This window comes from Anopheles arabiensis, chromosome 3 (genome assembly GCF_016920715.1).
Source record: "Anopheles arabiensis isolate DONGOLA chromosome 3, AaraD3, whole genome shotgun sequence".
Classification (NCBI taxonomy): Eukaryota; Metazoa; Arthropoda; class Insecta; order Diptera; family Culicidae; genus Anopheles; species Anopheles arabiensis.
The window spans coordinates 20,685,398-20,970,392 of record NC_053518.1 but is presented as its reverse complement, the minus strand read 5'-3'; the positions used below and the strand labels follow the sequence as shown (position 1 = coordinate 20,970,392).

At 43.3% G+C, this 284,995-nt stretch overlaps 15 protein-coding genes across 31 annotated transcripts; 6 read left to right on the top strand and 9 right to left on the bottom strand.

Annotated features, from left to right (window-relative positions):
• Positions 1 to 20,486: 20,486 nt before the first annotated feature.
• Positions 20,487 to 32,297, bottom strand: LOC120902627 (protein borderless). The gene is made up of 8 exons (XM_040311508.1): positions 31,155 to 32,297; positions 24,149 to 24,371; positions 23,805 to 24,089; positions 23,578 to 23,726; positions 22,196 to 22,456; positions 21,677 to 22,112; positions 21,367 to 21,597; positions 20,487 to 21,286 (listed from the first exon to the last, which is right to left on the bottom strand). Exons 1-8 carry the CDS (start codon positions 31,461 to 31,463, stop codon positions 21,048 to 21,050), a joined length of 2,133 nt encoding a protein of 710 aa, XP_040167442.1. The 5' UTR covers positions 31,464 to 32,297; the 3' UTR covers positions 20,487 to 21,047.
• Positions 32,298 to 87,501: 55,204 nt separating this feature from the next.
• LOC120902628 (solute carrier family 17 member 9) lies at positions 87,502 to 89,337 on the top strand. Its single transcript, XM_040311509.1, has 4 exons — positions 87,502 to 87,569; positions 87,638 to 88,418; positions 88,491 to 88,707; positions 88,780 to 89,337. The coding sequence occupies exons 1-4, from the start codon at positions 87,502 to 87,504 to the stop codon at positions 89,025 to 89,027; spliced, it is 1,314 nt and encodes a 437-aa protein (XP_040167443.1). The 3' UTR covers positions 89,028 to 89,337.
• A 189-nt stretch (positions 89,338 to 89,526) lies between these two features.
• On the bottom strand, positions 89,527 to 92,087 carry LOC120902629. Its single transcript, XM_040311510.1, has 4 exons — positions 91,802 to 92,087; positions 91,141 to 91,656; positions 90,630 to 91,067; positions 89,527 to 90,544 (listed from the first exon to the last, which is right to left on the bottom strand). The coding sequence occupies exons 1-4, from the start codon at positions 91,898 to 91,900 to the stop codon at positions 90,416 to 90,418; spliced, it is 1,182 nt and encodes a 393-aa protein (XP_040167444.1). The 5' UTR covers positions 91,901 to 92,087; the 3' UTR covers positions 89,527 to 90,415.
• An 838-nt stretch (positions 92,088 to 92,925) lies between these two features.
• LOC120900539 (sodium- and chloride-dependent GABA transporter ine) lies at positions 92,926 to 113,740 on the bottom strand. 9 transcript variants are annotated; one of them, XM_040307658.1, is made up of 11 exons: positions 113,555 to 113,740; positions 105,418 to 106,198; positions 105,122 to 105,350; positions 99,124 to 99,311; positions 98,917 to 99,051; positions 95,327 to 95,549; positions 94,983 to 95,250; positions 94,573 to 94,914; positions 94,161 to 94,502; positions 93,917 to 94,093; positions 92,926 to 93,851 (listed from the first exon to the last, which is right to left on the bottom strand). In XM_040307658.1, the coding sequence occupies exons 2-11, from the start codon at positions 105,851 to 105,853 to the stop codon at positions 93,537 to 93,539; spliced, it is 2,655 nt and encodes an 884-aa protein (XP_040163592.1). In that variant the 5' UTR covers positions 105,854 to 106,198; positions 113,555 to 113,740; the 3' UTR covers positions 92,926 to 93,536. The 9 variants fall into 9 exon arrangements, with proteins under 9 accessions (XP_040163592.1, XP_040163596.1, XP_040163593.1 ...); XM_040307662.1 differs by having other exon boundaries at positions 105,418 to 106,068; XM_040307659.1 differs by having other exon boundaries at positions 113,615 to 113,740.
• Positions 113,741 to 118,579: 4,839 nt separating this feature from the next.
• Positions 118,580 to 123,439, bottom strand: LOC120903055 (DNA repair protein complementing XP-G cells). The gene is made up of 4 exons (XM_040312250.1): positions 123,160 to 123,439; positions 122,914 to 123,089; positions 120,918 to 122,843; positions 118,580 to 120,848 (listed from the first exon to the last, which is right to left on the bottom strand). The coding sequence occupies exons 1-4, from the start codon at positions 123,245 to 123,247 to the stop codon at positions 118,701 to 118,703; spliced, it is 4,338 nt and encodes a 1,445-aa protein (XP_040168184.1). The 5' UTR covers positions 123,248 to 123,439; the 3' UTR covers positions 118,580 to 118,700.
• A 4,981-nt stretch (positions 123,440 to 128,420) lies between these two features.
• Positions 128,421 to 194,789, top strand: LOC120899975. Of its 6 annotated transcripts, XM_040306387.1 has the most exons (12): positions 128,421 to 128,600; positions 134,123 to 135,228; positions 184,920 to 185,202; positions 185,262 to 185,725; positions 185,787 to 186,274; positions 186,414 to 186,588; positions 186,663 to 186,817; positions 190,465 to 190,562; positions 190,726 to 190,871; positions 190,978 to 191,087; positions 191,200 to 191,720; positions 191,790 to 194,789. In XM_040306387.1, exons 4-12 carry the CDS (start codon positions 185,671 to 185,673, stop codon positions 192,328 to 192,330), a joined length of 2,289 nt encoding a protein of 762 aa, XP_040162321.1. In that variant the 5' UTR covers positions 128,421 to 128,600; positions 134,123 to 135,228; positions 184,920 to 185,202; positions 185,262 to 185,670; the 3' UTR covers positions 192,331 to 194,789. The 6 variants fall into 6 exon arrangements, with proteins under 6 accessions (XP_040162321.1, XP_040162320.1, XP_040162319.1 ...); XM_040306386.1 differs by having other exon boundaries at positions 128,421 to 128,582; positions 134,128 to 135,228; positions 184,920 to 185,725; XM_040306385.1 differs by having other exon boundaries at positions 128,421 to 128,582; positions 184,920 to 185,725.
• A 223-nt stretch (positions 194,790 to 195,012) lies between these two features.
• Positions 195,013 to 196,240, top strand: LOC120899978. Its single transcript, XM_040306391.1, has 2 exons — positions 195,013 to 195,390; positions 195,463 to 196,240. Exons 1-2 carry the CDS (start codon positions 195,146 to 195,148, stop codon positions 195,791 to 195,793), a joined length of 576 nt encoding a protein of 191 aa, XP_040162325.1. The 5' UTR covers positions 195,013 to 195,145; the 3' UTR covers positions 195,794 to 196,240.
• Positions 196,241 to 205,373: 9,133 nt separating this feature from the next.
• LOC120899976 (recombining binding protein suppressor of hairless) lies at positions 205,374 to 224,697 on the top strand. The gene is made up of 4 exons (XM_040306388.1): positions 205,374 to 207,738; positions 214,129 to 214,677; positions 214,761 to 215,303; positions 220,780 to 224,697. The coding sequence occupies exons 1-4, from the start codon at positions 207,469 to 207,471 to the stop codon at positions 221,095 to 221,097; spliced, it is 1,680 nt and encodes a 559-aa protein (XP_040162322.1). The 5' UTR covers positions 205,374 to 207,468; the 3' UTR covers positions 221,098 to 224,697.
• On the bottom strand, positions 218,256 to 220,289 carry LOC120899977 (keratin, type II cytoskeletal 1). Its single transcript, XM_040306389.1, has 2 exons — positions 218,970 to 220,289; positions 218,256 to 218,885 (listed from the first exon to the last, which is right to left on the bottom strand). Exons 1-2 carry the CDS (start codon positions 219,338 to 219,340, stop codon positions 218,330 to 218,332), a joined length of 927 nt encoding a protein of 308 aa, XP_040162323.1. The 5' UTR covers positions 219,341 to 220,289; the 3' UTR covers positions 218,256 to 218,329.
• Positions 224,698 to 229,856: 5,159 nt separating the features above from the next.
• LOC120901445 (myosin-VIIa) lies at positions 229,857 to 263,199 on the bottom strand. Of its 3 annotated transcripts, none has more exons than XM_040309404.1 (11): positions 263,080 to 263,199; positions 259,662 to 260,250; positions 243,725 to 243,771; positions 237,783 to 238,043; positions 233,589 to 237,718; positions 233,260 to 233,523; positions 233,054 to 233,193; positions 231,769 to 232,990; positions 231,538 to 231,684; positions 231,351 to 231,471; positions 229,857 to 231,283 (listed from the first exon to the last, which is right to left on the bottom strand). In XM_040309404.1, the coding sequence occupies exons 3-11, from the start codon at positions 243,740 to 243,742 to the stop codon at positions 231,077 to 231,079; spliced, it is 6,510 nt and encodes a 2,169-aa protein (XP_040165338.1). In that variant the 5' UTR covers positions 243,743 to 243,771; positions 259,662 to 260,250; positions 263,080 to 263,199; the 3' UTR covers positions 229,857 to 231,076. The 3 variants fall into 3 exon arrangements, with proteins under 3 accessions (XP_040165338.1, XP_040165336.1, XP_040165339.1); XM_040309402.1 differs by lacking the exon at positions 263,080 to 263,199 and adding an exon at positions 262,056 to 262,122; XM_040309405.1 differs by lacking the exon at positions 263,080 to 263,199 and adding an exon at positions 262,009 to 262,102.
• Positions 238,151 to 239,043, bottom strand: LOC120901446. The gene has a single exon (XM_040309406.1). The coding sequence runs from the start codon at positions 238,919 to 238,921 to the stop codon at positions 238,172 to 238,174; it is 750 nt and encodes a 249-aa protein (XP_040165340.1). The 5' UTR covers positions 238,922 to 239,043; the 3' UTR covers positions 238,151 to 238,171.
• A 4,057-nt stretch (positions 263,200 to 267,256) lies between the features above and the next one.
• LOC120903835 lies at positions 267,257 to 275,075 on the top strand. 2 transcript variants are annotated; one of them, XM_040313480.1, is made up of 4 exons: positions 267,257 to 267,528; positions 269,092 to 269,559; positions 272,912 to 273,082; positions 273,144 to 275,075. In XM_040313480.1, the coding sequence occupies exons 2-4, from the start codon at positions 269,448 to 269,450 to the stop codon at positions 274,760 to 274,762; spliced, it is 1,902 nt and encodes a 633-aa protein (XP_040169414.1). In that variant the 5' UTR covers positions 267,257 to 267,528; positions 269,092 to 269,447; the 3' UTR covers positions 274,763 to 275,075. The 2 variants fall into 2 exon arrangements, with proteins under 2 accessions (XP_040169414.1, XP_040169415.1); XM_040313481.1 differs by lacking the exons at positions 267,257 to 267,528; positions 269,092 to 269,559 and adding an exon at positions 272,710 to 272,782.
• LOC120903836 lies at positions 271,290 to 272,496 on the bottom strand. Its single transcript, XM_040313483.1, has 3 exons — positions 272,007 to 272,496; positions 271,750 to 271,939; positions 271,290 to 271,684 (listed from the first exon to the last, which is right to left on the bottom strand). Exons 1-3 carry the CDS (start codon positions 272,477 to 272,479, stop codon positions 271,385 to 271,387), a joined length of 963 nt encoding a protein of 320 aa, XP_040169417.1. The 5' UTR covers positions 272,480 to 272,496; the 3' UTR covers positions 271,290 to 271,384.
• Positions 275,076 to 278,555: 3,480 nt separating the features above from the next.
• LOC120902179 lies at positions 278,556 to 279,303 on the top strand. The gene is made up of 2 exons (XM_040310724.1): positions 278,556 to 278,801; positions 278,885 to 279,303. The coding sequence occupies exons 1-2, from the start codon at positions 278,741 to 278,743 to the stop codon at positions 279,247 to 279,249; spliced, it is 426 nt and encodes a 141-aa protein (XP_040166658.1). The 5' UTR covers positions 278,556 to 278,740; the 3' UTR covers positions 279,250 to 279,303.
• Positions 279,304 to 280,412: 1,109 nt separating this feature from the next.
• LOC120902177 (WD repeat and FYVE domain-containing protein 2) lies at positions 280,413 to 284,496 on the bottom strand. The gene is made up of 5 exons (XM_040310723.1): positions 283,546 to 284,496; positions 282,893 to 283,240; positions 282,552 to 282,791; positions 282,138 to 282,476; positions 280,413 to 282,046 (listed from the first exon to the last, which is right to left on the bottom strand). Exons 1-5 carry the CDS (start codon positions 283,704 to 283,706, stop codon positions 281,908 to 281,910), a joined length of 1,227 nt encoding a protein of 408 aa, XP_040166657.1. The 5' UTR covers positions 283,707 to 284,496; the 3' UTR covers positions 280,413 to 281,907.
• Between the last annotated feature and the right edge of the window lie 499 nt (positions 284,497 to 284,995).

The following is a 284,995-nucleotide window of genomic DNA, read 5'->3' as shown; positions in this document are numbered from 1 at the left end:
GAAACGCAAAGCAGACATTCTGTAAAGGGCCATAAATAAAAGTTTATTGGTCGTTTCCTAACCGGCGGCCCTCGCCTATGCAAGGACCGTTTCCGGCGAGGTGGATGGGTGCATCCACCGAATGGGTCCAAACTGCTGCTGCTTCTGCATGGCTGGGCTGTACTTACGTTACCGAATGGCTAACTTTTGTGCCGTGCTGCTGACCGTTTCGCTGCATAGCCGTGCTAACGACGGAGTGGTTGTCGCTTCTAGAAGGTGGGAAAACAACCGAAATAAACCGAGGAAAAAGTGGGAAAAGTAGACACACGGCACACAACAAATCGCCCTGCCCACTTGGTGCAGTGGGGTGAAATGAAGCGTCTGTGCTTTATCCCATTTTTCCCCCCAAACCGGCACACAACCGGCCTTTCTCACGCAGTACAGCCATTGCGCCACGGGTATGTTGTTTTTCTATTCCTTTGAGCGACTAACTTGCGCCTGTTTTTTCCTCTATTTCCCGGCATCCGATCAACCAAAACACGACACAAACTGGCCAGCAATAGTTGCTACTAGACATAAGTGTATGGTTTGTTGTATCCATGCATTGGCAGTCACACTGCGTGGGAACGTTCGGGGAAACTTTTACGCCCGACAGACTAAAGTTTGCTTCATAAACTGAAGTGTCGTTATGAAAGTTATCCTTTTACGAAGGGGAGCGTGTGTGAATGTTTTTGGTCACACTTTTTTCCCCGGTCCCGATACCCGTACGCCATATTGAGCGAGGCTTTTCTGTTTGTGTGCGGGCAGTGGAAAATTAAACCCAGAAGTAGCCCACTCGCTCGTTGTTCGCTCGAGCGGAAGAGTAAACGCGGCAATGTGTACCTTTTTTTGCTTTTTTTTCCCTGCAACTGTTTAGGGTTACCATTTTTCTCTAATTGTTTTGACTTTGTTCGGTGCAATAGTTTGAGAGAGGTAAAACAAACAAAAAACTGGCATTCCAATACAGTGGCTTCCGGGTTTGTGGTTTTGTTTTGGTTTTATTTTGGGTACGAAAGCGCAAAGCGAACGTTTGTAACAGGATTCGTTTCGCGCCATAAAGCTAACTGTGGGAGCTTTTCGAACGGGGGTTTTGAATAAGTCATATGTTGGTTGCCCTGGGGAGGGATATTCTACGGACGTTTAGTTATAGTTTTTTCTCCTTTTTTTTCATTCGATGAACAGAACATAATATTTATATATCGTTATGATTGAACGCATTTGGTGCCCTTAAACGTGAATCGTCATTCCAGGCTCGTAGAGATCGTCAACTGAATTTAGTAAACGGCACATGCAAAGAAGGTGGTGGTGAGAGCCAAAGGTTGTCCGGGTTTCATCGACTGCCAGCATTGTCCAGCGACGGAGTATTCTGCCAGGAACGTAGAGGTGAATCCGCGAAAGTGGCAATACCGCGATAGTTTGAAGCTTCATTTTTGCAGTCCTTTTTGTGGATGGTTGTTAACCACGAGACACCTTCCACAGTGGTGGAAAGGATCCCTTAGTAACCTTAACCTTAGTGACTGGAGCATTCATCAACCTACGTATTGCCGCATGAATTTCGGGTAAAAGTTTTTGAATCCGAGTAAGGAAAAGATGAATTTATGATGAGATAAAATGTGTTTCACTAATTAATACTGTAGGTCAAATGTGGGATTCTGTATCATGTATCTGTATCATGGCATAACTAAGTCAAACGTTTCGTGGATTTATCCTTCTGTATCATAATTGTAGCTCTATTGCCTGCTCTATGTAGGCCTGTAAAAATAAGATATCAATAGTTTATAAAAATGTTGTTAGAATGGCGGTAATGGGAAATTCATAAATCATTTGTTACTGACTATAGTTAGAAATATAATCAGAAAAAGAAAGAAGAATGTATCAGTCGGCATATTTTTGGTAACCAAGGTTATTGACCAGTTTACAGATCTTATAAGATTTTTGATTGATTTTTTCGAAACATGTTGGTTAATTCCCATATGGTTATCATCATTTCCACGATAAACTGGAAGTTACCTAGATTTTTTTCGGAAAATTTGTATTGCGTTTTAATGAGACGAATCGAATAAATCGTGGGAACTATGGAATACCATCTATGGGGTACGATGGTAAAATCGTAAGACGAACCCAAACAATTACGGAAAACAACAACAAAATCTTGGGAAACCCTGTGAACGGCGCCGAAACTTTTTCAACTTTGGGACCTAATTACTCTTAATTGTATGATGACTGAATATAATGTCAGGTATGGTTTAGCGATTAGCTACAGAATCGCTAACTCATACCGGTCCCGCAACTGTTCACGAACCGGTCCTGGAATCGATACCGCTCCCATCGATCCTTGAGATAATACTGAACCCATATCGGTGCTGGAACTGATCATTAACGAATACCAGAACTGGAACAGATCCTGAAACCATATTGGTGGTGGAAGTGATCCTGAACTCATACTGGTTCTGGAATTGATAATGTATCCATATCGGACCTAGAACGGACACTAAACCTATACCGGTCTTAGAACCGATAATGTACTCAAAACCCGGTCCTTTTAATGATTTTATTCTAAGCTAAACCGGAACTGTTCCGGGTTCTTAGTATGTCCCGGAACGAATTGTGATCCTGCTTCGGTTCTGGAACCACTGATTTCTCTGGTCGAAGAAACAAGTGTTCAAAAACAGCGAAAAACACGAGAACCTTGTCTTCTTGGACTAATGATCGAATGTTCTCTTATGGTAAAACCATGTTTATATGTTTAGCTGTAATATACTTTTACTTTTTACATTAACCCAGCCTTTTTGACAGGATTGTATCACGATGTATTACATGTTTTCGAACATATTTGGGAATACGGTGCAAAATGCCATGGAAAAATCTAACAAAAAATCCTCATGATACTCTTTACTAATACGCCAAACTTGGATCAAACTTTGCATCATTATTTTCAGGACTTTTAAAGCCCTTAAAAACACCGCACAGCACCAACACATTCCCACTCGGTATCACAAAACGAAGAAACCGCTAAAAAGCAACAGCGCTCTACGCTGCGTTCAAGTAACTCAATCGAGAAAGCTCTTACGGGCATCCCGTTTAATTACCTTCCTTACAAAAACGCAGAGCAGCTCTCCCTTTTCCCTTTACCATCGAAAGGGTTGCCTCTCGGTGAAAATGAAGCATTTCATAAAACTGGTGCAACATTCCCATCCCGCAAGTACAGTGGTTGCGGCCCCGGTGCGCCCGAATTCCCGCCAGTTTTGCGCTGGGTCGGAAAATTCGGCAAGCCACATCATTGCACTTGGATTTTGCAGCATGAAAATGGGGTTTTGCGAAGTTGGCGCAACGTCCCAGGGTCTGTGCAGTGGCGTATGTGTGTGTGTGAGAGTGTCGGGCACACCACACTCTCCAACCATTATAGCCCGGCAATCGATCCCTGATGATGCATCCTGGGTTAAGTGTGGCCAGTAGGGCAAAGGGCGAACCGAGCACCCGGGCAAAGCAAAGGGACTGACACGGGCAAGAAGCGCTGTGGTTACAAGAAACCATCGCACGAAAAAGGAACGGAGGAAAGCGGACAGGGATGATGGGGCGTGGTCGCTCCACCATGCCAACCATTCGCCCAGTCGGCACGATTCCGTTTGGTAAAATCACAATCTGCAATTTTGGGCCCCAGCCAGGCGAACGAAAGCTGACTAGCGGGACTTCCTCGGTGCGTGTGCACCCAGTCAGTGCATCGGTGCTGCACCGGTAAGCCGCGCATCACAGACGTGTTTCGTGCTTAGAAAACGGGCATGATGTGAGATTTGTAGTTCCTCCTCGGCTCGGATTGCTAGTGTGTGGAAATGCCTTTTTAAATCCCATTCCATTTCGCCATGCTCGGGCGTTGTTGCAGCCTCTCGGTGGAGTGCTTCAGCGTACGTCTGTTGATTATTTGGGTCGCTTGGCAAGCGGCTTTTTGCAGTGCCGTACCTTTTAGCTTTATGAAGGCAGATGAGAAGAAAAGCCCACCGTCAAGCTCGGCAGCGGCTTGCGAATGGCGGAAAGACGGACGGATGAAAAACCACAAACGCGACGCTAAACTCCCCAACATCCGGTTTTCGGTGTTGGCGGTGAGTCTAACGGACACACGAAACGGAAAATACTTGCGATGTGTCATTAGAAAGCCTTACGGGGTGATGTTTGGAAGGAAGGGAGGGTGCTTTTACCACTGGGAAATGCATTCAACGTCAGTTAGGGAAATACAAAACCACGACGACTTCAACGAGGTCTTCAGTTCGTCCGGACGATGATGATGATGATGGTGCTTTGGTTTTGGTTTTGTTACTTCACAGTTCCGGATGTTTTACTGCTGGAGCTGGAACTTCAAACTCATCAACAGCAGTACCGACAGCAGCTAGGCACTGTGTAGGGTGTTTGGTTTTGGATGTATGTACGAATCTAATTTGTGCCCTCGCTTTAGAACCTGGATTCCTGGAAGAAGGTTTAAAAAACTCACAACAAGACTGTTTCTTTTCGTGTTGATTTGGGGGAAAAAACGAGGAAATGCTCGTCAAGGGGTTGAATAAAAGTTTTTGGTTTTTGTCAGTTAAACGAGCATGATGCAGTATGTGTGTATGTGTTGGAATAAACGAGATGTTTCAAGGGATTAACTAACTATCGCTTTAAGGCGCCATCCATCCAGGCGTTACGATTTATTATATGAGGGAGAGTGAGAGTTTAAATGTTTTAAATGTTTAAATGAGTTTTAACTACAAATCGTTATTTACTAAACGTCATTATTATCGTTATTTACTTAACAACCTTCGCGGTTATGCTGGCCTTAAACGGATTTCACTATTTTCTATGTATCACATAACCAAATATGGATGGAAAATGAAAAGGCCTGATTATTCTTATAGTAATAATAATTATTATAATTATTAGTAGTCGTCGTTGGGGTAAAATCATCTTGATTATATCAATCCTGTATAAAACAATTAATTTCGTCACGAAACCTACACTCCAACTAATCACTGAAGAATTGGTTCAAATGGGTATTCGTCCTAATAGATTCTGTCCAGTCTTATGTGAGTCCACGTCCAATGATTTGTCCCTAACAAGGACTGTGTAGGAACGAGGTCCAGTAATGTATAACGATTTGACAAGTAGCCCAAAGTTCGTTACAGGCAGTTTGACATCTAAGAGCCCTTTTCGTTTCAAATTTTAATTGTGATTAAAATGATTAAACGGTCTAGTCATCACAAGGAAATTGTTGAGTGGTCATTGCATTTTTCACCAAATTGAGGCCTTTTTTTAATAATATTAATAGTTTGAGGGCTTGATGAGTTTTCTAGGGCTTTCTGCTGTCAAATGGCATCCAAGATGGCCAAACCGATTTTTGCTAATACTTCACCTCGTTCCTTCACAGTCCTTGCGTCCCTAATTATTGCTATTGACATTTCACAAAATATGTCACTATTGGATGATGAGACTCTGAATCCTTCTGATAAATGACAATTTTGGAAAAACTTGGCACAATGTTGGGCAACTTTCCGCTGTTCAGATGAATGATTTATCTATTATTTATATTGATTAAAATTGTTAGATAGATGTGAAAATGCATGACCAATTTTTTATAAAGAGTTCTTTTCGCGTAAATTAATTTGCTTCACTTTGTCAGACTTTTATCTTTATCAAAGAGCCGTACGTTCATCATTCAATGCACTAAATGAATAGTCGATAAAAGCTCCCCATGTCTGGGTGTGAAATATACGAACCGGAAATGATAAGCATAACCCCATACCTGTCCCGAGTAGCGCTATCGGTGTCGCGATTTCAAAGTTAATCAACGTGGGCCAGATTGTCATCCATTCCGGCAGGATGATTGAGTCGTAAAAAATGCACCCAATAATATTTGGTGTACGCACTACTATTGGGCTAGCTGTCTCTGTTTCTCTCGTTCGTCGCTCGTCTCGTTTTTTTTTTTTTTTTTGAGCACGGGACTCGTATCTTATCACGCCATCATTATCGAGCAGCCACTACTGTGAGCATAAAGGTTCGTCCCGGCAGTGCTAGCATTCAGCTTCCGATCGCTTCCTATTGCCGTTCCCAAAATCCCCTCTCGCTCTCGAGAGCGTGCGTTTTAATAAAAGTCATATCCGTTCCGGTGCGAGTAGGATAAAATGCCGGAAATTGCTCATCTGTTGAAATTGCATTTGATTGAAAAGTCACGACCGCTTTCATTGCCATCGGCGAGGATGTCAAACCAATTTGGGGCCGAGGAAAGAAACGAGGAGCAGTGAATGGTAGATGATGCTGAGATGGAGCGATTCGGCAGAGGACTCGACGCATCGTTGTTTTTTTTTTGTGTGGGTCGCAGTAAGGCTTCTTCGCCATTCAATCGGTAATGCTTTCAGCTGGCACTGATGGGAATCGTAAGAAGCTTAACCAGATTATTATGTTTTCTTTATGTTTTATGCCCATTTGTAGCGGTGCTTTCGAGATACGATCAAGTACTATTTTTCATGTACTATGCTTTTCGAGCATCTGATAAGCTCCAGAACAAACCAGATGGATTTGTGGATTTTTTTTTCATTTAAAAAAACATTCTGAACTTGATTTTGGATTTAAGCTACTTTTTACTTGGTTTGTTTTATATATGTTTTATATTTCATCAGCGAAGAGCAAAATATCATTCTATATATTCATCCCTGTCTAGTCATTTGTGCAAGTAGTACAAGCCTGTCTTGGCACATTCTAAGCCTCAATCCATGATCAGGTCTTTTGAGGTTCATGCCGGTATTTGCTGCAATCCTTTACTTTATTTCCTATACGTAATTCCCATTCCTGATTTTCGATCACGATGCCACCCATAGTCTGACTAAGAATTCCATCTCCATCCTTTTTAGCTGTTCTCTTCTTTCTCCATGTGTCTGTCCCACGTTCTGGCACTATGGAACGTCCCAGAGTTCGATTTATTCCATAGTTCAGGACTTAGTTTATTTCACAATACTGATCTCATTCGCCGTGTTTGTTTCGTTGTTATGGGATCTTTCCTTGTTTTGTGGCTCAGGAACAGCTTCAATTATGTTTTCTATTTTCGGTGATGAAAATTCGAATAGTATTTTCTTCTATTTTCGATCTTTATTTCCAATTACAGTAACTGGCGTTTGCTCCTGATATCATATCTGTTTATGATATTCTTGAAGCTTAATGCTGCTGTAGTCATTAAAAATACCTTTTTTCTCCATCAAACAGTATGACCGATTTGAGCAGGATTAGTTTAAACCAATTCAAGCAAGGCAGCCTTTCTATTTCAGACCTCTTACAAACAACCCAATGTTGATCAAATGCATTAGATTGCTTTTGATGATTGAAGCATTGAGAAGCCTCCGCCTATCCAGCGTATACTAAACTCACTAAACATAAATGCCGACAGTCGGTCGATAGGCACAAGACAAGGAAAATCAAACACCCCGGCCTATGCAACGGAGTCAAAAGCACACACTCACGCTTTAACCCAAACATATATACAGCAGGTTAATAAATCTGCTCCAGGGGACGGTGCGCGCACATCCAAAGCAAACCACACCACAATTCGATTGGGTATCGTTGTTTGCCCTGATAAAACCAAAATCAAGTAATCCAAGCCGTTGTTACCAAGTCAACCCACCATCTCCGTTTTGTTTGCTGTTTGGGATGGTGAGAACGGAACGGAACGAATTTGTGTTACTCCCAATGGTTTCGCACCACATTCCACATTACGCCAGCTGTGCTTTGATCTGGAGACCACCTTCCCACCACCGGGAAAGTTAAAACCTCCCCTTCTCCGCTCTAAAGTCCATAAACTGCCGAAAGGAAAGGCTACGGTATGACGCTTGCAGGTGACAAAAATTACAACTAGGTACCAGTTTGCCATGGCATGCTTGGCTTGGGGCGCTCGTCCGGATGACTTTACACTGTCACAGGCATGCTCATAAATGGCTGGGTGTGTGGGGGGGAGGGGGTGGAGTTCGGGTTGCGGAGGTTGCGTAGCTTCACAGTCAACGAACGGCGCGTGGTTATGCAAGCGTGAAAGGATAAACAAAACTAACGACGTTTAAGGCCGTTACCACCCAGCCGTCTTCCGAATTTCCCACCAGTGCGTATGAAGGGATGCGGGCCTCTTGTATGAATGTGTGAGTGTACTTAAATGAAACAGATAAAATATCATAAAATTCGGTTACTTGTTGACGGCACCATCCCTTTCCCCTGCCGTTTCTGTTCACCGCCTTTCTGTGGCAAAAGGCATTCGGCAAAGAAACCGCACACTCCTTCGCAAACAAACAACAACGACAAACGCGGCAACGAGGAAGTCGGCTGAAAAGGAGAACGGAGGTTATGGGGGCTGTGCTGGGGCGGTACACTGTCGTAAAAGTTTAAACTCTCGACAGGAATACTATTTGCACGTGTTTCTTTACCTGGTGTTTCCGGAGTTTTTGGTTTGTGAAGGGGAGAAGAAAGGGAGTTGGATGGATTTATCAACCGGCAGGCACCTGGTGGTGGCCGTATCGTGCCGCGTACGTGTCCCATACACTCGATACTTGTGCCGCTGGCACCTTTTGCGCACGGAGGTTATGTCATGTCGCGTCCTTAAGGGTTTACTTTGGGCTTTGGTCTGGCAGTCTTTTGGCAGGATTTTGTGGGTGCCGGCCTGAAAAAGGGCATCTTACTCTCTCTCTCTGTCTCTCGGTTGGGGTGGGCAAAGAGGAGCGAATCGTATCGTTCGTTTACTGTGTGCTTGTATCCCCGTGTGCACTTGTTTGGCCGTGTGTTGCCATGTACGATCTGCTGCGAGCACGTGAAGCATGTAGCACGGTACGGGCTAGGAGGTTCATTAAAATTTATAAATTGACTGTATGTTGCCAGAATTTATAAGACCGTTTCGTGTGTCCCTGCCGTTCGAGGAGGTTGCTCGTCTGTTCGCTTCTCCTGTTTGACATCTCTTTTTTCTGTGATGACTTAAGAGAGAGATAGAGAGAAAGGCGTGTGCCACCTGAGAGTGTGCTGTCAACCGGTGCACGTGCTCGGGCGTTAAGTCAATTCCCTTCCATCGATCCCGTGACGATAATGGATGTGGACGGGCTTTTTTTACGTGCTCGTTAAGCGTTTGGAAACGCCAACAAATAATTATTTAAAAAAAATAACGAGCGCTTTCTATTACGTTCGTCGTCTATGCAATAAAACGCTTTGCCAAAAAAAAATTGTTCTAAAAGAAGCATACACTGTTTCACGCCAACAAAAAGAAGCATTATTTAGAAAATCTTCGTTTGAAGGATTTCAACTCACTTGTTTCACAGCAGATTGCACCGATTGCACCGATTGTCGTTCAATCGTCGTTCCTTTGCAACCCCCTTTTCGCACTAATCAAACGGACGTGGGTGGAGTCGCTTAATTGGCACTCATTTACGCTCCTTTTTGCTCCGTGTAAACTTCCCCTTGATTGACACAGCTGGCATTAAGTGCAGTTTGTCCTGAAAGTCACAAGAACTAGCAGCCACTTGCGTCAACCACTGCGTTACTGCGCAACGGAAGGGAAAAGCTCCCCACACTGGTTCCGCGCATTTAAAGCGCATTTGTGTGTATTTTCCAATTTTTCATTTTCTTTTTCTTTCCTTTCTTTCATCCAACTATTCGGTACGGTATCATTGTCCATCATTCCCGCTCGCTCGCGCTTTGGCTCGTTCTAATTACAGTGATTTTGTTTTATTGGCTTCGTTTATCGGGTTTTCTGTTGTCCCCTGCCACCGAGGTACAGGAGAGCCCTTTTTTTGCGTCCGATCGTTCCGTTTTAGCTCTTTAGCACCTCGAATATTGATTATTGATTTTACATTTAATCGAGAGCACTTTGCACAGCAGCACTGTTGTTGTGCGATGGGGAGGGTTTCGGGCATTTAGCAAACTAATTGAAAAGTTTTACACTTACTGGTCAGCTGGTCAGGTCGGTTGGTTAATGTGTGGGAGAGCTTTCATTTCAATGTTTGCTTTTAGGGTTTTGTTCAATTTAAGCAAACTACTCAAGAGTTGGTGATGGAATTGAAGGCAACAGAATGCTTTTCACGAACAGAATCAATTTCTTGTTCTTGTTTTTTTAGATAACAAAATCAAAAATTCAAATGTAATAAATGGAGTGAGAGGAACAAAGCTTACATTTATAATGTGTGAATGGTGTACTAAATTTTTGTTAGTTTTTTTTAATTTAATCAAAGAGACTTAAAAAATTTATAAAAAAATGCACACGACCGAGTAGAGACTTAAGTGACTTTTTAAGACATTCCGTTTTTAGAATAAGTTATTATTTTTTTCTTACTCCTTATAACTTATGCTTTTACAAAAACAATTCTTTTTTACATAACAAAACAGTCTTATTACAAATTTTAGATTACATACTATATGTCCTCGGCATAAATAAGAGCCTGAATGTATGCAATTTGAGAATTTCCAAGAATTTGGTGGTGGTTTTTAGGAATGGATTAAAGTATAAATAAAATGTAAATGTTATAAGCAAATGATTTAAAGCATTTAACCCTATCCCTCAGGGTAATCAGGGAAATGATAAATAATTTATAGGATTTATATGATTGAAAGATTCAGTAATTATTTTAGTAATTAAAGTAATAATTAAAGTTTAGTTGCAAAAACAAATCTACGTCCTTATCCAGAATTCTCGCCATGGCGGACGAAGACATGCACGTAGCCATGCTTTATTATCTACCTTCGATTTTTATTAATTCCTCTTAAGTTATTGCGACAAAATTGTTGGAATAGAGCTTTTGCATCATGTTCGTCTAGAAAATTTCGATGGGGCACAGCTGGGGTATTTTCGATCTGTTCGCTGATAAGCTATTATATCGAAATCACTCTGAATTTCGCCTAAAATGATCGCAATGAGTATTGGCGTCACTGCTTTCCCCTGCATAGCCAGTGGATGCGATTTCTGTTTCCTGAAATGTTTGTTCATGTTTATCAGGTACTATTTCACTGTTTTGTATTCTTTGAAGCTTCTTGGTGGTCAGAGACTTCGACCATTCGAAACTCGGCTTTCTTTCGATGCTCTGATTGTTGTCTAATAGTGCCAAGATGTTGTAGATGCTCGGATAGGCTGATACGACGTTCACAAACTGTCGCACGGAGTTTCCGTTTGTTAGTTTTTGAAGCTACTGGGAGCATTTCTTTGCGCGCACACGCTTCTAAACGAACTTGCTTCACTTCTTTAACCATTATGGTTAGAGTGTTAACGTTGCGTGTATGCGGGTGAAGATAACTCATAAAAAATAAACAATTTTGATTAATTAGCTCTTTTTAGTTACATAATAATTCATACTCCTTTTGGTATATTACATGAAACACCTTTAGAGGTTGCTGAACGATTGTAAATCCATCGCAACATTCCATAAATAATGCTTTCAAATTGTATGCATTTTTCCAAATCACCCCTTCCGAAACACAACACAATACAGCTCTCGATCGATTGATTAATAGCAATCAATCCCGCAGCAGACGCAGCATTTTTCAATCGCTTGCGTAAATGATGTAGCAGTATTGAAAAATCAATCATCCAAAATCCACGCTGTAAAGCAATTGATTACAACTTCCCGGTACGATTTACTGTATGTACAAACAATTTTCAATCCAGCAAGCGCCCTGCCGCCCCACCAATTGCGCCACGTCACCGCGTGTAAAATAAATGATTTTCCTGAACGGCAAGCGAATACATTCAACCAGCCACCCCAGCGGCAGTTACATCGAAATGAGACAACGAGCTGTTGGGAATGCACTGCTGCTGAAAACGGGTGCAGTGAGAAATTAATCCCACAAATTAATCTTCCTTCGGACGGCATTTCGTCCCAAAATGTGACGCTTAATTGGCAGCTTTTTTCGCGCCAGGCCAAATGAATACAGTCGAGGATAAAAAGGATACCATTAAAAGTGTTCGCCATAGATATATTTATCACTCACTTCCCGTGCAACCGGTACCCTCCTCCCTGGCACAACAGTATCTGTTTGGCAAAGTTTTGGTTGTAACTCACACAAAAACAACCCGCCAAACTGTAAAACCAACCCGCTTATGTTTGGTGCGTTTTGGTGCAAAGAACAATAGCAAACATAAATAATGGACCGGCATCGTACCGATTGCCCCGGCTGCTGGCCACCGTTTTACTATTCACCGTATGCTCGGCTAGTTTGTGCGCTGCCCGTACCGCAGGCTAGCAATCGTACCGGACCAAACATTGTATTTGGCCGTTTCTGCTCTACTTTGGCTTTGGTCTATTGTTTTTAACTGCCACGAAATGTCCACAGCACAGTCGGTTGGCTGCTCGGTGCTGTGGTGCTGCTGCTGTTGTAGAGAAAGGTTGCAGATGTTTTGTACATTTGTTTTGTGTGTGTGTGTGTGTGTGTGTGTGTGTGTGTGTGTGTGTGTGTGTGTGTGTGTGTGTGTGTGTGTGTGTGTGTGTGTGTGTGTGTGTGTGTGTGTGTGTGTGTGTGTGTGTGTGTTTTTGCCTACTATCCGAGCTGCTCTTTGCATCGGTTTGTAATCCCCAAAACGTGAAGGAAATTGATAATAGCAACTGCAAACGGTTCCGCTGAAAAGACAGCTTTTCGCTGCTGGCCTGTTTTTTTTGTTTTAGGACTGTTTTGTTTCCGTAGCGGCAAAATGAGCAATGCGGGAAAAGAAGGAATTAAAAGTATGAAAAAACAACATCCGGGGAACGTTTTGGAGTGGTTGAAGTGAAGCAAACGATGTGAAAATAGGAATAGGTCATGATAATTGCAACCATCCGGTTGATGGGTGCATATTAGCAAGTTCATTAAAATTCATCAAACTTTATGTTTATACATGATTGTTTTCCTCTTTATTTCGTGTTAAATTTAGTTCAAGCACACGCTATCTTTCACTTCGTGCAGCTTTTTAAAAAAAATATGTTGATGATAGTTCGATCAAAAATGTGTTGAATTTATAAAATGAATTTAAAAAAAGTTACAAAAAAACTTCAATAATTGCTAGCCAGAGCTAACAGAAGGAGCCAGTGCTAACAGTGCTGTTTGTAAATGTAAATGTAAAAATGCCGTTCTTTAATTTATTTTTCTATAGAGACTTTGAGCCAATTGGCCTCATTCGCTTTTTGTAAAAATGCTACAAATGTTTAGGCATTTTTCAATGAATCTTATAATTTATGTTCTTCTTCTTCTTCTATTTGGCGTATACGTCCTACGCGGACATGCCGGTCTATATACAGGTTTTTGAGACTTAATTCATTATCACACAGCTGAATAGTCAATCCTAACTACCGGGGGACGGTCCTTTCTAGGCTTGAACCCATGATGGGCATGTTATTGAGTCGTTCGGGTACCACTGACCGCCACCGTTTGTTAAGCATGATAAAAAAAATCTATTGCATGTACAGTGGCGGTCACCTGAAATCAGACTCCGCATATTTTGACATATTATGTGACTTTGCGGCAACCTGGACGACACTCTTTAGCTATATCTATGCAAAAATCATACCGATATCTTTTAAAATCTTGGAACACGAATGCGGTTATGCGGTATGAAATTAATGCGGACAACTGAAAGACGGACAGTCTTCATTTCATTGCAAAATGACCACGTAGCATGCCAATATTGACCAATATGGATCTTAAACCATTAATTATTAGTATTTAAAGGTACATGGACTATTTTGGGTGGCCAGATATGTGATTTATAACCACAAACGGTTGGTTTATAAAAAAAAAAACAGTTGCAACAGCACAAAGTTGCACATGGAAACATTTTTTCTTCACAAACAACAAATTGCAAGCAAGCGAACAGAATCGGGCGAAAATTGCACCGAAAAGCTGGCAACATCCGCCGCCCATCACCAGCTGCATGCGAGGGTAACAATGCGAATCTAAATATTCTTCACATGGCAACATGGTTCCTCTCTCTCGCTTTCTCACTGTGTACGTGTGTGTTTGAATTTGTGGAGCGAAAGCAAGCTCCAGCCTCCCTGCTTTCAGCCTAGTAACGGGCCAACCGTTCGGGCGCCTGCTATGATGTGTATACTTTTTTTGTGTATTATTGCCCTCATTGTTCTTCTAACATTCTTTTGCCTGGTGGGTCGCGCGCTCTGTCGAGGAAGTGAGGACCAACAAAACAAACCAACAAAACTGGGACGGTTTGAGGGATGAGGTCGTGAGGATAAAGGTGCTTTATTTTATTTCATCCTTTTATGCACCCTTTTGGCTATGCTCTTCACTGCTTGCCACCCCTCCCCAACCTTTCTGTCAAAATTTTACCTATAAAACTCAGCCACTGGCTCACTTTTGGGCCCCGGTTCAACTTGTTAGCCTGTGCCGTGTCGGGTTGTGCTGTTTGGAGTAGGAGAGACATACAAGGGAGGAGCTGGAAAGCGAGCAACTGTATCAAGGTTGGTGGATTTTCCCTGCTACTTTCCCACCGTTTCATGAAGCGCGCACAAACACACACCGGCAAAAGAGTTCTGCAGGAAGTGGCTGTTTCTTCTTGATCCCGCCTGTTGCCATCCTTCCGCCCGGGCATGCATGAAGCGCTCCATACGCGAATTTATTGTTCGAATGCGAATGCGGGAAGTAAGTTCCTTGTGTGCTTCGCGTGGCTGTGCTGTGTAGCGTTCGGACCGAAATTCGCTTACCCCGTGTTATCAGCAGCCGCCCACTGGGGCGTTTTTTCCCCCCGCGTCCTTCTCTACCCAAACCCGAGCGTTTGGGTCGTTTGATTCACTTTGCCCATTCCGCCGCCCGTTCTTTTTCCGCTTTTCCGCACTTCCGGGTTGCTGCTCTCGCCGTACTTTGTAACTTGTTTTCTCATATTGTGTTCTTTTCTGCCCCCCCTCGCCCTCCCCCTTCCTTCAAGATCATTTTTGCACATTCTTAGCGCGAGCAAACTTATTCCGTTTGCTTCGGGCTCTCGCGCACAACCCCTAAACTTCATAATGCACGAGTAACTTTTTGTGCGCGCACACTGTAGCTGTGTGTGTGAACAATAATACGCGCGGGATAGACGGGCTCCTTCCTGCTCGCTGCAGCGTTAGCGCGGCCTACGTGGATGAAACTTTGGACCGTCTCGAAGTTGTTGCTTACCCCCCATGTCTGTCCACCCGCCGCTCCTTGCCAACACACGTGGAAGGATGCGTTTGGTGTTTTTTCCTTTACTTCTGTACGACTTCAGTCCGGCTAGCCCCGGTACAAATGGCAATCGTAGCAAACAGTCGCCATCCGGTTTCCATCCCGTGCCGTGCCATGGCTTAGCCTTTGTAATGGTAATGAAGCCATTGGCGGACTGAAAGTCAAACGTTTTGTGCGCGACTTTAGTCATTCAATGGAAAGCTTTTCTTAACTGGTTAGCATCTATTAGAAAAGTGCATCAACTAGTTTGTTCCTTTGGTATAACTTTTGTTATAAAAACTCATTGTCGTGCAAGAAAGAAAAAAATGATTATCAATTTTTGAACAGAAGCGGTTGGTAGTGCATGACGTATGCGATATGAACTGGGGCATACTCATTTTAACGGGTTAAGTTGAGTTAAGTCTAGGAAAATAAAATACAGAACAACATCTCAAATATTTTGCAAGATAAATTCAAACATTACAGTAGTGTTTGAATTTATGTATTGTATAGAAGCTGATTTTAAACCGTTCAAGAGGCAAAGGAATCCTTTCAGAAAAACCTTTGGAAAGCTTATTTCTCCACCAGCTTGCTAATCGTCAACTCAATCGGCCTCAGCACAATTTTTCGATCGAAAAAATTCGATAGATCCGGCTGTCATTTTGGTGTCATTTGGCACTCATTTCGCCGCCAAGGTGTTCATTTTACTGGTCTTTTTGAAAACTGGTATACCATGACACTCACGAGCAAAATGAACTATGCTACAAAAATTCGATCGTTCCGCTTTGTATGGGGCAAAATCCGCGACGCATTGAGCTGCGGAAATTATCGAATATCAGAAAATTCCGTAAATCAAGGTTGATGTTTTTGAAAAACGTTATGTAAAAGCAAGTTGGTAAATGTGTTGGTTCTTTTTCAATAATTTGGGTGATAAAAAATTATTTATTAATTATTTTAAAAATTGTTTACCTATGGGGCCAACTTCATGTAGGGGTATAAAATAAATAGTTATACTGTCAGTTTTACGTGAGTGCCTATCGAATTTTTTCGATCGAAAAATTGTGCTGAGGCCGAATGTCATTGTCGGTACTAGAAACATTTTTATCATACTAGATGTATTGAAAAGTTCTTAATATCAAGTAATTAGGTTCTTAATCTTAATAAGTTAAATCATAAACGAGTTGATATTGAAACGTATGTCATCTTCTTCTTCTTCTTTTTTTCTCTTCTTCACCTTCTTCTTATTCTTATTCTTCTTCTTCTTTCTCTTATTCTTCTTATTTTTCCTAGTCTTCTTTCGCTTCTTCTTCTTATTCTTCTTTTTCTTCTTCTTCTTCTTGTTCTTCTTCTTCTTTCTTTTCTTTCTCTTCTTATTCTTATTCTTTCTCTTCTTCTTCTTCTTCTTCTTCTTCTTCTTCTTCTTCTTCTTCTTCTCTTTGATGGACGCAACGACAGTAATAGGCCCAAGTCAAGCTGTTAACAAATGTACGACGTGACAACTATAAAACGGCACAGGATCTTCTTTTTCATTCAGAATTTATTAATATAAACATTTTGAATACTCACTTTAAAGATTTTGCGCATAATGATATTGAAAAACTGATATGATAATTTGAGGCCCGTGAATCAAGAATATGTTTGAATATAAAGCTTTACAAAAGGTTGTATTTACTTTGATCATCACCAAAATCTAGTTTTGGGATAGTTTTCAACTCTTAGGAGCTTGAATTTCCTTTTTTTTTGTTTTATAGAGCAACTTTAGATTTTTACTACATGAAAAGATAAAAACTAGTGTCTTTTCTATTAACATATCGATGTACTCAATGAAATTAGTGTTAGCAAATGAATTAGTTAGAGTTAATGCTATTAAATTAAGGTAATAATTTGCTTGTGCTCAACTTACCATGCCACATTTACATCAAAATATTGTTGGTTTTCAAATTAAAGACCTTGCTTTGATTTCTATACTCTCTTATGGTGTTGTTACTTTTATTTGTACATGCAAAATTGTAATTACAATTTAATCTAGCTGTATCAAGCATGGTTGCTACGACAATCCCGAGACAAAGCATAGCCGCATGATAGAGCAACACCTCATTACGCAAACTTTCATTGTATTACAGCATACACAGAATCGCTTCACAAAGCACACACACACTCGTGCCAACATTCCATTTCAATCGTACTGATTGCTCATTATAAAGCAGCTCGGGAATGTAGGAATAACGTCACAACTACAGGATGTTTCTCACAACTCCTGCCAAAGCATGTCGTTCGTGTAAGCACTGCCGCGTGTATTGCCCTTTGTTTATGCAATCCCGGGTTCTACCTCATGGTCGCTCGGATGGCATAAATTACATTGACGAGTACGGAAAACCAAGAACAAAAAATACACATACAGGTAAAAGCAGAGCATTACACGAACTCACAATCACTCATAACGCTAACCAAGCGGCCCACAGTCGTGAGCCTTTACGTCGTCGTCGCATTTGGCAGTCGTACAACGCGTTTCTGCACCCTGCTGTGCAATGTGAAAAGTGAGACCAATGACAAACAATACACGGTGATGCATGCATGCTTTCACCCCACCATTGGCACGCGGCATTGTCTCTTGCCGGGTGCTGGCAGCTGTTTTGAAAAGCTCCGTTCGAGGCTGGGCTGCAGCAGGGTGTGATATTACACGAGTTCGTCGAAAGTTGATCCTGCTGTTGCGCGTAGCGAAGGGACAGAGAAATGCACAAGGGGTTGCTGGCGTAGGCTCGGCGCACGAGGACAAAGAAGATCATAATTTTCATCAACGAGAGGTTGTGAAAAAAGGGACATTTGACAAAGGTAGAATTGAATATTTGGATGTAAAAATGATTGGTGCTGCCTTAATGATAACGTTACTATTTTAACAAAATTAAATGTAAAAATGTAACACATTCTTTGTCAAATTCATTCCCCACATCCTTATCCTATATGGCGCCTGTTGAAACATCGGCCATGTTCGCCTGTTCAATTTCTTCCATTACAATCTCCCCCCATTTTCCCACTTCCCAATCAGCTTCACCGTAAAGTGGCTAGCAGTATTGTGATGTTAACAGTATAACCTCGGTTATAAATTATCAATGCCCGTGATGTGGCGATGTTCAGGTCGAAGCTTTTCCCGAAAGCTCTTTCCAAGCCCTTTTGTGTCATGCTTGTGCGGGGCATATTACACTCTACCGTCTTCTTACAGGAAGCGTTCCACGAACATTGTGAACTCAATTTTGCTACCATTAGTTTATTTTGCTCTGTTTCATTGTGCTACACTGCATTAACATAAGCATCATCATCATCATCATCAGCATCAGCAACATCATTGGCCTCCTCTTTGCCATCATTGGCAGTCTCAGGAGCATTGTGGAGCGTACACGTACGTCGTCGTCGTCGTCGTCGCTTGCTGCCTGTGGATGATGTTGTATGAGAATAGTTTCGATTACAGGGGGCCCCACAGTAGGAATCTACACACGCACATACACACACACACACACACACACACACACACACACACACACACACACACACACACACACACACACACACACACACACACACACACACACACACACACACACACACACACACACACACACACACACACACACACACACACACACACACACACACACACACACACACACACACACACACACACACACACACACACACACACACACACACACACACACACACACACACACACACACACACACACACACACACACACACACACACACACACACACACACACACACACACACACACACACACACACACACACACACACACACACACACACACACACACACACACACACACACACACACACACACAGAAACTCACACAGGGCTCGAAATACCGGTCGTTTATTCGCCGGGTTTGAATAATTGATTAAAATTCTCCAATGGGGTCCTGTGTGCGGTAGCATCGCTCGTATTTCCTTTAGAACCATGTAACGTAAAGCTTTTTTTTTTTTTTTGTTCTAAAGTCAGCCCCATTATGGGTAGCTAATATTCATTCTTTGCTCGTGATGAACGCACTCCCCAGGGAGGGGGGACATGAGCTGATGATAGACCGGAGTGGCCTGTATGACAGATTATTTACACGGACTCGGTACAAGAAGGAAGCTGATTTTTATTATTGAAATTATCCCAAAGGTTGGAACCTATGTGTAACTTACCATTGTTTTATTCGAGCTCTGATTACTACTACAATGCTCTAATCTTCTATTGCAATGTCTCCTATTTTGTGCTAGCGAATCCTTGCCTCTTGCGCGTTTAATTAATTATTCCTGTGCCATAGGAAGGATGGTGTCTTACATCAAAGCGTGCTATCGCGCTTTGTTCTCATGCCTTAGAGCACGATCAAACACATATTTGGCTGAGAAAACCGTCCCCGGCGTACAAACCAGTGGCGCAAGTTCCCAAGGACTCTCGCCTCGAAAGCGGATTTACTAGGTTCCCGGAACTACAGAGGCTTCGGTAAAGGGTAATCGGTGTTCAAGTAGTTAGTAGAATAATTTGTATTTTCGTGTCTTTTGGTAGGATTTAATTAGCTCACTGATATTAGTAAAGTAAAGTATATTGTTAATGATGATTTTTTGTTTAAATCTATAAGAAAAATTAGGAATCTTCATATTTGATTAAATATTACCCAACAAAGCCGCATTAAGTTTTATTATTGGAATAATTGGTATACTTCTGGTAAAATGCCATGTTACTGGTTGCGTTACAGCCGTCTCAGGTGGGTTTTCGTGCTTCACTGTTGAAACTCAATTAACGCTTTCGGATTATTGCTAGACAATTTAGTCAAGCAAGATAGCTCACAGGAACATACAGGGTTTTCACGATTTATTAATCAGTTCCCACGATTTTTTGGTGCGTTCCCACAATTTGTTATCGTATTCTATAGATTTTTGGTTCGTTCCCATAATTTATTGGTATTTTCCAATGGGATATCTATACAATTGGACTAAAAAATTCTGGGAAATGGCCAAAAATCGTGGGAACGCACCAAAAAAATATGGGTACCCACCAAAAATCGATGGGAACCAACCAATAAATCGTAAGAAAACCTGTATAATTAAATAATTTAAAAAAATATTAAAATTTAGTAGTTTGTATCCAACATTTCCAGTAATTTCGTTGCGAATTAAACAAGAATAAGAATAATAAATCTTTTGAAAATAGAATACCTTAATTCAGAAAGTGATATAAAGTATGTCATAGTCTATTTGAAATAAGATTCTTGAACGTTATTTCCTTCAACAACCTGTGAAAGAAACGGAAACACACAAATGGCAATCCTTTTTCTTATGTTTAATTCGTTTATTATTAGTTAATGACAAGATCTCATTGTTTCGCACTAAAGATAAACAACATCGTTCTACTGCTTCCCAATAGCACCTGTCTCCTCTTTTTTTTTTTTTGAGTATGATTTCAACTACTTTGCATCCAATGCATCAACTTAGCTTTCCGCTGGCAGCAACACCCGCAGTTTCTCAACGTTCAACGATTAACACTTTTATTAATATATGCTCTCCTGGTGCTTCATACTGTTTTGTTTCGTATTTTCCTATCATATTATATTCCGCTATGCTAAAACGATAATATCTACTACAAACGAACACTACACACTACTTCCGAAACGGGGCAGCTGGAACTTTCGGCAGGTCAGTATCGAAAAAAGGACTACAACGGTCACATGGCCATGGAGACGTATCTGAGCATGGCGAATCCCTGGACGACATTGCTTAACATGCGGCTGTATGGTGGGGATGTCTGTGTGTGTATGTGTGTGTCAAAGAGTTGACGCGTAAGTGTTTTTTGGTCTTTTCAAAGGATTTATATAACGGTTTGGGTCGTTTCTATGGCTTATATTTTCATATTTTCCGCTTCACGCAGCTGCCGAATTCGTTTCCGCTTCATGTAGAGCAACGTGCTGATGACGGCGAGACAGAACAGCAGTATCAGCACGCCACTAACCGTCATCACCTTGACACGCCGGTAAGGGTAGACATACAGCTCGTACTCATTGCTGCCACTGGTGTAGTTGGTGGTCGATAGGGCAAACACCTGGATCGTGTACATCTCATCTTCATCGAGTTGCTCAACTGTGAACAAAAAAAAATTCCGGCGATTGATGAGTCAATTAAAGTGCACGAGGTACGAGCTATAAGTTAGTCACACTTACGTATATAATGCGTCTCGGATGTTTCTGCACTACCGTGCAGCTTGTGCTGTGGTTCGATCCACCAGCGCAGAATGTAGAAGCGAAGCTGATCCAGCCCGAGCTCCGGCGGTTCCCAGCGGGCCACAAAGTTGTCCTGCTCTTTGCGCACGTAAAAGTTTCTCGGCGATCCGATCTGGCTGAACTGGAGCAGTGCATCTTGCAGTCCATTTTCCGGTTGCTCAAACTCAGTCGCTGCAGGGAGGAAACCAAATAACACAATAAGTTTGTTGAAAAGATATTTTCCAACGAATGCGACTTTTGAGATACTCACGTTTGGTAAAGTAACGGAACGCTTTGCTAAACATTCCATCACCGTAGTTGTCCTGACATAGCACCATGAACTCGTACTCCCGTGCTGGCTGCAAGTTGGTGATCGTTGCCTCCAGGACATGCTTATCATTTACCTTGAGTGTTCGCCACTCGGGCGCTTCCGCTAACCGGTACCAGATGATGTACTCCAGGTACTGGCGAATATAGCCCGGCGCCCAGCGGATCGTGATCGAGGTGTCCGTACTGTTGCCGGTCAGATTGTACGGTGCTCGCGGTGACACGTTTTCAATCATAATCTCTGCATCGGCTGTGACGGTGGCCGCCTCGTTCGTCGCCTGACAGCCGTAGATTCCCCGATCGGACTCAACGATGTCCTCGATCGTTATGTTGCCTCCGTTCACGGAGAATCGACCGTACGGCAGAAGGCTACCATCTTTCTAAACGACACAACCAAACACAACAATCAAGGTGAGTTTATAACACTTAAATTTAAATTCTTAAATTCTTCTCTGCATCCTACCTTAATCCACGTTATCTGGGGAATGTGATAGCCGTCGCGATCCCGTGCATCACAGTGCATCTGGACCGTACCGCCCATCTTGGTGACGTACACGAGCTTCGGTTTGATGGTGAAAAACGGTGGCCTTTGCACGATTACGTTGATGATCGGTGAGGGTCCATCGGTTCCGAGATCGTTGTAAGGTGTGCAGGAGTACCGGCCGGCGTGTGAGTCGTCTACTTTGTCAAACTGGAGGCTTCCATTGCGATTATAGAATACACCCTGCAATGTAGTAATGGAAAGGGATAACAGAACTTTGCGTTAAACTCAACTTTTCCCCGAAAAGTTCCTAAATGTCTGAGCGTTTTGAATCATGTGCAGAAAATGTTAAGGCCGGGCTACATTGATCGTACTCCATAGCGTAATTTTGATTTTCACTAGCGCATCTGGCGGCGGTTGACTGAAGCATTTTGCCAAACAATTTGTAGCCGCTTCATAAAATATGTTATTTTTCCATGTTTTTTACATAAACTGGTCTGGAAAAGCTATGCAATTGATAGATCGATATGTTGTGCAAGTATTGCAACCATTTTCGCAAAAAAACAATTAAAAAACAACTTAATTTTGAGATCCGGCAAGACCATTCCCTTGTTGACCAAAAAAAGCTTCCACCAGCTTCCGCCAGGTGCGCTAGTGAAAATCAAAATTACACTACGGAGTACGGTCGATGTAGCCCGGCCTTTAGCTTTTTGAAGTATTCCACAATTAATTAAATTATGCAATTATACGATTGAATTCGGTTGTCGTACAAAATAGCTTTTTATGATAGAGTTCAACACGTCCAATATTCAACCTAACTTAGAAGAAGAACTTTTAGTGAAAACGAAGAAGAATGTATTGACAGTGGAAAAAGGAAGTCAAACGCGATTTGTAAGATTTAAGCACGTTGTTCACTGAACTGTTCACGTAATATAGAGAATTCCATCTTTGGATAATGAAAGCCCAGCAGAGACTTAAAGAATCCACTTCAAACTGTTTACATTTCTTAAAGTTATTATATTTCCACATTTAGAAACTCTGTTTCAGATAAGGAAATAGTGGGATCCATTACTGCGATGTCTATGACAACTCTAAAGAGAAAGGGTTGTGTCAAGAACCAACACATTTTAATCCTAATCCTGTTTGTGGTCCATCTCGATTTAGTGATAGCACGGAGAGTTGACATAAAGCCATCAATGGAACGTTACAAACCCTGTGGTCAATACATTATTTCACACCATGTAGCATTTAATGGCGTGTTGTTAAGCTGTGGTCAACTGAACCCTTTGTTTCATAGCCTGATAGAGCTATAAACCATATACCATGACCGCTTGTGTTCACAATGATAGTACCTCAAACCTTACCTGCACATTGTACGGATCGAACAGGAACCCGTCCTTTTCCCAGCGCAAATTCTTCAACGGTGGATTCGATCGGAAATGACAGTTCAGCACGGCCGACTCACCAAACGGAATGTAAACCTCTTTCGGTGCGTACACTACCTTTGCCTTATCTAAAGAGATTAAGACGGTAAAAGATGGGTTCAATTAAGGAGCGAAACTCAACAAAGACTACTGTTTCTACTACTCACACTGTACGTTCAAGTAGGCACTAGCTGACTGGGTATCGTTGGCAGAGTTGCGCACCTCGCAGGTAAAGAACCCAAGATCGCTCATCTGTGTCGGGTTGATCGTAAGACTACCGTCCGGACCCATCATCGAGCGATGGGCCAGATCGTAATATTCCAACAGCGACACATTGTCTTTGTACCACTCGACGAACATCGTTTCCGGATTCTGGACGACGCAGTGGAAAAAGGCTGGATCGCCTTCCAGTACGGTCTGGTTGACGGGTGGAATGCGCAACAGTGTTCCGCCTGTGTTGGAGATGCAAAATTAATGTAAATTCGGTATCGTTGAATGTAGAATTACTTACCTAGAACGGAAATGTGAAACCAGGTGCCATTGTTGCGCTTGTTCGGGACACGGTTCGGGAAGATCACTTTGCACTCGTACCAGCCGTTGTCGCTTTCGCGTATCGAGGTCAAATTGAGGGACGCTTTGCCGTAGAGTATGTCGTTGTTGAGGAGCGTCACACGTCCGATGAAGGTTTCGTAAGCGTTCAGCACGCCATCGTATAGAGTAAAGACAGGCTTGTTCTGTAGAAGGAGAAATTAACGTATTAGTTTTTCTTTAATTTGTTTTAAGAAATCGTTTATGAGTTTAACTCTAATACCAACTACTCCTTCCTCACTTGTGTAAACATTCATTTGCAATCATAACAACGCCAAATTGTTAATTGAAGTGTCAGAGCGGAACAATCGCGCCGAAAACCGTTAACAAGAATGTCTTACAAAGCAATCAAACTGAGCCCGAGTTCAAGCGGTCCAATCCAACAACGAATTATGATTAATGCCGATTTGAACTTTCGCACCGAAAAATGGCATGAGAACATGCTGAAACGAACGAATCCCACCCTGCCCGAACCTAATCTTCCGCGAGCGAATGTCGCACGCAATGCCCGCCCTGTCCACGGGTCGGTTGATTTTCTCCCTGCCGCGGCTACGCCAAAACAGCAAACTTGGATGTTAAGATAGTCATCTGTTCTTATCCTGCTGTCACGTTTCACCCCGGTCCCACCGGGGGCATCGTTTCATCGCTGACACCAATGAAATGATAATTGCCATTGCCAGCGAACAACAGAAATGGAACGGTTCCGGCCCGCCGACGGTCGGCAAAACACGCACCCTCGGCCACGCCAGAGCGCGCCGTTAAACGATGGTGTTCATCCCGGTTAAATTGGCAAAACCAACCCGGACGAATGTTAGGAGACAGATACGTACACGCACACACACACACAGCGACTCAGCATTGCACCCGTGAGTCGTTTGCGAAATGGCGTACCGACCGCAGCATCCCATTCATTATCGAATTAAGGTCATGCTGTCTTAGAAATGGTAATGAATTTATTGACAATATCATTTAAGCCGACCGTAAGCCGTTTGCAAACGCTTGCCCTTGTGCTGGCTGGGCGGCAGTTTTGCGGGCAGAAGCTGATGAGAACATATGCGTACATGTCGGTTAGTAGGCTGGGCGAGTTTGAGCTGGTTCGGGTTTCGGGGAATGGTACGCGATCGAGCCGAAAAGTGGATGTCAAGGTTATTGTAGCTTATTTTGGGGGTGATCGCGTGTGCCAAGGGGCAAAATTGCAACACTTTAAAATCGCTCAATATAATCTTGCGGAAAGGGAATGTTGCTGTAGACGGACGAAGAAATGGTCAAGATGATTTAGGTTATGGGTGTAAGATATCTTAGTTTTTGTCAGAATATCAAAGTACATTCGATGTACGGTAATAACGGTTGAAATAACTTGAAGACTGCCTATAAAAATGGTTATGGCTAAAGCAAATATTAATTTTGTTTCAGGCAGTTTCGGCTTTAGGATATTTTTATGAATTATGAAAGTTTTTAATTGCTCTGTTCTAGTTGTCGTAGAGCTTTGTACATACCACATTCTTGACGCAATTGAATATTCAATTTATTAAATAACTGGTTTTTAACAATTGAAATGTTTTTTTTTTGCTTTTCTGACGATACGGGTCTTTGGCTCTTCTATGTAGCCAAGGTCAACGAAGCGATCGGCCAGGTGACAGAGAACCTCGGATTGCAGATAAACGAGGCAAAGGCCATATTTATGTGTGGCACTAACGAGTTCTCATCTACTTAGTGATAATGTACGGACAAGACAAACGTACTTTTCATGTCATCCAAGATTTCACCTGCCTCGGGTCAAAGGTCAACACCCTGATCAACTAGTTCACCACAAATAACCTGTCACAAAGCTAGGACTATATCGCCCTTTATAGTATCAGTTCTCTCATTTGCCTCTGAAATACGGACCATTTCCAAATCTGACAAAACCTTTCCTGAGACTGTCGAGAGGATGATTCTCAGAAGGACTTTTTGCTCTGAATGCGTGAATGAGGAGTTATCTGGTATTATATGTTTTATTTTTCATATAGGTGAATGTTTCGATAATACACACACGCTATTTGCTTGCTTAGCATAACAACCTACACTGGGATAGGAGATTAAGGGGTAGTAATACTTAGGTCAGCCGTCGGCAAACTTTTCGACCGAAAGGGCCAATTTCTACAAAAGTATTCTTAGAGTTCCTCGTTACGAGTCGAATAGATAAACCAAGAGAAAAAATATTTGAACGTTCTATGAAATATATGAAGGATTTAGAAATCAACGAGCCACATGCGGCTCGTGAGCCGTACTTTGCCGATCGCTGGAAGAGGTGTATGTTCTGCATCAGGGAATTGAAACACGTTGAGTTGAGAAAACAAACACAACTTGTTCTCAAGTTTGCCAGGCCAGGACCGTGCCCCATGTCAGGAAAGAAACACTATTATACTTTGTGCAAATCGATGATTCTCCTGTACAAACAATGGTAATACTAAGAAAAAGGTGAAATTTTACCATTTTTTATCAAAAATATGTTGTTGCAAATTTTATTCAGTGAGATTCAGTAAAATTAAACAATAAGTATACTTTAATATTATATTCAACAATCTCATGTATTTTGGAATTTTAACGGTTAGTAGATGGTGCAAAAACATCACACCATTCGACTCTGCATTTGTATGAGAGCAGCAAATAATTGCATGCAAAGCGGCTTACTACAACTGTCATTTAACACTAAAAAAAACAGTGCCAAACATAATAATGTGCAATAAAACTTAAACAATGTAACGCCCACAATGCCCTCCACTATCGCAGAAAGCAAAACAAAGCACAAAAAAGAACTATCCCCACCCCATGTGACAGAAGCCACACCGCTTGCCCACATTCGGTGACAGTTTCAATTAGTGTCAAGCGCAAACAGTACGTCCCAATACCGAACCCGTACCCGTCCAAATGTACGTGTGTATTTCTTCCATTATTATCCATTCGCCCCGTCCATTTTCGTCACCGGCTGTGCTGTCCGGCACGGTGCGGTCCGGCTGGCCGCGTGTATGGTCTGGTCTGGTCCACACCCTAAACCGCTTGCACAAGATTTCTCATTTGCATTTGCATAAACCTGCTTTCCCATCTCGGTCGCAGCACTCCTGCACACTGTTCTCCCCTGGTCTCCCCCCCTTGCGATGTGCTCTTTGTGTTTGCGTGCGGCTTCGACGGTAGCCGGAAGCCGGACGGAGCCGGGGCGACCGGCTCCCGGAATCTGTCCGAAACTGTGCGAAACTGGGCTCGCGAATTGATTTTTGCTTCTAGTGTTTTGAGCGCAAATTAATGCGACTCGCGTGCGCTTTTGCTAATTACGATCCGACGGGCTACGACTGCCTCCTCGGCCGCCCCTCTATGTGTGTGTCTGTGTCGCTCAAACCGCGACCGTATCGTGGGTGAGAAGAAGGGAGAGAGAACATGACAGCGGTCGGAAAATTGGGTAATCACTTGCGTACCAGCGATTGTTTATTTCCTTCCATCTGTTTGTTTGGTATTAATGGCAAGAAAACAGTGAAGGAGCATCGCCAAAACCCCTCGGTGGACTCGGTGGAAACCCAGAAGATCCGCTCGAATTGGGACGGATTTTGAAGCGAGCTGAAATGTTTATAAGCTGCACGGAAGCTCGTTAATTTCAAGTGAAAATAAACACTAGCTTGATTGTCCAGCTGCTGCGCGCAAATGCGATTTCAGTGGGAGGGGATAGTTTGGGTTAGAATGGTAGAACGGTAGTCATGTCACTTCGGGCTAGCCGTTCAAGGGAATTGTGTATAATTCAAGAAGATACGCAAATTTATTCGATAGAGCTAAGGACATCATATTGTAGAAAAATCTGCTTCTGTATTTCGTATAGTACATCAGTCATGTACGGTGAAGCAAACGTATGGAATTTCTTGATTATTCTAGAATATTGTTTATACAATAGTGAGGAAGCATCAGCAAACATCAAACAATCAATCCATCAAAGATGAATAATTGATTCTAGTAGTACGACAAGAGGTGTACCCTGGGATAGGAATCCAGTCTTTTGAATATCTGAGTGTGGAGATAGAGACCTCGGAAATACATCTTGTACGTTGTAGATTCAATATTGGACATGACAATCAAATCAATAATTCCTTCCACAGATTCTAGGGTGTAGGTCAATATCAACTCACTCATTTTACATCTGATTTATTTTCCTGTAAAGTCTATCAATTCTAAATTAAGAACTATCTTTAAATGCATTATCAGTAGGCTCAAACCTAGAATGGACCGTCTCCCCGTAGCAAGGATTGACTATCCGGCTGTGTGTTGTGGCTTGTCCGCGTAGGACTTTACGCCATATAAAAGAAGAAGTTTATTACTATTATATTACTATTTTATTTTATTAGAATTAGTTGGTGTCGTACTTTTGGGTTCAGTTTTTTTGTTCGATACTGCCACCGTGTAAGCTATTTGATCTTTTTAAGCGAATGACTCCACTAAGCTGTGATTAAACTGTGATTCAAATGGAACTCTGGACCCCGGTCTATCAATTTATTTGGAATACTTTAGCCCTCAAACTTTGCACAGTTTTAAGTATAACTGTCTTTGTGGAATTTCAATAATATTTGGTTACGTTTCGCAGCAGTTTTGCCGATGATAATAATCTGTTCCATACCAACGAGTCCCTGCTTTCTTTTCTTCATTACAACCAAGAGTAAGAAATCAACACAATTTATTGATCAATATTCTCAATCATCTAAAAACTCCACAATCGAGCACAAAGACAAAGGAAACATTCAATTTGAGGTTTGTTCGGTTTGAATCGATGGAGGAAATGTACGGTATTCCAATTTATATTTCACCGTAATGGATGAATGTTATTCAATACTTAGTTTGGATTGAAGGAGTTCTGTGAAATGAACATAATATTTAATTAAAATGTCTAACAACGGGTATAAAGAACATGCTTTGCACAATATCAGATAAGATTTGTCTCGAATGTGCTGGGATCTACGCATCTCCATATAGCTTTGGAGCATTGTTGATGCCTTATCATTTGTTGTTATGATACATCGATGATCGATGCAATAAATAATGGGAAGCATCATGGGACTTCTGGGAAAAGTATCTATTATGGTGTTATTTATGATATTATTTGTCGGATTAATAGCCTGATCACGGCACTCAAACGGAAAGGCGAACGGAAAATTTTGAAACGAGAAATTTGTTGAACGAGAAATTAAAGGAAATTTCCACGGAAAGGACTTAATTTTAAACATTTTTATGCGTTTTGGACAATTAAAGTGCTTGAAAAAGTCTTTTAACCGCTCATCGATTCAAATTGATTGGCATTGGATTCGTGTCCCATGATAAAGGTGTAAAGCTTCTGTGGAATGATTTTCGTCAATTGAAATCTGTTCAACATATTTTTAAATCCGTATTACACTACAATATTCCACAAAATATCATCATGGGTCATGGGTTGCAAATGTTTAAAAAATATTGCTGTAATCCTAAACCGTCATAAAATATTCATAGCTGTAGGCTAAAATCCCTCAAACATTCCCTTCTTTTTATCACACCACGAGATAAATGCAATTTTATCTCTTGCACACATAACAGTAATGATTGCCGGATAAGCTTTCGAGCCGAAAGTATCCATTCGTTGGCTGCAAAACAAAGTAAATCGATATTGCCTTTGTTGTAAAGAGGGAAAAAAACTCCCCTCCCACGGTTGTTTGCATTTAATTTGCTGCGCCCGTACCACATAATCCGCCGATAAAACAATTCATTTTTGGCAGCATTAAACCCACCCGTGGCTGGTGTCACTCTTAAAAGGGGGGGCCGTACCGATTATCCAAAATCCGCTCCCGGTGGTGGCTTTGAGGGTGGTGCGGCGTGGCCACTAAATGAAAACGTCATAAAATTTTATCTCATCCCCTCTCAACACCCATGACACGCAATGGAACGTACGCGTGTGTGTGTGTGGCTGATTGTGTACTAAAATGCAGCGTGCACATAAAACCATCAGCGCCGCGCTTTCACGATCACCAATATGATTAAGAGCCCTCGGGCGGAACGGTGAAAGCTGGAAGCAAGGGCGGACCTTTTGTTTGTGTATCTTTCCCGGTTTTGCTTTCATTCATTCCCATCCCCCCTCCCTTTTCCCATTCCACCGATTGTAAAATCCAAATTGCATGTTGCAAAGCGTTCGCGTGCACGTCACGTTTTGCCGCCTGTCAACCGTCAACGCGAGCCACTGCGAGCCGCGGGCTGCAGCGGTTGTGGCATCGCTTCCTGTTGCATGAGACATGAATGAAAATGAAAAAAAAACAGCAAACAAACAAGCGTGCATTCTAGAAAAGAGCACACAGTCACAGTCGGTGGAGGATCATAGATGCACCCGGAGAGATCATAGAACCGCCAGGCGCGAGAGGCCAACAAGAGCAAGCGCGCGCGCGCTCGCTCGCGCCTGCACACACTGTTGCGTAAAACAAATAATAATAAATTTGACCTTAAACTTTACGGTCAATGAAATGATACTCTCCAAAGGGAAGGCAGGGGAGGCTAGATGTGAGATGCATTTGCCGCATTAAAGACACGACTCTACGTGAACAATCCGGTAGAGCACCGGGCACTGGGAGCGTGTCTTCTTGTCCACCGACAGTTTGATTAATTTGTTCATATTGGGGTTAGGTACCTTCCCTCTTGAAAGTTGTTATTGCACTGGAAAAATCAGTCATCCCTTAAGCCATTGGATGAGGGACAGTGCCCGATGGGATGGTGTTTATGGGTTTTACAACAATTTACACCACACAAATTGAATCGTGCATGTTCGACCCACTTTTCTCCCTGTCGTGTATTGATTCCTTTATGCACTCCCCAGCATCACCCCAAAAACCGAAGCATGGAACGTAATTGAATTTTTATCGTAAATTTCTCTCGCTCCCCGCCCGGGGATTACTTACATCCTTGTTCCAGTGCAGCACGTACGGGATGGGTTCGTCCTGCGGGAAATCGACCGGACAGTCCAGTATCACGTACGAGCCGATCTTCGCCTCCAGATACACCGGCTGCCGGTCGTCCAGGTAGCCCTCGGTCCACCCGAACCCGCACACCGCGATCAGCACCGCCGCTAGCAGCAGGGCCACGTGGGCGACCCGACCGCCGGACGCCGGACCGTGCCGTAGCGGTGCGCCACCGACGCCCACTGCAGACCGCCGGCCACTGCACCGCACCACCGTGGCCGTGGACAGTAATTGCTGCATATTAATCATTGTTCCAGGTTCGCTGCGTCGCTGTGTCGCTGTGTAATTTGCATTAGCCCTAATTGATGGTTATCAGCGGCTGGCTGGCTAGACGCGGCCACTGTACGCCACAACAACAACAACAACAGCAGCAGCAGCAGCAGCTACTGCAAACAGAAACGGTTGTTGGGTATAGAACAACCCGTTCCTCCTACCCGTTTTTGGACGTTACTTCGATGCTTCTGGGAGCTTGAGCACTTCACACTTCACACACTGGCTTATAGGAAGGAGAGAGAAAGATAGATAGAGAGAGGATTTATCGAACAGGGCTTTTATGTGATTATTGATCCCACTCGGGAGGCGTTTAATTCCAATCACTACTCCAATGCAACAAAATTCAGCCTCTTAGTATAGCTCACGCACTAGCTTCAAGGCACTTCAGAATGCAGTATCACCTCCCCCGAGAGCGGGCACGACTATATTGCGTCAATTTCACTAGCAAACTTTGCGACCTCCGTGCGTTCCACCATCACAATAGACCCCTCACACAGGAAAAGACCTGTTTATTGAAGATTATGCTCGTTTAAAGAAAATGGATGTAAGCAGAAGTACTACACACTGTATGATGCTCTGTTTAAAGAAGCGATTAGCGATCACGTTCAGAACTCTTCCACTTTCGACAATATCTTTCGTGTGTTTAGACGTTGTTTTGGGCCAAAGCTTCACCCGCACCCGCCAAAGCTTCGCGACTTAGCAGATTGACTCAATTACGCGATCGAGATCTTCCCGTGTACTGTGTACGCTCGCCTCGTTACGTGCGCACAACTCGCACGATCGCGTACGCGTCCAATCCGTTACTGATCGCTCCAGCATCAGCGCAGCTCGGACAAAGCTCACGGCTCACGCAAATCGCAAAACGGAACGACGCAACAGCCGGATGACGCTGTGCTGGTCGGTTGGGTTGAGGGGGATGGGGGAGGGGGGGGGTGGAGAAAGACAACCGGGTTCGCATTTAGGGTTGATTCGTTTGATAACATGACAGCACAGCAGTTGAGCACGTACGATGATGTGTGAGTGCGAGTGAAACACAGCAAAAAAAAAACGCCGTAACCGGTGTATAGCGCATTAGAACGTCGTGTGCACGGGTGTGCAGAACGGGCTCGAGCGGGATGGCAAGCGATGATGCAGCTTATGTGACAGCTGCTGGACAGTCAAATGAAACAAAACGCAATTACACAACCAATCTGCCAAGCCGCGGGAGGCGTGTGTTGCAAACTCCCGCCGGCGAGGCCGGAGGTGCAAAAGGATGAGCTGGTTCGGAAACGCTGTCAACTGCCGAACTGTTTACGTATGCGATGGAATTTAGCAGTAAAATTAGCCGGTAGAATGTTGTAAGAATTGCCTTTGGACTTAGTTTTTATCTTTAATCGAGAGTTTAAGCTATCCTTTTAAACATGGCAATGTAATTTGTCGATATTGGTCCTTGTTATAAACCTGCTGTGCTAACAGGTGTGATCCTCTATGTTTAGTGTCTGGTTTTCAGGCAAAACGTTTCTTCGTGGAGCTCAAGTCTGTTTTCGTAAATCATGTGCCTTTGTATCCAATCAACCTGCGACCTCGGTTTCATCAAACAGTCCCATGAGTCCACAGTTCAGATATGCCATCCACAGACCCAGAAGTTGGCTTGGACTATAGTATCCAAGATAGAGAGAGCATTGATAGTATACTAAATGGAATCTTTTCATCCGAAGTGTAGAACCCAATCAATAGGTTGACCATAGTCGTTAGAATTAAAACGAGAATATCAAGTTTTGTTCAAGATCAATATCAGGACGAGTTACTGAGAATCTCGTGTAGAGCTAGCAAATATGTAGAATAACCTTATTTTTACGTGTTGCATGTAAAGTCCGCGATGAACGTAAGGTCTTGTGGGTCTTGATAATCACCAAATAATTGAAGAAGTAGATGATTTATTTACCTCATTAATTGCATCTGGCTTCCGTAGCCTACATACAATACTTAAGCCTTGACCTACACCTATACTTGTGCAGAGCACCAAAACTCACGCAAAATTTTAGAATATTTGGGAAAACTAAAAGACAGGTCGACAACACTATAGCAATCATTTTAGTCATACTAAGCAACTGATCGTTAGCACAGTAGAGACGAGAACGGTGGTCAATGGCTTAAATTTGTCGGGGACTGAAAACTCTGGAACGTAAAACTTTAGCGAGGACAACAAGTAAGGAGCATAGATGAGCCCAGTCAACAATTGAAACATGAATAACCCCTGGGCCACTTTCGTACGATTCCGTACATAGTTTCGGTAGCCTCCTAATGGCAATTCGAGTGCTTTTTTTTCTCTATTTTTTCTATCCTACCGATTTTAGTAATGTGAATCTGGGTCCACGCAACAGACGCATATTCAATGATCTGACGGACAATACAACAATACAACGCTTTTAGACATACGCAATCATGAAACATACAGTTAGACCTAAGAATAAAACCTAAACTCCTGTTTACTTTGGTTATAATTGCATCAACATATTGATCTAGGTAAAGATTGGAGTCTAAAAGAACACCTAAATCTAATACTAATTCAGAACGAGGAAGCGTGACGTCCATAGCTTTGTAGTTGTGTTTTAAGGGTTCTTACTGCGAGAAAAGGATGAAACAGTGCATTTACTGACGTTAACAGATAAAATATTCGCAGAACACCAAGATTGGAACTGGGAGACAGAGTATAAGTATTGAATTAAGTAGTGGACATGTTACATTCAGAGTTTTCTACAAACCGCGGTCATCTGGATCTGATGGTGAACTTATAATACGGCTTACCACTCATTCAAACCTGTGTGGTTATGAAAATAGCACCATTAGCTACATTTTCTATGGAAAAATCTACTGCTTTATCATGTAAATCCTAAACGCAAAGCATTTCGGAAACATCGTTTAATTTAGTTATTTTCCAAATTACATCTTAGCACATGACCGATAGCTCCAACCCTCTCGCTGTATGAAGGTAGTCATCATACACTGCTGTGGTTCCATTTAAAATTCCTCATCCCAGTCATGAAGACTGCTGACACGAAAAGAGTTTATCCGAATCAAGCTCTCAGTGATAGCCTCTGCGCCTCGATGTGGCAAGCCGTCAAATCACATTTTGATTCAAATGTCGTTCGATCCATGATTAAGGAGAAATGGCTGTGCCACAATGCTTCTAACAGTGGCTCCAGCTAAATGAAATTGTCGTTTAATGGTCAGTTTTTTGTCATGTATACGTCAGTCATCGTGGGTTTCGGTTTGTTTGATACATTTGATGCCCATTCCAGTACCAGATTGTAGCAAAACATATACACTTGCATGTATAGCTTCAGAGCTTGTAATAGGTATCAAAGAGGATGAGAAACCCTCAAATAAGAAGACATCCTATTATACCTTCCAACATCTTTGCAGTTTCACATTGTGGTCATAACGTTCAAAACGATTTAATTCAAATTTATAGCTCTGGTCGGTACAGCTATCATGTACTGCAGTTATCTCAACCCTAACCCAACCTTGCATTCGTTGACTGTGCTTAGATGTTATATTGTCTGCACAGCTGTACGGAACCATTCTCATGGCGTAAAGACACTAATGAATAATCGATACTTCGACAAAGATGTCTGAAAAGAACCTATTCTGGTTCACAACTGTTAACAAAACCGAAATGTGTTTGAATTATCATGACACTACTTCCATCCATTTTAAATTTTTGCATGTCATTAGCAATACAAGACATGGAAATTCAAGCATATGTACGGCAATGTAATAATATCCAAACAGCAGCATCGTACCATCGTTGTTGAGCCAAATCTCAGCCTCCGGAAAAATACCATCAATCACCATCAATCATCCAATCTAATCATCGCCGGCAGCACAACCTCCTCCCTGTGGTGCGATCAAAAGCGATCAATAAAATTCTTCCCTCTCTTCCCGTTCCGGGAACGGATAATTTTGCCCCAATATTCAATCAAGCGCAAACTAACAGCACAGCAAGTAAACTTTTCGAAATATCCCTTACGCTTCGGCATGATATTAGAAACAACACTACTCCTCTCTCATTCCCACTCTCCTCTCTCTCTCTTGTTCTTTCGACCGTCTTACCCAGGGCTGAGGGTTTGAAAGTTTAACCCGCATCGTATCAAAAGTTGTGGCATTTTTGAACCCACCTTGAGCGCCAAACCAAACCGAGCCGAAATCAAAAACAAAAAACAAAAAAGACTCCCCCCAAGTCCCGAATCGAATCAGCGCGGTTTTCCTTCAATTAACATAAATTGTTTAATTAAACTCTTTCGCCCGTCGCGCACCGTAAGGAAGCCGTAACGCACCCACCGGTCCATTACTGGTGTGTCTTTGGCTTCTCCACCCTGCCCCGGCGCTCATGCGTTCCCGTGATGGTGGCCCGGGCTGGGGTTGAATGACTGCGCCAATCTATGGGGCTATGGTACGGTTTCGGTGGCTTCGAACGACTCATAATTTAAATTATTCAATTAAGATAGTTCGAGCGTGACGGAGCATCGGCGTGCTTCTCTGGGTGAACCTGGTCGGAAGGTGGTGCTGTGGTGTCATCGTTTTAGGGGGAGCTATTTAGCAACTTTAGCAACCACCTTCTCCCCCGCACTCCGCGGCCTATAGTTGGCTTTTATTTTGGAACAATTTTCAATTCCAGCTCAACACCAGACACCGATTTCCTGCCCTGTTCTGCCCTGGGTGCCACACGTGCCAATGGCCAACGAAGCGAAGCTGTCTGAGACACGTTGGCCGTGTGCGACTGATCGAGAGAGAGAGAGGTGCTGCTCTGCTGTGAGATCTTATTATGCAACCACGGCTAGACGAGTTCCTCCAGCAGCACCCAACCGCAAACACGCCTTTTGCAATGGTTTAAATCTACTGTTGAAGCGTTTTAAATTGCATTTAGAACGGCACACTGCCCCTTTTCAAACCCTTTTCAAATGTTGCACCAAGCTTGGGCAGGCATCAGCTCTCCTTCTTCCCCCTGCAAAAACTCATACTCATCGTAATTGAAAGGCATAAAACTCCTAATCCACGGTTGTTTGGGGCGAGGAAAAAAAAGATGATAACCGAATCCAAAAACCGACGGTAAAGCACAATGGTGCGCATGAAAAATGCCTCCAGCCACCCTTCTACTTATATTCTTCTTCTCCTTCACATTATCCCTGGGGTCCATCGACTCCCTACCCCCTCCCCCTCCAGTGGTAGTTTTGTGCAAAATTTGCATTTAAACAATCAATAATTTGCATGTAAATAACTATGATGAAGAAAGTTCTGTCAGCGTAAGCGTAATCACGGCACGGCTGTTGCTCGGCGGAATGTGCTCGACGAAGTGGCGGAACGCGTTCACCACCAGCACGCCTGTCCATTCCCGCTCGCTTCCTTATCCCGTGGCAGCAAAGGAACCTTATGTAAATGACCAAGAAACCGAGAATCCACCGGTGCGGACGGACACCGCTCACACACTCACTGACTTTGTCAGTTTAGCAAGCTAGAATCGGTTTGGAGTGATTTTCCGTTTTCTCTGTAAAAGCAATTCAATTTCGATTGCGATTCGTACCACGGTTTGTTTTGCTTCCTTTTTTTTTTGTTGGTCGTTTTTTTTTGTTTGCCCATTTGCTTTTCACTTCACCGCTTTTGATCGGATTCAATATTCTAATCCCTGTTAAATGGGGGGAGAGCAGCAGAAAATTGAGCAGAAATCCAATCAAAAGCGGATTTTCGGGCAAAGATGTACTGCGGAGACGTTGCTGTGCCACCAAAAGCATTGGCCTTACTGCCAAGCTGCTGTTGCCTTTTGTACCAGTTTTGTGCACGTTTTACGGAACGGACGGTACTTTTCACCTCATTCAGCACTGTTGTGAAGTGGATTAAATGTATCTGAAAACTTCAAACAGGTAATCAGATGTTTATAGAATAGATCAGTTTAATGTTAAATTAATTCATTTGACAGTTCTGGGAAATTTTGGAGTAATTTTCGGTTTAAGGGATTTTTTATCCAATTTTATAAACAAATTATTTCACGATAAAGTATTAATAAATCCGTACATAGAATAGGCTACATTCCATGCTAAGGTCTACGTGGTGCAAGCTTCTTAGCCGGCCTTGACCTGCTACATGCCAGTAATGCACTTAGATATATGGCTCATAGATTTACCCATACCTGGATATTTAGTCCTACATATGGCAGACACGATCTATAGGAGAATTGAATTCAAGATGGGTATGCACCACGGTTACTGCCTTAAGTTGTGGATTAGCTTTTATGACTGATTTGAACAGGTAAATGAATTTTTAATTCTTCTTAAAATTCTTTTTCAAAGCATCAACATGCTTTATTAATTTAGTTCAAGTATTTAGCGAATATCCTCCCAGTTAGAGTTTTTATATTTTAGATTCACTAACTAGTTTGTCTGCAAAGGCACGAATGGTGCAATGTTTTTTTTTCAGGGCACAGTTGTATTTATTTCATTATAAGCTCATTTAAAGAACATCATAAGAATGTTGATTTTAGCTCGAGAGCATCCACCATTTTTGTCAGATTTGATTAAATAGAAATGGGTAGAAGCAGTTTCCTAGGTAAAGCAAGTTATTGAATTAATTTCAAAAATGTCCTTTTCAGTCATGGGCACAGTATGATCAAATATTCGAAATTCATCAAAGAAATTCACGATTTTAATGTCATCTTTGAGAATCGCTTCTACCGCTTCCGGTTGACTCAAGTTTTAAAAAATGAGTCTAATAGTCGAAAATGACATAAACTAATGATGCCCTTTGGCTTATTGGACCTGTTTGCCATTTCATCACAAAAATGCACAGAGCACTTTATACATTACTTTATACTTTATACATATTTATACATCTAGTGTAGGTTATAATCGTACTCGTTTTAATATGCAATTGTAAGTTGAGTAAAACGAATTCAGCCACTAAATTTAAATCAAGTAATGCAGATTGTTTATATTATTGAACAAAGCGATAATATCATTCGGTGTTTGATCAACAAACACTCACAAAATATAATATGTACTACCGTGGCACGTTGACATGTATCGATTTGGAACAAATGATCAATACTAGATTTCCGAGTAATTATTGTTTGGTATAAAAATTATTGTTTACTGCCATTTTCAACACAAAATCTATGCTATGTTGGGGTCATTAACTTATCATCAACTCATCATCAAACATCATTCATTAGGAAAACTGTAAACTGAACTCGGCAGTCAGAATTCGGACACCCACTCCCACAACCACCTCGATGTTTGCCGGGTAACGCGAGTACGAAAGTGCGAAACAAATCTCAACAAAACAATCAACTGATTGCATAATCGTTCAATTTACACCTTGCAGCGGGCACGAAAATTTAACTACCCCCGACGTAACACAACCGCGACAGCCCTAACCTAAACAAACAATGCAATTTTGCCGTGCTGCCACCTTTTTTTTTTTTCTTCGTTCCACTGCCAACCATCACCATGCATCATCATGCACCACCACCAGCACCACTCGGGCACCGATCCGGGGTAACGGTGAATAATTTATCATTATTGAATTCAATTTCTAGAAAACAACTCTAAATTGCAATTACTTGCGCTACACACATCATCGGTTGCGGTTGCGCTCCGGTGTGCGGGTTACGACTCTGTGAATGTGATACCGCATTGCCGTCCTTCACCTTTGGGGACGGTACTGTACGCGAGGGAACGGGACGCTAGTTGCAATAGGGAACTCACCCCCCCCATACCAAGCACCTACTTCATGAATGAAGCGGCCGGTTCTACCTAGCGACTGTTTGTTTCCTAGCTCTTGTGTAGTTCCTCCACCACTTGCACCACCATCACTTGCAGCACATCCGGCTCCTTCAAACTCGTGCAGCACCGTGTGCTCCATTGCGTGCGTCTTATTCTTCACGCTACGCCAACGTCTGTCCTGACGTAACCCACCGTTCGTCTGTTTTGCGCGCCCGCCATAAGTGGCCAGGCTGATGCTGGTGCCTCCGGTTGCGCGCTCGAAAGCATAAGCACACTTATGCTGCTCGAGTCGACCTCCCCGGTCTGGGGACTTCCGATGCATGCCTTATCCGATGCACTTCCCTGCACGAGACACCGCCGTCGTTGCCATCGGTCGCCTGCCGCTCTAAATTCGTTCCTCCGGGGAAAGGGGAAATATTTCTAAACAGTTCGTGAACTGTCGTTAATTTACGCCAGCCATCATAAAACTAATTGCTGCTGCCACTGCTACTGCTGCTGCTGCTGTTAGGGGTCCACGGTCCACCCTTACCGGTCGGCTCACGACAGTCGAATTCGAGACAACGTGCTCACCGCACTCGTAGCGTATGCACACTCTGGCACAGGCGAACGGCAATTTGCTGCGGTGGTGGTAGAATCGAACGGGTGACTTTTGGCCACGGCCAAGCTGTTAAGTCACCGGGAATGGACTGCGAAATGTGCACTCCATTACTGCCAGATGAAGTGGCCGCTTGTACGCCAAGGCATGTCGACAGGCTTGTCGAGTTGATTCAAGCGTGTTTCGGGAGGGGGCAGATCATGTCAAACGGTGGATGCCTAACGGTGGATGTGTGCCATCGGGTAACACTGGGAACTCTATTAGCAGTTAATCGGTTTATTTGCCGTACTGAGAGCAAGGTTTGAACGACACAGCTGTGTGTTGGGTTGTGTTGAAAAACGATCTCGCACGATGTGTCGGAAGAAGAGGCTGCAATATTCTAAGGATCGGAAGTAGAATGAACACGTTAGTGACAAAGTTTCGTAGGGACAACTGTGTCAAGCTGTTAAATGTAATCACATGTCCATACCGTTTCGAAAGCTAGTTGAGTTAGTGTTTTCGAGCTATTTTGTACAAGACCCGATGGATTTTGAAACCAAACCCGTAAAGCAATAAATGTTCATCTATAACTCAATCTGTGCAAAAAAAAAATATCAAAATTCAGATTTAAAAATAAAGCAAAAAACGATAGAAGAAGAAAAAGATAGAAATGAGCATAAATAAAGGAAAAAAATAGTATAAATAATCATAACCAAAATTTGTGCTGATATTTTTTAACAAATAAACCAATAAACAAACAAACAAATTAAAAAGACGAATAAACAAATTAAAGGAGAACAAATGATCTCTGGAAAAACCTACAGAAAATTTAATTAATAAAATAAAATTTTGTAAAAATTATTCATGAAATAGAAAAAAAAACAAAGCTTACATACGAAAAGATCCAAAGAAAAGGCAAATAGAGAAAATTGTTGAGCTAAACTAAATCTAAAAGTACAGCAAAGCACAGTACGAAATATGATTACGAACCATTTTAATTTTAAAAATAATATAAAACTACCCGTGCTCAAATACAACAAAGAGATGAACATACAACAAACAAATGTAATGTAAGATGAATGAACAAAACTGTTGTATTTGTTTATTACGATATGTATTATGTCCGAACCGATGGGTGAGGTTAATAAAGTATGAAATATGCAAAAAATATAATTTACGTGACAGTGAAATTGGTGCTTCTTCTTATTTGACTTACCAAAAAGTCACATACAAACCATTTACTTTTTGTTTGTTGTTTGTCATACCGTCCAAATAGAATAGTTGCCCCAAAAAAAAAGGCTTGTCTCATTGTTCCATTGACCGAACTTAACCGAAAGCGAACAGCAATTACGGTTTGGCAGACCGTTGTCATTTGCCGGATATTTGACCCGACTGATCGCGTGAAATTAAACAACGCGACGACAAACCTAACGATTGACAAATAACATGTTGACCGGACCACCGTCCAAAGCATCGCGCCAAGCCCCGAACAACGGTTTAGCATGAGCAGTGCAGGCTACATACACACACAGACACCGTGCGCAAATTATGATAATCATCCAGCAAACAGCTCAACCGTACAATTATCAGACCGGTGCAACGGATTCTGGTACCACTACGGGCCGGTGCGAGCTTTACCCACTGCGTGTGATTGTGATTTCTCCGTGAAGCGTAAATCCGCGAATTATTGCAACAGACAGTTGGGGACAAATTTCTCCACTGCGACGCTGACAGCTTGTGCCTTGTGTGGTATTGCGTGCGGAATTTATATTTGTGACATCGAGCCGGGCATGTTTCAAATCAAGTAGGGAAAGAGGGAGGTCGAGGGGAGGTAACATTTCCGATTCTGGTACGGTATACATGAGCCAGTTCGGTCAGCCCAAAATTCCGTGTGCCCGTGTGGACTAGTGCTCGCTTTGGGAAAGTGAATGAAAAACGTCGACCAACACGCAAACGGAGACCGGAGATGATAAATGTGATGCTGCTTTTTTATGTATTTATCGTTTCGAACCACTTCAAAATGGCACAATCAGAGCGAAGCGGAAACGCGTTGAGTCTCCTAAAAGAGATAAACATAAAAAAAAAACTATACAACAAATGTTATGACATTGGTATGGAATTTTCCGTGATTGTGATCTAAATAAAACAAATACTTAAATGGTAGAGACTCAGAGAAAGTATTCGTCGAAACATTACGTTGAGGCTCGCTGTTATCAAATTAAACTGTGGTATAACTTGGAACGGCATTCACTTACAGTGAACAAGCGGACATGATATACTCACAGATTGTGCAATCGTTTTTTTAATGTTTTAGTTGTGCATTTTGGTACATTCATGACAACGGTATCATTTGTCGATGGTAATGTCACTACATCTACACCGTTAACAATCAAAGTGTAATTTGAAGTGTTGAAGAATAGAAGAACTCAAGAGTCGAAAAAATCGAAGAATCGAAGAGCAAAAGTGTCAAAAATTGGAAAAACTTTACAATTGAATCGTTCCAAATCCGAAGAATGAATGGTTCAAAAAGTTGAAAAGTGAAAGAGTTAAAAAATTAAAAGTTAATAAATTTCAAGATTCGAACTGTTGCCGAAACGAAAATATGAAAAGGGAAAGACTGAACAAATGAATTATTCTTGCTTAATCATTCAAGAGTTACAAAGAGAAAGAGTTGAAAATGAAAGAGGGAAAAAGGCTGAAGAGTCGAAGAGATAAACACTTGAAGAATCGAAGTGTTGATGATCGGATTTCGGAAGATTTGAAGTGTCGATAAATAGAATAATAATTTTTCTGTTCTTCCATATGATTTTCAACGTCTCAAACTAGATTGAGTTTGACAGTTCTTTGTGGTGTGTTGAAAATCATGTGTAAGAAAAAAAATTATTATGGTGCAAATACACCGTTTGATAGCTGTTGAAAAACATCCTGGAAGTGGTGAATAATGATGTACAGATTCGAAAGGGACTATTAAATACACAAACAAACAAACAAAGTGTCTGGAATTATGACAGTTGATAGGAGAAACAGTAGAGAATCGAAGAGTTCAAATGTTGAAGAGTCGAAGATTCGAAGAATTGTACATTCGACGAGTAAAAAATTATGTTTACGATAACCCGGAGTAAGTTTTAAAAAATATTACTGGGGATCTTTATTTGCGAACTGCTAAACTAAGACTAAAGCTAACTTCTGGATTCGGTGGTATTTAGCTAGGCTGGTGTTTTCGGTGCTGCCAGGTTTGCCGGTCACGTTGTCGTCCACGTTTATGATGATCATGTTGCCTCGGTCCGTCTGAGCATACGACACCACACCTGGTCGTGGGAACCTGCTTCCAGTGGAGTTCCCGTTGGAACTTGACTCCGCGCGTGGAGTAACATCGATGGCTCGCTTGCGACCGTTTTCTTACTCAGCACCTGTATCATAGCGCGTAGCGCATGTGTACATAACTCCTCCCTCCTTAAACGTCGAGCGTCCTCGATCGACTTACCGACGTTTGCAGTGGGATGATGTTGTGAATAGCTTCGGTAGACATTTTCTTCTCTGCATGTTTGGTTTTGTGTTTGTAGATGCAAAATGCAGTTATAAGAAAGCCTGTTAGAACAACAATTAATATCCCTCCTGCAATTGTATGCGTGCGTAAGCGGAGTGTTATTGTATGGAGTTGATGTATGTTACTAATATGCATTGTGTGCAGATCTTGTATACTTGGCTTGTTAAGAGTTATTTCTGTTTTGCTGCCAGTTAAGGGTAGGAAGTAGTCTTCTTGGTCTAACACATCAATATGCGCAGTAAATGTGCTATTTAAGATTTTTACGGTGCAATTGCCGGTTTCAATTAGTGTGGGTACTGCTATTATTTGGCTGTTTGAACATGAATCAATGACTGGCACTCCAAGGGTGGTATCGATTAGAATGACTCCTGGTTTCATTTCTCGTATTATCGTATGCTCGGAGCTCGTGGTGGTGGTACATTTAGATGGATGATTTCTGATGATATTTGAGATACACTTGTCGTTTAGCGGTTGTGGGTTGTTGCAAATCGTGCACTCCTCGTTAACATTGAAAATGGTGTTTTTATGTTTGGCTACAAATTTTACATCCGTCTCTACTCGGGTGTTGTTTACGTTTAGAGTTTCTATTCGTAAGAGGTCATAATCTTTTCGCTCTACTATCGGTATTTTTACTACTAGAAATATTTTTTTACCTATTGCTGTAACTATGCATGAAACATATTGTGAAATTTCCTCTTTAAAGTTTAGAAATATTTTCTGATCTTTTAATGTTTGCCATATATATTCCGTTTCGTTTGACGATAGAATATTTTTGTTTATTATGTTAGAACGAGCAAAGCTAATCTGTTCTTCTATGTCTTCTAGCAGTTGTACAATGTTATCAATGTTCAGGATAAGATTTACTTGTTCTATTTCAGTTTTTACGACTTTTATCTGATTATTCATTTGATTTTCGATTTTTTTAAGAGTTTGTGTAATTTTGTTCACTGATTTTTCTATTTCGGAATTAATTCTAACTTGAGCGTTAATGTTGGATATGATTTTGTTTTCTGAATGTTCTAAATGTTCTAGGTTGCTGTTAATTATGTTCAAATCTTCTTGATCTGGATTTCCTGCGATTATTTTTATAATTGTTCCTAAACCATTTATTATGCCTCTCTTTTGTTTTCTAGGTCTTATATTTCCTAATTTCTTATAAGCTGATAGGATTTTATAGTCTAAGGTGTCCTTAAGATGATTGGTTAGGCTAATATTATTGGCTAAATTCTGAATATAGTTAAGGTTAGTTTCTATTTTTTCCAGATTTATTGTATGTATTACTCTATGATATCCAATTTTTATTTTGGCCGTTCCTATTTTTATTGCGACTATTCTATCTTCTCTAGGAATTTCTCTGTAAATTGTTGCTGTTATAAGTTTTGAATTAGTCCAAACTATTATGAGGAAAAGAATCATTCCAAATTTCATTTTTAGTTTTTATAATATTCAGCTGTGATTTCTGTAAGGATGAGAAAGAATTTAAATGGTATGTTAGGTTTTTCGTTTCCTTTTCAATTTTGATTTATGAATTTTTCTTCCATTTCGGTCTAAAATATTTGTAACTAGGTTATCGAAAACATTCGTTTCACGATACCTTTCTTCGTGTTTTAAATTATTTCTTTTCCTTTCGAAGATCGTGTCATTGTCTTTGAATAGTTCTGGTTCTTCTCGTGTTTTGTTTAATTTTTCTATGTATTTGGATTTTTTTTCTTTTTGTTTTGTGGCATACACTCTATAAAGTTCCTCTTTTGTTTAATTCTTTCTTGAAGGTCCTCAGGGATAGGATCTTCGTTTTTGAAGCCGAAAAATAGTTCTTTAGGGGATATGTTTGTTTGAGAGTGTATAGAATCATTGTAAATTGAGACTGCCAAATTAATTTTTGAAGTAGTTGATAAATTTTTGTAGAATCTCGTAGTGAGATTATGTTGTGCAATTCTCTTATTGTTCTATGGACAATTTCAATTGTTCCATTTGAAGAAGATTGACCAACACTTGTATAATGAGATTCTATATTATTTTCTTCAAGAAATTGTTTGATTGTGGTGGATTTAAACGAACATTCTTGGTCCATCACAAGCAAACAAGGTCTTCCAACGTTAGCGAAGAATTGAGTTAGTGCTTTTAGTATATGTATAGCGTTTCTTGATTGTAAAGAAATCGCCATGGTTAGTCTTGAGAACTTATCGCAAAGGGTTAGAAAATGTTTATCACTAATTATAAAGATGTCCATATGAACGATTTCCAAAGGTTTTTTAGGAGTGGCAGTAATTTGATATTTTTGTTTATATGGGCGTCTTTCATATTTAGCTTTTTGACATATTTTGCAAATGTTAATAAATTTAGTAATTTTAGTTTTCATGTTTGGAAAATAATATTTTCTAGCAATATGTAGTTTGGTCTCAATAATTCCTCTATGGTTTGCATTATGTTGTCGTTCAATAATCAAATCTTGGTCAATTTCATCAGTTACATCTTCTAAAATTGTTTTTGTCCAAAATAGTTTGATCGATTTTGCGCGAGAGAAATAGTTTTTGTAGATAATTTGTAAGTTTTGTAAGATTTTTTCGCTGCAACAAATGCCAGTAACACATTTGGGAGATGCATATTCTTTGATTATGTTGATCAACATAGCTGGTCCAAAAAGAGGTGTTTTTATTGTTATTCTATGATAATTTCCGAAAAGTGTAATTGCTTCTCGAGAATCATTATTATTTTCTTCTAGTATTATTTGATTTCTAAATTCATTTAGTGGTTTTTCAGTTGCTGGGATGAATTCGTCATCATTAGTATCTGCTGAGTGTTGCGTCATAGTGTCAGTATTGTTAGAAGCAGTATTTGCATTTATTTCGGATGTTAAAGCAGGTTTTTCCGTTATGCGGGATAGTGCATCTGCATTTCTGCACAGCGCCAAGGGCGAAGTCACTTGCGTCTGTTTCTAAAATGAATTTTCTGCTAAAATCAGTATATTTTAAAATTGGATCAGTAGTGAGCATTTGTTTACAATCATTGAAACAATTTATAAATTCGTCATTATGTGTTATTTTAGAACCTTTCTTAAGACATTTTGTGAGAGGTTTGGTCAGTTTTGAAAAATCTTTTATGAATTTTCTGTAATAACCAAGGATTCCTAAGAAGCCTTTAATGTGGGTTGTTGTTTTTGGTATGGGCCAATGCAATATTTTTTCTATTTTGTTTGGATTGGGTTTGATGCCATCTTGAGTTACGATGTGTCCTAAGAATTCACACTCTTTTCTTAAAAATTCACATTTGTCTAATTGAACCTTTAAATTTGATTCAATTAATTTTTTCAACACTTTATTCAAATTGTCCAAATGTTGTTGGAGTGATTTACCAAAAATAATAATATCATCTAGATATACGAGACAGTTTCTTCCTACAAGGTCACCTAAAATATTATTCATGGCTCGTTGAAAAGTAGCAGGTGCGTTTTTCAAGCCAAAGGGCATTCGTATAAACTCGAAGTGTCCTTTTTCTGTGCTAAAAGCTGTTTTTGGTCTATCCTTTTTATCAACTTCAATTTGATGAAAGCCGGATTTTAAATCAAGTGTAGTGAAGTACATGCTTCTACCTAACTTGTCCAAAATTTCTTCTATATTGGGAATAGGGTATCGATCATCGATCGTTTTTTCATTCAATTTTCTATAGTCAACCACGATGCGCCATTTCTCCTTTCCACTTGCATCTGATTTTTTAGGGACTATCCAGATTGGGGATGTCCATGGGGATATAGAATATTGGATAATACCGTCAGCAATCATTTCTTCGATTTGCCTATTCACTTCTGCTTTATGAATATTGGGGTATCTATAAGTTTTTGTGTGAATGGGTATATCGTCTTTAGTTTTTATTCGATGTCTAATAGCGGTGGTGCATGAAAGTTTTTCTTTTTCTTGATGGATGATGCCAAGATTTTGTTTAAGAATTTCGAAAAGTTTATGTTTTTCTTCTTTGTTTAAATGATCGGTGCGAATTAAATTTTCGAGATTTGCTATGTAATTTTGTGGATGATCATTATATGGGTGTGTGCTCATGTGATTTATTTCGATCATTTTGTCTAATTCATATGTTTTTGCTGGTTTAGTCCAATGAAATGTTAATGTGTCGCCGTAATTCCTGGCAAGAACTTTAGCATATCCTTGTTTTGCTTTATAAACGCCTGAAGGAATTATTGCATCTTTTATTTGAATGTCTTTTGGAAGAAAAATGTTTCCTTTTGTTTGAGAAACAGGAAGCTTTATAATTTGAGAATTATTAGCATTTAATGTAATTGAAGGGGGTTCTAATGTTCTTATTTCTAAGTCGATTGTACGATCGGGTAGAATAAGTTTATGATTTTTTGTATCAATTAGTGTTTCCATATCGGAGAGTGATTCATATCCGAGTATTCCGTCAAAATAATTGTGACATTTGAAAAGGTAAAATTTTAATTTTTTATCTAGAATAGTTATGAATGTGCATTCTTGTGATTTGAACTTACCATTTTAATTTTTTATGGTGATTGTTTCGCATTTTACTCTTTGAGTTAGTGGAACTAATTCTGGATTTAAAAGTTTTTGTTCGCTCCGCTGTCTACTAAAAGTTTGATGTTTGAGCCATTTAATTTTGTTGTGTAAAAGGGTAGTCCGTTAATTGCGTTTAACTCGGTGGGTTTAAGTTTGCAGTAATTTGAAAATTTACATCTTCTTCATTATCGGTTTCTTCGTCTGAATCGGATTCTTCTGATATTGTTTTTCCGTCATCTTCTTCGGCTGTATGCGAGAAAATTTTGTTTCTCATATTGGACCGTAAGGATTGATCGACATCCATGGGAACAATTTTTGTACGATCTGAAGATGGTTTCATGTTATTGAATGGTCTATTTTCAAGGTGTTTAGGTTGTGAAAATTTATTATCCCTTTTTACATTTTTGTCGACACTAGGATGTTTTTCGAACCCATTATTGGTGTTTGATTTAGTTCTTTCGGCGTTTTGGAATCTGCATAGAAAGGCGTAAGCTGATTCCAAGTCTTCTGGTTGTGCGGTTTGTGCATATCCATAATATGTTTTGCTCAGACCATTTATGAACGCAGCGAGGCATTCTTGTTCTAAAAACAGGTTAATTGCCTCCCAATGTGAAGCGTATACCGTATTCTGTCTTGCTACTGATTTCATATTGATCAAAATTTCTTTTGTTTTTCTATAGTGAAGGCTCAAAGATTCGTTTTGTTTTAGGTTCCACAGTTGTGTTTGATACGTTGCGATGTTGTTTCGATCGCCATAAACGTTCTGCAAAATATCTGCGACTTCATCAAAAGTAGTAGGGTTTCCGTTCACACAAATAGTATCACGTGCTTTGCCCTCTATCTTATTAATTACGGTCTGTTCGTAGACACTAAATATTTCTGGTGCCACATTGTTTTTGAAGAGGTCTAGTGTTTTTTTAACTGTTGTTAACCAACCGATTAACTGTTTTTTGTTTCCGTCGAATCCGGGAATGACCCTAATTGGATCCGGGATACGAAAATAGTCAGCACTGCGACTCGAGGTCGTTGGCTGTTGTTGTTGTTGGAAGCGTTGTAAACTATCATTTTCCGCTTGGAGTGTGTTAACGCGTTCCTCTAACGAGCGCATAGATTCAATCAATGCGTGTATATTTTGTTCCATTTTCACTGGAATTTTCTTGTCCCTAGTGAATTTCAAAGAACGAACTTTTGGGAAAGGGGTATATTTTGGCATTCAATTATAAAAATTGTTTGTTGCATACCGCCTTTTTATTATAAGAGTGGGGAACTTATGCTTTAGGATGTAACTCACCTTTTTTATCCACGTGTCGGGAAATTAGGGTTTTCCGTTACCTGTCCTTTGCTTTGTCCTTCCTTTTCTTCTTTGGTCGCTCGTTGTCCACGGGTTGGGTCAGCGATTGTCCTTCCTTTTCTTCCTTGGTCGCTCGTTGTCCACGGGTTGGGTCAGCGATTGTCCTGCGTTGATTAGTTTACCCAGTAACGCTGGCTGGGGAGTCTTGCCGCTAGCTTTTGTTCGAATGTTCTCTTCCAATTCTAAATAGTTGAAACCAACCGTTCGTGCACTTGTTCTTACACTTTATGAAATAATGAAATTCACGCGATCGTCACGAGTCAACCACGGATCGGGCGATGGAGCAAAGTCCGGGCGATACACAGATTTATTTCCGTTAGTTCACTGCACTATACTTGAACACTTGTCACTGAACGTGAATTGGGCCTAGCCGACTGCGCCAATTATGTTTACGATAACCCGGAGTAAGTTTTAAAAAATATTACTGGGGATCTTTATTTGCGAACTGCTAAACTAAGACTAAAGCTAACTTCTGGATTCGGTGGTATTTAGCTAGGCTGGTGTTTTCGGTGCTGCCAGGTTTGCCGGTCACGTTGTCGTCCACGTTTATGATGATCATGTTGCCTCGGTCCGTCTGAGCATACGACACCACACCTGGTCGTGGGAACCTGCTTCCAGTGGAGTTCCCGTTGGAACTTGACTCCGCGCGTGGAGTAACATCGATGGCTCGCTTGCGACCGTTTTCTTACTCAGCACCTGTATCATAGCGCGTAGCGCATGTGTACATAACTAAAATTTTCCAAGATTTGAAGTGTTGAATAAAAAGCAGAGATTGGAAGTAACGGTTGGTGATTTGGAGTGTCAAAAAGTCCACGAACCTATGAGGCAATACATTTTAAAAAAATAATAGTTCAAGATTCAAAGAGTTGGAGATACGAAAAGATCAAGTGAAGAAGAATTGAGGAGTTTGAGATCGAAAGAGATGATGTCAATAAGCCAATGAATCAAAAAGTCAATTTATTTTATTTTACTTTATTTATTACCAAAACAAACGATATGGTCGGTATTCCTTATTTAATAGCCAATTTAAATCCAAATAAATTCCACCATTAAGACCACTTCAATCATTAGTTATTATTTTTATCTCGTTAAAAATCCCAACCAACAACCAGAAGCACTTCCTGAAACAATACGCCAAGGACTTTCTCTGAATGGCCATTCAACGATTAGATTCATTGTAGTGCACATGTTTCAATCAATTCCACTTCAAATCTGTGATGGAAGCGTCTGCCGATTGGGAAATGAGGAGGAGACACGACGAGCGACACGAGTGCCTCAGTGGTACACCAGCACCTGAAATCGCCAAAACCGCACAAACCAGCTGCTCGAACCCGAAGCCGGGGGTTTTCATTAGTGGTGAATCGAAACGAGTTTACACATTTCCACTCTTACCATTTCTAGCTTTAGCAGCATTGGGGTCTCGAGCACCGGGGTTCTGCAACCATCAAACATGCATGACATTACCGCGACATGGTGCCGATGGTCATCCCATACCTGATTTTTATGGCAGTGACTATCGGCTGCAATATGTGATCGTGTGTATGTGTGCTTGTTACGGGTAGAAAGCATTTCCTTTGCGGTAGAACATTAATCACAAACTTCCCTCTTCCACTCTCCTCGTAACATCCTTCGATGGGTGGCATGTTTTTTCTCCCCTTGTTGATCAAAATTGGATGAAGAACGGGTAACCTCCATTTCGTGTGAAGTTTTGCTACTGTATCCCCACCCTCCTCTATACTCCAGCAACAACAGTAGCATAATTCACCCGCTCCAACTCCGAAACGGCGCACGTTCAATTATGAAAAGCTTTCGAGTGTGGTCATAAGTTATCAAAAGCCGATATGATGGCAGGGCTGGGGCAAGAGTGAGCACTTCACTCCTGCCCACCGCATGTAGTATTGACTTTTTGATCGAAAAAAGTGAACCAATTGATAGCAAAACCACACACCATCGAACCACAAACACACACACACACACACACACACACACACACACACACACACACACACACACACACACACACACACACACACACACACAACCTCAAATAGGAAAGGGGGAGAGAAAGAGAGAAAGTGGTTGAGTACCTTTCTGGCCGGACATGCAACATTCCGTTTCGTACTATACTTTTGTACGGTGAAGTATTTGTAGTTTTTGCTCGCTTTGTTTGCTTTGTTCTGTTGCTGTGCATGGCATTTGTGTCATTGTATGTTTTATGGCCATTTCCAAACTCCAGCACCATCGATCGCATCCCGCACGTACATCGGGACGGGGTTGCGAGTTCAATCTTCAAATGGCCGAACGGTGAATGATGATAGTTACCCGACTAGCACTAGCCTCGGTGCAGTATTATTTAGCCACTTTTGTGTGGGAAAGAGCAGTGGTTTTCTCTGTCTGTGTGTGTGTGCAACGGGGACAGTATTTTGAAACCAGTCATTCACAACGGTAAACCATTATTGATACAGATTTATGAGATGACAGCCGAAATAAATAACCATGTATTGTTACGGTGCAGAAGCAGCAGCAGCCAGCATGCTCATACACGTGTGAGCCTGTTTTGTGCAGGCTAATGAGATGCAATTCTATTGATAGAGGTCTGTTGGGGTTTTTTGTTGGTCTGATTATGGTGCTCGTATGGTTTTGGTATTGGGATATGGCCATCAATAATTTCACTAGCCCTTTTGTGTTGGGTGTAATTTTGACAGCTGAAGTAGTGTCCTTTATAACAGTGATTGGATTACCTCGTCGTTTAAATTTGATGTTTGACATAATTGACACGCTGCTCCCGTACATCATGTCATGTTAGAGTAACATGTGAAAACCATTGGATAAAATAGGTTTTAGCAGGAAAAGTATCATTGTTTATCATTGTTATTCATATGCAACGTTATATTTCCTAGTAAAAGATCCCTACAAAATACTGTAAAGGCTATAAAAAGGCGAAACGCAGATCGAAATAGAAATAACATTGCTACACTTGATTGGGCATGATTAGGTATTATAGAATACAGTTTTTGGGAAGTGATTGTATCTTATTGTAATTTCGGTCAATTCAGTTATTCATTCATACATTTCACTGAAAATAGACGGTTCCAGCGATCAGTGCTTCAAACATAAACTGCCCGCAAATAAAAACATTAATACATTTTCATATATTGACCTAAATAAAGTCCTATGCAGGATTAATTGACTAATTCACCACTAATTGTCTTTAGCTGACATGGAGCTACATCGTTCGTACTCGCTAGTGTAATTTCGATTTTCACTAGCGCATCTGGCGGTAACTGACCGAAGCATTTTGTTTAATTTGTTTATTACTCGTTCAATGGATAACAATGGATCCGTGTGAATGTTCTTAAGTCTAATATTAGATTAAAATAAGTAGTAAGATCATCTTAATAATTCGCTTCTAAGGCAGTTTTTAAAGGATTGCACTGAGGTTCCAAAATCAAACAAATGACGAACTTCGTCAAAACACCCAAATCATGGAGTTGAGGGGGTCTCTAGATCCATATCCAGTTCGACTACGGTTCAGGGCAAGTAACGGACGAGAGCGAAGCTGAACAGCAGGCGCGTAAAAGTTCAACTGCTGGAGTAGGGAAGGACAGTCGATGTTACTTTGCAGTAAACCAGCCACAAATAGTTGTTGTGCGGTACGGCGTCGGATGTGGAGCGGTTGCAGTCCAAGGAGCAGAAGTCGCGTTTCATAAGGTGGTAACTGACTGTCAGGTGGCCAAGGTAACAAGCGTGTTGCGTATCGGGATAAGCGACGCTGTATCGATTCCATTCTCTCAGAAAGTCTTTGGGTTGAGGGCTTCCAGACGACATAGGCGTATTCGAGTACCGGGCGGATAATACCACAGTATAACGCTTTGATGCAGACTGGGTCTTTGAAATCTCTTGTTATCCGAAACAACATGCCAAGCAATTGATTACCTCGGGTAATCACCTCCTCTGTTTGCGGGTCAAATGACAGCTTTGAATCAAGTATGACTCCGAGATCCTTCATAGCATTAGTGCGTTCTATTGGTAAACCGTTAACTGTGTAGCTGGTATTCTTAATTTCTCGTGCTCGTGTAAATGAAATGACTCGGCATTTTTCAATGCAGAGGCACAGGCGGTTTCGATTGCACCATTGGTGAAAATCGAGAAGGTATTGTTGTAGCTCGGAGTGGTCTGTGTCATTTTTTATCGTCATGTAGATTTTAATGTCATCTGCATACATTAAATGATTCGCTGCTGGTACTACATCAGCCGGTCTCGTAGTACAGTCGTCAACTCGTACGACTTAACAACATGCCCGTCATGGGTTCAATCCCCAAATGGACCGTGCCGCCATACGTAGGACTGACTATCCTGCTATGGGGGGAAATCAATTAGTCACTGAAAGCCAAGCCCACAAGTAGTGGTACAGGCAGGCCTTGACCGACATCGGTTGTTGAGCCAAAGAAGAAGAAGAAGCTGGTACTACATACGATAGGTCGTTGATGAACAGTACGAACAGTAGTGGACCCAGGTTGCTACCTTCTGGCACACCAGATGATGCGATGAAAGACCTTGAATGGCACCGTGAGAAAGATACAGCATACGATCGATTGACAAGGTACGACTCTAACCAGCATATTAAATTTCGCCCAAGTCCCAACTTGTTCATCTTGGCTAAAAGGATGTTGTGATCGATGCTATCAAAAGCAGCCTTTAAATCCATATAAACTGCATCTGTTTCAATCCAGCAGGAGCAGCAATCCAGCAATCCATGTTACGGAGACATTGTGATGTAAAGTCAACAAGGTTAGTAATCGTCGACCGCTTTGGAACGAAACCGTGTTGTTGAGGGCTAATATAGTGATATGAAGCCGTGAGTAAACTTGTTTGGATCACTTTCTCAAAAACTTTGGCTCCAGCACTGAGTGATGTTATGCCTCTATAGTATATGATGTTTTGCCAAACAATTTGGAGCCGCTTGAGAAAATATGGTACTTTTCCATTGTTTTTACTTGAACTGAAGTGTAAAATCTTGGTGATTGATAGATAAATATGTTGTGAAAATACTTCAGCCATTTTCGCAAAAAACGGCGAAAAAACTACTTAAATTTGAGATCCGGCACGAACTCGATTCCCTCGATGACTAAAAAAAGCTTCCACCAGCCACCGCCAGATGCGCTAGTGAAAATCAAAATTACACTAACAAGTACGGACATTGTATCCCGGCCTTAACAAGAAAAGAAGTTATTCATTTCCTTCGTTTCTTCCTTTGTTTTAGTATTCTCCATTTCTCGTTTATTGCCATTAGCAGCAGGAAAATTAGTCTATTGATTTACAAAAATATAGAAATTCTTTCATTTTGTTGAATTTATTTAAGTGGAATGTAGAATGCAAGGTTTCATTCTAAATTAGACAACCAATATTTGTTTTTTTGTTGCTTCTCTTTTTTTGTGTATGTTCCCACGATTTGTTTGTTGTTCCCCCGAAATTTATTGATTCAACTTTACTGACGTCCAATGGGATGGTACCAATCGTAGGAGCGATCCAAAAATACATGAGATACGATGAAAAAATCGTGAGACGAACTCAAAAAAAAATATGAGAACCAACCAATAAATCGTGGGAAACCACCCTGTATATTGTTTAAAATAATTTAAAATCAACCACGCTAAATAACGCTATCATGTTTTCACAAATATAACTATATGACACTTATTGATTGTTTTATTTCTTTTACTCATTGTTGTGTGGCATTGTTTCACAGTTGCAACAGTTTTTATTTAAATATTATTCAACAACTCAGACTAAAACTAAAATAAGTTTTCCGTTAAATTTGAATTATAATATTCATTCGCTTTAATTTTTAGTTAAAACACTTTTTCTAAAATCTTTCTAAAATTTTGCAAACTTCACCATTACATGCATATGTAACACGTTAGAGTTTAATTGACATTCTAATTATACATTCATACCCATTCAGTTGCATCGTACTCTGTACTTATGCTTGTAATATGTACAAGAAGTTGCGATTAAAAAAGCAACAAAAAAGCCCCTAATGTCTATACATGGCTAAACCGTTTAAAAATCCAATTTGAAGTTAGTGTTGCGCATTTCGTAGAAATAATTTCCTCCCTTTCAATTCAACGCTCTGCCGTGTTTCAGCTAAACCATTACCATGCACTTAGTTTCTTGCATGGGAAAACTTTTCTTAGACACCTCGCTGTTGCTACCGACCCATTGTTACCGAAATATATCCATTCCAGTTCCTTCATTTCCTAACAATGGCCGGCACCGTTATGCTTTTATGTTCGCTTCCTTCGCAGCGTCCGAACAACAGCGTCGGTAGTGAACAGTTCAGCAGAGATACAGGGAAAAACGTACCTCTCCATCCCACAATCCAAAACGACAACGTACCATTGCGCGTCACATGGCCTGGGTAGCCGACGAGGTCATCAAGTTAAAAGCACTCCAAAAACGGAATGGACATTCACACGACGGGAGGGTTGTTCCCGTTCAATCCTCTGCAGCAAGGCTTCAGCGAACACTCTCCGGGGCGCGCTCTCGGTGCAGCTCGTTGCAGGGATTCCACGCTCCATGCATCGCTTGACACTTGGGCACATTATCGCTGGCACTATCTTTTCGCCATTTTGTCTTCCTTCCGGTGTAAATGCATGTCCGCTTCGCTTTCCCCTTTTGCCACTTTTTTGTTATGGTGTACGCCGTTCCCTTTTGCCGCTTTATCAGCATCGGCGTTGTATATCCGCCATCCGATGTAAGATGCAAAAGGAAGCAGTGCTGATGCGACTGCAGCAAATCCTCTGACGTTGATACGCTTCCATCTACGTCCATCAACTGGGCAGTGAGAGTGAGGAGCGGTGTTTATGTGGGTGTATGTATCTGTCTGTGTTAATGCTCACCGGGGAAAAAAGAACACTTTCACCGCGCCACGTTCTTTTAACCCTGCGATATCGTCAAATGTACAACAGACTGGTTAGTGGTCGACCGTGCACTCGTATTTTGATGAGCGTCACTGAATGGGAAGTGTGTTACGAAACACACGGGTCGGTGATGAGAAAGCAGAAAAAAGGACAGTTTTAAAAGTAATCAGAACATGGAAAATTGGATTTTTGTTATGTTTTATTGTTAAAAAATGTGTTTCCTTTTTTTCCTTTCGCCAAGCTTTTCACAAGTGAATGAGAGAATGTAAAATGAAAACAAGAAACAGTTTCTCTGAACTCGAATTACTCCATTTTTGAACGTTAACAAATGGTATTCAATGAAATTGAAACAAAACGTATTATTCATATGATTTAATAAAATTAAAGGAGTATAATATAAGTCAGTTAAATCACAAAAATAAGCATAAAAAGCACGAAATAAAAAATAATCAGCATAAAGAACTGTTAAAATGAGTTAACAGAAAAAGATTACACGTGAGATAACTTTAAGCATATGAGAAACAAGAAAAAATAGTTATATTTTATGTATGTATCTAAGTACAATACTAGAATACTAAAATAAAAACAACAATTAAGCTAACAAGGTAAAAAAACTCTTCGTCTCGGATCATTTATAAATACCGAATCTGAAAACATGGGAAAAGGAGAAAAAAAAAACAAAAACAATTAATTTTAAGTAAAGCAAAAGAGGTAAAATAATTTAAAATATAAATATAATAGACGATAATAAACAATCAGCCATTGAATCATGGGCTATTAAAAACCATTGTATGAAAAGCCAAAATGAAAACATAAAATTAAGCTCAAATGTTGCTCGAATCAGCAGCTAAATTAAAAAAAAAACAAAACGAAAACAATATTGTGTTTGAGTAAGACGAAAACTACAGAACCAACCAATAAGCCTAGAACCAAAACGTATAGTGCCAATTTACAACTTTGAGAAATTAAAGACAAAAAGGACAAAGGAGAAGAAAAACGAAAATATAGTGATTCTACATGGATATCATGCCCACACACACGCGCGCAAAATAGTCAACATATCGTACCCATCCTTCTCCTAAAACGATCCGTCCTTAATTCTCAGAACTATTCCCACAACACCAACTAATCGCTACGTTACACCAATCCCCATGATAAGCACAAATCGCTTGCATCACACTGTACGCCAGGCGCAAGCTTTTCAATCTCCGCCCGTCATCCTGACCTGGCCCGTAACATCTCTGCTGACAGGCGACACATCCATACTCCACACGCCCTCCTGTTTGCATGTGTACATCTATTTCTGTACTTTTAATGACCTACAAAAACGACCTGCAAAAAGCCGTCACCAAGAGCGGAGTGACACACAGATATCCATTTCCAAGAGGGGATGGCTGGTTTAGTGTTGTATGCGGTCGGCTGCACGTTGACTGCGGGGATGGTCCTCGTCAGTGTTCGTCATTCCATATTTTAGCATTTCGTCACGATGAAGAGATGAGTATTCATGGTTTCATTCATTAGAATGGATCATCTCTCTTCCCCGGTGTAGGGCTGACTCCGTCAACCAAAAGGACTTGTTTTTCTTTACACACACACAGCCACACATACATGCTTGCTGTTCGACCCCTCGGTGTTGTGCTTTGCGGAGGACTGATTTGCACGGCGTCTTAAAACCATGCACTTGGAGTTTCGCAAAAGAAGGGTTCTATCTTTGCACAATGCTTTTAAGATGCTGCCAACAGTGGTGGATGAATGAGGAAGAAACTTACTGTGATAGAGCGTCCTACCCGCTGGCACTGCCAGTTGGCACAGGAAAGTGTGACCCCGTTTTCCGGCTTATTCCTTACACAGGCACCGTTCGGCTGAAGCTCTCTCCTGAATTAATGCTTTTACCTTGACGCGCGCGTTCGTTTGTAATTTTAATACCAAATAAATATTTATCACCGACCCCCTCCTCTCCCCTTCCCCTCTGTCTCTTCTCTTCGCCTTGAAAGAGGTAAATTGGTTTTTGCCTATTGCGTGGCTCTCCATTGCGAACATGGTAGTCATGGCATGAAATATTCCTGCACCAATAAACTTTAAACTCGCGTTCCAGCGCCGTCAGTGGCTGTCCTTAGAGGTGCAAGAGAGTAAGCTCAAGCTTGCTGACTCAGCTTTCGATGGGAAGTTTGTCTTGTCTTTCCCCTGTCGTGCCGTACGCTGCTCAAATGCCTCTGTGGCCGGTACAACCTCAAAAGCAGCATGCTTCCGGTTGCTGTGGCCTAGCACCTAGCACCAAATGGAATGATTGGGCCCGTGTAGAGAGGAAGCCGAGGAAGAGTCGGGAGGGAAAATAAATATCAAAAAGCACCCCAGTGGCAGTGGTCGACGCCGTGGCGCTCGCTTAGCAGGGCGCTGCTGGCAGAACAAATGACAGAACCGTGCAGAAAAATGAAGTGCATTTCGCGAATGCATAGCACAGCTTCGCAACCTCTGGGAAGAAAACGCCGCGTAACACTTTTGGAAGGGGGGGATGAAAGCTCATCGCTGCAGGCGCTCGTAATGCAGTTCCGTGCCCCGTGCTCAATAAAAGTGCCGCTTGGACGCGGAGAGTGGATAGTTTGACTTTTGATATAAGACTCGTTTCCTTCCCTTGCCCTTGGTTTTGTACTGCAAACCGGGCGCGAAAAGCTTCATCCCCTCCATAACCTCCCCTGCGCGCCAACAGCCCATTGAGAAATGGCTCCGGTCCAGCTTTGTTTTCGTACCGTTGTGCCGGATTTAAGGCGATTTCGGGTGCACAAAACAAAGCGATGAATTATTATGCTTACTCGCCATTGTGTACCGAACGCTGCCATAAACAACGGATGAAATAAATGATCCCCATTGCCCCGTCTCCGGCAACAACGGCGAGTACTGTGAAGGCAGGCCAGCCAGCCATGGTGGGGGAGATGGGTTTTGGAAGTATGCCCGCGAAGTTATTTTGGTATTAATCGTGATGGAGAGATTTTTTTTTACGACTATGGATTGTTGTTCTTGCCGTGGTTCAGGACAATTGAAAACGCAAATAGTGAAGGCATGAAACGGGATAAACCGCTCGGATGCCGGATATCATAACCGCATTAAGCATGCCGGAGCAATTTCATTTCCGTGCGGTGTGGATTATTTTTATAATTATTTTCCGACGCGTCCGTGTTGTTCGGGAAACGTGGGAAAATATTTTATTCCTGTGGTTTGCATTTCAATTGTGTTTTTCCAGTAATAAATTAAAAAAAATGAGTGAGTTTATGTGGAATTTGGGTGGTAATTTGGACATTTTTTGAAAGATGCCTTTGTAATGGATTTCCAATGTGTGTCATTTGGTCAAAAAATAATTAACATATTATAAGCTTTTTTGTAGGCTTCACAAACTCAACTTATTCATTCAATTTGGTTCAAATTGCTCCAAAATGTTTTACATATCATTTCCTCCATATTCATAATCATTTTAAAACATTCAATTTTAACTTGTTGCTTCTTTTCCATCGTTCTGATCGGTTTATTCTAATTTATTAACCATAAAAATAGTAAATACATTAACATGACTGTCTGCATGTGGCTGAACACACCTAAATCCCTTTTTGAAAATTATGATAACGACCAGGCGTCTCCATCAGCGGCGAAACAAAGTGGAGGCGCCTGGTGTTTCAATCACACTATCCTTGAAGGAAGCTTTTAAACATAACCATAAACACTGCACTTCAGCACAAATCATTTCAGACGCGTTGAAAGCGAAGCAATGAAGCCTTGTTCACAGCATTCTTGTTTGTAGAGAAAAGGAAGAAAAAAACACCTCATACCCTAAAGATAGGATCGAAAGAAAACAAGAAACCCAACATTATGGCACCGCTTTTTCTTTCACCGCACAAGCTTCCTTTGATGTCCCGGACGAGAAACCTTTGCACAGTGTTGTGCATAGAATGCAAACCTTTTTCCTTAATTTTCATCTTGCAAGCGTCCTTGGGTCGGTGCGTTTGTATCGCTAAACGGGCTTGCGGTCCCTCTGTCCCTTCCGCTGCCACCGGCCACATTCATCAAATGCTGATGCTGGCCACCGCAAGAATAAACCAACACTCATTGCCGTTGCTGTTTGCGTAACGTTTGACGTGCTTGGTCTGTTGTAAGCCGGCCTGCCGGAGTACTGCTCTACATTCTCGACCACTGGACTACAGGTTTCTTTTGCCGTTTGAGGCGAAACAAAACTCATCTAAACCACAAACGAAACGAAACGAAAAAAAGCAGTATAATCAACGAACGTTGCATGCACGGTGAGCAAAACCTCCCTCCCCGAAATGCTACCCGGTTTAATATTATTTTTCTTCCTTATTCCATCGCCAGAAGCAAATCCTCGCCATCGCCAGAAGCAAACGACGCAACGGGGTAAACCGACCAACCGACACATCGAGCAAAATAAACGCAGTGTTTGGGTAAGGAAAGACAACAAAGGATATGGAAATGAGCGTGAAACGTTTGCTGGTTGGCCTCCTTTTCCCCAAGGAGGGCTTGCCGTAGCCACGTCAAGATGGGTTTACGGTGACGGTCGTTGGATGATATTGACAAAGATCATAATCTTCGTTCAGTGTTGTTGCTTTTCTTGTGTTGGAGTGATTGTTCTGCACGATGCTTTTCAACTGCTTGTTTTGCTTGTAGCTTGTTTCAAGTCATTGTGAGTGCTGCTTTTTTTCTTGGAAAGCTTTTACAGTTTCTTAAAAGTTGTTATGTTCAAACCAAATATTGCAATTTCATCTTCTGTTTCAACTTTTTATGGATCCACAACAAAAAAATGTACAAACCATGGCATTTAAAAATAATATGAAAGTTTCGACGATTATCATCCTACTCATCCTTCGCTGCACATTTTCTAACGAGTATTCTAACGGGAATTGTATCTGTTTCAGACCCGTAATAGATCCAAGTGTTGTACCCAATCCGAATTCGGAACTGTTTCAGGTACTGTTCTTAATAATCATTGAAATCGGGACCTATTTCTGGATCAGATTCGGTTCATGATCGATTCCTGGATCAATATTGGTTCAGTTTCCGTTCCAGATTCTTTATGGATTTACTTTGAGTGCCAACACTGATATGTATTCATGGGTTCTGTATCAGTTCCAGGTCGGGTATGGATTCAATATCAGTTCTAGTGGCGATATAGGTTCAGTATCAGTTCCAGGACCGGTACAAGTTCATGATTGGTTCTAGGACCGGTACGAGTTCATGATCGGTTCCAGGACCATTATGTTGTCATGGTAGGTTTCCGGACCAGTATGAGTTCATTATCGGTTTCAGCACCGATATGATCGATATGGGTTCATGATCGGTTCCAGGATCAGTATGGGTTTATGATCAGTTTCAGGACCAGTATGGGTACATGATAAGATCTAATACTGGAATGGATTCATGATATGTTCCAGAGCAGGTATGAGTTCATAATCCGTTCTTCGACCGGTATGACCAGTATTCATTCCTAAACCGGTATGGATTAAGTATCGGTTTCAGAACAGTTATATGTTCAGTATCAGATCCAGGGCCAGCATTAGATCATGTGCAGTTTTTGAACCAAAATATGTAATATATAGGTGTCAGGACTAGTGATGTGCTGTATGGAGCGCACCCACGACTCTGATCCGACTCCGACTATTTTTAGTCCGATTCCGACCTCGGCAAAATGGAACCACTAGATCCGCCCGGAATCGAAGTCGTCCAGAGTCGTTTAGAGTCGTCCGGAGTCGTCTGGAGTCGCCCGGAGTCTTTTGGAGTTGTCCGGAGTCGTTCGGAGTCGTCCGGAGACGACCGAAGTTGTCTGGAGTCGTTCGGAGTCGTTCGGAATCGGAGTTGGTTGGAGTCAACAGGAGCCGTGTGGTTCAATGTGCTTGTGATCAGATATTTCCTTTCGCTGTGTTTTTTGTCATTCACTTTACGCGTGCACTTCCTATACAAGCCTACCTCAACCGACTTCGGATGACTCCGTCTGCAGCCGATTCTGAATGACTCCGGACGATTCCAAACGACTCCGGACGACTCCGGACGACTCCGGGCGACTCCAGACAACTTAGGACGACTCCAGACGACTTCGGACGACTCCGACTCTTGGTAACTCCAGGCGATTCAGGACGACTCCGGGCCATTTCGGACCATTCCGAACGACTCCGGATATTGCAGCGCAGACCTACCTCCGGAGTCGATTCCGAATTTATCGGAATCAGATCGGAGTCAACTCCAGATTTTTGCCATCTTTACCCATCACTAGTCTCTCAAATGGGTTTGGTTTTAGGTCTCTCAAAGAGTTGTCATAATTATCTCATTTTAATTGGGTTAAGAGGCTATTATATTCAGCGTGCTCGGCGTAACTCTGTTACCTGGCCAAATTAACTAGTTAAACTCAAAAATTAGAAGCAATGAACAGTTTTAGATACTTAAATTCGCTTGCAGAATACTTGTTTACCTATTTATACTCGACAACGAGTGCATTTATATATTCAACCATCTACTATGAGCTGTTAAGAATAAGTGCTCAGCAGTAGGGAACTTCCCAGTTGTCCCATTTTGAATCACTGTGAATCGATAAAACTGATGCATGTGGACCACCTTTTTAACTGTCAATAAAGCTCACACATTTTCTTAAACTACTCGTAATAATATTGAACGAATTTTTCCATCTTACTCCATCGACAGTGCATTAATGTTCTCTTAATTATGTTGCGTAAAATAAATAACCTCATCCGCCGCATTCCTTGCACAAACAACGACTCGACGATGGGATGCAAACAAAACCGATAATGAATCCATCTTCACGAGTGCTTAAAACAGCTCGCAGCTCCATTGTGATTCCTTCATCTCGTGCGAAATGAACGTTTGCCCACTTTTCATCAACATGCGTGCACTTTATTTGGCAGCGCTTTATTTAACCAGGATGCTTCGAAAAACACGCCCGATGACGCGCAGCCCCTCGGCTAATGAGAAATTATCCGAGCGTTACGAACACAGCTCGGCTCATTCAACAACTACTGACTGCTGTCATAATATTTGCTTTATGCTTCATTTTTGGTTTTTCAAATTGCTTTCATCACGTGCGTTTTTTCAGTGGTTTTTTAACTTCCGAAACACAGTACAAACGGTAACTACCGGGAGTGTTGAAGCAGTAATTTGCATTTTTTCCCCTCTTCCATCACTATCACTCAGTTAAGTCAGCGCAGCGGAGCTTTTCGGATATACAGACATGGTGAGCGGGTGAGTTGATGGTTGGTGCAGTGATGCGTTCAATATTTTATTCCAGGCAATTAACTCGGTTCACACACGGTAGATGAAAAATGTTTCATGTGCCACGATGAAAGCACCCCGCACCGTACTACACGAAAACGCTACCGAGCATCGAATGCGATGATCGAACACGGGCCTGACTGTGAATGTGGTGCCATAATTATTACATACAAACAGCTATTAATTTTGACAGACTCACTGCCACCTCACTCACTTCCGGATTTCCTTCATCCGTAGCTGTAATCGTGGGCGTGTGTGTGTGTGATGTGCGCATATTGACAGGATGTGAAGACGCAGAAGGATAATTAAAATAAAAATCAATCTTGCCACTGATTGACATACATATGGGCACAAACATACACACACACTCTAGGGGAAATGTGGTTTGCTTTGTGCACGGGCAACTAATTAGCCGCGTAGCTACGCGCACAAAGTATTATAATGAACCCGTCACGCGCATCACCTGGGACGTTCGTTATTAAGGATTTGTGATTAATTCGTTTGTAGTCTTTTGAAACTGGCACTGACAGGAAGTGATGATTCATTAACACGTAAAATACGAAGCTTTAAAGGCAAAATTATGTTGAAATGCTTCTCAAGAATCCTTCATGATAAGTGATGTGGTGATTTTTATTAAGTATGAGGAAAAGGCCAATTATGGGGTCCTTTCCGTTGTAAATTCGTAGGCTGAAATTTCAGTCTGTCAGCTGTTTGGATTGTATAGCAGATTTCGAGCAGCTATCTAAGTGTGTATAATATACAGGTGGGCTTATCCCAAGGTGTATGAATTTGAAAGGCTTATTCTTATCGCTTCTGCTTCTGAATAAAGATTTTAAGAGTGTTTTGAGTATTCGTCAAGCCTCCAGAAAGCGTGTTTGAGCAAAAGTTTTCACCCATCCTGTCAAAAAGTGATATTCAAATTTGGTTTTAAAAACATGCCATGAGACCACCTGGGCTACATACACTTTGATTCTGGATTCCACCACGTGATCTCTTCAATGCACCTTGGGGTAAATGTAAACAACACCGTGTTTTCGAGCAGGTACTCGAATCTAATTTTAGCTTTGAGGCTAGAATAATCTAGACTGAAAATGGCGGGCTAGTTTTCTGTGCGGTTTTGTATGGAGTGTTTAAATGAATTCAGCCTCCAACTGTCAAACTCCATACAAAAAACTGACTAGAATCGTGAAGGGCCCCTATATTAGTTTTATTAGTAACAGTTCTAAACCTGAAATTATAACGTGACTTGAGCCTTGAATTGTAACGTATTATGGTTTGATTTAGGCACTGATCGTTGAACTACCAACTCAATGAAAAACAGTCCTAGATTACAGCATGGTCATGTTTCCAACTTAACACAGTTTAAGCTTGTGCTTTATTAGTACAATATTGGTATTTTTAGTTTGTAAAATTATTGTAAAGCAAATTAGTCAACATCTTTGTAGCCAATATATGAGATATTTCTCTATTTCTTTATCAGAGGATGAAAGGGCATTCATGATTATTTACTTAATCAATGATTATTCTGAGTAGGTTCTGAGTAGAGTAGATGTGTTATTCGAAAGACTCGCCAGTTCCTTCTCAAATCAAATTGACATGTGGCAAATACATAGCAAATTGATCAAGTCTTAGTACAGCTTTGCGTCAATAACAACAATCTATGCGTGCGCTGAGAAAATTTATAAATTACGATGAACTAGATTGAATTTATCTGAATGTGTAAAAAACAATATTTTCTAAAGGATTGTCCTTAAATTCCTTAAAAAAGCATGTCATCAATAAACATAAAAAATAACAGCCACATTGGCATGCAAGCTCGCACAGAAAATATTTTTCTTACATTTAATTATATCCACTGTATTCCAAGATCTCGGAATCTTGTATCGTTATGCCGTCAAATTGTACAATATATTCTACAAATGTAAGCAAGCAAATACATTTCATTTTACATTTATATTTCAGCAAAATATGAAAGTGTATTAATACATTTTTCTTAATCCTATACATTTACATAACTCATAAAATAATTGATTAAGACAAAAAGATTCAACAATCACTTGTCTGTTCTCCTGTTTACTCCAAGTCGGCTGTGACATTCCCGTATCACATTAACATAAATTAAATCAGTCATGCATTTAATTATTCTCACTCGAGCTGCCGGCTGCCACTATCAATTCCCAATAAATCAAACCCCCATTGATCACCGGTTGATCGATAAGAAACGTATGTCTCACCTACAATTAAGGTGATTTAGAGAGCGGCTTTGTCGTTTGTCTGAGCAAATAAACACACACGCACACTAGTCAATACACACATTTGAACAATCCCTTCCAATCGTCCTCCACCTAAGCTGACTTCCACCGTGCTACACTCTGCTGCTAATTGCACATTTATTGTCTTAATTACGCCTCCAGCCAGGCGTTGCACAAAAGATGGGCACGATTTATTGCAGCACAATGGTGAGGTGGGGAGGTGGGAGCAGCGGAGCCAAACATTTGTCAACGGATGCGACATAAATTCCACGCACGCTTACAGTCGGTTGTGAAGGATTTTCTTCCCTACTACTGCTACTACTGCTTCCCCCCATCAGGAAAGGAATGCTTGTGCTCGCTCGGGATACAAACAGCATCAGCCATCAGCGGAATGAGCCTTCCGGAAAAAATAAGCTCAGCAAGCTTACAGAAATGGATGCGAAAAGCATAAAAGCGCGCCTACGGGCGTAGTGCGGAGCAAAAATGAATGAAGAAGCTTTAGCGGAAGCAGTTTTTATCACAATGCCATGAAAGAGAGAAGAGGAGCGTTTATTTTTTTTTTTCCTTTCTGTCACACCCTGTAAAGGAGTGTAAACTATTTCACTTCTTTCAATTTACCGTTTGCTCCATTCCCCCCTCCCCCTTTTTGCCTTTGGGACCCCGGGCAAAGAGCATTAAAATGAAACTCCCTTTCTGTCTGTGCATTCTCTTCGCTGTGCGGAAAAGCAGGTAACACATTAATAGAGAATGAAAAGGAAAACGCCTCCTGTATATCGCGACCAATGCACTCCAAGGCTCCAGGGGTGTCTCGCGAGACTCTACAGTGTGTTGGAGTGGGTGGAGTGTCTCATAAATATTTATTATCTGATTATAATCTGCTTATTTTTGCACGCAACACCCAACCGGACCTGGGGTTGAAATCGTAGCCCACAATGCCTACCAGGGATGGTGGCAACGTGCAAAAAAACTGCGTTTGATTCCGAGAAGGTGCCACTTAAAACGAAGGGGTTTTTGAGGTTTGCCGAAAGTGTGCGAGCAAATTAAGCTTAACTCGCTTGTTGCGTTTCTGGTGTGCACGCTAATTTTAGCTTCAGAAGAGCAATTTTTGGCCAATTTCGGGGAAAAAGGGTGCCTCAAATGGTAACGGAAGAGTGTCCATAAATAGCTATTTTTAATAAGATATTTTCATGCAATTTAAATCAAAATTTATGCAATTTTAAAGCTACACTAATTGAATAAAGTTGGATTACAAAACGATTTTACGATCATAAATAAATTAAATTTAGCTTCGCGCATTCAAAGCAACACTATGAATGAAGAAAGCTTGTTGATTTCCATAAATAAGACGCACAAATAGACGACTGCTGTGTTGTGATCTTTCCTTCCCGCTACCATTACCTTTTCCTCACTTAATCTCAATTTGTTGCCTAACGCGCTGCAGCCCAGACGCACCATAAAGTGTGTGAATAATTTATGAGCAATCGTTTTATTACGGGCAAAAACATAATTTTGCCCGCAGCACAAGATTTACGAAGATGAGGTCCCCGATATCCTTCACATTAAGGCCGCTCCGCTGTAACGCCCGCCAAATTATGCGCAACAGCAAACAGCAACGTTCTTCCTCCTTCCGGCTGCTTCAAGGCTTACTAAGTTCTACACACACACACACTCGCACGCACACTGGTTTGATTAGCTTCACGCTCGCTTTTGCGCTGCAAGCGTGAAGAAAGCGAAATTAATTATCCAGCGTAATGGCTCGCTAAGCTCGAAGTCGCTCGCTGTGTAAGTCACGTAGAAGTCCGGGTGAGATTAATGGTCAGGGTCATATCCACACCGCACCGCACCAGACAGGGACGATTCCCTCCGCTCGCAGGACATTTGAGGGGAAAATGTTTCCGTGGCTTTCGCCGCGCGTTTCCTGCACTGATTAGGGTAAATTAGTTTAATCCGACACAGTTGGCCACCGCCGCCGCCGAACAAACGCCGAAGAGCCGTCAATTTTCATAACATAAATTACAGCACACACACATTCACAAGCGCCGGATTGTTGGTTGTGGTGCGTACGCGTTCGTTTCCCTTTCCGCACAGGTGGCAGGTGTTTCCCGCACGTGCTACACGGTGGTCGTGGATAATTCAATCCATCATCTTTCACGTCGCATTTGCAAACGCTAATGAATTGTGTAGGTGAGGCTGCTGGGCCAGTAGTTGGGGAGAGAATGCGCAACAACAGCAACAGATGATGATAGTAAGCGGTGCGCTTGGACTACATGTCCGGAGAGGTAAGCTCCAACAGAACGATTAATGATGAAGGATGGAACACAGGGCAGATGAGAGACGCCTGTTGCAATGCACGTACTTGTTCTGTATGTTCCATTGAACCTAGTGTCTTCATTTATCTTACATTCACCGTGACAAGACACTTTTCCGTTGAGTTTGGTTCTATGTCTTAGGAATGTGCCGAGGCATGATGAACATGGTATGATTCTGTCTATGAAACGCCTCTGATATTTCTCAGATTTTGTTTTGGCTACTTACTTCCGTTATCTGTTATCCCGACCTTAATAGCGAACGCCTTCACGCCATTATGCCACCTCAATTTGGGCCTACCTTGCCTCCTCTGTCCTTGTAGTCGGCCTAAAAAGACTTTGCGGGCTGGGTCGTCCGTTTTCTGACCCGCCCACCGGAGCCTGGCGAGCTTGATACGCTGCACGACCGTGAGGTCGCCGTACATCTCGTATAGCTCGTCGTTATAACGGCTCTTCCATTGTCTTTCCACATATACGGAGCCAAGTATCCAGCTGAGCATCTTCCTTTCGAACGCAGCTGAGAGGGTTTCGTTAGATTGGGACAGTGTCCATGTCTCAGAGGCGTATGTGAGTACCGGTACTATATAAGTACTATATCGCGACAGGTTCTTTGAGGTGAACTGATTTCTCAGGCTGTAGAATGACCGGTTGCCAGCCAGCATCCTTGCGCGCAACTCAACTACCATGCTATTGTCGTTGCTGACCTTTGACCCCAGATAGGTGAATTGTGGGATGACTTCAAAAGAGCATCCACTTAGCTGTTCGTCACACCTACGTAGAATTGGATAATTTATTGATAGGACCGCTTGTGTTACCCCCATCAGTTTGGTCTTTGCCTCGTTTATGTGCAATCCGATCCGTTCTCTGCCGCCTGTTCGATCCATTGGTAGGCTTCTGCTACATAGGAGTGCCGCAGACCAAAAATGTCTATATCATCAGCGTTTGCCAGGATCTGGATTGACTTAGGATAGAAGATGGTTCCCGTAGTCTCCACCCTCGAGTCACCAGAAAGAGGGTTACACGCAAAGTTGATCTCCCGCACTAACGAAACGTTGAATACTCTTTCAATAATAGTAACGCATGAGTCAGAATACAAAACTTAATACCTGTATCATTTGGACTCTAACAGTGATGGTAAAAAAAGTGAAGCACCATCGTTCAACAGCGTGCGCGATCTTAGAAAGACACCATGCCACGTCGAAATCGTACAGCAGTTTGTGGTATAAGCCTGTTCCAGTATCCACAACATTTTGGTACAGAGCATCGAAATTAAACAGAATTCCGAATGGCTGACGACCCTGAACGACAATAAGCTACAAGAAGAGCAAATCATACTGAAAATAGCGACCGAGGGAAAAGTCAGGTCATCGCTGCGTTTGCTTGGCCGGTAGGTCGATGTAACCGGCTAAATAGTGAAATTGTACCTAGGAAACATGAACAAACATATCAGAAAACAAAAAAAAAGCTTCCACTGGTACGCAATGATGTGAAAACTTAATGCGATCTTTTTGGGGGTTTTTGAAGGATTTTCATTGTGACAACCTAGTCCAACGCAAATCGGTCCAACATCCTTCAGCTGCTTCTCATCGAAATTTTCTGGTACAAAATGAAGCAAAATCTCTACTCCAACAAATTTGTCACGAAAACTTTGGTATAAGTATTTGGAGAAATTGGTAAAAATATGATCCATCAACGTCTCTTATGGTCTGATGGATGGTATGGATGGTTGAAAAGGACTGGGCTCGATGCATGTAACATCGCTGCATGTCACTGAGATCGCCATTCACTTCATATAGCTCGTCGTTGTAACGGCCTAAGCTATATGAAAAATGTCTAAGCATTTTTCTCTCCAATGCGGCTAAAATAGGTTTCTTCAGATTTTAACAGTTCCCAGCTATCATATCAGTTGTAAGATCCTTGCTCCCCACTCAGCTTTATCCTTTGACCTTTGACCTATGATAGATGAAGTATTAGATGACCTCAAAATTGTGTGTTAACCTATTCGTACATTTTTTTTGTATCCACTCCTATGAATTTAAAAGCTTAATTCTAAGCTTAAAAACGTGAATACATGTACGTTGAAAATTAAAAGGATCATTGCAGTGAGGGATGTTTGTTGATTCGACCAACTTTTCAGCTAGATTTTTTGTTATTTTTCGCCACTATTCTTTTCTGGCTTGAGCATTAAGCTCAGATCGCATAGCAAACATTATTCACTCTATTACTTACTTACTTATCCGGCGCTACAACCGCTTTGCGGTCTTGGCCTGCCTCAGGAGTGTCCGAAACCACTCACGGTCTCGCGCCTTCGTCTGTCAGTCTGTTATCCCGGCCTTAATGGCGGACGCCTCCACGCCATCTTGCCACCTCAATTTGGGCCTACCACGCCTCCTCTGTCCTTGTGGACGACCTAAAAAGACTTTACGGGCTGGGTCGTCCGTTTCCATGCGTACAACATGGCCAGCCCACCGGAGCCTGGCGAGCTTAATACGCTGTACGACAGTGAGGTCGCCGTACATCTCGTATAACTCGTCATTATAGCGGCTCCTCCATTGTCCTTCCACACATTCACTCTATAAATTAGTGAAATATCTGCCATCCCTGCTTGTTAAAATTTCAAAATTAATCATCTAGACGTGCCAAAACAAGCAGCAAAAATGCACTTTAAAATGAGAGCAATTGAACATTTTTTTGTTAACCAACAATTAGTGCACAAAAGTCTAAAGAGCAATAAGTAAACATCGCTTCAAAACTTTCGCTGCCTTCCATAATTGGCACAAACAAACTCCAAACGTTCAAGTAAATTAACAAAAACGACACGACAAAAACGTCCTTTTGCTCACCCAAACACAAAACCCCATTTAGCGGCAAACGCTTGCGAGAAGCTGGAATGAGTGATGAAAGGAATGAGAAGCAGAAGCAGCAGCATTAAAAACTAACGATTCAACTATGTGCCAACTCATTTGTGTTTCATTTGGATGCTTTCCGTGCTTCCAAATGAACAAACATTCTCACCCCCATTTACGAATAGGACCATCTCACTTAACTTCCCCCTTTTCGCTCAAAACAGTCTTTCGAGTGTATGTGTAGATGGGTGTTTTTTGTCCTCTCTACGTTCCCTGTCTACGTTCACCCAGCATCGCTCGGCATGCATCTTGAGGGCGATGAAATTGCATACTTGCGATCGCAGCAGCGACGCATTTCTTGAAGAACCGGCTCCCAGCCCTAGCTCCAGCAATTAAATGGGAAGAAAATGGCACAAGCACATAATTATTTGCCGCTACCAAATATCATCATGTCCACATGAATACACACGCGCGAACAAGGCAAACAACGCGAACGACATGAGCATGAAAAAACGGGAAACACCGCTCGAGTAGCAGCAGCATACTATCAAACAATCCCGGTTCGGCCAAACGATCTTGCCGACAGTTTCAAAATAAACAAAGTTTTTAATTAAATTCCAAGCAAAAGAACTTTTTCCACCTCCTTTGTGCTGTACCATATCAAATCGCGACATGACAATCTTTTTGGGGAGATTTTCTTTTTTGGTTTTGAACAGAGTTGCCAAGAAACTGACGCGAACGAGGGAAAACAGTCTTGCAAATGAACGGCAAAGCGACCACCCCTTTTGGTGGGGGGGGGTTGGCAAAACGGGGTGAATTCTTACCGCATACCGATGTCAAGACCGTCGCCAACGCATTGGCTACAAAGTTTCGTGGGGTTTTCGTGTCGTTCACCTCGCATGGTACTTTATAGGCTTTGGTTGTTTTTATCTGGTGCCTTCTCGCTTTTTCTTAAGGTTCTTAAGGACCTTCGTTTTCGTGCGCCATTTTCAGCTCATTTCCCGTCCCCCGTTTTAGTGTCTTCTTTGAAAATGGCTTTGACCCGATGGCTGTGTTGGCAAAAGTTCGGTACATTCTTCTGCAGCAGCGCCCTCCCTTCCCTTCCCGTAATGGTAATTAAATTTACGAAAAAAAAATCTTCAAAATTTTAATGCTCACTTTCTTTCACTTAAAACTGACCGCAAATCGGGTGGCTCGTTGGCGGGTAGCGGGCTACCCGCCGCCCCGAACAACCGCACACACTGGTTTTGCTCGGATTAAATTTTTATCTCCATTCTCCGGTACCGGAACCGGTCAGGCACACGCCAAATCGGTAACGCTTTTCCTTCCATCGTTGGTAAGAGTGGCTGGTTGGTGAGTGTGTGCGTTATGGGCTGTTCAGCCTTTCAGCCTCCAGATCGTTGCCCTATAAGGAGTGTAAGCCCCTTCCGGGCTTCGGAGACGGGTGAAACGTAATTTCCGGTGCAGACGCAACGATCTTTTTTCCCTCCTTCACAGGGAAGGATGCTGAGAGCGGAGTGTTCGAGGGGTTTGGCAAATGAAGTGCCAAATGGTTCTCTCGCACTCACCCCCACTCCTCCTCGGTGGCTCATTTTTCAGGTGGCGGTGGTGGTGTTTTAATTCTCGAAAACAAGGGCCCGACGCTGATGGTGTACCATCGTTTTCCGTCGTTAGCTTCGGTTCCGGTCAGTGCCGGTGAGACTGGCCGGTCGGTTTGGAGGTTGGACGTAAATGGGTGCGCTTGCTTGCAAGTTTATCAAAGATATTAGCAAGCGGACACCATTATCAGGGCAGGGGTGGCAAGCGCGCTGAAATGCTAATGTAGCTACTTTGTAGAATGGATTTTAATCGTTTAAGCGTTCAGGTTTGGTTTTTGGATTTTTGTTTTTTCTAGGGGTTAAGTGGAGGGAAACTATCAGTGTGACGATCATCACAGTCGGGCTGGAGAAGCGAGACAAGCGTTGATGAGTGTGCAACATTTTGGGAAAGTCGAAATAGTGGCCGATGAAAGAAATGCTTTTATGATATTTGAACACATTCGCTTAGAGTGGCCCATGATCGTTTTTAAGTGTTTTTATTTGCTTTAATTTATCATAAATTAACAGTTACTTTTTATGAGTTGTATGTATGTTTGGAGCTATAGATACCAAGAAAAAAATTAGTTATTGGTATCTATAGCTCCAACTAATATAGTTATATTAGTTATTAGTTATTAGTTATGTTATTAGTTATTATATATTACATATATTGGACTTAAATATAAAACATTGACCAATAAAACCTGAACCAATTTATTGTTCTCACATTAAAATGAGAAATCCTATCGTATCATGAACTCATGGCGACCATGCGACGACCGTTGCAAAAGACTGGGTTAGAGTAGCTCGATGTAAAAAGCTAGTACTTGGATACATTTTTTCTACATTTTACATGTTATTTTCTTTTCAGTGCATGGACGTTTTTCGAGGACGCCAGTGCTGCAATATATCACTGACAATGTCATAAAAAAATCTTGAAAATGAAACAAAATCTATATCAGCGTCACGTACTCAATTGTGATAGTCAGTGCTGATGCTCAAACAATTGGTGTATCCAATACATGCTTGGTGACATTTTAGCAACCAACGCTTGGTCAGTCATTTGATCGTGACATTTTCTGTCGGTGATCATCACGATAGTCATGAGAGATATGCATTGCGTGCGAGTGGTCCCAAGCAACAAAATGAGCATGTTTTCTCGCTCTGTTCGGACCGACAGACCATCAAACCAGGCAGAGCAAGAAAGCATGTCTATTTTGTTGCTTGGAGCCACACGCCAAGTATATCCGAAGAATGGTGTGATTATCATAGCGAGAAAATATCGTGACAAAATGACTGACCAAGAGTTGGGTGCTACAAAAAATGTCACTAAGCATGTGGTGGTCGCACCAACTGTTTGAGTCTCACGTCTGATCGTCTCAGTGGTGTATGTGATCTGATTTGAGCTTTGTTTCAGCCATGAGAGGCATTTGGCAGCACTGTTCACAGCCAAAAAGATCATGATTATGCTTGCGACGACGCTGAGCTCAGCTTGTCAGTCAGAATATCGCGTTGGATTCAAACATTTGTATGTCACGTTCCGCATGTCATGGCGCACTTTCATTGAGTATCAGTAATGAACATCAAGCAACCACGGATGCGTTCATTGTTGTCGGTGGTGATCGTCACGTGATGCTCATGATATATTGCAGCACTGATTCCATACTTTAAAAAATGGACCATTTGTATAAAATTCTAAATCAGATTGGGAATTTATTTAAGGTTACTTTAAAACTTTGATCCTGGCCAAGGCTCAAAGTTTCGCTCCGGATTTTGATCAATTCCCACATAGTCATCATCGACAAGGAAAATCTCCCCAGCCTTAATGTGTTGCACTATTCACCAGTACGCTCCATTCCAAAATATGGTAGAATTACGAGAATTCATAACATCCAAAACCGATTAGCTAGATTCGATTACCGTTAACTAGTCACGCGATGCAATTTGCTAGGAATTAATTCCCTTGGAGATAGGCTCATTCAACCAGGCATCTAATGCACAAGCTGCATTTCTGATGTTGCTAATACTGTACTTCATACTCAATTAGGAATGCAACATACCTTTTCACGATGTAAGCCAGAAATGTTCTACCAACGAGCCATAGTTGCACTGCACCTCTAAATAGTTCACAAAATTCTAGACACATCTCTTCAAACTGTCAATAAGTTCCACATGTTACTAAAAATTAGATAAATGGTTTAGATTGAATAGGGTATGGAAATATGTTTTAAAGTTTCTTTTATTTAATTATCTCGCCAATTTAAGTCATTTTTTACACATCCTTGACTTAACCATTTCCTTTCCTCACCTGAAACACAGCTATTGTGATGCCACTTTCGATCTATTTCAATCAGATTAAACTTCCAATAAGATCTATGCCCGTAGATAAAGCGCAAATTAAAAGCTATTCATCTCCACCGTCCCTGTCCACCTGCAGCTACAAGGTGTGCCACTCGCAAACCCGGCCCACCCAACACCTCCGATGTTCCGTGATTTTTCATGCAGCTATTTAGCAAACTCCGTCCGATCTACCCGCACAGCGCCGCTCCGAGCGAAGAGAAGAAAATTAAGCCATCAGCCCGAGTTTCCCGAGGAGAATAGGCGATTACTTTTTTGTTTCTTTCACCGCTCACAACGCATTCTTGCGATGGTGCTACTTTGGCTTTTTTTTCCATCCCAACGCGTGTCCATTTCCTTTTCTGCCCAGCATCATCTCCGCATCATTTCTCATTCGAAATTGCTGCCTGTCCCTGCACACACACACACACTGCGGGGTGCCTTTTGGGAGCGTGGGCTTTCATCGTCCGCACTGTAATGGGTTTCCACTTTGGCTAGCAAGCGTGGCGGCGGTGCGCTCCCTTGTGCGCACAGAATGTCCTGCGGCAAAGTGGTTCGCTAGAAAAAGAAGGAAATGGATTTCCACCGAGACGACGACGAGGACGAGGACGCCGGCCAGGATGATGACGACGACGACGACGATGATGATTATTATTATTATTACCAGAGCGATAATCGCTTCCAGGAAGTGGAACTTTGTCAACTTTGGCCATCGTCCGGAGGCTACAAAACGCTGGGCGCGCGGTAAGCATGGCGCAGTGTGCATCCGTGCGCGGGTTGCATCCCGCTGGGTCTTGCTGGGACACGCCGAAAGCTTGCGCACAGAAAGTTGCACACCGCAAGCGGAAGGGGCCCGGGCGATGCCTGGTCGCCGTGGCAAAGTGGTTTAAGGCGCTGAAGTGATGGTGATTTGAATAAATACTGCATTAGCGTCAGCCGACCGCGGAGGATCCGTGCCCGAGCGTAAGAGCTGGGATGGTTGAACCGTTGTTGCAGCTGGGCTGGGAATCTCGGGGCCAAGATTTTCACCATTCTCACCGGTTTCTTGTTCGCATGGTTTGTGTAGGATGCACCGAGTCCTGATTTGAATTAACGTCGTCGGCGTCGTCGTCGTCGCTACAATCTGCTTGCAAATAAGTCAATTACTGTGAAAATGAATGGCAATGTGTTCAGCTTTGAGTGACGAAATAATTGCGCCATTAATTATGCACGGTGTCGTATGCGTGAAAGTGTCATGGTTTTACAACAATTTGGTACAGTTTTACAGTATTTCTCTGTTGTAGATTATAGCATGCTTTAGGTATCAAAAATCTTTACAAAAACTATTAATGAAACGAAAAGGAACATTAATGATGAAAGTGTGAATATGTGTATGCTTCACTTTTGCTATATTTTTGTTGAATTTTGTTTGTTGTAATTGTTTATCTAAGATCAATCATTTAAGCTGCAAAATACCTGAACTAAATAATCAAATTTATCGAAAATTTTAGCACTAATCATTAGATTGACTAACAGTTAAAATTGAGCTAAGAAAAACAGGATTTTGGTAACAACAGAAATGCTGAAACCCACACCTTGTAGATGAAACCCACAGGAGATATCTATGCTCAGAACTATTCACTATTACCGCTAAAAGTGTCCATCTTCATCAACCCAAGCAATCAGCTAAGGAGTAACCTACGTCACTATGGACAGATTTCCTTGCAATACAGTTTGGCAGGATTTTTGCATGGATAATTTGGGGTAATTTGCCAATTGTTGCACACCAACCAATTATTGCACACTGCTTATAAATAGTTGTTTACTAAAATATTTAAAAAACAGTCTTAAAAACTATCATTTTTCCATAAATATTGAGCATTGTAGACACATCTTCCACAGTTTTATTTTTTGAAAAAAGCACTTTTTTGATTATTGAAACACAAAAGAAAAATTTCCATCTGATTTCGACCAAAACAAATGAATTTCTTAGCAAAACCGATAAGAGTTGTGCCTTACAAAATAAGGTTTATTTCGCCCCGTGAACAACTTATACTTTATATTTAGATTGTAATCAAACAAATATCAAAAAAAAGCTCACGATTCGCTAGCCAAATTTTTTTTTTTTTGCAAAAAAATACTTAATTTTATCCAATGTTTGATAATTGGAACAAATCGAGTGCTTTGATCCTATTGGAAAAAACTTCCATTTCAGGGTTCATTTTCGTCGGTTTCAGTGTATTGGAAAAAGTGTGCTCTGATTGAATCTTCTTCTTCTTTGGCTCAACAACCGATGTCGGTCAAGGCCTGCCTGTACCCACTTGTGGGCTTTGGCTTTCAGTGACTAATTGATTCCCCCCCATAGCAGGATAGTCAGTCCTACGTATGGCGGCGCGGTCTATTTGGGGATTGAACCCATGTCGGGCATGTTGTTAAGTCGTACGAGTTGACGACTGTACTACTAGACCGGCTGCTCTGATTGAATATTAAGTGGGAAATAATAGAATTTAGAGTTTTTGTAAGTGTGCAACAATTGGATTTTTGAATAGGTTTAAAAATTAGTATTTTTTGCTATCAATTATCATTTTTATTCTTAAAATAAAATAAACACACTACTTTTGAAACAATAATGGACACATATAACAAGAATATTGTGACTTTATCCATCTCAAACATATTTAATACGTTGGCTGTTCCGTTAAGTGTGTAACAAATGGCAAATTACCCTGCTATCCCTTTGTATGGTTATTGGTGGACTATTGGTTTGGAAGCTATTTTTGTTTTATAGAATTTAGCTAGAATTTTGTTTGATTAATTGGAAAAAAATAATATGGTATAACAATGCCTTTGAAATTTGTAAATAATATGTTTGATTTTTTAGTCAAAATTAGTCCGAAATTTTAAATAAAATAATTGCAAACGTTCAGATGCTTTGCAAGGCAGACTGTCGGGAAATGATTACGTTTGTTCGGGAATGTTGTTCTATGAAAAACTTTAACAAATTATTTAGCGCCTCATAACAATGCTATGCATTAAAAACAAATCTCTTCTGCGCAACAAAACTGACACAACAACAACAAAAACTCCCATTCTTTCTCTCACACACACACACTTTCTATCGGTACCACAAAACCATCCTCAAATGATGAAAGTCATCCCGCAAAGCACTGCCATAAATGTTACAACAACAAAAAAACCCCTATTTATGATAAGCCCCATTTTGCAGCAATCTTTCCAACACATGAAACACAATGTAAATTTATAGCCGGACGTAAAATCAAACTGTTAGCAATTTAAACGCTGAGAGTAAAGTGTGTGGGGCATGAATTTATCATTCACGTTCATTTCAATTAAGATTCCCCTGTCAGATAGGAGATACACCCATTGCAGCCCTGTCAGGCTTTTATCGCCCTTCCTCCCGCCCTTCAATCGGATACGATGCGGTGCCGTGTGTCACCGACCGACAACCGGAACACAAGAATATGGAGCTTTTTCCAAGTATTTAAGCATAATTTCTTCTCTTTGTAAAAAAAGAACAAATTTCCCATTACGTGAGTTACACATTTAAAATGTGCCACGGTTAAGCGCGTTTTGACTTACCATCCACACACACACTACCCGACCCACCACAACCCGCGCCAAAACCGCGACAGTTCGTTCCAACCGTTACGGAAAGGCGCGCGCTGCCCGTTTTCGCTGCAGATAAATGGGTGGCTGTCCCTTTTGTTGTTCCCGAAAACCACCGCACCCCGCCAATTTCATTTCCCGTGGTCACTCTCACCCCTGCCGCGGTGCACAGTTCACACCTCAAATGGCGTTCCGGTGTGTTGTGCACGTGTGTGTGTATGTATGTGTGTGTGCGCAATACCAATAAATTACCCGTTTGCAATTCATAGGGAAAACAAAGCACTCGCTGCTTTTGTGGCAGTGTCTCACACACGTACGTTCGCCGCTCGGTTCACCGCATACTGAGCAGCCGGGTGTGGGGCAGCCCAGCAAAATGGGCTCACTAAATCCGACTCACAAACACACACACACATACAAGAGAGAGAGAGAGAAAAGGAGAGGGTTAAGCGGAAACCTTTCGGTGACCGGAAAACTGGGACAAGTCGCCTTAAATGGTCATTCGCGCTTCATAAGGCGACGCTGGTTTGCTCATTTGTGGCGAACGCGGTGAGTGTGTACCGTTCGTGATAACAGTTCCCTCTCCCCTTTTTTTTGGGGGGGAAAGGAAATTACTACAAAATAAAGCAAAAGTAAGAGCACCAACCATGCACAGATGTAATTTAAATATTTTCCGGTACAAATCACCTTTGTGCCGGTGCTGAGGTGTGACGCTCGTCGCCATTGCATCGTCCTAGTGTTTGTGTGTGTGTGTGTGTGTGTTTGTGCGGCAACTGTTAATTAGGTGCAAGTTGTGTGGTACAAGTTGTGTACTTGGGCGACCTATGCGCTTTCACATTTTAATTACTTTCGCGAATTTTTGCTAATTAAGTCATTGGCTTGGTTTTTGGTTTAAATAAAAATTAGCGTTCGAAAATTTACTTTATTTTTTAATGATTTATTTATTTATGTTTATTTATTTATTTCTAAACATGTCCGCCTCGAGGACTTAACAATGTTTCTTAATTACTAAGGAAAGGATAAGGATGAGGAAGAATGAAGACGAGAACGCAAGAGGGATAAAGGAGTGTGAAAATCGAACAAATAATAGTATGAATTAAATGCAATCTGAGCTTTAACGAATGGGTGATTTTGCCCTTATTGAGTTAGCCGGGTGAGAATATAGAACGGTGGCCTATCGCGAAAATGGCGGGAAGGGGCATAACAGGAAATGGCAGATAAAAGATAAGGAACATCAAGCTCATTAAGGATGACGCTGGCAATGAAACAAGCTTGCAAGCTGTGAGTGGCGAGTTTTTATCGAGTCCCAAGACCCAAGAGTCGACAACGATGTGGATAAGACGGGATTACTGCATTCTCGTGACTCGAAAGAAAACGCCAATGTAACAATGCGTAATAAAAAAAATTAAAAAAATTCTTCTATTTGTATAGAAGCCATAGAAATATTTCTTTTTCCGCAATGACTTCAACACATCCGTTAAAACAAACATTTAATTATTCATTTGAGTTTACATCCTCCCACCGACCCATTTCCATTGCTAATCCAAACCTCCCTCCCCTTTGCACGAGGAAGTAATTTACAATTTTTCCCAATAAAACATTCTCCAACATAGCTGGTGGAGGCGCAACTCGCAAGCCCAACAAAAAATGAGCACGAAAACAATGCGCAAAACGTAAATGCGAACTGCACAGCAAAAAACGACCAACTAGCGCATAAATTATCCCGCGATCGCGTACCGAACGCGTACCATATTCTCTCGCTCACACACGTGCGCGCCCTCTCGCTCACTCGCTTTTATGGTAACCATGCACACGGACAGGATGGTGTAGCTGGTGCTGCTGGTGCTGCTGCTGCTGATGATGATGATACATGGACCGCAGGGCAGAAAATGGGAAAACTTTTGACTTTTCAAATTAATTAATTTGTTGACTTCACGGTGTTGGGAGCAACATAGCTCGATGTGCGGGGTGCGTTCGGGTGTCACCATTTTAGAAAAGGTGTTTTTGTGTGACAGCATCCGAACCAAAAAGGCAGCAAAGCAAGGTGGAAAACAGCGGCCTGTGTATGTATCGGCGCGAATGGGTTTGGTGGATTGGTTGGTAATGTGTTTTCACCACCACCGTGCAAAAACTGCGTCTATTCTGTGTATGTGGCATTTAAAGTGTGTGTTGAATGGACTATGAATGGAAAAATTGTATTTTTGTGTTTGGCGTGTTATCCCTTTTCAGTTGCAGTTTGTGTGGGTGCGTGTGTGCAAAGGGCTACTGTAGGCGTAGATAAAAGCTTTTCGATTGTGGGCCGTAAATGATTTTCCTGGGAATATTATTATCTCCCTTTTTGTTGTTGTTGTTGTTTTGCACACATTTTGGCTGCAATTCGTTTAGTTTGGTTTAGCTCTGTGGTTCACTTCCACCGCTTCCGTTGGTGGTTTTTAACGATTATTTAATGGTCCTAATGGATTGTGGCATTGAGGCTTAGTGGATTGTGTGCAGCGATGCGTAGTTTTTTTTCGCTCAATTTCGCTGCAACTGCCATTACGGCGTTGAATTGTGTCTATCAAATAGGGGGCAGTTTTTAGTTTAGGTGGTGCATCAAATAAATACAATTTTACTAGCAACCAGTTTTCACCGTGGTAAGGTTGGTGGCGAGGGATTTTAAGCCGGTGAAGGGCAGCTAAAATCTACTAAGGGGTTTAAAGCATTATTTACTGTTGCCAATTTTATAGACACCATATGATTAGACCTTACAGCACGCACGAAAAGGCTATTTTAAACTTGTAACTGTGTATTATGTCTTCATACTTTTGTAAAATTACATCAAACTTATGTTCTCTATTCGTGTTGCTTCTATCAGTGACCTCGGACAGTGTGGTTAGAAGAAAATCTTCTGTTGAATGTTGAGGTTATCTTCTTCCATAACAATAATAATAATAGTGTTTTAGAACGTTTTGATCGGTTGGCTTTGATGTTTAAAGATTCTACTTTGGCAGTGCTTGTTTAACTATTTGGATTTGTTCCAGTCTCCTCCATGTACCACTTTTATAAGTAGGTTAGAGGTACAAAGGCAGGTTTATTCATATCCGTCACTTCCTTTCCGATCATTCGCTTATTCCTCCTTATCATTATACTCTTTATTATAATGATCATTATCATATTTATTTCGTAGCTTCCTTTTCCTCTTCAATTTTTAAATCCTGATACTCTGCTACGTTATCCTTATTATAAGATCATCATTTAAGCCTGGCTCGGGAATGTTGAATTATATTAATTTAATAAATAAATGAATAAATAAGTAAATCAATAAATAAATCAATAAATCAATAAATCAATAAATCAATAAATAACTAAATGAATGAATAAATAAATCAATAGATAAATAAATAAATAAATAAACAAATACATAAATAACTAAATACATTAATACATAAATTAATAAATAAACAGATGAATAAATTAATATATACGTTGACTAAATATCTCAGTTACTAAATTTATAAATACAAAAATCAATCAATCATAAATCAATGTATCAAAAACTAATCAATAAATAAACTTAAAAAAATAAAAAAATAAAAAATTTTAAGTTTTTTCCTGCGAATTAATCTTATTGCTGATCATGTATGATCTTATGTCATCAATTTTTAATACCAACGTTAGTACAATTTAAACCTGCGTTCCTTTGCATCTTACGAAACTTCAAGTGACTTTAATTGTCTATTTTGCTTCAAGCACTGCAGTTCTATTGGATTCTCAGTGGATTTTGCTTTAACCAATCGCTCGAGTAAACAGTACTTTCTTAATTTAACAATTCAATTACATAAAGTTTAAGTTTAATTTGAATTAAAAGTAAAAATATCTAGCAAAATCTTTCATGAAGAACAAAAAAAGCAAACCAACATGCTACCCCCATCACGTGCAGATAACGTTAAAGTAATCGTAAAAATTCGATTGGTAACATTTGAAACTTCCCCCCCCCCCTCCCCCAACTTTCTGCTCATTTGCTGTCCCAGAAATTCTCCCAAATTGCTATGGAAAAAAGACTAAAACACCAGCTTGAACAATGTTTTTTTTTTGACAACAGTGCAAAAAACTTTCGTGCAAAAACCCAACTTCGTGCCAGTCGGCAAACGTGCCTACATGGCAACAATTTTAGCTCCGGTTGGCTAATCTCTGTTTCATTTGTGCTGCAAATTTCTGCGCCTAATAAATCATCCACCCGAAAGAGGGGTCGAGGACAGCTCCCATCCTCCGGTGGGAGCACGAAAACTCCTCTGGAACTCACTCCCCACTCCTGTCTGTCCCTGTTTTCAGCGCGCTTGGGTTCTAATCCCAGCGCGGGAAGAAAACGAGTACCAGCAGGACAGTGCAAGAAGGGGTTTTCCACTGTTTTGGAACCATGGTACAGATTGGGAACAGCATTCCAGAGGTCCAAAAAGTAAGTGCAAAGCGTTGCTCTCTCTCTCTGTATACCTCTCTGTCGAGTCGTTCTCTGGGAAGCTGGCGTCACCGTGTCGCACGTAATCATAAATTATCATGCAACAACACCTTCTGCCGACAAATGGAATTTGTAACAAATTAATGGGAGACACACCCGCCTGGTGCTGCCGCTGCTGCGTGCCCTTTCGAGCAAACCAAACCCTGCCCGGGGAGGTTGAGCTGAGAAGGATCTTCTTTTTGGGTAAACTTTTGGCAAGTAAAATGGGGCACAGCTTCAGAAGGTGAGAAGACTGTTGGCCATACACTTGCCTAACCGCTGACCGAAAGTAAATAAGTGTCAATCCATTATCCCACACCGCATAACGCTGGTTCAACGTCTGGCTGTATTTGTTCGCCATTTGTCGACAGCGTTTGGATGCTGTCAGTCTTCACTTCAGTCGTCCTGGAATGGTCACCACCGAGCCACCCGGGGAAAACACTAAAGGACACACGCACAATCTACCGGATCCTGCACGTTTCCTGCACGGATGCACTAGTCAATGGGCTAAAGTTTATCTATGCACACACACACTCACACACGAACTTTCCTTCCGTTTCCCCGTCTGGAATGTATGCAATCTCTCTGTCGGGCCACCAAAACATGTCCCCACTATCAGTGCTGACGGGGATCTGCCCTGACAAACGATCCGTTCATAAATCAACCCTCCATCCCACCATCCCTCCTCGGTGGCCCCATCAAGGCAATTGTGGGAAAAGGGCAGACCATCAACAAATATGTTATGAACTCAAAAGCATGACCGGTATGTACTATGCTTTGCCGGGGCTGCATCGTGATGCATTTCCATCAATTCCGAATGTGACACCTACAGTGCTGTGGGATGCACTCACCACCCTCAAAGGAGTAGCTTTCCCTCCCCCCCCCCTCTCTTTCACCCAGCTACTAGTTCCAGCAAGCCATAAATACGCTTTTCGTGCGCACTCAACGCAATCCATTGTCCGTGGACAGGCTGCAGCCATGCGTTAACGCATACAAAACCACTGAACCACACACGTTGGTCAGTTGATTTTTCCGCCGCAGCTTTTTGTTTCTTTTTTTTTTTCTTTGCTTTACACCCGGGATGGCACCCGGGAGGTCCGCTTTTAACCGGGAGCTACGTGGTGGGTGCGGGGGTTGTTTCGATTTGATTGAAATTATTATTACCATTCAATCGAATTACAGAAAACAAAGGTCCAACAAATGGAGTGACATGAGGCGCTTAGCACGGCTGTGGCAAAACAGATTAATCGCTTTTTCATGCGGTGGGTGAACTATAGTGCTTGTGAGGTGAGTGTGTATGAATTATTAGTTTTAATTGTGTGTTTTAATTGATTTCAAATGACGAAAGAGGCCGATAATTGAACGCAATTAGGTAACCGAGAATGATCGTTGAAACTACAAGAAACTACAGGGTGGCATCGTAGAAGTGATACACCTATTCGAGTGCTCCTGTATTGTGTTTTTTGTCACTGTGTGTCAAACTCATTTGCATATTTTGGCTGCTTAATTTGTTAACTATTTATCGTGAAAAACGTAAACTTAGTGTTCACTTCAGTGTTCCCATATATTATAATGGATTCAAGTCGCGAACAAATAAAAATCTTGCATTTGCATGGATTGACAAACATACAGAGTAAGCACCCAAATAACCAAATCGTCCTTAACCCACTGTAAAGCCACTTCAAACCCACGTGGGTTTGTGGTGGTCGATTCAGTCGTTAACCCACCAAATTTTAGAACAATCGGAGCTGTCAGTTCCGATCCGATGTATTTATCTTGCCCACCCTTAACCCACCTTTTCCTAAAATGCTTTGAGGAAAAGTTTGGTCAAGAGTTGGCTAAGGTAAATATGCTGGGCAGGATTTTAACTCCTCGATTGATTACATTCATTCACTTACATCACTGCACTTCAACTTCAGCAATATTATTAGTCTATAAACTATGCACTGACCAGCGAAATGAAAGAGTCCACTCGCAAGTAAACAAACACACATACACATATTACACATGGATGTTCCACAACAAACCAACTGAAACACACACGTTTACTTGCTTCCTATGCTTAATTAAATCACATTTTAACACTGGTGAAACACGTTGAGCGAATAAATTATCCGTTCATAAAAAACTGACTTCAACAACATTGAAGTGGCTGCTTCTGTGGCCGTGTGGCTTAACCCACCAAACTGATAGTTTTTTGGCTTTGTTTGATGGAACTGGATTTTTAGTACAAGAAATTGGTGGCGTTTTCGGTATCTTGGTTATATGGGCAGAAACTGTCTCATCTCAATTTAAGTAGACTATTCGTCTACCGGACCATAAAGCGATACGAGGAGACAGGCACGGTTGTTCCAAATAAGAACTGGGCAAAAAACTGAGTGTTCGGACTCCAGCGGTGATCAAAGCGGTAAAGGAACGTGTGGGGCAAAATCCAGATCGCGCGGGAAGAAAAATGGCGCGTTAAATGAACGTGAGTCACTTTTCCATGCAAAGCATTCTGAAAAAGGACCTTGGTTACAGAGCGTTTAAAAAGCAAAAAAATCACGGCTTAACCAGCAAAACTATTACCGAAAGGGTGACCAGATCTCGCTTGTTGCTGAAGACGCACGCAGGCCACAACATCATCTTTTCGGACGAAAAACTGTTCACTCTGGAGGAAACTTTGAATAAGCAGAATGATCGTATTTATGGAACATGTACTGTGGAACTGTGATGGTTTGGAGAGCTATCTCGGTCAAAGAGAAGATTTCGTTATTTTTTCTCGACAAAGGCGTGAAGATCAACAAGGAGAACTATTTAGAACACGTTTTTCAAGGCCACTTGAAGCCATACGCTAAGAAGCTTTTTGGCAACGACAGCTTTTGCTTCCAACATGATTCACCTCCAGCCCATAAGGCTTCGATCTTTCAGAAGTGGTGCAATGTGCTTTTGCTTTTTTTATCAGTGCATCGGAATGGCCTGCGTCGTCTCCATATTTGAACCCGTTGGACTTCTGCATATGGGGATACATGCTTGAAAAGTTGGGCGACGTCAAACATTTGCATTTGGACGGATTCAAGAAACGGTTGTTAAAGATATGGGACGAAATGCTGGATGAAGTTGTGCGTGCGGCCTGCAACGATTTCCAAAAGCGCCTACGGGCGGTTATCAAGTGTAAAGGTGAAAGATTTGAAATAAATTAAATGAAATGCAGGTTTAGTACCAATAGAAGCAATTTCAATCGATTCCTAAGAGAAATCAATCCTGGTGTCAATTTTATTACAAAAACAAAGTGTATCACTTCTACGATGCCACCCTGTAAATTCCAACAATGGATGGGTATTGTTTCTTGGAAAATTCAGCAACACGCTTCCGGCTATTGAAAAACACGATTTTTTTAAAAGCGGTTGACAGAAATTTGCTTGACGGGCAAATCATATAATTGTACACGTACGCTCAAAGAAATGATTTATAATTCATTTTTAAATATCTCTCTGACATTTGTAGCTTTCCCATGTGTTTTCATAACAGTTTTCCCCAAGTTACGCGCATAATGTGTTCCAGGTTTTACAGCCAAAATATGAATAGTAAAAAGTTATTTATGATTAAATTTATTAATTTAATGTTCATTCTTACTTATTTCACACATTTCGTGTAGAAAATTCAGGTAGTTCTGTGTATTTTGCGATTTCAAACTCAAAACAAAACTGCAATTTGCAGTCAGAATTCAACAGTAAATCGTTTTTTATTTGGCATGCTTTTTAGTTGAACGCTCGATAGTTGGCAGACAATTAATAAGCATGCGCTTGTATCGAAAAACCAGTTTTTCGACAAATTACAAAAAGCACATGGCTTTCCGAGAAAAAATGTCAAAATTTGTGTATGGAAAAACGTGCTAACTAAAAAGCACATATTCAATAGTTAGCAGGGAATCGAAATTCAGACTATATTTTGAATTTGGCAATTGTTGGAGGAAATTGTACCAATTTGACGTATGAGCTGTCAAAACTAAAAATTCACTTAACCAAAACTGGTTAAGTAAATAACTCGATAACTCATAACTCGAGTGTGACGTATCTTGGGGAAAGACTGTATTATCTTAAAACAGTTTTTTGTACTAAAAAATTGACATTAAACATTAAACAAATTGCACAACTTGTCCATCGCCCTGCAATCTAAAAAAACGGTCATTTGAATCACTTTAACCGCCATTTCAAAGAAGCTTTCCCGGTTTCGACAGCTCTACTCTGCTTTCTTTAAATCACTACAGAGAACGCCACCAGCGCCATCACGAGAACTGTCATCTACTTGTTTATTTACATCGATCTCCCACCATTCGGGTATACCCCGTCGCATCGGGTTTCTGCGATAGAAAAGTTGTAAAAACGAAAACATTCTTTAACACTTTCACATCACAGCGAGAGCGCCCCGCGGACAGAGGACGGCACCTCCGATACACAGCACCACCCGTCAACATGCAAATACCGTGTCGATTTCCCCGCAACTAGTCGTCCGTGGCCGAGTGTGTGTGTGACTGAGGCAAACGCTCTCTTCATTTTTTGCTAACGTTAAAGTTAGCCCCATCCCCAACCCCACTCCTGCACCACGTCAGCGCGGGCAACGAGTGTGCGAGGCGTCCGCGATACCGTGGGGAACCGGAACCGCGGAACCGGCGGCAGCAGCCTAAATGATGGAAGAAAAGCTCAAGTATTCCTTTCTGCGCGATCTGAACGATGGCCAAAGTATATGGACGAGGTAAGTACGAGGCGATGCACACACCTGGTGACGGATGTAACTAAAGCCCTTCGGGTGTCCATTTGCAGAAATGAGAAGCGTACCTGGTTCCTGACGCTCCTGACCGGCACCTGCATGCTGTACTCGACCCGCACCACCATGCCGCTGCTCGTGCCGGCCGTCGCAGCGGAGCGCAAGTGGAGCAAAACCGACTCCGGCACGGTGCTGAGCTCGTTCTTCTGGGGCTACACGCTGACCCAGGTGCTCGGCGGCTACCTGAGCGACAAGTTCGGCGGCCAGAAGGTGATACTGCTGGCGGCGATCGGTTGGTCGCTGATCACCTTCTGGATGCCGAACATTATCACCTCGTCGACGCTGTTTGCCTCCTACTCGATCCCGTTCATCGTGACCGTGCGGATCATCAACGGTGCCTGCCAGGGCGTCCACTTTCCGAGCATGATCAGCATCACCAGCCAGAACTTGAGCGCGTGTGAGCGGGCCAGCTTTTTCAGCATACTCACGTCCGGGTCGGCGCTCGGGACGCTGCTGACCGGGATCGTGGGTTCGTTTTTGCTCGACTACTTCGGCTGGCCGACGGCGTTCCGGGTGATTGGGTTTTTGGGCCTCTCGTGGACGCTCTTCCTGCGCTACTACACGATGGCATCGGACCGGAGCAGGATTATTAACATTTCGATGCCGAGCCGGATGTACACGAAGCTCGGCACGCCGGATGCCGTGCCGTGGTTGCGGCTGTTCGAGCGCAGCAGCTTCTGGGCGTGCGTGCTGGCACACGCCTGCGAGATGAACTGTTTCTTCGTGCTGCTGTCGTGGCTGCCGACGTACTTTCACGAGAATTTCCCCCACGCTAAGGTAAGCGAATGCGAACGGAGCCTTGGTTTTTTTGTGTGCTTAACGACCTTCTTTACCCTTTTTTTGCGACAGGGTTGGGTGGTCAACATGATCCCCTGGCTAGCGCTTCCCCCGGTCACGTTCATCGGCAAGCTGCTCACCGAGCATCTGCTCGCGAAACAGTGGTCCCTGACGCGCATCCGCAAACTAGTCCAGAGCTTATGCTTCTTGGGGCAGAACTGTGCCCTGTTTCTAATGTGCCGCACGCAGGACTTCAACATGGCACTTACCTGCATGTCAATTATTATCGGTAAGTCAGTCCCGTATCCGTTTCGTTTTGCACTCAATATTTACACATATCCTCTTCCCCGGGTTCGGGTAGGCCTCTCGGGATTGCACAACAATGCAGTGACGGTGAACCCGCAGGATCTGGCCCCGAGCCACTCGGGCAGCGTGTTCGGGCTGATGAACACGGTCGGTGCAATACCGGGCTTTCTCGGCGTCTACCTGGCCGGCCACATACTCGAACTAACGCAATCATGGTCGGCCGTGTTCAGTACGGCCGCCGCCATCAACACGTTCGGGTGGCTTATCTTTACTGTGTTTGGGTCCGCGGAAACGATCGTTTAAGTTTCCCTTTTTAATCCCACACACCCAAGATGGTGCGCGCGTGTGTGTGTGTTTGGGTAAGCAAACCGGGTAGCCAAAAACCAAATCTAGATTAATGAAGGAAGAAAGGAGGAAAGGTGAAACACGCGAAAACAAAGCCCCCAATACTACTTTCCGCATACTCTAAACACTAGATGTACAAACGGTCTTATTCCCTTCTAGCTCGTTTTTAACACTCAACCACCTTCCCCCCTTATCCCCTTCCCCTTATTTTCAAAAAATTGTATCCAACCAGGCCTGTCGAACGATATTACTACCGATTGGACTGGAGCAAAACACAAACACAATCTTTTCATTCCCTGTGTAACTCCTCGCAAGAGACTGTGCGGATGATGGGAGTGAAAGCTGACCAGAAGCCCGAGGTAGCTAACGAAAGCTGTGGACGAAGTTACTGTTAGATACTGTCAAAGAGAGAGATAGAGAGAAAGAGAGAGAGAAAAAAAATACACAAAATATATAAAAAAAAACTATAGAAAAAATAAATAAATTCAAAATCATCGATGTAACAATGCCGGGCTTTCCGATCGTGATTCCTGCTCTCCCTTGATGGCACGTTATGGAATTGTTTGTATATGTATACGAGAGAGAAATTGGACTTTCCTAGATCTATTTATTATCAAAAAATGCACACTACAAGTTGGGCATTTTAATTGGGAATTCTTCCGAAATGGGCCTCTAATAATCTAATAATCGAAATTATTGTAACTCTAATCTATGTGATGTTTCCCGCTCGCTCCTTTCAGACTCAATACACATTCTTTTACTTTGAAATGACTGCATTTTCCACAGCCACTGTAATGGTACTTCACAATGGCAGTCCTTCCATAATGCTCTCCGTTTGAGGCTCAAGTTTTTGTGCTTTTGTGGTTTACCAAACAAAAATGAGTGGGACCTGTTGGGGCGTTTAGTTCGGTCATGGACATTAAAGACGTTTTAAGGGAAAGAAAGAGCAGTTTTCCACGATATTGCGACGAAGGGAGCTTAACCTATTTTAAATATGGCAAAAGAAGGGGGTTTTAAGATCTGCTTATTATTCAGTTATGACCATAACGTACAGCCATTTTCACATACACTACACTAAACTAAGTCTAAATAAGGATGAAAATGAGTCAAAATTGAGCTTCAGTGCTCGTAAAGTCCGCTCAGAAAACAATTCCTGACTGTCCATTCATCATCACATCGAAAGCGGTGGCCGGCTTCGGTAAAGCACAACACGCACGTAAAGTAGCCTAAAATTACACCTAGGGATTAAGTTAGACAGGGGTATACAACTGTACAGTAGTGTAAGATAGTGATAGTCTAGTCCGGGAGTGCTTTGGCGTCGCACTCTTTCCCTCCAATTGGCGTGTCTATATGAATCCATCGACCGGTGGTAACACCTCGTACATGGCATACTTCCACGTCCAGCGGCGTGCGAGTGCTTCAAACTTCGGTCGATCGTTCTCGTACATCCGGCCAAGCTCGGGTTCCATGCAAATCTACCCGCCCCCAAAAAAAAAAGCACAAACAAAACAACAACGATCAATACAGTGTCCGACCCGTTTTGCCATCATTTCATCCTACCTGTGTGAAGGGATCGGTCAGCAGACTCTGCACCGACAGCAGCAGCTTCGAGATGGTCAGTGCCAGCGACCAGTTGTGCTGGATGATATCGATCCCGACGTCCCCGTGGCGCGACACGTTCGGGTGTACGATTTTGGTGAGAAACCGCACCTGGGGCGGCAGCATCGGGTACGAGCAGGGTATGACGATGTACAGGAAAAACTTCCCGCCCTCGTACGGACTGCCGGCCGGGCCCAGGATCGATGCCTGCCAGTGAAACAGTTGATTGTCGAGCGCCACCGCATCGATGCCCTCGGTCGCGTCCAGATCGAGCGACCGTATGTCGTTGCGGAGCCGGTTCGCGCGGATATGGTTGACCCGGCCACGCATCGGCGCCTTGTGCGCCATGTGTATCAAGCAGGTGCGGCAGAAGCAGGAGTTCATCAGTGCACCGTACATCTGTGGGTGAAGGAAAAAAAGGGCATCATTTTCATCCTTCCCTGAACCCTGAGCACCACCGCGAGCCACTTACATGCAGCCAGTTGGGAATGGTCGAGATCTGCTGAAACAGTGGCCACCGCTCCTTGGTGTACTTTTTCCACATCTGCTGCGGGATGTGCACCTCCAGTATCCGCTTCCACTGCTTGCACACCTCGCTCGCGTTCCACAGGGACAGATCGTCCAGGTAGGAGAAGATCGACAGCAGCACCTCGACCGGCAGGGCGCAGATTTGGCGCTGCGATTCGTCGTCTGCTTCGCGCGGCTGGGACAGCATCTCCAGATACTGGTTCACGTTGCGCGGTGCCGACGGTCGCGGTCGATCCAGATCGTCGTAGTCCGGATCGCCGTCGGAACGGTCCTTCGCTTCCGACCCATTCTCGGGCGGCTCGTCGTTGCCGGAATCTTCGTCGTCCGACACCTCCGTGACCATGCCCTCTGCCTCGTCTTGCGGGTGGTTGGGAAAGATGAACGAATGGCACGTGCCGCACAGCGGTTCCTCATAGTTCGGCCCGTAGTACCCGTTGCAAATCCAACAGGTCGATGAGTTCTGCCAGTGATGAGACCAAGAGCGGGGGCGAAAGCAAACCAAAATCAAATGATTGATTACGCAAACACGAACGACGGCTGCCAATTTTTCTCTAGCGGGAAAGTCGGACCACAACAGTCGGACAAAACAAAGCAAAGATACTTACGGAAAATGCGAAGCTCTTGCAAAACTCCTCATACTCCAGATCGTAGTACTTTTCTTCCTCGTACTTGGAGGTGAAGGATTTGCTGCAGCCGGCAGCCATCGCGATGCGGGCTCGAGTCCGGTTTTTTTTTGTGGGGCGTTTGTGTTTCGTTTTTCTCGCTGCGTTTATTTACGTTTCCACCGTGCGTGAAAAGAAGCTACACTTTTTTTCTGCTCTGCACCGACTACACACACAACCAGTGCTCCCGAAATAATCCCTCGGTGTGAAAATGTATGTAAACAAAGCTGCCTGTGAGCTAACCTGGGTGGTTGACGTTTGCGTAGTTCGTTTAATTGCCGCTACGGAGCGCTTGACACTATCGGTTCGATGCACAATGGGAGATTCATAGGATTTTGAAAAATGTTTGAAAATTAAAAAAAAAATGGTGCCACACAATTTGAAACAATTTAAGAATATACTCTTGTTCTTTCTTGTTTCAGTATTTTCGGAGCAAATATTATCCGTCACTTTGCACATATCGTTTATGGAACAGTTTCAGACACAGAAGTCGTTATCAAAAGTTCAGTTCGGTTTGAAATAGAGTTAGATCAAGTTGACACAAAAAAGGAACTGGTTCCGGACGGCTCAAATAAAATCTAAATCATTTCTGGTGGGTAGGAACTGTTTGTACCGTTTGTAATCGTTCGGAATTCTGCTGGGTCTTGACAATCCGGAAAGATTATGAACAAGTCCGGACGATTCCAAAGCGATTCCGGATAATTCTTGAAGATTTTGGACGATTCCTACAATTTCAACAATTCCGAAGATTTTGAATGACTTTGAACCGTTCCTGACAATTCCAGGCGGCTCCTGATAAAGAGTCTGAACCTGAGCCATCCTAGTCAGAATTAGAGTTACCTCCAGATAACCCAACTCCAGTTTGCAGCTAAAGTCCGTAGTAGATTGAAGAGGAATATCTTAAGGACCATGATGAAGGCTAAATCCATTGTTCAGGGATAACACATGATCAGGAGCAGTTTCTTTCCGAAATAGGTGCAACTCTAAATCGGCTCCAGGATTGGGATAAATTCAGTATCATCTCCTGCAAGTAGTACCTGGAACGATCCCCAAATAATAAGACACCCTTTAGTATTCTGACTTTATTACGTTCCAGAAACCGAGCCTAGCCGGGCTTTACAAATATCGTACATCTTTTTATTCGTTCTATTCCTAGGCCACGACTAAACTTGGTTTGTCACTGAAGAAATTAAAACATTAACGAACGATTCCGAATTCTCTACACAACCATCGACGAAGCGGCAAGCTCTTGGAGCCTGCACGATATTACACGCTAGTAGAAAGAAAGAAAGCCTAGTACAATGATTGCCCAGGTAACGACGCCCCAAAACGCTAGACTCGCTCATTGGCTCGTATCGCTGCCAAGAGCAAACAGGCATGAACACGGCATCGTAGCGATCGTGCCTCGATCGTCTACGGATAATGGATTAGAATGGTGCCTTTCACGACGAATGCACGATCACGTGCTCACGCAATATGGTAACTAAGTTTGGGGTGGATGGTGGTGACACACTGTTTGTAACTAAAATTATTGAGTTGTCTTTTATCCGCACACGTTGGGGTTGGGGGTTTGCTGTGTTTTTTATCTGTAATGCTAAACAATTACCTAGAAATGGGTTAAATTTTCCAATGTTTTGTTTGTCATTGGTACGATCAACGGTTTTTGCACCAAAGGGGATCATCGCGTATCGCCGTTAGAGTTTGAATTCTGTGGACCGTTAGTGGTTGGAGGAGGACTGTTAGTATTGGTGGTACGCAGCATTGGCTCGTCTTGTGATTGCTGATGTTGCTGTTGATGCTGCTGTTGCTGCTGCAGCTGTGTGTACTGTAGATGTCCGGGAGGAGGCGGCTGCAGTATGAGCGGAGCACCGGATGTTGACTCCACGATTGTCATTTCCGGTCCCAGTTCCTCATCGGGAAAGTCATGATCGCAATGATGTTCACCACATATCTTACACTCGTAGATGTTTGGCTTCAGTGTGTTTAACAGTTTCTGCAGAAGAGATCAAGGTTAAATTACTCTCAAGTTCTACACGATCACGCCACAATTCCGCCTACCTCGCCGAACGTATTGCCCTCAGCGCGAACGATCTGATACACGGCATAGGATGGAATGCAAACCAAGGACGCGGAGGCAATGGTCCATCCAAGCCCGTGGGCCCAGCCCGGATAGTGATACTTTCCGTTGTGATACGTTGGCGCTTCGTAGTTGATCAAGCTAAATATCCACAGTGACTGGAAGAGCATAGAACAAATGAGTCAAGTCTTACAGTATTCCCCCGAAAATCCGCTTGAAACTCACGATCAACAGCAGTGGGACAGCGATCAGCAAGCAGAACCGCAAATAGAACGACGGATACCGACCCGTCATTTGCTTCACGTTCTTCGACAGCCGATTGATGCCATAGAACCAGGCGATCGCGATTGTCTCAAAGAAGGCCAGAAACATGATCGAAACAGACGCCGCATAATGATCGATCAGCTGGAAGAAGTAGATCCCGCCCTGTATGAGATTGGGCAGCCCGGCAAAGAACGAGACGACGCACACGATCAGCACCAGCAGCTCGTGGTAGACGAGCTTGCGCTTGATCCACCGCGGAAATCCATCCTGTATTGAGGTAACCACAACTTCGACGATCGCGAACTGGAGAGTGTAAAAAGAGGAAGTTAATTTAAAGAACAGGCTTCCAATAAGTCACTCTCAGTGATCCTACCTGACTGTTTAAACCCAAGCATAGCAGCATGAAGAAGAACAGTACGGCCCACAGCTGAGCGGCCGGCATCTTCGCCAATGCCTGTGGATACACCACGAAGATCAACCCGGGCCCACCGCTGATCACGTTCTCGACCGTCGTGTTCTGCTCGAGCGCTATGTTCCCAATCGTTGCAAAGGCAAAGATGCCAACGAGCAGACTGGTGATGGCATTCACAAACGACACTGCCAGCGTGTCGTGCAGGATGTTGTTGTTGTACTTGTTGTAGCTGGCGAACGATATCATCGAACCGAACGCGATACCGATTGAGTTGAAGTTCTGCGCTGCGGCATTGATCCAAACCTGCGAGTATGAAGGCAAGATTGTGATTGTACGACTCCAGGATAAGCTGACTTCAAGACTGTACTCACGTTAGCCCTACCCAGCTCCTCCCAGTTCGGGCGGAAGAAGTAGTGCAGTCCCTTGTCCGCTCCTTCCAGTGTGAGTGAGCGGCCAAGAAATACGACAATCAGCACAAACGGCAGGGTGGCGGTAAGGTAGCGTACTTTCGCCGACGATTTGATCGACTTCCAGATGGCAAAGTACACCAGTATCCAGGCACAGACCAGGCACGCTACCAGCTCCCAGCGCATCGCACCCGGATACTCAATGCCGTGGCTTATCTGAAGCACTTTATTTCTGTGGAAAAAAAACAGGCAAAGTTTAAATGGATATTGAAGAAGCCTGAGTCCGAGATCGATGTGCGATGGCTTACTCGAAAAACTCCTCCGTCGGTGTGCGGGACATGTCGGGGCGCGTCAGGTTGTGCTTCAGGCGCTCCGGTATCCAGCAGTCCGGTGTGTTCCAGCGGTGCGAACAGTCCGTCCACGGGAGCTCCGGCCGGAACGAGGTGAAGAAGTAGTAGATTGCGTACGCAATGATCACACTGTAGTACGTGGACATTAGGAATGAAACGACCACACTCGCCAGACCGGTACCTTGGGTAAGGATGAATAAGAATAGGTTTGATATTTCGCTACTTGATGTTGGTTTAAACATCTAATTTCATAGACAAATGGTTATGATCCTCGATTAGCAAGTCGCCGAAGACGTCAGGGAATCTATTTAGATTTAGTATATATTTTTGGATCAGTTACAAGAGTCGTTCTCCCATTTTTAATTGGATAACGATCAAAATATATAGACCACAGATGGAAAAGGTATAGGCAATCACGAAAGGAAACTTCTGAATAGGCTGGAGACATGTTTTGGTAATTAACTAGTTATATTTAGTCTTTAGATGTACCCACAGTAGTATTTGAATATAATAATCATGCCCCATTGTAGATTTGAACTTAATACTGAACATTTAACGATACTGCCGCATATATCGAGGAGTTTACATGATACTTGGTAGTTGTTTGTATTTTGTAATATAGGATCATTGACAAATTGAGTCACTGGTTCACGTAACTTCTTATATTCAGTTGTACACAGTCAATTGCATTTCAACAGCTATTTTGTTCATCTTCGAAATTACCTGATACAATTACTCTAGCTTAATTTTAAACATCAATTTTAAAGGCAAACAAATCACAGACAGTCAACCATAATAATGCATTAATCAAGGCTTTGGCCGACTACAACTGTTGTACTTAAGAAGAAGAACAAAAAAGGGCTCAATTGCCCAACAACATTAAATACCTCAATGGACCTCGTAAAAAATCCACTTTGTTGTGTGCCACATATATAAAATCATGTTGCCGTTGCATGTGCCTATTATGGCTCAAATCACAACCCACAAAACCGGCCGCCCTGGTACGCGTGTATGCGTTTTTTATATCCACTGCAACTGCAATCACACCATGATCTAATGCCATTTAGAATGCATTTTTGTTCCGTTCTCTACCATTCGTGTACGCAAAGCCGGATTCGGATGACAATTGTCAAGGGGGGGGGGGGGAGGGGGGAGCGGGAGCAGGAAAGCATTGTTATGAAACGATGGCTCTGATTACAGACGGCACGCGGTGTCATTCGCGTACGTTGCGCAACAGTCGCCACGTGGTGCGTTATGGTGCGGAAATGCATGGCCATCTAATTAATGCGTCCGATTGCAGTGCAGTAAATCAAAAGGCTTCTCTGTTCTTGCCATTTCCTTCCTGAGGGTCGGATGCATCAGCGATGCTATTAAATTATCATTAAAAAAAGCTGCTTCAGTTCGGTACGAGTGGCGATCATCAAGCTGTTCCCAAAGGCAGAAGAAGCTTCATTAAAAATCAATTAATTGAAACGCGCTGTTCAATATGGGATGGAGATGACCTAACGGCTTAGAATCGTGTGTATTTTTTCAACGCTATTTTTAAACCTTTAACCATTCTCCACACCTTAACCTAACTCAATAATGCAACAACCACATTCCCAATTGCTGCTGGCTGCTTGTTTTTATCCTCCCTCACTCAACACGCTGTAGCTAAAATGGTATTTAAATTTTCATGATTTATTGTGACAGCTTTCCCCGTAAGTATAGGGGGGTTGCTGGCGCAAACAAAACAATGCAAATAACCGTTTAACTGCTCGATTAACCACCGGATCATGTCTACCTCCCTTTAAGTCCGTTAGCAGCGAACTCCCTTATCGATCCCCCCTCCCCCTCTTCACAGTCGCATTGCGCATGCATTATTTATCAATCACAAGATATGGACGATCGATCTGGCGCGGGTGCTAATGAATGATTTATTCAGCTACGCGTGATCGCCATCTTGCCGGTGGTACACAAATGGGCGGTCCATCGATCGTAACTTGTTCCTGGTTAGTGTGTCTGTGCATTTTTTTTTTACTTCGCCTATCCCTCTCTTACTTCTATTCGTGAAGGCGTAAGACAGTTAAAACGACCGTTTATTAAAACCAGGTGCCAAGCTGTCTGCGTTGACTGCCCACCGTTAAGCATCGATCTGGTGAGGCGTACGATTCAACAGCGATTATGTTAAAACACGATCACCAGTACGCACACTTTCGTTTTGCACCGTGCCGCTGCGCGCCAACGGCCATCGACCAATGATTAATGATTGACACTTCACTGCCGTACTCAGCAGCCACGCTGCGAGGGGGCTGTTGGTCATTAGCATAAATAAATGCGACACCGTCACGACACCGTTTAGTTTGCTACTGCTGGTACGATGGGAGGGGATGGAACGGTTGCAGATGCAGGTAAAGTGCATTCCATCGCAGTTAACAAGTGTTGATTTTTACAATTCTTCTTTAATAATTGTTCCATCAATCAACGGCTGATTGTTGTAAGTGTTGACAATGTGCTGTCGGAGATGCTCTTGTCTAAATGTGGAGAACACTTAGGCAAGATGATTGATCGTGTCCAAAATGACTAAATGAATTAAATACAGCACAAACAACTTCTTTAAGCAGTCATTAGGGATGAATTTAAAGCTAACATGGAGAATTTTGGTTAAATTTATTAATGAAGAATAAAATGAAATGAAATTATGAAGCATTCAACCAACCAAAGGTTGATGTTCGGTAAAATTAGTAAATAATTTCCTATAAAATTAAACCTTTTTAAACTGTTTAACATCTTTCAGAGAGCTTCAGAGAGCAGATTAGGATAGAAAATAATGTTCAACAATTCGTTTATGTTTGGTTTGGTGCATGAAAAAGGCAGTTCAATGATTTTAAATAATAAAAACAAACCAAACAAATACTTGCTGCTACCTCTATTCGCTCCTCCAGTTGGAAGCTCTGTGTGCATTTATAATTGATTACTGTAATCCATTAGCAAACTTGTAAACCACGAGTTTCGCTTGTCCCCACCAAAGCAGGAAGCTCTGTGCAAACACATTTCTTGTCCCGTCGTGACATCACCGAACCGCCTACCCAGTCAGAGCTATTTCACGCCACTGTTCCCGGAGCGAGATCAAGCGGTAAGGTTCGGTCGAGATTTATAACCCAACTGACCTCGGTCTAGGGTCGAGCAGAAGCGGAGGTAAAGCGCTAGGGAGGAAGAAGGGAATAAAGTTCTCCAACTGCTGAACTCACTGATCATTAGTGCTCCCGGTTGGTTTGCCATCCGAGCGTGCCATTAATGAATTGAGCCGTCATTCACAATTTAGATTTCCTCCCGCCGGCAGCCCCTGTGTGCCGGCTTCATTCATAAACCGCTGGCAGCGCAGCTTTATTTGCGTTCATTTTTTAAGTGCACTGTTGACACAGCCTGCTTAATTGGGTGAGGTTTTTGGGGGAGAAATTAATTCTAAATTTAACGACCGCCTGTCAGCACATCGAACGACTCGCGCTAGCTGCAAGCGACGAACCCTTTGTGTAGTGTGACATTTATGGTTTAACATTGCTACCTACCTTTAAACAGTGGACAGAGCTGCCCTAGTGCACCGATCGGTCCGCGGCCCGTATACTGGCCGACGGCCAGCTCCATGAACAGCATGGGAATTCCACAGATCAGCAGAATGATGAAGTAGGGCACGAGAAACACACCTACGAAAACGGGAAGAGGGGCCGCGTTAGAGGGTCAATGCTACTGCGGGCGGTGCTGGTGTCGTTTGTTACCTCCTCCACTCTTGTAACACAGATACGGAAATCGCCACACATTTCCCAGCCCGACCGAGTATCCGATGCAGGCCAGCACGAACTGCATCTTGTTCGCCCAGTGCTGCTTGCGCGGTTTGAGATTATCAAGATCGGATTCATCCGACATGCCGCCGTAGCTTTCATTCTCGTACGTTTCATCGGGTGGACTGCAAAAGAGTGGTTGGAAGAGGATTAATAATAGTTTCTTAGTAGCGAAAAATTGACAAAGCCTTATTTTAAGTTATTTTTGAAGATTCACAATGAAATTAAGATCACAAATTAGTCGCATCAACATTGAAGCATAAATTAAGACCTTGAGGCGCCAATAGAATGACTATTTAGCATCTGCAGTCTAAATGTTAACCTAACTGCCCAGGTTTAAAGCAGCCAAACCATTAAAGAAAACAATATTCAAACAACAAACACGAAACGTTCTCCCTTGTCCGGCGCACACAAGGTGTCAAAAGACTTCCTGTTATCACATAACCAAAAGCGGATTTGGAGCACTTTTTTCCCCTACCACTGTTTGAACGGGGATAAGCTCACTTCCTGCTTTGCTGGGAGCATAATATCGGTTTTTGGATATTCAGCACCTTCCACCGGCGATCGTGTTGCGCAAACTAATTAACATCGTTCAAACTCACACACACACGAGTACAAACAACACGGCGCAAGGTCGCAGAACCCCGAAGCCTCCACCGAAGGGATGTAATTTCAGCCCGTATCAGCAAACGGCTATCGTATGTCTCAACATACCTTCGCATTCGTTTATTTGGTCTGGTAGAAGTGTTAATCAATCGAGTCGAGCATTACACCAAGTGAATTACACGATCATTATCGTTCATCGCCAAGGATAGCAATAAATATGATACTGTGATCTATTTTGGATGCCGGACAATCTTATTTACCAATCGTTTACATACGACTTTTTTGGGAAATGTTGGTCCTCATCATATGATTCACATAATTAGCGCTCTTCACTGACATGAAAAGTCTTTCGGGTCTTCATCGTCTGCGTGCCGTTTGTGTGAGTATACAGTAAAAGCATCAAAATTCAGCCGTTTCTAAATGAAATGACGGAAATGAACAATCATCGTGACATACTACTAGAACCATCGAAATTGAGAACGATCGGGTTTGTCCGAGAGGAATGCCATCGAGGAGTTGTGTTTCGTGAAATGATATCTTGCACAATTCCAGACCGTTTGCGGTTTGTGCAATGAACTTTTGGAGATGAGCGAAATGTGGTAAAAGTACGTATGAGTTCGTTTAAATACAATTGTTCATTGTGCTCTAAATGTGCCGCCATCAGCATGCCAGGAACGCCTTTTCTCATCATCCGTTGCAAAAATGTAACCATTTTGTATGAGACATAAATCTAACAACATATCTATTAAATGCTTGACTGTCTGGACCAAGACAAACACAACGGAGGCAGAGTCTACGGACGCTTGAACATGCGAATGCTTAAAGATCAGACGCTGCTTGGTCCTCCTAATCTTAATCCATCATGAAAAGATGCACATAAAAGTTAGACACACGTGTTCCTCATCTCTGGACGGATGTTGTATGCTGTCAACAAACCTAGCAAAGGTCACTGATTATAAATTTCTTTAACATTTGCTTAAATGCTTATCTCTTTTACGAGCAAATCGAAATTATCTCACAGGCACTGTTTGAGGATTCGTGTTGATCACTTAAAACTCAACTTTTTTTTTGGTAGCCTTTGCTTCACTTACTCTCCAATGTATCTTCGCATCATGACCGGACTATTCGGATAGCTCGGTATCCCCGTCATCAGGGGCGTTCTATCCGTCGATCCGGGTGTTCCATTCGCTTGAACAGGCATTTTTAACGGATGATGATGCTCGATCCTTTCAACGCCATTAGCCGTAGGCTCTAGCTTGCAGCCGCCCTGCACACTCATTCTGAACACGTATGTATGGGTGTGCTTTGAAAAGTTGCAAAAACTCTCACAACACTACACCATATTCACTTCAAAGCGCGACAAGTGATACACTTTGTCTACCAGAGTTAAACTTTAAGCTCTTTTCCTTGGTCTGCCTGTGCTTGCAACAGTGATAGCACGACTGAGATCACGGGACACAACACCAAGGATCTTTAAATCACCACTAAGACCCCTTGATCCCTGATGAAACTGGATCGAAGCCTGGAGCGATTCGTACCGGTTCACGTTCCGGATCGCACTGAGTGGACTGTGCAGGCCCCCCGTGGCAACATCCAAGCTTTTGGGCGTTTTTTTTTGTTCCCTGCCACGACATGGCACCAGCCACCAGCCTTTCGGATGTGCAATACGGTCCATCAACGTCATATCAGGGCAGGTGATAATCGTCTGTGACAACAATGGTCGTGCCGGAGGAAATGTGGTCTGAATTCCATTTACGGTACAGTCGAAGATGGAGCAGCGCACGTGAAGATAGTATATTGAAATATAAATATTATTATAATAAAATAATGCATGGAACATTGACATCTTTTGATCGCATTAGTTAAATTTTTAAATTACTTAACAACTGATTTATGAAAATTCCAGCGCAACTCTCCAACTGCGCACTGTATTCTCGCTCGTGTAGATCACTGCTCGTTATCGCACTATATCCGATATTTATCATCCAACCGGACACTTTAATCGCCCAGCAAAGCAAACTGTCTCTTTCTGTGCGGCATTGGGCACGGAACGAGGGTAAGCGTGTGCGGCAGAAGGGGAAACTGGTCCGGCAACGTCAAGTACACGTTTGCGCACAGTGACACGCTAATGGTTCAGTTGGTTTATGACGATGGTTAAATATTTGTCCACCGAATTCACGGCCTTTGCCAAGCGACCGGCAGCTGCTGGCGGGAGATATGATTCGTGTGCCTTGAAATGGAGCAGCAGACACTGATACTGAGCTGTGCTGGCCGCAAAAAAAAACTACACAAACAAACCGAACGAAGCGGGCAGGTAATAAGGTTTAGTGTTTTACTCCCTTTTTATGTGGGGAAGAAAGGCCTATACGCGTTAATGACATCTCATAAGGATGTTTGCTAGCGTGCAGGCTAACAACATCTGTGCTGCCAATTATGCAATAAAAGATTGTTTTTGTCATTGGCTTTCTTTTGGAGTGGAGATTAGAGAAACAATAGCTTTTATGAGGTACAATAGCAATTGATGTGTACCTGAGCAGGAACACATTCAAACCATTTTCAGGCATCTTTTATCATGATATTTCAATATTCTACTGTTTTATTGTATATCGGTACATTGCCCTATTACTCGAATAACACGAATAACATTCTTGGACCCATAAGGTTTTTATCATAAATTGTTGAAGGTTTATTTTATTAGTTTGAATTATGTTTTGCTAAAAGCTAGTCAGTTTTTTTCAGCACTCAATGTCAGCTTTGTATTTAACTGTCACTTCTCAACAACACGGATATACGGACTGTCGGATAAACGGCATCCTACACTATCTGTATAATACATATAAAAGTCTGGCTCTTAGACACAAATATGTGAAAAAATCTTCCTAACAGATTAAGCATGATTTGTTTTTTCCCCCTAAATTAGTCAACATTATACAAACATCTCATATAAGAGTCATATATTGCATTAATTTACACGTAAAATGTTACATTTTTAGCTTCTCTACTTGTCATCTAATTAATCACAGCACTAGGAATAGCCATGGCTAACGTTTTAAATGAAAATCTGGAGGATTTAATGATAACATGTTGTAACATCAAATAAATTGGCATCGCTAGATGAAATATCTCCACAACTCCTTTCCAAAATAAAAACGTTTAGACTTGAGGAAAGAAACATAAACAATAAAATCTTGATAAACGCTTCTGTAACCCTTAATACAAGCTTCTCTTTTCCAAAGCCTTTGCGAAAACTAGTGATTAGTATGGTATGGGATTACAAAGCTAAATAATCACTTTCAAACTCAAAAAAAAGAATCGTGAGCCGCAACATACCATATAAAAATACATTATTCGCAAGTCAACAAGTGCCGGACTCATAGTACAGTCGTTAACTCGAACGATTTAAAAACATGCACGTCATGGACTCAAGCCTCGAATGGACCCGTGAGCCATGACTATCCTGCTATGGGGAACTCAATAAGTCACTGAAAACGAAGTCCATTAGAGTGCTTCAGGCAGGCCTGACCGACAAAGGTGGTTGTGCCAAAGAAGAAGAAGAAGAAGGAATGAAAGTTTGTATAAGTTCTCATAAGCATTGAAAGCCTATACATCACGGTATCACTGTGTAGAACTTTACGCCAATATGTTGATTGTCACCAAAAGCTCTAAAAGTATACAGAAAAACATAAAACTTTAGCTAAAAAACGGAGGCATATTCAATGCTCCAAATATTTATATGCTTAAAGTCGATTGCTAAACCAAACCTTATTATTTATTGAAAACATTTTAATGAATTGTACGTGCTTTACTAACTAAAAATGATAATAAAACTTCCAAACGATTTGTATGAAAATTTCTCCCAACAATGATGCTAATAACATTTTCCCTTCTTTATCCTCTTTGCGGATTTACAGAAGCCGGGAACGAAAACTATTAAAGCACCACCCAATAGTCTTATTAGAATGTATAAAACATCCATTCAACGTCAAATTCACTGCTCAAGAACAACGAGCGTCTGATTCTTGATTATGGTAAATGGGTTGTAGCAGTTGCCAACACAAATTTGAGTTTTACGATCTCAAAACACGCCTGTCAAGTGTCCTTTGTAGATCGTTTCCACCTACTAGTGTGATGCAAACCCTGTGATTCTTTCCATATGTTCTGCAATGCTACATGATTATTCGCACACTTTCCATCCCCCCACACAATCAGTGCCACATTTTGCAACAGACATAGTGCTACTTACTACTAACTGGGCCATTTTTCGAGTGCTGTCACCCCGCGCGTACCTTAAACCAGCGGGAGGGGGACCGGAGTGGCTAATCGAACGCAATTCCCCTGTACCAGCACATCCCCGCTGATGACAATTTCCTCAATTGAGCCGAACTCGGCTGAATGGATTAGAACGACACCGGACCGGGGAATGTTAGCCACAGCGATGCCTAAGCGACCTGGCGCGTGGAATGACCACGTCCACGCTCCATTCCGCCGGTGCCAATTTAATCCGCATAATTCACAGGGCACCGGTGGGAGGTGGAGCAGCTGACCTCATTCCGCCAGACGTGCGCAGAGACACTTTCCGAAACCTCAAACTGTCTCTCTGTCGCAGTGTGTGTGTGTGTGGGGACTCGGCGCAAAATGTGGGTTGACAAATTTAAGCATTCATATCAGACGGCAACGTGCCACGCTGTGTGCGATGAGATTGGGCTTTCGGTGGTCGCACGTTTGCGAGAGATTGATGCAGCCTGACAGCGCGGCTGCGCCTTATATAAACAGACGATTGTGGTAAACCACAAACTCCCGCTTTGCGGACAAGATTGGAGGTAATTGCAACTGTTTGACGCTCGCGCGCTCTCTCTCTCTGTCGTTGTCTGACTTCAAAAGAACTTGAGCGCTCCCGATGAGTTCGAAGGCGAAAACGACATTCTAGTACCTGCTTTATCGTACATTGTCAATGCTACTGCTGCTGCTGTCGAAAAAAGGTGCAGCATCGCTAACTCAATTTGATTCCATTATCCCTCAACAATTGTGTAATCTAGTAACGCACGGAACGCTGTTATCTGGGTCATTATTAAAGAAAGAAATGCTGCCTGTGCGTCACGCAATGGCACGCACGATCGCGTGTCGGGGCGTTAATCACTTTCCCTTGAATTGTATCCCTCTCCGTTCAGATGAAGAATCGGCTCAATTGAATAATTCTTCACCATCTCGCACTACTACGCACCATTTAGTGTGAGATAATGATCTTACGCGCTACCGTCAGGCACTGCGAGATATCTTAAGAGTAGTGACTCCAACCGCTCCTGGAGCTCCTGCATTACGAACAACTTACGTCGGTGGGTTAATCATGGTGAGCAGCTCGTTCGGTGAGTTCGGCACCCGCCGGATGACCATACGCCGCCCATCGGTCGATCCCATCCCGATCGACGCGAGCGATCGGATCGAGGTGGCATCGGAAAACAGCCGCGGCGTACCTCCGACATCGCTGAATATGTACGAACCGCTGCGGACGATCGTCGTTTGCGGCTGCTGCACATTCGCCAACCCTTGCGGATCGTTCGCTGTTTGGAGAGGATGGCATTGGTTTAAGATGGCATTTATTGTTACTGTGCACACACTCTGCCCTACCTGATCGTACCGATCGTAGACTGTTGAAATATTTCGGCTTCAAATACGTCCCAACGGGTGCCGTGGGCACTGTGATCGAGCTCGGTCCACTCGACAGCGAACCCTCACCAGGTTCTACCTTCACTATCGGGGCCCCATTCACACCACCACTGCCACTAGGGACCGTTCCACCTGGGTCTCCGATCGCTCCACCCGTCTGGCATGGTACGATCACAAACTTGCGCCCACTTGGGCCCACCGTCGGAAGTAAGGCCTTCGTTTCCTCACTACCACCGGCGGAGCTGCCCGGTGGCGATGTGTTGCTACCGCTGTTTAGCTTGCTCTGCTGCCGGAAGTTACTGTTGATGGCGGTATAGTGTAGATCGTTGATCGGGCGCCGATTCGGTACCGGGTTCACTGACTGTATTTCCACCTGGTTCTGTTCCTGCGTATCCATCGTTGGAGAAGCCGTGGGAGAAGCGAAGGAAACTACGGCCTACAGCAGCGCATGTACGCTTTTCACTCGTTTACTTTAAACTATACTATCACAGCAAGCACGGGGATCTCTCATCGATTGAGTTCGATCGACACGGACGCTCACGGGCCGTTATTAGCATTATTTCCGCGCACACACACGAGGTTCTGTTGCTCCAGTGGTTGGGATTGCGATCCCTATTGAGAAAAAGGCACACAAAAACACACCCACTCACAGTGACGGATTCATTTAGAGCAAAACAAATCACAAACTACGGCCAGCGGGATGGGATTGCAATAAATAAGCAACGAATGGTTCACGCCGTCCCTGCGAGACAATAGAATAATTTACACTTGAATTCTTTTACAACCCACCCTTCTTCTCTAGTGGGTAGAGAAAGGAAGGTGTAAACAGTAACAACACAGACACAGACACATATTTTTAAACTCTAAACACTAAACAGTGGCAATAACTTTACTGGGGAAACCTCTTTTTTAGAAACACCGTTTTTTTTTACGATCGCAGCGTGAGAAAAGGACAGAACGAGATACGTGTTCCGGTTTTGCTAAAAATACACAGCCAACATAATTTCCCACCATCCTTTCCCGAAACATTAAAAATACACTAAACCATTTCAATTTTTTTTTCTATTCCAAATAGTAACAACAGAAAGAAGTCAACCAACTGCCACGATCAGCCACAAAACGACATCAAACATCGCGACCCAAACAGGAAGAGGAGGAGAGGCTCTTTTTACTCAAAATATAAAAAATACACTATGAGTACGTTTATCACACTTACACAAACACACACACACACATACACAAACTCTGGCTACTCTGGCGCTACGCAGTTTCGGGCTGGCGGCCGCAAGTACATTAAATTCCTTTCACAGCGCGATCGTAAATCAGTGGCCCCCAAAGCAAATCCTCCCGAAAGCCAAAGCACAACAACACAAAACTTTTCTCTCACTCGAAAAAGTGTGCAGACGGGGTAAGACGGGTATAATCGGTCCGGTGGCGGTTGGGCACGCAAGTAATAGCAATTTTTACGAGTATCTATTGCCTGTTCTTAAATTGATACCGGCGCGGGGTGTAAATAATGCCAAAGCAAACAACACGGGATGGGCAAGGCGGCAATCAGTACAGTTGTGTGGTGCGGGTTTGAGTTGTGAAGTCGACCTGGTGGGGAGTGAGTTAAGGATTACACTTATTGAGTGTAAATTTATTGCAATCAGACGGCGGGTGACGTTTGATTAGGAGAAAGAGACAGCAAAAACAATGGATCTTTTTTTTTAGTTGATAAGATGATATAGGACAAATGTGCCAATAGAAAGGACACTGGTAGAAGTAAAGTTGTATTTAGATGATTTTAAAGTGCCAAAAAAGTACATTATTGAAATTTTCGAATGCATTGCAATCCACATGTGTTTTATCTTCCCAAAACCGATCACAATTATATTCATTTTTACTTAAACTTTCTTCTTTGATTTTACAGTAAATTAGACTTGTTAGAGTTTTAATTGTGGAAAAAACTGAAAGTTGCTTTCAGGATTAAAAAAGATAAACATTTCAAAGCATCTAACATCTAACTACATGAAAAAATAATTCAAAATTATCAAAACTGTAGTAAATAATAATTTATCAATTGCAGGTAACCAGCAAAGCAGAGCAGTAAATATAAAGTAAATACGAGGTAGGTAGAGCAGAGGTAAGTACTGTAAAATCTTACAGTAACTAAATCCGTGCACAGAACCTCTAAACACACCTTAAAATGTTTCCAGATAATATCTAGCTGAACTGCTCTAAATATTAATAACTGATCCTAAGGATCGCTTATTCTTATATGCTTAGCTTGTTTAGATATCTTGCAACTCAAAATATTCTTCTTCCCAGTCGGCTAAAAACATTTTTTGTCTTATTTTTATAATTTTAAACAATGAGGCTTTGATTTTTTAAACTTACTTCTCCTTCTGCATACTTTAATTAATAAAGGAATTTGTACTGGTCAAAACATTCACTACATGATCGTCCCTTATTTGTTTAATTTAAAACGATTTAAATCTCCTCAAACACTCTCTAACATACATCACCACCACTTCTTACTTCACATCCCACCGCAAACAACTTCCCAAAACGCGTAGGATGAGCATTGAAACAGAAATTCTTGTCGTGTTTTAACGATCGCTTGCATGCCCAATACGATCGCCGAACGGAATCGCAGCAATAATCGCGGCAAGGCAGCATAAAACGAATTTGTTGCTCGGAAACCTGGGAAACGATCACCGTCGTAAAACACGCACTAAAACTTGTGATGTGAAATACAAAGTGTTTCAAAAACACCGTTTCAAGACTACCCCAATAATCGATGATGCTGGGACGGACACACATTCGGTTGCAGCTCCAAACAGCTCAAAACTACACATTCTGGCCGCATCCTTGCGAAGATGCTCATCCCGTGCTCGAAACGTGTTGTTGGACTCATGCCAAACGAGACGTTCCCGGTGGCGGATGATGGCGGATCTGGCTGTGACAGCAAACAACAATCGCAACACTCGCCTACTTCAGTCGGAAGTGGGCCCCGCCGAAGTGGTATACCGTGTCGCGTGTATTGTCCGGATCAATGTTTACAAACACAAACACTCGTCGATGCGTTTTTACATAAGCGAACAGTGTTTACTAACTGCCCCACATTGCTTTGATGGTGGTTAGGAGCCTCTCCTCGCATTAGACCTCCTCTTAGAACAGCCGGGGAACCTCCCAAAGGTGAATTTCTTTAGAGCGTTCGGCGTTTAATCGACCCCTTTGGCGTTCGTCCAGTTGCTGATAAGATTGGAAACACTCAACTCAAAAAGGGCACGTGAATCCCATCGGCGTGTGTGCGTGCGTGTGTTTATATGGTCGGTGTTGGCGTTTGATGGACAGTTTTTAATGGCAACACCCTTGACGCTTCTGCTTCGAGCTGCTACTCACAGCTAGCTTGACAGCGATTTGATTCATTTCTTGGCACACTTTTCTGCACCACTGCCGCCGCCCTGTACGTGAAACAACGTTATGCAGCTGCCCTTATCAAACTGTGTTACGTAAAGGTTTGCCCGAGCTGGAATCCATGTCCAGGTCAAGCCACTATCTACAGCAAAACTATGGTATTTGCTCTAGTGCCGGACCCGGGCGGATTACTGCAGCTGGAACCTGGGCTTCTACTAGTAAAGCTGTTTACAACTAGCTTCAATTCTCCTTAGGCTATAAAATGGACGTGCAATATACGTCGGTTTGAAGTCGAGGTTTTGTTGAAATAATTTTGCTTCATGAAATAGTGATGTAGCAATAAGAAATGATTATCACCACAGTGTAATAAATAAATAAATAATACATGATTGTCTAAAGTTGTTAATAATCGACTCAAAAACTGCTATAGACGAACCGAAATTGTTATAAATTCTAGAATCTTGTTGTGTAGAACTTATCAGATGCTGGAAACATATCGAATTCATGAAAGATATAACACTGCAAGATCTTGACCTAGACTTGATGACTTCTCCATAGGCTCTAATAACACTATTTTGGAATCTATGTCTAAGTGTTTGTAAGATTATGGGTCGTAACGAAGAAGAACATAAGTCATCATCAGAATCATCAGAATGTCAGAATCAGATCGATAGAATCATCAAAATTCAATAAGAAAGGCTCCAGTCCTATTGCTTCAGATGATTTCATATATCCTAAAAGTCTTTAGTAAATTCGTTGAAGTGCTTGAGTCGCTCTTGTATTAGAACCATTAAAATCATAGACAAGACTACGATTTGAAATCTCTTGTAATCAAGCCTTTAAAAGAATAATAACCTGCTACATAATGAGTATTTGAATGGCAGTATTCCAGCATATAATAGTTTATTTCGGTAAAAATAGAGCCTTAACAATTTATGACATTTTATGTGTCAAAATCAATAATTCCTAATTATGAAAACAACGAATCATTTTTGTTCGTTCATTCGTTCTAACCATTGCTTGATGTTCTATGAAAATTGAATATATATTAGGAACTGGAGTATTGTAACATCTTCATAATAGGGCTTTTAGTGCACAAGAAATCCTATAATGGCCAATGAATACAAAATCCTTCATTCTATTTTCGTAGAAATCGTAGATTTTGTATAGTATTGCCTGTTCAACATCAATCCCTTCATGACATCATCAAGAAATATGCAACTTTGACCAAACATGACGCAGTCATGCCCTAACCATTTTAATCGAATTCCAAAATCACTTATCAAACATAAAATGATTCACCCAATACCTGTGACGCCAAGCAAAAGTCATCGTCACTTATCACGCCTTGCCCCGAACTGCCAAACACGTGCGACAACGCCTTACGCGATACGAGTGCTACTAGTGTGTATCGATAAACAAGTATTCCTCCACGGAAAAGAAAACTCCTTCGCAAACCCTCACAACAAAGAGCGACAAACCGACGGGTCTGTGTTGTGTACGAAACCCGAAGAGAACCGTCCCTGCCCGAAAGTGGTTTGCAATAGCAGCGAGACAATCTTTTCCCTTCACATCCGTCAGATCCATCAACCAACCCCAGCTGGGAGGACGGTGTAGGTTCGCAGCCGTGTCAAGTTCGTGCGCTGGTGACCACATCTGGTCCCGCAACCACAAACCACGCAACCAATCAACGCTCTCTGCCCGCAGTGACACCGTTCCGTCATCCACAACAACAATAGCCAAAGCAGCAGCAGCAGCAGCAGAAGAGATTGGCTAATTTTAGAACAGTGCTTTAGAGACAAGATAAACCATAGAAAGTCGAACAAAACAAAAAAGTCATTTAAACGAAACACAATGCCGTCTGGGAAGTCACGGCAAGGGAGGGAGTGAAACGAAGACACATCAACGCTATCAATATCCCGAACCAGACAGTTTTTTCGCGCGCACGTTCGTGATCTTGGGGAATGGTTTGTACTGGGGTTACTACTGGCACATCGTGTGTCATATGTGTGCGTTCGTGATCTTGGTGCAGGTGGACAACAGATTACATTATCTCTCTCACTCTCTATACTACTGGTGCAGACTTGCAATGGGACGTTAAGCGGAGACCTCCTCATAATAGGACATGCGCCAGTGTCTTAGTGATAAGAGCCACACTCCACTGACTGATATCCTCACAGATAAGTGATGAGGCCTAGACAGGCTAGCGTTACACATTTCATGCAAACGAGTGAGGTCTTGATCAACATTACTGGTACTGAGGAGCTCCAATTCTTGTTTGTATATATATACTAATACACCAAAACATACTTCAACAAAACAACATTCTTGAGGATCAAGTTTAGAATTGTCTTCCAATTCCCCTTTGCTCGTTAAAAAATCACACACATAGCTCAACCGACAAGAATTCCCCTGGGTTTTAAAAACAAAAAAAAAAAAACAACCATTAATCTTTACGCTGGACGGTAGTGGCCCGGGCACTGGACGACGGCTTTTGGAATTAAACTTCGCATTAATCTTTGCACGCACATCACCGCCGTTTTTGTCTCACAGCACTTTTACGCCCCAAAACTCTCTCTCTCTCTCTCTCGTGCGCACATACGCTGTGGTCACACCGGCCATCTACACACACACACATTCGCACACACGCACAGATCAAACGAGGAAGAAGCAGCAGCAGCAGTAGCACCATTAATTAGAACATTGCTGCCGATGACATGACCGCGCGCGCGGGTGTGCTGTAACTAACGTATCTCCCGCGCCACACTCGTCATTCCGCACAAGGGGTAGTAGGGTCGTACTAAAACCCACCCCGTTCAATAGTGTACTACTGTACTATACTACCGGGGGGTTCCGATGTCACGATGAGGTTGTAAGAATAGTCCGTTTAGATGCGGTGGCGGAGCGTCGGACAGTCGCACGGCTCTCGTACCGGTGCACGTACTTTGGTGTAAAACAAATACCCGCTGGTCACTAATTTTCATGCCATAATTGACATTAATTTATACATCGCGCTACACACCGAAAGGGGCACAGGAGGGGGATGGGGGACTGAGCCACTAACACACACAGACACACTTGGAACACTTTGGCGAAACACTTGAACTTCACACACCCTCTCGGTGGTGTGATCTATTTTTCCATTTCATTATCACGTTCACGCGTATTCACGGTATTCGTAATCCACAGTGATAGCGAGCACACACACACACGCCGAATACATACACACATGATATCACTGTGTTCACCTTGGGTGCATCTCCGACGTCCGTTGCAGCACAACGATTATGGAGCGAGCAGGCCAAGCTTAATTAGTTGCAGTAGGCGCTGTGTTTTCAACTGTCAAATTTTCACATCCAGGGATCACCGCCTTCCTGTGCTGTGCTGCTCTATACTTCCCACACTTTGATTTTTTTGTGCGCTCTCTTTCTCTCTTTTGTCGTTATTTCCTAATTTTATGAAACGCTTTTTTTCAACACATCATAAAACGATTTTTAGCGTTCTCTTTCTTACTTTCTACTTCGCTTCTCTTAAAGCGGGGCCTCCTCTTAAAGGCGTCCCACAATCGTTTGAAGTGTGGCACGATTTGCCGGGCAAGATTTTTTTTATTATTACCACTTTTTCACTTTTCCACTTTGTCACTAATTCTTTCGCTCAAAATTTACGCACGCGCACGCTTTGCGCCCCTAATCACGCACAAACACACAAGCACCCACCGGGCGGGGGTGCGTGTGGTGTCGGTCCGATTGTCCGTCCGGCCGGTGACACAGTGTCACACGGTGCCATCTCATCTTGAGCGCATCACGAAGACTGTCGACCCGGACGCCGTCGACCCGTCCATCACGGCCCGGACGCGCGCTCGCGCGGCTCAATTGATGGGCACACACACACCCACAGCCGAACGCCGAGTGACACGACCGTGAAATCGGACCGCCGTTTGGCGCTGATAATCGGCGCACGCATGCACACACACACCAACAAAAAATGCTAAGGGTTAATTATGAGGAAATAAGAAGGAAACACGACGAAACGCACCGTCTTAAGAGCGAAATACGAAATAGACGCCGACGAGACGACGTGTGATGGAACAAGATGCTGAGGAGAAACCGACACGGGCCCGAAAGGCTACCTGTTGATCTTATCCGCGTCGGGTTTAGATGAGGAGGATCGTGCCGAAACAATTCACACGCACACAAACACGCACTGATTTTTAAGACTGCTTTCGAGGGAAGAAATTAATGGCTATTACTAAGTGAAAGATCGAGCCAAACTCCCCTCGGGTAACTCGCGACGCGACAAGGAACCGGTTCACACACTATCCGATGTCAGGTGAGACTGCTGAGCGCGGAAGTCGTAGCGATTCGTTCGTTCGTTTGCCAGCAGGAGAGACACACGAGACTGCAGAGGTTTGGTTACCGCTGTAATCTAATCGAACCGTCTTATCAATCACTCCCTGTGCGCTGGTCTGCGTACCGTAATGCCTTTTTGACTCATACCTTCGATGTGTCTTGTGCGGTGTTGCCTCAAGATGCCTCAATGGGGCTCTTTTTTATCAGCCTCTACCTACAGTACCTTACCACGGTAAAGGTAATGTCTTCCTGCACGGCTCTTATCATCGTTCGCTGTGTAAGTGCAAGGCGCGTGTTGTGCCGTCTTACCACTGCATGGCCATTACCCATCAGCTCTGCTCACAAACCTGATTGAACCAGTGGGGCAAATGGGGCAGGAATCCCGCACAAAACCCCCAATAACTCACGATCAGCACGATCCGTCCCGGGGCTCGGTTCCCCGGTTTGCTATCGCGCCGCACTCGAACGAAACAATCGACCAACTTCCAGCAGCAGCAGCAGCAATGAACCAGCCGCAACGGCAACAACCGACAGAGTGTGCACAATCGCTTCCAGCCCGGCGCGAGGAAGGCCCGCCCGATCGAGATGCAGCCGCCATCATTCATGCTCCCCCCCACGCTTTGTGGGCAACCCCCTTGCGGGGAGGTGATTTTTGCTGTGTGCGATGTGCGGGAGAGTGTTAGTTGCTGCGTACATCAGGCGACAAATTGTCTTCCAGCTGTAGAGAGCGATTGAAGCGATGATTGTATGTGAGTGTGTGACGGTAAACAGTGGAATAATGGAAAAAAGGATGCTACTGAATCCTGAATTTTTCAATGCTTTATGATAAAATGTATTTTAAATAATGAAAAAACATATTTTTTTTAGCTAAACGGAATTACTAACAAAAAATTCTAACGCCTGGTGTCGACGTTTTTTTGTGCAGAACTGTAATGACACATGATCTAGTAGTTTTCTCGCTCCATTACTCTCTCTCACTCTTGCACTTTCTCTAGTTGCTTAGTGAGTGTATGTGTGTGTATCTCGTTCTATTGTTGCTTATTTTACCTTTTATTATAGTTTTGCTTTTTGATTGCTCTGCTCTCTCCCATTTTTTTTGCTCTTTTCTGTTTTTACTCTCTTTTTATTTTATAATTGATTGGCTTTTATTAGTATTGGGCAATGTTCTACCATTTAATTTAATACTTTTCTTTTACACATAATACAAGCGCTCCAAACAAACGTTGTGTCATTTTTATTGTTTTCTAAATACCTTTTATTTTTATTACATTCATTAGCAAATGAGCTCTAGCTCAACCCGGGGTACGAATTATATTACCATGCTAACGCTGAATTGAATAGCTTTGTTTTGCCGAGTTTTTTCTTTGCAAAACTTATCAGCAAAAACACATTTCAACACTCCCTGCACTCCCTTACTTCGCTTTACTGTACAATACATGAATTTTAATCACCAAACAAACATACATGCCACTGGGTACGCTCAACGCTTATCATTGCGTTGTTTATGCTCATAAATAAAGGCAGCTTTCAAATTAAATCGCACACACAAACCGCTCACATTCACATGGGTCGGTACGGCCTATCACAGGGGGAAAGTATTGTTTTTAGAATTGAAATTGAAGAGACAGAGGGATGAAGAAAGGAGTCGAAAACGCTTGTTTGAATCAATCAAACAGAAATTCTAGATTAGTAAGGTTTTTTTACACACAAAAATCAATCTCACAGACGAATTCAGCATGAAAAATTATCACTTTTTTGTTCTGAAAATTATCTCCACGTCCCAAATCAATTAGAAGTTATTATGTAAAGTTTAAAGTCTCAAAACAGCTATCTTGAGCCAGGAAGAACAGAAATATAATGGCAGAAAGTCATCAATCTCCATTACCTGGCCGGTACATCATGTCGGTGGTAAATCTGTCAACGGAGCAACCGTTAAACAAACGTCTAGAGCCCGAGCATCATTCCCCCATGTCCCACCATGTCATCATCAGCGACAATCACTTCCAGCACGCCCGGAAACCCCACCACTTGAGTGGCATTGAGCGGGGAAGGAAAAAGTTTTCTTGCTCCGGTTAAATTACTTAATTGCCATTTTCCGTTTTTCCACACAACAGACGGTGAACAATTAGCATACGGTACGGTATGCACGTCCTCATTACCCAAACCAACCCGTGGACGGTAGTCGGTGAAGGTGAAGAAGGGAAACGGGGGAATAAAACCTTCCCACAAGACCTGGCCGGCTTAATAGAGACATAGTCCTCCTGCCACCAAACTCGCCACGCGGCAGAGAACGTCGTCATTTGCACCCGGCTGGCCGGTCGTTCCGAGTCGACGTCGGCTGTCGTCTTCGGATGTTACTCATTTTCTGCAATCTACAATTCAAATCGTTCTTCTTTTTATTCCACCTTCCTGTCCTATTCGCAGGCAGGTCGTACGGGGAGAAAGAGAGCGAGAGAGAAAGGTGGTGTGCATCCGTGACCGTGTTATACCGCGCCCCCAACGTGCGCTGTCCACTCAATGTCGTACTAATTCCGATTACTACAAATTGATATCTTCCTTTCGGAGCGTGCGCAGGGACATGGAGACGCTTGGTGTTTGGGGCCGGCTTCTGGCTAAGCATTTAGGGAGGGTAACCTTTTGACCATTTGGGAGGGACGGTGGTGCATAAAATGGTGCAATATTAGATAGGTTTGATGTAAAGGTCTGTCGGTGCAATGAGTGGAACATATTCCCATGGTGTGAAATTAAAGTCGTTTACTTATGTCAATCACTTACTCTAAGTCAATCACTTGTGTCAATCATTTTACTAACTAAACGTTTTTATCACTGTTTTAAAAGTAAACTCACTGTTGACTAAAGGGATCTTTTTCGATCTTTGTGTCGTTTCAGAATTGATTGCTCTATAAATCTCGATTTCTCTGGGGGAGATTATATTCTCATTAGCCAAAAAATTTGTTAAAAATTAATAAAATTATGATATATTTAGATTGATAGCAGAAAATATTTGTTTAGCCTTATATGCCAAGAGGATTTTGTATAATGTGTTACATTCGTACACTGGGGTGAATTAAAATTATTATGTTACATGGAGGCTATAGAAAGATTGGGCACTCTTTTAAAAGCTTGATCCTGTACATGCTATGAATACATCGTTAATACAACAACTGCGTTATTAATAAAACAATGTAAGGTATTCCCTGATATACGCTATTAATGCGGACCGGAAGCAATAGCGTATCTCGAAAACTAGCGTAAATCAAATATCGAGGTTTTCAGTCAATTTATTGCTAATTTTCAAATAATGTTAATTGAAATGGTAGGGTTTTAGCCACTAAATTAGTTATACGAAATGATTTCAACTGAAGATTACATTTTTTATCTTTTAAAATGGTTTTTAAAATTCGACAAAAAGGCAAGTTATTTTGCATTTGATATTTGATGTGTCAAAAATCAGTACAATTTGCTCAAAGAACTGTCAAATTTAGAAAATAGCGTACAACGAAATCCGGTATATCGAGTATAGCGTATATCGGGGAATACCTGTACGTAAGAGCGACGAAAAAAATGACAAAATAATGATTTTTGGGATAATATTATCAACAATCAACTGTTTATTAATAGGTAAGCGAATGTATCAAGGTGAGAGTTGCCGGAACTGTTAAAATATTCTGATGTAAGCTTACGAACCCCACGTTTAGTCGGGCAGAAAGAGCCATGTGATGACTCCATATCTCGATCTCCTTCGATCTTTGCTTTGTGGATGATCATCAAACGAACAAACAAGAAGCAATATTTGGATTGATGTTCTGTCCTATGAAGATGTACTACCTGTTTACTAGCGGCTTTGCTCCGTAGTACGCTTTGTGTATTAGGCATGTCGATGCATTGGTGAAACAGCAGATAAGGTTCAGCAAAACTGCTTTTAGTAAATAACTTGCCGTAATTATTAACTTATTTCGTCTGTAAATTTTTAATTTCCAAAAAGCTTCCAGAATAGCGATGCAACGTTAAAGCTCTGGTATTCTTCAGAGAGTTTGTGGTAGTGTTGGGTTTCATGAATCTTTCGTTGAGATTCATTCTTATTAATCACCCACACTGAATCTCCAAAGATTCATGGATTTCTAAAGATTCTCCAAGACTTTATGAATCTCGTAAGATGAATTTCAAAATATTGATTTTTCACAATCCCATGGTGGTTAAGTGGTTAACTCGCATGACTTAACAACATGCCCGTCGTCGATTCAAGTTGGACTGTCTCTCTGTAGCAAAACAAACTACAGGCGTTCCCCGAGATACACGGTACCTCTTATACGCGGACACGGTTTTCTATATTTGACAGTTCTTTGAGCAAATTGTACTAATTTGACACATCCATTGTCAAATGCCGAATAATTTCCCTATTGATCGAATGTTTAAAACGATTTGAAAAGGTTTAAAATTGTTAAATTCAGTCAGAATCACATCAAATAATTAATTTGGTGGCTAAAACTACCCCCTATTTGCAAAATTACACAAGATTGGTGATATTTTGGCTGGAAATTACGAGGTTCGACTTACGCGGAAATTCGAGATACGCGGTATTTTGAGGCAGTTTTCGGTCCCCATTGACCGTGTATCTCGGGGACCACATGTATCTGGCTGTGTTGTACATGGCACTAAGTCTATAAGCCTGTATAGGCTGGCATGACCACGTAGGTTGTTACGCCAATAAGAAGAATATATAAGAAAAGGCTCAAACTGTATGAATTATTGGAGATTTTTGAATCCCTAGAATTTCGTGGATATATCGAGATATAAGAATCTCTTGAGATACATGAATCTGTCCAACCGAGATTCAGATTCATTGATTCTCTTAAAGGATTCATTTAGATTCATGAATCTGATTCAGATTTACCATACACTAGTTGGAGCCGGTTTCGTAGTACAGTCGTCAATTCGTACGACTTTAACATACTCGTCATGGGGTTCAAGCCCCAAATGGACCGTGCGGCAAAACGTGTAGGACTGACTATCCTGCTATGGGGGGAAATCAATAAGTCACTGAAAGCAAAGCCCACAAGTGGGTACATGCAGGCCTTGACCAACAACGGTTGTCGAGCCCAAAAGAAGAAGAAGTTTGTGGGTACTCTATTGGTTGCAGAAACGGGACATACTTCTTGAGTCATTTGAGATAACGATGCTAATCTGCCATGAGAATAAGATGTAGGACGTAGGATCAATATAAGGCGCCGAGGAGCAGTACATTTCAGCGATCGAGAGCCAACAAGTATGGAAAACGCTGGATAATTAAATGTATTTTTCTATGACCATCATTATTTTCATTACCGAACCATTTCTCAATCCGAGTCCCAAAGCAGTTACAAAACAGCACATTTAAATGCACATGGAATTTATTTGAACTGTTTGAAATTGCTTTTGAAAGAATGCAAAAATCACAAACCCCTGCAACTATAACTTTACATCACGCGCATCGAACAACTCTCCCTTCGCCCTTTACTTCTTACCATTCGCTTTCAGCTTCTTAAACAATTCGGCCGCCTGGCGCTTCCGTTCCGCCATGATCTGCTCATCTTTCACGCGCTGCGGTATGGCCGGATTAAAGTCCGGCATCTTGTTACCGATCCGCTTTCGTCGCCCTTCGACCGATTCTTCCACCCCCATGCTGTCCGCCGACTGTTGGTTAATGTTCGCAATGATTCCACCAATATTCGCCAGCGAATGTGTCGGTCGCTGGACGGTGGAAGGCTCTCCTCCCTCTGGCTGTTGTGTGTCATTGGTCGTGTCCGATTTCGGTGCCGCTTTACGACCACGCTTCGGTTTGGCCGCAGTTCCTGGTGCTGCGGCGTCGTTTGCTTTCTTCCGCCCAGCAGCACCACGGCCACGGCCAGCCTTTTGGGTCGTTTTTGCTGGCTCAACAAAATCATCATCCTCTTCGGCAACGGTCGCCTTTGGAGATTCCTCCTTTTTCTTTTCATCCTCTTCCTCTTCAATCACTTCCAGATCTACTGTCTCGATCGCATTCTTGGCGGCAGCAGGTTGCTTCCGCTTACGACCACCCGGCTGTTTCGCTTTCGCCGGACTTCGCTTCTTCGGTTTCGCTTCCTCCTCCGGGTCGATCTTCCCGGCCATCGTATCCACAGCGTGCTGTACCCGCTTGCTCACCTTCAACCTATTGTGCCCGACCGCGCTCTGCACCTTGAAGTAGTTCTTAATCGATGATTGCGACTTACGCTCATCCAACCGCTTCAGCACCGGCAGCAGTATGTCGTTCGTTTTCGTTTGACTCCAGCCAAACTTTTGGCGCGCATAATCCCGCAACCGGTCAGCGTCCGGGTAGCCCCAGGTGAACTCCTCCTCGCTACAGTCCACCGTCGGCTGCAGGTACGCCTCGACCACCCCGGTGCTCGGGAAACCCTCCCCAATTTCAATGTTCTTAAGCTTCGATTTGAGCGAAATGCGCGTACCGGTTGCACCGTTGCGACCGTGGTGCCACCAGTCGCGGAACTTGCGCAACCCCGACAGCATCGACATCATCTCGGACGTTTCGCCCGGCTGCTCGGGTGTCGGTGGAAAGGAGGCCAATATTTCCAGCGCCGTCACCGCGCCGATACCGTGTATGCCGGTCGTGTAATCGCTACCGACGAGCAGTGCCAGCTGGATGAGCTTTTTGCGATCCATCTGGAACATCTGCTCGATACCGTCGATCGTGAACTCGAGCACGAGCTTCTGCTGGTTGAAGAAGTTCTTGTACACCTTCTTCCCGCCGAACAGCCAGATGTCACTGTCGTCCGTGATGGTGCCGTCCGTCATGTCGAGCTGGTTCAGGAAAGCACACTGCGCTTCCGCCTCCATCGGCGCCACGATGAACGGTACGCCGAAGATCTGCAGCAGCTCCATACAGTCCCGGCGCATCTGCTCCGTTATCGAGAGGCCGATGCGCGACTGCTTGTTCCGCTCGCGCTCCAGCTCACGCTCCGTTTCGGCCAGATTGAGCGCCATCCGCTTTAGCTCGAGCGGTGTGTGTGCTTCCTTGAGCGTGTCGGCCATTTCGGTGATGAGATCTTCCGCCCGGACGGGCTGTGGTTCCGGTGCGGGTGGTGGTGGTGGCGCCTGTTTACTTGTAGACGGTACCGGTTCGGCGGGGAACAGCTCTTTCGCAACGGGTTTACTGGGGGTGGTTTGTTTCGTTGGTTCTGCATCTTCTTCAGCGTTTGCTTTCTTCGCCGAGGGAGGTGTTTTGTTGACGAAGAAGGGTTTCGGCACGCGGGGGATCGATTCCTCCGGTTCGGTTGATTTGTGCGAGTCCTTGCCGGGTGTGCGTGCAATTATTAAATGCTCCAACGTACCTGCCTTGGCAGGACTGTCGATGATTTCAATCACAGGAGAAGCTGTGTTGGCTCCTTCTGCTTCTTTAGACGTTGAAGGAGATTTGGTTATTGATTCTTCATCTCCAATAGTTGTTATGGGAGATTTTGACTTCAATAAATCATCTTCGGTTGCAGTTGAAGGTGATTTAGCTTCCTCTTTCTTATCGTTCTGCGACACAATCTGCTTGGTGGGTGTTTTTTCCGCATCTAAATCAGCATCATAAATAATGGTAGCCTCACTATCGTTCTCCTCATCGTCGTTACGATCCTTGGGCTGTAATGGAACAATTACACAAATAAATACAATTTATAAATACAGCAACACTGTCACATTGTCCCTTACCTCTTCACTATTCGCCACAACAGCATCCAGATTAATTTCATCCAATTTGATTGCGTTAGCACTCGCTTTTAACTCTTCCAGCTGTTGCTTGAGCGTTTCGCTAATACTTTTCAGATCCGTAACGGGTAGAACCGGATCCGGTACGGGCAGAACCGGCTGGCCAAGTATATTCCCCAGATCGATCACTGGCGGTGCTTTCTTCAGATTTTCCAGCTCCTCCTTTAGCTGCGCATTTATAGTTTCCACCTTCTTTATCTTTAACCCGGTAAACGCTTTCGGAGCTACTGCACCGTCCACAGACGGCTGTTTGTCGCTATCCGAGCTGTTGTTCTCATGCTGCTCCTGCATAATTTCATTCATTTGCTTCTTCGGTATGCTAATCATCGGTGGATTCGGTCCATCCGGGTGATTGACTTCCTTTTCTCCCTTCTCCTTAACTGGCGTCTCAGGCGCTTCCTTCTTTACGGTGAAAATGTCCGCAAATATATCGTCCTGGTCGCACACTCCTATTTCTTCCGGCTTGATGACCACCTGAACCACTTCCTTCTTCTTCGATGGACCCGCCTGGGACAGCTGTTTCAGATCATCGAGGGTAAAATCCACGATCGGATTGTAGTGCGGTTTAAAATGGTTCGTACTGTTCAGCGGTAGTGAAATTCCTGTCACCGAGTCGTTCAAATTGTCCTCCGGTACATCGACAAAGTCCGAGTCGGATTCGGTTTCCGCGTCGCTGTCTGCCGCTCCTTCCGACGGGGGTTTTGCTTCTGTCTTTTTTTCTGACTCTTTGATCGATTCCAGTATCATCTCTTGCTCTTCCCGTATTTCCGTTAGAGTCTCACGTTCCCGTCCCACAGTGGACGGCTCCTCACTGGGGACAAACATTTGTGACATCGATTCGTTAATGTCCCCACTATCGACGTCCTGCGTTTGGTGCAGCAGCTCGTTAAACTCTTCCGTCGTAAGCCCGCCGTACTCGAGCATAAAACCGCGCGCCAAGCTTTGTGCTGCGTTTCCCAGCACCCGCTTTTGCGTGCGCGACATGCGCAACTCATCCTCATCGAGCTCAATGACGGCGTGCGGAGTTTCGTCCTGCATTAGCGACATTTTAATGGCCAGCTGCAGATCCTCGTCCATCTCTTTATCGTCTGCCTCCTCCTGCAGCTGGCTGTAAACTTCATCTTTGGAAATTTTTGGCACCTTCGGTGGCGCCGGTGCTAGCTTTTCTGCCTCTTCGCGAGCTTTCGCCTTCTCTATCGCCTTCTGCACGTCTCGCACCAGCAGAAAGCGCGTGTTTTCATCCGATGCGATTTTCTGTGCCGCACGGTTGGAAGACGTTTCTACGCCTTCCTCGTTTAGCAGCGATTCGAGCTCGGTTAGCGAGAGGCACTTACCGCCCATTTCCTTTTCCGCTTCCTCCAGCTCTACCTGCACCTGGCGCCGCTTAAGCAAGCGTTTCATTTGGAAGGATGAAAACGAATCGCTCTGCACCGGGAGTTCGTGCAGCCGTCCCCAGGAGGATTGTTTGCGCGTTTCCTTGATGTCGTTCAGAATCTCGTGCCGCACATCGGCCGGCAGATTCTTGAAGTACACGCTCGTCACATCGATGGCGTTCAGGTTCAGGTGATAGTAATGGCGGGAAGCCTTCTCATCCATCGAACTGTCGCTCCGGTCTAGGTCGATCGGCTCCTCCGGTGCTTTGAGCGGTGGAAGCTTAAACATTGCGTCCGGTTCCTCTTCACGGTCGGGCTGCTTGCTGGTGCTGGGACCACCGTTAGTGATTGCTTTCTTGGAGGGCGAGATGAGAATGTTGGTGGCCGAACCGAGCGCCTGCTGGACGACCTTTTCCTTGGCGAGCGTTTCCAGCAGCAGCTGCTGTATGCGGTCAGCTTCATTCTGATAGTTGTTCTTGCTCTGTTGACGCTTAGCCTGCAATGGGAAGAACAGTGTGAGATGACTACCCTTTGATGTACCATTCCACCCAAAACATGTCACTTACGATCGTTTGTTTCTTTAGCAGTGGAGCACCGCCGTCGAACACGAATATCGGTTTGATGCGATAGTACATCAGCTTGCACAGCCGATGGAACAGCCCGAGCACGTGAGCGTTCGGCAATGCGCTGCCCTTCGAGTCCTGGAATCCTTTCACCACCTGGTGCAACCAAATTGAAATATCTGCAAAGGCCAGAACGAAACAGTTAGAACTTCCTTTCCACACCACACACAAACACGCGCCCATACTTACCTACGGCCAACACTTTGTTCTCGAGCGTGTCTAGTGGAACCGGCTTGCCGGATTGTTCGATTAACTTCCAGAGCCCTGTAACTCCCATTTCGAGGCCGCTTTAGTCAGGCAGGACGCGTGCAAATCGGCAACACCACAATTCGCGCCGTTCTGTACATAAACATTACTCATACACACACCTGGCGGCACAACGGCAGCACAGGAATCTTCCTGAATGACAGATGCCGGCATATACAGGTAGTTCCCGCGATACGCGGTAACTTCTATACGAAGATTTGGTGATACGTGGTTTCTAAATTTGACAGTTTCAAAAGCAAGTTGTACTGAATTGACACATCAATTGTCAAAAATCTAATAATTTCCCTCTAGACTTACGCGAAAACTCGCGATACGCAGTTGCTTCTCGGTCTGCATTAACAGCGTATCTCGGGGACAACTTGTACAAAACAAAACTTGTGCAAAATATTTCGGTTTATGCCCGCGGGTTCAAAAGCTTAAATTATAACAAATCACCGTGGTCGACCATCGTGTTTGTGGTCAAATTTGATTTTTAAAAATTTATTTTACATTTTATACAGATATTGTTTAAAACGTAGGGATTTTTAACATCCATATACCACACATCGTGTTTGTGGTCAAATTTGATTTAAAAAAAATTATTTTACATTTTATACAGATATTGTTTAAAACGTACACACTTAAAAATATTTCACGACCTCGGTTAAAAAAACTACCGAAATCCGTCGGCTCTTTCGATTCTTGCTGATATGTCAGTTGAAAAAACCCAGTAGCCGAAAATCAGTACCATTTAAAACTGAAATATCAGTTAAATAAATATTTGAACCGAAACTTGGCAACACAACATGCCGAGCACATACGTTAACACTGCTGTCACTGAGATAATCCGTCAAAATAACCGAGATTTCAGCTTTACTACTTGGATTAGCCGAGGCTCGGTATTCTATCTGTCATTCGCCATTCTGTTAATCTCGTGCTAATGAAACGAAAACCTTTCGGAGTGATGTTGTGATGTAAAATAAAAAATGTAAAAAAAAGTGAAAATGAGTCTCTCAGCGTGAAAAAAACGAGAATCAGTAGCGTGCGATCGAGCACAGGTATGGAGCGGGGTTGGGGCTAGGAAACTCCATCAGCGCACGCAACCGGTGCTCTTCAGAGCGTCGCTCGGAGCAGTCCCTATTCAAGGATCAGATGTGGAAGCTAATCCGGTTGGTTCAACCTTTGCCAGACCGTTCAAACTTCCAGGATTCATTTCCAGTCACCTACACGAGGTAAGTATCAACACTCGATCACATGAAAAAGGGTTCACTCAGACTTGTTTCACTCTGCCCGCTTTACAGAACCGTGCCTGTACCAGTGCCCGCTCCTTGTCCGGCTCATTTTCCTGTACCGGTACCACATCCAAACGCTGTACCCCATCCGGCGGTTGAATCGGCGCCTGTCCCAACGCTTTCCATCACATCAAAAAAACCCATTTGATACGCAAATAAAATCACTAAAATAAAAATAAAATGTTTTTATATTTAGCCGAAATTTCGATTTGCTCTAACCAAAAATCTCGGTTAAACGTAAACGTCAAAACAAAATGACTTTAACCGAGATGTCGGCAACAGAAATTTAACCGAGATCTTTGCCGAGATCTCAGTTGTGCAGATCTCGGCAAAAATTAACCGAGATTCGGCAAAAAATTTTAAGAGTGCAGCTCATTTTGATTAGCTGAATCAAATAGCGATTTTTTGACTCTGGCTCCACCAAATAGGTGTTCAAAAGTACTACGTTTTATAGTTATTTGAACCTAAGGAACAGCCCTTTTTTGAAATTGAAGGTACACACTTAAAAATATTTCACGACCTCGGTTAAAAATACTGCCGAAATTTGTCGGCTCTTTCGATTCTTGCTGATATGTCAGTTGAAAAATCCCAGTAGCCGAAAATCAGTACCATTTAAAACTGAAATATCAGTTAAATAAATATTTCAACCGAAACTCGGCAACCCAACTTTCCGAGAACATACGTTAACACTGCTGTCACCGAGCTCGTCCGTCAAAATAACCGAGATTTCAGCTTTACTGTTTGGATTAGCCGAGGCTCCAAGGTGGATTAAAAATATCAGGTGGTGGATTGCGGCCTTTGGGGGGTCGCCATAGTTGAGGGACTTTACGTCATTTTAGAACCGTTAACCATTGGTTTTCGCACACAGAACAAAGCAAATAGAACACATTTCTTTGTTATTATGTGCATTTTTGTGTGTCTTTTGATTTTATCGAAAAAATGAGATATATTAACAAAAGATTTAATGATTTGTTTATGCAGAAAATTTAAAATCATGTGAGTAAGAGTTCTAATCTCAAGTAAATTGTCCATGCGGGTCGTAGATAATGAGGAATCAATGTGAAAATTGAAAAAATAATGATTTCTCAATTTTTATCATCAAAAATGTCGAAAACACAATGAATTATAGAATAAATTTACGGAATAACACAAAATAATACACTTTAATCCATGTTTTAATGTTAAATAAGAACTCGCTAAGTCCAAAATATATTTTTAAAGAATATTTAATCGAAAAAATGGGGTAGATAAATTATATGAACAAATTTAATAAATGTAAACAAAGTTTGAATCCTGGGGACCTTACGTCAAGTGACGAATTGTCAAAATGCACTAGAGTCCACCACCTGATATTTTTAAATCCACCTTGCGAGGCTCGGTATTTTATCTGTCATTCGCCATTCTGTTAATCTCGTGCTAATGAAACGAAAACTTTTCGGAGTGATGTTGTGATGTAAAAGTAAAAGTGTAAAAATATAAATGAAAATGAGTCTCTCAGCGTGATAAAAAACCGAGTATCAGTAGCGTGCGATCGAGCACGGGTATGGAACGGGGTTGGGGTTAGGAAACTCCATCAGCGCACGCAATCGGTGCTCTTCAGAGCGTCACTCGGAGCAGTCCCTATTGAAGGATCATATGTGGAAGCTAATCCGATTGGTTCAACCTTAGCCAGGCCGTTCAGACTTCCAGGATTCATTTCCGGTCACCTACACGAGTAAGTAAGTATCAACACTCGACCACGTAAAATCTAAACAGGGTTCACTCAGAGTTGTTTCACTCTGCCCGCTTTACAGAACCGTGCCTGTACCATTCCCTGCTCCTTGCCCGGCTCATTTTCCTGTAAATATACCACATCCAAACGCTGTGCTCCATCCGGCGGATGAACCAATGCCAGTCCCTACGCTTCACACCAGAAATCTCATAAGAATAGGGTGACTTTCTGCCGTCCTGCTACAGTAAGGGGCACGATAGTGACATCATGCTGCAGAAGGTGTACACCGGCCATCATCATAGGCCTGTTACTATTTATGTTACCTAAATAAACTCACTTGATACGCAAATAAAACCAATAAAATAAAGATAAAATGTTTTTATATTTAGCCGAAATCTCGATTTGCTCTAACCGAAAATCTCGGTTAAACGTAAACGTCAAAACAAAATGTCATTAACCGAGATGTCGGCAACAGAAATTTAACCGAGATTTTGCCGAGATCTCAGTTGTGCAGATCTCGGCAAAAATTAACCGAGATTCGGCAAAATTTTTTAAGAGTGTAATGTCTCGTCGGTTATGTGAAATTACATAATCTATTCTGTTTTGTTAAGTTCTGGTCTAATAGTCTTTGGCTCGTGGTACAGTCGTCAACTCGTACGACTTAACAACATGCCCGTCATGGGTTCAGACCTCGAATGGACCGTGCTCCAATATGTAGGACTGACTATCCTGCTGTGTGTACTAAGTAAGTGCCAAGCCCAGTACATGCAGGCCTTGACCGACAGCGGTTGTTGTTGAAGGAGAAGATCTAATGGACATTGAATACTTAAAAAAAAAACATTAGACTGCATAACGTAAAGCGTGTAGTGTTGGGTTTCATGAATCTTTCGTTGATATTCATTCATATGAATTTTCAGTGATGAGTGATTCGAAACTCGAGCCATAGATTTTAAAATTTTCAAAGATCCGTGAATCTCTAAATGTTCATATATCTCGAAAGATTCATAAATCTTCAAAATTCTTGAATCTATAAGATTCATAAATCCATTTAAATTCATATGTTTCCAGGGTTGGATGAATCGTTAGTGATGTATGATTTTCAAAATATTTTATTTTCCCAATCCCACCTAAAACATACTCGTCGAGATTTCAATCCTCGCTTGGACCGTCTTCCCGCAGCAAAACAAACTATCCGGCTACATGATATCGTCAAGAAGTTTTGAAAGTCTGTATAGGCTGACATAACCATGTAGAATAATATAGGAAGACGAATATTAAAAAGCTCAAGCTCTATGAAAGTTTAGAGATTTATGAATCCCTTGAGATTCATGAATCTTTCGGCATACAAGAATCTTTTTAGATCCATGAATCTTTCCAATCGTGATTCAGATTCATTGAATCCTTCCAAAGATTCATTCAGATTCATGAATCTGAATCAGATTTACCCAACACTAATAGTGTGAATATACATTTCCATCTGCTACTCAAGCTCGGGTAGGCTCCGGGAAACACAGAGCAAAATCGAAAAGTCCTGGATCACATCATCTTTGGTCGCAAACTTCTTGATCACAATCATATCGGTCGCAAACTTCTGAATCGCAAACTATTTGTTTGCATAATTATTGGTCGCAAATCATTTGGTCGCAATATTACTGGTTTAGTATTGAAAAATATAAAATAGGCGAAGAGTAGGCATGAGAGATAAAATTCTCTTACATTGAAATTTCTGGGATAGTGATCTAGTAAACATAGGAGAACGATTAAGGGTGAAGATTTCATCTAGGGACGAGTCAGTCTAGCAATTGGTTTACAAGAGGAAAGTCGATTTTAATTATTGAATCTTTAAACAACTTGAACTAGTGTAAGGAAGTGTAAATGAGAAACAACGTTAAAATCATTTTGAATACAACAAACTTTGAGGGTAAGCCTACCAATATTCTATATAACTTTCTTTAGAAACTTGACCTCATGTTCGCGCATTCTTTGTCGTAGTGAAAATCTCATCCTTCAGAATTTCCCAACCAATCATCATTCTCATCACATCTCGCAAACTCTCTCCCTCTCCCGCAATCTCACCCATTTTCCACGCACAAAAAACAGCTGCTACTTAGCGCAGCATCCGCTCTTCTCACAAAACAACACCAACACCAGCTCGCCGGAGCAGACGCGAACACGTACGGCTGCTGCTCTGGGTCCGGCTCGTTCTCGCGCACTGTCTCGCCAGACGTGTACAGACTCTCGTGCGGGAAAGAGGACGTCCCGTGTCAGTCAGGCCACTCAGTCGGGCACTGTTTCCACCGTGTCCCTAGTGCCTATAGTGCCTACTATCGTTGGGAAGGCTGGGAACGACAGACGCGCGAGGGGTACGACAAACGCGAATTGTGAGTCAAGTGCGTGGGGGGAAATGTTATTCCCAGTTGAACCACTTTTCCTCTTCGTTCGGTGTGAGTGAACGAGTTCGTGCGGGTGAAAAACAAAAAAACACCCTGGACGGACCTCCTCCATTATGTGGTGACTGTCAGTGAGGTGCATTAAGTCCTCCGCAAGGACGTATAGGTGTGAGTGTGTGTGTGTGTGTGTCTAGTACGTGTGCTGCTTTAAGTGCATTAAATTCCAAACAGGATTAAGTGTGGATAGTTTTCATGATTAACGGGAGCTCAAGATAGAACCTCTCTCCGTACGTACGCGCGTGTGTCTGTGTGTGTGAGAGAGATAGAGAGCGTGAAAGTAATCGTCGTGATTTTGAACGTCCCATTCCCATCCCGCCTATTTCCCCGCATGTGTTAAACAAAACCCAGTTAATGTGTGTGCAGTTCCTCCGAAACTCCCTTGTGTTCGAGTGAGAAGCTGGTATGGTCCTCCGTGTTTTTTTTTTTTATTATTTTAGAACCGCACGCCACTGCCAAACCGCCGGACAGAGCGCGTGAAGTGGTCCGGTTGAGAGAAGTGTGCACAGGCCACAGTTTGATGGAGAGTGAGAATGACAGTTCACGGCTAATCTGCTCGTACACTACGACGGTGCCGGGAGCGCGAGGTAGAGAGAGAGAGAGCAATTCAGCGCATCCAAGAAAGACGCTGAAATCGTCGCCTACTGCTGTGCTACACGTTGCCTCGAAATAAAGCGTAAGCGGACCAACGGCACAACAACCACAACAACAAAAGTCTGGGTAACCATGTAGCCACAGTGCTCCAAACAGCCAAGTGGTGGTAGTAGGCCAGCATGTGGCATCCCCACCATCATTAGGGGTTGGAGCACAGCATCATTATTTACCCGTTCTCTCGTACGGTACGATTTGTCTACCGTTCGGGCCTGTCACAAGCCACACGAGGTAAAAAAGTCAGAATACAGTAAGAGAGAAGTAGATGGAAAGATAGAGAGAGAGAGAGAGAAAAGGGGGAGAAAGGAAAACATACATTCACCACCCTCCTGCCGGGCAGGATAAGCAGGAAGCTAATAATGGTGTGTGCGGTGTGTGTGTCAACTTTTCGGCTAGGCCGGATGATATGTGTGGTGATTGCGTGCGAAAAAGTCCGGCCAGCCAGTGGGAAAAATGAATGACAAAAAACGACTCCCTCCCACTCACAGAACCCAGCGCGTGGTGGGCGACAGGAGAAACAAGAAGCACCGAGAACAGAGCGAGAAAACAAGAAACAATTCAAATAACTTTTGTAAGTGGATAGACTCGCCAAGTGGTTGCTCAAGCGGCGAGCACGCACTGGGGGAATCGTTGGTGATTGCTGATGATGGTTGTTTTATTTTGCCGCTTGCAAAAGTATAAAATCTCCCTATCGGCAGCCAAAATCAAACGGAACGGAGCTAATCTTCCAACAACTTCCGGTGGGTTTTATGCATCGGTCGGCGGTAAACGGCGTTGCAAGCCGAATTGGGACGGGAAAGTGGAGGGTGCAGACGGCCTAACAAAACTGGACAATTTTATCCTTCGTTAATCCGAGGCATGATCTGCGTTACAAATTTTTGAATTAATTTTCGTAGATTTTTTTTGTGTCGTCTTGGTTGTTTGCTGTCATCTTGAGTTTGCCGCATGCTTATGCCCAACTGTGTTGTCGGGGGGCTCCAGGAGGGAATCGAGCTGACAAGAACAGCGCAGCGTAATGCAATATCCTGTCCGAGAGGATGTACTTGGCTCCCCATTTCCAGTTCAGTGTCAGATTTTTTTGTTTTGTTTTACTCCATCCCACTTACCTTGTTTCAGGTTTTATCAGAGATTGCTTTTGCTTGAGACAGCTTCTCGTTCGAAGTTGCTAGTGCGCTCTCTCTTTTTCATTTGCTCTTTTTTTGTTCTTCGAGAGTAGATGTAGCGCTTTTCCAACTTTCCATCCATGGTGGCAGAGTCTCCATGGTAACTAGCGCACAAGAAACAAGACAACACACACACACACACAGCCCGTAAGCCAGCGTGCCAGCGTCAACAAGATTTGCAAACTAACGCAACACGAGGGTAGCATCGGCGTCAGTTGCTGTTGCTCACTTGCTTAGCACCTTACATGGAGCAGGCAGAATATACGACAAAAAAGGAACAGAAAAGAAAACACCTTTATTTCACAGAATCAGCTTTTTTAATCCCACCAGGCGCTTCTTCCCCCTTTCCTGGGCCATCAATGTGATGGAGCACATCTACTAAAAGCAATGAAAAAATACATCCACCTCCAACGCCGGGTTCAGTGCCTCAAGTGCCATTTTTCACATAGTCTCAGATGTTTACCTAGTTTTGCTGCTAGGCTCCTTCCCCCCCCTCCCATTCCCTTTTTTTGTTCTTGTCCGCTTTGCTCTGCCTGTACGCGTGGGCAAAGCATTGTCGCATCCGCTTGCTGGTAGGATATTCCATCTTGTCACAGGAACTGACGCGCCGTTGACATTTCGTCCCGTCAATCTGCGCCTTCACATCCGGATGGGACGATGAAGCGCGCATGATGGAATCATCACGGTGCGTTCCATCGCCCGCGAGCAGCTCCTTCCCTGTCCCTCCGTCTTAGCACAACCACACTCACACACACACATACACCGACAAACCACCAACACGAGCGCCAATGTTTCTAAATGATCAATTTCCTACTGATTACGTATTCTTTGGAGGTTTGCCTAGCCTGGTTAGCAGCATTGGCGGCGGTGATGGTGATGGAAAGGAAACGAGGGCGTGAGAGGTGAAGAAAGGGAAGCGAGGGGAATAACGTCAAGGCAAACGGACAGGTGGAACGAGCCGTGTGCGATCGGGGGAAGAAAATAATCAACTAAAGGCCGCAGGATTGGGCCTTCGACACCTGTTAGTCTGAGTGGAGCGTGAAGTGTAATTGAACACAGTACGGAGGGGGGAGGGAGGAGGAGGAGGGAGGAGTAGAGCGGTGCGGGGCAAATGGAGCAAGTGGTTTGCACTGGTTCGTTCATCGCTCGACGTCTCGTTGGTCGTGGATCGCTGGTAGGTGATAAGTGAGCGCGCGTATGACGACTGGCCATTCGAACGTACCTTCGAATGATGTACGTGTAGCATATCTTATATCATGCGATTTGATCGTTGCCGGGGAAGGGGAAGGGGGGGAGAGGAGTTTAAGACGAATTTCATTGACGCAAGTTACCGATACGCGCTGGCAAACGAAATGTTATATATTGCTTGACGTTGCTACAGGTACGGCTTGGTTGGTGTAATTAAAATTTTCCCGACTTCATGTTACTGAAATTATAATTTATCATTAAAACTGGATTCTCCAAGTCCCTAAAACTGAAAAAAATGTGTTGTAAAGTTAAGCAAAATTTGACACACAATTTGACAGTTTGTTCCATAGCAAAATTAAGTACGCCTTGAAGTTTAAACGTTATCTCGCAGTAAAGGTATGTGGTTTTTCTCGAGCCGTAGCACGAAGAAAGAAGCCAAAAAACTTACCAAGCGGCCAGTTATTGGATTAAAACAAAGATTTGAACGTTACAGGATTCCAAACGTACAATTTCCTTCACAAAATCTGATACATAGGCAACAATTGTCGAGTCCGTTCGACCAGCATGCAAGGAGCAGTGTACCAGCCGAACCAAATATGATATTATACTAATAATAAGGAACTTTTCAGAATGTCTGTGTATATATCCTATATTCCGGTTCAACAGACCACCGATTTATTTCAAATATCGTGTAAAATTATGAATATGTTGAATAGACTTAGGAGTGAGTTTATAGAACAATCATCAAAGCATCCAGTTTGTTATGGATCTAGCTGTCAAACCAGGTTTTCTTCAGCGGGGGTTTTTCTTTCAATGACTTATTGCAGAAAACTCAGTCCTACATATGAGAAGTACGGCCTATGCAGGGTTTGAACCCATGACGACGGGCAAGTTGTTAAGGTGTACGAGTTGACGACTGTACCACGGGACCGGCTGAGACAGAGCTCACAAACAGTGGCTTTTATTGAAATGTATCCTATCGTGAATATAATGTTCATTCGCATCCTTGTTTTATAGTTTTTCTCCTTTGTGAATAGAATAGAATTTTAAAACCCAAAAACATTCGTTAAAAGACTGTAATATGGAAAATTTGATACTGCCAGATGAATCGTACAAAAGACAGGTTGATTTAAATTCTGCTCTAGAGTTACGAGGCGAATTCGGTCCGTAGGCACCAGCGTAACTCAAATACCTCGCGTAACTCTCGTCGAACAGTTTGTATTTCTACCAAAATACACTTCAAATGAATGGCTACATTATATGTATAGTAAATTTCGACACCAAATGTACAACTGATAAATAATAAGCTAAGTACCGCTTTTTTAACCAAAGAGCTGTTAGCACTGGAATGTGACCGTATTTATTGTATTGGTTTGAGCCTACCAAGGCAACAATGACAACGCTTTCTGATTTATCTATATTTATTTCAAAAACTGTATGTTTTTGCCCATAAAAATGACTTTGAATAAAGTTTAGATTACTTTTTGTCCGTTTTCGGTTTGCAACTGCATCCCAGAAAGTGTTGCCTGCAACAAGCCAACACGAAACAAATCGATTTGTTTCGCATGCAATACATTTGCAATTTGACAGCTCTTCCGTACGATTTGGCAGCGAATGTTGACGCTACATTTTCATACAGCCGGGGCCCTAAATGTTTTCAATATTTTACACATATAACTTAAAACACACGCTTCACGTGTTTCACAGTCTCGATTGAAAGAACGAAACGAACGATAAGTACCATCGTTTGACTGAGCACACGTCCCCAAACACCTGGCATGTCGCTCTTTGCCGGATTGGGGGCCCAAAGTCCGTTGCGATAGATCGAGTGGTAGATCAAGCGATACAGAAACGCACACAAAAACACACACACACTCTACTCCGCCTGCCGTTTGCTCGCCTCCGTCGTTCCCTCGAAGAATCGCGCAGACGGCGTAAAAACATACAGGGGCAACATCGCGCCATCGACTGTTTTGTCACCTTAATTCTTTGCACAGCGCCACCCGTTTGACGCGCACGGGCACACCGCCGGCGTACCCGAAAATAGTTTCCGCGCAAGACAACAGCGCTTGTCGGCGGAAAGGAAAAAAAACGGACGCGACGGGAAGTTTTTCTTTTTTGGATTATTATTATGTAACGCAACCAAAACAGGACAGCTTTTCTTGCATCGTTTCTCTGTGTGTGTTTCGTATCCAAAGAGTTCGCCTCTCTGTAAGAACGGCAAAGACGAACAGTCAGACCGTTCCATTCACGACAGCATCACCGAACCACACGTTAACCGATCCCCTCCCAATATTTGAACCAGCAAAACAAAGCCATTTTCATCCTCGATGTTATTGTACAAAGTTTCCCACCGCGTGCACGCTCTCGTTCCCGCGCTTTGTTTTGTGCGCAGAAAGTTTGAGCACCGAGTTTTGATTTTTAATGTTCTAATTATGAATAATTCTCTCTAAGCGTAGCGAAATCGGCTCCCAGTGTTCCCCGACAGTGTGTCCTTCTTGCGGGTTGCTGTAAGTGTGTGCATCACGAGCATATCGGCAATAACGAGCGATTGTGTGGTGCGAGCGCAAAGAGCGCGCTAAAAAGTGGCAAAGAAAAATTGCGCTAAGTCGTGCAATGAGGTGTGAACAATAATAAACGACGATCCACGAGTCGACACAGAGGTGGGGGGCAAATTGCTCCTGTATTTACACACTACACGACGCCACACAACGGAGCGTAGGCGAATTGGGGCGAAGCCGCAACAGCCAGTGGCAAATCTTTTAAATTCCTGCCGTGAAAGTGTGCGCGTCGATGAATGTGTATAAGTGAATGTGTTTGTGTGAGTGTGTGTATGTGTCGTGATGTGCGGTAAAAGCGTGCTGTAATGTGCTACCGGTGCGTATCCGTGCACCTCTTTCCCTAAAACCATCGCAAATTGCTCTGTCAGTCGAAAGTAGTGAGCGCGCGCGCGCAAGTGTGTAGGTAAGTGGTGGTGAAAATATAAAAAAAAAATCATCCTCTTACCCCTCCTTGTCCGAGAAGCAGCACGATCCCCCTTCATCCAAATGGATCAGAAACGTCAGCAGCTGGCGGCCACATAGCACCCCCAATGCGGGCGTGTTGAAAAGTGGGGGAAGCAGAAAATTAAATCAAATTCTTAAGAAATATAATAATAATCACCGGCGCGTCATCGTGTGTGCGACACACACAGAGAGGGAGTGTGCGTGTACAAGTGTGTTGTTGTGTGCGCTGGTGAGCAATACCGAATAGCGAAAGTGAAATACGCCTGCGAAGGGTCCAAGGGGCCTCTGTTTTGTATTCACGCGCTGGCAACCTGTCCCCCCCGGCCAGCGTCACAACAAATTCGAGCGAAAATTAGTTAAAGTGAAGAAATGAAATTTTGCCATCAATCAAGAAGCCATCACCTCGTATCACGAACGTACGCGGCTGGCCTGGAGTGCACTAGCGGCTAGGTCAGGCCCCGGGCCCGCCGTTCAGGCTGGTTGCTGTTGTCTGCGGAAGTACGGCGCAAAGTACAGGTGCGCGCGCGCGCCCACACGGCCACGGACTACATTTGGGTAGGTAGAAAATGGGGGGGGGGACAACAAATCTCGTTTCCACTTAAACAGGTTGTCACGTGGGAGGCAGCAGATGTGGGTAAAATTGCGTCCCAGGCACTGATGAATATACGTTTCCGTTTTTGGAAACGCACTTAATAAAAAAATATCGAATTTTGGTATTGACTAATTGAGCTTTTGGAGTTGAAATTACTGCAAAGGTCGCAACAATACCGAGAAATAATATAAATATGTTCTTTGAATACACAACTCCACTTAAAATAGGCACAAAACTACAATATTATTCCCCGTTTTCACGAATGGAGACGCCTGGTGCCTCACGCTCGAAAAGCCATGGAGGTGCCTGGTGTTTTATGTTTCCTCGTCCCAAAAAAAATACTCTCTTCTCGTTCATATCACTTTACAGTATAATGAAACAAGCATGCTGAGTGCAGTCTGGTTTTTCCACGAACCTCCCCCCATTTGAACATGTACGGTGGAGTGTTATTAGTGTTGCTTCAATTGAAACAGACACACCACGCCCGCCTTTCCGTTGTGTGTCGCTTTGCATACGGCATCGTTAGTGTTATTAGCCAGCCCAACCCTCCCTCCTTATCTACTCGTACGCATCGTCCGCATTATTGTGGTGTGCTTCGGTATGTGTCTGAATGGGAAGGTGCTAACAATTATGCAAGCTCCGAGCAGGTTAGCTATTCCATTTCACCTTCCCCCAGACTGCTCTTCTTCCTGCTTGCTATTAATTATTCCACCGAGAGCACAACAGAGAGCGGAGGGTTTCGTTTGAGGGTGGACTGGAGAAAGTAGAGCGAAGGAGGAGGAGCAGAAAAAAACACAAATCCACACTCATAGCTTGCATTCATCATCACAATCACAGGGCTGGTAGAAAACGGGGCAAATGTTTTACCTCCCACTGTGGATGGCTCCTCTTTGTGCGTGCATATCAATTGCTGGCTGTTTAATCACTCTTAAAGTATTGTCTATCGGCTCAGCCAGTCATTTCCACCGATCTTCCAGCGGGATCCATCGTCAATAATTAATTGAAATGGATTATAAAATTACAATTACCGCTCACACTGCCGCTGCGCTCCAACGAATGCGCTTACCTTCAAGCATTTAATTATGCTGTGTGTCTGCGTGTAGCATGTCTCCCTCCCCCAACCGTCCACCCAGCTGAGCTTTCCCACCTTTCTTACCGACTCAACGGCGGGCAAAGGCTTTTCTCCCTCTCGCAAAGCATTACCAATCAAACAAAAGGTCCCTCCCACTGACTGATTGACGTTTGACATCCGTTTCCCAGGTTTAATTTCCCCTCGCACCTTCTACACTTTGAGCCCTCCCCGCCTCCGTTTCATCTCGTAGGCAGCATAGAAAATTACCAGCGAACAAGCAGCCTGCAAACAATGGGTCAAACGTAAACGTAAATTATCAGCAACAGCTAGTGCCAGTGCAGAAAGAGTGGCAGCTCCTTGAGGTTGAGATTGTGATTAAAATGTTGTAAAATCGTCTCGCACAGGAGCGCGCAGCCCTCCCGCTGCGAAGAAGGAAGGCAACACACACACACACACACACACACTGAGCAGAAGGAACACAGGGCACTTTTGTGTCTTTGCCATCGCTCCAGCTCTATTAAGCCTCCCCTTTTCGCTTGCTTTCCCGTGTTCCTCTGGGCGCTCCTTTTTGCGAACACATAAACATTAATGATCGTTCCAGAACTTCTTCTGCTTCTCCTTCCGGGTTGTGGCGTCATCATTCGCTCTACGGCTCTCCACGGTCGTAGCAGAAGCGAAGCCGCAAAGTTACGAAGTGGCTTCATCTACCCTTCGAAACCAGTTCCCTGACATGCTTTCCGGTTCAAATGTCATCCTTTATCATAAAGGGAAGATGGAGGTCAATAAGTGAACACAACACATTTCCGCCCCACCTAACGGGCGCTAGCAAAGAACAAAGAAGCCACCCTCTCCCATCCCACATGCTCCGTTGGCAGGCCAGTCCAGAATGAGGCTCTCAGAATAAGGAGAAAATAGTGAAACACGAAAATTGGAAGGGATAATTTCATTGCCCAATTCCGTACCGTTGTAAGCACAACACACACACACAGCGCACATCACATCCATGCGATTGGTGTTTTTATTCTTTTTCTTGCCCTCCCCCCCTTTCCCACCCACCGTTTTATAGGCCCTCATCCTACCCAACGGGTGCACTCGTAGCCTCCGTGTGACCACAGTCCTTCTCCACTCCAAGGCCCGGGACCACAAACTGTAATAAAAGTAAATAAATATCCTTTCATCATCCGCATTATGGCTGTCTATTATTAAACATTATGCTACCGTACCCTTGGATTTCCCCTTTCCCCATACCCACCAACACACACACACAGTGAGAGGGATGAAGAACAAGATGAGTGATCCTCGGCACAAGTTGCTGGTGCTCGCTACTATTACGGTGCGCCGCCCCGTTCTCCCCGCACGGAATGCAAGAGGAGAAGCAATATTTGATGTTTTCTGCCTTTCGGCCTGTGTCTATGTGTGTGTGTGAGTGTATTGGTGTATGATGCTTTTTTCCTTCTCTTCCGTTCACGTTCCAATTTTACGATTTACTTCTCCTGGTCGAATCGGGTCGGTTCTGGCTCACGGGATTGTCCAATTTTTTAGCCCCCCCCCCCCCCTTTCACGGTTGACTTCACACATGTGAACATGCGCTGCCGGGGAGGAATTGATGCCGTTGGGAGGGGGGGGGGAGTGATGGCCACGCTTTCGCTAGAATAGATTCATGAAGATTAAAGATGAATAGATGGACATGCTTTTCGCTGTGGGGCGAACGGAACGAAGAACGATCCTTCGTGTACGTCGTGCTTCAGAAATCAGATTATGCTTTCGGCGTCCGAAAGGAGAGGGGGGTGAGGGGGGAACGATGAAACGATGGAACAGCCTTCGAACATTTTTCAAGCGCATCCATCAAAATTTTGTGTTGGCCCTTCTGCTGCTGGGTTTTTGATGAAGTGGTGCAGGGAGAAGATCGAGAGATTTATGTAATTTGCAGACATGTGCCGGGCACCAGCCTTGATGCAAATGCGATGCCACGCGCGTTTGAGGTCCACACGACGAGGAGGGTGTGTGTGTCTGTGTGTGAGAATGTTTGTGTACGAGCAGACGGTTATGAGCTTGCCGTTGCAAACAGATCCGATTTGCCTGCTAATGGGGGGGTTGCCGCAAGACGCGCTGCACTACGCGCTGCGGCGGTGACGCTAACAAATTGAGCGTTGGAAAGGCCGGTGGTTAACCCTTTTCGGTGTGGGCGAAGTTGTGATTTGAGGAGAATGATTTTGTAATTTGGTTAGCCTTTTGATGATCTGCATTATAAAGTTGATTTTATTGTGTAATCCCCACTCAATTCGTGCTCAATAAGCTGTGTTTGTAGTTTTTTTTTTCAAACACTAGCAAGGCCAACCAAACCATAAATCTCTACTTTCCTTACTTCATCACGCTCTCACCTGTTCAAATCTTGCATTTAAAGCCTGTTATGAGTTATACTGGTTAACATCAGCTCAGAAACAAGCAGTGGTTTTCTATTTTTCAACAACTTCTGTTGTGTAAGTGGCTTTTAACTGGAAGTAGACTCTTGCCCTTGTTTTTGTAACGTATAAATGAAACGTTTTAGTCAGTTTTTGGCATCGTTTTGCTAAGGATAAATAAGTATCAATAGCTAATGATCATTTCTGGTTACCGAATAAACCTACATTCTTGGTCCTTTATATATGCCTCAATAAACGGTAGAAGCCTTTTATTAACATTCTTTGGTACTCGGTTATGACTGTGGCCGTAAAACCGTCCAGTAAAACCAATAAATGAAAGCTTTGGCCGAACTGTGTTGTTCCGTTTCGTTTGAAGTAGATGAATTGCTTTTGAAAATTGATGATGAAGCGAGCAATCAGGAGGTACATTGGTCAGACGAAGAATTTGGGGAACTTAAGAGTCAATATCATGGACTATCGCGATATGAGTAGCATCAAAATAAAATTAAAAATTCACAAGAAAAAGCAATCCAAAGAGAAATTCAAAAATATCCAATTCCAAAAATACAGGAGTATTTCATGTAAAGAGATTTGCCAAAAAGATGCTGACCTTTCCAAGAACCCCATATTTAAGCCAATTAAGCCTTATAAAGGTAACTAGAATTTTATTCAGAAACCATAATTTATCGTTTTTGAACGTTGAGTGCTTAAAGTAGTCTAATGAAGATTGATGTTAGAGTGGATTTTTGTTTTGTCCACGAGAATGCTCTTCTTCTTGAATTTTTTTTGGGGAATAAAAAGTGCCCCCGAATCTGTGTTGCAGGACAGAAATTAGATGTAATTATTGAGCGCATACTAACAAAAAGTTGATTTTTTTCGATAAACATAAGCAAACAAATCACTACTGTTGCCATAAATGTCCTTAAGCCTGGGGCATTGAAGACAGTTTTTTTTTTCTTATTTATCCAAAGAATTCCATGGAATCCATAGAATCATAGAATCTACATGTACTGTCAATCAGATACAACAAAACGTCACAATGAAATAAATCACACTTTTTTCAATACAAATTGTTAAGCAACATTTATGCCTGTTTCATTCATTAACACTCCGACACGCGTTCAAGGGTTTACGCAGTTGGTCTCGCCTGAAACAGCTCGTCCGAAGACTGCTCGTCCGCAGACGGCCCAGCCTAAGACGCAGCCGGCAGCCCTATGTGCGTTTGCGGCACACAGCGCGACGCTTCTCCGACGACCATACATCATCCCGGACCTGTCATCTTCGGCACGCCAATATGCTCGATTCTTTTGGGCCCCTACCTTCGCTGCGATGGAACAGGAAGGCCAAAGAACATTAACCGCCACCGAGGCAGGTTTGTTTGGCTAAACGGTCTCGTCGGGCTACCAACGGCGACAAAGACGACGACGACGACAGTGTACATGTACGCCATGCTATTACGCCCCACCTGGTATGTACCATTGCTGTTTGCCGTGGCGCGTAATGATGTGCTCATTAGCGTACCTCAAGCGCGACGAATGAGGTGAGGTGTGTGTGTGTCTCTGTGTGCTTGAATTTGGAAAGGTGAAGCAACACACCCGGTGAAGCCGGGCGGAAAGGTGATCTATCGGTACCCGGTCATGGCCACCAGCCGGACTAGCTGCGGTCATGGATCGAACCCTAAGACGACCGAGTCGACTTTGCTGTTACGTTTTCTCCAACAGCGTGACCGCTTGCGCCGCCAGCGATCGTGTACGTAATGTCATAGGGATCAAAATAGGTAAAGATGTTTGCCAACGCGGGGTGCGCGAGGGGAACGAGATTATTTTGACAGGGTAAAGATTTGAAAATTAGACGCAAGATAAATAAAAACCTTCCACCACTGCTGCCAAACCACTACCAGACACGGTGACGCAGACGTCAGGTTTTATATTTAAAAAAAAAAACAACCCAGCAGACACAAACGCGTGCATTTTTGCGTCATTAAAGCTACAAAAACACACACACTTAATGCAGACAGGGCATACAAACTTGCCAACACGCGATCGCTAGTACCGATAATTGGTTTTGCGTAACACCAGCGTACCCGCGTACCTGCGTGGCTAGTGCAACGCATCGCACCATCAATCTGACATGTGTACTGGTGGCGATGGACAACGACCCTTCAAAATTGATTCCAACTAAGGACGCCGATTAGTAGTCGTGTGCAGTGTTTCAATCAGCCCCGGCCACACTTGCCGACTCCACACGGCTGTAGATTAGCTTGTCAATCGCTTTTAGTCCATCGATTATCCCCCGTCCAGCGTACCCCATTGGGGTCCAGTGCCAGCGCCCGCAGGGTTCGACAACGGTTCGGTCTTTGACGTCGACTGTTTGGTTTGGACAAATAGATTTGTCATTCGATGTGTTTGCCCAGCGGCTCAAGGGGACCGCCCAGACGGCGGCCATGCGGGGACGGCTCACTATCCGGGAACAATGTGTACATGATGGCGTAATGGGGAGGCAAAAAAACAGAAATACACAACTCCAGCTAGAGAATGTCAAAGCTCCCGGCAAGAACTGGCCATGGGCATGAGCTCGAGCATTGAATTCTGGAGTGAGCGCGTACGCGTTGGTCCTCCGTTCCAATGCTTCCGGATCGGGCTGAAAGGATGTAATGTAAACATGTGCTCTTGTGCACCAGCTCTTGCGCTCCGAATCCCTAAAACAAAAAGACAAAACAGACGCTTGTACGGTGGGCAATTCTAGTTCCATCATTCTTGGCTTTTTATTTTACACTGCTTTGCGCGCGCACGATTTATGTCTTCCCGGCGTACGCCAGATCGAGGTTGAGATTGAGCAGATGTGGTGTCAAAACTCTGTGGTGCGGACAATATTTTGGTAATATTTTGGCGGCAGTGTCGTCCCCGTTTGCCCGCCCGCCCGGAACCGGTGGCGCCGATCATTAAGCAAATTTGTCTAACCAATGCCACTCGGCCGTGCGGCCGCAATGGGTGGCGCTGAATACTAATTTTACTACCGTACGGGTGGCCAATTCTTACTAGAACAGTGAACGTGAGTGTGTGTGTGAGTTTGTGTTCGACTCTCAACACAAGGTTGTCTGGTGCGCGTGCTCTCATCCCAAACCCGCCTTAGCGCTCGCAACTAAGCACATTGTGCTTGTGCAGGCACTTTGGCGGGGATTATTTTTATTTTTACAAATATGTTTGTGCTCTTTTTGCTTTTTTGTTTGCTTCTGTTGCTTCGATCTTATCCCTTTCTGAGCACCACCACGCCCGAAACTAATGGCGCTTAACATTGCACACGTATGAGTGACTTGTATGAGTTGGTAAAAAATCATCGTAATAAAATATTAACCACCCATTGCTGCTCTACTCTACTCTCTCACAGTTTTTGGTGACGTCTGACAGAGATCTGGGTGGCTACTAAGCCAACAATTAAAGCTAGGTCCTCCCTCCGCTGTCTGGCACAATCCTAAAAGGCAACAACGTGAGCTCTCTCCCGCGCGCCACGGTACCGTACAAGGTGGTCAACTGGCAATGTGCGTGTGTGTGTTTGCGAGTGTGCACTAGCTGACGGAAGAAACAGAGCAGTGACAGTTTGAACTTCAAAGCCCTCGGAAACCCCGTTCACGGTCAGACCGGCTGTCTCGCTCACTGCTGCTGCTGCTGGCGTATGTTTTGCTTTTGCGAAACGCTTCGCCAAAGAGGAAAGCCCTTTGGCAAATGGATACATTGCCAACAGTGATTTTATTTCTGTTGAGTTTTGTCTTTTTTTTTTTGCTTTCGGTGTTGCAGTACGTGACGGGCGTAAAGTGTAGTGGCACACAGCAGACGATAAAGACACATCGGTTTCCGATTGGCACTGTGAACGAGCGCACGCGAGCGTCACCGACCGATCGACTGAGGGACGGAAGAGGCAGCCGCAGCAGCCGTTGATCTCTCGTGTGTCCGACCACGGCGTGACCAGAGTCGATTGCAGCTCGTCAGTACAGTCAGTGTGTGTGTCGTCTATATACCGGCCATCATCACCACCGCCGCTGCCGTCACTTCCGGCGGTGACCTTTGCTTCCAAATACCTGCGCTTCGTATGCAGCGCGGCAGAAGGATCGTCTGGCATCGCCGCAAAGTCCTTGCAGGGAGGGACGGACGAACGGGGTATTATCGACAAATTCTTGCCCGAGCATTTGCAGCGAAAAGGACAGGACGGGATGGGCACAGTGTAAAAGGTCACGAAAACTAACGTCCTACGAGGGGAAATGGGAAAGAGAAATTCGGGATAGAGGGAGAGAGAGTAAAGCAAATGGATCGAATGACGAAGATGCAACCGTGCATGAAGGGCAATTGGGCGGGAATGGGGGTTTGGCAGTGATGTTGCTGGGCAGAGAGGAAGTTCATCGTGAGTTTTGTGGGGCGCGTCCAAATGTAGAGTAGCAGCAGCAGCACAGAAGACTGCACGAACACGGACCGATGGGGGAACGTAGCAAATGTACACAAAAATCGCACTGACCATGAGCGCGTGTGCTATTTTTCAATTTTCAACACACGCACGCACCGCCCCGTGCACACATACGCGCGCGCACGGCCATTAACAGTTGGGTGCAACATTTGCGCTTCGATGGATTCGATGTTTTCATGCTTTTTTGTTTCGTTTGTTAGGTAAATGTTTTACAATCTCATGCACCATAAACTCATCACCGCTGCAGGTGTGTTTTGGGACTGTTTAATGGATCAACAATAATGCTTCATTTACTGCTAATCACATAGTGACTTAGCAACAGTTCTTTCTTTAAGTGTTATTATAGCAAAACAAATATATCTAGCTAAATCGTAGATAATCGGTTGTTAGCGAATATTTCATGCTAACCACATCTCAAAACATATACTGACACCTCATCATTTTGCAAATAGGATACGATAAACTGTGGTTTCGAGTAAATTTTTTGTGTTCATTTTTGTCCAATTTTGGTAAATGGCAATTGGTTTGTAGTTATAGAGAAATGGCAAACTTTAATCAAAGAGAGTTTAATTAAAAAGGAAATATATTTCCATATGCTGGTGTCCCGAACAATACCGACTGTATTTGGGACCGAAAAAATGGCCCAAAGCAAGGCGTAAGTCGTATGTCGCTCATTTGTCAATGGGCTCCTTTCCGGTTTTAGCTCCAAGGCTGAAATTTCAGCCTATCAGCTCTTTGCATTGTATAGCAGTTTTCGAGCAGCTATCAAAGTGGGTATATTATACAGGTGGGCTTATTCCAAGGTGTATGTATTTAGAAGGCTGATTTTTATCGCTTCTGCTTCTGAATAAAGATTTTAAGAGTGTTTTGTGTATTCGTCAAGCTACCAAAAAGCCTCTTTGAGCAACATTTTTACTCGATCTGTCAAAAATTGATGTTCAAATTTGGTTATAAAAAACATGCTATGAGACCACCTGGACCACCTACATACAGTTTGATTCTATATTCTATCACCTGATCTCTTTAATGCAACTTGAGATAAATGTAAACACCACCTTGTTTTGCCATTTTTCGAGCAGGTACTCGAATCTAATTCTAGCTTTGAGGCTAAAATAATCTTTACTGAAATCTAGGCTCCAACTGTCATATGTCCATATGAAAAAAGCTGGCTAGTATCGTGAAGGGCCCCAATATAAACTTTATAGCCAACATTTCTAGAGCCAAAGTCTATAATATCGTTTATTTTATTTTAAACAATGAACGATTATGCATTATTTTCCTAAGGGTAGGTCGTTTACACGATATAAATAATCAGTATTAAGTAGTTGGAGAATCGTTGTAAATGTGTATGTAAAGGTTACCAGTAAGAAATATTAAAGAAAAACATCAATTTCTTCTAATTGATAGCTATTAACTATCTTAATCATCGTAACTCAACTTATCGTAACTGTATTTCCTTTAATTCTTGACATTTCTTTATGTAGCTAATTTGGTGCTACCTCTGGTGGAACATTTAGTGTGGATTTGTATCTAAAATATCCAAGAAATAATGTTTTTTTTGTATTACTATTAGTTTACTACTACTACTACTACTACTACTAAGAACAAATTAAAAAGATTTTTGTGTTGTTTTGGTTCTAATATTTCTGCAAATCAGCTCGAATAAACGACTCGAAACCGTATCTTAGTTTAACTAAAACATTCAACCTTTTTTTGCAACAGGTATCATTGGAACAACAATCAACAAGCAGACGCGATAGAGTTAAGGAATAATTTATCGGAATAGTTACTAATTAACTCAAGGCTGCTTGTAAAAAGCCTTTATTTTGGCATTTACATTATTTACACAAATATGAAGAAATTTCGATTATTGGACCGAGTAATATTCATCGTAACCAGGTTGTATCCATTTGACGGTTACGGTCATCAATGCTGAATTTCAAGTAGCTGGCTCATTGAAAGTTTTTGTATTTTGATTGGGTTTCATCACATAAGAGTATTATCAAAACTAAATAACTTAATTGTATATCATGCTAAAGTCTCGCAAGATTCAAATTTCTTATTAAACTCCTGCTTTTTTTACATACAATTACAATCTGAGCTTGTTAGTTAAACAACACGATTTTGTATATATCAATATTTAATTTAAACTATACTTGTATAGACTTCAAAGAACCAATACTATGGGAAAATATCTTTCAAAAATGCAAAATGTGCAAAAAAAAACTCAAAATTAAAGCATCGTCTTACTCAAGTCCCTAATAGTATAGTTTTTCATATCAATAATCTATTTAAAACATCAAATTCCATATATTTACATCATATTTCAAATATTTTTAACGCAACCTTTACACTACTTATTGCCGCTAAGCAAACAACAACTGCTGCCATTTTTTGCTTTCAAACCTTTTACTTATTTATGAAACTCCACCGTTGCTAAAAATCTGTTTCCATCGCCATTTCCCCCGGTGGGGAAAGCAGGAGCAAAACAATTCGAGGCGCGCTCTGGTGCTGTACACTCAAATGTGTCATCTACTGTCTGGGGAAAACGGGCGAACCCCGAGATGAAGATGATGATGCCGCTTAGGAATGTCCCCTCCAATGTATCGCTAGCTCACTGCCACACACACACACACACACACACACACAAACAGACACAATCACACAGACAAATGCACACATTTGAGGTTTTTCCCTCCTCTGAGAATTGGGTTGTGTTTATGTATATGTGTATGTGTGTACGTGTCTGTTGCTAGTGGCGTGCTGCATTCCGTTCCAATTCCTCCGCCCGAGCGGCAATATACGAAGGAGACTAACGGGCTGCACGGATAACTTTTGTTGAACTTTTCTGTGTCAGCATCCTTGTCCCTCTTTTCTCTTGTTTCACACGATTACGGGTATTTTTGCTTCTTCTTTTTTTAACATGCCTCTATCCCGTTCGCTCCTTGGTGGATTTATATAGCTCTGCCTTTCTCTTTGGAGTTTCTGCCTATTTTCACTCACATTCACACGAGACACGAGTTTTCTAATGGCAGTGAAGTGCTGCTGGTGACGGTGACGATGGCGTGCATCGGACATGGAGGGGGAGGGGGGGTTTAGCCAGAGTAGAAAAGAACATTTGTGTCAGTTACGGTCAGCGGCGGACCCGGTGCGTGTTTTTCCGACGTGTGTCGTAAACGAACCACACAGAAGCAACACGGCACGGCATCAGCAGCAGCAGCACCGGCGCGCGATGTGTGGCGAGTGGTTAAATATAGTCCAAATCTGCACCTCCGCTCCCTGCACCAACGCTCCCTTGTAAAACGATCCGCGATTTGTCACCTCCTTCCCCTTGTGGCGCCCTCGCGCTCCCTCAACACACAATCCTACGAGTGTTGTGCAGCGATGTTTGACTGTTTTCATGGCTGTCAGCATTCATGGTTCAGTGTGTTTTATTTCCTTTGGCTTTTCTTTGCGCTCTGCGGCGTTCCCTTCCGTCCCACCTCTTCCTTCACCTTCGCTCCCGGTTTGTGAGTGTTAGTTTTTGGTGTGAGCTACAGCACGCTTTGCATTAGAATGTCTCCATTTATATCGCTTGCCTATCGGACGTAGCTGCTGCTGCTGCTGTCTACCTCTGCCACAGCCGAAACCAATTTTTCACTCAGCCAATTGGGCTGCCTGCATGGAGCGATTCCGTTCGAATGGCACACACACACACACACACACACACACACATACACACACACTCACACACACACAAACAAGAGGAAAAAAGCCAGAAAAGTCGGAAAGATAAAGGGAACAGGGGTAAAGTATTGTAACGATAGTAGTAAATCTACTGTTTGACATTTACGGTAAATTGTTTTCCTTCGCCCATTTTCGGTTAGCCGATTTTTGGTTGCCGCAGACACACACACACGCACATGGAAAACAAATGGGAGCTGCAAAACAATTCAGCAGCAAAAAAGGGGTTAGGCAAATGCTTCTTCCCTCTGTGCTAACTTTTATCGCCGTAATCGTTTGAATCGGTTTTGTTTACCGCCACACTCACAGTCACACACTGCTGAACCGAAGCAACTCTGCAGCTTAACGACCCATTTGCGTACGCGCCAAGATGCTTCCCGGTTCTCGGCTTTGCTCAAACACACACACCGACACATACACACAAGCTGGTTCTAGCTGTAGTTTTCCCCTGCTCTGGTGTGCTAAACAACCGTGCAAAAGCGATATTGGAAAGTGTGCGGCCTCCGAGGGGTCACTAGCGTGATTCCGAGTGAGCGAACATTCCAATCGCGCTGGAGTGTTGACCTACTTTTCCACTTCTGCTGCTGCTGCTGCATCCTGTTCCTGTGCTGGATGTTCTGGATGTGATGCACATGATCTCGTGACTTCAAGCACGGGCTTTTTTTGTTGTTCTTCTCCCGCTGGGGTTGTCGTTTGGCTGTTGCAAAAAAAAAAGTTTCCCTTGCTGCAGGAGTAAAGGAGGGAAATTTCTTTCTCCAAGTGTTTGGTGAGCAGTGATTGCGAAAGAAACGGAAATTCGATTTCCTATCAGCAGGCAATAGGCAAAGCGTCTCCACTTGGGAGAGGAAAAACTGTTTGAAAACTTTAGGCATTTAAAATGTAAAACCAAAACTTTACATTTCTTTTCCGAACATTTCTTTTTGGAACAATCTCATGTGACAGTGTTTCCTCTTAATTGACCATTCGAGCAGCAAATAGTTGTGTCTTACTTGATTTTGGAGATTGCAATTTGACACCTCCTCTTTATTTGTTCGCTTTAATTGACTCATTGAAGCAACGCAGTTTTGATATTTTGAACAAAAACTGTACGTACATTTTCAATTCAAAGGACTGGAAGATCTTCCATGCAATCAACATCACTTATTAGATAAGATCTATGATTTTTTTTATTAAGAATGAACAAGATCTATGAAATTATTAGTAAAAAAAGGGTTGAATCAGACACTTTATTTAACAACCCTTTAAAAAATAAAAAAAAATCATCGAGTAAAATTCACAGCAAAAAAAAATTTTTGACATGCCTGTCGCTTCAAGGCAATCGGTAGAATACTAAAATACTGGACGATTGCCGGTTAATCAATTTCCACGAATAATAGTTCGAGAAATGGCATTTTTTTAAATATATAAAAGTCACTAGTTTTATTAACATTTAACATTTATTGATTCATCATAAGTAGAATATTTTTTCAATCATTTAATATAGATTAAACAATTATTCTGCAACAAATCACTTGACACTAAATATCTTCAACAACAACAAAATCTACCAATTTTACAATCACTGAAATTGTTCGCCACGAACACCTGTCAGATTCATGCGCACGGTAAAGCTGCCCGCCGGTTAATCCGCCCCTAGATAATCGACGCTTTACTTTATAACAAAAAAGTACCACATACAAAAGCTAAATACATTCAAGTAAATTAAAAACAAGCTTTTCATTAGCTCATCACATCCTTCGTCTCGTGAACGTGTTCCGCCTGAAAGGATAATCCCTTTTCGAGTGTTGGTTCAAGGACCAAGGAGTATCTGCTTCAAACCGTTCCCAAAGCGTTTAGCCGTTGAAGGGTTTTGTTTAAATTTCACGTATTTAACCATGGCACGGTTAAAACGAGTGTTTGAAACACAATGGGGGCTGGTTGCGTGGTACAGTCGTCAGCTCGTACGGCTTAAAAACGTACCCGATGTGAGTTCAAGTCTCATATGAACCGTCCCTTGATAGCAGGGACTGGCTATCTGACTGCATGGTAGGAAATAAGTCTCAAAAGCCTATATAGGCTGGCATGTGTGCGTAGGACGTTACACCAAATAGAAGAAACACAACGATCTGATGAAACAAAATATCTGATTTCACAAATTAAACTGACAAGTTTTATAAAAGCCAGCGAAATCGAAATTGAAACAAATGTAAAATAACATATATTAAAACGCATTAAAACTTGGGCCGGTCTGGAGGTAGAGTCGTCAACCTTCAATTTATCCTTCTCGGGGCCCTAAGCGGGAGATAGAATTGGGGCCCCTAGTTTCCTTAGAAGTCCAGAAAATTATATCACATTTCTATGAATATCTCGTTACGAATACCAAATATGTCATCCTGATTTCGTTAGGGATTAATTTTCTTCTGTCGTTTTTTTATGGCAGTTAGTTAATTATTTTAATAGCATCTATAGTCTTCGTGTAATCAAGCTAACATATTTTGCATATTTTTAGGATGTGCATAATTGTTGTTTCCGGTATTGCAAACATCAAAACTTTATCAAATACTAGCTATACTAGTGTTACTAGTGTTTAGAGTTAAGAAGCATTTCATTCTCTGTAGTAGTTTTTCAACACAAGTACGCATTAGATCGTTTTTCCAAGCTAAGAGTCTTTTATATTGAAATGAATCAATGAGCAATGAAATGATAAACTGTAGTTAGTAAAACTCCAGACTTTCCGAATTTCAGTACAGATCTAGGCATATCTAGATAAAGATTTATCTGGAAAACCTGACAAAAAATCTAAAATTTACTTATTTATACTTTTGTATTTTTAGAGCAGTGTTTGCAATACATTTGTTTGCTCATTCATGTACATGAGTAGTGAAAGCCACTATTAAAAAATTATGTGATTTACTGTTTCACAGATACATAAAGCATGTGCCTGAAATCCAAGCGTCCGACAATGGTTATCCTGCTCTTGCGTATTTGTAGTCTTTTCGTCCTTGCAATCGAGACCGTTTAGGAAGTTCTTAAAAAATATAAATTGATGGTCCCAGGACCATCTTTATGTCTTATTGTCAGGAGATGATTTATTGTTTTTAATATGCAAGAGTGCGAAATTATGTAATATTTGTTTTGGCCTTCAAAAATTATCTCCAAAGTTCGTAACAACTTTTAATTGCTATAAACGTTATCAACACATTCCACACACTTACTTGTAAGAATGTACTACTTTGAGAATGATTTAATTTTCCGTTCAGTTGTGCATTATTAACAAAAAATCAACCGCTTACAAAAGTGAACTAACATGTGATAGTTTAGCTCGGGGCCCCCTTCAGGCCGGGGCCCCCCGCGGCCGCTCAGTCCGCTTATAGGAAAATCCACCACTGCCTCTGGGTATCAATTAGGGAAAGGTTTCTGTGTTTGGAATAATGTTTGCAATTACGCTCTAGATAAATTGATTCTGAAACTCGGAAGGTCTTTAAATTTTCAATATCCTCAAACTGGAAGATGTATATATTCTTCTTCTTCTTCTTCTTCTTCTTCTTTGGCACAACAACCGTTGTCGGTCAAGGCCTGCCTGTACCCACTGGTGAAGTGAGCCTGGCTTTCAATGACCTATTGTTACCATAGCAGGATAGTCAGTCCTACTACGTATGGGGACAAGGTCTATTCGGGACTTGCACCCATGACGGGCATGTTGTTACGTCGTACGAGTTAATGACTGTACCACCAGACCGGCCCAATATTCCATATTCCTAGAGAAGATAAAAATTGACCCGGTTTTCGGAGTGTATATAGGCTGTTTATATTACCCTCTTTGAGGATCCTTTTTGTTTATATGTAAGATGTTTCATTATTTTTTATTTTTTTATTACTGAAATGGTGTAAAGTAATCCCGTTTTTGGTATTTTTTTTAAGCACAAATTGTATTTACTAGAATTTTATTGCATTCGTAATTGTGAGTGTAATTCGAGCATTAAAAAACGAATCAGCAAGACTATAATACATGTCAATTATATTGCAATACATTCCATAAGAGTTTAATTCCCTCAAAGCATACCCTCGAAGACGCTTAAGACGGTCAACCATATGCCATAAGCTCATTGTTGGTGAGCAAAAATGTCATATGAAAACGAACAAATTCCACTTCACAAAACTCGAACCATATATATGAAAGAAAATTTCAGGGTTTTCCAACAACCAGGCAAAAAGCTTTCCAATCAATTTGGCGGGGCATTTTTGTCCCCCCCTCCCCAGTGCTTTTGGTAAGCAAATAGATGTACGCCTTGCGCGCCGAGCACAGCTCCAAAAGAATATGGATTGTGTAGGATTCCAATTTTACTCACCTATATCAGCGAGCGCAAGAGCAACCGATAACCGAAGTAGGAGGAAGAAATGTGCCCGCAACGTCCCTCACGTTCCCTTTCGGCAGCTCGGCGTGATGAAAGCAAAGAAATGCTCACCGGAAGCGTTACTGCTCGAGTGGTCCCCTCTCCTCCTTACGAACCGCCTGCCCCCAAGAGAGCACACCAGAGAAAGGGAGAAAAATCAGCAAAATCCATCGATCGATACTCATCCTTGCGGTGACATATCCTTCCCCGGGCTGCTTTATGTGTTTGTTTGCCGAATCTATTTTTTCGGAACCCCTCCCCCCCCCGAACCCCCTCCCCCTCTTTCGGATTTCACCCACACAAACGGTCATGCACAACGGTGCCTTGCGGTTAGTGTGGGCCAGATATCGTGCGACGCGAGATTTTGCGGGAACTAGCGCCGTGGCAACTATGTGACGCAGGTGTTCGCCGTGGCTTTCATATGAAATTGCGGCCTGACCTACTCCGGTCGCACGATCCCTTCGCTCCGTGCTTTCGGAGTTCTATTTCGGAAACCTATTAAACGATATATTGCATGCCACCGTGAGCTTCCAACCATCGGTAGAAGAAGCAACCTTTCTTCTTAAGCTTTCCAGCGTGGAATTAGAATTTGTACGATCAGCATACCAGCTTCCCCGGGCCGGCCTTCCTGGCCGGATGACCTTCCGGATGTGTCGTACATTAGAGCAGATGTTTCTTTTTGTCCTCCCTTGCTCCACTTCCGCGTTCGCTTCCTACGTTCCTTAAGACGAATAGAGCGAAGGACATGGAATAAATATCCCAACAGCGCGCGCGCTCACACAGACACACATACGCACACACACAATGTACACAATTTCCTGCAATCCACCGGGGACCGATGGGAAGCCATTTTCCGTTTGGCCATGGTTGTTGAAAGGATTACCTCAAATAGCCAAATGTTGCCGGCATGTGGTTTGGCCGGGCTTTTTTAGCATCGATTCGTTCCATTGCATGGTGTTGTTGTACGGTTTTCCGGCGGCTTCCCCAACAGTTGTATGTGTGGTGGGGCATGCCATCCCTAACAACGGGACACGAAAAATCTGTTGATGCTCTGAACGCAGGTGGCCGTTCTAGCAACGCCAATAGGAAGGAAGAATGGAGGAGGGTTCTTTCGCCCGAAACTGCATGAAACCGGATCAATCGTAAACAAACGCTCCCCATAATAGCTTGAAGCTCGTTTTACTGCTTTTGTGGCAAGGGATTCGGCGAATTTTGCCTTTGCAATGCTTCGACGGAGCAGAGTGACAAGATGAACAATGCTGATGCTTTTGTTTACTTTGTTTCACTGATGTGCTGGTGTTGGGTGCACCGTGTGGGCTGGTCGAAGTTTGTAGTAGACAATTACCTTAATTCCTTGACCTATCCAACGGCTCCTTGGAAGGGTGTTTAGCAATAAATTCATTTCATTGCGTTTCTTGTTAGCTACACAATTTTAGCAGAAAGATGTTTAAGGAAGGATGGCTTACCATGGGTTTTCGGGGAATAATTAAGAAGACAGGCTTGCTTGCATGCTTCCAGGAAGGTCAAGTAACAGCTTTTAAACTCTGTTCCGCAGCATAAAATAAATCCTTTTCTATGAACACATTATCTATAGAGCGTTTTCCGGAGAACAGATAACGCATCGGTGTAGTACAGCTTTTGCTATGCATTCTTCCAGCACCTTTTCTGGTTGGTTTGATAGAGAAATACATGTTCTGAAGCATTTTTCAGATGGTTCTATTGAATAGCACTTGTTTGTAAAGGAACTAATGTGTTATAATAACCTAAAAGCATAACATAACCAAAAAGCCATATGATTTAACGATAGCTTTTTGTAATTATTTTTAAGCAAATCAATCTAAACTGAGTCATACTGAGATTTCAATGTATGTAACAATAAAATTTTATATTAATATTTAACATATTATTCATTTCATTCATTCCAATATACTAATTTATTATAATTCATCTGCTATTATATTGTTTAAATCCATTAAAAATAATAAATAATTAAAACATTCATTAAATGGAAACGAATTTAAACGATCTTACAGAGTCATACGTATGGGTAATATGGTCCGAACGGGTCTTGTTTGAATTCCTGTATTGTTTGTTTTGATTCAAGCTTTAACTTCTAGACAGCAGAGCGGCTGGATTCGCCAAATTTTAATGTAAAAAATAAATTGTCAAACGTATCACCAGGCGATTTCACGTTCACTTCGACTGTAAAGCGGTCTTAATTTGGAAAACCTTTGAAATCTGTGTCCCTCTTATTTGTGACGGATGCTCCAATCCGGAAATGTAATTAATGTTCTATCTCTTTCTAATTTGTACGACCTTTCATCTAAACACTCTAATTTGAAACCCCCTCTTATTTGACAAACCCATTGGCTTTCAAATAAGAGAGATTTGACTGTATTATGAAACACTTGCTTATTTTCGTCCTTCGCATGCAAGCTCAATTTTAATATCATCTGCTAGTAATACAAATATGATACAAACCAAAACCAACGTGAAATTGCCGCCATTTATCTGTCGATCGACTGGTTAAGTTGAAGCTTCCAGAGTTATTGCTTGCTCCTGGTCACTCCTCCTGGTCAGTGTGTATGTGAAGGGTAATGAGAAATATATTGTCACGCTGGTCACGGGATTTGCCGTTGGCTGTTCATGCTTTCTACTGGTGTCATTACGGGATAATCCATAGACCTGTATTCTCCGAAATGCTAGTAGCTGAAACGTAATGGACATCGGTGACGTACATGAAAGGCAACGCATCCTGTCCAATGCCTGTGTTTGGAACTATTGGCGAACTGAGCAAAACGTTCGCCAATACTAATAAACGGGGTTATCACATCCAATGGCACCGATGAACTCGTTCGTTACCAAGAGCGTTCACCGTGGCGCTTTTGCCCTAGCACACACCTGTCCACTCATGAGTGACGTACGAGTTAGCTGGTACGGGTGAATATACAATTCGAAGAACTGTACAAGAAATGTGTAATATACATTTGAATTTAATCATCTCCAATTGGTGCAACCATAACCTAGCAGAGTTAATCAAATCGTAGTAATAACTCAAATTAAGTTTTATTCTGTGCAGCAAATTCATAACATCTTGTTTAAAGTTTCCCTCGCATCGAAGCTCTTTTACCTGCAAGTGTATGATGTACCGATTTTTCGAGCGTAGCATACCCGTTGATTTTCTTCAATTTTGTTATTGAACATTGAAAAGGGTGTTTTTCGCGGAAAGGTGCAGAGAAATGAATAGAATGAAACATCGTTGCGGAAAATTTTGCGGGACAATTCTAAGAAGAACGATGCTAACTTTTGAACATTGAAGGTTGTCCCTAGCGCATAAACTCGACAAAAAAAATGTAGCACTTCGGAAAGAAAACATAAAAAAACATGTTTTTCTGTGACTCTTTTCACGGGTTTGCTGCACAAAAAAAGCTCTAAAGTCGGACCAGTTTTGATAGTAAGCCTTGAGAACATAGTAAACTTTTAAATAAAGCAAAATCAAATTCCCGATAGAGTTACCTCTCAGTGGCATCAGATTTTCATTTTGCTTTCCTGCTCAAAGAAATATAATCAAACAACAATCAATAAGTACCGGAAATGGAAAGCATGCGACGATGTTTTGATGCTTATTTAAAGATGTGACCGTACAATTACGACCACTCAAAGCGCATTACGATGGATTACAACATTTTCGGGCACGTCCGAAATAGCAGAATCAGAATTCGCAAGAAAAGCTTCTTAAATGGTTTGTTCAACAAACTATCAAAAACCAGCTGCTCGAGCTACTACTGCAAGCACCGCCCAGGAAAGGAAACTTTGTTTGCGTTAGATCATTCTATCGTCTAACGTTCCATCGCCTCTTGAAGTCTTGCTAAACCATTGCTTCTTTTAAAATGCGCTCTCTCACTGCTTTCATCATTTTTTCCTCCCCCTTCAAAGCGCCACCCACTCCACCAGCAATCACCAGAAAAGGGCGTGAGGAGCAAAGAATCCACGATGACACTAGACCGACTAGCTGTTGAAATAGCATATGCAAAATCGCTACGGGATGTCAATATTTGCGAAGGACCGTGCCACAGATAATCGAACCACTTCAGCAGCAACGCCAGCAGCAGCAGCAGCAGAACATCCACAAGTCATCATTTGGCTTTCTTTCTGTTCGCTTTTTTCTCTGTGCTGCTGTTGTTGTTGTGTGCGTGCCCCGCTGTTGTTGCTCTTCTGTTGGCACTCGAGCACAATCCTCTTGAAATGTCGGCCGCCCGTTTTAAAAGTGGTCGTATCGGTTCCGGCCAAGCAGCGGACGGTGGCTGGGGGGAAAAGGAGAGGGATTAGGGTGGCGTACGGCTCATGTTTATGCGATGACCGTGGGCACAATGCTCCGCGCCGGTTCCGGCTTTTGGCTGCCCGGCTGTTGGCCCCCCCACCCCCAAAATTGTTGCCCCACATCAAGCGCGCGCGTGTCTGTGCCTGCTTGTGAGGCAAACTGTGCATGATGGAAAAGTGCTCGAAGACCCAATGATAGGTGGCATACGCAGACCGTTCGTCGACTGATGTGCCACAGGGGAGGGCCACTGCCACCGCCGCCGCTGGGCCGTTCTGCCGGTTCCCTGGGTCAGTTAAAATATACATATATGCAAATCAAATGAATCGCATCGAGCCGGAACCGGAACCCGGCGGTTTTCGGTTGCCTCGGCCGCACAAACCTACACGCGTTCAATCGGTTTTGTGGAGATGGTTCGGGAAATTAATTTAAATGCTCTTAATCAGATTTGCAGATCTTTTATTCGTTACCGTCATGGCCAGCGAACGCTCTCGGCATGTAGGATTGCCTCCTCCCATTCCCATGCTGGCCCCTATGATGGTTTGGTGGAAAAACAGGGAAATGGGCAAACCGTCGCATCCCAACCTTCATTATGTGCGACGGGTGAAGAAGTGAGACATTCTCGTAATCATTTTTAACACACATATTTTTCGCTCCAGCTCCCACTGCAACCTTTGCCCACCCGTGCATCCTTCTTCCATTCGTTTTCCTTTCATGTCTTTTTATCTATTCCCTTTTCCTGTCTCGTGGGAGTTTCTACCCCGTCCTGCGACAGGAAATAACCCAACACTAAAGTTCAGTACGTTAGCATTTTATGCTTTGTGTTTGTGGCCGCGGGAAGTTTGTCGAAATAAATTAGAACCAACAGGGGAAGCACAAAAGACGAAAAAAAAAAGAAAACACACCGTCAAGGGTAAAAACCAGGTCACCACCATACGCACACACCTTTCCATCCGGGAAATTACTTAATCAGCCTTTTTACCACCCGCCTCTTGCTCTTGCCCGTGTTGCGTGCCTGTTGACCCGTTTTCCCGAGGGACTTCCACACCGTGGCGGTGATGGTCGTGTAAATTACAGGCCAGTCATTTAAAATTTTGCTGAATTCATCAGCGTGCGCGGGAGAGAGCTTTTCATGCTTCGTAAATTTCGGTAAACTGAATGCTGGCGCACGTGCTGCACCTGATGGAAAGCATGCAAAAGAGAAGGCAAAAGAGCCCACTTATTCCGTTCAAAAGATGGGTGTTTTTTTGTCTTTTTGTAAAAGGTTTGTTTTACTTGCTGCAGAACCTTTTATGCCCTGGCCAGCTTCTGCGGATGGGTAATTTTCAATACGATGAACGATATTTCGGCTGATTTTGGGAATCGCTTTCATTACATTTGACCCGCGGTGTTGAACATGTTCAACAGTTTATTGCTCTTCGGATTGATTCCGCCAACCAGTTAAATGTTCTTTTATTCTTCGTAGTATTTGCAAAGTATAATTAAGCTGCTCAAATTCAAACATTGCAATTTGCAAAGTGATTTTTGTATTTTATTTCAAACAGAAAGCGCCCTATTCATTCTTACTAGCTGAATACATTGAATTGGATACATGGTTAACACTTGGTAAACAATAAATGGAGGTAAATGCACATTCAACTCGGATTTTCACTCAACAACCGTGTACGTTATTTTACTCCCCGGAATAAACCGATTACACTTTTATGTACAGACTTCATTTTGCTGTAATAATGCTTCACACGGAAAGTGTGTACACACAGATAGCTTGTTAAATGACAGAGATAAAATGATGAAAATCCCCAGGCGCTCTTCTTTTTCACGTGTAATGCATTATTTTGAAATGGTACCGATTGATGGATCGGTATAACCACTTGAGCACCATTTATGAAACTATGATTGTATTAAAATAGTCTGACTTGCATTAATCAGCTAGCGTGCTGGTAGCATGGTGTCGGAACACCTTTTTGCGATTAACACTTTGTTCGTAGAAATGTTTAAAAGGGAAATCATTTAAATTGATATTGATTTTCGTCTGGAAAGCTGTTCTAAATTATGCTACTTTTTAGTTTACTTTCATTTTTTAATTACTCATGCAGTTCTAGAAACCCGCTTCTATAATCAAAATATCATCGGTGGTATTTTAAATCAATAAACACATCTACCACCTAATCATATAAACACTTTATCAGCAGAAATTAATTCAATGGAGGCGCCTGGTAGTTGATGCTTCGTGACCATCCCCATTTAACGAATTTTTCCTGTGAAATGTTTAATACATTTCTAGTAATGTACAACATTCTAAAATAATTGATTTTTAATTTGTATGCCATTCCTTCGGCATCATTCAATAGCTTAGCAGAATTTGAGGCAAGTGTGCCATAGGGGCAAGAGTTTTTTTCTTTTTCTATAAAAACTTTTTTCTATAATTTTTTCTATAAAAACTTTTCTTGAAATGATCAATCGTGTATAAAGTTGGTTGCGTTTTAATGACTAAGTATACTGTGCCGAATTTCGTATACAGTCTTTCCCCGAGTTACACGACACTCGAGTTACGCGAATTTTTATTTTTGACTGTCAAATCAGAATTCAGTTGTCAAATCAGTACAATTTTCTTTACCAATTGTCAAATGAAAAATAATTTGCAAATTTTTCAATTGTAAAAAAAACCAAATAACTCTTGTTCCTACACCAATTACATCAAATAGGTAATAAATCACATAAATGTACTAAATCCAATCAAAAATCATTATTAATCAAGTATATTTTGGCTGTAAAACGTGATATTCGACTTACGCGAAAATCCGTCTCCGGAACGCATTATTCGCGTAATTCGGGAAAAGACTACAGACCAATCGATTTTTCCATTGTTTTGAATGGATTTGAGTTTCAAAATTGAGCAGAATATTATAGTTTTTTAATCAAACCAAATAAGCTCTCAAAAATCATGGGAACAATCAACCGAGAAAAGATTTACACTACCGTAAAGCTAAAAAAATATGAAAATTTTTGTGAGGTTTGATTAAAAAAACTTTCTTTTTGTCACTGAAAAATCCAAATTAAAAAAAGTTCGCCATCATTCATAGGCGGGAGCTGTCAAAAATGTAAACATTGTTGAAGCGTGCAGCAGTATGGTGCGCTATTATTAGCGGATTCCACCCCGGAAAAATAGAGCAGTAACAAACCATATTGTGGTACAGTTGGTGGTCAAAAAGATTTCATTCATGACTCAAGACATGTAGGAATACATACACTAGTGCCACAAACGTAACAATTTCCAATTATCTGAGAAATACGTGTATTTCAACCAGGTGGCCGTTTTGCCCCATGCGAGAGGCTCTCTTGCCCCATAGTCAAAAAAAAAAACATCGTCTTTTTCGACCCTTTTTAAAATGCTTCAAAAATTGTTGTTGTTTTGCACTTTATCAAGCGAAACTCATTGGTAAGTAAGAAAATAGATGTAAAATGTTTTTGAGATTTAAATCGGCTGTTGACAAACACGTTTTAATGAGTTATAACATGAAATCGTTAAGGTGGCAAACTTGCGCTAAATTCCTCTACACTATTATAAACTGTTTTACGATACATAAGTATTTATAATTAAAAATGGTGATATAATCGCATCCAGCTGCACAATATTATATCTCGCCGGATAAAAAACTTTTTTCAAGCGCTCATTACTACCTAGCAAGCAATTTATCATAGAAAACAAAAGCACAGTCTATAGAAATGTTAGCAATAGTTTCCATAGCACTATTCCTACCGTTGAGCCAATTTGTATCGCTCAGCTTAAAACTGTTCCAAACATTCTCGGTGGCTCAAAAGTTTAAGCAATGTGAAATAGAAAATGCTTGCAAACAAATTGGTAGCTTCGCTCAAATTGTAATGCATTGCTTTCATAATTTAATTAAATTACTCCCCCCCCCCCCGCCCCGATACCGACCAAACGACCCTTCCGGGACGATCCGGGCGGCACGATGGTTTTATAGCCGGGATAAGAAATAATTCCACCGCTCATTCGAACGGAATCGCTGGTTGCTTAAACAGTGCACAACTATTTTACCCCGAAAGTTCAAGCATCCTTTCGTGCGCCGGGTTACGCCCAGGCTTAATGGAAGACTTTTCACCCCCGGCGACGCTTAAAGTATTGAAAAGACCGATTTAACAAAGATTACCCACTTGCGGCACTTCATGGAGACGCCTAGTCGCTGTCCCGCCCTTCTCCAAACCCGGCGAGCGTTCGCGCCAGCCAGAGTAGACTGTGGTGTGTGAGTGTGTTTTGTTTCGCAAAACTTTTGCTTACCTTGCCGTCCCTTGTTTCTTATCGCACTTGCCTGCTGTGTTGATTTTTTGCTTTGCTGCCCACTTCCCTGGATGTTCACTTGTGCCAGCGCCCGGATTAAGGCTGCCGGGGAAAAACCACCGCCCGGTAAATAGCGCCAACTTTGCTGCTTCCGGTGTGCGGTACGGCGGCGGCGGTGGCTGCGGCGGGCTACGCTCCAGCATCAAAACACGGGCTGGCACAACGTTTCAGTAAACAACCCCTGCCCGGGGAAAATCGATGCAAGTTCATTTCCATGCCCACGAACGAACGAACATTCATTTGCGGTTAGCGCTCGGACTGCTGGCGGTTTCCGTTACGCTAACCCAGTCCTGGCGCGGAGCATTGTAATGTCTTGGGTAAACCGATAAAGTACACGTGTCCTCTGTGCTGGTCTGCTTCCAACTCGCTACCCAAAACTCTTCGATCGCTCAGTGACAGGGCGGGGGGACGGGGGAATGAGACACAGTGGCGTTTCTGCCGGTCCGCCTACCGGCAATGGCTGCTGGCGCTTTTGGCGGGATTTCAACTGAAGCCGAACGGAACCGGTCGGCAGTTGAGGATTTGTTTTCGTTGCCTGCCACGGCTCACTGACACAGGCGAGTGCCACCATTTGGTTCAGCCAGTTTTGGTGCAACCAGCCCTAGCGATTGGGTGGTGGAAGCGTGAGGGAGGTGTACAAGAACGCTTGGTTCCGAAAACCGCACACACACACATCAAGACGCCGCTTACAATAGCAGGCCCAAGACTGCAAAAGCAGAACATCAGATTTTGCGGCTTAACGCTCTAATAAGTAAAATCAATTTGTTGCGGTTTTATCGAACGAAAGGAGCAACGTCTCTATTGTCTCTGCTCTGAGCCAAGCTCGCTTTCACACCGTGCCACAGGCTGGGGAAAGGCAGCCAAGGGGAGGGGAGGTCGTGGTGAGAATGAAATCGGAGCCTGGCATCGTCTTAAGAAGCGAGCGATCGGCAACAACGGTACGGCACGGCACGGCACCGTACCGACCAATCAATTATTCAATTTACTCTTCGTGACAACTGAAACCATCAATTTATTAGGACTGCGAGCGTTTCATTGCTTTCGTTTAGTCGGCACAGTGGAGGGGAAAGAATATATTGACTGTTTTTGCAGTGGCTGTTAAAGAACCGGAAGCTGGATTTACCAATTATTTTAATTGCTTAAAGTTTGCCAGTGACTTATGTGGCGTAATGAAATTGGAAAAAAAACGTTTAAAATATAAAAACAAAAGTATAAAATCCTACAGCAAACATTGCTTACGTTTAATAAATTAACTGCAAATTACTCGACCATGGAAAAGCAAACCAAAACCCCATATCAATCAAACAACATTATGATACTAATCACACGACAACGCCACCCCAACGGGAAGCGCATTGCCAAATATTGACATCCGTGATCGATATCGGTCAGCCCCGCTCATCTTTGATGGCGTTGCGGTGCTGGTGCGCCCACAGGAATACCAATAAATTGTGCGAGCACCAGGTCTAATCGATAGGGAATCATAAACAGCAAGCAGCAACAGCTATAACAACAACAAAAAACAGGCACGCAAATACCAAACTATTATGGATGTAGGTATTACTGCAATTAATTGATTTCGGTAGCGCCCACACTTACCTGGCACGGTGGGGTACAGTTGTGCGCAAAAGTGATGCAGCACTCTGGAAGAGAGTTGGAACAAAAATCATTCTTTAAGTGTGTTTCAAAAGTTGTTGTTGAAAAATTATTCATTTTAATGAATGTCATTCGACTCATCCCAACAGTTTTGCTTCATTTTCATGAGTTCAGTTTACATTTATTTTTACAATTTTTGTGCAGTTCTTGGCGGATTCATTTTCCACTGCAAATTCTTCTTTATTTTTCTGTTTTTGTCCATAAAGCAGATATTTATTTATATTATTTTGGAAAGGATTTATTAGTTTTATTGTTTGTCTTACCTCAATGACCTTGTACAAATTTGATAATTGTAATAGCTATTCATTAGAAATACTGAACACTAAGTATTACAATGCACTAATAATACTAATAATACTAATAATAATAATAATAATAATAATGATACTACTAATAATAATAATAATAATAATAAAAATAATAATAATAATGATACTAATAATAATAATAATAATAATATTAATAATAATAATAATAAAAGTAAAAATAATAATAATAATAAAATAATAATAATAATAATAATAATAATAATAATAATGATAATAATAATAATAATAATAATAATAATAATAATAATAATAATAAAAATAATACTTTTAAGGTAACTTTATATTTTTCTTAAATATTGAATTGTTTGATTCTGTTTTCTATTCTGTTTCTCATTTCATTGTATATTAAATTTGCAAAATTCTTCATTTTTATTTGATTCAGAAGAACCGGCCTGGAACTGGAAGGAACTGTTCAGTTTACTTGTTTGTTACAGTTAAAGGTGTTTGTTTTTCTTCATTCGTGCATCTGTTTGAGGGGTTTATCGTATTAAACGCATCAAAAAGTTATGTTTTATGGCTGCGTCAATATTAATATTTCATCGCCATCTACTTTTGATCAAACCTGTCGATCCATGCTCAAGTCCAGCATGCCTCTTCCAGTATATACTCTCCCCGACATAGTCGCATTTATTGTGACCCCCACTGTATCGTTCGACCTCGCCGAAACCGCCAGCGTCCTGTTCTGAGGTTTCACCGCTGAGCTTATCGAGCATTCCCGAGGTCGAAGACCACAAAACCACCACCACCAACCGGGGACGACCGACAACTGGCTGCGGTTATTTATGGTGCGAAAAGTGAAGCCATGGAACGTCCCATTTACACGCTCCTCAGCCCTTCCTGCCTGCCTGCGTTAACCGCTAAAACGCGACCGGGCGACTGCTCAAGCAATCCTCCAGCGCCGTTGCGGGGGATAGATCCGGGATAGATCGTTGCGCTGGATGAAATATGCGACAGCGATAAATTCAAACCGCGCCACGGAGATTGATCATTAATTACGGGAACCAATCGGTGGCGCGCGATACGTCTAATCAGTAAGGTGGTGGTGGGAAAATGGAGAAGAAGGAGAAGCAGGATGGGGAATTTCCAGTGCTACCGGTGCTGGGTGGTTTCTGTTGCCGGTCGCGACTCGCTGGTAATATTTGATGTTTAGCAACGACTTCTGCTAAGACGTCTTTCGCGCTTTTACCATCTTTTTTTGTGTCTCCCGGGAACTGGGTGCCGTATTCACACAGGTCGTTAAACCTCACGGTCTGCTTATCACAGCGCTTGCACACCGAGCAAGGGGAGGAAGCACCCAAAACCGAACGAGACGGCTGCTCTCGCTTCCCGTAAAGCGCTGAAAATTGCGAGCGCAAGCGCATCGACAGTGCTTTCAACTGGCGGTAATGAGTTTGCTTTAAAAGTTAGCAAATAAAAAAAAGGTACACACACACAGAGATACACACCACGAGTACACAACATCGAAAACTCCAAACGATACACTCCGCGAACATGATCCCCATCTGAATGCCTTGCTATACACACATTAGCGCACACGCCCTTACAAGCGCCCCACCATGGGGCTCCAGTACGCCAGCAGCAAGGTAGGAAGGTAGGTTTAATTTACGTATCCATGTCTTGTGCCGCAGGACTCTCCTTGCTCCTGCTTGTTCGAATTTCCTTCCGTTTGGCCCGTAAAGTACACCCCCCGCTTGCTTGCTTGCTTGCTTGCTTTGCGGTATCGTTCGGGATAAACGCGCTACACGTGAAAGGTGGAGGTATTTCACGCAAGGACGATGTCGAATAATGTCGAAAAATCATCAAAACTCTCCCCCCTGTCCCATGCTTGCTGCTTCACCGTCTTGTTCACCCGCTTGTTCCGAGCACGGGTGAGAAGAGCAAGCGAAAAAATAAACGAAAAAGCAAGAGAAACCATTCGCGAAAACTCGCACCACGCTCGAGTGTAGATTGCCATCATTGGAATATTATCATAACCCGCTTTTACATTAAAGGTTCACCCCGCTCGCGTTTTCTCACTCATTTCCTAACCCGTCCGTAATCCTTTCTGTTGCAAGGAACAAGGGTGCTGAAAAGCTCGATGCTATGCTCCCTGTCAACATGCTTTTTTTTATGAAACAGGGGGCTACCGATGAGCTGAACTCACTCTATTCGACTAATTCCTCCCACGGAAAAGCAACGCACTTGCGCGGGTTTACGCGAGCGTTTGCGATTGTTTGCTCGCTGCGATCGAAGCGTTCATTCATTGTTCCATCCGCGGCATGAAAAATGAACGCTTTTTCTGTGATCTTCCCTGGGCCACCGTGGTGGCAGGGCGTTTTCGAGGCGCGGAACCGTTTTCACTGCTTTCTAATTAGGTGAAATGAATTTCGATGGCAGGAAGAGACGTCCCAGGTCCGGCGCGAATTGTTTCACTTAATCATTCGTCTTATTTCCTGCCAACATCACCGCGCGCCCGGTGTCTTCCCACCGGCCTTAATTAGGTTGGATTAGGCTGGGTATGCTCCGGGTTGATGCTACCATAACCGTTACTAGCCGATTTGCTTCGCTTTCCCCGAGCTGCGGCTGCTTTCCTGCAGCCTTGCTCTTAGACGCAAGAAGCAATCGGTTCTCACCGTTCCAAAATCATCCACCGGGGCGGGGTGAAATTTTAATGCCTTCGAGTTGGAGCTTCTCGCCCTTGTTCGGCGCGCCTTCGGGAAGGACGCATTCTGGGCAGGGGGCGAAATTTTTGAGATGATAAAGCGGGAAAGCATTCCGCGACTCCGCCTCGGCAGGTACGCACGGAGAATGTGTCGACGATGGGGAAAGGCGAAGGCGAAGCAGCTATTCTGCTGCCTCGGGAGCAAATTAATTCACACCATTCGTGTTAATCCATATCCCTTTGTGGTAGGTGCTAGCTAGCGGCGTCCGTGCCTAGCGAATGCTTCGCACTGATCTCTGCCGCTTCCCGGTGGGCTTGCGCTAACGGCAAGTGCTAAGAGTTTTTGCAATTTGTTATGAGAATGAAGATTTAATATTGTTTATAGGTGCTCGTTTAAGGGTTCGGTTTTTGTTGCTTTGAGCGATAGGGTACTTGTTCTAAAGAGGTTTTCACAACAACAACATTTATGAGTATTAAAGATGATGCTTATTCAGGCACTCACTTCACTTCAGTAACGAAATGTAAAAAAATGAAGAGCCAATCAATCGACGAATAACTGGAGTTTTGTGCTTCAAAATAGATTGATGGACGATCTGCTTTGAACGATTTTCTACTTCTGCGTAATAACCTAGCTGATTATGCCGGCGTAGATAAACTTCCTAGACTCATTAAGTGTCTCGCAAACAGATAATCAATTTTTGCAGCGTGAAGTCGATCCAAATGAAAATCGAACCCGGCCACCCTTGTGAAGGGATTATCTCCCTCTCTATCCATGTGGAAAAAGCGTTACAGTCCGGTTGTTCGGTTTCATGTGTAAAACATGGACAGTTCACTAAACCTGGCGAGTTCTAGCCGTTATAGATGCCTCTTCATTGTCCTTCTGCACATACGGGGTGGTCAAAGATCCTACTGAGCATCTTCCTCTCGAACGTGGCCAAGGGGGTTTCGTCTGATTTGGACAGTATCCATGTCTCAGAAGAGTATCTAAGTTCTGATACTATAAAAATGGGAGTCCCAGCTTCAACCGTCGTGACAGTTTGTTTGAAGTTAACTGCTTCTTCTGGCTATATAATGACCGGTTGGTAGTACAACTTAGACTCCAATATTATCGGTCTTGGACGACTTCAAAAATGGTTCTGCCTACCTTCTCTTCTTTGGCACAACAACCGTGGTCGGTAAAGAAGGCCTGCCTGTACCACTAGTATTATCCTTAGCTTTCAATGACTTAGGCGGCACCAATCAAACGAAACAAACAAACACGACTCTGTTCGAAAGGTGCTCTGTCAGCTGTTTGATGTCTTATAGACCTGTCATGATGCACCGCAATACGCCTATCTTTTCATTTTGAAAATGAAGCATTTTCATAGTTCAAATGAATATCCATCTACAAGGAGAAGATTTAACAAAGAATTGACTAGTAATTCACGTCAATAATAATATAAAAATCACTCAAATTTAAAATTGAACAATGTAAACAAAACGTCCATGCCAAAATATATACAGTGCATACACATGCATTATGCACACGTAATAGTTTTCTATGTTTCAATGTTTTCAATGTTTTTGATTGTGAAACATTACAATCATTATTGATAGCTATTTATAATGTTTTGCACGCAATTTTAAGAGGAAAAAGAGCCAAACTACGTACCCAAGCATGAAAATGTCCCGAATTGAATTCTATCTACTGTAGCTTTGAAGCGTTTGACAGTCCCCGTACTCACAGCACAGGTGGGTATTGAACATCACAGACAGAATCAACTGACATGTTCGACTCGATGTTTGTCTTGTTTGTTTGTTTATGTTTGACAGTGCACTTCCATATGATTATATGGGCTTGTTCGAGTCGTATGTCATAGCAGATCCTATGAATGGAGGCACGGTCCATTCGAGGCCTGAACCAATGACGGGCATGTTGTCAAGTCATGCGAGTTGACGGCTGAACCACGAGACCTGCCTTGATTCTGCCCATAAATGTTAATTAATAACTTGTTCTTTGTCTCGTTTATCTGCAATACAAGGTTCTCTGACGTCTGCTCATTCCTTTAGTAGCCCAGACTTTGATATATTAATATATTTAAGCAATCATAATATTTATTATTAAGAAATATGTCTTCCAATCGCATGTTGGCGTCATAAATCAAAATCGAAAAGTTCGTTTTGTCCCTTCAGGCTACAATTTTATACCTATTTGTATCAACTCTAGAATCAGTTTCTAGAACTATCTAGTGCGTAGGCTTGAAAATACAGAAATGAAAATACAGCCTAAGCACCTGCAGCACGTCACTCGAGAAGTTAAAAAACGTTGAAACATTGCAGCAGAATATTACACCCCTCTTATTATATAAATCTTATCCAACTGACTGTCAAACCGTAAAACAGCCAGCATTCTGTGCCATAAATAACATAATATAAATTTACAGTAAATCATTAATCGTTTACCGGGTTTTTTTGTGATTTTATATTCAATTCAGCTTCGTTCAGATTCGGTTCAGTTTTGCAATACGAAAATCAAACGTCACTCAAGTACGTCCACTATTTGCATTTTTGCATCGCCTCAACGGTTGTGAGATTGTTTTTTTTATTATTATTTGTTCCGGGAGCTTTCCCAAAGCCGATCGATTTCATGCGGGCTATTTTTGTACACACATGTTGATGAACAGCAATTTCCGCGCATTGATTATACATAGTTAACAATACTTTTTTCCAATGAAAAAGTGCAAAAATTGCGCTTTCACGTATCATATGTTTTCCCTTTCATTGTTACGCATGTGTTTGTAGCAGTAGCAATCAACTCAACATTACATTGTAAACATCCATACCTCCATAGAGCGCAATCATACTCGCTGCACAATGAATCACATTTCAATTCGAAAAGCCTCGAACAAATCTGTGAATGAATTGTTCGGATTGTGCTATGTGTTTTTTATGCTCCTAAAGAAGCTTGCAGGACGTATTTGTTTAACTGTTGTGCTCCACAACAGTGCAGAAACTTGATTACATTTTAATTCTCAGTAATCTACACAACATCACACCGATCATAATAAGGAGCATGTTTCAACTAAAAACGAAACTTTAACAGGAGCATGTTATCCCGAGTAAGGAACAAGTAAGGAACGGTATGCTTTTCCCTGCTGGCTTTTCAACCCCCTTTACAAAGCTTTGCATCGCTTTCACAATTTTTTTTTTGCTGCCTTTCTTATATCCCGCTCATCATGACAAAAATTCTCCCCTCAAAATGGCATGAAACTCAATCATTATGATAAGGTTTTAGAAGATACAAAACATTTAATTTGATTTCTGTTCAAACTTTCCCCACCGATGCGCTTACAACGATACGTTGTGTGCTCCTGTGCCACCATTCATCCCTGCTTCAACACCGAACCTCGCGCCATCAACCCCTCAACACGTCATCGTATTTCGTTGCTTTCCTCTGCCACCCCCTCCATTGCCAGTGTTTTTGTCCTGCACTTTCACTCTGGCACGGTATCACCTTCCCTTCCCAGTCGGTGTAAACTTGGCAAACGCCCTCACGCTCCAGTAGTGCGCCATTGGCAGCAGCACACACACACCAGTGCCGCAGCGTCCCGAACCAGTGCGCCTGTGCTCATTAAATTGCGAAATTAAATTTTCAAAAGCATCATTTTCTGCCGCCCCATTCCGTCACACCCACCGAATGCAATTTGAAAGTCTTTTTCGGTACACACAGCGGCGGTGGTGCGGGCAATGAGGTTTTCCGTTACATTGTGTGTGTGCCGGCGTGGGAATGGGTAGCGAGGCGAAGATGATGGTGAGGTAGCTGGTTCCCCTTGTAAAGATGGTTCCCTTCGTTCCGTTCGCGCTGTGCAAAGTGTAGCCGTTGTGTGTGTGTGTGTGTGTGGGTGGGTAAGTGTGCTAACGGCGTGTCGCCGCAACGTTTTGCTCCGTTTTGGAATTTTGGTCTGCACGCTGCGGGGACGCTTTTGCTCGCTTTGGTCGCTCGCGCTCTTTCACTCGCTGACGCTGTTGCGCGTTGGACGGGAATGCGGATCGCCTCAGGTGCGCTGGCTGGTCACACGGTGCCACTCGAACCCTTCGATGACACGGGCGCGTGTCCGTCCGTGCGGCGGGAGAAATGCAATTTATTTGAAACAATGCATTCGATTTACGCTTTGCGGTTGAAATCTGCGAGCAGGATCTAATTTCTAGCGTACAGATTGCAATCACTACTATGAAGTGTACTGTTATTTCTCGGAAATGTTGCATGCAGCTGCAGCTTTGACAGTATTTATATTGTGGTTTACTTTGGTTGTCTTTGAAGAGACATCTTGCAAAAAGATTGTTTTTATTTACCCACAAACAAACATTGACATAGAATGTATATATGAACTCCAGGAACCTTTCCGTTCTTTTCTTGCTATTGAAACCGAATTAATTTCATAACACAGAATATCTCAATACATAATTGCTCCATAAATAAATGAAATATTGTTTCGGCTAAAATGCTTACCCTCCCGGGGCTCGTACCGTAAATCCATGATTGATTGAGCTTTTCTATGACACCACGTCGTTGCAATCGGTAAAAACAATGACGAATTCCCAGCGCAATAAATGGGTCGTAGTAAGAATATTAAAATATATCAGGATACCACCAATGCTGGTATACCATTGAAGATGTATCATGAAGGAGATGCATTTGATAAAAAAATGTATTCTATGTTATTCTAACGTTACTATTTATAAAGAGGACTAAGAGGATAAGAGGATTTAGCTAATGTTTGGGTTTACAACAATAAGATTGAACTCAATATATCAAATCAAGTTGAAATGCTTACGGATTATTTCACAAAGTATTTGTTCATGAGGGTTTAAGTGTAATAAATTAATAAAAAAACCTGTTTGTATAAGTTTTGACGATGTTTATTTACATGTTTCATACTTGTGTATCCTGCTACAGTGAACCCACTCTTATTTGAGACCTCTCCAATTTGCAAAATCCCTCTTATTTGAACATTTTTCACAGGACCTTTATTTTCAGTACATTTTTGTCTCTCTAATTTGGAAAACTTCTGAAATCTATACCCCTTCTATTTGTGTATGGTGTTGCCATGGTTATTGAATGATGTATGCTCTAATCTGCAATCGTCTTCGAAATTTCCTATAACAACAGTCAAGACTACATACTAAATTTTCTGTCTCTTTCTAGTTTGTAAGGAATTTGCAAAACGATGCGAAAGGATCCTAAAAAACATCTTGAGCGATCATGTTGCGCTTTTAAAAATAGCATCGGTGCAGTGAAACAACAACTTTTGACAGCTAAATTGCATCTTCAGCTTCTGAAATTGTTTTGCTGACATTTAATTCTGACTTGTAAAACCCTGTATTTATCATTAAACCACCCAAAAATCACAATTCAGATGTTACTATAAGAAAAAAGGGAATAAATAAAAGTAAAATTTGCAAAATAAAAGAGATATAAAACCATCCGATCGTATAACAATGCGTTATTGATTGTTTTATCGTCGTTCTAACTGCGCCGTTGACCAAACAGCCATTGCAACATTTCAGCACCACACCAAAAAACCACAAGCTGTTCTCGCCTTATATTATTTGCCCAATTATCTTTACTTTTCACGCGAGGCCCACTTTATGCGTGCGTTTATGCTTGCTGCCCCTCACGAGACGAGCCTCACGCAGCCGCTACCGAACGCACCGATACCGAAGTGCCGTAAAAATTCGTAAAATATGCTCCAAAAAGCTCCGCCAGAGCGTGCAAGGGTTAAAACCATGCCGCGTGCGAAGTGCAAAAAATGAATAATAAAAAAAATGCTCGTTGCGCACGCTCGTAAAAATGTCGGAAAAGTAAATACTACTAAAGCCGGGCATCACTGTTGCCGCGCTAACCTACTCGTTGGATGCCTTCACTTCCTCTTCTCGCTTCCTTTTTCCACCCTCTGCCAAACTCAATGGGTGTGAAGGTGGGCATGTATAGTGATGATTCTGTTTCCTCACGGGTGCAAACAAAAGCATCGCAGCAGGCTCTGCAGCATGACCATGGCCTTCTTCAACGCACCAAATTGTGCGAACGTGCGTGCTATCGGTGCGCGCTATCTGATCCAACACTTGGGGCTCCCATGCTCCACTCCGACGGGGTGATAGGCGCACGCGATGCTGCCATTCACCGGGAGTCCTTACGCTCTCGAGCGCTGATTAGTTGTGTTGTTTACATTCCCTCTCTGCCCTGGCACCCCAACCCAACGGCACTAATTTGGTGAAAATCGACTTACTGGGCGGAGCTGGAATGGAGAAGACTAAAGCGCGCTAAAAAATCCTTACTATTACTTCTCAGCCTCTCGATTACCAGCAGTGAAGTAAACAAAGCCAAAATATGGCATACAAAAAAAACAAACACAAAAAATAAACCACCCGATAAGGGGTTGAGCGGTGAGAAAAAAGAATGAGATCTAAAATTATGTTACAACACAACAGAGCTCCGCTTCCTGGGCGCCATTCTGTGTGTGTGTGTGTGTTTCGGGCGCTCGGAAGACTTGTTTATTTTGCCGTTCTCTTACTCTCCCCCACCCCTTTCCCCTTTGCAAAGCACGACTCACTTTTTATTATTTGTTTACCACAAAAGCTGGCAGCAGCCCGCCCGCCGGGGCGCATTGCTGGGTGGCGCTTGCTTTTCGCGCTCATTTCACGCAATTTCCCCCTGTGCGGCGCTTTTGTCGCCTGTTTTGACGTAGCATTTACGCTCATGAGTGGATATAAACATAACAAGCAGAACGGACGGGAAAAAAAGTTAAATAAAAAAGCGGCAGAAAAGCCCATTAAATTACGCCATCACACCACCGGTGCAAACCGGAAAAGCGAAACACAGAAACATTGTCAGCGCGCGATGGCAATAAATGTTGACTCGCATAAAAGAACTTTGTGCCGAGCGGTACGGGTCCGAGTCGGCGACCGGAAGGCTTATTTCATGCAGTTAGGGGAAGGCTGTTAGCGTTAACATGTGGGTTTTTTGAGAAGGGAGGCACAAAGCTGAGCAAGAAGGCAGTCCGACCACACCAGCATGCTGTGAGTATGTTCCGATCTGGAACTTTTGAAACAATCCCATAAACGGATCCCCGTTTTTTTTTTTTTTTGGTACCGTTTGCCATGTCCGTGTTGGCCAGCTCGTGTGCGCTCGTCCCTCTTTCGCTTATTTCATTTGCCGAAGTTTAATGGAGAAAGTTTGCGACTTTGCCACCCCCGGACAAGGGGACAGACGCGACGATATACGATACAACACGTTCGACAAACCGTTACCCCGGCTACGATAGATAGTTGAAGAAGGAAGGCAGGCTCTATCGGGCCTTTTGCCACAAATTGCCTTTGGTTCGAGTTGTTTTTTTTTGTTGCGTCCGTTGACCAGGCAAGAAGATGCGCATTGGAACATTGCCTACAGGAACGGTGGTGCTCAGGTGTTTTGTGCTAGTCTGAGGGACGGGTGGGACATGACACCGGAAGGGCCACCGAACCGAACAGGACAAATGCTTACTGACTTATGTCAGTTTTCGTATGTGCTTGTGTGTGTGTATGTCTTATTGTTAATGGTTTTTCAATTTGCCATTTTAATACCCTTGCCATACAGTTGTGTGACCCCATTCCGACAAAGGGAAGCCAACGGAGGCGTAATCCTTCTTTGGGAAAGGAATGAATTCGAATATACCTTTCAGAAAATGAACCCAAATGATTGGAGTGAAAGGGGGTTTAGGTGGTTTGGAAAAACACTCTTCCAACTACTTGGTAGTGTCAGTTGTTTTTTTTTCTATTTGTTTGAACCAGGTTTGCTTTGGATTACCGAAAAACCCCGCTCGTTCGGTTGCACACTTCCGCCATCGAATGGGCAGGTTGATTGCCGTTCTGGCAGAACTGGTGCAACCGCAGATTAGTGGATGCAGCACACTAAACTCTCATCCACTCCCTTTAGCGAACAGTGGAACGCAGTTTGGTATTATTGTTTTTCAGTTTGAAGAGTTTTTGCTGTTTTGTGATGCATTTTACAGCTACTCAGAAATACGAGAAAAGCTACTCAGAAATGAGTTTAATGTGCATTTGTGTAAGCTAAGTTTGATAAGATAGTGAGATGCTTATAAAAAGATAAAAACACAATGTTATAATATTAAATGTAATGCAATTTGAGGGTCGGTCCCGTGGTACAGTTGTCAACTCGCGCGACTTAACAACATTTCCGTCGTGGATTTTCAAGCCAAAAATGGACCGTTCCCCCGTAGCAAGGGCTGACTATTCGGCTGCGTAGTACTAGATAAGACTTGAAAGCTTTTATAGACCGGCAAATCCATGAAAAGAGTGTTACACCAAGTAGAAAAAGAAAAAGCATTTTGCTACAGTTTGAGTGATGAGTAGAAATTATTATTAATTTTTCTTCAATCAGAACGATCATAAGGGCCTTATCTCTCTCAAACCCACTCAAGTTTAAAGTATTAATTGCTTAGATTAACAAAGTTTGAAAAATAAATCTTTTTAGCACGGCAGTTCTGATGGTTAGTGGCGAGAGTTTTGCGGGATTACAGCGTCATCTGATCACAAAATATGACGAAAATTTTATATCTGCACTTGAATCAACTTTAATTTGGAATAATATATTTAAGAGCAATATTCTAATTAAAATGTTATTAAGAAATAAAATTCTTTTTCATAAAAGACTTCCACACACAAATGCGATAAGAAGATAAAGAACTCTTTAATTAATTTGTTGGAGATTAATAATTTGTTGAATAATTTTACAAATTATTGGCTGTTGAGCAGCAGCAAATAATTATTTTCCACTTTTAATATTATTAAGTTCATTATGGATTAAGATCGAAGGCTGAAATTTCAGCCTGTCAGCTGTTTGCATTGTATAGCAGTTTTCGAGCAGCTATCAAAGTGGGTATAATATACAGGGTATAATACTTATCCCAAGGTGTATGAATTTAGAAGACTTTTATCACTTCTGCTTCTGAATTTCTGAAATATTTAAGGAAAGTTTTGTATATTCTTCAAGCTACCAGAAAGACTGCTTGAGCAAAAATTTTGTCCCGTCCTGTCAAAAATTGACGTTCGAATTTGATTATAAAAACAGGCTATGAGACCACCTGGTCTACATACACTTTGATTGTAGATTCCACCACCTGATCTCTTTAATGCACCTTGGGATAAATGAAAACACGACCTTGTTTCAAGCAAGTACTCAATTATAATTCTAGCTTTGAGGCTTAAATAATCTACACTGAAAATCGCAGGCTCGTTTTGTGTGTGGTTTTGTATGGAGTGTTGACAAAATGTCAGCCACCATTTGTCAAACTCCATATAAGAAAATTTCCACAGTTGGTAACATTACATTTCATCAAATAATTTCTAAATCCGTGTTTGATAAGGCACTACAAAACGCATAACGCATGTAAAAGGATGCGCAAAAGCTTCTGCAAACAATTTTGAGTATCAGAGTTCTTATTGATATGCTGTTGGTGCCGTAAACTAACGCTTGACGTTTGAGTGAAAAACGAATCTTGAGCTACTGTAAAAGATTTGTTGGAATTTATTTATGACCTATAAACCCTGCAAATCACATCTGCAGCTACTCAAAAAATGGTAGAAGGGTGTTAAGCCATCGCTTAGAGCCAGGCATCCCAACGTTCTAATCCTGTACGAGTTTAATTTTGAACCTGATTGCGGATCAACCTATAAACAAATTATCTTCTTTTTCCATTGCTAAAAAAATTTCATTTTTTTTTAATATTTCACAAATATCCATCCTTCCACAATCATTAATACCTAATACATTTACACTTTAGCTTACAGTTTACCTACTCAATTAAAATATAATGCTCCAAATACATTTATTACCCATTTTACCTCTCCCTCACAACCTTCACAACCCGAATACGTTCCTGTTCAATGCTTCAAATAAGCTCGCTTCCCCCCGAGAAAGCTAGCGCCGAATAAAACTCAATTAGTTTTCGTCGCCCAGTCAATCAGCCAGCCCTGCAGCTCACTTGCACTTTGTCCTACTGCAAGGCCAACTTTCTTATCTCAGCGTGCATCAGCATCACACCGCCGAACATGGGAAATGGTTTTTTATCATTTTGTCGCTGGAAATAAGTTTCCATTCCCTGCCCCATCTGCGCCCAAAACCCGTTTCCCGCAACGATCTTCAGCCATCTTCTGGTGGCACGTCAACCAACCTGCTTAATACTGTTAGATTTGACTTAATGGCTCTCAACGTGTCCTGCTCAAAATGGAACTGCAATTCTATTGAATATTAAAGCTATGATAACTCAAACACGAGAGAGGGAAATATAGATAGAGAGAGAGAGAGAGAGAAAGAGCAAACGAAGCGATAGAGTGCCACAGTGTGACGGAAGGGAACATTTTCTAGCTCGTCGTCGTTTTTATCCCCTAGCCCAACGCCGTTATGCTCAATCCGTTATGCAGCTTTCCTATGTTTTGGCTTCCCCCTTCCCATCATTTCCGGACGCTTTTTGAACTTTTCTCCCTGTCTACGTCTTTCCACGCTCTCCCTACGAAAGCAAACGGAGAAGGAAAAAAGCATACTAAATGTACTACCACTAGACGAGCACTGGTGACGAGCACACCACCGTGTTGGAGGGCTGACCTTTTCCAACACTGGAATTGGATCATACGAATGCAAAATCTTTCCCTCTTGCTTCGTCTCCCCATCTCTGCTGGGTTGGGGGGGAAAGCAGGAAAACAAGCAGGAAGTTGCGCTCTAGACATTTCTTCATCGCTTCGTGGATGGAAATAGTTTTCACTCATAATTATGCCCGCCGATAACAAGTTTTCTGACCCATTTCCCACCGAGCCCTTCCCTCGCTTTACCACTCGCACACACACACACACACACACACCCTCTGGCCACTGGTGCGTGTTTCCGATGGAGTAAAATGTGTTTTGGTCAGCGTGAGCACTCAGTGCGCACACAAACTTCTAGCACCAGCACCACCGAGAGGACCGCTCAAATGTGGTTTACGAGGGCCTTGGACATGGAAGGAAAAACCACACGGCAAAGACGGTGGTTTGAGGATGAAGTTCCAAACTGCCCTTCCTTCTCTCACTCGTTCTAAACCGACCTCCGCAACGATTGCTACGCCTAATTCGATGTCATTTTTTGTTGGTCCTTCGTCATACGATTTCCCCCAAGCATGCCTGTCACAATTGCATTCAGGCCTCGTTTTTCACCGACTGTCCCGGGCGGACGGGCCGGCAATAGCAACCCTACATCCTGCTGCAGCATCCGTAACCTCCCAGCCCGGTCATCGGCCCCCAATTCCTGGTAGCGGGAGTTTTAACTCGAGCACAGAAACTCCCCACAGCTCCCCACAAACCATCCTTCCTTGCGCGAGGGAATGTCAGTTCTGAACGTAGTGTGCACACCGTGTGCCACAAGCGACAATCGCCATATGTGTGTGTGTGTCCCCATTATGTGTGCCGCTCATGTAGTGAGTGTATGTATTTGCTGACATCATCGCTCCTCCATTGCAACGTTCGCTTCCTGGGTGGGTGGGTAGGTGATGGCAAAAATTCGTCCATTTTAGTTCCTATTGCTATCCAACGAGCTCGAAAATTACTACATTTCCCAGGCACAGGCTGCCCCGGTGTCGCCCACGGTGCACGATCGCGCTCTGTGTATGTCCGTCCGAACCGAGCGCTTTTGCTAACCGCACACCGCACTCCCTTTCTGCTCAACTACGCTCATACACACAGCAGCCACGCGAGGAGAAGCGGGTTCATCGTCTCGTACCCCGAGCTTCGCAGCGAAGCATTAAAACTGGACCACCACTGCACGTGACTGAATTTGGAATCGTTGGGACAGTGTGTGGAAGAGGCTACGAGAGGGAAGGTCTAACCGAGGGGAGGGCAAAAATAATCAGCTAGCTCTAGCCCGGCTTCGGGCTGCGTTCCATCATCATCGTTCCTTCGCAGGAATCCTTCCTCCCTCGGATGACAGCCCCTCGCAAGCAAGGGAAGGAAGTCACGAATTGCGAACAGCACAGACAACACAAGATGGCCGCCCCCGGAGGGCAGGATTCACCTCGTACAAGAGAGAGAGAGTGGTTGGAGAATAAAAAACCGCCAAGAATAGCGCCATTCCTGCATGTACTGTACTCGGTGGCTACCCTCAAGCAAAGGGTGGTCTGTTTTGGCAGAGAGGGTGATGGGTGAAGAAGGTGGCATTTCCTTTCCCCGGGTCTACTAGCCCCGGGTGATGCTTCACAACATCCGAACGAAGTTCGGAAGATCGTCGCCGGTTTTTTTGACACAAAGCAAAAACGAACACAAGACTCTGAAACGCGTCCTTCCTTCTTCTTCTTCTTTTTATTCTTATTTATCTTCTTCTTCTTCTTCTTTTTATGCTTCTTATTCCTTCCTTCCTTCTATCCAATGCGTTTCAATAAATAAACATTTTATTAAATCGGCATTTTATTACGATTTTCCTTACTGCTGGTGCTGCTGCTGCTGTCTTGCGCTTACAATTCATATTGTTCGCACGTTTCGCAAGACGTTTTTCCTCTGTCGGGGTCTGTGCGTGTTTCTTCTTCACTTCTTTACCACACCGCACACCATGCGCATATGGGTCCCCTGTTTTTAGACCTGCATGTGTCGATGTCGATCACTTGCGGAGACAAATTTCATTCAAAATGTATCCGGAAGGAAGCGGCTCGCGCCGAACGGAAGCCGCCGACCGGGACGACGCGCTTTTGTCGTCCGGGCGCACTCGTCATCTTTATTTCGGCCGCCCTTTTGTCTCCGTTATGTGTCCTGTGGTACACACACATGTGTGCGTGTGCGTGTAGGTGATTTTGTTATTCATGATTCACGCACAATTTCGGTGGTTTTGATGGAGAACAGTTGATTGGATGCGTGTGCCTGTGTGTGTCTCTGTGTGTGTCAGGCAGGTGTGTCGATTTGTCAATTTCGGTGTCTTTGGAGGCCTGCATTCCATCGCCGACGCCGCCGCCGCTCGGACAAAAGAGAAAAATGGTTCATTAACCAACCGCCGGTACAAAAACGACGGAGCTCAGCGATGGAGGCGCATTGCCAAAGCAATTGCGGTACCTGTTGGAGAGGGGTGTTGGAAGGAAGGGGAAGGGAATGAAGCTGACAGCTTGTGTTTTGTGCTTCGCCTTTCACTGCTCGAGCTGACAATCGAGCCAGCCGCAGCAATCGAAAGTGAAAGGGAAAAGCATTTCAATGCAGGGTATATGACAATGGGAAAAGCTTCGACGCGAACAGAGGGAGGGAGTAGGAGAGAAAGTGCGGCAAAAGAATTCCAGTGAAATTCGCTCACCGAGAAGTATCCATTGGTGGGGGATTCTCTCCTCCCACGGAAATCTTTCTTCAAATATCTTCATTCAGATTTTTCGATTTGCGCGATTGCCGGCAATAGAATGGTGGAATTGTGCGCCTACCTACCCCCCATCCCCGCCCCCCACTCACCGAGGGCCAGGAAGGAGAAATAATCAAACTGTCAACTGGTTCCTGCTGCCCACGGAAGCACGACTTTTCCTTGCTGTTTTCCTGGAAGCCGTGTAATGGCAAAAAGTTGGCTTTGTAGCGGAGCCGATTCTAACTGCCATCGGTGTTTCTGTGTGTGTCTGGTGTGTCTGGATTTGAAGCAATTTTTCGTGAATTAGCAAATGAGAAAGAAAGCTCGCCGGGCCAGCAGCCAGACCCGAGTATAATGAGAACAAACGTGATGCAGGCTTGTGCTGTGGCTTTTTTGGCGCGCTATGGCACGATAGTTTCCTGCCGCTGGAAGAATGCCATTCATTAAAGTAAGGTGATTAATGATGCCTTTTCCTCACTTTTAGTGCAAACGACGCGTCGTCGTCCATGGCATCGCCATGGTTTCTTTGTTGGCACTTCGATGCAACCGGCAGACTGACAGAGTTGCCTGAAAATTGGGCTGGGAATATTGAATTTGCGAAGAAAGAATAATTCAATTACAAGATTTGGTTTGTGCGCTGGCGTTGATTTTCAGTTGATTTAGATGAAATTACTTGAGTTTGTTAGAAAATTATCAAACCAAATGGCCTACCTGCTAGGTGCAGCAAAGGCTGAAGCGGAGATTAATCTGCGTCCAGCATTGGAAAAGGCTGCACAATTTTTATTAAATCACTAGATTGGTCTACCCTTCAAACAACGATCTTAATTTGTTTAACTCACTCTACGCCTTTTAATATGCCTTTTAATATGATTAATAATTCGTCAATGATTAATTTATCTTTTACATCCTTAAATTATTCCCCAAACATTCGTCTTGATCCGTTGTCGCCAAGATTGAAAATTAACAAATTAAAATAAAATAAAAGTAACAAGATCATGTATTGTAATACCTACCGTTGATTAGCAAAATTAAATAATACTGTTTGAATTTCTGATTTTTAAATTACAGTTTCCGCTCTAAATGTTGGCTCTAACTCACCTAGTTTTGTCGCTACGGCATCCATTTCACAACGACTGCGTGTCACAATTTTTGCCTCTTAGGTTTCAATTTTTGACAGTCCGCATGAAGTAGGTAGATAATTAATCTTTCAATTGATAATAATTAAAATATATCAACTATAATGCCCATTTTGGCAGTTTTAACGGAATGAAAAAGAATGGCATGTATTTTGAGGTGCAAACAATGTCTTGAAAATGTATTGAATTCAATTTTTTTGCCAAATGACACTGTTTTTATGATGTTTCCGTAATGTAAAATTACAGTTGACATAATTCTACCCAAATATTGAAATCGAAAATGTATTATGATTCCTACACCAGTCAAAAATTGTTGACAAAAATATAGACAAACAAAAAATGTAGACCAAAATGTATCGGCAACAACTAAATAGCTTAAGATAAGCTTTATCGTAGACTCATCCACACGAATGAAAAGAAATGCTTGATTAAAACAGCCATTTAAACATTCTTCAGTCAGATTGACTGAGCATTAAATGCTGAAAATATTATTTTAATTTCTCTATGTAAACTCTAATAAATAAATTAACCCAACAGCATGAGCTTTAAAGATTGAAGAAGCGGTGCAATAGCCAATTTTTGTTAACCAAAAAATCTCATATTTGTTCTTTTTTTTTAAGTTTACTGAATTGAAACAGAGTTGTTATAAATTTTGCATGAATATTTCGGCACGAAAACCAACTGCAGTAATGAGTTGTAATGAATCCTTAATTATTCGAAATTAAAGCACTGATTAATTTAGTATATTTTTACACAACTGCCTGTTTCAATTTCATAACTTATTACAAACGTTTTATTTAAAACGAACATCATATAAAATGTTTACAGTCTAATTTATACGTTGTGTGCCACGCTTGATAAAATAATGGTGTTTGACTCTTGACTGTTTGGATAAACTCAGATAATAAGATATTATAGAAAGCCATCTTATGTGAACTAATTGTTCATCAAAACTTTCTTAGACTTATTAGTTGACACATTGACAAGTCTTTGGAAGTTTTGTAATCCTAGCGCCATTTCATTCATCCAATACGGGCAAGATGTTACTCCCAGTTTAACGATGTTTCTAAATTTATTACTCGCTCACCAGGTCCTCTCAGGTTAACACAGTTTTTACCAGCAGGCTCTAGCTTCTCTTTCCAAGCTGCCATGACAATTGCAATCATGTTTTCAACCATCAACAAAAGCGCACTCGAAGCACAAGGCTTGAACAAAAACACTAAAAATGATAATCTTGTTCCACTGAAGAAAAACAGGAACAAAGCGACAGAAAAGATTACATTTTTCATGAAAAATTACACAAACGGTGCTCGCGCGCGTTCTCTCTCGGCCTCTCCTTTTTGCTCCCTATCTGGCTTGCACGTACAAGCCAATCCTTTTGCCCACGCGCAACCCATCTTGAAATCCTTTTAATCTTGCCTGCGTACATCTCCTCGGCCGCTTTGCCGGGGAGTGGGCCGCACGGGAGGTTGGCCGCTTATCAAATCACGCAGCACGAATAATTTATCATCCACTCACCTAAACCGGAATTTGTCACGGCGGTTTGGAGCCCTAATTGACGATATTTGTTTTGCCACTCAGCGTATGCTATCCCACCTTACCCCGCCCCATACACAAACACACTCATACGAGGAACCGGAACCATCCTGCACGGCGGCTATCTCGGCCTAGCACACGGTAGCTATTGAAGCGTGAATTAATTTGATTTGCTTAATCATGGCGTCCCGCCATGGTAGGCGTGCCGACTGGGGCGGCGGTGACCCAACGTAACGATGCGTTTCGTTTGTATAATTACGATCGTTCAACCGGGCACGGGCGGAGCCGAGAGGAAGCGACCGGCAGCGAGCGAAAAGGGCTCGATTGTGTAGGGTGATTCCGACAGTCCAACCCAAGGACACGGTCGAACGCTTCTGTCAAAGCTCATTCGCACCTTTCGGTGCGTGTACGGGCGTGATCGTTCTGGCATCTTGACACGGACTGCGTCCGTGCCGCCTGCGCCCATGTGTGTTTGTGTATGTGCGAGGACGGGTGAGTTGTTCTCTGTAAACCGGAACATTGGTCCTCGCCTCAGCAGCCTCCACACCCGCCTCCCGGTTGAGTGTCGCAACAGAACTGAGGAAATCTTTTGGACATCTTCCAGTGAAATTCTCCATCCCCGAGGGGCGAAAAGACGACCCATCCCAGGACGTCCGCGTGAGCACATTGAACCCCGGAGATTGCAGGGAGATTGCCAGGGACCAGAAACCTCAGCAAACATCATTATACATTTCCTTGTCACAAATGCGGCCCCGAAACAGACCCGAAGCCCGGATGGCGATGATGGACCATGATAGGAGCAGGATGCGGTTCACCATCACCACCCTGCCTTTTGCATCCCACTGTAGACTTCCTGTTATGTTCGCCCCCGGTTTCGATTGAATGATACAGTCGAATTAATATTTATTCAATTGGCCCAAACCGTCCCGAATCCTCGGTTTGCAAACTTATGTTCTGCCAACTTCAACACTGCAGCACATAGCCACACACCCAATGTTTTCTCTTGGGATAATTTGTGACTCCGTTGTCAGGTCGGATATCCCCCACGCACCCCGACCCGACTACTAACCGACCGTGTGATGTAATCACTCTTGTTCCGAGTTGTTAACAGTTTATACATTGGGGTAGGGGGGCTTGGGTTTGGGAAATTGATAATCGAATTGTTTGAGGGTTTTGATTAAAACCCCCAAACTCTGTAAGTTCCGATGAAAGTCTCTCCAGGGTTTCGGAAAGACGGCATCATTTCAATGTTGAATGTTTTGACGCTGTGCGCCTTATTTTACAAAGAAATAGAGTTAAAGAGATCCTCTTTGCGGCTTAAGTATTTGAATGACGATCAACTACCAGAGGAACTAATACCAATCTTCGAAAAAATGTACATCGATACCTTTGCCCTGTAATGTAATGTAAATGTATCGATACCATGAAGCTGAATATTTTACAGGAAAAAGGCGAATGATGGCCGTAATAGGCATAGGTAATAATGCAGTTTAATAGAAGGTCTATCAGGCCACATTTTTTTAAACAAAAAAGCATTCAATAGTTAACTAACATCAAAATCACTTAAAATATTAAAAATAAAACTCTTTTGGAGATAACAAAGTATACGTCTATCCAGTTTTTGACGTAATATGCGAAGGAACAACAGGTTTTAACCAAATATTATAACAAAATATTGACCTAGAGGTCCTTCTGGGTTTTGCTTGCAACTATGACTACTTTCACTCTCAATTGCAACGAGTAATTTCATGTGACCTTTGACCTACCCCACAAAAACCCCACATATTGAGTTATATTTAGACTTTACTAGATGTTTTCACCAATTTGATTTTGGCTGGATTGGTGTTTTGTATAGTCTACCATTAGATAAGCTTTATGATCGATTTTACAATTGTAGTCCTTGTTGAGCCTAATGTCTCGGAAGTGAGCCCAACATTTCCTTACAATTTCCTTATAAGTAACCTAGTCTCTATTTTCATCAACTATATGTTCAGCGACCTGTCCAATCCAAATATCCTTCGAAATGTAAAAGAAAAGTCTCAGTCCCTATTTCCATCAACTATATGTTTCTGTGATGAACCTAACCTATCAAACCTGATCATTATTTTCTTCGTCGTACAGCAATTGCGACTACAATTTGCCTTTTTCTGTAAAATATTGACCTAGAATTAAACTTTGTTGACTCACTGTACGTGAGTCGCCCCTTTCCAGTTACATCAAACCTGACAATGCGTACCCTAAAAAGTACTGTACTCTCCTGATAACAAATTGTCGGCACAACAGCTCTTGAAAGACTCGGAAACAAATCCTCCAAAAACCAACACAAAAAAAAGCAGTACAACATTCGGGAATCATTGAGCCATTTTTCTTCCACGCCCAAAGAATGCCCAGCAAAAAACCCGTGTACCTTTTTATAGCCCACAGAGTGTGGGTGAACACCAGCAATTCTAGCTTACATCGGCAAATAAGGAAGTTTACACTTCAGCTGCAAAGTACTTCCCTCGTACTCTTATCTTGCTGTCACGCTGCCGAAACACTACTCCGTAAGGCCGTTTCGTGCGTAAAGCGCGATAGCGCAAACAACAGACCACAGTAGGCTTTGAGGGAGGGGGGGGGGGGGGGCTGGTTAACTTTTTCGCTGCTTCGTTCCATTATTACGCCTACTTTTCTTACAACATTGTCTGCCGTCGATGATGAAGGGTTCATCAATTCGACTTTGACTATCTTATGCCTCTCCTCTCCAACACCTTTCTCAGTGGTCGCAAATTCCCGAGCAAATAAAACAGACCGGCCGATAAATTTGTCTTTCTCTCTTTGTACACCCAAGCGTACCCAGGAGCCAAAAGCATTGTCCCAAGCGTAAAGAATAGAAGACACACCATTATCACCGCCTCGATAGCAATTCGCATTGCTCCAGGAAAGGGAAGGGATGTAGTAGGTTTCTGCTTGCCGAAGCATACTGTTCTTTATCAAACCACCCCCGGCAGAAACGGCAGCGTCCCCGGAAGTGCTTCGAAGTGGTACAATCGGCAGTACCCAAGGAACGGTGATTGCATGAGAGTGGCGAGACGAATACACTGATCCCCAGTTGGCAAATTGAACATCCACACACCCGGGAGAATCAATCGTACAGCAAAGCAGGAGTGCCGGTTCCTTAAAGCTCTCCTCCTTAGCAGTGACCTCCACCTCCTTCTTCTGCTGCTTCTTCTCCGTCACACCAGAAAACGAAACGAAAGCGTTAAATTGATTTATCGTCCTAATTTTACCAATGCTTTCTTTCCCCAAAATCGCAAGAAATCGGACCTTGGCACTAGCTTGTCCTTTTTTTGGTGCCTGCGGCTAGGAAATAGGAATCCTTACGGAGGGGGGGGGGACAGCACAGTAGTGCACAAGGGGATTCTATTTCTGCCTCCCAGGTACGCTCCATTTCTGCCCGGTGAAAGTGGAACCGGATACGTTCCAAACAAGTACCCGGTGTACGGGAATTGGGAAGCAATGTTGCATGGTTTTCAGCGGGCCATCCGTCTTCGAGCCTCAAATTCTCCGTACCGAGCCTGATGATGGTGATGGTGCATCATCGATAAGATGCGAAGAGGGGGGGGGGATATTGGATTCCACTTTTGGATTGTTTTCATTTTGTGGTTGTTTATTCCACGGTTCCAAACAAAAAGAAAACAAAGAGAGAGAGAAGGGAGAGTTTTGGTGTTCCATTTATCATTTACATGCCCCGCGCGCAATCGATCAGCAATCGTGCTGATGTGTTCTTGGGTTCGGATGTGAAGATGTGTGTCACACTTTTGCAGATCCCTTTTTCCCCCCGCGCACCACACCCGAAAGCCGAAGCCTTGGCAGAGCAGAAAATGGGAAAGAGCGAAAAGATTGATGCGCGCATAAAAAAGGGGACATATTTTTAAGTGCTATTTCGTCGTTTGCAGCTTTTCGATTTCCTGGAAGCCCGTGGCCTACTGCTTGGGATGGTAGCCTGGGCAACATGGGGCGAAAAGGGGATGATGGAAGTTGATTAGTTGATCATTGTCTGTTTGCTGGTGGGAAAGCACTTCCACCCCCCCCTCCCTCTCCACACCCTAATCGAATTCCGACGCACCAAAGGGTCGCGGGTGATATGGGCGGAGCCTCTGGCAGCCTTCTTGAACGTGACTGATTGCCTGTATCCTACCCAGCCACGGCCAGACACGGACCAGGACCTGCTTTCTTTTTCATTTTTGGCGGAACCAACCAATACTAAACCTGCCTTTTTTATGTTTTTCTTTTCCTTTGCAGTGAAAAGCAACGGTCGGCGTGCCGCACTTTCGAGGAACCTTTTTACCTAGTTTTTGGGCCGGAAAAGACGAACACGACGACGATCCAAACGGCAAAAGTGCCGCGGCCGTGTGCGGTTTGTGTTTCCCAAGAGAAACCACTCATCGCAGGGTTTTGGCGCGGTATAAAACAAGGAGAGCTGGCAAGGAACAGCAAACAAGAACCGCTCACCCTCAAGCAGCAAGAACCAATTCCCCGTCGAACCAACATTCTCCTGGGCTCTCGATACCACTCGGGTTTTTCGGTAAATAATTACATTTACTCGTTAAAGTAGCGAGAGTTCACCTGAATTGCCTACACTAGGGGACGACGACATTGTTTGCCGTACGCAGGGCCGGAAGTGTAAGCCGGCAGCGAGATTAGAACGGACATCGCTGCAACACACTCGCCGCCGCCCCTTAGTTCCTGCTATTGTGTGAGCAAATTGGCAGGATTCGCCATTTTTATTGAATCACTACTACTAGCCTCATCTCTAGGGAGAGTGCGTGTGCTCATTTCGTGCCCTTCAAAGTAGCAACGGCGAAGGCGAACGGAAGCAACCCGGAGCAGGCAGGCACCAATAGGAACACATTTTTAATGCAAGGAAGGAAGCGTTTAGCAACAGTGGAAATTGAGCAATTTCGACCGAATTCGTTTGCGCCCGAACGTGGCGGCGAGCAGTGGCCGGCGCACGAACGAAACGGTGGGTCGAGACCGGGGCAACACAGCAACGATGAGTGTCCAGCGCTGGCTGAGCATTTTCCTGTTCGGTGCCAACGTGTTAGCAGGTAAGAAGCGCTCCCATCGAGGTTCTGTGCTGTTAATTTAATTCGATTTCGCGCTCCCCAGGTCTCCTAGTGACGGGCTGCCTTGCGAGCGAGGCCGCCGTTGGTTCCAGCGGCTCCACCACCGAACTCCTGCTGCATCACAAGCTGCCGGTACCGATTGCGGTGCCAACCGTCGAAACATTACCCCGAGCCCCGAGCAGGTACGATGGGGAGCCAACGGGCGCCGACAGTAACGCGTTCGTGGCGGCCGACATCATCAACCTCGACCGGGACGGTGCGGTCAGCTTTATACCGCGCCGGGACGTGCGGTACCAGCGGGCGGTACCGCCCGAGTATGCCGGTGCGTCCGCCCTGCCCCACTGCGAAACGTTCACGATGGGCGATCCGGACACGAAAACGCTGTACAATCCGGGCTGGCCGGGCAACTACCCGAACAACAGTGACTGCGTGGTGGTGCTGGAGGCACCGGTCGGTTTTCTCGTGCGGCTCGACTTCCGGGACCACTTTCACGTCGAACCGTCGGAAGAGTGCAAGTACGACTTTCTCGAGGTAAGGGGGCGATGGAGAGGGTGCTGGGTGGCATCGGAGAGATTGTGATTTGCGCTCCAAACCACACACACGCTTCCGGCCACAATGTGGCGACGGCGACGACTGAGAATGTAATGCTCCTCTTGTCGCCCTTTTGCAGATCCGTGACGGTGCGCACGGCTTCTCGACGCTGATCGGGAAGTACTGCGGTCAAACCTACCCGCCCATGATCACCTCGAAGGAGCGCTTCCTGTGGTTGCACTTCCACTCCGACGAAAACATCGAGTACAACGGGTTCGTCGTCGTGTACGATTACGTGCCGCGGCCTACTTCGTGTAAGTAGATGCGTATTTACGAGTGTGTGTATGTGTATGTGAGTGTGTCGTACAACTTTTGCTTTATTTCACAGCCATCTACGACGACGAAAGCTGCCGGATGGAAGTTTCCGGCATGGAGGGGTTCGTCAACCGTACCGATGTGCCGCGCGAAAAGCAACAAACCGTGATCGAGCATGGGCTGTCGCTGGACTGCATGTGGGTCGTCACGGTGGCGGACGGGTGGAAGGTAAGGGGAGGAATGAAACACCCAAAATCAATGCACTTAACACCTTAGGGAGTGCGTATCCATAAGTTACGTAATGCTTGGATAAAGTTGTCTTTTAGATTCTTTTGAAAATTGCCATTATTAACCGTCTTGTGTACGACCAAAAAACATCACTTAATCGTACAACCGCCTACCCGGGTAGGCCATACATTTTGTATGGAACAGTGATGTTTTTCGTGGTTAAAAGAGTATATCTTTTGAATTTCTTGTAAGCTTTGAATGAAAACTGTCTTAAAGGTCCATAATAATGTTTTATAACACATCGTAGTAAGATTAGTAGTAAAATCCTATCAATATTTTTTTCATTCCAAAATATGTTTTAACTTTGCCACCATAACTGGCCAGGGCACATGTTTTAAGTGGATGATTAGTCTTTTTCTAAGTTTTAATTACATTTCTCTCAAAAGTTATATACATTTTTCAATTGTTTTGCTTGTTGTATAAAAACATATGTTGACGATCTATGCTCATCATGTTTTATTAAAAACCGGCTACGAGCGGCTCCAGACAATTTCGGAACCTCCTCCACTCCAACTTAACGGAGCCGGCTCTGAAGCTGACTCCGCTCCAGCTGCTCCGGAGCCGGTTCCACACCAACGACTCCACGCTCACGGCTGCTCCGGAGCTGGTTTTTACATATTGCACCAAAAAATCATTTTAGATAATGTTTTAATCAGGAAGATCCATAATTAGCTGAGTAAATAATGTTGAAAAGAATCTATAAAAAATCGATAAGTTTTGAACATTGTTCAACAATCACACTATCACATCGGGTGTTAGTTTCTACACTTGTGAGATGATAGATTCTTTTTTTAAGCTATCATACAATGCCGTCTCTATTGAAACGTTAGTCCAGAGCCGTTGGTCCGGAGCCATTAATTCGTTGCCGGCTCCGGGGCTGTTGGTACGGAGGTACGGTTCCGGAGCTGTTGGTGCGGATCCGGCTCCGGAGCCATTGGTGCGCTCCAAAACACCCATCCCTATTCGGCAGTAACACTATGACACTATAAGTAACACAAAAGTATGAATGTGTGTGTTAACTTTCTGCCAATTTTATTTCATTTGCTTGTAGTGGTTGGTATCATTTTAAAAGAGGTGATTTCAGTGTTAAATTCAATATATTGCTACACAACAAGCAATAAAATTTAACTATACACAACTGTAACCACGCGGCTACATGAGGTGAAATATACAGCGAAATGAACTATTTGACAGGTGAAATATCTGACGGATAAAGTATCACAGCAACCAGCTGATGTGCAATGTAAATAAATAACGTGTACACAATCGCAATTAAATCCTTAAAATAACTTTAATATCAAGTATTTCGTCAATTTTCAGTCAACAATTCATCATTTCTTGCAACTAGGGAATGTTCCGCTTAAAAAAATATTCTTTTTAAGGGAATTTCGAAAGCGGATATTGTATCTCCCCCAACTCTCTAGCTGTATCTGTCAGATATTTCACCTGTCAAATAGTTCATTTCGCTGTATATTTCACCTCGTGTAGCCTTACGGTAATACACCATTTGAAAGAAAAGAAAATTACATAAGCATCCTCTCAAAACATGCGGCAAGGTCGGTTAAGGTGTTGGAGTTACAGCACATTTTTGATTGCTAAAAATATTAATAGGATTTTTAAAAATTCTAATTTTACTACGATATTTTATAAAGCATTATTGTGATCCTATACGACAATTTTCATTCCATTCTAACAAGTAATTCAAAAGATTTACGCTGTTAACCTCGAAAAACATCATTGTTCCATACAAAATGTATGGCCTACCTGGGTATGCGGTTGTACATGTGAAGGGTATATAAAATTAAATAATTTTAAAAAATATCTAAACATTTTTGATATTTTTTATTTTTTGCACATGGGTAAAAAAAATCTTTTCTGAAGCATTTTAAAAATTTGAAGTCGATACGATTCTTTAATCCAAAGTTATTTTGGAATAAAGATAAGAAACTTACCCGGGTAGGCGGTTGTACACAAGACGGTTAAAAGTAAAAAACTGAGTGATTTCTACATTTAAAGAAAACGATTCAACTCAACCTGAGGAATCGTTATGACTTCTTGCAAAACTCTTTCACCTTGCTTTTCGTTTAGTAACTCACTCGGTGTGACCTGAATCACAAAATAGTGAATCACGAGTCAGTGCGGGGAATAAGTGTTTTAAATATAAATAGAGTGTCCAACGAGGCTGCCTAGAGAATCAGTGAATTGAATCACAAAAAGCGAATCACTTGACACAGTCTGCACGAAAAAGGGCAGATGGAATCACAAAAAAGTATTTACTTATTTATTTATTTTATGCATTAATGAAAAGCCTTTAAAAAAGGAAAAACGATCTGCTATCTCTCATATTCATTTGACTCATTTGGATTAAGCGATTGTTTTATGTTATTTTTTTAAGGTTCTGGAGTACTTTCGTGTAGATTGAATTTGAATTATCCTGTCAAGTTCGATTATGTGTGGAATCATTCTGTCAAGTAGTCCGCTTGACCGATCAATCACATCGGAAAAAGTTAATCATAATACACTGAAATAATCTCTGTGCTTGTGTTTCCTGTCGTTTAAATGAAAATAAGACTTTGTTGACCTTTTATTTAGCACTGACCATTCAACAGCAGACAGTTAAATACATCTCGGAACGGTAACAGCCACGCATTAAGGCCGGGGGACATTGCCCGTACTCGCTAGTGTAATTTCAATTTTCACTAGCGCATCTGGCGGAGGCTGAACGAAGTGTATTTTCAACCAATTTGGAGCCGCTTCAGAAAATATGTTTTTTTTTTCTATGTTTTTAATTTGATTTAAACGAGCAAACTTTTGTAAAAGGTAGATGCACATGTCCTGCACGCTTTGCATCCATTTTCATACCAAAAAACGATGGAAAAACTTCTTAATTTTGAGATCCGGCATTACCATTCCCTTGATGACCAAAAAAAGCTTCCACCAGCCGCCGCCAGATGCACTAGTGAAAATCGAAATTGCACTAGCGAGTACGGACAGTGTCCCCCGGCCTTGATACATGCACAACTGTCAAATGCATTTTGACATATGAATTCATTACCACCTACCCAATGTAATAGGCCCATAACCAAGACATCTGTTTAATTTGAATATCTACCAATGTCAAATTCCACACTTTTAAGCAACAATATTTCTAAAATTTGAGTAACATTGATTAAGTATGATTGTTTTAGCCACCCAAATAAGTAAAATTTGCTGCCATAACTGTAAAATTTAGAATATTGCGTATCACCTAATTCGCGTAAGTAGATAACCAGACTGCATAAATCGGGAACAGATTTTTATCAAGAGCGTTGTTATTTTTTGAATATTGTAAAAAAGCAATTAAATCATTCGAACAACAATGACTAGTTTCATTGAACAGGTAAAAAAACGAAAACTACTAAGCTTTACTTATAAAAAGATACATTATGTTACACTTTCGAATTCCCACTTTAAGCGTTACGTAACTTATGGATGTTCCCCTGTTATTACCTACACCATTCAAATACCATCGCTTTTTTATCGCCCCCAAGAGCTAACATCACTCACCGGTTGTACTTTCTCACTCTGCATTCATTCGGATTTTCTAGATTCAACTATCCTTCCTCAAGTTCAAGCTGGAGCGACCGAACGATTGTGAAAGCAACTTTGTGGACGTGTTCACCGAGCGGACGGACCTACCATCGAGGTAAGGGAACCGTGTCCATTGGACCACGCAGATAATTCAATCTCCCGCCAACGAGCGCTAGGATGTAGACACGACCGCGACGGACGAATAGCGGCCATGGACTGCCGCATCATTACCGTGCCGCACAAATTAACTCTCTCTCGCTCTCTCCCTTGCTCTACAGACTGAAAAACTTTTGCGGCTCCATCGCTGACTCGGTCGTATCGCGGTCGAACGTCCTGCACATCCGCTTCTTCGCGGAAGCGGCCGCCATTAATTCCACCTTCTCCATCCTCTTCACTGCATTTAGGGAGAAGGCGGCCGGTGAAAGTAAGTGCATTTGTGCGGCGGGCGGGGGGGGGGGTTGTGGTACCCCGCCGCTTTGTTCCGTTCATTTAATTTACGGTTTCGATTTCCTTCGCGCACGCACACACAGCCTGTGACGATACGGAGTACGATTGCGAGGACGCGACCTGTATATCCGGCGAGCTGCGCTGCAACGGCCGCATCAACTGCCGGTTCCGGTGGGACGAGGACGAGTGTCAGGTAAGAGAGAGGGGGAGGATGCATACTGCACAAAAGCACAGATATTTTCACTAAAATGCTCTATTTCTCTCCTTTTCCTGTCCACTGCGCACCAACAACAACAAACCAACAGAAACAAGCGGCCGCCCAATCGGAGCACGTCATCATCATTGTGATTGTGTTCGGGCTCATCCTCGGCGGCATGATACTGCTGTTCCTGTTCAACTGCAGCAGGAAGATTATCCGCGACCACAAGATCATCCGCGAGCACATCCGGCAGTCGCGGGAAAGCAAGCTCAACGAGCTCGGGCGCCATTCGACGAAGAAGCTTGTTGATCTGGACATTACCAAGCTGCCGCCGCCCGCGTTCGACAAGGAGCCGCTGAACGTGCTGGAGGGTGGTGGCGGTGCGACGAACGCGTCCAATGGGCAGTACTATCGCGAGCTGGGCATTGGGAGCGTTGGTGGAGGAAGTGCAGGAAGTGGTGGTGGTGGTGGTGGAACGGGACCGCACATGTTTAGCAGCCGGATAGACATCAAGGCGGACCCGCAGCAGGCGGACGTGCTGCGGGGCAGCTACCAGGAGGATCCACTGTCCCGGTCCGGGACGCTCGGGCGGGACGGCGGCATGTGTGATATGGCGTGCCAGACGCGGTAAGGAAAGGGAAGCGCTCGGTGATGATTAAATTGTAATTATCTTTGTTCTTTTTTCACATTCTCCAGGGAATCGCTCTTCCAGCCGGTGTTCAAAAGCAAGCTCAACCAATCACCGAACCAGCTGCAAAACAGCATACGCTTCTCCACGTTCGGGTACGAAAGTCAGCAGCAACAGCAACAGCAGCAGCAGCAACAGGAGCAGCTTCCTGCCGTCACACCGCCACCACCGCGGGTGAAACACCATCATCACCATCATCATCACCATCACGGCGGGACGCTCGACGGTACGAAAAGCTCCAAGGTGAACCGGATCGAGCTGGAGGACCTATCGCCCCCTGGGTCGGGCGGCGGGTACGATGACCGTGGCGACGAGACGGCACTGCACCAACAGCTGGGCCAACAGCATGGCCACTCGCACGGTCACGCCCACCACACCCACCAGCATCCGCACGCGCACCAAAAGATGGCGCACGACCGCACCAACCTGACTGAAACTGGCGGCGGTGGCCCTGGACGAGGTGGTGGCGGCAGTGGTGGGGCTGGTTCGTACGGGGCCGACATCCGGAAGTCGGCACCGGACGTCATCATCATGACCTCCTCCCATTGACCCGACGGGGACGGTTAGCTAAATTGGATTAGAATTGGTGTGGTGGTGGTGATGTGGCGCGATGGCAGCGTTCATTTTTGTGTTTTCGAGAAGTTCTGGTTCCGGAATTTAGAATCAAGTGCGCATCTTGTACTGAAAGCGTCTTACGGAAAAGCATCTTTGTGCTTTGTGCCACGAGGTTCGGGTGCGGTCTTCTTGGTTGTTTGATTTTGAGGTCAACGGGACGGGTTGTGCCCGACTTTATTGTAGCGGGATTTGCACTGGCGGGTTAAGGGTGTCGGGGGTCCTAAGCGATAAGAAGGGTGTCATATGGTCCCCTATACATGTGGGGTTAGCAGAATAGTCAGTCCTAAATGTATGGCGGCACAGTCCATTTGGGGCTTGAACCCATGACGGGCATGTTGTTAAGTCGTACGAGTTGACGACTGTACCACGAGATCGGCTCCCTTCACGTGACTACTGTACCAATATAAGCTGGACTAACCATCCAAGGGACCTCCAAAGCTGACGGGGCCCCTATCGTCCGCCCATTCCGCGTACCATTAAACCCGTCACTAAGATTTTGTTGTAACTTCCACCGCCACACCGTCAACCGCGCGCCACTGGGGAGAACACGGGCATCCAGAGATTGCTCGCCATTTGTAGTAGGATAGGCATAAATGTTAGGGAATTATAGGCAACAAAAGAACCTTGCAAAAAGGAAGCAAAAAAACAGACGGAAAAGTGTATGAAGACACAGATACTAACAACATTCAGCAATTGCGTACCGTTATGGGTTTCAAGTGCATACACACATACATTAACACACACACACGCAGACATAGATACACTTTGTTAATAAGCAGGTTGTTTCGCGAAGGATCTCTTAGACAAAAGCGCAGAAAGCGCCCCAATTACCAACCGTTGATTGATGAGTTTTAGCTAATTGTTTTCTAATGTCTCGATCGTTCGATCGAGCTAAAAGATCGACAGTAACAGGCTAAGTTAATATATGAAATATTGGTAGAACCGTACCTTTGTGCTCGTTCGTTGTGCGTGATTTGTCACACCCTTTTCTGTTCTGTAGTTTGGATGGTTTGGATCCTTCCACCATCGCGCGCGCAGCAAAGACCGCCTAACCCTAGCGAAAGGCAAACTTTGTACATAATAGTCCGATCTACTCGATCGAGTGCTAGATCATGTTTCGTTTAGCTCTCCTCTCTTTGAAGTTTAATTATTTTGTTTTAATTATTAGCTAAATTGTAGCAAAACTTGTACTGTACGATAAGTTGATTGTTGTGTTGGCAATTGTCCAGTATTTTGGATATGAAGAGAGACGCAGATAAAAAAGAATGCGGCTAGTATTAAGTTTGTTAAGTTATACTAGTCTACTAGCTAGCGGAATATATTTGTGAAGGAGTAGATTAAAAACAAAAAGAAAGGCATTCTGCATGGAATGATTTAACTTATTATGTTTTTTGAAACAATCAGCAGCAATCTTTGTTAGCAGCATGATTGTTTGAGTTTGTTTTTTTATTTAAAAAAAAACCCTCCTCCTTTCTTCTGTCCTTCCACATGTTGCTGATAATATTTGTTTGAAAAATACGGTTGGAACCAAACGCTACTGGACCAATCGTTAAGTCGACAACTGTTGGAATAAATGATGATGGAAAAACAAAACCAAGCTACTTACACAACAAGTGTATTTTGTACAGCCACACCCACTCACTGTCATACGAGTTTTGTTACTCAATGCAAATGTACTATACGGTTATAGTCATAGTGTCTAGATCATGTGCACCCTTCATTATACACTTTCCATAACACAACATAGCAAGCAGACAGTCACTAAACTACACGTACGAAATCGTACGGATGGGAGAGATGTTTAGCAGCAGTAGGGCAATAATCGCAAACAAAAGAACCACAGTGGGATGAGGAAGAAAGACGGTGTAAACATTACCGATATAGCAACACCGGAGACCGGGTACAGGAAATTTTACAGGAAGACACGCTACACGCTTACGTTTGTCCTTCCTTCGCAGTATCAGGTTTTTATAATCCCAACTCGGTGCGAACTCGATGTAGCGGTAACTTTTCCTACCACTCATGCGTACACACTCACAAAAAATATAGTTTAGTAGTACAGTTGAGTGCGACAACGAGCTCGTTTTGTGTAGTACATTACAAAAATCCACTGAAGGCGTAATCGCACTCCCCTCCTCCCTTTTAGGCGAACCACACAGTTCCTGAGAGCTGAAAAAATTGTTTTTAAATTTCGCTGTAACTGTCAACCTGCACTCATCAATGGTGGAAGAAGAAAAAAAGCCATTCACTCACAGTAACAACAACAGTAACAATAGTGAAACGAAACACTCACACTCACAGACATGTAAAAAAAGGAACCACCGGTGGGAGAAATTGTAAAGTTCGATTCATGATTTATAAATAAAAAACACATAATGAAAACGAAAGAATGGATAAAACGATGAGCAATGGTATGGGTTAAATTAAAAAGTTTTTTTTTTGTTTCATTACTTAATTTGCCTCAAACGGGTTCATTTTGCACTTGGGCTGTAATTATACACGGCAACTGTCATTTCAAATTATGCTGTTATACACATTTGTCCGTGTTATACGTCTGACGTCTCTTCCGCACGATAGCTGTCAAATGGCGTGTTGTTTACATCCACCAAAAAACAACCCTTTGCGCGCTGTAAACAGTGTAACTGAACAAAACAACCCCTTTCGCACTAGTTATGCGGTTCTTCGACACAATTTCACTACCAAGTTGATTCGATTTTGCGATAATTTACCCCCAGAAACAGTCTGTGATATGGTAGCGATGAATGGCCAACCGCAACTGATACCAGGTGTGGTGCGTAAAGCGGCTGTTTCTCTGCAGCCGAAACCCTCGCCCTGCAATGTAAAGGCCATCCCAAAGCCGTATCCACAGAATGGTATCATTCCCGGTTCGATAAGACCGGTTGCGTCGAACGTTTGTTATGGGAAGGCCCCTGTCGCTATTGTACCTGCTCCCAGCACACCTTGCACAACGACCGGTGCCGATCAGCTAACCAGGTATGATTTGTTATTATATTTACTCTAGCTTTACATGATAAACATTCCCTTTTTTCTAATTCACTACCATAGTCGAGCGGTTGAAGAGATCCTGCGCGAGACGCGGCTAGGGAAAATGCGCGCCGAAGAACGTGGCTCAACCGCCTGGCGCCCGTGTCCGTTGCGGAAAACAAACAAACGCTTCCTAAACCGGACGCTGGAATCGATGGTGAAGCACAACGCGCGCGTAAAACAGAATACAACCCATCGGTCACTGCTCAAACTGACCGAGCTGGTACGGAAAGGGAACGAGGATACACGGGAACGCTCCAGTAAACAGACGAAAGAAAAGAAACGCGATCGAAGCAAGAGGAATGATAAATCTCACGCGACAGTAATCGATCTCGCTACAGATAGTGACTGATAGAGCAGTAGAAGTATAGATTATGGGTTATAATTTGTCTAGGAGGGTCTAATTGAAGTTGAAACACTTCAGTTTCTATCCAACCACATATGGTACTGAGGCAAGGATTGTTTTTTTATTACGGAATTTTCCACTAAGGATTTCACAGCTCAATTGAACGAATTGAAGCTTGAAAGTCGTCTTTAAAAAAACTGTAAGACAATCGAGGATAGATTAATAGAGGATAAACACGGCATAGTTTAGGTTTGCGATTGACTTTCATTATCGAAAGATCACTAATTAAGGCGCCTCTAAAACTTCGAAAGTAAATTTCGGACTGGAGGATGTAAAGGAAATCTATGCTAAAAGCAGTGAAGCATTGCTTGCTCGAAGTTTTATCATTTTCATTCATTAAATTTACTTACTCTTTATTATCGCCAAATGAAGATGCTGCAAAAAAGATTTAAATATTATTATTTTCCTTTTTTTATCCTTTATTTGCTCGTAAAGTAGCATTAACTAGGGTCATGCAAAGGGCAAATCATTACAAAAAACATTTAAGAAAAGTACTGGAATAGAATGATCCAAATGGTTGAAGCAAAACAAATCGCTAAAATTAAATGTAATTAATGTACAGTACAATAATAAAAACAATTAAATTGTAATCAAACGTAATAAATGTACAAAATAATAATTTAAAAAAAACAATCAAATTTGCATCAAACATGAAATTTTGATTATTATTATGATAAATCCAACAAAATCATAACTTCATTTGAATTCCTTTTCATAACTTATAAGACGGTATGGCTTTCTTATGCTTCAGAACGACTTAATATTAAACAATTTCTAATACAGAATTAAAATAATTTTTAAATTATGTTCACATTGTTTTCCCATAGAATATTTAAACGAATTATTTAACAATATTTTATACACTTATTTAACTTTTTTATTGTATAAAATCGTTTGACTAACATTAATTACTCTGTCAAGATTGACCCCTTCGCTGAAGCCCCATCCAAAAACATTCCCATGCCTGTTCTCCCATGCGATTATTCAAATCTGCCAATTCCTACCATTAGATACCAAGAGAAAAGAAAGAAGAAAAAAACAAAACCTACACACGCTACAAAACACCTAAAAAACAGCCCTTTAAATTCCCCGTCCCTTTCCCCCGAAAATTCCTTTGCCAAAATATGCCTTGACCCCGACACGACCCTATTCTGTGTTGCTTTAATTTTTACTGTTATTGGAGAAGCGCTTCCCCCCTACACAAAGGCAGGTTCAGTGTGCGGAACGGAAGCGAAGCACTGGGCGAGCTTCGCAGGGACAAACAAAATGATCGTGGAAAAATCGCCAAGCAGCCAAAGCCAAGCCAAGTCGAGACGCGTCTTGTGAGACAGGTGGGAAGCGAATCCGTGAACCGTGAAAGGAAGACATTCAAGCACGGCCATTCCCCGGCCCCTCGGTTTGGTCCCTTTAAACGCGATCAGTGGTGAGTGTGTGTGTGCGTGATGATGGTGGTTAATAAAAAAGGTAGGTTTTTTGTGGTTAGTTTTATTGTTTGCATAAATGATTGTTTCAGTGCTTTGAGTAAAGGGAAAGTAATGATTCGTTTATAAATATAGAGACAGGCATATTTCTTTGAGATGTAAATACCTAATAATGCAAATTACGTGCCACAACAAATAAGCTTTCAAATCGACCTCATACGATTGATCTTCCCCCGATCTACACACGCTAATCATAAGATCAAACGAAAGGGTTCCTGTTGTTGTGGGAAAACCCTTTCCCCAACCATAAGAAGGCCTTGTTCTTCCGCTCTGGTGTGATTTTACTCTCATTTATTCCCCTCTCGAAGCAACCCTTACCCTACCTTAACTTCCCTTTTACCCCCCTATATTGAAGTGCTTCTTGCTTTACACCCCTTCTTCTCAAGACGCATTGCTTCCGATTTGCTGCTTCCCACACCCGATAAGAGTGATTGCACATTCCTCTCCCATCCACCAACACGCAAAAAAACAAAGGGTGAATCCTGAGACTTGGGCCGCACGGTGTCTTCTCAGGTGTAACACCCTGAGCTGGTCTTATCATCATGAGAAAATCACTGCCTAATGCACGGAGGTGGCGACGAAAGAAAGTCAAGTAGCAGGAAGGGAAAGGGTAGAGAGAATAAAAATGATTCAACCCCCCTTTGTGTGAAGGGGAGATGGGTTGCAGGGGTGCCATTTCTTAAAGATTGTTTCCTTCGTTCCCAAGAAGAGCGTCGCGGATCCGGGTCCGTGTCCCGTGAAGTCGTGGTTCGTGAGAAAAAACGCACTCAAACGTGCAATTTTAAACTGGTAATTGTAAGGTTGGTGTTGAAGCATCGGGTTTTTTTTTGTTCTTCTGTTGTTGTTGTTTCTTATGGGATGCACTTGCTGCCCGTAAGAGCTCGAAAGATTGGTTGGAATTTGATTTTTCTTGAAATTTTGTAATTTATTTGAAGATCGAGTAGCTTCTTGAACGACAACTTAAATTAACTCAAGTACTTCTTATTTGATCATGCTTGTTTGTCTTTTAAGATTAAAATTAAGCATTTTGAAATGATTATAACGTTCAACACTCTGGATGTAGTTGCGATGGAAATCTAATCAAATCTAAAATTATAATTATAGAAATCTTAAACAACAATGCAATCAAACAATACAACGAAAATATGAACTAAATTATCTAATTATTACATTACCATCTAGCAACAATCTATCCATCCACATCATTCGATATAACATATCTGCCAAGACCTTTTATATTTGTAACTATTAAAAGCTATTAATTTAGTTTTAGTATTAAAAATGTTTTAATTTTATAGTACTTCAAATTCTTCTACATCCAATTTCTCATTGGTATGTACTGGAAGTTGAAAGTTATAATAGAGCCTTAAAATAAGGTTAAATGGAAGGACATTTTCCAAGCATGTATTGGTAATTAAAAACATTCTTCAAATAAAGCAATTTTTAGTAACATTTTTACTTGAAATATTTACCAATTTATGCTATTTTTTTGGCAGTTTTCCACGTTGGCTTTAATGAAATGTTCACTTTTTAGTTGTTGTAATTTTTAAATAGTATATTAGGTTCTGATTCTTATCTTCTCTCATTTTTTTTTAGAACTTTAACGATTTTCTATTTAAATAACAATGTTCAAACATTGAATTATAATTTTTCAGCTTTTTACCCTTTTAACGCTCATGCTAGGATGAACATGAAGAATACTTATATGTATTTATATAGTATGAATTAATATTATATTATAGGGTATAATTGATATAAGATAACAAGGACAAATTAAAAGAAAAACTCTTTAAATTAAGCAAATAACACAATTGAAACTGTAAACAATAAAAGATAACATAAAAAAAGAGAACCATTAAAAAAAACTACTAAAACACATACAATTAAGGAAAAATGACAGTTGGCAAATAACGCCGAATTCCTAAAATTGAATGATTGATTGATTTATTGATTGATATCACTCCCGCAACTCACCACATTAAGCTTACACATTGCAACGTGTACGAATAAACTTGTGGGGTCTTTTTTTGCATGCTCTAAGACAAGAGACACTGGCAAAAAAGCATGAAGACAGATGTGTGCTGATGGTACAAAAGTGGAATAATTGAATCCAGCAGACGACAAACCTCTTCACCTGACGACGCTACGACGGTACGGTGTGCAGGATTACAGCAGGAAGCTACCACGTAAAAGGACAACCGACAAAACTACCAAACCAAACGGTAGCATATCATTTACCTATGCATGAGCACCAAGGCGGCTTACTGCCAAACCGGCGTACGGGCACGATAAACATGCGCATGAAATTCCAGCCAAAGGGACAGGGTAACGGGGGCGAGAGTAAATTCCCGAATGGCATATTGGCATCATAACGTATGCTCGGTATCTTAAAGACAGCTGGCTTTAATTATTCATACACACAAGCAAGTTAAGGGTAGAGGTAGATACACGAGCGAATTCAAAAGATGACGTTATGTGCTACAAAATTAATTCCATCCCAGACGACCATGTTTCCGGTCCCGGTGGAGAAAAATGGGTAATTTGCAAACAATGCTCCTTACATTCCATTAGGCTACATGGAAGATAACAATTATACCGTTCAATATGTAAATAACCGATTAAACAACAGATTGGTACACATTGAACGAAACACAACTAAAACAGATCAATTATAATTTAAATATTCAAGATGTAAAAGGTGATACAAAGTTCACAATATTGAAGTAGAACCTAAGGCGCTCGGCTGCAAGGATATGGTCTCTTCGGAACAAGGTACGGTAACCAATCTCTTTCACAGGTAAGACTTCACGAACAGATGGAAAAGCGTTCTCCATATGGCGCTAGTTGATATGACATATTGCATTTTACATAGAATTCGTCCTGGAAAATTGAGATCCCCTTGTTACGTTAAATGATGGCTCTTGTGTGTGCATTCCCCCACGCGTATGATGGGTTTTTGGATTATCATATCCATGCAGGTCATTGCTACAGGCGAAATATGCTTTCGTTCATCAGAACTTTGCTGTCTGAGCTGCTCTCTTCAACGTTCGATGGACGGGTGCACGATTTGCGTCCAGTTTTGCATTTTCCACCCGAAATGTGCAACGGTTCCCATGGACATGGAAATTGAATTCCAATGAACAAAAACTCCCATCATTGCGATTGAAGAGGAGATCCAGAGTCACATGAAGGACCCAGTGTCGTTTCGATGTCCTGGAATATGGCACCTGTTTGGACGTTTGCAACACGTGACACGACCCGCTTGTTTACAAACAAACACAGATGCTCGCCTACTCTTCGCTCAACATCCTTTACTCGCTCCTACCACCCAACACTCCATTTCTAGGGCGACCATACAAACGCCTGCTATGATTCTCCAACACACTCGGACGAGTGTTGCATTTTTATTTGCTTTTCTCCTTTGTCTTGCCCGTTCCTTGGAACCCTTTTCAGGTCACATTGTTTTATTGTGTCCAGGGAGGACTGTGTGTGTGTGTTGGTGTATCGAGGCGGGTCTTTAATTTTTAAAGGGTCCATCCACCTTCACGACTCATCCTTTTGCAGCGCGGCCTTCGACAGTAGTGCTTGATAATTTATTCATAAATGCTTTGGAGCTTTCCTTGCCGCTTCGGTCCTTGGTCTGAGGCATTACAAAAGGGAAGAAGCCCTTTCTTTCTTCGTTCTCGGATTCTTAGGGCGGGTAGGATTGTCTTCCGCGCTTCGTCAACCGCGCGGTTCTTCCGCGTAGGTCTTCCTTCCCACATTCCACTGTGTCTGGCATGGGCGACGTTCACGACTCTAAATACACACGTTTTCCATTCCCGTATCTTTGTCTGCCCTGGAACCCTCTTCTTACCAAATGGCCTTCGTGTGGATGAACACACCGAAGTTCGCGGCCTGCCTGTCGGCTCACTCACGCAACCGGAGCATTACCTTCGCTTCATCCCACTCACTTGTGTCGTTGTTCATGCTAGATGAACGCTTCTTGGCGTTTCCCTACGTTTTCCCTTTTATTCGGTGTTTCCATCCCCACCATTTCACCAACACTCGATCAGCGTCTTGGACGACTCGCTGTCGATTGCCTCTTTGTACAGCGCGTTCTCCTACACACTCCCCCCTCCTGGTCGACCGGTTCTGGACTGCTCTACGACACGTTCAAGCGCCACAGTTGCGAAAGTTCCCACGGTTCCCACAATGTAAATGTATACGGAATGAATATTTTCCGTACGAAGCCAACTGTGAAACGACCGACGAATCCCGTACTCCCGGCCCTAACCTAAAGGGGGATGGTGATGTGATCATCGGGTTGCTCTTCTCCTTCATGTTGCCACGCAACCATGATGATGATGATGATGATGCTCACGGCTGAAGAGCGTGTTGTTGTTTTTGTTGATAGGAGCCGAATGTTGTGATGTTTTATGATGGACAATGATGAAGTTACATCCATGCAGGATGTTGGGTAGAGCTCCTGAATCATCACCGAAGGGTGGTACGATATGTGGGTCGCAAGTCAGTATCGATTGATGTTGAGTACGAATTTATGACGCTTGGAAGGGAGTTTATGAAGTGAAAAATGACAAAACGTGCAAAATTAAATTAAAATATTATTTCTATCAAATATTTTCTATCAAATTTATTCCTAATTTCTTTCAAATTGGATATGTTTGTGTCATATAAGAGAAATATGTTTAATATTAATATGTAGTAAAAATTGAAATAAATTTGGTATTAAAAGATTAATTGGAGAAAACATTAAATTCATAAACACAACATAAACAAATAGTTTCGATGAAGAAACGGTCTGAAAACATGTCCTTACATGTTTTGATATTGTCCTCCTACTACATCCTTTGTAGTCAATTCCATCTTCTCTGGAATGTTTTGTTGATATTTTATTTTATATCATTCTTTTGAATCCAATTTGACTGCATTATTCCTGGAATTAATACTTCTCCTAATGATACTGACTTTGAACCACATATCCTACCATCCAACACTAACAACTTCAGAACTCCAGTAAACCCTCCTCTGATTGACTCCTGGGCATATTATTCAGCAATGTCCATCATAAAACATCAAAACAAAAACAACAGTACACTCTTCAGCCGTGAGCATCATCATCATCATGGTTGCGTGGCAACATGAAGGAGAAGAGCAACCCGATGATCACATCACCATCCCCCTTTAGGTTAGGGCCGGGAGTACGGGATTCGTCGGTCGTTTCACAGTTGGCTTCGTACGGAAAATATTCATTCCGTATACATTTACATTGTGGGAACCGTGGGAACTTTCGCAACTGTGGCGCTTGAACGTGTCGTAGAGCAGCCCAGAACCGGTCGACCAGGAGGGGGAGTGTGTAGGAGAGCGCGCTGTACAAAGAGGCAATCGACAGCGAGTCGTCCAAGACGCTGATCGAGTGTTGGTGAAATGGTGGGGATAGAAACACCGAATAAAAGGGAAAACGTAGGGAAACGCCAAGAAGCGTTCATCTCGCATGAACAACGACACAGGCGAGTGGGAAGACGCGAAGGTAATGCCCCGGTTGCGTGAGTGAGCCGACAGGCAGGCCGCGAACTTCGGTGTGTTCATCCACACGAAGGCCATTTGGTAAGAAGAGGGTTCCAGGGCAGACAAAGATACGGGAGTGGAAAACGTGTGTGTTTAGAGTCGTGAACGTCGCCCATGCCAGACACAGTGGAATGTGGGAAGGAAGACCTACGCGGAAGAACCGCGCGGTTGACGAAGCGCGGAAGACAATCCTACCCGCCCTAAGAATCCGAGAACGAAGAAAGAAAGGGCTTCTTCCCTTTTGTAATGCCTCAGACCAAGGACCGAAGCGGCAAGGAAAGCTCCAAAGCATTTATGAATAAATTATCAAGCACTACTGTCGAAGGCCGCGCTGCGAAAGGATGAGTCGTGAGGGTGGATGGACCCTTTAAAAATTAAAGACCCACCTCGGCACACTCACTCACACTCCTCCCTGGACGACCTGGACACATTAAAACAATGTGACCTGAAAAGGGTTCCAAGGAACGGGCAAGACAAAGGAGAAAAGCAAATAAAAATGCAACACTCGTCCGGGTGTGTTGGAGAATCATAGCAGGCGTTTGTATGGTCGCCCTAGAAATGGAGTGTTGGGTGGTAGGAGCGAGTAAAGGATGTTGAGCGAAGAGTAGGCGAGCATCTGTGTTTGTTTGTAAACAAGCTGGTCGTGTCACGTGTTGCAAACGTCCAAACAGGTGCCATATTCCAGGACATCGAAACGACACTGGGTCCTTCATGTGACTCTGGATCTTCTCTCCAATGGCAATGATGATGGGAGTTTTTGTTCATTGGAATTCAATTTCCATGTCCATGGGAACCGTTGCACATTTCGGGTGGAAAATGCAAAACTGGACGCAAATCGTGCACCCGTCCATCGAACGTTGAAGAGAGCAGCTCAGACAGCAAAGTTCTGATGAACGAAAGCATATTTCGCCTGTAGCTATGACCCGCATGGATATGATATTCCAAAAACCCACCATTCGGGTAGTGGAATACAAACACACACACACAAAAGCCAACCTCCATGATCTCAACTTTCCCGGCACAAATTCAGTGTAAAGTGCATGTGAACAACCCTTTTTGCGTTTCGATCGACGCCGGAATGTGTAGCAACAAAATTTCCAGAACCGAAGCCCCGTCCGTCCACCCGCAACCACTCACTCGACCCTTGGTTTGGTTTAATGACGAAATTGGTTTGAAGAATTTGAACAGCAATGCACCTCGCCTTCCATTACATCGGGGGTTGGTTCCGAGCAGTAACCTTGGCGCTGGGAGAGGGAGGATTTCTTCGCGTATTTCGCACTTCTCTTCCGTGTCATTTTCGCCAGACGCAACGCCGGCAAACAGGGGAACAAAAAGCGAACAAACTGGGAGGAAGCGGAAGAAACAGAAGGAAACCAAAGGGAAAAAAGGGCAAACCTAAGGGAGAAGAGGAGCCCCGACGATGATGGCGTGGCTGCGCAGAGGGCACACATGTGCAGGAGATTGATATTTTCCCACGCCTTTTTTCTGCACGGCACTCCGGGAACGCCGGGTGCGGGTAGAGATGGTTGAGGGTGGGAGATGGGGTCCCTTTGCGTGCCACACTCCGTTCTTGCCGTAAGTGCTGTACAATCGCGTACGCGTCGTACGCTCTTAACTTCTTCATTTTACGAGCCGCCGCTGCTTTTTTTATCGCTGACAATGAATTTGACCAACGTGGTGTGGGCGACTTTTCCACAAACCGGAGTTGTGGGGGGAGATTTGAGAATTGATTTTCCTTGCAAATGTTTCGGCCACGGAGGGCGCTCGTGCGTGCGGTTACCAGGGTGGGGGCACGGGAGTGGGCCACGTTACAAGGGCTCATTCGAACTTTCCTAATTGTTTTTATTGCTCACTTATTGGCTCGCTGGTGTTATCAGCTACCATCATTTTCGCCTTCGCAACGACGTTCTGGTAGAATGAGGGCGCGAACGAGTTCATTCAGATGCTTTAAAGTGCCCGATTGCTTTAACATTTAAAGCGATGATTAATGATAATTGATGGAATTTATGTTCAACTCTTGTAGTAGTGTCCTTTGTTTGCAATTAATCATTAATCAAGATAATTTAAATTTTCTGAAGAACAGACACAGAATGTTTGGACATTAAAAGCTTTAAAATAGACTCAAAATCCAACTCATTCACCTACCTCGCAGCTTCACATTGACTATTAACAATTCAATAATTTACTGTAAATCGATTAAATGTGTCTTCCTACCTTTTTTCCTGCTACATAATCACACGCGCCGAACATCCTTCCGTGCAAAACGATTCTATTCATGCGATTTTTGCCGGTACCCCGTGTCTGTGCCGCAAACACTTACAGCATTCAACCCGCCGCCCTATAAACGCACACTTCCAAACTGTCAAAAAGCGCACCACTTGTCATCTCGCTCACTCGCATCCACGGTCCGCGGTCTCTCTTTCTCGCCCGCATCGCTTGCCGAAGGCCGCAAAAGTGCGTGGGAAATTCACAGGTGTTGTGCGTTCCAGCTCTGCACTCTCTCTCTCTCTCTTTCTTCCTTTCACCATCACCACATACATCTCATCCGTTCATTCAACAGCTTGCCCAAAGGGACACACGCATTACAAAACCCCGTACGATCGCGCTCGTTCTCAATCACTCACTCTTTCGGCGCGCACTATCGTTCCGTCCCGTTCACACTAACACGCACAGCAGCATCAGCAGCAAAACGCCGTTTGTGATTCCGCGGCTGACGCGAAAGGCGCTTTTCATAAAGTGAGTGCGATGCAAACGGGTAACGTCGTGGCCGCCGTCGTCCGTGTCTGATAGAACTGTTTCGCTCCCGGGACAACAGTTGTGAGTGCGTGCGAGTGGCCGCAAGTGTGGCTAAATTGTTTTCTCCCGCAAGGACGGTGTGCGTCCATCGCTTGCTTTTGCTGTAAATACACACGCGCGCACACACACAGCTGTCGTGTTGGGACGCCGCTAATATCAACCGTCCGTCAGTTTGGTGTGCGGTACGGGCGCGTGTGGATGGTGAAATTGGAAAACATTTCCCTATTGGAAACAATTGGAATGTCACGGAGCACTCCAGCACGCACGCCACCAACACCAAGTGAAACCATTCCCGCAACAACAGTGTGAGGTTAGGTTGAGGAGTTTGCAGCGCTTCTGCACACGGCGTTCGTGTGTTTACCTTTTATTCTCTTCTCGCCTCGGACCAGCAGCCGCCGTGTGACAGCTGAGGGCAAAACAACGGCAACTTGCACGGCCAACTGTGTGTGTCGCAGTGTGTGTGTGTGTCTGAAATGGAATAGAAATAGAGGCGCCGCGCTTGTTTGGTGTGATGCGGCAAGAAAGTATCAGCGCCCCGTGACACGAACTGCGTGTGTGTGTTCGTGACAAACTTTCCGGCAAATCGCAGCAACCGCGTGAAAAGCATACGTGAGTGAGTTCGCAACAATTGGGTGTACGTGTGTGTGCTGTCCCTGTTACGCACGTTCCGGAGTTCGCCCGTGTGACAGTGAGCATAAGCGGAGCATCGGGAGCATTAGACAAGCATAATAACACTACCGACATCGAAGGCAACGGATTTAACTGACGTTTCTTTTGTGACTGCGTTGCCGCTTGGCATGATGATGACGATGATGGGTGATGCTGCACGGGCGGATGAAAGCTGCAGTAGATGCAACGCTCGTGCAATGTCTCTGTAAAGAAAACAGCGCACCACCAACGTGCACCACAGATGCACCGGGGAAACGCATCCGCCTGGATGTACACGGAGGAAAAAAGAAGAGCCCAGCTGTGTTTGTGGCATCGTTCACTCTCTCTCTCTCTCGCTCTGTTGTTCCACGTCCCATTCATCACAGTGTCAAGGGCTGGGGTCGTGATAGTGCAGCTGGCGTGTGCGATAGTGACGCGTTCGTGTATAGGTAAAGAACTCGCGCGTGTGATTATCGCGTCGTCGTCGTCCGTGGCGCGCGCGTCTGTGACATCAGTGATAAGAAGAGTGAGCAAAAAGTGTATGTGTATGTGAGTGAGAGTGTGAGGAAGCTTCGTGTTTAATTGTGATAAAATCAATCCTCCCACCTGCCTCTACGTATCCATTCCAAGATCCACTTCGTGCTGCTTAGTGTGTAATTCCCACCCGGGTGAAAATCCATTTCCCACCCGCTCCGTGTTCACCGAAAAAAAGAAAAAAGTGTGTGCCAGTGTGTGCAGGCTGCCGGCTTACTTTGATTGAGTTGGCATTAATCTGGCCAAACGATTGCGCTACTCCCGTGTGCGTTCCTAATCAAAACAACAACAAACGTCGTGAACTGTCACTGTGTGTGTGGGGGGAAGTGTCAAAGGTTCAACAGCACCTGGAGAATTCCGCTTTTTCCATGCTATCTTTCGGGTTCTCGGACTGCACACCAAGAGAGTAAATCATTTTAAAAATATTGTTCATAATAAAAACAATACATAAACTCTTGTGAGAATATTTCCCCGTAAAAAAGACGTAGAAGCAACGTAAAACCTGCCCCAACCCCGGAATCATCACGGAACGAACCACCGAATCGCCGACCGACCCCCGGACACTCGATCGAAGAAAGCAGCACCGCCACCACAATGCCCCACCAGTACGGCATCCCGGGGTACGGGCAGGCACCGCCCAGCCCACCGACCCACCACGGTGGTAGCGGGGCGCTGCTGCCCCGGCTCGGTGCCGCCGGCGCCGTCATACCGGTGACCCCGAACAACAACGGCGGTTCCGGCATGGGACCGACCACCTCGCCCATCTTCCGCAGTCAGATCGAGGAGCGGCGGTTGACGCGGGACGCGATGGAAAAGTATCTGCGCGATCGCAACAACATGGTCATTGTTATACTGCATGCGAAGGTAATTACTGCTCCAGCCGTGCGTGTGTGTGTGATGAGGGTTGTACTACGTTCTTCTCCCTTCTTCTTCTTAGTCGCTAATATCTCGACGACGACTTGTTGCGCACATTTTGCTTTTATTTCCGCGATATAAACCTACTCATCCTCTGTGTGTGTGAGAGAGATGATTTTCCACCTGTTCGAAGCTCATCATCACCACCCTTCGCCTACCACTACCCCCCCCTCCCCCCCCCCCCCCCCCCCCTTTGACGATCGTTTTCTTGATCGTCATCTTTGCAGCGTCCAAGATTTCTCATCTCCCCCCCGACGGGAATTCCTGTTCCTTCCAGCTTCAGGTCAGGTTTAATGTATTTTTGAGTCTCGGAGCTCCAAATCCTCACAACCTCCCAGGTCCATTTTCGGGCTCCCAATCCCCCCCCCCCCCCCCGGGTGGATCGTATCGGATGATTCGTTTTTAATGATTTTTCACCGTCCCCAAGGGAGCGATTGCCCTTTCATTTCGTTGGGACGGTGCGGATCCGGCTGTTGGATCCGGATTTCCTGATGCTATGGGAGGGGGACCGTCGGAAGAAAGAAATTAGTTCCCACGATCACCTGCACCGTCAGGGTGTTCTGCTCTTCTATGCTGGTTTTTAGCATTTTGTTTGTTGGAATTATTATTTATTGAAATTTGAAATGTTTTCTTGTACAAAAAAATCCAAAAACTATAAAGATTCCTAGTTGCCTAAAACATGCCAAAATAGTTGACTGAATGTGACTAAAAGACAAAAAAGCGTAATCCCGTTAGCGCCACCATACCCTCAAAGGCAGCGAGCGGGTCGCCACGACTCGCTAATTAACATTTTGGGGAATTCCGATTTTCGGCTTCGATCGATTTCCTCCCAAAAGCAGATATCACTTGGGGTCTAATTTCCTATTCCGCCTTATCCGGCGGAGGTTTTTAGAAAACGCCCTACCAACTATCTAGATTAGATGTGTGTGGAGCCACGGTTATAATCGGCCCACAGTAACGGCGGGAAGTTTTGATGTGAAAAAAATAAATTTGTCATCTTTAATGTTCGATTTGAAGGCACACGGGAAGTTGCCGGCTTTTTGCACGCGAGCGGGGCAGTCGTGGAAGACGCTGGTGGAAGTGTCGTGATCGATTTGGCGATAGAAAAAGTCAAACGTCAACGGCTCCGGGGCTTCGTTTTTCCCACCGGAAGCGAAGGTAAAACGTGGCTGATACAGGGGAAAAGATGTGAAGAGCTTTGGTTTGTGGTATTTGGTAGATGCTGCCGCATTCGGTTGGGCTTGGTTGCTGTGGGACGCGGGTACAGTGGAACTCATTATCGGATGAAGGGTGGAGGAGCGTGAACGATCTCTGCGCCAGCGTGTTAAAATCGGCAAAATCTTTGGAGGACGTCTCGGGAAACCTTAGCGTGGGAAAATATCCATTAGATATAAAACACCGATTGGGTGAGGAGAAATTAGACGAAAGCTCTTGCGACAAATAATGTAATAATTCTTTTAGTTATTGAAGAAAGTAACCATATTCATGGTACTTCAATCATTACTCTGGAGATACAATGGTGGTCACCTAAAGTCGGACACCTTCTATATTCTCCTATTATATGACTGCGGCATCCTAGACAGTTCTCTAGATCACTTATCAGAGATCTCTTTTCATTCATCGGTGCGGACACTCATCAGCTATGTCCTCAGACAACAGAAAATCAGACCGATATCTTTTGAAAACTCTGAACACTATGCATAAATGTGATAAAAGGTATGAAATTTATGCGGTCCACTGAAAGTCGGACAATCTTCATTGCTTGTCAAAATGACCACGTAGCATGCCAATATTGACCAAGATGGTTCTTAAATCATTTGATATTAGTTATTTGAGGTCAATCGACTAGTTTGGGTGGTCATCAACGTATTAAATAACCTAGGCCTCTAAGGCAGATAATAGATGAAAATATGAGGTGTCCGACATTAGGTGGCCGCCACTGTATGTGTAGTTGAATGAATCTAATTAACGAAACATCCAACGATATTAGATTATTAGATAAAATATACAAAAAAAATCAAAACTACTACTTAATGCTTTTAAATGAAACACCTTTAAAAAACGTGTTTTTAATATGTTTTTATTTAAAGTTTTTAAATGAGTATGCACCGATTTTTGTAGATATCTGTGGGTAATGGGAACTGTTCATTAGTATACAATTGTTTATGTATGTTGCTATGGGGAGCATCTTTTGAATAATGCAAATATTTTGCAGATCCTGGCAAATTGCAAACAAATTCTTAATGAAATTAAGTTAATATGCTACCATCTACTCTGTGTATGCATCTCATCTACTAAGTTTAAGGCTCTGTGCAAAGTAACCCATTTTGCATTATTTTAATCAATCAACATCTTCTTCTTCTTCTTTGGCTCAACAACCGATGTCGGTCAAGGCCTGCCTGTACCCACTTGTGGGCTTGGCTTTCAGTGACTTATTGATTCCCCCCATAGCAGGATAGTCAGTCCTACGTATGGCGGCGCGGTCTATTTGGGGATTGAACCCATGACGGGCATGTTGTTAGCGTCGTACGAGTTGACGACTGTACTACGAGACCGGCTAATAATTAAACAGAAGAAGGAAATTTATCATCAATTATGTCTATTTTCCATTACTTTGGTTTACGTTGGTGTTTAACTGTGTATTTCCTAGCATTTTTGTTTTGTTTTTTTTTAATTTAGTTTGATTTTGCAGTCATTTTTCATTACATTTTGGAAGTAACTGCCAGAATATAGCATTTTTTTTTAAACAACTACATTTATTAGGCTCTTTTGTTGCTGTTAAGGATTCGTTTCTTCGTACTTTTCAATCGTGTACAATTAATAATCTTATGCATCGACTCAAAGAAAATATAAAATTTAAAGCTTCGTTATCACACTTCAACGTATTTTGTCATTTAAAACAATCTAAATTACTGTTGACAGCCGATAAATAATTATGTTGCGGAATATTGCCCACCTCACGTCATATCAGCCCAACAACTTCCTTACCTTTTTGCTCTAGCCCACCATCGTTAGCAGCCACTTTGCAATGCCACAAATTGCCGTCCGTAAAACGGCAGTTGTGAAGATCAACAGCAATCACACTTACAACAGCTGGTTCGAACGCGGTGATGATCGACGTCGGCGGTGGTGACGTGATGACGGTACTAAATCCATCGTATCCCCCGCCGTCACATACACACCACTTTTATGACCGTGGCTGGTGGTGGCTGGTGTGTGAAAGGCGACTCTACATTTCCACCTGGTTTCATGTTCGTTCACACCATGCCGGGAACTAAGGCTCTTCGGACCAATCAAACCGTGTTGAAATTCTTTTCCCGATCAGTCGTCGTCCAACGGATCAGGCACGACGGGGAAAAGTGAAAATGATGCCAACAATTACCATCCCCAGCCATCACCGCCACTTGTCCAAAGGGTGGGAACATTTTAACAAACCGAATCGGATCCGTACCGGTGCTCTTTCCCCCCCCCCCCTGTCCCAATCGCGCCAATGCGGGAGATGAATTAAGAGGGATTGGAATGCTCAGACCGGATAATGATGAAAGAGAGGCAGTCAAAAATCAACGGCCCCAGCTACTTCACTGTGCACGTAGAGTAGTGATTGATTTAACTACCGATTTTGTTGTTGCTGTTGTGCCACTTAGTTTGTCACCAGCTTCCACCACTTCCTTACTTCAACGCCGCATTACCCCGAGGTGGGAAATCGTGAAGAATGGTTGAGTAATTTGGCTGCCTTTGGCGGGGCGAAGAAGATCGATGTTTAATTTGTTTTCGTAGTTAACGGTTGGTTTTTGCTATCGGGGGCACCTTTCGTTTTTCGTGAGAAAAAAAACGCACTTTTGTTCGGGATTGAGTTGTTGCACGATCACCGCTTGGTTGGGGCGCGACACAAGATGAAGAAATAATTGCCATAAATCTAAGCCATTCCGGACGCGCCGAGCTTTAATCACTGCTGCTGGGGACACAGAGTCTTTTTGCCGCTGAGACACACACACAGTGCGGCCCGAAAGATTATATACATTTTTAATGGCAACAAATCATCTTTACTTCTTCTCCCCGGCATTGCATTGCGTTTCTCTCTTTTTTGTACACCGGGTATGGTAGCGTGAGAAACGGGAAGATTGGCTCTCTGGGACCAAGGGAAGAGGCCGGACGGAGGAGGAGAGGAGGGGAGGAAAAGAACACATACAGCACTGATCAGACTGGCGAGGGAAAACTTTTATCGAAGGAAATGACATTAGATTGAGCTGATTGAATTAAGTGATGGCTGTGGGTCGTGTCAGCCAGCCCAGTGGCCCAGCATTAAAACTGCGGCCGGTTGGGTTTGGGGTGAACGATTTACGAGGAAACGTCGCAATGGGGCTGATGCAGTCGGTCGTTTGTTTGGGTTTTAGTGAGGCTCTCTTGTTGGAGAGATGTGTTAAATAGGCAACGTAAATCCAGCGCCTCTTTCCGGGTCGGGTGATGGTTAATTTGTGTTGCGGACCTTGTTGTTCTCCAAAGGGATTTATTTACTGTTGTGGGAAACTTGCGATTTTGTTTTAATGCTCAAATGTGTGACATTTTTTCCTTACTATTCCCATGTCAATAAATGAAAAATGGTCAACTCTGCCATGCAAAACACACAACTTTAATCGTTGCAATCTTTACCATCCATTCCGAACTCAAAGATGTTTGATGTTTGCCAACGGCGTTAATGTACTTTGAGTTGGCTAGAAGTGTTTTTATTATTAAATTGTTGCTTGAATGTTTAAATAATCTTGGCTTTGGTTTTTTATTTTTTTTAAACCTGATTTCGTTCCTTTATCGTTTAATTTATTATCGTGACCGAAGATCAGTGGTTCCCAAACCTTTTGCATTTTGTTCTCAAATGGCAGATATTTAGAAATGGAAACCAAAAATTACACAAAATACATTTATTTCAAAGTACACATTAACGCAGGGCACAATCCTTAGTAATATATTTAAAATAATGGCTGCACAAATTAATAAAATTTAGTTTCCGTGAAGTCCCTAAAGTTCTCTGGAGCGTCATCATATTTTAATTTTTGAAGTCACTTCCAAATGTGCTCATCATTCTTCACCGCCTTCAAGATGTTTTTCAACAGCTGACAAATTTTAGTCTTTACATATGATTTTCAATACATCACTAAGAACTGTCAAACTCAATCCTGCTTGAGATGTGTTGAAAATTATGCTGAAGAAATTAAAAATTATTTTGATGGAAATGAAATGTCAGATTGTTGTGGATTAACATCGTGCAAGCGGTGAATAACAACGTTATTCCTCATTCGAAACTGTCTTGAAATCCCCTGTTTTGAACATCTTTTTTTTATCAATTATTATTCTTATAAAAGGTTTGATTTTCAATGGAGTTTCCTCAACAATTATTATGGTCATAGTTGTACTATACTGTCATGGAGTAGTGCGAATCGAGCGTTGCAAATACATTAAAGTAGCTTTAATCGCTTCTTAATTATAATTCTGCTATTTCCTTCTTCAATACTTCTGTAAAACAGATACCTTTGAACGATGATGATGAGTTTTGTTACTTTCCCATGTATCCACTGTTCTCTGAGTCAGTTTCCAATGTGAACAGCATTATTCAACGCTTGCAAGATGTTTTTCAACTGCACAGCTGCTCAAGCTGACAGTTGTTAAAAAACAACTTGCGATCGTTGGATTACAAACTTGAAGTTTTACACTAGAAACTGACCTGTAACTGTACTAAGATGAGATATAAATTAATTAACGTATTACGTTTTAATTAATGTTTGCTCATTTTAAAATTTCTATTTTCAAATTGATTCTCTTTTTAACTATGCATACGACCCGATTTTTTCAATTGGCAGTCCACGCTTGTCGAAAAACTGGTTACAAATGGTTTGAGAAACACTGACCTATCTTTATTTTTCATTTTATTTAAAAATTTAGCAGCTTCTTCTGCAATAGTTTACTCACTCTTTATGTTCAAAAAAGGCAGGACGCTTATTCTTCTCAATAATAAATACTTATTGTGTTTTTATGAACTTAAAAAAATTGAAAAATTTAATAAATCAGAAAATCGGTCGGAGCTTATCGTCTTTTAAATTGAATTATCAATTTATGATTTTCATCTTGTCTATCTTAAGACGAACACATTGTTGAAATGATTTTAGAGTTCCTTCATTCCATGCTTGATCGAATCATGCAAGATAAACGGCAAATTACGTGTCACTTTGGGGTTGAAACAAATTTATTTCTTAAAACAACCATTTGCGAATTGAATGTACATTCACCTAATCCATTTAGTAATCGATATTTCCACCATCCGTTCTATTCCACCACCATCACCACCAGGTCGCCCAAAAGTCGTACGGCAACGAGAAGCGGTTCTTCTGTCCTCCGCCCTGCATCTACCTGTTCGGCGAGGGCTGGCGGTTGCGCAAGGAGCAGATGCTGCGCCGGGGCGAAAGCGAACAGTCCACCCAACTTTGTGCCTTCATCGGTATCGGCAGCCCGGAGCAGGAGATGCAGCCGCTTGACCTGAACAACCCGAAGCAGTACTGTGCCGCCAAAACGCTCTTCATCTCCGACTCGGACAAGCGCAAACACTTTATGCTGTCGGTGAAGATGTTCTACGGCAGCGGGCACGACATCGGTGTGTTTCAGTCGAAGCGCATCAAGGTGATATCGAAACCGTCGAAGAAGAAGCAATCGCTCAAGAATGCAGATCTGTGCATTGCGAGCGGCACCAAGGTGGCGCTGTTCAATCGGTTACGGTCGCAAACCGTCTCGACGCGGTACCTGCACGTGGAGGACGGACACTTTCACGCCAGCTCGACGCAGTGGGGTGCCTTCACGATCCATCTGCTGGACGACAATGAGAGTGAGTCGGAAGAGTTTCAGGTGAGTTTAGGGAGTGGTAAACTATTTTACACAATTGCCAGTTGGATAACAACTATTCCTCCACTCTTTACATTTCGCTGCAGGTTCGCGATGGCTATGTGCATTACGGTGCGACGGTGAAGCTGGTCTGCTCTGTGACCGGCATGGCACTGCCCCGACTGGTCATCCGCAAGGTTGACAAACAGATGGCCCTGCTCGAGGCGGACGATCCCGTTTCGCAGCTGCACAAGTGCGCCTTTCACATGAAGGACACGGAGCGGATGTACCTGTGCCTGTCGCAGGAAAAGATCATCCAGTTTCAAGCCTCCCCGTGTCCGAAGGAACCGAACAAGGAGATGATCAACGACGGTGCCTGCTGGACGATCATCTCGACCGACAAAGCCGAGTACCAGTTCTACGAAGGGATGGGCCCGGTACGAACGCCCGTTACGCCCGTGCCAATCGTCAACTCGCTGCACCTGAACGGTGGAGCCGATGTGGCGATGCTGGAAATTACCGGCGACAACTTTACACCCTCCCTGCAGGCCTGGTTCGGCGATGTCGAGGCGGAAACGATGTACCGGTGTGCGGAGTCGCTGCTGTGCGTCGTGCCGGACATATCGCAGTTTCGCGGTGAATGGTCATGGGTGAGTATGTAGTAATAGTAGAGCATGAAATGGAAGATTAATTTCATAAACTTACAATACTTATACTCATTAGTTATTTTAAAGTCTGTCTGTAAGCGTAAATCCGGAAGAGAAATAAGACATAGGCTGTCTACTTCTGAAGCAGTTGCCTGTCACAAAGATAGACAACCCGATACGTCTATAAATTTTGCCATTTTTTTCTTGCTCTCACGAATGCATAATGAATCTCTCATGTTGTCGCGTGTCGGACTGTCGTGTGTCTTGCTGAATAGATCTGTCGTAAAATAAGCCGTTTCCGGCCGGTGTACGTCATGAGCGGTGGTGGGTATCATCGTATTGGCTAGTCGTCGGTTTAACGTATAACTTCGTTGATGAATATCTAATACGTTGCTGCTACTATTGCACGGAAGCTGTGTTGAATGTATATCATTAATTCTTAGGAATGTCATAAACGTCTTATGATTCTGATCGATCGTGATAGTGAGTGTTCTTCGCGTTACAGCAGATGTAAATCGGTATTATTTAACACTGATTTTCCTCAGTAGCTAGAGATAGATTGGAAAACTAAGTTGTTATGTGATTTCAAGTCTTGTTGATTATGTGTCGATTTTTCCAATGCATTCCTCCAAAGTCCCGTGGTAAAGTCGTCAAATCGCACGACTTAACCACATACCCGTCATGTGTTTAAAATGGGCCTACATCTCGTAGCAAGAATGTTTCCCCAAATTGAAGATATGTCGGTTATGAGACCTTTTACCATACAAGTCAATTTTTTAAACGGAGTTTGACAGTTGTCGACCAAGCTACACGGCAAACTATCAGATTTTCAGCCTGAAATAACAAGTGTCAATTCGACACATATTCATTCAGGTTAGCTGATACATGGTTTAATTGTTCTGCTGAAGCATAATTATTATGTCAAACAAAAGTTCAAAACTGTTTGAAACAATTAAAAAAAGTGTATTACAAATTGTATAACAACTTTAGGGGATTTATAAGATGCTAGCTTATATGAAGTTTGACAGCTGGCGGCTGAAATACTAAACCACACGAGAAACTCAGATCTAGCCTCAGATTTTCAGCCTAGATTATTTTAGCCTGGAAAAAATGTAAACTAACGCCGATTCGTCGCTCAGGTTAGCTTATTTAATTAATAATAAGTTAACGCTTTTAGATTTTACCTCATGGCCATGATGTCATCTTCTTCTTCTTTTTCTATTTGGTGTAAAAGTCCTACGCGGATATGCCGGTCTGTACAGGCTTTCAAGACTTTATTCAGTACTACACGTAACCGGATAGTCAGGCCTTGCTATGGGAGGACGGTCCATTATGGGCTTGAATCCATGACGGGCATGTTATTGAGTTGTTCGAGTTGACGACTGTACCACGGGAGAGCCCTGGCCATGATGTACTAGAATCAATTAAAAACAATTCTTACCTCTAGTAGGCACCGATGCCATGGTAAATATTATTTTTTTATCGGTCAGTTTAGCGTCGGAGGCATTCTTAGCAGTTTTGCTTAAAACCGACGCCAGTTTAATTTCATCGATAACTCTTATTAATCTGGTTCAGATGCATCGAAATCCATTGTGGATGTAGTTATCAACAGTGTTTGTGCTCTGAATTTCATTCAAACACGTATTTAATACTGTCCGGAATTCGATGCAAGATTTTTTAACTTGTTTTTAATCCCGGGCAGCAGAAGTAAATTTTAATAGTACTGCAGAAAAATATGTTTTTAGACAATGATAACAAGAAGAACAAAGTGCATGCAGTGATAATAATAAAACAGCGATATTTGAAGATTGATGTGCCCAATGCCTTGATGACCGTACGGGAAAGATCGTCGAATCGTGCAGCAGTATTTCGATTCAATGCATCTACTTGGACTGGTCCAATGTTAATTTTATCCCGCCTAATTTTAATTCTGACAATCCTTTCGACGATTTTCCTGTGTTTTCTACATTATTTTACACAACAAAATTGTTTATATTTCGTTCGCCACAGTGCGTAGCGCCATCTGTAAAATCCAAGCCAAACGAAACGTAAACAATCAATTTTGAAGAGCATTTTCAAACGCTAATTACTCAGTGAATAAAACGAGTTATGGGTCAAACGACCCATCATTTTAAAGCTTAAGTCTTCTTCTTTCCGTTTTTCAAATGTGTCTGTTGCGTTGAGCAACAGTCAAACGAACGCGACGACTTTCCAGATAATTTTACAAGTATATTTATTGCCGAAAGCTTAACCAACGGTGATAACAGTAAAAAAACTTCTGGCTCGTCGTACGGTTAGAATAGAAAAGAGCCGCCGCACTCTGTTTCTTTCCGTACATCCGCCTTATCCTTTCCGTTCGCGTTATCCGTGTGTTATCAAGTATCCGTTTATCTTTTACACCGGGCAGTCATCAATACGCGTTATTATTAAAATATCGAACAGTTGCCAGACTCGTCGCAACAGTGTCAAAAAGTGTAAAATAATGTAGAAAACATAGGAAAACCTGCATCTCGATAGGGCTGTCAAAATTAACCATCTATATAAGTACTCATTTAACCGGACATCTATACAATTACTTATTTAACAGTAAAGGGAAATTAAGCACAAGTTAGTTTGAATAGTACCACACAATACTTTATTAGAAGAATATTATATAAATTTATTTATTTTACCTACCATTTTTAGTTTACTAGAGTAAAATCACACTAGAAAGAAGCCACTTAGCTTCTACTAGGTGCGTAGAATATGTATGTGTATAATTTACCTGCTATTTTCCTATCAACTGATTGTTCGAAGCCTAGCTCAGATAGTTTTTCACCCTTCTGCCTTAAAGATCGAATTGTTTGCAAAAAAACGAATACCTAAAATACGCAACAGCATGCGTAAGTGCCATCCTTCCTTCCCCCAAAAGCTTTACAATTTTTTAAAAAGCACCCTTAAATAAAATACAGAGAATATTGTCTGGCATCACTCTGGCTCTGGTGACTGCGGTACCAAGCAGAGTAAAGACGCCAACGGATGCCCTTTGATTACTTTTCCATCGATTTTGCTTTCGGCGGTGTTTTGCTACGTGACGCTCGCTTGCCCTTCTTCTTACCCCCATGACCATGGCCCCCGGCAGCCGCATTGCCACCGCTGGTGCCACCCTGATTGCCCTCGTCATCGGCCGCCTCCACTGATTTTGCCTTCGATTTGTGGCCCTTTTTACGCGCCCCCTTGCGACCCTTTTTTCCACCACCACCGCCACCCGCTCCACTGCCACTGTCGATGCTTTTTTGGTGCAGATCGCCCAGCATCCTTCCGGCACCGCCGCCCAAACCACCGGCACCACCGTTCAGCGAGAGCTGCTGCTGCGAGTTGGTCTTGAGCAGCGGCACTTTCGGCACGATGCGCGTGTACAGATCGTAGTTGAAGTCGGCGCACGTTTTCCCGTTGCAGAACTCTTCCATACACTCGTTGCAGGTGAAGACGCGCGACTCGATGATGCCGGAACGGTTCTTCACCTTGCGGACCGAGGTGGCGAGCAGGTTTTCCCGCTTGTCGCGCTGGATCGTTTTGATCTGCAGCTTGCCCAGCTCAACCAGCCTGTGGAAATGAAAGCGTGTGAATGATATGATGAATGATGAATTTTACAAGAGTCAATCATTATTAAACGGTTCTGTCACTCACTTGCTAAAGTAGTCCTCCTCCACCTTCGTCTTGGGCCGCTGGCTGGTCAGCATCTTCCAGTCGATCGGCACGCTGCACAGCTCCAGTATGACCAGGTTGCGCATCTCGGCCGGTATCGGATCCATGTACGCGTACAGCTTGTCCCGCTCGCCCCCGTTCTTCATCAGCATCCGGAGCTCCTTCTTCTGCATCTTAAACCCGTACTCCTTCTCCTTGAACCGGATCTCGTCCGACCGCACCTTGATCGGGCGCATCTTGTAGTCCGGCACCTTCTCGATCATGCGCTTAAACTCTTCCCGCGTCGTGGCGGAAGATTTGGAAAGGTCCAGTATGGGGACGACTTCCTTTTTCTTCCCGAAAATGTCATCCATCTTGAGCAGTGGTCTGCGTCTTGAGCGATGGAAGGTGGAAGCTTTATTTATTCGAATCTCGCCTCCTCCACTCCGCACGCGTCTTTCAGTCCTTGCGCTTGTTGTTTTATTCCGTTACACTTCAGCACATTCTCACTAATTGTATTCTATTGTTTTCTGCACTCCCTACACACACAGCTACAAACAATAAGGAAGCAAGATTTTCTCACGCGACACCAACCGAAGCGACGAAGAGGAGCGGACACAAGAAGAAAAAACCAACCGGATGGTCACTTTCCTCACCCCCGTCCAGTAGTGGAAGGAAGTTGCTATTATACTGCTTCCCTTTGGCTTGGCTGCGGGAGTTAAGTCTCACTCCCCACACCACCTCGAACCATTAATTCTATGCAGAGCAGAAGAAAAACGAGCCTGCTGTGTCTGCTTGCCTTGTCTATCACATTATTAGTGTAGTGAAGAAGCCATCAAGTGTAGTACAAAGCGGCAAAGAAACGGACACTAGCCAGTCACTAGGGACAACCACCACCAACAGCACCGTTTTCCGTTGTCCAGTGGTGATGTCTTTTCTCTTCCACCACGGAGAAGGCTTGGAGAAGCAATCAAAAATTCATAACAGATTATATGCTGCTCGCTTTTGTGCTCGGCGTATCATCGCGGAAAAGTCATAGCACTATCGCACAAAAGGGCTCGCAGCCGAGGAGAAGCTTTAAGCCAGGCTTTACTGTGTGTGTTAATGAATTCCGACTCCTATTTCTCTTTGTTTTACTGCGAGATTTGACTGACTTTGGCCGTTTTCGTTTTTCGTTCCGTCGTATGCTGCCTTGTTCACTTTAACTCAGTTTCCCCCGGTTAGCATCCGGGAATTCTAATAAGGGGAAAATCTATGACACTACGCGCTTTTTCTTTACCACCGCAAGCGAGAGGGCATAGTTCAACGCGCGCTAGCCGAGCACCATCTTACTGGCACCGCATCTTACTGAGCAGCGCCTGGTGTCCGGGACGGAACGCCCGTTTGTTTTGATATTATCGATTTAATAATGATGGGAACCTGTTGCTATAGTGGCATTGGACCGAGGGAGGGAGGGGGGGCGTAGCGGGGGCAATAATGATTGCTGGGGTTTTGTTGTTTTTACCGCTCAACTTCTTGTCACCCTCAATCACACACCCCGCTCGTGGTGGTTGTGTGATTTTACTTGCGCCACTGACTGCGCAGTGTTTGGGGAATATTTCATACTTCAAGGCGTATTTTAAAGCTTTTGATAGGTTATTAATGAATATTTTGCTTTATTTGAATATTTTCTTCCAATTTTAATACCTTTATCACAATTTTTCTCCAATATATTTGCTACTTTTCATATCAACCTCCACAAATAAACAATAAATCCCTATTCACCTCGCCACTCACGTCCTTTTCTTTAATTCCTCTTTTATTCCTGCATCAGGTTCGCCAACCCACGCAAGTGCCTATCTCGCTGGTGCGCAACGATGGAATTATCTACGCGACCGGGCTCACCTTCACGTACACGCCCGAGCCGGGCCCGAGGCCGCCCTGCCCCGGCGCGGAAGACGTCCTGCGGCGGGGATCGACCGCCGGCAGCCTGGGGGTGGTAGCGAACGCCAACACTAGCAATAACAACAGCAACAGCAGCAACAACAGCAACAGTGCGTCGGTGGTCAACCAGCAGCCGGCAGCCGCGGCCGGCGCACTGCCCTCGATTGCGGACGTTAGCTGGAGCTCGCACGGCGGCGGATTGCCGTAACACCGCGGCTAAGGGACCGCCTGTTCGAGGAACGGTCCACGGAGCGGCTGTTTTGCGGCTGGGTGTGTAGACACTAGGGAGGGGGGGATAGTGGCCGGTGGTGTGGTTTGACAGTGCGATGGAATTGTGTTAGCAGTGTAAGTGTAGGGGAAATATTTATTTAGAACAAAATTCAGGCAAACAGTACCCCCACAGCGGCGGGTAGCGCAGCAACTTCTCGAACAACTGGTTAGCTCTTTATGGCGTGTTTCTTCCCATTAAGCTACAGTTCAGGAAGCGATCGATTACGGGAAGAAGGTGCGGGATACAACGGGACTTTTCACCTTACATTAAGGTTAGCTTCCTTCTTCTTGCGTTCGTGAAGGTAGTTTAGGGCAACAATGGTGGAAACGCTATGGTAGCGCTATTTAACGAATGTTTTACGCTACTTGCATGTGTTCTAGATGAGCAAAACGACATTTGCAAGCAATTTAAAAAGGAGTTTTTGGTGTAAAACCCTGATCGTTGTGTTGCTGCTGGTCATTATTGCAACTTGTTAGGCTTTAAGTGTATAGCGATCGGTTCATTGGTTGATCCATAATATGATATTATATCACGGGCTCGATTTTTTTTTATATAGCCAAAGATATGCTTGTTTCAAAGATTGCGAGACAGTCACGTTGAACGAATTATTGTCCATCTCTAGCTTGAGTTGTAACTGAAGAATCATAGATTGAGGTTTTTATCAGGTTTGATACTAAAATTCATTCATTCTGTCGCCTTAACAGAAAATTAAGCAGATTCTTAATCGTATGTCTATGATGATTGCTTTTAAAATGGAAAGAGTTAGTAATAATTTTCCACAATTCCTAAGAATACGCGTATTCTATTCAAAATTGGGAACAGTAAAGTAATAACTTTTTACGAACCATTGGAAACTTTAATCTTTGAACTTTTTTGCGGCTTGAGCTCGCTGTACAGTTTAATAAGTCATAAATATTCTCTTTTTTTTCCTTATACAACGTCCATCTCCCATGCTCGTTGTTGCTGCATATGCGCTGAAATTTATGACTTTTCTCACATCCATTCCGACGCAAATCAGGAGGCGGCATGTGAGGCGGCAGTACACCGCAGTAATTACGGGTGCAATGGCGTGCAATTCAAATTGCATGATCACACACAACACCCTTCCCCCAGTCCGCCTATGGCAGCTTCGTCTCGATCTTATTTTTTGCGTTGCATTCAAATCTGATGCATTCAATTCAAATGAATCTGTCGCTACCGATCCTACCCCAAAGCGAAACGCACTAACTATGCTACCGTATAAGCATAACAAAAAGTACTCAGAAGGAGAATGTAGAGATAGAGAGAGAGATAGAGAGAGAAATTTTGACTTTGTTTATCTATTCCATTAAGCCAATGAAAGACGCGGGTTTTAAGCTTTAGGTTTCCTCCCCCTTGGTATAATGGGGTACAATCAATGCAGCAGGGAATGCTGCTTCCCTGCTCTGCAAACAGTAGCTGCTGCTGACACGGTGTGTAAATACATGTTTAGCTCAAACTTTTACTCAAAACCAAGGAGAAACTATTGTGTGCAGTATTAAAAACAAACAACAACAAGGCACTGAATGTTAGCACGTAGCGACTCTAGATAGCATTAATTGTAACTTGCTGCATGTATATAGAGCTTCTCGCGGGCGGCCGTAAACCATTGATCTACTTGCTATTTAGTTCTTGCTCCCATCGGTTGTTTTTCTTTTCGATACTTTGCTTTTACTATTATTTCGAGGTTAGCATTTAATCGACGATCTCTTCGACGCAACGATGCAATCAAGCATTATTCCATTTTCTCTGTAAAAGATTACACCTTTTTTATTATTATTGTAGCTTTATAGCTTGCTTACCACTTTCATTCACACAATGTTTCATTTCTTGTCCATTGCGAGAGCCAAAAAATTCATTTAAATTGAATGCGCTGTCTCGCAACACCAGGCGCCTCCACGCTGTTGGAAGCAATGTCCAAAAAAAAAAACAAAGCAAAAATGTATAATATGGAATAGCATTAACTATGTACATAAGAGGTATAGAAGATATTCCCTTTATTTGGTGCAACATCAGAAGCAGCAAAATCAGTGTTAAAGTATATTTTAAAATGGAAAAAAACGAGCTAAGCTATTACTACCATACTGCTACACTGAAGTGTTCTCTCTTTAACGCGTGAGAACGAAACGTAAAGTGCACTCTGAACAGAAATCTGAACCGGTAGTTATTAGTTAAGGGGAAACTACCACAAACTATAGCGCTGTAATCTATGTAACACGTAAACGACAAAAAGACGAAAAGCTACGCACCGAAAAGAAAAGCATAAAAGACCTATTTTTAGAGATTTATATACAAAAACAAACACGCAAAGATGGATGCATATATATACATTTGAACGATGCAACGAATCGTCGTCAATCTACTACATCGAGCTGCTTTTATGTGCGATCAGACACTTGCAGAAGCTAATGAAGTTAATGATTTATTGGTAATAGGGTACATTTTACCTACTACTGCAATGTCTGCAATTACATGTATTTTGTACTATCGCTCTCCTTGCCACCGCTTGTCTTTCTTTTGTATAATCATACCCATTTCGTTTGGTAAATGTTGTTGTTACATTTTTTGTTCGGGCTTAAAACTTCTTGCAACGAATGTGTAGCAACAGTTCGGTGCTGCCGGAGTTTACCTAATCAAGTGGGGAAGGGAGAGAAAGGGTCAAAGCACTCTTTCCGTTTCGTTCGTAAAATGAACTGAACCGAACCGGGTGCGTGTGAAAAATTACCCCGTGAGATTATGCAATAGTTTGTAAGGAGAAATGTTTGCACGTGCTCTCTCTCTCCCTTTTTCTCTGCTGCTCCATCATCCGGAGCGTTCACAGGTTCACAAATCAACTAATAATCCCTCCGAATGGTGTGTAGTAAAGCTCCGTGGGAGGCACCGAACGAACAAACTAAAGACAAATCATTGCACTTGCTCGAGTGTGAAAGAAAACTTATAATCACGGGAAAGTAGCGAACGTAAAGAAAGAAAACCAGAGCAAAGGAAGTTAATTGTTTTATAAGTCGTCGATCATAACGCGAGCGTAGCAAAATGAGGAAGAAGAAAACAGGAAAGGAGCAAAAAAACAAAGGCAAATGATTACTAAAGCAAAAAGGGGAAAATAGACAAACACACAAACAAACAAAAAATGTAAATCATGAAAATCCATCCAAACCCACCGCACTGTTGTTGAGGGGTGGTGGGCATTGTTATAGGATGGAAAACTAATAGCGTTTAAGGAGAGAATGAAAGAGAGAAAGATAGAGAGGGAAAGGTGAACAAAGAGAAAAGAGAAGTATAAAAAACGGAAAACAAAAAGAATAGCAGGTGCAAAGACAGGAGAAAAACTAAACACAATGGAATTGATGCACTAAACAAGAGCATTCCGAGCAAACAAGAGGGTGGAAAGTTGAAGGTTGTCAAAGAGAGAAAAAGAGCAAAGAAACAGAAGAAAAAAACACGAAGCGTTGCCCGCAAAAAAACAGGAAAAGAAGCGTTAATTATAAGAAATTCCAATGAATTATACATGTAAATATACACCACCTTTATTATGATTACTACCGAAAACTGTTTCCGAAGCCTAATGGCCGCGTGATCAGCTAAAGGGTGTAAATGTGATCTCATACCGGATAAAGCCAAGCGGTGTGTAGTCGGTCGAAAGAAAGGGATAGAGCGTCGGTCAGAACGCATATCTTCCGTCATCATAGCAACCGACCATCTTCTTCTCTAGTCGTTCAAGTGGTGGCTTGTGTGCATAGGAAGGAAAATTTCACACCAAATAGTAGCAGCAGCAGCAGCAGCAGCCAGACTACAATGCCAAAATAGCCAACCAAGAAAGCCAAAGGTACATCGTGACGGAGAGCAGGGGTTTTGTAACAGTCCCACAGTCGATTCCCAGCATTCAATTCAAACTAGAAAAGCAAACGACCCGACATTTGGGGGAAGGAAGAAGCACACTCGATCTAGAATTACTAATCCAAGCGAGCGAAGAGAAGCAAACGAATCCTCCTCGTGCATACAGCTAGCAGAATGGACCACGGGCAAGCGCATGAAGCAGTTAGAATTAAAATACAATCGGAAATGGATTGTGTGCTCCGTGTCAGGTGTCCCAGTCAGAGCAACAGCGTACAGGTGCAAGAAGCCCGATGTCCGGGAGGACGTTCCGGTGCCGTGATTTTCGCGGGAACCAAATCCACCCAATTCCCACGGAAGAGTAATCCGTCCGGAAACAAAAGCCCACCGCTGCACCACCGATAGGCGGGAGAAGAAAACACAGTGAAAACACGGTTGTCTTCGTGACGAGCTGCCTACTGCGACTGATAATCAACACACGCAGAAGCTTCCCCCCCCCTCCCGCTGGTGGGGAGGTGGAAGGCACGGGTCACTAAATAATTGTAGCAGGTGAAGCTCTCCCCGTTTGTGTTCGCATTAAAACAAGATGCGCAACAGCTTACGCATCAAATCTACTACCAAATGGGGGCACCGTCGGTCTCGTGTGGAATGTAAAGATTAAATTGTTTAAACCCCGCTCCCGGGGAGGCGTGGGAAAAACAAGTGAGACCACCCCAACCCGGTCACTGGGAGAGAAATGTTAAAAAGGGGTTTGTAAAGCTCGTTTCGATACGCTTGACTTATTGCATTTGTGATGAACTTGTTTTTTTCTTCTTCGCTCACTCCATTTTCTTTTATTTCATTCCAGAGGCCACGACGATGATGAACCTGACCCTACTGAGGAGAAGCTGCTGATTGTGTTAATAAGTTCTTGATAGATAGTAGGCCGGGGCTGGTTGCTCGGAAAAAAGACCCCGTCGACGCTGTTTTCTCATGCCAAATCACCCTCGAGTGCAGTGAAAATGATCTGTGCAGGGTGGTTTGGCCGGGGGGAGGAGAAGAAGGACAGCGGGACAGTTACCACCTTATCTGCTCACAATCGCACAAGAATGGTTAAATGGTTGTGGGAAGGAAAGCATACACGAGAGAGAGAGAGAGGTAAGAGGAGTGAGAGAGAGAGGCGTCACATTGTATTCTGATTTATTTTCTATTTTCCCGACTCATCCCATTCCTCCGCCTGCCCCACGCCGTGTGCATTGGGCTGTGGAGGTGCAAGCTTTTCCGAATGATAATGTGGTTGTGTTTTTCTTCTTTCTCTTCCTTATTTTTTTGTAGCTGGCTGCTTCGGAAGGTTTTTCCTTTTCTTCGCTCTTTGCACTTTGCACGAGCGGGATGAATTTCACCGCGGAAGAGGTTACTTCCGATCGGTAGGCTCATCAGTTTGCCAGTGTACGCTCGGCTCGTGCCGAGGTAAGATCGATTGCAGCACCGTGATCGTTAGCAGCAGCAGCAGCCCAATACTGGCAGCTACTAATGAAGAAGTGGCAGCAACCAACTGATATTGTGATCATGCCGATTGGAGACTGCAAAAAGCTTTAATCATAGGGAGTGTAGTGCCTGCATGATCGGAGCCGGTTGCCTGAAGTGATCTGTCTGTGTGTCCGTGCGTGTTTAGTGTGGAGTGACCAAGGTGTGCTAGTGAAGAAGCCCTTCCCGATTGTCGTGTGGACGATCAGAGCTAATTGGAGTATTTCTTGAGGAATATTTTTGACAAGCTCATGAAATCTTTGATTAGGTCTGGTTGTTCGGTACGACCAGCGCTCTTCAAAAGGCTGCTTTTACCAATGTGTCGAGTTACAGGACAAAAGAGTGCAATTATGTGAATATTTTAAATTAGTTAACTGACTATGTAAATAAACATAGAACGCTTTGAGTTTAGTTTTAGGAAGTGTATTTTAACCAAAATTCAACAGAATCGATGCAAAAGGCTCCAAAATACATCAAGAAAGCGAACGTTTCTATAGTTACGGATCATTGTACTAAAAATAATTATACTAAATGGAGGCGCCTCGTTTGTCGAGCCGCTTAACGCTTATTATTGCTGCTCTTTCTGCAATTTTTTGTAATGTTAATTTAAAGTTATTTTATGTTTTTAAATTGAACGTATCATAACTACTTCGATATCAAGCAAAGCATGATCGTTTCACTTTGATATTTGTTTTCATATATAAGAGCGTTTCAATTGCTCCAGTATTATTTATACCATCTCTGTAGAAATACTTATTTGAATGATTAAAACAATCAAATCATTCGCCTTAACGGTTGTATCTATTTCAGCATTTTTCAGTACAATAAAACAAGCAATAAAAATATAATTACACATATCTTTGTATGCATCTTTCAGACATCCGAAGATAGCTCATACGAATATCTGACAATTCTGCTACGGGGTAAATTAGGCAAGGCAATGAGTGGCAAACGGTTAGATTTATTACGTGTTTTGTACCAACTAAGTATCATATCTCAAAACAATTTCATAGCGCAATCGTATCTGCCCTAACAATTGCAAACTAAATTAAATTATACCTCAGACCTCAATAATAAACGCACACACCCGACCAGATGCCGATGCCAATTGAAAAGATAATTCGCTTCGTCGCTGCATCCTAATGATCACTAATTGTGGGAAGAAAATATCTTACACGGCAAAGTGTAATAAATCAATCCGGACCAGAATGAGTTCACGCCACACGTTGCTGAAAAATGGAGAAGAAAAATTAATTCTATTTTTTCAGTTCCCCCTTCAGTACAGATGGGGAAGAACGACGACTGCTGCTGTCTCGTTTTTACACCGTGGTGGGGTAAAAACACTGATGCGTGGAGCAAAAGAAAAAAAAGTGGGAGGAGATTGGACGCCAGCGAAGCGTGTTGATGCGCTGTGGAAAACGCTTTCGGAGCTTTTCGGAAGCTTTTGCAATGAAGTGTAATGGAATAAAAGAAAGAAAGCACCAAAAACGGCTATAACTGTGGGTTTCTCGTTTGATAAAAAAAGTCTCTTGCGGATGCTACTGAAGGAGGAAGGAATGAGGTATGAGGAATTCTAAACCAGAGAGGGATTGCGAAAATTTGCTTATGAGCGGAAAATGGGTTCCTTTTCTCGGAATCCCATGCGGCCGCTTAGTTTAGCGTACGCCCCTGTCTATTGTTGCAAAAAATGACATCATGCTTTGTCCAAATATCAACCAATAACGTGCAACATAATCTAAAAAATAAATTAACCATCATTTGGCATCAAGGGAAAGCTGCGTGGAGACCCTGTAGTAGTTGATACCTATTTAAGCTCTAGGTTATAAATACATATCGGCCTAATCAGTATAAGCATGCTGTAGCGCAGATATGATCAATTAATTTCGGATGAATAAGTTCAACAGTTAGCCGGTATCATGGTACAGTTGTCAACTCGTACGACTTAACAACATGCCCGTCATGGGTTCGATCCCCAAATAGACCATGCTGCCATACGTAGTATTGACTATTCTGCTATAGAGGGGAAATCAATTAGTCACTGAAAGCCAAGCCCACAAGTAGTGGTACAAGCAGGCCTTAACCGACAACGATTGTTGAGCCAAAAAGAAGAAGAAGTTCAACAGTTACGTCTTGGGTAAATTTCATTCAAGCGTTTCGTTATTACCAGGCAGATGACAAGCACTCATCAGGTAAATTTAACAAAACTCAAACACGTTGACTATGTGAAGTAGTTACAGCTAAGCTTTTTAAAAATTGTCCGAAACATATTTTTAACCGTATGTTAGCCATACACACCTTACTACTGCCATGCGGTCCGATCACGTACTTGGATTTAAACTTATAAATTTAGGCTAATACGCTTCAAGTCTTTAGAAAAAAATAATAAAAAAGGTTCCTCTTACTTAAGAGCCACTGACAGGCCCTAACATTTTTGCTGAGGGTGGGAGGGTGCATGATTCGCCAGCCTCGGCGCCCCAACGTCCATCCTTCCGGGGGCCCTTGTCGCTAATACTCTGTCCACTACTAATACATACTGCATACTATAGACTAGCGATCTACGGGGCCCCAGGTGACCCCCAAGTTCGCCTACTGTTAGATCCGCCCCTGTATGACAGTATGGTCGTGACGTCAAGGATCAAAACTTCTTGACCACCAAACATTGCTTCAAAATTTTTCATGAAGGTCAATTAAAGGTTAATATGCTTGATTGTTTGATCATATACGCTATTAATTATGTTTTAACAATCATTCAATCCTGACAAGAAACATGAAACGTATAATACAAGGGTTTTCAGGGATTCTCATGGAAGGGTTTCAGGGTTCTCTCTTTGGAACACTTTCATGGCTCTTTCTTACTGGAATGTACTTTATGTGATGAAAATTGGACTGTATTTATTTTTTGGATACATTAAATGCCGGTCTCGTGGTACAGTTGTCAACTAGTACGACTTAACAACAATAACAAATAAATAACAATAAGTCACTGAAAGCTAAACCCATTAGTGGGTACAAGCAGGCCTTGAGCGACGACGGTTGTCTAGTTTCCAATGTGAATGAAGAAGAAATGCAACAAGATTTTCCAATGTGGCTGTCCAAAGTACCCTTTTTTGTATAAGGTCAAATTCCCATCACATAACGTTCATTTCCCGTAAGAAAGAGTCAAGAAAAGGTCCCAAAATTAAATGAACCCCTGAAATTGTTCTGATAAGAAAAGTTGAAATTGTTCTCGATCGGAAGTTTTGTAGCGGAATGTTAAACAGCGGCGTGTTATAATTTCTTAACTATTTGATTCGCAAAAGCTTCTTTCTTTCCACCTCACAACAATCGATCCACCCGCGCTTTGTCACTTGTGTCTGTATTTATTGCATAGAGTTCGATCTCAGAAATAAGTAACTAATAACTGCCATTCAAACGTTCTAACAACACCGGCGCACCATGCTCGTATAATAATCATACATAAGGACACTTACTAAACCACCGCCGTACTGTCTGCCCGTTGCCGTCGCTTCTGCCTCGCTTTCTCATACACACCCACCGTGCTACATCATATCGGCAGCGGTATAAAAGAAAATAATGCTCATTACAACTCAATTACACCTCAATAATAATTACTATCAATCAGCGCGCGCACCATTAATCTATCATTACAAACCGTTCTACGAAGACGATAGAGAAAAAAAAGCACGGAAACTCAACGCACACACACACACACACCCACCACACGGTTGTTTGATTGTGCGCGTTTTAATGCCTCTTGTCGTGGTTCTTCTCTACTTCTTTCAAGTATGCTTGAGTGTGTGTTAAGCAAAGGGGAAGAAAAACTTAAACTCCTTAACAGCTAATGAGGATGTGTGCTACGCAAAACCAGCTTTCCCTCTAACGCGCCGTTCGCGTTTCCCTCTGTACATCCGTGCCCAACGCACACATACACACACACACACACACACCTTCTAAAAGCAAACACGAACACGCTGTTTATGTATAAAAACTACCAAATGCCATTTGTTTTGATTTAAAATTTAGAGAATTCAGCCCCATTTTTCATCCCCTCATGCTGCCGTGCGTTTGCGTAAAACTAGATGAATAAAATAATTCTAACTACGAAGAGAAGGCAAAGAACAAGAACTAACAAACTACCGTGTTTTCTTAGTGTTTCCTAGCTTTTCTTTTTTTTTTGCGCATTAATCAACAATGTTTGTCTCCCGTGTGGAGTCCCACCGTGGTTGGTTCGTTGGTAGTGGATCGTTTCCAAAACGGATAGCGAACGATCACCACAACCACCTCCGCCACCACCACCGTCAGTATCGTCCTTTCCCGGGAGAGTTTTTCTTACTGCTTAACGATCGTGATAAATATTTTGTGCTAATTTACGTGTATGTGTTATGTTTTTTTGTTTGCAACAGTCAGCTCCACTTTCGATTGCAAAACACTAAAACGAAAAACGAAAAAAAAAAACCCTCTAAAAGTACTATGCCAGCACCATCGGCTGCCCTTTTTCTTCCATTTTGGACGGAACTGTACTGAAACGCGGAGCGGATGCACCTTTTTCCCCCCGTTTTTACTTGACACGAATCGTGCGCTGCTTGTTCATGTTGGTCAGCATGAGCGAAATGTAGGACGTGAGCAGATCGTCCATCTTGTAGCCGAGGGAGGTTTCGCAGAGCAGCTTCGAGCCGCGCACCAGATTGCCGATCGTCATGTGGAAGTAGGTGTTGCCGGAGGACCAGTTCGAGATGCGCGTGAACGGATGCGTTACCAAGATGTCCTGTGGAAAGAGTGAGATGGTGCATTAGAAGATGATCTTCCTCAAGTAATCGCTCATGAGAACCTACCTTGGACGTGGGATGTATTAAGCTGACGCCGTGCTTGTTGATCGCGATCAGCAACATCTCCGGATAGTTCGGCTCGGTCGTCTGCTTTACCTCGAAGAATGCCGAACCAAACGTTGGCCATCTTTAAAAGGGGAAAATGGAAGTAGTTAATAACCCTTCACAACTCTCCAATAGATCCTTCACTTACCTGTACACGATCTTCAGGAAGGTAATTTTGGCATCCTCCGGTGACATACCGGCATCCTGATTGTACGCCGCCACGATCGATCGCTTCCAGTCGTTCACGTTCTGCAACTTGATCAGGTCGGACGGTATCAGCTCGCGAAGCATTTGTCTGGAGAAAAAAAGATTAAAACATCATCAGAGCTTGCATGCAAACCCACCTGCTATGATAACATAGCGTCCTCCAACAACTTACGGTATTGCTTGCAGCTCCTGTTTACTCTCCCCGAACCGTACCCGATACACCAGCGCCGCCAGCTTGATCGCCTCCTCCTTCGAGCACTTGTGGTACCCGCGCAGCAGCTTCGGCAGCTCCTGATGATAATGGAAGATCAGGTCCGCATTCTTGTCCTTCCCCGGCACCGTGTTCGTCCACAGCTTCTTCATGAAGAACACCTGGTACGTGAACTGTGGGTTCGAGCCGTCCCGCGTCGGCCGCGCCTTCTTGATCCAGTCCGTCAGATGGCGCACAAAGTCGAAGAAGAAGTCTCCCTCTGGCACTGAGATTACCTTGTCGGCGATCTTCACGAACAGGCTGAAGCCCTCGCTCGAGCGCAGGTTCAGCCGCTGCGAGATGTTGTGGCAAAAGTCTTTCGCCCGGGTCGATGAATCCACCTCGAACGCTTCGTCCGTGTCGTCCGGGAAGTACACCTTGTGGAAGATCTGCGTCGTCTTGTGCTGGATCGCTTCCACCTCGACCTGGTGCGGCGGGTACTTGCGCTGCCCGTTCCGGATCGTCTTCTGCAGCCGGTGCAGCGAGTCCTGCGATATCGGGTGACGGCGGGTGCGCAGGAAGAGGGTCAGCTCTTTCAGCAGTTGCTGGCTGCACGCAAACAGCCCAGTCGAGAGCCACATCAGCTCCCAGCCACGTTCCTCCGACAGCCGGTTCCGGTTGTCCGTCAGCTGCTTCATCAGCTGGCAGTAGATCTCGTCGCGCAGTATCTCGTGCTTCAGCGGCCCGTCGAAGATGTGATCGGTGATCTCGTTGCCGATGCGCGGTCGCTTCGATGGCAGATCTCCCATGTACTTCATGATGGCAATGAACGCTAGACAGGACTCTTCGGACAGCTCCTCCTTGGCGAGAAGCTTCTTCAGCAGCGGTTGCTTGAGGGGTTCGCGCGAGTAGCGCCACAGTTCATCGCCACCGCGGCCCTTGGAGCTGAGTGTGCTGAGCGCTTTCGACATGGTGCGCTTGGGCGGCGGTCGGAAGTGATCGAGCGAGTATTCGGCTAAACTGTGCGGGCGATCGCGTCCTTCGGTGCTGCCGTTCGAGTGGACCGAGTTCAGGCGCTTGCCGTGATGGGCATCTTCAACGCTAAACAGGGCCAGTATGTCCGGTGGAGGCTTCGTGAGCGTGGGCAGAACGTAGACGATCTCTGCTGGGAAGTCACCGCGCTCTTGCGTTCGCTCACAGCATCCTGGAAGTAGGAAGTTTCGCTAGTGAGAGAAGGTTCGTCGCTTGTATCTGCATCATCACTTACCTATACACCATCCAGAGTTCAGTACCGTCTCGCCAGTGCTTTCGTCCTCCAGTATAATCAAATCACCCTTCAGGAAGGACAGGAAGCTGGTCCCCTCGCCCGGTGCCTTATAGTCCTGCAGTGCTATCACATACTTTGAGCTGTTTTAGGAAAGAAAACTTAGATTTACGTACAACACCTCCTCTACACACGCTTCTATTGCCTACCGTTTCTTCAATCCCTCCAAGAAGTACACGACCAGATCCCTTATATCCTCCGCGTTCGGGCTCTGGAAGGTGAACTCCTCGTTCCGCACCGTCGACAGCGAGAACGTCTGCGTAAACACCTTGTTCGTCTTTTGACTCGAGACGGCCGTAATCTCGGGGAAGGACAGCTCCAGCAGCACCTGCTCCTGATCGTCCACCACGTACACGCCCGTCCAGTTGACTGCAATGATGACGTCATTCTTCGGCAAATTTGGACCAGAGTTTCTGCAATGCGAAGTTGCGTTAAATAAACAATCCCAAAGACCCTTATCGTTTCTAAGACCACCAACCTGTATGCTTCATAGAAGCGTGAAAACAGCAGCGGCCACTTGTACTTCGCGTAGCTCACCACGTCCTCCTTCACCTTCAGCGCGGCCGCCTTATCCTTCAGATAGTAGCTCTTCTTGTACGCGGTCAGCACGAGCGCCGCCCAACGGTCGATCGCCTTCTCGATCCCGGTCAAACAGTAGTCCGGTATGAAGTTGGGCAGCAGCGTGTACAGCCGATCCATCGACATGTCCGTACTGTACTCGATGTAGTACTGCTGGGCGGCAATCATCGCCAAGTCCTCCTCCTTGTCGCACCGATACTCGCCGAACTTGACGCCCCGCACGACCTGCTGGTAGATCAGGTTCGTCGCCACCTGATCCTCGATCGGGTTGTGCCACGGGGCAAAGATTTCCTTGCGGAAGAACAGCCGCCACGGTGCGTTCCGCTCCTGAGCACCCTGCTCCTTCGCGTACTGTTCACACTGGGAGATGGCATCCATCACGTGATCACCGCCACTACCAAGCGAAGACACCTTATCGAACAGTGCAATGTAGAGCGAAAAGCCAAACTGATCTTTCAGCGTAATCTTGTCGGACAATTGATTGCAGAGCTCCCGTGCCGTGGTAGCCGAGTCCGCCAGCAGTGTCTTGGTGTTACCGTCCATAAACGTGATCGGTAGCATGATCGGTTTTTTCGACTTGGTTGCCTGCAGCTCCAACCACGAGGGAGGTTGATTACGGGTACCATTGTTAAACGTACGCTTCAATCGCTCCTCACAGTACGGCGCATAGCCCGGTGGACCTTCGCGAATGAACGACCGCAGATAGTTGACAAACTTCTCCGACGGTGCAAAGCAACCGACACACAGCGACAGCAAGATCCAACCCCGAGCGTGCGATGACTTGGAAGGATTGTTCGTGAGTTGCTTGCAGATCTGACAGTAGATCTCATCGCGCAACTCCGCCCTCAGTATACCATGCCCAATGATAAAGTGTAGCTTCTCCAAGTTGGACGTGGGGCGTGACTCCAGCCACGACTGATAACTATCCGCCGTATACTCCTCATCCTGCAGCCGACGGCGCACATCCTCACCCAGCTTGTTCTTCCGCTTCAGCGTCAGCGATACCAGCTTGTGGCGAATCGAGCGCGGCTTCTGCTTCAGGAACGCCTCCGGATCCAGCCCCATCATCTGCGCTTCCTGGAACTCTTTGCTGCGGATAAAGTTACGCCCCAGCGTGGCCGTCACCTTCGACATTACGGACGTGTTATCGCGATCCATCGTGTGATACCGCGGCTCCGGCAGATCCCCCGTAAAGCGCAAAATCGTAATCCACAGTGCCTGCGCCGCCAGCTGATCGCCCTGCGTGTGCAGCGGTAGCAGCGGATGCTTCAGCGGCTTCCGCGAGTAGTAGTGCGTGATATTCCCCTGGAAGTAGGTGGCCGCAAACTTCTGGAACTTGAACTCGCTCAAATCCTCCTCGTCCTCCGAGATGGTGTGTATCGGGCCAATAATATCATCATGGCTGCCCGCATTCACCGGCAGATCGTTAAACACGGACGTTTCCCGGCCACCGTGCGGTGTCGGCGCCTCACTGCTCGAATCGGGCAGAAAGTCAAACATCGCCTCCACCAGCTTGCTATCGTCGACCGGTTCGTCCGCCTTCCGGGCCGCATCGTTGATGATGTTCTTCTTCACCTCGACCCGGCGCCGCTCCTCCAGCTCGATCTCAATCTCCTTCCGCTCCATCTCGTTTAACCGATCGCGATAGTGCTGCTCCGCAATCTCCTTCGCCCGCTTGTTACCCTGATGCTTCAGCTCTTCCTCCTCCATGCGGCGCAACCGCAGCGCCTCGTGATGGCGCCGATACTCGAGCTTCAGCTTGTGGTAGCGCTTCATCGCGATCATGCGCCGCACGTGCGACTGGATCTTGATCACCGCCCACATCTTGTGGCCGTACTCACGCCGCACCAAGTACCCGCGGATGCGTGCCTGCAGCCGCACAATGTGCCCCCGCAGATGGCGGAACCGGTGGCTCAGTACACGCGAACGGATCAACGCCTGCAGCCGCATGTACCCTATGCGCATCTTCTTGTAGCGCTGGCGCTGTGCGTACCCCTTCCAGTACTTCTGGATCGTGATCGCTGCCTGACGCATCCGCAGAAACCGACGTCGATACACCCAACCACGGATCGAACGCTGCAGGATGAGGATCTTGCGCGTCAGCACCCGATCACGCTCCTGCTCGAGGAACAGATCGTGCGCATCCTTCAGGAATACCTTCGTGTGCCCCAGCTGATAGTCGGACCGGCCCAACACAGTCGCACAGATCTTCGACGTTGCCATCCGGCAGTCCGTTCGGTGGGCCGGCGGTATGCCATTGATCAGAAACCGGTACCGCTCGACAAAGTCGCGGAAGTTGTGCCGTATCGGATAGCCGGCGCGTCGAATGCGGATCGTCTCCATCATGCCGGAGTAGCGCAGCTGCCTGCAGCACAATGCCCGATCGAACATCATCGGCTTCTTCAGCTCGTTCGGCTTAATGCACCGAATGAAGAACGGTTGACACTGGCTGAGCGTTTTCATCAGCGAATCCAGACTCTTCTTGAACTGCGTGGAAAGTGTCGGCGTACGCTTGCGTGTCTCCGCCCCCATTCCAATGTCCTCTGCAAACACCAGCTGCAGGAATTTATTGGTCGAGCTCGAAATCAGCTGCAGCAGATCGGCACTAAACGTGTCACGGTTCTTCTCCAAAAAGCCGCGCGTATCATAAAACACCACCCCGGCAAAATGGTTCAACCCGAAGCTCGTATTAATGTCCGACTTGGGCTTCAGATAGTTCCGATGCGTCCCATGCGTTTTGTGCAGCTTCGCCAACATCGTCTGATCCGTCCCCTTCGGGAACTTACTCTCCTCGTCGATCAGCGCCATAATGTTCAGCTGCTTGATCGCAATCAGATCCAGCGCGTCCTGATTGTCCACAAACTCAATGTGCTGCCAGTTGATGCTCTCGTGGTTGTACTCCTCCTGCTCCAGCTTGAAGATGTGCTGCACGAAGAACTGCTGCAGGTTCTCGTTCGCAAAGTTGATGCAAAACTGCTCGAAGCTGTTGTGGTCGAAGTTCTCGAACCCGAAGATGTCCAGCACACCGATGGCACTGCGCGTCGACGACTTCGGCTTGTAGATGGCCTGATTGATCTTCTTCACGATCAGCACAAACAGCCGCCCGTAGATGCCCTTCACGAACGCGTCCCGCACGTCCATCGACTGGTCGCGGGACAGCGTCGACACGACCGTTTCGCCGTGCGCGAACAGCGTTTTGCGCGTCAGCGCATCGATGAACGGTTGCAGCGGCACCTCGAGCAGGTTCGCCACCCGCTCCACGTTGATGTGCTCCGGGATTTCCGTCGCGTCCAGATTGTCGATCACGGTCGCGTTGTACTTGATGTTGCCGGTGTGCAGCAGCGCGGCAAGCAGCTTCAAGATTTCCCAAATCTCGTGATCGGAAAAGCAGAGCACCTTCATCGCCGACCGTATGTCGGCAAACTCGGCCGCATCGTTGCGTCCGTCGCACCGGATACAACCGCCCCCGGTCAGGTACCGATAGTCGGACGCCTGTCCCAGATCTAGGCGACGCTTCTCCTCCGGTGACAGTCCCGCCAGCAGACAGTAGAAGATGTGATAGTTCCGCTCGTCCGCATTCTGCGACACGATGCGCGACTTCTCCAGCAGGTACTGCTCGATCTTGGCGCCCTCGATCACACCCGCACTGTTGAAGTGGATGTCGATGTACTTGCCGAACCGGGACGAGTTATCGTTGCGGACCGTTTTCGCATTGCCGAACGCTTCCAGGATCGGGTTCGCTTCCAGTATCTGCTGCTCGATCCAGGAGTGTTTGCCACTGATCGCGGCCAGATACTGCAGGATCAGCTTTGTACTTTCCGTCTTGCCGGCGCCCGACTCGCCCGAGATGACGATGCACTGATCCTGCCCGTATCGGCGCATGTGCGCGTACGAGTTGTCACCGATCGCGAAGATGTGCGGGGGCAACTCACCGATCTTGCGCTCCTTGTACAACTTAATCTGGTCGGCGGTGTAGATCGGCAGTATCTGGTACGGGTTGACGGCGACCAGAATCGAACCGGTGTATGTCTAAAAAAGAGGAAAGTATGTTAATGCCCAATGTCCCGAGGTTCACATTTGAGGTCTCACTCACATAGATCAGATTTTCGTTGTATCGGATGAGCAGGTTCCGCAGAATGCCTGCCTCGTGTAGATCGCCCAGAGATATCATATCCTCTACGCCCTGCACCGAGGAGGCGTGCATCGCCTTGATGCGTCGCTCCGGCGTCAGCCATTGCTCGTTGCCGTCGTCGTCGCGCACCTGAATCCGTCGACCCTCCGCTGAGATTACACGAGCCCCGATCGCTACATCGAACTCTCGTCCGGACACGGGCTCGATCCAAATATAATCACCCTGGAAAAGAGGAGCAAATGAGATACGATTAATGCTGAGCACTTTGTTGGAAACGGATCTCAGGGAAATTCTTCTTAATTGAAATGACATCAAAACTCCTCAAATACATCAATCCTTTGTTTTATTATCTAACATGGTCCATCAATCATGACTTCCAGCTTTATCAACGATGTCCCTCCGTGCGATAGAACATCGATTTCCTTCCGCTGCAGCTGCAGCAGGTTCCATTCCTTCGACAGACATCCGATGCCCGGAAATTCCGAGCTCGAGTTCGTCAGCTCGCGCAACTTCACCATACTTCTTCGCCGATGACGCAACAGCACATCGCTCACGGACAAATACCCAAGCAACGGAACGCTTGTGCTCATCGTCAGCAGCCAAAACACTAACGAAACATTCCGCTCTTCACCCTGCTGATGTACTTCTACCGCCACCTCCTCGTGAAACCGTGTCGTGCGGCAACCCATCACCAGCACCGGCAGAAAGTCCTTCAGATATTTGTACTGCTGTGGGAGAAATTGATTCTCCGTTGCGTAGCCCACCGCGGCGGGTCTGTTTTCCGGCCGGCAGGGTTCACGCCCCCCGTACGCTAGAATACCGAGACAGAATGGTTCGTTCAGCGGAAAGGCACTTTCCTCGAACTGAAACAGCATCGTTTCGCGGTCCTCAATGGCGATAAAGTTAAGGTGCGAATGGTCGCGCAGATAGTGCTGCAGGAAGTTCGACGCCAGAAGGATCTGGTCGCAGTCCGGCTGGGGACAGTGTGCCGGTGCGATTGTGTTCGATTTCGTTAGTTTGGAAGCAGCTGGTTTCTGTTGTTGTTGTTGCTGTTGTTGTTGTTGTTGGGTCGGTTTTCGAATTAGCTTTAATCGTTGCATTATTCGATTGCAAAAAGTGGGAAATGGTATTTTCAGGTAGATATTTCTTTGTTTTCTCCGAGTGTTTGAAGATTTGATGACAAACTGGAGCAAAGGACAATCTTGTTTGACAACGCGTCGGTGCTTACTCTGATCGGAAATGCATACCCATAGAGATCTATATTCTCGTATAATCTAGACACCTTTTATTCCTCTCCTTTCCTCTTTTCTTTTCGTCTTTTTTTTTCTTCTTTTCCTACTTTTACTTCTTCTTCTTTTTTTTAGTAGCTTCCATTAACTTCTTGCACTACTTTTTCATTAAATTCCATTAACATTTTGTATTACTGCTACTACTGCTTTTTATTTATCTTTTCTCCTACTTACTATTCTTCATATTCGTCGAAAAACTACTTAAGCAATCACTTAGATCCTGTAGCTCGAGTCCTTGCTTCAGGAAAACAGTTCAGTTATAACAGTTAAGACGAACGAAATGAATGCGATGGCTTCCCTCTCTCAGGACGTGTTCAAATGAAGGATCGTTCACTTTTACGAAGGATTTATTTTACAAAAAACAAGCAAAAATTAAAAAAAGTCTTTATAAGCAGATGTTACAAGCCAAGACTGCATCAATGATAAAAAAGCTGAAGAACTGATTTTACATTAATGAATTAAATCGGGAAATCAACGGAGAATATGTTTATGCAACAAGCATTATGTATGTAATGCAGCTTGGATTAAGTCTGGAATAAAACTCCAAAAAATTATCCGGAACTATGCTATATAAAGGTCACCAAGAGTGTATTTTTTCATTATTTTGTTCTTAAAATATTTCTTTTCTTCTTCTTTTTTGGCGTAACATCCACTAATGGGTTTAGATATCAGTGACTTAGTATTTCTTTATAGCTAGATAATTAGTCCTACGTCCTACGGTAATTTCTGACATCTTCATATTGCAAAATTATACTTCCAAAAGAACATATAATAAGTTATCCAACGCACTATCTATGGTGTTCAACCATATAGCTTTCTACATAAACAAAATTCTTTCATTTACCTATTTATCATCGCTTTTGTGTGTCATCGCTCGGTTTGACTTACAAGCAAAAATATTTAAAAAATCATTTCTTATCTAACAAAGCTTTACCTATCTTAGTATCAAAAGTGAAGTAATTTGTCTCATAATACAACAAGAGTGATCGTATCACATCAACAAAAACACCATTTCTCCATCAAATACACCTCAAACGACTGTGAAAGGAAGAGGAGACCATTGAAAAGATGTGAGTACTTCCCAGCAACGGCAGACAAAAACGGTGTTGCAGTATTAAGTAACCACCAGATTCGCTAATCAATTCGCCACCAAATCGACCACAATTCAACTGAAGAATGTGCTTCCCTACACACTCACACCTCCCCTACCCGCTACGAAGTAATAGGCACGAAGCGCCCACCGCACTCTTTGCTTCCTTCAAACAATCGCGCAAAGTACGCCCAATCCGCAACAGCTAATGCCTGGCTGGTGGCAATTTTCAATTCGATTCCTACACGTACCATTCAGCACGGGTTTGGCTGTAGATAAGAGGGCAAAAGGGTGAGGGGGGGGGAGTATTTTCCCTTCCTTACTTCTAGAGCAGGAAGGAAAGAAAACGCACGGAAACGCAACGCGATCGAACGCATGAGCGATGAGAGACGCGATCGAGGAAACGTAAAGCCTCACGTGTGCACACGCTGCCGTTAATTAATGATGAATATAGAGCTACCACCCTACCTCCCCCTTCCCTTCGAACCCAGCCAACGGGTGCCAAGGGTGCGGCAGTAAAACCGACGCAAGCGTTCGTGCCATTCGCATCAACAGCCAAACCATGCCAACTGGAGCTGGCAAACTGTCTGCTAAGTCTGGGGGACGGGGGGGGGAGGGCTAACCTTCCACCAGCCAAGACAGCAAGACACCGGCGTCTTGAGTCACACACGAAGACGTTAAGCGCACCAAAAGAAAGAAAGGTAGGGATGGGTGCAAAAGTGCCTCGTTCGCACCGCACAAAACAGGTGGAAATGCTTCCTCAAGCGTTTAATTTATGGCTGTGCAGAAAAGAAAAGGCAACGGAGAAAAAAGGCCAACATGATGTATACTGAAGCAAAATAGAGACGTGTACGGGTGCGATCGAGCCAAAGCCGAGCGAACGGTGGAAAAGGCTCACCATACAGATAGGCCAAGAAGTCACTCCCGCATGGGTATAGGCTAAATAAAAGACACTATGACAGAACGGTAGAGAAGAATGCGTCTTTTTGATACAAAACTATGATTTGCAATCAATTGTTTCTAATCGGCAAGACATAATTCCTACCAACAAACCTTCTTGAGAATAATAAAATCAACCCAATTCAACAAAACAGAAAGTAAAGTACCGCTAAAAGGGAAGGGTTTCATCCCATTTCGGAAAAAGCTCGAAAATGAAAACCGAGTTCTTAATCGATTTTTGATTGTGACATGCGAATGAGGTTACGGTTGATTTCGCTTTCAGTGCAAAACCTTACGTTTTCCCCACCCTATTGTTCCCCCCCTTCCGTGCTGCTTACTGTCCGAGCACGATGTTTGATGATTTATGACGGAAGCTTCATTTTCCGGTGAAAACGGTTTGGCCCTTTAACGCAATCACCCGCCAGCAGTACAAAAAAATGAAAGAAAACTTTTACCTCTCATTACTGCTTCCGATGGAATGCAAGTAATTGAAATAATCACCCATCAGCAGATGACTAAACATTACTAACATGAGGGATGTGCTAAGGTACTAGCTTTAGAACCTGGCTTATATCTAAAAGGATCTGGTGACTACAATAACAATAACATAGATAGATAGCTAAAAAAAAAGGTTAATATATCTGACAATATTTGCTTTTTTGGTTTCATTCAATTCGTTTCATAACAAATTAAGTTAAGAAACTGCTTTCCAAGATTGAAAAAAAAATTATTTGCTTTAGTATATTCCTGAATTATTAAAAGTGTTTTTATGGCATTTTGAGAAGCACAATAAGCATACAATTTAAAACAACAATCGTTTGTAGAATTAATTTTACTTCATAAAACTATATAACAATTTGGGGAAAGCGTGGCAAATTGGACCGGTTAAGGATTTTGGTAAGTATCTTATTGGTTATTTTGATATCAATCCATACTTCAACGTCTTTTTATGAAAAACAATCATAATATGACGAATTAATAAGAAATATCGTGTAAATGTGTAAATGTAAAGTCGTGTAAATTAGGTGGCGTAAAATGGACTTGCTATGGGTCAAAATGGTCTTACACGAAAATGTCAAAACACAACAAAACAAAGGGACAAAATGGACCACAACATTGAACTACAGGCTTTGGTTAAAGCTCTTGCATCGCGGTAGAATTGTGAGAGTAGAAATTTAAGTTTAGTATTTAAGTGTTTTGTTGAATAATTTAGTAAAATGTTGGAATATTTCAATAATTCACGTGTTGTCAGTATTTTTTCTGGGTGATATAGTATACATACAGCACAGTTTTATTTATGTACAGCTAGTGTATTGTAGCAACCTTAGCTTATACCACAGCCTCATCATGTTGCTCCTGTCAAAACATAAAGACCATTTTGCCTCAAGCTGCAGCGACCATTTTGCCCCAAGTGAAACATTTTACAAACTTTTACATTAAAAGCTTTAAATTAGATTAAAATGGTTACTTTTTCGCGTAAACCATAGATAAATATAATGTGCCTGGATACACATTCTTTTTTTGCTCTAATTAAATGTTAAATTCTTGCGAAAGCTTATTTTCGAGACGGTGAAATTTTCATCGCTCAGAGCAAACATTTTATTTGCTAGATTATTCATTTATTTTGAAACCTAATGTTATGAAACGTTCATGGGTGGGCTTTAAACATTGTATTTGATGTTTTCAATCATTAGAAATCATCATAACCGTGTTAATTTGCCAATAATACAGGTGACCACTTCGCCCCACCTAACCATTTTGCACCAGGTTCCCCTAACATTCAAAGTGTAAAAAGTCTGCCATACATTTTACCGGCCATTTAACACTTATGTAAAAAAAAACAATGATTTTTTGCTTCAATAGTTTCAGCCATGGTCACATACCATGAACATCTTTCCACTACACTTCCCATCCATCTATCTGTATCAAACGTGCATTCCAAAATGGCATTGCGTTATCATAAATACCTCATCAATCATCCCAAACCCGAGATTGTGGCCGGGAAACGGACGGAAAAGACACAGCTTACATTTCGTTATACATTCCATCACGCATTGCCCAAGCCTTCCGGCTCTTTCCGGCTTAAAAGTGGTCTCATTTGGCACCAACATACTGTTGATGTTTTGTAAATTTGTTTAAACCAATTGTTGTTTAAACCAACCGATGGGTTTTCTCTCTTTGTTCTTTCCCTTTAACCCGCCCGAAATGTGGGCCAGTCCGAAATAAGATCGTAAACATTTGCCAACGACCAGCCTGCGACGGTGTAAAATCAAACAAAACGTGTTTATCTTGCGTCAGCAAATGGTTCACAGTCGGACAAACAAACGGACCAATGTAGCCACTGCACCAACTACCTGTTGTCGAGCGTATGTTTGAAGGTGTACCGTTAACATTACAAGCAAACAGCAATATTCACAAAACCCTTCCCTCGCCGGTCCAGTTTTATCAGTTCGAATAAATATATCGACTACAACTAACTTGCCCAACATTGTTTTACTCAACCTCACTGCACATTCGAAGCAAATGTACCATTAGACTCTCTCTCCCTCTCCCTACTACTGCTACTGCCACACAGACACACTTACCCGTGTAACGATAACCATTTTGACGCCACATTGACTTCTGGTTTAATCTGCAAAAAATAAGAGAGAGAAAAAAAGGGAAAGAAAATTCATTACACTTGAAATTGAACGGCAAAGGAAAAACAGCATTTTCATTACATTGTTCTGGAGAAAATGGCAACAGAAAAAGCCACCCTACTACACCCAGGGTCCACGGCATGATCATTTCCGGTGTGCCTGTACAGTGGCTGTATGTGTGTATGTGTGCACCACTGAGATTGTTTCTTTCGCCCGCCGACGATGAAGAAATTGATGATGCAGCAGTACGAAAGTGAAGTTTCGTGTGAGTGATTTTAACAAAAAGAAACGAACCTCCCAGACCTTCTACGTACATGTTCGTCCATGTGGGCGCTACTATGGGGTGTCTCGTTTTGCTGCTGTTGCCAACCCGGCCCCAAATATCAACAGCAAATGTGCTGAATCACAGTGCCTCTATGATGGATGTAAAAAGTGCAAGAAAACGAGAAAAAAAACGATAGATTTGTTTACCAAGCGACGAACCTTTTCTTTGAACGGCGATGGTATAGTGCATACCTATGGGAGTACGGACACAAAGACACACTGCTTTCAAGTGCGATCGTTTTAAATCTGTATGTGTGAATTGTTTAAGCTGGTACAGGGAAGGAAATGAAACGGAAGAATGGGCCAGACACAATAGTAACGGGTAATGGATCTCGAGAGACTCGAGAATTTATGATGGTATGCAGCAGACAGCACATGTACTGGAGTGAAGCGATTTGATGCGAAAATGATATTAAAGTTGTAATGATATTATTCTGTTTTATTGTGAGTGGTATTACATTATTGCAAATAGCTTTCATTAACTTCAAATTGGTAAACGACCCACTTTAGAGAGCTCTGTTATAATGCTAGCAAGCTGTTTAAGCTTTCACACACTTTCTGTACAACAGTGAATAATGTTAAATTTCTTAGAATACATTCCAACAACATGGATAGCTAACTCTTAGGTATCAAATTTCTGTAATTGAGCTCAAAACTGTAACAAGCTGTCCCGAATCCCGAACATCACACTGTTCTACATCTGGCCTTTCGTGGAACGATTTCTCCCACATACCAAAACCGTGCAATAAACTCTGTGATTCCAAAACCTGTGTGAGTGTGTCCTAAGGCAAGATTGCAATCAACCTTTCGAATGGTACAGAAACGGTTCTTCCGCTCGCATGACGTCTCTTTCGCAGGGAAGCAGATAAGCCCTAAAAACAGCGCGAGCGCTAAAAACAAACCAGCAAAAGCAGCAGCATCAGCAAACCTGTTCTTTTGGCCAGTAGTTCTTAGCGGTAATGGAAACCCCTCCAATGGCCCTACATTGGACGGGCAAACAAACTGGTCCTCTTTCTCCAGCACCGCCCGTGACAGGACCAGGATTTGACCTCATTTTGTTGCCCCACAGCACGACGGACAGAGTTTCTGCGGACGCGGTTAGTTCGCGGTGAGAAGAACATTTCAGGAGGCACAGTGGCCAGTGTGCAGTTGGGAAAGAAAGGCAAGAAAGGCGTAATGTGATAACGTACACACTGCGGATCGTAAGTACCGCTAGCCGGTCGATCAGTCGCGATCTTTCGCGTTTTTCCTCTTCCGCTGCTGTGGTATGTATCGTTCGCTTGTCCATGTGGTTGAAGAATTCTACCACACACATACACACATACACACGTGTGCATACAGCTGAGAACTTGTGCCACGATCACGAATCGAGCGGCTGTTGGTGTGCGTACGCACCATTGCAGTAGGCAATGAGTGTTTGGTAAGATGAAAGCAAGAGAAGTACAGATTTCTATTGTGTTCATTATACAAATAAAATGCAATACATGCACAAATATCCACAGCTAAAGTATTCGAAAACACGACTAAACGTTACACATAATAGAAAAGCATAAGAAAGAGTAAAAGGTACGATCAACCGAGAGAGCCCCGCATTCGCGATCGCTGATGACGTTGAACATTTTCTTCCGTTCAAGTCTACACTCGGTCAAGTCCAGGCATGGGGCTGGCAGGAACCGGCTCAAAGTCTATTGGAGAGCCAGTTCTTTGCTCTGTGTGTGTGCGTGCGTGTTCGTGTGTATGTGTGGTGCAAAACGTCACGCTAGCTTATTTTCACCTTCCATCGTTCCTCTGCTCCTCCGCCCGGGCGGGTGAAGAAAAATGAAGAAATGTACAACGGCGACGAAGACGACGACGGCCGACGGTCAAGATCATGTCCACGTTGGCGAAATATATGAGAGGAGAGGTTTCTGTTTTGCTTTCTCGGCCTAGCGATCGGAGACCGGTTCGAAGATTTGTGATAGGCAGGATCGATTATGGGTGAGTCGATCTTCGTACTCGTGCCCGGATTGCAAAACGGTTCCATTTGAGGAAAGCGTAATTGTATAAAAAATGATTGAGGGGTTACGCTGAATAGGTTACCTTTTCATTTGAAATCAATTAGAACTGATAACTCAAAAACCGTGTATGTTATTAAAAGTATTACAATTACGTTAACACCAACTGCTGGAAGTTAATCTACGCTGGAACCTTTATTTAATATCCTTAAGTATGTAATCAGTCCTGTAATAATAAAACAAACTTTTAAATCACAGAAACATTAAATTGTAATTTGAAGAAGACACTCGTTAAGTCCAAAGTTTGTTCCATTTTAAACGAAGAATGTCATTACATTTTTTGGAGTTTTGAAATGATGTTTTGGATGAAGGATCTACATTCCATTGTTCCGTTCTCAAATGTGGAGCGTTTTTAAATTCCTCAAAATCCATACATGTGATCCTAAACAAATTCGCTACTGATTCAATAATGATCCAATTTTAATCTTTTTTGTTTACACGGTCAAGGATAAGCTTGATAATGACACACGCTTTGTGAACACGCGGGTTTAATAACCTCTGGATTAATAACTCCTGCGCAAATTTAATGTCCTGTTGTTTCTTGTGTTTCAGTGTTTCAAAACGTGTAAATAACATTTTCTCCAATTACTTTAAACATTAGTCGCATATGATATTACATTAAATTTTCCAGTCAATATTAAAAAAGGCGATTTAACGAAAAATCAAATAGTTCAGATGAAACCTTATTTTCAAAACAGAGTTAAAAGAACAAACTTCAAATATTACTTTTTTTACCTTTTCAAACTACTCAAACTAAAACACATATTTTGCTATGTTTGGCTATGACTAAAATGGGCCTAGGGCTTTGCACTTGCTTGCCATATTATTTACTTACTATTTTTCATATTGTTGAGACTTATTATCTATCATAATTTTTCACTGACCTAAACATGTTTAGTAACACGTACTGACCAATAGCTTTGTAAGATTTGACTCCCTAAATTTTGTGTTCAAAGAAATATATTGCCAATTTAAATAGCCAAAGCCGAATTTAATCAGAATTTTAAAAATTCAGGATTTTAAAAAATAAACGTTAAAAATAATTCATCAAGAAATCAAAACTGTTATAAATACACCAAATTTATGACACTACTGGTACTAAAAATTGTTCCTCTGAACTTCATTATAAAAGCTCTCCTCAATAAGCTGTAAGAATTGCTGCACTATACTCTTACCAAATATGAAGTAACATATCCAATCTATCTTACAAGCTTCTACAATGATCATCAATGAGGTAGTGTCTTCTTCATTTCCAGTTTTTCAGCCACATACAGACACACATACGCAAACATTTCACAGTGGTACAAAAACGACTGGAAGTAATAGGATTTTTTCCACCACTAACTCCCAAGCTGCATCTCATCCCACCGTCCGAGTTACTAATTACGCCCAGCGGTCAGTGTTAATTACCGATGTACCGAGGCATCAACGCCAAGTCCACCACCGGACCGTGTACCGTACGTACGCGCATGCAGCAGATAACACCACCGCGCGCGTCCACACGATGCCAGTACGGTGAAGTTTTCGTTTTATTTTTTGCCCCTTTTACGGAAGCTACCACATACATCGTTTGGCTGTAACCGGTCCAGACACACCTTTATGCGGCTGTGATTCGATGCGTATGTGTGTGTGTGTGCGTGTATTTACAACAATGACAAACTGTCCAGTGCTTCCGGTAGTAACAATGTTTTGCAGAGATGACTTGTCAACAATTAAATAAGCCTTGTTACCATAAGTCCATATTAGGAAGTGGACTTTTTCCGACTGAGTTACACTTCGATATGATTGGTAAAAACATTAAATTAAACAATTTTGTGTTCCTTTTTAACGACGTTGCAACGTGAAGCAATGACTGAGCCATCTTATCATCCACGCATCGTAAAGGAACACAATGTCAGCATTATTACCTAAGCGAATGTCTCATTGCTGTAGTCTCACCTACCCCAAAATGTGACGATGACCACGAAATAGGTGATTAGAAGGTAAAATAAAAATAAATCCAATCGCGGTGAGAAGTTTGATATGACCAAAAAGGGTCCGGGGCACAGTGGAACAATGGAAGCTTGAGCTTAGGTACGTGCTTATGTGATTTATCATTTACAAGCAGTTCATATCTTGACTATTTGCTGATGGCGTGATTTCCCACTATGATTACACTGACGGGCACAATTTGGGGTAACATCAGTATCAGGTTTATGCTTTATTATTCGTGTTACATGTAAGGAAATTTAAAAAAAAAACAATATTTTCAAGAGATATAGAAGCTATAATTAATATACAAATAAGAAAAAAAGATCTCATCTAACACTAAGAATGTGTTATGCGTTAGTATACGCTGCTAACATTATTTGGCTTATCAGTTGCGCACGTTTTCTGCCCCACAATTTACACATAAAACCAAACATTGCTGCCATTCCACGCGTAGCAGAACCCGACCAGATAAGGCGTCTCCTACATAAGGCACGAAAGAATGAACAAAACACCCCTCCCGCGATAGTCTTTGGCTACCTTGCGCAAGGTCACTGAGGTGGTTGGTAAGATTTAACGAAACTTGTACAGAGAGGAGAAGAAGAAAAAAAGAGACACTCGCGCTTATCAGTAAGCTCGTTATCAGTTGGCGTGCGTTGAACGCGACTTCGGCTGGGCGCGATCAGTGAAGCAATGCTCCGGCGATAGATGATAAGATACACATAGATACACACACACCTACAAAGATGGGGAAGGGAGAATTCTTTCCCGTTCGAGGGCAGCGTGATTTAGGTGGCTTAAAAAACACGTTAGCAAATTAACTATATCTGTCTGTTTTGGGGGAAGTTTCTTTTTTAAAAATGGAATTAGTAGGCATCACTTGACATTTTTTGGCCGTTTTGAAGGAGTATTTTAACGATAAGAGACTATAAAATCGAATTTAAAAATAAAATTAAACTGAAAATATTCTATTTCAAATCGAATTTAAACTTTTTACACAATTTATCACAATGAGGAAAGCTTCTCTAGAGTCAAATTAAAGCCAAAAAAAATGTTAAACATGCTACAAAATATTCGCTTTTGCACCAGATTGCAAGAGTACAAGCTCCTGAAAGTGGGTGTGTCGTCGTACAGCAGTGAAAACAGTGTGAAAAATCACTACCACAATCAGACAACAGCCACCGTCGCCAGTGTCAGTGTCAGTGGCGGTGTATAGGTAATTGCATAAATTACTTATCTTGCCATCCGTCCATCAACGTCACTACGTCGACGACAACGAGACGACCACGAGGAAGAGGATGACAGTTTTCTCAACTGCAAACCACCATCTTACGCAACCGAGACTATCACTTTCCACCTGGCCTACGCAGCCCTACGCACCAAAACGAAACAACGCCGCCTGCCACGTGTTTTTCGATCGTACAGAGCTTTTTTGTTTGCTGTCTCTCTCTTTCTCCCACTGTCTGTTTTGCTCGCTAACCCTTAGTGTTAAACTTTAAGAGAAAAGCGGGAACGGCTGGTGGGTGACTGGTGGAAAACTATACAGACCTCGGGGGAGAGGTCGGGATGGGTGAGAAGGAAATTGATACCATTTGTCCGCCCCCGGGGTGTCGGGGGTGTTTTACTTTCATTTCATTTTCCCCATCATTGCCGCTTGGAAACAATAAACCTGTGAAGGGTTTGGTGTGCAGGTTGTTGTGAAGCTGTTATTTCGCTCTGTGTGTGTGTGTGTGGTGAGGTATTTTATTTCGTTACAACAAGGGGAAAATGGGTGAGATTCGAGGAAATTCTCATCACACAATTAAATGCTACGAATAGCTACGAACGAACGATCGTTTTTCACAAAAGGTACGTGCAGAAGGTAACAGATCGGTGCAACCAAGGGAAGATACACCGGCCTGGGGGGGGGATGTTAGGTTCCATCGAAAGTGAAACCGATCTAGCCTACACATGGCATCAAATAGAACGGGGTGGGAATTTTGTATTCAAATGTAATTCCAGCGATGATACCACATGCTGTATCATTAGTATGAAAGCGTTTTTCATTCGTTTTTTTGCTGCTGCAAATTCTGTACCAGTTTGAGTAAAACATGTGACTTGCAGGTTAAATCATTGCTCTATTTGCTACCGTATTTAGAGAGTAAAGTATGGTTTTAGTTTTAAATGTCCATTAACCTTCAGGTTGCAAATGTCAAGTGACCCTAAGATGACATGATTTTCCCTCCAAGCGTCGGCTCACTAGACTCTCTCACTCAACCTGCTTTTGACCGGTGAAATTGAATTAAAGCAAAAGCGAAAGTCCACCAATTCATTTCACTCTTACGGCAACAAGAGTCAACAAAAGATGAAACAAAAAATCCACCGCCAAATTCCCACGGAAGTTTCATCCCAAGCCAAAGGGAAGATATTTGGCAATTGACATTGTGACGGCTAAATTACGAAACCGTCGGTCGACTGTTTTGCCGCGACTTTCCTTCGAGATTTTCCTCTACAAAAAGTGGGCTACCTTCCCCGCACTACCAGATCTCATTTGTTTTGCGTGATGAAGTTGATGGATGAGTTTAACGATCGATTAGCCGTTCGCTATGCTTCCGAAAACGGGTGGCCCGGGCTAAGATTGATGCGATTAGAGCAGCAGTTTGGCGTGCAGTAGAGTAGGGTAGAGCGCGCACCCGTCCAACCAGGTTGGGAGAGTTTTAAATGGCGGTCTTCTTCGTTCTTTTTTTGTTGTATTTACCAGTTTAGTTTCTGTCTTTTCCGGACGGACGCTGTTTGCGAGGAAAGTGAAAAGCTCGCACCACCGGTCGCAAACATGCGTTTTCCTCGTCGCCCGCTTTCGCCTGGTGTGTTAAATCTGCAACCAGAGGAATCAAACATTTTACGCCACCCGCCACAAGCTGTGTAATAATTCAGCAGCAGCAGCAAGGTAACGGAGAAATAATACCGGGCAAAAAAATAAATAATCAACCGTGTAACCTCGTACACGTGAAACGGGAGTGGAGGGCTGCAACTAAAAGCTGCAAACGCATTTCAACCCCGTTTGCCGTGAAAGGCGACTGCGACGACTGCGTGGACTGCGATGCGATGAGGTGGAAAGTTTAATTGTCTTGATTTTAGCGTAACATTAAGTTCGAGATTTTCGATCCTGTTTCGGTGGCGGCCGTCGCTCGGGAACTTCTACTGCAGGCCGCATACTGTTCGGTAGTTAAAATTACTCATTTTTTGCTCCTTCTGGTGTATGTATATATGTGTAAAGTCTGATGGAGGTTTACTTGTACGTACTTACGGGCAACTAATTATAGGTAATGAGCAGTAAGCCGAAGATGTATTAGAGTGTGCATGTGCAGTTTTTATCGTTTTTTTAAGAGTAGAAAAGAAACATTGAGATCTTTGGTACAACATTGAACATATAATGTAGTTTTTATGAGTCTAGGGGTTTTTAGCAAGGTTTTTAAAGGCTGTTTAAAAAGAATGAATCACTAATTTATTCACTACTTTGTATTCATGGGAATTATGAATCATTTATTACTAAGTTACTAAACACTGGGTTAATAATGTAAGTCAAACATGCATGTTCTTTGACACAGCGTATCAACATGTAGCTCTTTGGTTATTGTTATATCATTGTGACATTTTAATGTCTCAATTAATTTCACTTGTATAAGATCTATATTTGTGCTAATTTGTTTGTCAATTTGACAAGCTAGAGCAGTGGTCGGTAAACTTTTGAGGTAAAGGGCTAAATTTTGTAAATGATAGAGAGCCGTGGACCAGTTAATGGGGTACTTAAATTATTACAATGCATAAATTTTAAAAACAAATCAATTGGTAAATGATGTCAAGTAATACGATTGAAGATATTGGGGTCATTCACGATTCTAGTCAGTTTTTTGTATGGAGTTTGACAGTTGGAGGCTGAAATCATGTAAACACTCCATACAAAACCACATACAAAGCTAGCGTGTGATTTTCAGTCTAGATTATTCTAGCCTCAAAGCTAGAATCAGATTCGAGTTCCTGCTCGAAAAATGGCTAAACAAGTTGGTGTTTATATTTATCCCAAGGTGCATTAAAGAGATCAGGGGATGTAATATAGAATCAAACTGTATGTAGTCCAGGTGGTCTCATGGCATGTTTTTTATAACCAAATTTGAACATCACTTTTTGAAAGAACGGGTGAAAACTTTTCCTCAAACAAGCTTTCTGGAGGCTCGGCGAATACACAAAACACCTAATATCTTCATTCAGAAACAGAAGCGATATAAATCTGTTTTCTAAATTCATACACCTTGGGATAAGCCCACCTGTACATAATACCCTTTGATTTACTTTGATAGCAGCTCGAAAACTGCTATATAATGCAAACAGCTGACAGGCTGAAATTTCAGCCTACGAGCTTCAAACGGAAAGGGCCCCATTGTTGGTTTTCTGTAACAATATCATGCAAGCAATAATAAAGATTGGTAGTTCCTATCCTTAAAACTAATTGAAATAGGAGTAGGGTATTTAAATTAACGGGCATTATGAAATACAAGCAATCGAACGATATCAAGATTCATCACCTGAATTGCTTTAAGGAGCTGTATGGATAAAATGTGAAATTGGAATTGTTTTTCAATATCGAAAGCCATTTGAAGCCTTACGCTACAAGACTTTAAGTAGAAAAAAACAGTGTATGCAACAGGATTCATTCCATAATACTTTAATCGTTCAGGAATGGCATGAGAAGTAATTACATTTATTTCTTCAGCTACCTGTATGGCCTCCAAAGTGTCAAGAAAGTTTCCCAAAACTATGAGAACTCCTGAAAACCCCTGTAATAGTCTATCTATATTACGATAATCAAAGATTACGACGGTATGAAATGTCACTTAATTCCAGATTTAATGTTTCGGCGGGCTGCATTTGGCCCGCGGCTCGGACTTTGCCAACCACTGAGCTAGAACAACATAAATGCCTGGTAACGATCATGTTCTGAGATGTTTTTCTATATTTCTTTGTACTCTAATTCATGTTATGAAATGTTCACATAGCGTGTTTTTTAAAAACATATCACTGGCTAAATGTAACGATCTATGAGTTTGAATTGATTGGTTTATAACTTTTGTTCAACATTTTTAAAACAGATAGTTTGCTTCAATCCACGAATAAAAAAGTGTGTACGAAAATAAAATGCGATTACCTTGTGTGAACCTTTAGTCACGTTATTTCTAACCAACAGCCAATGACTCATACGCCAAAAAGAAAGCTTCTAAACATCACGCTTCACCAGTGTTGCGAACGGTGACGTTCATCGACATAAAATTGTAAACATTCATTCGATTTGAAGCTTCCCATTCCCATCTCTCTCTGTCATTTGACATTCCCGTCAAAAAATGTCATTTGACATGAAGACATTTTCAAGATACATTCATTTGACATTCGCCAACCTGTATGAATCGTGAACTGTGTCGTATTGCAAACGGCCGTATTCATGTCAAACTACAACAGAGCGTGCGGTGCAAAGGCTTTCGTTTCACTAGTTTTTGATATTTCACTAGAATCCCCATATTCAGCGACGATTTACTTCATAATCCTCCGATCGTATCGATTTGTGTTGTTCAAAAAATGTCAAATGACATTCAGACTACATTGTTTACATTTCATGTCATTGCATCAGCCCTGACGGTAGCGACACGAATGAAGTTCGTTTAATGACAGTCGTGTCGTGGAAGCATTGAATGTCATCAGCCAAAAATTATTTTGACCGGCTGTTTACGGTGACTGTCATGAAAAATGTCAACAGTTAACAACACTGCGCTTCACTATAGATCAAATCCCCCAACATATTGACATCCCAGAGCGGTCATGAGTTTTGGCAAACCACACGCCAAAGTGTGCCTTTCAATCGATCATCATTCGAACACTGTCAACCCTAATTCCTTCATCAGACACATACGGACGGGTGACGATCATGGGATACGCGATCAAGATCGCATCGCAGCGCACTGTCAGCAGAGTGTAGTTTAATCCCTCAGTTTCACGACATTTTTTTTTCCTTCAAACCCCACAAACTGATCCACTTCACCTCTAATTGGCTTTCCGGGGGCAACTTTCGCTCGGTCATGTGCGCGCGATCAGCGTCTTAAACGGTGGTGAAAATGAATCGATCGCGCCAGTTTGTCACACGATCGTTGCGTGCCGATTTCTACTGCGAGATACAGTGTGGAGCAAAAAACATGACGCCCCTCCTGCTTTCGTGCTCGTGACGATCGTGCAAAAATTAATCCAATTTAAAGCTTTACAGCCAACCCACGCCGGGGGTAAACAAACAAGAATAGCAAAGGCAAACAACAGCAAAACAGTCGTAACTTTCCTCGGCTTACAGATCGGGTTGGTTGAGCCATGCTTTCTTCTTCCAGCAACAGAAATGACACCGGCCTGACAAGCCAATTCATTTGCGCGTCGGGTTGAATAATTTATTTCTGATTTGTTATTCTACTGCAACAAAACACGAGCGTTTCCTCCGCAGTAAAAACGAACAAACGAGAAAAAGAGCTACTTGTAGTGGCATCATGAAATAAGACTAAAACTTCTACCAAAATGAAGCGATTCAACGATACTTTTCCTCACCCGGAAGAAGGTAAGTTCTCTACAAGACGGCGGATATAGTTAGACCCAGGGCAAATGCAACCCAAACCCGAAACGCCTCCGATGCACTGGGATGATTGCACACTAATTCACTTTTCTTTATTGTATGATAATATTAAGTCATCCACCAATCCAGCGGAAGGTGAGAAAGGTTGCCATTGTTTCAACGTTCAGCAACATTTCCGTCCTTTTCTTCCTCACCCCGTTTAACACTTGCTCGCTCTCGATCATGGCACGTACCAACACTCCCCGAGCCAGCTTCTAGCCTATCATTTAGGTTCTTTTACAGATTTAAGATAATCTCGCACGTAACGAGTGAGTTACACGAAACACCAAACCAAACCAAACCAAAAAAACATCAAACAACATAATTCGGTAAAAAGTGAGAATATGAAACGATGCTACAACAAACCCACTCACACAAAAATGGTGGAAAAAAGACTACCTTCAACAAGCGATATTAAGCGATAGCATCTACTCAGCGCTGACGTGTCTGATGATCATTTCCTGCTTTTTCTTTCTCACTTCACCGACAAACAGATTGTTTGTGTGTGTTTTCTTCTCCCTTCCCCTTTTTGCTGGTGGTTGATCTTCTACAGTTTCACATCAATAAAATTAGGTAAACAAACAGCTGGAAAGCGAAACGTCTCTCTTTGTTCCCAGACGCATCTTGAGCGTCAATTTTGGAAAGGGAGAGAAAGGGAAGTCAGTTACTCGCCCATACACAATAGGACACATTTGCCACAGCAGGGCGGGGTGATAAAATGTAGGTGTAGGAAAAACTACACACACACACACAAAACAATAACAAAAAAACATACTTTCTTGCTGGTATTATTAACGGAAATTTAATAACATAATAATGCACACATACACCGCGCCTTATGCAACGAACGAAATTACCGGCCCCGATGCAATTGCACCGACGATCGACCCGAACGCGAAGGGTTGTGATGTTGTGCACCCGGAAGACGCGCAAGACGGGCGAACAAGTGAAGATTTATTACATTTGCTCGAACATTTTTGTTTCTCCCCTCATTATTTACAATAATTTTGCTACCTACGAGTCTGGTGTTACTTTTGGTGTGTTGTGTCACCGGTATGAGGGGGTTCGTCGCTTACTGTCGGGAATAAAGTCTTTCGAATAAACATCCAAAATGAACAAAGAAGAAACGTTCGCTTTTTACTGACTGCATGCAGCAATGAGGGTGCCATAAATGTCACCACTGAGGTGCTAAAAATCGGTATGCATCACAAAATTTCACACCTTTTCACCGATTATTTGAAAGAGATTATCTAAGCTGACGAGTTCACCGACAAACTAACTGCATATCAGCTGTAGATTGTGTGTGTGTGTGATCATAAAGATCGGTCCCGCTGATACAGCGATGATGGAGAGATTCTGAGACAGAAACACGTCGCTGTCTAGGAACAACCTGTCGCACAGTTACCGCTAACCGAGCAGAGCGCGGCTAGCGCCCTAAAATCCAGCTCCAACGAATTCCTGGCCACGCAAGTCGCGAGTTGTTATTCTCTTTTGTGTGTTTGTTGCTTTCATAGGTAGTGGTGTGGTAACGGGTTTTTAGATTCCTCGCCCGGAGGCCACACAGGCACAGGTCGTTGAAGATGTCACATTGTTTGAAAGGATACTTGAGATTAACGAGATCTCGGTGGCTTTAAAAACCATATGATCAAGTGAATAAAGTTTAAAAAGTCTGCAAGTACACGATACAATATTATAATATTCAGGTGGTTAAATGTATAACATAGTTTTACATTTAAGATAAAATGTGCAAAATAACAACGAAAACCGTATGCATTGAGAAATAAATAAAAAAAATCAAATTTATTCCCAATACTCCAATGCCAAGAGCAACAAACACACACACGCACACAGATAAAACCGGAAAATAAACCTCAACAAAAACGCATCGTTCCCGCCCGTCCCCATTGGAATGTGGAACCGGAACGATGCGAGGTGGAATCTTCCCCCAACCCGAAACACGTTTTATTTTATGACTATTTACATTCCACCCCGGTGCTGCTGTATCCACCCGATCCACAAATTCTGAATGACAGCGCTATCCATTGCGAAGCGGTTCGGTTGAACTCCTCTGCCTGGTCTACAGTAGATTATAGCTACACAAGGCTTTCATCGCTCTCGTCCCTGACTTTTCTTCAACCCGAAAGATAGATAGAAAGAAAGATTTCACCTGAGCACCTGATTCGTGGTGGCTAGTCACCAACATACACAAACGCTTGTGTGCACATGGGAGTGTTTTGATCGATTAACCACGTTGACGTTGAGGGATTGGAGGGTCTGGGTGACTGCGTGGTGCTAGAGTTTTGTGTTTCTATGCACACATCTATGTAAGTTTCTTCTATGTATGCCATTCACGTTGCTGAATGATTGGAATAATTTACCATTTAGCAGTCAAACCAGCCGTTCGCAATCAATCAACACAGGACAACAGTTCGATGCAGGGTGATAGGCAAAGAGAGTGTGAAAGTTTTGGACTGTATCTGTATTTCGCTCAGCGCTAATCGAATGAATGCTTAAACGGAGCTATTTACAATGAACTGATTTCTATTGAATCGTCCTATTAAAATGACACATTTTTAGATGCATAAATAAACACCAATTGTTTATTGGTATTATTGAAGAAGATTGACGTCTTTAGTCATTTTCAGCTAGATAATCCGTATCTAAACTCCTTAATAATTTCAGTTAGGAATTTAAGAAACCAAACCAATTTAAAACATATGATACTGTCCCTCAAGTAATCTTACAAAGGAAGCCACCAAATTTTCAATCACTTTCTCAACCACAACCTAACCGCTAAAATAAGTATCATTTTCTACATAAGCTTAGCATTAAAAATGACGTATGACCAACATGTCATACGAGTGACAAAGTGTGACATTCAACCACATTTTGACGGTCTCTCATCATATTCCAAACCCTCTGTGAGCATTTTCATACACATACCACATTGACAAACAGTAAGGGGAAATGTCCCCTTTTTCACGAAAGTACCAAAAAATGCAAATCACTCAGATTAGGGTTGCTTTTCATATGCATTTTAGGCGCATTCAAATGCAGGTAACTGATATGACAGCATATGCGATTAGTTTACCAACGGAACGAAATATTGAAGGCTTGTTATTGATTGAAGCAGAAAAACTGAAATGTATACTTCAACTACTTCCAACTTATAAGAACGTGGTGTTTTGGTTATTTTTTATATTGAGGTGATGATCCGATATGAGTAAAAAAAGACACTAGAGGGTATCGTTCAAAAGTAATAAACAAATATCCTGGTCATGGCACCACTCTCTTCTAGCGATTTAATACCAAACAGTCAATTCCAATAGCATATTTTTGGTATGTGTGCTTGCAAAAGGTTTTAAATTTTTAATAATTTGTACTATGCTGGTTAGAAACATGATGGATAATTTAGTTTATTATGTTCTTCTATTTATTTACTTACAAAACAAGAAAATAAAGGAATAGTTAACTACTGACGATTAAAAATGTCGCACAGAAATATCTTTTACGATAGAAAATAATCAACTTTTGCGTACTTGTAAGCACTGAGATGCTGTTTGCAGCTTCTTTCATCATGCCTGTGACATTTGAACTTTTGCTGTCGTTTTTTCAATCACCTTTTCACAGTACTTTGTTTGTTTTTCTGGCTTTGTGTCTCGTTGTTTGAGACAGTTTAGCTTTTTTCTGCAACTGTTTTTATATTATTTTTCCTCCCCATTCCCAACTGAAACTCTTCTATCACTTTTTACTCCAACTGTTTATTTTTTTCAATCCCTCGTCCCCCAAATCATAAAAGACTCTCCCAACGCTCTCTTTCTTCGTTTAATTCTTTTTGCCTACATTACGCGGCGATTTTTTTTCTTCTTCTTCTTTTTTCTCTCTCTCTCTAACGTTTTCATAGCCCTGCTGCTGCTGCAGCCCACTCTGCTGGAATGAGTTTTGTATTGTTCCAGCCGTTTTTTTCCACCGGGGCGTGCGCGGGCTCTCAGGCTCGACAAAACTTAGACACGGTACGGCGGACCCTCGGTGTGCCGTATGGTGTGTGTGTGCTGTGGTGGTGTAAGTGTCCGTGCCGTGCTGGTGTTTGCTGGTTATTCATGAACCTTCTCTACCGTGACCGATCGCGTTTGCGAGAAAATGGGTGCCGGGACGGGTGTGTGTGTATGTGGACGTGGTCCGCCGCATGGAGCTGCGCTGAGGCCGAATGTAAAATTAACTTTTTCAACAACAAACACAACAAAAGCCATCGGATGGCGACGAAAAACTGCCATCTAAACTGCGTGCGTGTGTGCTTAAGGCCACCCTATGCAAGGTTTGGGCCATGTCAGGGAAAATTTCACGTGTGTGTGCGCGGGGTTATGGTTTTTGTTTTCCTGTCGAACAACGGCGCAAACGATCGTAAATCCATTTACAATTCGCAACAAAATGTCGATCGCCGTAGGGGTGTTATGAAATCGAGTTTAATGATGAATTGTATCGTGGAAAGGAAGTAGAATTGTGATTGTTAAAAATACTTTCGAAAGCGATTTGTTTTTTTTTTACGGTTTGCTGTTGCAGCGAGTGGAAGGTGTGGTAGATTCGATTGCGAGACTGGTGCAGGAAATATCATAAGCTACAGTTGTTAATTACATGTTACTGATATTAACGTTTGCCTTTAATTAGAATCGATCAAATTGCCAAAGTTTGTCAATTATACAAGCTCTAGGGTGGCTTCTATTGCGCAATCTATTGAAACTTAACAAGTTTAATTATTTTTAGATTTTTGGAGCAAAAAAGATTATGTCTTTCATGTTTCTCTAATTAGATGAATGTATTTATTTAATATTGCATTGATAGTTGATCATCAAAATTTACTTACCCTCAAAATTTATTGTTGCCAGCTTTCGCACAGCAATGCACAATTCACGAGTATTTCCACAGTGATCTCAACTATAATCCCCCGAAGACGCTCGCTCCCGTTCGCGTAATGTTGCAAAAGATCGTCAAACGGCTGCCGTTTTCATGCACTGCAATAGAGCAGCTTCAACGGAATGACCTTTCGTGCCACACAAACTCTTCCTTTTTCCTGCCCAATGTTGCTGTTTTACCGCAGTGGCAAATGATACGTTTTCATTCTCATTCGCCACTATTCGGGGGGGTATTATTTTTAGCCTCACTTCCTGGCTTCCATTGCCGCTATTATCGATCGTACACCCAACTTCACCGTGCGCACACTAAACTCGCTCATCTAAAATGTGCCGTACAGCCGTACACCGACACACACACTCGTTCACTCACTTATGCTAAGACGTTCTTTGACTTGATCGGGCGAGAAACACTCACACACACGGACACAGACGGACACACGCGAATGGTGGAATTTTCTATCGCTTCTTTTTCCACACCCAACGCTTTCCTTAATGCACGCTCATAATTCTGCAAAACACTACTCGCACCACTAGGGGGGGCTGTGTTAGAAAATAGTGATAAAATGAAACAACAAAAAAACCAACACATTAGCATTCACGCACACACTCGAAACACGCACAGTTGGAAACATTCTCTGGTACGATTCGAACTTTCGTATCCGATATCCGTGGTGGTCATGTACACGCTAGCATTCCTTCCCTGACAGCAGTGGGGGGTGAGGGGTGCGCGCTTGGAACCAGGAGAAAAGGAAGAGCTCAAGCCCCATTCCAATCGAGCATCTTTCCCTCTTCTAGTCTTTTGCTTTATCCAGGCCAGCGTGCTGACCAGGCCGCCGTGTGCCTGTTCTGTCCATTTCTTCCCGGGCGAACACACACACAAAAAAACTGCCGTTAATTACGCTGGGAGCAGCACCTTCCATCGATACACACCAACCATATTCCATCCACCCCACCTGCTCCCTCCCTTTCCCTAACCCCTTCCAATCCCAGAAACCGGTTCGATCTTCCACCGTTCGAGGAGGTTCGTCGCTTTTTAGAACGCCGAACAACGGTGCAGCTCACTGCTGCGCGCATACAGAAGACTTCTTGCGCCGAGGGCAGAAGACGAACCTTCCCCATTGCAGGCAAGTGCGATCTTCTGCTGGCTGTTCGATGCTCGTTGTTGTGTTTCTTATATGTGTGTATGTGTGATTTAGAGAGTGTTGTGTGTGTGTACGATATAAAGAGAAAAGAAGCAAAACGGAGCGCTTGAAAAGAGAACACAAAACACAATTCAGGTGGGGTGGAGACGGTGGTACAGAAGTGGTACCGGATCGAAGATCGAAGGGAAATACAACAACAACAACAACAACAACAACAACAACAAAAACACTCACCATCCCCGGGGAGAAAAGAAACACGTTCCCAAAGAAGGCATACTTCTCGTGTGACCTGTTTCTTTATGCCGCGGTTCTCTCTTGATTTGAATAAAAATTTCTTTTCCTTTCTTCCTATCCGCTTTCCTCTGTTCGTCTTCGCCAAACGTCGGCGTAAACGTGTCCAGGCGCTATAGAAAAGCTTACTGGTTTCGCTGTAGAAGTACCAACATATACAATATACAACTGGGATAGGCGTAAAGGAAAAATGTCATCCGAGCTTAATATTTTATCGTTGTTATTAATCCAACTGAAACATAAAAACACTAACAAACGAACGACCATGTTCTGGAATGTTGGATGTAGGTTGAACATCGAGGTGGAAAATCGTTCGGAAGTGAAAATTAACATACACAGCATAACCAACACACACACACAAACACAGCGAATAGCATTTCAGCGTAGGTTAATGACGCAACCAGCCGACGATCTCATCGCATGATCATCATCATCATCATCACCGCTTCTTTTTTTTTCAGAGTGTATTACGGGAGCGCACTACTGCCCATTTGTGTGAAGAATAGTACCACCACCTAAACCCACAACCACACACATACCAACACACACACGCACGCACTCACTCAAGCAGACACACACTCACTCGTCGTCACCTGATCACGCTAGAATGATCTTTCAGCAGCAGACGAACCGTACCGGAGCCGAAATGGACGTGCAATTAGCGCATCCACAGTCGGTGTGTCTATTCGATTGCACAAAATTGTTTGGAGTGAATTTTGCTTTTTTATCCAAACCACAATTTTCCTTTTTTTCGGTTTTGCCAGGAAAACTCTCCGAAGTACACAACGGTTCCGCACGATTTGATGCACACAGTTGTATTTTTAATTTTTCCTCACACACACACACGCACAAAAACGACACGTACACTTTTCCGGTGTGTTCGGTGGAAAGCATTCACCGCCTAAACCTTACCGTCTGCTAGAGCTGCGTACGCATCAAAGGTGTTACTCCAACTGGGCAACGACTGGGCAACCGTCTTCCAACGCACACACCGTGTTCTCGCAGGTGCCACTGAACTCGCTCGCTCTCTCTCGCTCTTTCTGTAACACTAAAGTTCTCTCAGCGATCAGTTTTATTCTCTCACTGCTTTCTACGAAATCATCCCCGCGGGGTTTGGTCGCTTTTCAACCCCCTTCGCGCGAATGCACTTTCTTCTCACGCAACGTCAGTGCGGGAGAGCCGACCAGGCGACGAACCTCGTCGCTCAAATCCGCTCACCGCTGCTCACCGGTGCTCACGCGCGCACTTTCCTGGTACGCACACCCTTACGCGCACAACGGGCGCCGGCAGCTCGCGCGATAATGCACCCTCACCTTCGCTCACTCTCTTACATCTTCTCTCTTTCTTTCTGGCTCTCCAAGCACCTGTGCACCATCCCTGCTGACAGGTAAGGTACAACCCCCTGTGCCGTGTCGGGGTTGACGCTTCACGCAACCTTCCCCTGTACACACACGGCCACCGGATTCAAACGTCAAGCTAAATTGAAAAGAAAACCCACACACACACACACACACACGCATGAGCGGGTACAGCCCATTGAACCTGTCCGTGGCACTGCTGCGTGATGTTCTGGGATTCTTGCGGGTTGCGGGTTGTCGGCCGCCGGAAGGAAAAGGTGTGTCGATTGGTGAGGTGCCTTTTCACGCTTGACGTACGCTCGGAACGGTGCCGCACATTAGCAGCAGCTCCCTAACCACTCTCCCCGGTCACGTTACTTCCGGTGTGGGCCCTCGCTTTACGGTGAGGGAGCGAACCAAAACGCACCAAGAGCGAGCGATCGGATCCCGAGGTTTGTCCGGTTGACAGCAAATGAAACAGGGGGGAAAAAACAACACAAAACTTTAACCACTAACTGGAGCTATGCTATGTTGCTGGCGCTTTCGGTGTGTCCCATGATATGATATGAGTTTATGCTTCGTTCACGAAATTCACTTACTTTCGCGCACGCACACCCGTCCGTACACGATGAGTGTTGATTTTCTTTTGCTTGGCTTTTAGATGTGGCTCGTTGATGTTTCGCTGCAGTCCAACCCCGGCAGGCCTGTGGATGAGCTAGTGGAGTATGTGTGTGTGCGTGCGTTAGGGAACGAACGGCGACCAACACACTCAAGCTCACTCATACACTGCGATTACTGCGCGAACAGGTGAGCAAGCGAAGAGACCATCGCACAGTGGTTCCACCTTCATCGATATCGCTAGCATTTGAAATGATCAGTTATTGTAAAACAATACATACAAAATCATTGCAAAAGTTATTATAATGTATTTTGCATAAAACGGTATTAAAAAATAATGTTCTGCAATAACTAGCAAAAAAATGTTTCAACAAAAAATCTCATACCATGACAGAGTTTAGTATTTTCAAACATTTTGCTTTGACTTATTCGTTTAATAATATTTATTTTTTGTTTCTCTTTCATCACACTTGGGCACTCAAGCACTTTTGGCTAATATTGTTAAAATGTTGTCAAGAACTATACTGTATTACTTTTTACAAAATTTTAAATTTAAAATTTACAAAATTTTAACAATTAATTACTTGCATATGTAGTGTATTTAATGACAAAGAGGTTGATAATATCGATACCGATTTTGAATCGAGACTATGTATAAATAAATAGATAAATAAATAAATAAACAAATAAATAAATACAAATCTAATCAACCGCATCTATACTTAGATTTTACTATTAAATGAACTGCGTATGTGAAGCAAATAGGATATATCATCTGTATTGAAATTCTTTCAAAAGGATTCTTATAGGATATTGTGTCCAATAGGTGTCCAATACAACTGATAATTTTGAATACCGATAACTACCTAAACAGTTAATATTGAAAGCTTGTAATATGTGTACCGGTATGGTTCAAATTACAAACAGCTTCATACTTCGGTCGCTCATTATGTTTCCCCGGCCATAACACTTTTTAATGTGACATAATTTCCATGAAGTACTAGAACTTTTTAAAAATGTGTCCTACCTCTAGTAAGCCCTGACGCTACGGTAAATAAATATTTCATGTCAGTCAGTTTACCACCGGAGGCATTCTTAGCAGTTTCTGCTTGAAACCGATGCCATTGTTATTTCTTCGTTGACTCCTATTAGTCTGGTTCAGATGAATTGAAGTACAACGAAATTCACTGTAGAAGTAGTTATCAACGTGTTAACAACAGTGTAACATATTGTGCTTCAAATTTCATTAAAACACGTTTTTGATGCCGTCCGGAATTCTAGGCAAGATTTTTTTCTGGACAGCCGAAGTGAATTGTGATTAATTGCATAAAAATGATTTTTTAGGCGGTGATGCTAGCAAGTGCAAAGATTCAATTATAATAATAAAACAACGATATTTGAATTTAGATGTGCCCAATGCCTACATGGCCGTACGGGGAAGATCGCCAAAACGCGCAGCAATACTTGGGTTCAATGCATCCATGAGTGCGAGAGAAACCACTCCCAAACCCCGTTGCCAGTAAGACCGTCGTACCGTCGGTTCAGGAGGACACCGACCCTCAGAATTGGATGTTTGGACCTTATAGGACGTTAAAATCTTAAACTTTGTAGTGTGTATGTGAATGTGAAGACTGAACACGAAATTTTGAGGCTTTCCGTAATTTGAATCACAACATGCATAATTTGTATCATAAAGTCGAAACTGTCTGGAATGTGAAAATATTGTTGTAATTTCATGAGTTTCCACGATGTTTCGAGTACGATTATTGAAAATCTTTACTTTTTTCCAAAATTGAGAATGTTTGCTTCAGTAAAGTGATTTAAACAGCGTTATGGCGTTCTCTGTAGGAAAAAATCAGTAAGAAAATATTACATACCAATCATATCTTAACTGCCCGTAATTCGAAGCAATACGGTTATTCGAAACAATACAGAAGCAATATTTCATAAGTAAATGGATAAGTTATAAATAGATAGTATCCCCATAAATAAATGGATAAATTTTGAAAACATTAACCAAATTTTAATCCGTTTAGATAATGTCCTTGCTACATTCTCAAGTATTTAAGGATATAAAACATGATTTACTGTTTTTTTTTGCACTTGGAATGAGTCATTTTCAAGCAAAAAGGTTCCTGTTTATCATCACCCACCGATCATACCGCTGCGGATCGGTTATTAATGTACACCATCCCAAAAGGATCATCTTTCGTCGAACGTTTCACATATCGCTGCTTCTAGGCAGTGAACTATGTTTCTCTCCCGGACTTTCACGGCCCCTGCGGGATGATCTCATCCGCTGGCCAGCCGGTACAGTAAACCGTACGTTAAACTTAACACAGAATTTTAAATCAGAATCTATCGTTTTATGATCTTTCTAAATACGTGAATCAAACCGTCGTTGCTCCCGGATAAGCTGTCCTGTCCTGGCGGGATCCGTTTATCCCCCTCGCGTTTATCTTTTAATGAGGTAGTAAAACAATTGCAATAAATTAGGCGCACGCCTTTAATCGGCTGCCTTTTATGCGTGAAAGTGTGACGCCGCTAAAGCCGGTAGCCAGTTTGCTAACACACACACACACCCCAACACATAGCGGCACAAACCTTTCTTGCGCTAGGATTTTGTGATCATTTACATAGCCATTAAAAAAGCTACCAAACAGCCCAGATCCGCTAGCAGTAACATGCAGTAATCGATACCGTTGAGCAAGTGAGGCCGCAAATTTGTCAGCATAATATGTTGCTGGGAGAAAGAGAAAGACACGAAGAAGAACGAAGGACGCGCAAACAAAAAAAAACAAGACACAGAACAAAAAGAGCAAACAAGGTGATTCATCGTTTGATTCGTACCGCGATCGTTTCACAGAGTTGTCTCCGGGAAAAGACATTGACAGCGCAAAACCAGCCAACGAATCTAGCAGACAAAACAGCGCCAAAATACGTGTCAATGTATAGCTGGATGGTGCAGACCAAAAAACGCAAGAAGAAAGACATAATGCCACGGATGATTAGTATGCAAATTTATACCTCCTGAATGAAGTTAAATGCACAACATTGCTTCATTGAGTTATTCACTCCGCACACCCAAAAGTGCATAAATTGCAATCCGGAGTTTAAAAATGAACGTAAAAACCGGTTCGTATGCGAGTCATTTGCTATGGGGAGAGGGGGGAGCTAAATTTAGCACTCCACTCGGCAATGGAGGCGCATGATCATTTTCATTTTCAGCTACAACCCGTGTGAACTGCATCGGTGCCAACAACGGTGCTCTGATTGCATTAGTTTTGTATAAATAAAAGATGAACTCAGTGTTTTACGAGCAAAACCCCCGAATCATGTTCACACACACAATGAAGTGTAAAATGTTGAATGAATATAATTCGCTTTTTTGTGTGTCCTCTTGATTTCTTGCCACCAGTGCGTGTGTATGTCGGTATGACACAAGAGTATCCGATTTCACGTGATCAAAATAATCTGCATATACCGATCCACCGTGTGGTTTTTCTAAAAAGTTTGATTGTTTAAAATTGTGAGTTTTTGAATTATATTTTATATGATTCAACTGTCCTTAAATAAAGACCAACAAGATTGAGCTTGATAAATATTGTTGTAAAATTACTTTCTATTGAATTTAAATAATAAAATATTCATATAACACACACCAACTGTACCGATCCAAATCAATACTTTTCCCACAACTACTAGGAGACACCGAATTTGACCATAATCCGGACCATGTAACGAGAGAACATCCTGAAATTGTGCAAATTAGCGAGCATCTTCCGCTTCACCCTCCAGCACTTTCGATTCTCAGCTCTCCGGCTGAAACCGTCTAAAATCTCCACTCTTCCAGAACTGGTTAAACAGACGAGCAAAGAGGAAAGGAGAAGAAAAAGAAGCCAACCCACCCACCGGCAAACACCCCAAAATCTCGCACCGTCCGTACGCAACACGTTCGGACATCTCGTCATCCGCGCTTGATCCATGCACGATCGATCGTCTCAATGATCGCCACAGACACACACACACATCGTGTGCGTTCAGGTTTCTCTCGTGCTCGGTGTTATGGAGGGTTGTTGTTTTTTTTGTTGCTTCCCAACATCGACGTATAAATGCGAGACTCACTGGCGACTCTGCCTTCATTCCGTTGGTGGCCGGTAGATCAAACTCATCCCCGCGTTCGCGCTAGGGGTTCGCGCTCAGTGGCTTAGAATTACGCGCAAAAACCCGCGATCATCGGTACGGGGCAGAAAGAGTAATTTGTGCGCTTAATAGAAATACTGCTTGTGTGTGTGTTTGTGCTTATAGTTGCTAGAGAGGAAAAGTGTGTTTATTGATTCCGGTAACGTGCAATCTGGTGCATGTTGTCTGCTGCCGCCACCAAAAAAGAGCATTAAACACAGCAAACAAACGAAACGAAAAACGAGCAAGTGAGTGAACCAACTGCCGATAACCTTTAAATAATGAACACAACCAAGCCGACCTTTACTGCAACGGTTTGCCCGAGCTCGATCGTGCATTGTGTGTGCGTAAGAAAATATTGATCATTGTGATAAGCAACTCAAAACAACGCCCCGTGTGCACGCGAACTCACCGCACAGCCGGCACAGCATTAGTTCCGGTCAGTTAAAGCATTAGTGTGAGTTTGCTGTATTGCCGTCTGTGTGTTGTTCGTACCCTTAACACTAAACACTGCACGGCAACGTTACCGTTGGCGTAAAGACAAATAAAGCAATAAGAGACTAGTGTTTATTTTGCCATCAATCGTTACAATTACCGATGCTTATCTGGGAAAACAAGCAACATTGTGCAATCTTGTAAATAGGCTGTACTCGAAGCATTAATCTGACATTATGATAGATTACCATATGAATGCTATTAAAGCTAAAGAAAGCTTTAAAAAAATAATTTAATTGCTGAAACGAAAATCGATGGTATCATGTGCATTAGAGTGTCGGAAGTAATGCAGAATTCAAATTAAATCCTAAAACATAAAAAAAACAATTGCAAAAGAACAAAATAAACATAGTTCTTAAAATAAGTTAATTTAAATATTTATTCCAAACGAAATTCGGATCGTTCTTTACACAAACGATCGAAAGACATCAATGCGTCGGTAAGCGACGAACCCCTATACACGCAGTAAGAAAGCGACCAAGTGTACACGCCGGCCGAAACATTCCTTCAGTTCCGGTAACGTTTACCGGTACGCACTTAAACAGCCGACCTTCAACTTTTTAATCGACAGAGACTACCAGATCGATACAGTGTGCGGTCGCGTAAGCGTGCCATCCACCGCGTAGACCTTGACATATTAAAGGCGAGGCACAATAACAACAATGATCGGCTCCGTGTCCAGCTGCGACGGAGACGGCGCTGAGACTCCCCGAGCGTGCTAACTGCCTGCTACTCGTGCTAACGCGCTAACAGTGCCCCACGCAAGAAGCGTCCCCATGCCTGCATCTTCTGCATCACATTTAAAAAGGGGGATTAGTGGTTTTTTAGTGCACAGTTATAGGAGACATCTCGTAAACTTCGCCGATTCAAAGCGACATTAACCATCGGATTAACGCACGTGAAGGGAGGGAGCGAGGGTGAACGGAGAACGAAGATGGGAAAGGTGTCCGAGCCACGTAACGTTGAATCTAGATCCGCCTTCGCGAACTGGTTTTGTGCTTTCACAGATTCACAAGCGTCTTCACAAGCGGTGACTTGTGCGCACGGTTAAGGCACGAACCTATCTCACCGGCATCATTATGGGCTCGCTTGTTGTGCATGCATGCTGGCAATGGAGAGTAGAATCAACAGCCTTAACACGCACACACACACACACACTAGCCAGCATTCCGATACGCCAATAATCGAGTCAATCACCGCGCCGATCAAGTCACGTGCGGATACGTAGCGCGCCACGCACCGCGTGTGTAGCTTAAATCGCTCCCGTCTATCAACTGCATTTGTTTATTTATTCGCCTCTCTTTCTCTCCCTACAGCTTCAATTATAGAGAGCCACACCGTTCTCGGCACATACCCGCCCGGGGCATCAGCCACCAGGCACGAGCTAATTAAGCTGTAACCTTTTCCGATTAGCCAGTGTGTGGGCAGGGCGCAACACAATCAAATTATCCAAACCCTACGTGCCCTCGGGGGGTACGCAATCGCACGCGCGCTCGCACACTGTGAATTTAAACTTCGCTCGCCAAATCCGTTAACGGAAGCGCAGCACAGCAGACGCGACCGAAGCAGCAGAGCAGCTTTTCTTCCCGGGAACATCTCAATCTACGGCATCGAACGCCGACAGACCGGCTGGCGTTGTTGAGCACGAAGCCAAAAGCGCCACGGTGGAAGGATGTGGAGCTACGAGCGCGGTGGTGGTGGTGGTGATGGCGCACGGAGGAACGTAAATTTATGCAAACTCATAACGACCGCCGCAGCGATAGCAACGACCGTCCTTGCCAGAGGTAAGCCCATCTTGATGGAATGCGAACGGGGACGGGATGGAGGAGACAGAGAGAGAGAGTATAAGAGAGTGGAGGAGCAGGCAGCTATTTCTGTCCAATGCAGATCCGGGGCGTTAAACCATGCTTATCTACGACACTTTAAGACTTTGCTTTGCTTTACGTGTCATATTCTTTGGAAGTTATTGAAAATTGGGCGCCCAAAGAAGGATTCAGTTCGCAGACTTGCGTTGGGTTGGACGAAAAGTTGTTAAATTTATATTTATATGATCAGATAAAACTGCACCATTGTGACCATTTCACCGTGTTGGATATTAATGTATGAAAATAATAATTCTAAACATGATTTTATGATTATAACATGACACAAGGTTGAAACAAATTGAGTTAGAACCCTCTTGTAACATAGAATTGCTGAATTTTGCCATAATTTCGTAAGTTGTTATAGCAATATCTAACTTTTTGTTCTTGTTTGTTCATCAAATAAGCTTTCTAGCTTAAAACTTGAATTTGAACTTGAAAACGGTTATCTCTTTCCACCGTCTCAGTAGTCTTCTATCATGTAAATCTAACTATTACCATTTCGAGCAAGTTCGAGAGTATAGCAGCCTTTAGAGCCACAGTGAAATTAAACGTGAAATTTTGGGGATTTTCTGCTATATTGCAATAAATATTTATCAGAACATTGCTTATTGAACACTAAAATAAAGGATATTAAATTCCCCACCTATCTATAAAACTATAAAAAAACATTGTGTTAATAAATTAAATGCATTTCTTTGCGATTCCCTGCTTTGTTAACGGTGAAAATATAATTGTCAGTGGGAAATCACAAGGAAATGTATTTCATTCATTATTTCAATATGTTTTAGAAACTAATTTGCAATATTGGATTGGAGTTGAATATTCTCTCTTTTGGTGTACGATAAGTCATATTCTAATAAATATTTAATGAAATATTTCAAAATAAGCAAAAGTTCACTTTCACGCAAGGTCTAAAGCGACCTGATAATGTAAAATAATCCATCGATCGCTCCAAATTGCATCATTTTAATGAAAACATTTAAATAATGCCACAACTTTTCTTCAAACCTTATCAAACCTCCAACCACCTGATTGTGACGGACCACTCGTCTTACATACATAATCAGCTTCACTTTTTTGTTTGCAGCTCCAAGCCAAGAATCTCACGTTCGCATCAAACGAAAGCAGGCCCGCAATGAAAACGAAACACCCCAAAACTAAAACACACACACACACACCCACAAATTCAGCCACACTAATCGGCTGATTTATGGTCCAATCGATACTGAAACTGATCGCCATTCGGCTGTTCGCTTGCTGGGCTGCTGCCGTACAATCATTCATAAAATTTAACGACCTGTTAGCGAATCCGGGATGAGCTGCAGAATAAATGTATCGAAATGGGGAATTAAAGCGGAACCGGAGTTCCTGCTCGGTTCACACATGCTCTGCATAATGTGGTTCTACCACGGTGAGGGAGGGAGATAGGGAGGGAGGGCGGAGAAGAAGGAGGTATTTGAAGAAGATACCGAGCCCACCGTAGTGGCTGTCAAACGTGTGAGGTCGCGCTCGCGTTGATGATCGTGCAAAAAATTAGAAATTCACAGCACATAATCGTTCTTAACGAGGTAGGGAAGGAGAACGGGTTGCGTGACGGACAGGATCAGTTTAAATTCAATCGCGTTCGGTAACAAATTCACTCACGTGCCTCACGATGCATGATTTATGTCAAGAATCCAAATAGTTTTACGTTTCCATTGCGCCAAAGAAAAGCACAAGCCGTTTTTAAGCCGTACTGTGCGTGTTAAAGAAAGCGAGAGTCGGATAGGAGTTGCTGGTGCAGCTCATCTTCAACCTGGAATATCTTCAGTATTCGATTGATCCATGGTTCTGCCACCGTTAAATCTACGAGCGTCAGTTTGCCAAACACTCGCTCGTACTTGGTGCGATCCGCAGTTAGCATTCCAACGAGCGAATGATCGCAAAGCAGCGCATAGTCCTCACCGTGCGGTGCTGAGGGACGCGTTCGGAGGCAGAGGTGATCAATGGGGCACAGTACCTGGGCACGTTTGAAGGGCAATGGACGGGCAGTCCAGGAATACATCTGACATACGCAAGATATGGCAATAGAATCATTCAACTGGACAACTAGAAAACACTTGAATTTACCTCAAATAACGCATAATCCTCCTGAAGAACGTACAACGAACAGTCATCCAACGAAATGGGCATCGTATTCCGTACGTTTGCCAAATGAAGTTCAGCTTCTTGAGAACAGGATTGCGGCTGTAGACGAATCGCTGCAAGATTCAGTTCCTTGTTCAGCACTACATCCGTAACGGTATCAGCCACATCTAGACTACCAAACCAAAGAACGAATTTAATGAAACGATAATCAACAATACCTTTTACTACGAACGACTTACGCGACATTTTTGAGCCAACATTCGAGACGAATAAGCAGCACATCCCTTTGCAACCAGTAGCCGGGACACAGCAGCTCCAACCCAAACTCATCCTCCTGGTACAGCAGTGCCGAATAAGGCGTATACGTAATCTTAAGCCTTGGTGCAAACTCTCCCGTGTACAAAGGCTCTTCCGGGATGTAAGCTGATGTATCTTCCTCTGAGTTACCAACAGTGGGGTCGTTAGCCGTAGTCTCCATTTCAGCGAAATTCGGAGGCGTCGTAAACCACTCTTGGTAGGCAAACAGATCCTCCTCGCTCATATCGGTACTATCCGTAGCGTCCAACACTCCGGGCGGTTCAAAGATGTGAAAATCTGGGTACCGCTCCTCGATGTTGATAATCGTTTCGTAGGGAGACTCCGTGAATTGATCCAATGCATAATGGCATGCAAATATGAGCGTAAGATAGAACCAGACAAAGCGCTTCTTCATTTTGAGTTAAAGTTAAGTTCAACAGACTGCGTTCGCGAAGGAAATGTAGGTGACAATTGCGCAGAAACTGCTCTGAGATCTATCACCACAATATCCCAATGGTTGCTTGGATCATTCGACACTCTGTTGCTATGACGATGAAATTGAAAGCAAACTGCTCACTTCAAATCCACTTAACCCCAAAATAGAACTAGATACAGGCGGTTTGGGGATTTTCGTATCGCCCCAAAGCACATTCAAAAGCCCACACAGCACATTGACGTCAGAAGAAGAATCCATTCCGAATCTCAAAAAACCAGTAAGGTCCGGTTTAAAGCGTCGCGCACATCAACAGCACGAAACCCAATTTCGATGACGACATGGCCCTCAAACTCGAGCCATTACATTGTTATTCCCTTTGCTCATTTCTATTCCCCGGTTTCTTCCCTACAGCAGCTTCTTCGCTGGAGGTGATGTGCACGCACAGTGACAGCTACTTCTACTCCATCCCGGGGTCGCGCTGCACCGCCTACTACCGCTGCTACCAGAACCAACCGATCCAGTACAGCTGTACCGATGGTGCAATGATTGACTTTTACCAGCAACGCTGCGTCCGCACGGAGGGTAAGTAAGTTTTCACCAACGGTCCAACGGTCAAATAATGCTGTTAAATCTCACCTCACAGGAACATGCTACGAAGCGGTCTGCATCGGTAAAACGAACGGACTGTACGCCGACACGTCCCAGGGCTGCCGGCGAGCGTACCGATGCCGTGGAGGCAAAATCACAACCATTGAAGGTCCCTGCCCGCTGGGGATGCTGTTTGATTCCGCAACTAGCGCGTGTGCCCCGGAAGATTCGGTCGCTGTTTGCGAAAGCCCAGAAACGACGGCCGCCACCATCCGGTACGAGGCTGATGCGCGCTGTTACGGGCTGTCGGATGGAAATCACGTCTTGCCCGGAGATGGTGCCAATTGCAAGAAGTATCTTCACTGCCGCAACGATCAGGTTGTGGATGTGCTGGAGTGTCCACCGGGCTATCGATTCGACGAACGCACCCAACGGTGTCGTCTGTCCAACCAGGGATCAAACTGTCGTACCTCTTACCAACCCCAGCAGCTGGCCGATGAGAATGGTTGTAGCTATCTTCCGGATGGGCTCCATCTTGCCGCCACTTCGCACGACTGTCGAGCGTACGTGAAATGCCAATCCCGCCGGCTGGTCAGTCGCCACGACTGCCCCCCGATGACGGTGTTCAACGGGCAGCAGTGTGTGCCCACCTTTCTGTACCACTGTCCCCGGCTCGATCCGCCCGGTGATATCTGCCACCAGCGGCACGACGGCTACCATGTGGATCCACGCAAAGGCTGCGCTTACTACGTGCGCTGCCAGGGCCAACGGACGGTCGAGCAGCACTCCTGCCCGAACGGGTTCCACTACGACCCGGCGGAGAGTGCCTGCATCGAGTCCGCGCTGGACACCGGCTGCCATCGCATTCCCTACTCTCCCGATTGTGTACAGCGAGCGTCCGGATACTATCAGGACCTTACCGCCATGGATGACGACGTGTCGCTGAGCCCGTGCCGGGCGTACTTCCACTGTCACAACGGGGCGAGGACGAGCTTTCGCTGCCCGTACGGCTACCTGTTCGATGGGGAAAACTGTGTCGCCCAGGGCGCCAGTGCCTACCAGTGCCCGGTAGAGGACGTTAACTCCTGCCAGGGCAAACCGAACGGGTACTACAAGGATGCACGCGCCGGCTGCCGTGCGTACCATCTCTGCACGAACGGGCACAAGATCTCGTACCTGTGCGAGCCGGGACAAATTTACGCCCAGGGTAAATGCATCGCCGGGACCATTGTGCAGGGCGTGTGTGACGAGCCGGATACGCCCTGTGCTGGACGGCCCGACGGGTACTACCAGGACCGGGACACCCAGTGTCGCCAGTACTACTTCTGCCAGCGGGGCGAGAAGCTGCAGACGCTTACCTGCCGGGGCAGCAAAATCTTCGACGGGCGTAGCTGTGTCCCGCCGGACAGTTACACCTGCCCGGCGGCGGGCGCGGACGATGTGGATGCGGCCGCCAGCGAGAACTGCATCGTGCGCCACTGCCACGAGCCGGTCTGCGCGAAGGGTGGCTTCTTTGCGGATTATGATAGCGGGTGCGAGCAGTACTTCTTCTGCATCGATGGCAAGCAAAGTGTGCTGAGCTGCTCCGACGGGTACGTGTTCAATGGGGAGCTGTGTGTGCCGCGGGCGTCCTACTACTGTCCCCGGTACTGTACTCCGCCGGAATCGTGCTAGCGACGAGGGTGGCGCTTGTCTTTGACGTTCAACGCTGTAACGCTAGACTGGGCCATGCCTGGAGTGGAAAGGAAATGCAAATACTCTTCACCAATCACACACACAAACGCCCTGCCCTAGGATAAATAAGTTCTTAGTGCTTAAGTCTTGCTAGCCAAGCTCAATGAGCCACGGTGACCGTCATCGGTGTGCTCATTATACAATGTACGTTTGAATTCAAACACTCTTCGTAAGCGGCTACTGTAGCTGTACCATTATTTATATACTGCTGTACATGTTACCTTGTTTTGCCAAATAAATTGTTTCTTTTATTTCGTCGAAAATGTCCTCTTTTACCTCTTGGATCTGAAATGTTGCCTTGAATTTAGATTTTTACCTCGAGGAGTCTGTGGGTAGTGGTATTTGTAATGTCCCACAAACTAATCATGAAGGGGTTTTAACGACTTCAAAATTTGTTATAAAAATGCTTTGTTTGCTTCAGTGCCCAAGGCAGTCGTTCCCTATCTTGCTGGTGGATGGGATGTTCGTTTAGGCATACAAAAGTCCAGAAAAGACCTTTAAATGATGCTCTCTTCAATCACGCTTTTGTGCGCTGGATGTATGCTGGCAGTGGTAAATGCAGGTGAGGTGGATTTTATAGAATTAATCAAAATGTAGAGTTCTTTTACTTATACTTCTAACTCTCTCTCTCTTGGACTTCCATGAACAGGAAAGCTCGTCTACTACAGTAATCAATCGCCACCAAAGCCTCTTCAAGATACAGCTCCAACCGCCAACTATTGGCCAAACTATGATGTTCTACCGATCGAAGAATATGATGTAGCTCCCTACCCTTCTGCATGGTACCCACTGCCCTGGCAACCGGTCCCGCTTGCGCCATTGGAAGTTGCGCCACTGCCTACCCAAACGAACAGCGTCGTTGCGGTTGAGTCGCGGCAAATTGAGTCAACGACGACACCGGCTGCCCAACACGATGCCGATGATGCTGCTGCTGTCCCGGAAGGAAGACATCTGCACCACAAGCATAAAAAACACCACAAGCATCACAAACATCAAACCGCTTCCGTGACGTACATCGAGCCGGAGGAATTCCACAACGCCAATGTTGGGCAGCTGAGGATGACAATCCTACAGATCGAGCACAAGCTGCAAGAGCTGAAGCTGCAGCTGTTTGGCAGCAGGACATTGGCTTTCGAGGATGCCGATCAGGATCGCGATGAGGAAGAGGTGAACAATTCTAACCTTCAAATTGGCGAGGATGTCAAAAGGTTGGAGGAGAACAAACAATCCATTGATGACCAAACGGAAGTAACAACCTTGACATCGATCCTTGAGGAGGATCATGATTTGGGGAAAATACTGCTGGACGATAATAAACCGGCAGCGGAGCTTGAGGTCGAACATAGGGAAATGGATGCCGGTCCGTTCGATAAGGGCAGAAGCTTGACGGAAAATGTGCAAATGTGGTTCGAAGGGTTGGATCTGGGTAAGATTGCGGCGCTACCGCTGCAGGAGTCGGAAGAGCGTAAGCATGATGAAGATGAAGAGGATGTTCTGGATGCGATCGATGTAAGGGGAGCAGTTTTAAATAAATAACTTTAAGCATATAAAGCTTGTTTTGTTTTACAAAATTATTGGATGTATTTTTTTGTTGATTTTGTCTTCTTCTTCTTCCCGATTCTTCTACTGCCGCCAGGCATGCAGGAGTCGTCGTTCGTGTACAGAGAAGACAAAAGTGTCAACTCGAACGACTCAATAACATGCCCGTCATGGGTTCAAGCCCAGAATGGACCGTCCCCCCGTAGCAAGGATTGACTATCCGGCTACGTGGTAATGAATTAAGTCTCGAAAGCCAGTATAAGCCGGTATGTCCGCGTAGGACGTAACGCCAAGTAAAAGAAGAAGAAGAAGAATTATTAAAAGTAGATAGATTTTGAGATTTTGAGGTAGATAGATAGGATAGAATAGATTTTGAATAAGTCTTTTCGAACTGCCTGAAAAAATATAACAAATATATACAAATGATCTATAAATCGTTTTTATAAGTCTCTATAAATCGTTTTATAAGTTTTTATCAATGTAAAAAACATTGTACATTTTATGGATCAAACGATAGGTAGTCCCTATAGACAAGTTTAATTGTCAATCAATGATCACCTCCCGCAATCACTTTCATCGTCATGCTTAGATACATTTTTCATATAACAGAGGGAATATGAGAAAATACACTTAAAGCGTTTCCTTCATTGTGCTATACTATTTGTCCGTTATAAAATTATGAATTTATTTAAAAAATCATCTATAATGTGGGCTAGTTTTCAGGCAGAAAACATTCTAATATATTTATTTTATAAACAGTGGCTCGCACAATTGATGATACACTCAACTAATTCGCAGTCATTTGCAAGCCAACCCAAGCAATGACAACCCCATAAATCTCTCATAAATAAACAGACCATTGGGACAAATAAAGCAATACGAAATACGGCTCGAGAAAGTTATTTTACAGTTCAAATACACAAATTACTGTTTAATTAGCTGTTAAATCTATAGTTTGATCATTTCTAAGAAATACAAATTCAAAAGCAATCAAAATGAATCATATTAAAATTGATTTAAATAGTAGACTACAAAAGGGATTTACTTAGTTTATGTTATTCTAAATTGTGTCGACAAGTTGCCTTTGTCCACCAAATATTTTTTCGTAGAAATATGGCCAGAATGTATGGCATCGGATAAATATCGGACGTTTCATACAATTTATTTTAATTTTATTTTTAATAAATAATATTATATTATTCGAGGACGGTGGCCCTTACTGCTCCTGAACATTGAACCTTAAATTTGGCTCTTTTGCCAATTTAATCATTGATGTACCATCAATTGTTAATCTGCTAATTATGATCCTTTTGCCCATTTTGGCCAGAATACAACAAACAAAGTATGACCATCGTCCATTTGAACAAAAAATACCCAATTTTTTTATCAGAAAGATTATCTAGCGAATGGCATCAACATTTTAAGTTTAGCATTGCAACTAGACAGCATACTTGCCTTTGACAAAGAATGCAAATGAATAGCGAGTGGCCCATCAGTTCATTAAGTCACTGTAATTATTTATCGTTTAATACGTACACAAAAGCTAAATATTTGCTATATTTTAATTCTAGTGCATTTTATTAACTTTTAAGTAGATCAGAAATATCAAAAAGAATATTTTTGTGGAAACATTCAGACAGCTGGAGGAATCCAGATATAAGTGGGCCAATAAGATGAAGGGAGCTCTTACCATGAATTTAAAGGTGTTAGATCCAAAAGTTAGAATAACATAGATGTTCTGCAAGATTATGATTTAGTTAGAGATTCATTTTGGTTGCCAACTAAAACAATAGTTTGTCAACAAGAACCACACGGATGAATTCAAAATTTTGTGAACAAATAATTTGTTTTATTGTCTATAGGTATGTCAGTCAATGCTGTTTAGGCGTGTTTTGATTAATCATTCAAATTATATAAAAAGCAAATCAGTTATATGAAATCGATTTGTATACTTTTGAGGCACAAAACATGTCCACCAAAATTAAATATTTTTTACTCTTAACGATCTGCTTCTGCTTTTGATACAGGTACATTCCAAAAACCATGTAGCGTGAGATAATGAGCCCGCGGGCCAGATTTGGTGATTTCTGCTGCAAAACGATCGTTTGAAAAGAAATGTTCCAGTTGGATCGAGAGACAAGGATAGCGATCAGCAAAAACGCATTTACCTGTGCGATACCCTAGTCCAAAAAATTGCCTCCGAGGTAAAAGAATACTGGTAAAGCAAGAGGTTTCAACATATTTCCTCAACTACCTGTCTCTCCAAATTTTCTGTATAAATATGAACACAACCGAACCAAGTTAAGTCAGTCAAGTGTCATCTTTCACACAAAAAAGATATATCGAAACGAGTTCAGCGTCAAAACAAACAGCGAGACGATGAAGACTCTGTGCGTTGCAATCATTCTAATGGGACACTGCATGTCTCTGATCAGTGCTGGTAAGTTAACGCGAGCAAAAGAATTTCCATTCTGGGATTTTATTATTAAATAATATTCACCTTTTTCTTTTTCTCATCTCCAGGATCATACCACTACAACAATCATCTAGTGCCAGCAGGACCTCCACCACCACAATACCTTCCAAACTATGATGTGCTACCAACCGAAGAGTACGTCCAGCCAGTCAAGTATCACTCCTGGGGCCACGGACCGGCATGGACACCGATCACCAGCTTCCCCTGGCCCGGTCCGGAGCACGAACCGCACTATCCTCCGCATTACCATGCCGGCTCGGCTACACCGTGTCCGCACAAGATGAAGAAGTACACCACAACACCGAAAACAACCACCACCACGACGACCACAACCACGCATCGTCCGGTGGAAACGAAGAAGCCGCACCTTCTGCTGGAGAAGCTGGCAGTCACTCATCATAAGACGAAATAATGATGATTGTATCTGTAAATCTTTACACTGCACCTGGGACGAACAATAAAACAAATTTTCTTCAACAACAATTAAAGCTTTTTTGTGGATAAGGTCCATGGGATACTTAAGTATGGGTGGATACGAGCTTTGAATTCTACCTACTGTATCTTTTTCTTCACCTTGAGCTGGTCTGGTATGGGGTATTAGGTAAAAAACAACCTTCTTCTACCCGTAATATCGTACTCATATAATAAAACTAAAGAGAAGCTTCATTGCACTCATCAGTCTATAAGGAGGCTTTCAAGCTTCAAGCGTCAAGCGAACAACGTTGCCGTAACTTCCCACCAACGACAAGATGAATATCGCTATTTTAGCCATTACTGGTCTGGTGACACTTTACACATCACCAGTTTGTGTTGGTAAATGAGATAATTGCTACATAAATTACCTGTTTATAACCTTTACAATTTCTAACTGCAGGAAAGCTTCCATACTTCAACAACCAGCATGTATCCTCACCGGTTGGAATTGTAACGCACCATAAGCAATGGAACTCACACAGCAGCCATTCGTCATTTGGCCATACGGTGTACTCGAAAGGTGGCAATTACTACAAATGGCAAAAGGGACCTATTTATGGTAAATTTTCGTCATATCAGCACGCAACAGTACCCTCATCGTTTGAGATTGAAACGAAAACTTACGATCATCCATCGTCGATCAAACACTCGCTTCCTGCAACTGCATCTGTATCGGCTGAACCGGATAACGATTTGTTGGAACTGCCTCAACATACAACATCCGCCCAGGAAGACAATTACCCTCTCTCGGTTTTAATTAATCAGCTTGAAGAAAAGCTTCAGCGGGTAAAGCACCGGCTAGCGAAAGATGGCCAACTCCTGCAAACCATCGCAAACCAGCAGGATAGTAAAACCGAACAAACAGCTACTAAATCCGGCGGAAAGCAAACGCAAGCAGCTACTGATGAACCGTATTGGATAAAGCTGGACATGGTCAACGGTCGGGGAGAGAAGGAAAGTTTAGTTAAAAGTATTCAAGTGTTGCTAGAGCGCTTAAACGAACCCGCTAGCACCGAGGACCGCCGCTCTGACGTGCGCGATTTAATCGACATTCGCAGCAGCTTTCACAATAAATAGTAAAGCGTGGGCAACAAAGGGAGATCGTGTTGTTCTGCCGAATTGGTTCGAGTGTTTTGTGTTGTTTATTTAGTTGATTAGTTTTTTATTATTAAATTTAACAATATATCTCTTCTATTTGCGAATCATTATTATTATTACGATTATAATGTACAGTTTTTTTTGTTTGCTTTCGATTATTCGCCCCGCTTTCGTACGCTGCAGCTATACCACTTCGCATCCCTTTTCCCCACTCTACTTGTTTTCAATTCAGTTTTTTGTTACCGTCCTATGAGTCCTTGCGACGAGTCTCTATCGCTCCCGAGCCATCTATGGTTGACGGTGAGTGGCCACAAGTAAGTGTGGACTGTGAGGAGAGGGTGGTTTTGAGTGGTTTTTTTTTTTATTTTCCCCTCAACCCATACCACATTGTCTACACAATACAGGAAACATTAAAAGCACCTGACACTATTGATACACCTCCTCTCGTTTTATAGTCCTACGCGTGTGTTCTGGTTAGTGTGTGGTTGATTTTGTCCCATCGTTATGTCGTTTGTTTGTCATTTCAATTATGCAAATACCGATGTTTAATTTTGTTTTTTTACTAGAGCTTTGTTTTCTTACATTATTTGCCCACGCGCGTACATTCCCCTAACCTATCGGCGCTCGCAAATCCTTCCGCGGTGAAGGAAATCCAGCCCCCCCACCAGTTAACACTCTAGCTGCGGTTTTGATTCGTTGGTTTTTGGTCCGTCGCAAAGACGCGCAACGCCTCCCGTACCACCTCTCGCGTCCCTAATGGCTTGGCGTTTACACGGTTCACGCTTTCTTATCAAACAGGACTGCCCCCATTGCCCCCGGGGGTTTTATTTTCTTTATATTGTTGTTTTTTTTGTATAATTTATCGAAAAAAGGGAATGAATAGAAGGAAGAAAAGGTCCTGATCAACGTCATGTTGCTTATTCGATTGCCTCACGATCTAATTTAAACCTTCATTGTCTCAATCTCAATCTTGTAACACCGATCGTAACAAAGGAAACCATTTGCAAACGTACCTTCTTACTCTCTCTCTCTTTCTGTCTCGCTGCCTCAGCTTAACCTACTTTCTTCAACATAAAGCAACAAAACGGGTTCAACGAAGTATGATAAAGGAATAGAAATATTGCCACTGTAACATTTAAACTCAGAACGAAAAATTAACCCCTTCCTCTTACCTCCTGCAAATGAATAAAGGCAATAGGAACCACCGATTAGGCCGATGCCCTTGCACGGAGGGGAAAAGGATAGACTAACATTGGACTACATAACAGTTCTGGGAGGACAGGAGGGAAATTTGAAGGAAAATAGTAATAAATAAATGACGCTCATATTACGTACGCTGCTGTATCGCCGCCGTAAAATGCATCATTTCGGTTCCGCCACCGACGAACCCACTGCGCTGCTAGTGGCGCCTTTTTGCCGTTGTTTTGAATTTCCGCGGCGTGGTCCTTCGTTAGACGTTACCGGAGCCGCGCGTGTTTTCGCCCGCCAATCGCCACTACTAACCCCAGATCGAGGAGAGGTCCCAAATCTTGATGATACGGTCCTGCCCGACGGTCAGCAATCTTTTCCGCGGCTCGTCCAAATCCATCCCGACGATACTGTGCTTCGCATCGTGGAACGTGGCCAGCGAGGGTCGCCTAGATGGATGAGCGGGAAAGCAACACAATGGGAACAAAGAATGTAAGATGTTGATTTTGCTAGAAAGCACTACAACCGCACACTACTTACTCTTCGCTCTTCAGCCGCTGGTGGCACTGGTCGCACACGCGCACATCGAACTCGAACCCCATGATCGGGATGTTGATGCGATTCGTCGAGCACTTGTCGCACACCGCCTTGCCACAGTAGCGACAGTGGTGCTGCCGTATGCCGATCTGCTTCTGGTCGATCATGGCGCGCAGATTCCAGAAGAACGCCCGCGTACACAGCTGGCACGTGTCGGATTCGACCCAGTCGGGCGTCACCTTGCGCATCGCGTTCATTTCCCAGAACACAATCACTGAATCCTCGCCGGCCGAGATTAGCTGCTGCGTGTTCGTTGCGTACGACAGGGACGATACTTTGTTGCTGAGACAAAAAAAAAGAAAATTATTATGAGTTTTCTCCAAACAAAGGAGGGCCCTCAAATTCTGTTCCGCTTACTTATGCCCATGCAGCTCGTAGGTGGTTCCCCGCTTGCCACCGACGTCCCACACGATCACGGACTGGTCCTGGGAGCCACTGAACAGCAGCTGGGGCCCCTCGGCCCAGTACAACGAGCGGACCGAGCCGGAGTGGCCCTTCATCGTGGTGACCAGCGTGGCACCGGTGCCGCTCAGCTTCAGCATCGTTATTTGCCCGCTGTAATCTCCCACAAACACATACTTTGATAAGGCGTCGTATCTGCGCGCGAAGGAGGGAAGCACACAAAAAAAGAAGCAATTGTTAATACAGAGAGCCTTTACTGCACGAGCCGATCTCGACAACAAAAAAAGCCCACTTACTGCATCGCAGTACACATCGCCTCGAACGTGTAGCAACCGATCCGCTCGCCCGTTTCGGTGCTGTGGTAGGCGAAGAACTTGTCCTTCCCGACCGACAGGATCCAGCCGGTGTGTTTGGCGAACGTGACGCTGGTGATGCGGGCCTGGTGCGCCAGATACTCCCGGATCGGCGTCAGCCGGTTGCAGTCGTCCGACAGCGTGAACTGCGATATCGTGCCATTCTCCTGCCCGATGAAGAGCGTTCGCGTTTCCGGCGTGTAGCACAGGGACGTGCAGCCCGACGGCATGTACTGACAGATCGAGGGCCAGTACTGGCCCGAGTCGCGCTTCTGCCACACCCGTATCGTTCTAGAAGGAAAGGGAAAAAGGAAATGGAGTATACAGACAACTGCTGCTGCTGCCACGAGAACGAGAGACAATCGCGCCAATGATGGTGTAAAATCAATGAGCCGGAACAATTTGAGCGGTGGCCTCGCGTTTCCTCCGTTTCCTTCTTTCTCATTCGTACGTTCTCACATTTGCGTCGTGGCACATACGACGCACACACACACACGCACATGCTCCCGGATCGGTACGATCGATCGGGATGGAAACGGACTGCAACGCGACGAGAAGAGACGCTTGGGGACAAAATTCAATTATGGGCCACTTACTTGCCATCACAAACACTGATAACGCCGTCCTCGCCCGGAATCAGTACGGCCGCGTTCACGTCATCGTTGCTTCCCTCGAGCTTGCTGAGCAGTTCCGGCTTTTTGGTGGTGCTGAAGCGGTCATTCGCACTCCGCGGTGCGGGCTTGATTTCGGCCGCCATCCGGACAACCGTACGCAAAAAAGGGGAAATTCGCAAAAACCCGCCTAACGCCTGCCTGCCTGCACTACTACTGGGTGGAAGCTGCTACGCAAACAGTTTATGCGCCTGCCGCCGAGGGATGTGACAAACACCGCGGGTGGGGGGACAAAACAAGCCTCTCTTTGTACACCACCAATTATGACGGGGAGCGTACGCTTACAGTAGTGGTGTTGGTGGCGTTGGACGATGATGATGATGTTTGGTGGCCCAGTGTCGGAATGACGTTCGCGGTCAGGGGGCTCTTGTCTTGTTTTTCTTTCCCCTCAAGTCACTTTTTGCTTCCCCTCTTCACTCTTTCGCTCACCGCTAATGATGTTTGCGATTTGGTCCAGAACACCGGAAGTGTGCTACCGTGGCGGTCTCGATTGCCTTTTTTAGAGCCCCTGTTCACCCCCCCTGTTCACCACGCCGGAATGATGCGGAACCGGACGGGGCAGATGATAACGCGATGGAAAAACAAAAACACACTCGCTCTCACACACAAGTTGCAGCGAGCTCGGTGAACCCGCCCTTCCCGTATACGATGCACGGCACGGATCTAGGTGATACCACACAATACGGTGGTCGTGCAATTGAAGAGAGCAATTTCTTCACAAACGCACACACACACGACAGGTAAAATATGCTTCTGGGCTAGGGATTTTGTTGCTTTTTACACACCGTACACTAATTAATTTGCCAGCGAGAAAAGCAACTAGCGCTGATGGTGATTCTACTTTGCAATTGTGCCTGATAAAAACGACTAGCGACTGTCAAAGTGGCGTTTTTTTTGTTGTGGCCGTCTGTCAAAATACGGTGACATTGAGAAATCGACGAAAGCAAAACTCGATGAAACGGTTTGAAAAATTCAGCCGTTTTTAACCGTGTACAAATGTTTGGGAAATAATTTGTAAAAAAAACTAATAGTTGCTGTAACTTGAATGAAATGTTTTGAGTAAATAAATATGTAATAAACTGTATGGTTTCCAGCTAACAAAACGACCGAAATAAATTGAAATGGATCCATCACCACGTGCACTCGACGACCCGCCAACGTTCATCGGCCGTTGAACACTTGCTCGACAAACAGCTGGTTTGCTCAATGAACATATCACACAAATGCATGTTGCAAATGATTTCAATTCTAAATTATAAGTTTTATTTTAACTTGTATAGGCGAAGAAAATCGATTAATAGTGTTTGTGCAATTAATATGAGGGATATCCAAATTTTGAAGAATGTTACAACCTATTGAGTGGGTTTTTTTCCAC

Bases quoted from the DNA above. Each gene is read 5' to 3' on its own strand.
- LOC120902627 (XM_040311508.1), bottom strand. From the start codon at position 31,463: ATGATTAATATGCAGCAATTACTGTCCACGGCCACGGTGGTGCGGTGC. The intron at 22,113-22,195 runs GTAGGATGCAGA...TGTGTCGTTTAG, and splicing joins CCCAGATAACGTGGATTAAG to AAAGATGGTAGCCTTCTGCC. The intron at 21,598-21,676 runs GTGAGTATCTCA...TCCTCCCTGCAG, and splicing joins GTTCCGTTACTTTACCAAAC to CGACTGAGTTTGAGCAACCG.
- LOC120902628 (XM_040311509.1), top strand. From the start codon at position 87,502: ATGATGGAAGAAAAGCTCAAGTATTCCTTTCTGCGCGATCTGAACGAT. The intron at 87,570-87,637 runs GTAAGTACGAGG...GTCCATTTGCAG, and splicing joins GGCCAAAGTATATGGACGAG to AAATGAGAAGCGTACCTGGT. The intron at 88,708-88,779 runs GTAAGTCAGTCC...GGGTTCGGGTAG, and splicing joins CTGCATGTCAATTATTATCG to GCCTCTCGGGATTGCACAAC.
- LOC120902629 (XM_040311510.1), bottom strand. From the start codon at position 91,900: ATGGCTGCCGGCTGCAGCAAATCCTTCACCTCCAAGTACGAGGAAGAA. The intron at 91,657-91,801 runs GTAAGTATCTTT...CATCACTGGCAG, and splicing joins GCAAGAGCTTCGCATTTTCC to AACTCATCGACCTGTTGGAT. The intron at 90,545-90,629 runs GTAGGATGAAAT...GGGGGCGGGTAG, and splicing joins TGACCGATCCCTTCACACAG to ATTTGCATGGAACCCGAGCT.
- LOC120900539 (XM_040307658.1), bottom strand. From the start codon at position 105,853: ATGGATACGCAGGAACAGAACCAGGTGGAAATACAGTCAGTGAACCCG. The intron at 95,550-98,916 runs GTAGGTAGCAAT...TCCTTACCCAAG, and splicing joins GCTCTGTCCACTGTTTAAAG to GTACCGGTCTGGCGAGTGTG. The intron at 93,852-93,916 runs GTAGGCGGAATT...TCTCTTCTGCAG, and splicing joins AGGGCAATACGTTCGGCGAG to AAACTGTTAAACACACTGAA.
- LOC120903055 (XM_040312250.1), bottom strand. From the start codon at position 123,247: ATGGGAGTTACAGGGCTCTGGAAGTTAATCGAACAATCCGGCAAGCCG. The intron at 122,844-122,913 runs GTAAGTGACATG...TTCCCATTGCAG, and splicing joins TGCTAAAGAAACAAACGATC to GCTAAGCGTCAACAGAGCAA. The intron at 120,849-120,917 runs GTAAGGGACAAT...GTTCCATTACAG, and splicing joins TTGTGGCGAATAGTGAAGAG to CCCAAGGATCGTAACGACGA.
- LOC120899975 (XM_040306386.1), top strand. From the start codon at position 185,671: ATGAGTGTCCAGCGCTGGCTGAGCATTTTCCTGTTCGGTGCCAACGTG. The intron at 186,275-186,413 runs GTAAGGGGGCGA...GCCCTTTTGCAG, and splicing joins GCAAGTACGACTTTCTCGAG to ATCCGTGACGGTGCGCACGG. The intron at 186,589-186,662 runs GTAAGTAGATGC...TTTATTTCACAG, and splicing joins CGTGCCGCGGCCTACTTCGT to CCATCTACGACGACGAAAGC.
- LOC120899978 (XM_040306391.1), top strand. From the start codon at position 195,146: ATGGTAGCGATGAATGGCCAACCGCAACTGATACCAGGTGTGGTGCGT. The intron at 195,391-195,462 runs GTATGATTTGTT...TCACTACCATAG, and splicing joins GGTGCCGATCAGCTAACCAG to TCGAGCGGTTGAAGAGATCC.
- LOC120899976 (XM_040306388.1), top strand. From the start codon at position 207,469: ATGCCCCACCAGTACGGCATCCCGGGGTACGGGCAGGCACCGCCCAGC. The intron at 214,678-214,760 runs GTGAGTTTAGGG...ATTTCGCTGCAG, and splicing joins GTGAGTCGGAAGAGTTTCAG to GTTCGCGATGGCTATGTGCA. The intron at 215,304-220,779 runs GTGAGTATGTAG...TTCCTGCATCAG, and splicing joins TTCGCGGTGAATGGTCATGG to GTTCGCCAACCCACGCAAGT.
- LOC120899977 (XM_040306389.1), bottom strand. From the start codon at position 219,340: ATGGATGACATTTTCGGGAAGAAAAAGGAAGTCGTCCCCATACTGGAC. The intron at 218,886-218,969 runs GTGAGTGACAGA...TCATTTCCACAG, and splicing joins GAGGAGGACTACTTTAGCAA to GCTGGTTGAGCTGGGCAAGC.
- LOC120901446 (XM_040309406.1), bottom strand. From the start codon at position 238,921: ATGCAACGATTAAAGCTAATTCGAAAACCGACCCAACAACAACAACAA.
- LOC120901445 (XM_040309404.1), bottom strand. The intron at 237,719-237,782 runs GTGAGTGAGACC...CCTCTTTTTTAG, and splicing joins ACAACGAAAATCTGATCTAT to ACATACACCGGTTCGATTCT. The intron at 233,524-233,588 runs GTTGGTGGTCTT...TTCGCATTGCAG, and splicing joins CGCTTCTATGAAGCATACAG to AAACTCTGGTCCAAATTTGC.
- LOC120903835 (XM_040313480.1), top strand. From the start codon at position 269,448: ATGTGGAGCTACGAGCGCGGTGGTGGTGGTGGTGATGGCGCACGGAGG. The intron at 269,560-272,911 runs GTAAGCCCATCT...TCTTCCCTACAG, and splicing joins AACGACCGTCCTTGCCAGAG to CAGCTTCTTCGCTGGAGGTG. The intron at 273,083-273,143 runs GTAAGTAAGTTT...CTCACCTCACAG, and splicing joins ACGCTGCGTCCGCACGGAGG to GAACATGCTACGAAGCGGTC.
- LOC120903836 (XM_040313483.1), bottom strand. From the start codon at position 272,479: ATGAAGAAGCGCTTTGTCTGGTTCTATCTTACGCTCATATTTGCATGC. The intron at 271,940-272,006 runs GTAAGTCGTTCG...TTGGTTTGGTAG, and splicing joins TGTTGGCTCAAAAATGTCGC to TCTAGATGTGGCTGATACCG. The intron at 271,685-271,749 runs GTAAATTCAAGT...TGCGTATGTCAG, and splicing joins AGGATTATGCGTTATTTGAG to ATGTATTCCTGGACTGCCCG.
- LOC120902179 (XM_040310724.1), top strand. From the start codon at position 278,741: ATGAAGACTCTGTGCGTTGCAATCATTCTAATGGGACACTGCATGTCT. The intron at 278,802-278,884 runs GTAAGTTAACGC...TCTCATCTCCAG, and splicing joins CATGTCTCTGATCAGTGCTG to GATCATACCACTACAACAAT.
- LOC120902177 (XM_040310723.1), bottom strand. From the start codon at position 283,706: ATGGCGGCCGAAATCAAGCCCGCACCGCGGAGTGCGAATGACCGCTTC. The intron at 282,792-282,892 runs GTAAGTGGGCTT...CTTCGCGCGCAG, and splicing joins GCGATGTGTACTGCGATGCA to ATACGACGCCTTATCAAAGT. The intron at 282,477-282,551 runs GTAAGCGGAACA...TTTTTGTCTCAG, and splicing joins TACGAGCTGCATGGGCATAA to CAACAAAGTATCGTCCCTGT.